The following is a 288,358-nucleotide window of genomic DNA, read 5'->3' on the forward strand; positions in this document are numbered from 1 at the left end:
CAAAAACCAAAAGACAGCAGAATATTCCAAGAGAACCAGAGATCAAATGTAAAATGTCAGACCTAGATGAAGGACTGAGATGCCCACTTCCAATAGTTACAAACTTCTTCCTTGTAAGTTGCCCAAACTAACTGGAAACTAAAAGAAAGCCGCATATTTTAACTGGTGAAAAAGAGGAGGGGGCAGGGGCATGGACACCCCCCTGACACACACACACACACACAGTTACGTCCCATAAGTCATCTGCGTTTAATAACCAGGTGTATGCTACCGGACGCAACACTAAGCCACCTCAATATTAACCACAACCCAAAAGAAGACCCAGTTATTCATAAAGTGATATGTTAAATGCAAGGTGATTATTTACAGCAAAGCTTGAAGTTAGAGCTATTTGTCCTAAAGGACTTATAAGTAGGTATATACAGGTATATCACAGGTTGCAGGACCTCACCAGGCAGGTAGATGTCACCCAGCAAGATCATCTGGCCTAAAGGTCCGACCTCCAATTCCTTACAGATGTTAGAAACAGGGGTATCGCTGAGTATTACTACAATATGCACTTTCTGTAACTAAAAAGTAACATGAAGGCTACTATAAGTAAAGTATCATGTTATAGAAGATGTCTTTAACAAGTTGCAGACAACAGACAACGTGGACTATAGGCAGTAGTCTAACCAAGACTAAGACCAAGACTAACTTAGAAAGATGCACATCATAAATATATAGTCTGGAATCTTTCTAACATCGCTGCTTCCTGACGGTTCCAGCACCCCACAACAGGCATCCTTTAGAATGGTTGGCAAGCGATGGCGTGCATTGTCTCAGGCGCATCTTTGGATCTGCATTTCTGTGACGTCATTATGTCTGTCTGTAGGGGAGACAGAAACAACGTGGCAGCAAAAAAATGGAAAAACCAAAAAAGACTGGGACATAAAACATGCAGACACACAGATTCACACCTCATATGGTAACCCCCCAGTTCCTGCTCTGTCTTAACTCCAGGCTATGCTGGCCAAGCACTTTGAAGCTTCCTATGGCTGAGAATAGCCAAATGATGAATTACATGTCTGACAATATATATGTTTAAGGGTGTTGAACTGGTGGGTCTTGCTTAACTCAGGTCTGAATTCAAACAACATTATCTGTAATTTAAAATAAAATGTGAAAATTCAGTTGAGTTAATTTGATAATTGCTAAACTCACCAAAATGTTTTTAAAGATAAAAAAGAATAACTGAACTTATTTGAAGATCCCAGTGTATGATTGAATCGCAGGCTGTCTGTATCCAAAAACTCTTAAAGTAGCTTCCTTCCTTTCTTGACCTGATCTATGGAGCCTTTGTAGATGAAAGCAATATGACTGAAATCTCACCTAGTCAATCAGTAGCCAGTGAAATAATAAAGGAAGGCAGGAAAGATGGCACTTCTGAACATTTTAAAGCAGGGTAAGAGTGCAGTCCCTTCTTGGTTTTTAGCCTTGTCATGGTGGAAGGGCTTGCAATGTTTATAATCCTCAGAGCTATGTTTTCAAGGGCTTATATCCCCTGACAGCGTCTCCCGAACAGGTCTGGGGTAAGGACCCAGACGAATATGATCCACATCGACCCCTACTGAATGGGAAAAATAATAAAAATTTAGTTCACCCTGCCTGGAACAGGGTTGCCTGGACCCATCCCTGAAGCCAGGCCTGGGAGTGGTGTCCACAGATAAGCAGCTGGTAGATACGCAGCCCACGTACCGGGCTCAAGAACATTACCTCAGTGGTAGGGAAGGAACCAGAGCTGGTGAGGTTGAGAGGTACCCACTAAATATAGTTTAGTTCACCTCTACACACAGTGGCTCTGAAACCAAACTCCTTGACAGGGTATAGTCTCTCTCCTACTCAGGAGTTGTCCAGGTCCAGGCTGGGCTATACTCACAAGTCCCCCGCTGGCAGATGCTCAGCTTTAGTTTACTGCAGTGGACGAGAAGGTTACCTCAATGCCACTACGTGTTATATGCACTTATGCACCTAACAGTAATCCAGATAAATCTGTCTTCTTGGAGAAGGTGGAAGGGGTGCTGGAAAAGGCCCCACCTACTGACTACTGGGAAACTTCAATGCTCACGTTGGCAATGATACTGAAACTTGGAGGAGCATGATTTCCCAAACAGCCTCTCCGATACCTGAACCCAAGCAGTGTCATGTTATTGGACTTCTGTGCTGGTCTTGATTTGTCCATAACAAACACCATGTTCGAACACAAGGGTGTTCATAAGTGTACATGGTAGCACAGTACCTTAGTCCAAAGGTCAATGACTGACTTTGTAGTTGTTAAATCAGACCTGTGGTCATTTGTTTTGGACTCTCGGGTGAAGACAGGAGCTGAACTGTTAACTGATCACCGTCTGGTGATGAGTTGGATCATCTGGCAGAGGAAGCTGCCAGACACACCAGGAAGGCAAAACATGTAGTAAGGGTTTGCTGGGAATGCCTGGTGGAAGGCTTTGTCCAGATGGATTTCAACTTCCACCTCCAAGAGAGCTTCTCCTGTATCCCAGAGGAGGTTGGGGACATGAAGTCCGAATGGACCCCTATGGAAGCAGCGGCTAGGGGCTGTAGTCTAAAGCTAGTTAGTGCATGTCCACCCAGTGACCCTGGCTGATGTGTAGGATACATGTACCAACAGCCAAAAAAGATGCAGTTTCGCCAGTTGCATAAGCCAGGGCATGGGGAGGAGTTTTGAGAGGTCTTGGAGAAGGACTTTTGGTCGGCTCAAAAGAGGTTCTGGAAAACAATTAGATCTTTCAGCAGGACACCATCCAGGTTGTTGGAAGGTGGAAGGAATACTTTGAGGAACTCCTAAATCTGAAAGCTACACTGGGGAGTCTGGGGGATCAGAGCCCATCTCTGTGGCAGAAGTCACTGGGGTGGACAAGATTTGTCCATAAATGTTGAAGGCTGTGGATGTTCTTACCATGTCGTGGCTGACACAATATCCTCAATGTTGCATGGCGGTCAGAAACAGTGCCTTTGGAGTGGCAGACTGGGGTGGTGGTTCCCTTCTTTAAGAAAGGGGACCAGAGGGTATGTTCCAATTATCAAGGCATCACACTCCTAATCCTCCGTGGTAAAGTCTATGCCAAGGTACTAGAAAGGAAGCTCCAACCAATAATCAAACCTCAGATTCAGGAGGAACAAAGGTGAGTTTCATCCAGGCTACAGAACAGCTTTTTACCCTCTCGCAGAGGGGGACATGGAAATTTGTCTATCCAGACTACATGTGTTTAGTGTATTTGGAGAAGGTATATGATTGTGTTCCTCGTGGCATCTTGTGGGAGGTGCTGCGGGACTATGGTATGTCAAGCTTGTTCAATGTGGATGTCTGCATTTGGGGAAGAGTCCGCCTTGTCTCCCCTCCTGTTCCTGGTATTCATGGACAGGATCTCAAGGCGTAGCCGTGGTCTGGAGTGTGTCCGGTTTCGGGACATAGGGGTGGTATCTCTGCTGTTTGCAAATGATGTTATCCTTTTAGCCTCATCGTGCTGCAACCTTTGATGTGCACTATAATGGTTTGCAGCTGAGTGTAATGTAGTTGGGATGAGGCTCAGCATCTCCAAGTCTGTGGCCATGGTCCTCTCCCATAAAAATATGGCTTGTCCCCTTCAAGGGAGGGGGTGGGGGCAAATGCCGCAGACAGAGGACTTCAAGTATCTTGGGGTTTTATTCACGAGAAAGGGTAAAAGGGATACCGACTGCTGTGTAGGTGCAGTGGCCGCAATAATGTAGGCATTGTATTGGAGGGTGGCAGTAAAGAAAGAGCTGAACCAAAAGGGAAAGCTTTCGATTAACCAGTCAATCTTCATCCCTGCTCTTACCTATGGTCACTAGCTATGGGTAGTGACCAAAACAGTGAGATTGTGAATACAAGCAGCTAAAATGGGTTTTCTCTGCAGAGTGGTGGGGCTTACTCTCCTTGATGTGGCGAGGGGTTCAGCTGTCTGGGAGGACCTCACAGTAGACCCACTACTCCCCCGCATTGAGAGGATTTAGTTAAAAAGCATACAGTTATTCATTGGGATTCATGGCAATTCTATAGGCTGCTTGTCACCTGCTTCAACAGCTGGTAGCCTGATCCTTAAGTTCATGACAAAACATATAATAAATAGTTGTTTTTATAATTATTTATAAAGGTATTTATTTTGGTTCTCATAGTTATATATAAAATGTAAATGCATTTGTATTTTATAGTTTATTATTGTTAAACATTGTTATTAATTGACTGAATTGGTTCCAGTGTTATCAAAATGAAAAAAAAAACTGTTTTATTTAACCATTTCAGGCCTCTGAGCATATTTCCACCAGGTACTCTGCTGATATTTTAATTTTTATACATTATAAAGCACTGGTATGTATTATTAACTTGGCTGTGGTTACTCCGATCAACATTTCCTTAGAAAGAAAACATTTTTTTCCTCCTATAATCGAGCCTACAAGCTAATCTATATCATATCATTTCTAATAGAGGAAAGGCTTGTGAACAAAATGAGGGGTTGCATGAGGGGTTGTGTATTGGATAAACCTGCCTACTCTGTAAAAAAAACTGCTTGTAGTGAAAAAACATAAAAATCACAGGTTCAAAGAGTTAAGGTGGTTCAGGAATCTGATAAGGATGCCCCCTGGGTGCTTCCCTTTGGGGTGTTCCGGGTACGCCCAGCTGGGAGGAAAGCCATGGGTCTGGGATTGCCTTTGGATCCCCCAGGATGAGATGGAGGAAGTTGCTGGGGAGAGGGACATCCATGCTGCTCTGCTTGCCCTGTTGCCATGGCGACCCTGACTTCGACTTAGCAGTTAGAATTTGGATGGATAAGAGTGTAATATAATGGTTAGGGAACTGAGCCTGAAACTCAAAGGTTGTAGATATGATTCTAAGCTTGGGCCCTGCTATTGTACCATTGTGCAGGATATTTAACCTGAGTTACTTCAGTAAAATGCTGGGTTGTATAAATCCAAATTATGTAATCTGTGTAAATCTCTCTAAATAACAGCATCTGCTAAATGCCATGCAATGAATCTTAATTTTATACATTCATGATTTCTATCAATAATTTCAATAATTGAACAACCATAGTAAAAGAATAGTAGTGCAATGAACTATTGCTTCTTTTTTCAAAGAAAGTGCTCAGCACCCTATTAGAGATGGCAAATAACTCGGCTTCACCCCATCATGCTGTGCTATGCTAAAGCAGCATACACCTCATGGTTTGTAGTATATTTGTCTGATTATAGAGTTCAGCCAGCAGAAGGATCTTATTTTCATAATCTAGGATCTGGAAGTACTTTAACTCTGATAATTGTCCTACCATAGAAGTAGTTATTTACTCTCTGAGGCGCTGATTTATTTTATTCAATTTGATCTATGGTAGAATCGGCTGTAGCTGCAAACATTGAGAGCTATTTTAAAAGGCTTAGTGTAAAAACAGCTTAACAAGGCAAAAAATACTTTTTATTTTCAGGGAAACATGTAGGAAACCATAGGCCTTACCAATAGTGAAGAGAAAAATAAAATGTGCATCTTTTTGATTTTTACAAAATGTATTTAATGCAAAACTGCCCAAACAAGGCGGCTTAATGTGGCTTAATTAGCTGGTTTTTTCCTTAATTAGGAATTTTACACCTTCTCCTCCGACCCCCTGGTCAGAGGGGAATGTGTAAGATAAATCAGGATGTATTTTTAAAAAATCTTAGGTCAGAATTCTGAAAACAAGAGTTCAATGCATGTTAATGACATGAAATCTTGATTAAGAAATTCGTATTTTATTCAGGCAGCAGGGATATGTAAAGAGACAATGTGATTAAATTTTCAAGTCAAAATACAACCAATATTTATAAGTAATAATCCTGATTTATCTTACAAATTCCCCTGTGACTATAGTGAAGTCTCATGGTCCAAAATATATTTAGTACAATGTTCTGTTTTTCTGTTCAAATTTAACTCAAGCCCCATTTTTGGGACCGCTTGGCACTACATGAATTACAAAAATAAAAAATAAAAAAATACAATACAATACAAAAATTATTTAGAATGATCAGATGCAGTATGGGTCATATTAATATGTAGCTAATTATTATTTTTACTTTCAGAAAGGTCTATGTTTCTGATTTATTTTCAGCCAGCAGTCAATTAATCATGACACATTCTGTAAATAAGCCTGCTTTTAAACTCTGACTTGAGTCATGGAGTGAATTGGCACAAAAATCAATCTTTAGTCAGGTCTGGATTTAAAAGTTTTTAACCATGCAAGCGTGAACAATTTACCTTTCACAGTAGCATACTTTAGTAATTTAGATTTAGATTTAACTAGATTTAGATAACAGTAATAATAATTTGATATAATAAATAATTTGATAAGAAGATGAACTCTTGCTTTATTATTAAGAACTGAAATAAACTGTCAAACACCCTGTACAGATGAGATTTTGAAGCTTTACTGAAACAATTATCATTGACATATCCAAGGTTGTATAGGAGTGTGCAATATGGTTGCACCCTGGTTTGCACATTTGTATGTATCATGATTTTATCAGAATTTCAAAACTAGATTGTACACAAGTTTGTCTCTGCAACAAACCTTAGGGTGAAATAATGAGTTTATTTGTATGCACACCATAAAAGTATACATACAATAAAACAGAAATACAGCAGTTTTAAGCAATTTTTTTATGGGACATTCCTGTAGTACTTAGTATTGTTATACAACAACTAACATACTAGCCTTTACTGGGGTTATGTTTTTGCATGGACACTGACAACTTGAAATTGTGGAGGCAGAATTATATCTTTAAAGCAACCATTGTGCTCTGATGGGTGTTGTCTTTATTAGCTGCATGACCTATACCCACTGATAGGTAATTCAATTTCACTTATAGTGTGATAGCATGAATTTAAATACAGTATTTAAGGTTTTTGGGTAATATTTACCCAGCAGTAAAAACAGAAAAAAACATTGAAAGATCTTTGATGTGGTGGGGAAAGCCTCACAGATGTCAGAAATACTAAATTAGATCTAATGTAAAATAGTTGAGTATTGAGATATAAACGGTATGCCAACTGCCAACTGGTTTGTGGCACTGTTTTTACTTTTCATCAGTTCTTTATTGTTGGTAATGAAATGGCAACTTCCCCCTCATCTTCAGGGTCCAAATGAACCTATTCTGAGTTTAACAGCAGTGAAGACCCCTGAAATTTAATTTCTTCAGATGTAATTACTTTTCCTAGAATGACCCTACCATTAGAGGCTAACACTGCCTTTTACATATTACTTTAAAATTGGTACACCATTAGGGTACAAAAAACAAGTGGTGCAGACCAGACCATCCATCCATCCGTTATCTATACCTGCTTATCCTGAGCAGGGTCGTGGGGGGTGCTGGAGCCTATCCCAGCATTCATTGGGCAAGAGGCAGGACTATACCCAGGACAGGCCGCCAATCCATTGCAGGGCATACGCACCATTCACTCACACACTCATACCTATGGGCAATGCCTACCTGCATGTTTTTGGACTGTGGGAGTACCCGGACGTACTCCACACAGAAAGGCTCCAAGCCGAGATTTGAACCCACAACCTTCTTTCTGTGAGGCGACAGTGCTACCCACTGCACCACCTGCAGAATTATCTAATCAAAATGAGTCCAGAAGAAGGAGCGGGAGGTAGGCAATCTTTTTTTTTCTTCATTAATATTACTTTCTGAGGTGAAATTTCAAAACCATCAGATGCCAATATAGTCTAGCTAAAACGTTAAAATGGGTTGCTTCAGTGGATTTGACCAAGCAAACTATTTAGGCTACATCCGACGGGAGATCAGTTAGAACAAACAGAGGTCAATGAGTTAATTTATTAGCTTTGCGGCTGTCAACTTTGGCATGAAATTGAGTTTGAGTTTAACCTTCTGAAATTGGAATGAATCCTAAAATATTTGAATGTCCTTTGCATATGTATTTTGTCTGACATAATATGCAATATGAAATATGAAGGCCAAAGCATTATCATCCAGAAGGGTGTATTATAACAAGGGCCCCCAGTCTCTCCCCACCATATGACCTGCATGGATTTAAATTTTAATTTCAATGGTTATCCTGAAGCGGTCCCCATAGGCACTCCAACAGCACTGTTAAGTGACTATTCATACAATTGAGTTACACACTTGATCTAATGTGGGGAGAGTTAGGAAGGAAAGTAAACATGGATGGAAGTTTAAATGCTCTGAAAAGCATATCTTTGACCCAGTGGTCCTTATTTAAAAACACATTTAAAAACACTGCAACATGTCCACAGTAGTAAGTGATCGTTTTAAACATCGCTGTCAGTGCCTGTGCTTAATGAGCGCCATATTACTTTATCAACTTAGGTGTTTCAAATTTGATAATTGTCTAAGAATGGGCTTGACAAAGAGGCCATCGTGGCCTCTAGCTGGTGGAGGACTGAAGTGCCATGAAAAAAACAAGGGGAGACTATGTGCAGCAGTCAGTTTTCAATACATTAGTGCTGTTCGTACAACTGACCAAGTTTTGAAAAATGAATCCAGCAAATAAACAGGTTGTCTGTTACAGTAATGTAATTTGCCATGGCACGCCATTTGTTAAGCACAAACACAAGACGGAACAATAATCCAAGAGTGCATTTCAATATTGTCCAAAACTTCTAAATGATCCTTTTAAACGTAGATAAAGTTACAGTAAGCGACCTTGTAGGCCCAGGGAGCTAGGAAGAATAAGTAAATAAAAGTATAGGGTACAACAGTGAACAAGGTTAACAATTCTGGAAACTGTGATTATTCACACTTGAATTTTTAAAAATATAAAACCAGAAACTCCTAAGATATACTCATGGAGCATGTGAAAAAGATGAATGGACAACAATGTTTAACTACATTATTTCCCCTTGGTCAAAGACTTCTGAACTGAAGTACGAAAACACGAAATAGCCATCTAGACATAAATTAATTACCACCAGATTAAACAAACAGGCCATGGCCAATATGGAAGTACATCAACAAGCCTCCCAATTTACAGTGTTGTATGTTATAAGATCATATAACATATATCAAGTTTGCTGATGATACGACAGTGGTGGGTCTCATCAGCAACGGCGATGAATCATCATACAGGGAGGAGGTGGAGCAGCTGACAATGTGGTGTGAGAGTCATAACCTCTCCCTCAACGTTGATGAGACCAAGGTGATGGTTGTGGATTTCAGGAGAGCCCGCACACAACACCACCCCCCGCTGACTATCGATGGCGTCGCCGTGGAGAGGGTCAGCAGCACCAAGTTTCCGGGGGTGTACCTGGCGGATGACCTGACCTTGACCACTAACTCCACGGCAATCGTAAAGAAGGCCCAACAACGGCTTCACCACCTCTGGAGGCTGAAGAAGGCAAGTCTCCCCACTCCGACCCTCACCACCTTCTACAGGGGCACCATTGAGAGCGTCCTAAACTACTGCATCACTGCCTGGTTCGGGAACTGTAAAGTGTTTGAACGAAAACAACTCGATAGGATAGTGAAGACAGCTGGGAAGATCACTGGCGCCCCTCTCTTCTCCTTGCTGGACATCTATCACCAGCGCTGCACCCGCAGAGCCGTCAACATCATAATGGACCCCTCCCACCCCTCCCTCAGTCTGTTCTTCCTCCTACCGTCTGGGAAGAGGTACAGGAACATCCGTGCTAACACCACCAGGCTACTCAACAGTTTCTTTCCGCAGGCTGTCCGCACTATGAATATGAACACACTGCCCCCCCCCCCCACTCACCCCTGAACCCCCTCAGCATAGTCACTCACTCCGGTGACTATGCAGGCTGTCCAAGCTATGAACACACGGGGGATTCACTCTTGTGTATATGTGCAATTTTAATACACATTTTTTAATATTTAAAATTTACTCATTTTAATACACTTTTCTTTGAGAAAGGACAACAGTTTGTTATCTTATCTTTTTAACCGTGTATCTTTTTAGTTAAGTAAGACTGTTTATTGTAGATTGTATATTTATTTGTGTGCACTGTTGGGCTGGGAGAAACGGCATTTCGTTCTAATGTATGAGAGTACTGAGGAATGACAAAAAAAGAAATCTTGATCTTGATTTTACTCTTGATCTTCCTGCCTCAACACCATGGTGATCATGAGCCACATATTTAAGATTTCCAATATTTTCCTCTGGCTCACAAATAGAGCCAATGTGATGAATTAATGATTATTTCCTACATCACAGTGCAGTATTTTAATTTTTTGTAAGGCACACAGGTGACTATGCAAAGAATCAATAATAATAATAAAAAATAAAAAAAACATTTTATGTATAAGGGAACAATATTTTACTAATTTCCTTAGGTTTTCTCATTCTTTATTAAAAGTACTTATGATGTTATGGCTCTATGATCTTTTGTATTGTATATTTATGCAGAGAAGTCAGCAGTTGGTGCTGTTCATCTGTGACCAGGAGGTTTTTACTTTGAACAACAGGATGTTTTTTTAGGTCCAGCTGAAACAGATTATGCCTTCATTGGTTTCCCCTTATGGGAAAAATGAGGCTCCCTGCTGACCTCACAGATTGTGGGACAGTCTGTATTTACATTGGCAAGACTTTTGTCGAGTTGTGCTTTACAAATGTGTGAGTCATTCATTAGCCAATTCTCAATATCTAGTTCCGTGCAAAGGGAAAAAATGATTTTACAGAATTTTGTTTGAACTTTTCCTGTTTAAATGATATTATCTTTAGTACACTTCTGCCCTGCTTGTAAAGTATGACAGAAAAGCATGCCATTCCCAATCTGGGTTTCTTCTTGGGAAATTTGTGATTGTGCACATTAGCTATTATTGCAAACAAAACAATGACATTTTCGCATTACTCTTTCAGGGCCACCTTGACAAAATACGCAATAAAAATATTTAGAGATTGAATTTCAGGAAATAATGTGAATGATTTGTACAATATAATGTCTGAGAAGCTGAAATGACAAAATGCATTTCTGCTTCCCCTCTTTTTCTTATAAACAATAATATACTTTGTATGTGAAAGCAGGTTATTGTTCATCTGAAGTGAATTGTTTTTATTAAAACAGGTGTTTGTTAAGGTGTTTAATAAATGGATTTCAAAGATTATGCCATTGAGAAACGCAGGCCTCCATCTGTTTAAAAACGTGCTACCTTTCAGTACAGGAAGGCTCTTTGTCATGGGTCTGCACATGTTTTGGCAAGCTCTGCTGAGGCAGGATGGAATGTCTGCCCAGGATCTGCAGCATGCCTAGCCTGATTGGTGCTGCTGAAGATTGAACCCTCCTTCCCAGAGAAAAGGCAGCCCTTTTATCACGCCCTCCTAAGGTGGGGCTGAGGCCAGAGGAACTTTGCACCTGCAGCTCACACCTCTAGGCATGACGCGTGTTGTGTCGTGGCCACCGTGGGCTCACTTACTGGGCTCAAGGTGTCATTATCAAACAATGATCCACAATCGACTTTTGTCACTTTGGCACAAGCGGTTTAGTATTTATTGTATGGTCTTCTGAAGTGCTTTTCCTGTTCTGCTATTTCAGCTGCTATGGAATTTACTAGTGTCCATGTATTGGATTTCAAAAAAGGAGGTCAGGGGCGGGTGGGTGTGAACACAATACTATTCTGCTATTTGTTTTCATGTAGTCTGTGGAACAAACAAAAGCTAATTGGAATTTTCTGGAATTGAGACATCTCACCTGGACAGATATTTTTGGTCCCAAAAGAGGAAATGTCCAGGAAAAAGGTCAAGGAAAATTGAGCCTAGTGCAATGAGAGATAACTTTTAATGCTTGCAAACTGTCTTTTCTTGATATGCTAAGAGGCTTGATAACTAACATGTGATGTCCTGTTCAAATTAATGTTCCATAAAATTGTTTAATAATTATTTATAAAATTCTATTACAAACCTTGATAGGCGACGATTTATTAGCTCTGCCACAGTGAGGTATTCCCAGATAGCTTCTGACTTAAAACATAACACTGGCTAAAACTTAATCAGATCACAGAAAACAAGTCTCAGAGAAAGGGCCTGGGTCCATGTTCGTATCAACAGCCTTTGTATCATTTGATTAAGTCAATACTGCCATCTGTTGACAGTAACTGGAATAACTCAGGAACAGCACCCCTGCATTGCATTTCTCTTGTTTAGTTTGAAGACACACAGAAAGAAATAATAATAATAATAATAATAAAGTGTTTTCATATTACGATCCTTTTTATCCTTTAAAGTGAAGGCGGAAGAACTTCATCAAATCAATTCTATTTGTATATGGCTTTTGACAGAGAACTCTCACAAAGACACTTTACAGAGTAGCAGAAAAAAGCAATAAACAGGACAGCAAAAACAAGACCTGAACCCCTAAATAGCAAGCACATTCTCCCAGTCGGGAGAAAAACCCTCAAACAGTGGCAACAAACAATTCTCCAATGGGAAGATATCTCAGGAGGAAGCTGCCTATAGAGGGGGAGCCCATCCTCCACTGGCCGGCCTGGTGTAAAGTACGGCAGTGGTAGAATGGAGTGTAACAGAAATATAATAATGTATCTATCACAGCAATTAAAATCGGGTTGAAGTAAAGGTTCAAATTGTATAGTTCAGTATAGTGAGTTTAGAGGGGCTGGGTGATACATTTGGGGCTCTTAGCATCAAGGCATGGGCATGAACTAGGGGAGGAGCATGGCTGCAGCGGACCACGACGATGGAATGTGGGACTGGGATGGAGTGATCCCGGGAAGTAAGGACAACAAGGCCAGAGTGGTGTGTGATGTCAGAGTGAGGAAAACAAGGCCAGAGCGGTGTGTAAACTCACGGTGAGGAAAACAAGGCCAGAGCGGTGTTTAAACTCAGGGTGAGGAAAACAAGGCCAGAGTGCTGTGTAAACTCAGGGTGAGGAAAACAAGGCTAGAGCGGTGTGTAAACTCATGGTGAGGAAAACAAGGCCAGAGCGGTGTGTAAACTCATGGTGAGGAAAACAAGGCCAGAGCGGTGTGTAAACTCAGGGTGAGGAAAACAAGGCCAGAGCGGTGTGTGATGTCAGAGTGAGGAAAACAAAGCCAGAGCAGTGTGTGATGTCAGAGTGAGGAAAACAAGGCCAGAGTGGTGTGTGATGTCAGAGTGAGGAAAACAAGGCCAGAGCAGTGTGTGATGTCAGAGTGAGGAAAACAAGGCCAGAGTGGTGTGTAAACTCAGGGTGAGGAAAACAAGGCCAGAGCGGTGTGTAAACTCACGGTGAGGAAAACAAGGCCAGAGCGGTGTGTAAACTCAGGGTGAGGAAAACAAGGCCAGAGCGGTGTGTGATCAGGTGAGGAAAACAAGGCCAGAGCGTGTGTGATGTCAGAGTGAGGAAAACAAGGCCAGAGCGGTGTGTGATGTCAGAGTGAGGAAAACAAGGCCAGAGCAGTGTGTGATGTCAGAGTGAGGAAAACAAGGCCAGAGCGGTGTGTGATGTCAGAGTGAGGAAAACAAGGCCAGAGTGGTGTGTAAACTCAGGGTGAGGAAAACAAGGCCAGAGTGGTGTGTAAACTCAGGGTGAGGAAAACAAGGCCAGAGTGGTGTGTAAACTCAGGGTGAAGAAAACAAGGCCAGAGCGGTGTGTAAACTCAGGGTGAGGAAAACAAGGCTAGAGCGGTGTGTAAACTCAGGACGAGGCAGGGGCAGTAGCCCGAGGGAAAAAGAAACAGAGAAGATGATGTTTGGCACTATAAAGATTGCCAACACGCAGAGTAAATGTACAGGAGCCCCAACCCGATTTCAATTTATGCTCTAACCCTGCAGGGCTAACTCAGATCATACATTCATGCACTAGGCTGAACTATCAAGTGTGTCAGCTGCGTTAAAGCTAACTTGACGCTAAACTACCAAGTATTTCAGCTCTGTAACGGCCTGCTTGACACCTCGTATGTGTGTAAACAGCCCATTAACAAGTACTCCTTCAATTTTATAAGTGAGCATCTGGTCCTACTGGCTTGAGAAGCAGTACTGCAAGCATGCCTTGCTCGCTCAGCCATCCAGACAACCACATTTAACTTCATAAACTCTATGATTATACTTGACCATTTAACAGGATATAGGACTATAGGAATGGCTAACTATAGGATTGGCTGAAGATTAAAGTCTATACTTAAAAACAGAGAGTGTGTCTGAAGTCTGCACATGCATAGGAAGATTGTTCCATAAGACAGGAGCTCGATAAGAGACGACTGTACCTTCCATTGTAATTTTAAATATACATGGAATTTTTACATAACCAGCATCTTGAGAACAAAGAAATCTTGTAGGAAAGTAAGGAATAAGTAACTCACAAAGATATTCTGGAATCAAACCGTTTAAAGCTTTAAAGCTTTGCAAGTTGTGGTTGTGGACCTGTCAGGTCAGGTAGTAGAGGCAGAAACTCAAGGATTTTTTTATATAAATGGGAGGTTTGAAATAGGTCTATAGTTAGCTAGGTCTGTAGGATCCAAATTTGATTTACTGAACAGTGGCTTGATTTCTGCCATCTTAAAGGGTATGGGAACACAGCCAGATAACAATGAAGAATTAATTATATAAAGCATTGGATTGCCAAGAACAGGCAATAGCTCCGTCAGTAGCTTTATGAGTATGAGTATCAAGAGTACAGGTGGATGATTTGGAAGAAGCTAATTTGACTGTTTCGCTCATAAGTATGGGAGTAAAGGATTCAAGTCTTTCTGCATGTCTAGGAGGCAGGTCTGTTATATAAAAAAGCTGTTCGTGATTAGTGCAAAGGCAGATATATTTTCTCAAATTTCTGTAATTTTAAAGCAAAAGAAAGTCAAGAAATTGTTACTGCTACAAAATGCTGAGGCCAGGTGAAATGCAGTTTAGTGGAGTGTAGGGATGTATCCGAATCCGAATAGTGTATTCGGGAAAGCACAAATAATGCGATGGAAACATATTTCTTCTACCCGAAGTTGCTCGTTATTATTCAGATTCGAGGGGGAAAAAAGTCAGCTCCATGTCGAGTTCTCATAGCCTCTATGTTACACGGAGAGAGAGAGAGAGAGAGAGAGAGAGAGAGAGATGAAAAGTACAGTATGAGGATGTAGAAATATATTTAATATTTAATTATATGCCAATATGAAATCAATTTGATGCTTTGAAGGCACAACAATTGCATTGCCAATGAATATTAGGTTAGAACATATGCCCAATTTAACGTGACTTCCGGTATAAACCATGCCCACTTCCAGTCTTCTATCCGAATACAGAAACAGAGAGAGATAATTTTGTTGGTTGAACAGATAGATACAGATTAAAACCGCAAGCAGCGTTGGGAGTTGTCCAAGCATCGGCACAATTGCGTCCCCTATGGAGCAATTTTTTAAATGGTTTTGTTCTCATGATCATATATCTTCACCCAACATATCTACTGCATCGCCATGGATGTCTCCTAGCCGCTAGGCGTAAAGGCTTTTACTATGTCATAACACTAAAGGCTGTTTTATACTTCTGCATAGTACACATAAAAATGGGTCTGTGTAGGGGTTGTGCGCAATGTGAGGCATGTGCAACGGTTGCAGACCACGGCCACGTTGAAGACGCAGACCTCCTCCAGAAATTAAAAGCGCGTAGTTAGTAACCAGTGCCCGCATACGCTGTAAAGAAGATGATTAGTTGACTGCTGACATGAGGTCACTGGCATACGGCTTTGACTAATAGGTTATAACAGTTGATTCATAAAACCAATTGGCAACGTTAAATATGCGACTAAAAGCGCTTTTGTCAGGTGAATGTCTTCATTGCAACAAGTTACATCTAGCTGAGCATTTTTGTGGTCATTGGTGCAGTATTTAGTAGGTTTGGAAATATGAATGAAGGTGTTGTATTTTGAACTGTAAGGGTCAGTAACAAAATCTAATTATTGTGTCGCCTGAGCAACCTGTGCAATATGCCGCACAAGTGATTTCGCCTTTCGCGAGTGCCGCACACAACGGAAACTATGCAGACTACGCAAAAGTATAAAACGGCATTTAGATGGTTCGGCGTGTATGTACAGCTGCAGAGCTTCCACGCCGCAACGAAAATAGGCGTCAGACACATATTCCAATCCATTGCTCAGCTTATCAGAGAATGCACATTTCAGAGCGCCTCAGAGACAGATGGAATAATAACACATAAATACGCATTTCAAATAATAAATACGACATTGAGAAAAAAACGAAACAAAAGACGAAACATCAACTCGCGACCTGCAAGCTGCGCGCAGAGGAGCCTACCGTATTATTTTAGACATTGGCAGATAAGCAAATTTTCGGTTACGCTGACCTATAAAACGCTATTCCAAAAGCAAAATCGTTAGACAGCGTTAGAAAGCTTATGCTCTCACCTACTGATTAAATTAATTGTCAATCAAGCCCAATTGTACTAAAAAGGGCAACAACGCTGTAAGCAACAGGTGTGGTATTACACACAGCTATTTTTGAAGGCGGCCTACCCAGGTATCACAAATGCGCATATATTTCACAAATGGATTGTCCAACACAATATATGACCACTCAGTCTCAAAAGGGACATCTCTATGCGTAAAACCAGTGGTAAGATTGTATATTTATTCAATGTTTAGTCCCAGATATTGACTGTAGAATGACATGGTATAATTTTTAAAAACTTTGTTTCGTTTATTTCGTTATTCAATGAGCAGCATTTTCAATGCTGTATTGGCATATTTTAGGGCTAATGTCGGGTTTATCTTGTTGCTACGGAATACGATTTCCCTCTGCATAAAATACTAACAATGAAATGGTTTAGCTATTTCTCAGCATAATGACAGATTCGAAGACTAAACAAACTCACCCGATATTGTCTACAAATGGATCCATGCCAAAGAAAGTAATGATTCATCTTCTCAAAAAGCTTTTACTAACAAACTTCTAGTACCAAAAAACGAAATATCAACTCGCCATCCCTGCTACCTGCGTACTGCGCTCAGAATACCGTATTATTTATTTAGACATTGGCAGACTACAGCATAAATTGTGTCTTTTGTTTATATTCAGTATTAGTAATTGCAGCGAGAAACTGTAGACACAAGATCGTTTGTTATGTTATAGTAGCAACAGAACGAAGCGGACTATATATTATGTATTACCCTCATTGTTTGATTATACTGGCGTGTTTTCGCGGGTTTGCACAGAAACTCAATATTGTCTACAAATGGATCCATGCCAAAGAAAAGTAATTATTCATCCTCTCGAAAAGCTTTTACTAACAAACTTTTAGTAGCCTAGCATGCACTCTGGCTGGCACTGTCTTCCATTGCTTCCCCGACGTTCAGACCTTCCCCTCACTGAGAAAAACTGGACCCTACGTTGTCGGATTACTTGTGTCACCATGGATGTCTTCTAGCCGCTTGCGTAAAGAAGTTTACTAGATGTCGTAACACTTTAGATTTGGAGCTACAGCTCTTCTGCACCCCAACTAATAATAAAGTCCAAATGGCAGGCAAACAATACGACGACCATAGGTGGTCCAATAGAAAAGTTGTAGAGCACATTCAGATGCATCGGTCGATGAAGTTTTGTGTTGATCTGACTTACGGTGTGGGAGTTATGACCTTATAAACATGACCCTTTGTTATAGCGCCACCATCTGGCCGACATAGGTGATTTGTAGTGCCTGAGTAGTGGGGGGCCAGCTTCGCTGCTTGGACCCCTAATAATAATCCTAACAGATACAATAGGGTTCCACCAGCTTCGCTGCTTGGACCCCTAATAATCCTAACAGATACAATAGGGTTCCACCAGCTTTGCTGCTTGGACCCCTAATAATAATAATCCTAACAGATACAATAGGGTTCCACCAGCTTCGCTGCTTGGACCCCTAATAATCCTAACAGATACAATAGGGTTCCACCAGCTTCGCTGCTTGGACCCCTAATAATGACGTCTCTGCACACCCCTAGTGGAGTGCTACTTGTGTTCCAGTTGACAAGACTTCTGCTTAAAGCTTGAATATAGTTAGTATACCAAGGGTCAAGTCTCTTCTCTATAACTTTTTTACCTTTTAATAGAGCAACTACATCAAGGGTTTTTCATAGCACAACAGCCAATCCCACTGCATGATCATCAATAGACAAGGAGGATGGTGAAATGCTTAAATCAAAGTACTCTGTAAGTGTATCAATAACGTCTGCAGCAGTGGCAGAAGTGATATTGTGACCTGTGTACATTATAGGCTCAGATGTTATGGGATGGGCTAATAGCACATGGAGTGTTAAAAGAAAGTGGCCTGACTAAATAGTATTATGTGGGTGGATTATGACATTGCTGACATCAACTCCAAAATTTAAGACCGCATCTAAAGTATGACCGCAATAATGTCGGGGACTGACAAGGTTTTGAGTAAAGGAGATTCATTTTAAGATTCATATGTTAAAGGGCTGTCTGGAATTTTCATAGTGCAGTTTAAAATCACCTAATATCACTGCTTTGTCATAGCTTATATCTATGTGAGAAATAAATTCTGCAAACTCATGAACAAAGCCAGACTATGGGCCAGGAGGTCTGCACAGTCAATAGGGGCAATAGGCTGAGAATAAAAATAGTTCCTACAATCATCAAGCTGAGAAAGGTTCATAACTAGCACTTCAATTTACTATAACTACTATACATAACTATTCACTTTAATTGTAAATAGTAGCAACACCACCCCCTCTTCGATGAAGACATTTGACGATATATGAAACCAGGTGGAGAGAACTCATTTAAAGAAAAGTTCTCATCCACTTTCAGCCATGTTTCAGTGAGACATAATATGCCAAGACAATCAGTGAGCAGTTCATTCACAAGAGCTGCCTGAGAATTAAGGGATCTTATCTTTAGTAGTCCAAATTTCAGAACAGTTTTATTGCTGGAATTAATAGCAGTTTGTGGCAAACGTTTAAATAATTTTAATTTTAAAAATGTATTTGGCATATGGGCGACAAACCCAGTTTCAACAGGGTGAAATCTAATCTGTAGATTTGGGAAGCTAGCAGACATCTGTGTAGGACAAAATGTCTGCGATCTGTTCTTGGCTCTGAACAGTCAATATTGAGAATTCAGATAAGAGGCTACGTTTCTAGAAAGAAGAGCGGTGCCTACACAGGATGGGCGAACACCATTTTTTTCAAGAGATGAGGCTTTCCCCAAAAACTTCAATTATCTACAAAACCCACATTGCTTGATCCACCCCACTCAGCTAACCAGATAAAATAGACAGCTTGCGGGTCTGGCGCATATGGAAAAGGGGTCCTCGCTGGATTCGGAAGCCACACTGTAAAGCGGTGTTCATACCACACCCCCTGCCAGTTTATTACATTGTTCAAGTAATTTGGGTCTGTGTTTCTTCATCATGTCACCTCAAAAAATGTGTTTCTAGGAGTTTACATTAAAGTTAGCTAAAAGAAGCTAGCAAGCTATCTAGTCTGCTTTTATAGAGTGCTCCTGCATTATGGCAGAGGGTGAAAACCAAGGGTTAAAGTTGGAGCAGGGATGGCCAAAAAGGCCATTTAATAAAAGCTTAATATATCTGTCGAACACCATGACTACCCTGGTAGGGACAGAAGAGCTGGACACGGAGATGCGGAAATTCCGGATATCTCCAGCGTTTTATTGGGAGTCGCGAGAGTGAGCTTAATCATTAACACAAACGAAAACCTCTTTGCTTGTCACCCTCATGGGATCTGGGCAAAAACAACAAACCAAAACAACAAAGACAAAATAAATGAAATTATACGTCGCTTTTCGGCCTTCTCCGTGGCACGTGCTCTCTCTCGCTCTTGTGGGGGATCCCTGGTCTCAGGCGCCTACTGTGGAAAGAAGGACACTTTTAAATCCTGGACTGATTCGTAACATCATCCAGGTGTGTGCCTACTTAACCAGTGGGTGTGGTCCGCTAATTGCCCTGAATTCCTCCCGCAAACCGAGGGCTGCCACAATAGCACTACTAATTTTACTGAGAGATTGAACTGTGTATTTGAGCAGAAGCACTTCTCACCAATTCACAAGCCAAATCCAAAATTCAGGAGCTTTGTTATATTAGCAGGTAGCTGGAACATTTATTCAGCAAAAAGTAGAAAACTACAAAAAAGTATGTAAACTGTGCTTCATTACACCAGGCTGAATGTATAACTTGGTGGACGGCATACCTGTCATCCCAATCTGTACTATGACTGATAGGTGCTATGTTATTTTAAAGGAGCTTGTAAAAGCAGTATACCATATTCTATTTTTGTGGTGGGTGTATACTAGTGGTTTTAAAAGCCTTGCTGTGGCTTATTGAGCCCTTTGAGAATGACCAGTATTTACAGCTGGTTGCCAGGGAAACTGTGACAAGAAAGGAAGCATCGTGTCACTGCCATTATGGATTTGGTCATGTTTTCTTTCACTCAGAAAGCACTGTCTTCAGAGTGGTAAATGAGCGTTCACTAAAAACCTGTGGGACTGAACCAGATGTGTGATTCTTTTCAATGTGATAAACTGATTTATTCCTCAAACCAATCACACATTGCCCAGCAGGTTGGATTAAAGTAACTAAGGTTGTATTCCTAAGGGTCTACTCTGTTAGAGTTAACTTTACTAGTCATGTTTAAAAAACATGAAATTTGTCTTCTTGGTGCACAGACAAAGAAAAAGACAGAAACAACATCATACAACAGCAACAACATCATATATAACACTGAAACATAGTCATAGTCATCACCAACATGTATAACATAAAATATGAAATTAGATAAAAATAATAAAAATACTACTGCTGCCCAGAAACACTGGGATCTCATCTTTTAGATTTTTGATTAAAAAGGTGTGCTGCACTGGGGAGAAAAGAAATCTGGAGTGGTTTGTGCATGTCTTGGGTGGGATAATCTGTCCTGATTTACTGAGTACCACTGCTGAGTGTAACGGATGTGTCTCGTCTATGATTATCGGATTTATTTTGTCCAACATGAACCTTTGTCATAGTAATGCACTGTAGCTTCTTTAGGTTTGCTCTAGAGAGCCCATTTAACCACGCTGTTTAACTGTTGCTTTACAACTGCAAATGTGACCTGCTAATATCTCACATCATTAACTTCTTCCAAAGATATGAGTGAAACTTTTAATTTTGACACATACGGTACCACATCTATTTTAGATAGCTGGTGCCTGATCCCCTTGGAGCATGCAGTTTTAATTCCACTGTTCTTCTGAAGCCTCAGGAAAACCCTTTCTTTGCTTGCACACAAAAGTCAATGCTGTGTTTCTAATACAATGATCCATTGCATAGAGGCCTGAAATACACAGCAGAACATACAGCCCTAGAGTGGAATGGGCTGTGTGAGTGACACCCGTCCCTGGTCTGTCTGGTCATTTTAATTACTAGCATGTTGCTAGTACTAGCATGTTGCTACGCATTGGAAGCCTTTCAAATGCATGTTCTGGATGCCAATCGCTCACTAACTGGCTCCTGAAGATATTGGGAACAGACTGGGTGGGTATACCCTTGTCCTCTGCCAGAACCCCACAGCTAAGAGTCACCAGGGTGGACTCTGAACCTGCATGACCAGGACAATTAACATGATGATGACAACCAACCAAAGACAAGACCATATGCCTGATTTTATACAAGCACAAAGTCTGTCTGTCTGCCAGCCTACCTGTCTGTCTGTATACAACATCTTTCCATCAATGCATTGAAAGAGCATATCTCCTCATACACTTTCCAGTGTTGCATCCGTGTCTGACATGTTCTCCTTCACTCTTCTGGTCTTTAAGAATGATTTAATAAAAACAACCTCTGCCAGCAATGCTGTGATGCTCAGATTAGCACATGCACTGGGTTCAGCTGTTCACACTGAACACTAAGATATTCCATAATTTTCATCAGGTCTTCTGTTCATCTGTCGTAATTCTTGCTATGTGACATGGCTTCTGTGAAGGTTTTCATTTCATTCTTTCAGTGTAATGCAATGGAAAAGTATAGCATAATCCTGGTTCACCTTAAGAGAGGCACAAAGTTGTACTAATCAGATGACTCTAGGAAATGAAGTACACCTCAGACAGATATTGGATAGCTACACAACATGAAGGTGGAAACGAATACAGTCCATCCATCCATCCATCCATTCATTATCTATACCCGCTTATCCTGGGCAGGGTCGCGGGGGGAGCCTATCCCAGCGTGCACTGGGCGAGAGGCAGGAATACGCTCTGGACAGGCCGCCAATCTATCACAGGGCACACACACCATTCACTCACACCTATGGGCAATTTAGGCTCTCCAATCTGCCAACCGGAGTCCCCAGAGGAAACCCACAAGGACACGAGGAGAACATGCAAACTCTGCACAGAACCACAAAGGCCCCAAGCCAAGATTTGAACAGACGACCTTCTTGCTGTGAGGCGACAGTGTTACCCACTGCACCACCGTGCCGCCCAAAGAATACAGTACCCTCCAAAAATATTCACACCCTTTATAAAGATGTGCAAAGAAGGCCTTATAAAATAAATTATGCAGGGAATTAGTTATATTGTATATTGCTTTATAATAATTGCTTATAGGAAAACAAATCTACAGCTATAAGTTTTTCCCCAAAAGACAGATGTCTTGTGTACCTTGTGCACCCTCCCTTCACTAGGAGTGCACTACTGAGTCATCTTCTGTAATGTTTCATTAGATTGGTGAACATTTGACCAATATCCCCCAGCTTCACTGCTTGGGCCCCTATTGTTTTTGTTCTGATTTTTATTATTACTTTTATTATTGTTATTTTAAAATTTTTGGTATAAATTCTTTCTTATCATGAAAATTGGTTGGACTGTTAAGGATGAGGGCCCCTACGATATGTATTAAAATTTCACTGATTTGCCAGTTCGTGACACTATTGCAATCAATCATTTTTTCAATATTTAAACTATTATACGTTGGCCAAAAAATGGTTTCTCGGACCATTAAAGTGCATTTGGTTAGATTTTTTTACTGTTTTTAATATTTTGAATAACATTTAAACATCTCTTTTGAAGGTGACTGACTTTATTTGCAGAAAACTTTCACTAATACGGTCAGGGGACACTTCTCTTTAAAAATAATGTAAATTTAAAGAAAGTTGATACTCCAGAAAAAACGGTCACAGTGAGCCAAAAAAATGTATGTTAAAAAATGTATTAACTCCCAAATTGTTTGATAGAAATTTGGCAGCTGCATTGGCATTATAAACCAAAGGACAGTGATGCAGGAAAGTCACATGGTGGTGCTGTAGAGCACAATATTTATAAAAAAGCATAAATTAATGAAAAATAACTGTTGCCTTTTAGACATTTAAAACTTGCTGTAGTGACCAATTTAGCCTTCTGGAACATAAATCTGTACCTTATTTGTCGTGGCCATCTTGGACTGCCACCATTTTGGATTGATGCTATTCTGAAAATGTTATTAGCCATTTTACTACACATTCTGTCCCCAATTCTGCCTAACCACAAGGCTGAGACCTTGGCAGATTGTTAGAGGCACTTCTCTATAGCCACTTACTGATTTTCTCACTGATTGGGCACTTGGTGGTGCTAAAGCTTATTTGAATATTCAAAGAATCACACGTATTGTACTTTGTATTGTCCTAATGTTGTAGCTTGTACTGCCCTCTAGTTTGACTTAGCATAGGTTAGGTTCACTGTGTGAACTGGACTGTGTTCTTGGCTATGAATAACTGTACAAAATGAGTATTGCACCTTATCGAACCTGTGTTTTGTAGTTGTTCCAATGACCTTGATATGCACTTTTGTACGTCGCTTTGGATAAAAGCATCTGCTAAATAAATGTAATGTAATGTAATGTCTCTCAAAAAGTTCTCTAAAGAATGTTTCTATCAAAAAACTTATGGCTGCAGTGTTCATTTTTTCTTATAAGCCTTAAATTAATCAAATTATATCTATTAAGTCTTGAGTTAGTTAATTGGCTTGCTACCAGGACTAATTGGTAGGGCACATCTTTCTGAATAAAACAAAATTTGAATGGTGTTGATTGGTTAAAAATATCGGAACAAGAGCTAATTTTGTGTCCAACCTGGAAACCTCCTTGAATCTTATTGTTTTGGAAGGGTTCAACCTTATTTGCAGTGGCCCGCTTCAGTGTCTGCAAATATTTGCCTCAACCATGCACTACACCACCAGATTTCAAACATGAGCTTACTTTCTGACAGTGGCGGTTGCTGTGCTGAAAATTAACAGGGCAGATGCCTTCCCTTTAACTGATCATGGGTCTCAACCTGTTTGCATTACTTTTCATTGATTATCAAGAGTGCCAATGATCAGAATAACCAGACAGGCAAACACACAGCTTCTTTCTTAAATTTCAATTTAGGAAACTCAATTTTAATCACTAAATGCATGTAACAAAATAAGATACCCACCCTGTTAACTACATCAGTTGCCTTCTGGACAACCTTCAATTAAGGCTAGAAGATCTGCCTTTAAATTACAAAATCTGTGCACTGCAGATCTTTGTCATCAATGTCATCAAATCCAGTCCCTCTGACAACCCCAGGCTCTGAAATCAGTCACTGTGTAGCTGACTTGGCTAAAAAATGTTAGCTAGTAAGGTGATGTATTAAGCCCACTGTTATACTGTAGCTATGCTGTACATTAGGTATAATCATGTAACATATCTGTAACTTGGTAGCTATGTTTCTAGTTACATATGCTGTTCAAGCAATAAATAAATAAATAAAAATAATCACACACTCCAGTTCCAGATGCGTTTAGCAGTGTTTACTTGATGGCATTTCACTCATAACTTTGTCTGGGTCTCATATAGTACAAGCAAAAATGTGGGTCTCTGCATTTATTATCTGTCATTAGCAGGGAGGTCAAACATTTTGAGTGCAATGCAATCTAAATAGGCATTCCACACACAAACATAAAACAAAATTGCTATCTGGACCCACTTTAACAGGTCATTTTACAAGGAAAGGAAAAGGAAGGTCAAGTAAATATACAAAATCAGAGTAAATAAAGTTATTAAATCATTTCAAAAGTGCACCGACAGTTCAGCGATGTAACTTTTTAACTTTAGAAGTTAAATTTCTAAATTTCTAATTTATGAGAGTCACAGAATTAGTACATAGCTCTTCACAAGGAACAAATCTGCCTCTAGGACTGAAATTTTGAATAAAGTTAAACACTTAAATGACCTCTCTTTCAAGACTGTTTGACGTATTGGCATGCAGTTTGCACCATTTTATTCAGAAGACACTTCTTTGATATGCCATAAGTTATGCCATGTTAGTAGATATAGGCACACAAAAATACCAACTTTAAAATTTTGGACAAATCAAAACTAACGGTGGTGCTATAGAGCTCAAAATATGAAGAAATTCAAATGTTCATATAAAATCCGTTGTGGCAAACACGCCTGCCACAGGCCACCGAAGTGGCTTTCCTTGGGGCCCTCCAGCACAGAGACACAGGGAGATGATGTTAAAACAGTCCACATTTATTCAACGAGGGTTTGGCAAGATGGTATAGCCAAATGAGCAGATGTTAACGCTGTCATGACAGAAGCTGCCTGGTGTGGGTGGGGATGGCAGATTTAACCTGTGCGCAGTGATTACCTCACTACGCACAGGTGCAGCCACTCCTGTTCCTGGGTCCAATTAGCCTGGCCAATTATCTAATTCTTCACCAATTATCCAATTGGCCAGGTCTAATTAGCTTGACCCAGGGCAGGTGTGGCTGCTTAAACCAGCCATCCCCACACCACATACCCCCAACGCCAAACTGAGGCCAGGGAGAACCTTGGCCGAAGCCTACACCCCCCCCACCCCCACCCCCACCCCCACACTCCCAAGAAAGCAAAAGACAACAAACAAAAACAAAAACACTCCAAACACGGTAAAAAAATAATTTAAAAAGTCAGGGTGGGTGGCCCCGGAACAGTCCAGTACATGTGGTGACCCTCCTTCGGACGACAAGGCAGCCCTTCTTCCTCCTCCCTCCTGGAGCACGGGAAGTCCTGGGCTGCTCTGCTGGCTGGTGGGGCGTCACCGGCTTGGGCTGTTCCACGGGCTGTGGTGGGGTGGCTGGGCTGGTGGGCTGGTGGACTGGCCTTGTTGGTGCTGGGGACCTAGGACCCTCGTTGCATTGGTGGCCGCCATCGGCTCTGCTGGCAGGCGGCTGCAGGCTTATCCAATCAGGGCTCTGCTTAGGCAAACCAACCAGGCCAAAACAAAGAATAACAGCAACCAAAACGGACGAGAAATTAATCAAACCATGCGCACCCCTGTGCGCCGCCGTGGCTGACCCGCCTTCCCGGCCAAGTCCAGCTCACGAGCGCACACACTCTCGTGCACCGCCTCGCTGACCTGCCTTCTCGGCCAGGTGCAGCTCCTCACATCCCAGCTGAGGATTGCCTCCTTCCCTCCTGGTCATCTTCAGCTCCCATTTTTGGTCCCGGAGGATCCACAAGCCTGTCGGAACTCACTCGCCTCCTCCAGTGTGCTTCCTGGCTGGCCCTCCTGTGCTCTGCTGGCCTGAGAGTCCCACGTTGGGCGCCACTGTGGCAAACACGCCTGCCACAGGCCACCGGGTCTCTTTGTGGGGCCTCCGCATCAAGACACAGGGAGAAGATGTTAAACAGTCCACATTTATTCCACGAGGGTTTGGCAAAAAATGTTACAGCCATAAGTCAATTCAAACAGTCATGACAAGAAGTCCTATGTAGGTGGAGGCAGAGTTATTGTCGCAGTGACTTACCTCACACGACTGTTGCTCAGTTACTGTTCTTGGTCATATAAGTCACAATTACTAATATCTTAAGAACCAATTATCCAATTGGCCAGGTCTAATTAGCTTGACCCAGGGCAGGTGTGGCTGCTTAAACCAGCCATCCCCACACCACATCCGTTTTTTCACAGAGATCTTGAAATATCTACTCTGATCAATACTTCATTTGGAACATATTCATAATCTCTATGGGTCCCCTCCATCATTAATTGGCTGCCATTTTGGATGGTTTAATTTTTATTCTGCCAGTTTTGGATACCAAGGCTTGTGATATCAACAGGGATTGACAAAAACTCAACAAAATTTACAGTTTAATTGAGGAGCTCCTGAGCCATAGGATCAGGTGTCACACAATTTGGTACACACATGTAACTCCTTACCGGGAACAAATATTCCTTAAAGTCCCATGGACTCCACCATTTAGATTTTTTGTAAAACACTTTAACATCTCCTCCTTGTTACATTTTGGCATTCTTCAGGAGACCCTTCTTTTTAAAAGTTGTTCTAAGAAAGTTGCCATGCCAAAAACATGGCCACATTAAGCCAATGAACTTTCAGTGGGTGTGACCTTTTACAAAACAGCTAATAAATTAACAAGCACGAAAACGTCCAGACCTACGGCGCAACTTGGCGAACTATATTTTTTGGTTGATTTTACGCGCTCATATATGTCAGTGGTTATCTCAGAATTCTGACTGATAGCCAGGTCAATATTTTCACTGGAGACTTGATACATCCCGCCTTATAACTTCAAAGTCCCAGGTCATTTGTGAATGGTTTAAATGGATTTTGAAAACAGATACTTCATGCTACAATCATAACGGTAATGACTGTGCTGTGAAGTTTAGGTAGCAAACAACCAGGCTGAATCCTTTAGACGTAATTTACATAAAAACTATACGCTCAGATCGCCTAGTTTCACTCACTGTGCCCAAGCGGAATCGATAACGTTTCAGAAAATATATAAGTTTAAAAGATTTAATTCAATCTTCTACTGGGACTTTTGCCGTTTATTGAGGGTGTGACAGAAAATTTCGGTGCCGCTGACTATAATCTTCTAATTTTCACATTTACGTTTCGATTGAGCAAGTACCAGTCACAGTACATTTTTATGGGTTAGTGCTGTCAGATTGTGCTAGGTACTTTAACCTTCTACAGCGATCAATAAAGGCTAACAGCACAGTACCACTTACATCTTGTCACTTGTACCACCATTGTAATGAACGAAAAAAGGATACAAACTACCTTCTCTATGAGAAATGTGTTGCCGAGCTCACGCGCATACACTGCTGGCAACATTCTAACGTTCCGTTTTGCCTTCCATACTGTCATAGCTAGCTAGCTATGACATGTCCTCACCTCTGTAACGTTATTTGTTGTCCTCCGTGTGTCCATCTGTATCGGTGGTTGTAGCTGTGTGTACTTAGCTCCTACTCATGCGTGCAGGATAGCATCCATACGCGCAAACTGTCTGCACCTCCCGATATCACCACTTAGAACGGCACGACATTTTTAAGCAGTTTTATCGCCTAACGTTACTTTAGGTAACCCTAACATGTTTGCGTTTCGCCTACTCCTACTAAACGAAGCACCACCTGCGCATGCGTCCCGTTTTGCCTACTTTTACTAAATGAAGCACCACCTGCACATGCGTCCTACTAAATGTCCCTCTCAGATTGTCCGTGAATGAGTGAGTGAGTGACCACAATTTGCCATGTATAGTCCACGGCGCCAGTTCCTGCGCGCCGTGGGAAAAATGGTTTGACTTAATATGATATAACTATGGATATATATTGATAGGCACTCAAAGACTCAATTCTATTGTATTGGCCAAATCAAAACACATAATGGTGCTATAGAGCTCAAAATATGACATATTTACATGAATGTGTCCGCAGTAAGCAAATTAATTTGTATGTGGGTGTGACTTTTTTTTTTTTACCAAAAAGCTAATAAATCCTAAACATTTTGACAAAATGTGTATAAAACCTGGTGTGTTAATTGACAGTTCTGTTATATGCGCAAGCCCCAAGAATTTGGCCTGATTCAACCATGGGGTAGCGTTATAGAACTCAACGATTTTTAAACTGACCAAATTTGGTGTCGATTGGCCATTTGTTGGCACTATAGCAGTCTTTTACATTTCCAAGAATTAAAAATGGGTAAGTCCTTCTCGATTTGACATAGGAACTTTGCTCTTCTCATGCAGAATAAATTTGCCTTAGGGACCCATAAACCTACTATTATGCATTCACTGCCATTTTGAATAAATGAAAAACACTTAAAATTCATCTCCTCCTTGACGCTTTCACTGATTTGAAAGGAACTTGGAATATAGCATCTACTCATGAATATCTGAAATCGCAGCATAAATAAAGTTGTTACACTTAAAAACGTGCCCATAGTAAGCCAATTAATTTGCATGTGGGCACAGCTTATCAAAAAAAAATGCTAATAACTTTGGTAGCTATGTTGGCATTCACAGCACGAGCCAAACACAAAGGTATTGGCTCAATTCAATCAAATGGTGGAGCTATAAATTCATAAAATCATAACAAAACCGCTGGTGTCTTCTAGAGATGTAAAACTTGCTGTTGTGATCATTTCCTTCATGTGGAACATATATCTGTACATTTTATGTTGGAAATGCTATTATCCATTTCATTTTGTCTTGAGTTTTACTTTGTCCCTGAACAGTGTTTCTGATCTTGCATACAAGTGTTTCCTTATTATGGTGATAATTCTTCTGTCATAAACTGATGCATTCTTCCTTAGCCTACCCGACCTTCTGTGATTGCTGATCTCACCAGTGCTCTCTTTCTTCTTAATGATGTTCCAAATGGTTGATATTGGTAAGCCTAAAGCGAGGGCTATGTCTCTGACAGTTTTTCATATTTTCAGCTTCATAATGTCTTCCTTGACTTTCTTTGGCACAACTCTAGTCCTCACATTGACAAATACCAATAACAGACTCAAAAGGCAATCAAAAGCCTAGAATCAAGATTAAATACTTAAAGCTCTCCTATACCTGCACTATGGAAGCAACTGAACACACCTGGCTAATCAGAAATACCTGCAAAGCCATTATTGTGCCCTGAAATGGGTGGGGGTAGGGGAGGGGTGAAACCAACATGCATAATACCTTTTAATAAAACTTTTTTTAAAATAAATCTGCACTTTAATCACACGTGAACTGTTTGACTACAAATCTAAAATTGTGGAGCACAGAGCTAATATCAAACATTATGCAGCTCACTGTATATGAAACATTGCCCCTACTCCCAACCAACAAATGTGGATTCAGTAAGATACAATACTTAGTTCTATCATGTTCACTATCACTATAATGTTCGCAGGTGTGCATCAGATATGTATGTGTGCACTTTCAGGGATGACCCAGACTCACCCAATGTCCCCTTTATAGCCACCTCACTGGCACTGTCTCCCTTGCCGTAGCTTTAACTATGACTGCAAATAGCAGTAGAAAAGTCCTGTGAGCCTCGTCCCTCTGCTGCCCTCTCCGCAGGCAAAATCTGTAAACACAGCCCTACTCAGCAACAGGGTCTCTCAACACTGAATTCACCAATACTCTCCATTCACATGTCCTTCCTCCAAACTGGTCTCTTCTTCAGCAGTAACAAAACCTGAAACCAACACCTCTCACTCAGGTATTTGCAGGGGTAGAAGACGCATGAATGGAGCCCCCTTAAACCCACTCACAGTTTGCCACATTCACAGGATGCTATGCTTTTCCAAGAAATGTCCTGGGCTCCTGGCCTCTGAGTACAACGGAATGCAAGTTCCTTGTTGACCATGAGGTCAAAGAGTTAAATGTGTTTCTTGCTTTGTCTCACAGGTACCTTCCACAGATCTCAAAGCTCCATTGTGACAAACAAATTACTTGACCTTGCCAGCCCCCTATGATATCTAATAAATAAATAAATATGTGACTGATCATATTTGGACAAAAACGATAAGCCGTATTAAAGCGAAGTAAGGATGTACGGTTCCGCCTATTAACCCGACGTATTTGGAAAAGTTTTCCAGTAAATAGACTTCAAAAGCACTCCAAAGGCAGGTCTACCAAAAACGATGGAAAACATGTGATGTAGAACTATGTAAAAATAACGCATACCTACCAATTATCCAGGTGTGACCATCTTTTTCGTATAGGCCTACAATCTGATTTATCTGACGTAGGCTATAAAAGAAAGGTCACAAAACCAAACAAAACACTCAGACTAAAATATAAATGTAAAAAATGCCATTATGTCCAACTTTGCTACATATGAAGAACCCGCGAGTTCTTCTTTGACGGGAATAGTCAGGCTACTGCATGTGTTTGAACGATGTTTCCTCAGACCACAGAGAATAACAGAGCCTGGTAAGAAGTGAGGGTGATGTAAATCGTCTTCCAGCAACACCAGGTCCATGATCTCGCCAAAGATGGTAGCGGCACACACTTCTGCCCATGCTTCTGCGTCTGCAGAATGGATTATTTGCCTGGATAAAAGGTGAGTTGTAGTCGTTTCAGCGCGATTAATTAGCTACAAAATCGCGTGCTTTATTTCTAAGGCGGAATCACTGACTCACAAGCTGACAAGTAGGCTGTAACATAAAACATTGAAAACCTGCGCACTCCCGGCTATTTCTACCATTGTGTGCTAGATTGCTTAACGAACGTGTCAACAATGTTATTTTTCTGGTTATTTATTTACAGATAGTGTACATTATTTCCTGGAATCAAATTGATAAATCTGTCGATGATATGATGATGCAAAAATCACCGCAGCAGATAGATGTCCTTTAATAATCATGCATTTAAAACATATTTAGATTTAGACACAGAGGCTTGATATTTTGAGATACTGAATGGAAATGCAAGGGCACCTCGTTTATTGCTTATCAACAAAAAAGTAATTTGTATACTTATAAAATATATAGCCACGAATAGGCTAGCAGTCTGAATAAATCCAATATCATTGTCAAGAGGGAGGCAGAGCCGCAGTGGCTTGCATGCAGCGGACTCAAGTCAGTCCTCGCGTTACAGCCGTTCGCTGTTTAATCGTGTCTGAATTCTTTAAAACCAATCCCTCGTTTACGTATGACGTTAACGTGAAAATGGGTGCTTTGATTGTTACTGTCGGTTTTCACTTAAATAGTCCGTAATTGTGGGATTTGGGGTTTCGGTTGACTTAGTAGGCTAGGCTATAATATAGCCTATTTCTGCGAAACAAAGGAGCGATAACCGAGGATAGTGTTCGTTACAGAATATTGTTTATAAATCTGAACAGAACCCGTTTTGCAATACCATATAGCATATTTCATTTGTTTGTATATGTCTACTGTCGAATATAGGCTATTTGCCTACTCGTTAGCCTGTTACAACCTACACTATCTTAATTCTCTCGATCGAATTATCTTCTTTGGTCATCAGTCTCAAATTGAGATGAAAAGAAAACATTGATGGCCAGAAACCACGCCTGAGTGATGCTAATTTTACCCTTCCTACCCCTATTTGCCATTTCTTTTTTCGTGAGAAAGAAGGTACTCGGGTAATGCACTGGACTTAAGTTCCCTGCATTACAGGTGCAGTGGTCACAACAGCATTATCCTGGAACATTTCAGCAGGAAGCATCCTGCAGAGTGCTCAGGCTAATTACCATGGCAATTTGAACCACGGGGAAGGCATTCTCAGATCAGTTCATAATGTATTTATGACACATGCGGGGACCTTTTAATGGGCCCCTGAACATGTGCAGCTCAAAGATGTTGCGGATCATCTCTCTGCAAATCAATACTCTAACATTTATTCTACAAATCCTCTTCCGATCTGCAATGGCAGGATTTTCAGGTCACATAATAAGGATGATTATCACTGACCCCTGTCACTCAGACTCTAGAAATTAGCTAACCTTTATTGTCAGGTATTTCATGAGTTCTTTGGAGAGGTATTTCAAGTGTTCTATCCTGTAAAAACAATGAAGGTGTTTGTTTAAATTAATTCCACAGTTCCAAAATTTGTTGAAAACAAAGAATGTGTAGCATTGACGCCAAGCTATTTTAACAGTTGCCTATTTGATATTGAATAATTACTTCTTTGACTTGGCATACCCACTGCTGTTTGTGGGAGTGGTCAGTGGAATCCAGCACCTCTCACAATAGGTGAAGTAGAATACTCTGTACACAAAGCTGTGTCTGAACAGCTAGTGAAAAGCAAAGATCAAAATCCAACGGGGGGGAGGGGGAGGGGTGGCTACAGAGCTAAAAATATCACAGGTGATAAAGGTGGGAGGCTGTTTTTCTTTCAGGTTGCCCTAGATCAGTGGTAACCAACCCTGTACCTGGAGATCTACTGTCCTGTGGGTTTTCATTCTAACCCTAACAAAGCACACCTCATTTAACAGCTAGAGTCAGGTGTGCCAAATTAGGGTTGAAATGATACCTACAGGATGGTAGATCTCCAGGAACAGGGTTGGTTACCAGACCATTAAACTCACCAGTCCCACTTTATTAAATGTTGTAATGATGAGAAAACTACCTGTCTGTCAGATTACTCCTCTAACACAGATGATGCAGGGCAGCAGCCTTGTTTTCTTCTCTGCTGGCCCTAGGCAGAAACAGTGGCTCCGTTCCTTCAGTTCTGCATTACATCTAGTGTCTGAGGAAGGCCCCAACATTAAACTCCCTGTCCCTGGTGTACCATGAGCATGTACGTGCAGTAGGGCCTGTGTTGTTTGCTTCTCTGTGAGTGGTGTTAAACAGAAACTAGTGGGCTTGCATGACACTCCTTGTGATGCGTTATGGTGGCAGCTCAGATCAGTCATGCTCGCTGACACAGGGCACATCAGAACCTGGACTTCACATTTAATAAAAATATCAGTTTTCTAATTGTGACACACTGATTCCAGAAAAAGTGGACTGCCAGAAGCACCAAATTTTTAGTAGGATATACTGTGCAGTCCATACGTATTTGGACAGTGATTCAATTCTTGTTGTTTTGGCTCTGAACCCCAATGCACTGCATTAGAATTGAAACAAGGAATATGGGGTGCAGACTGTCAGCTTTAATTTGAGGGTACATCTATGTCAAGTGAACCTTGAAGGAATTACAACACTTTATACATAGTTCCTCCATTTTAGGGGACCAAATGTAATTGGACAGTTGGCTGCTCAGCTGTTTCTTGGCCAACTGTGTGCCATTTGCATAATTAGTTTGTGCATAATAAAGCTAACAAAAGGTCTAGGTCTATTTTGGACAGATGAGACTAATATTAACCTGTACCAAAGTGATGGAAAGAGGAAAGTGTGGAGAAAGAAAATAACTGCTAATGATCTAAAGCACCCCTCCCTCATCAGTGAAACATGGTGAAGCATAATGGTTTGGGCATGTATGACCGCCACTGGAACTGGTTCATTCGTGTTCACTCATGAAGTGACTGCTGAGGGCTGTCATCCCTGCCCCATTACGGTAACATGTCACTGACAATATGCTTCATCAAAAACTCAAACATTGCAATGTACACCATGTTGTACCAAAATAAATTTTAAAGAAATAAAAATGTACACACGGTAGCTCAACCATGTTTTATTAGTAGGCCTATTTTTCACATTCTTAAAAGGAAAAAAGCATGTTTTCTTGACTGAAGTCTATCACCAGTCTATCAATGTATTTTACTGATATATTTGTTCCTATAGCGGCAACTGCCTGCTATTCAGTTGCCTAAAAACTGCCTTTTTTAGTTTTTTAACACCCAGCCTTAATTTTGCATAGCCTATTATTAGGCATATGATCATATTGAACCATGGTTGTGTTAAATGGTGGTCTTAAGTGATGTTTTTATTGTATATAGGTTATTATAGTACACAATAACAAAAAAGTCTAGCAATAGACTGGGCAACTGAAAATTTCTGCTAATCAATATAAATAAAATATTAAAGACCCTGTGCAGTCAAAATCATGATTTTAAAATGCTTATATTATGACCAAAGACTATAAGGTTACTTACACATTGATTTTGAAAGTATTTCATAAATGTATGTAATTAATTTTTTTTTTTCTCTCCTAAAAACTATACAGTGCTCGACATTGCCGTCTGGTGGAGTATTTGGTATTAGTGGTTTTGAGACCAAGATCGTGACATCATAAATGTTTCTAATTTGCATTGACCAATGTGCGGTGGCCAAAACACTCACCCAGTATGAATATTTATGATTTGATGCTATCGACAATCTAATTAAGCCTTTGCTTAATACGATCAGTTAACGTTAAAGTTACTTAACATTGATATAGATTATATTACAAATCATAATGTTAGCCGTCCTAACCTCAATTTACTTCGCTGTCGATGATGTTTAGCCCGAACGGAGGCTTACCGGTTGAACGGACCGGTTCCGGTAAGCATCCGTTCGGGCTAGATGACGTTCTGCTATTAATCGAATCTATCGAGCCTACAAACTATAACGTTACCGTGAACCTCATCTCCCCAATTTACTTGCTGTCTGGCTATCGATAATTTTGCTAATGTAGCAATGAGGCCTAGAACTAACAGCTATGGGCTCATACATAATATGTATATTATACGGCTCAATATTTCTAATGCTGTTATTGCTGTACTCGTTATCCATTATTACGGTCGTATGATAACTAGCTAACGTTAGCTAACAACTGACGTTACGTGGAGTGAGCGCTGATCCAGGTCAGTGGGAGTGAGCGGCCCCGGTTTGTCAATCAAAAGTGAATGCATAAATAATTAGGACAGAACTGGCACGCCCGGCCGGTCTTGAGTCTGTTATATTAAGAAATTCAGGTTTTACATCAAAGCAGGTTTTTTTAACTTTTCAAAGTCTAGTAAGTAGAAAATAAAAAAAATAAATAAATAAATAAAACACACACACACACACACACACACACATATATATATATAGTAATTTAGTAACTAAAGGAACAATTTAAATGTAAGAAAAGGAGGCTGCACAGGGTCTTTTATTAGACCTTAAATAAACGTATTGTAGACTAAAAAAATCCTTATGTGGAGTTATAATGTGATACACAATTTTGGCTTGAATTTAAACTCACATTTTGATATATATTTTAAAGCAACTGAACACTCAAGATTGCTTAGAATAACTGACAGTGGTCAAATAACATTGGTGTTGATTGGGTTTATATCATTTGTGAGGCTGACGATGTTGAGAACTTCTTTGAAGTCACAATACCTGTTGAAATGGCTACAGGGTGAGGAGCGAGGATTTCTGAAACTAACACCATTACCCGTAAAACAACAAACGGCTAAGGCTGCCTTGCACAAATACAGAATGAAATAAAACTCACGTGAATTTATTTTCAAGTATTTTTTTCCCGAATACTGTATAGTACTCAAGCAGTTCTTGTTATCTCTTGATATCACAGTGAAAAATAATGCAAAAAACATTGTGATACACTGTGGTACACATACCTAAATGCATGTTTTTCTGTTCTCTATGGTATGTAGATGGGACAACATTTTACAAATTTTACTATTTATGATGACTCCAAGGGAAATTTTACATTCATATGAATGCCCAGTAAATTTCAATGAGCATTTGCCATGTCCTAGGTGAGAAGTATATCCCTTGGAGATACTAATGCTCCACATCATGTACAAAACGATCACAATAAAATAATATTCCACCAACAGAAAAATGTTGGCAATGTTCTAGCTTCATGGTAAACTGGTGCATCAAACATAGCACTTGACTAAGCTACCTACTGTATGAATGCTTATATTACACTACAGTATATGAAATACCCACATTAGAGAATAGCACAAACTTCTTGAAAAGACACTCAATTTCATTGTGAGTGTTATGAATACTAACAAAGCAAGCTGCTACAATCTACCAAGCTAACACTGCCCAATGTACACTAATAATGCCCCTATACTGACAGCTAGGCCTATTATTAGTTAGCCCCAATTACATGCAGTATATTCTGAGCATTATTAGCAAAGGCTAACAGTTGTCTCTTACGAGCAATGCAAATATAAAAAATATGACAACTTAAATAATTGACAAACAGTAATATGTACATGTTCATATCTATGCTTGCTAGACTTCATGCTTCTTCTTCCTCTTCTGGCCCACTCCCCAGAGTGTTTGCTTTAGCCAGGCTGATGAGTTGACAAAATTGGTAAAATCTTTTAAAAGCCAAAGGGAAAAAGCAATTACGCCTCAATGAGTGCTTCTATATTACTGTGTAATGTTACAGCTTACTGCACACTGCTGTGAATCAACAGTTCAAGTTGTTGCTCATGGCTGTAAATAAATACATTTAAAAACAGACATGTGATACACTGTTGGAAAGCTTGCACTGTTCTCTATTGGGCAAAAGAGGTATCAATCAAACCAGAAGGAACTACCATGTCCTAAAAAACAAGTGGGGTTTTGTGTGTAGCCGGTATAAATGCCTACCCCTTTCTATTTGCATATTTATTTCTCAAATGGTTCAAGACAATAAAAGACCACTGAATCGTTACATGTAAACCAATGGTAAGATTGTACATTTATGCCATATTCAATCACAGATATTAATAGTAGAATGACTTATTATACAAGAATTCCTCTTGTTTATCGCGCTATTCAGTGGGCAGTGCTATTCAGTTTCACCACTGTATTGGCATACCTTCAGGCTATTGTTGGCTTTATCTTGTTACTATGACTCAATACAAATTTTTGTTGGTGAATATTTTTTTTCACTACCAGATAGACGCTGCTGTTCAGTGTTGTCATGCTTGGGGGGCATAGACACTGCAGGGAGGGGTTGATTGTTAAGTGGACAAACTACATGACAATGGTGGCACTTAGAAACTATTTGGCGTAGTCCAAGATTCAATATTCAAGATTCAAAAAACTTTATTGTCTATCACATAGTGTTAGAAAATTGTCTTAGGTTAGGGGCTTACAAACAACATAAAAACACACACCCACAAAAGGTTCACATAAAATTACATTAAAACACAAACAATTCCATAAATAATAGTTGTGCAAAGCTGCATTAAAAAGTAGTGACAGTCTGTTTGTCCTTGTTTAAAATGGATATTGCAGTGGGAATGAAAGAGTTTTTGTGAGTTTTCTTTTTGGCCAGAGGTGCTCTGAAGCAGCGGTCTGATGGGAGTAGCTGAAATGAGTGGTGAAGGGGGTGTGAAGGGTCCTTAGTGATGGAGTCTGCCTTTCTTTTTACTGCGTGATTGTAAAGGTCTGAGAGTTGGGTGTGGTGCCGGTGATTTTGGTTGCCTGCTTGATGAGTTTTTTCTTGCTTTTCTCTGTGAGGAAGTTGTACCAGGATGCAATGTTGAATGTGAGGACTGATTCGATGAGTGACCGGTATACTGCTGTTAAAATGTCCTGTCTGACATTAAAACACTTCAGCCTCTTCAGGAGAAACATGCGCTGTTGGGCCTTTTTGTAGACCTTGTCCACATATTGTGTGAAGGACAGGTGGTGGTCGATCTCAGTGCCCAGGTACTTAAAGGAGTACCATGGTGGTTGAACGTGACACTTCCCAGTTGTCTTTAGGCAACAACAAAACAAATGTGCATAATTTTTTTATTCTTCAGTCATTTCAATGTACTTTAAAACGTATTTTTCTAAGCCTAAATTTCCCACTATAAAAATTCACCCGAACCGTCTGGGCGTGGTAATGAGAACTGTCAGTTAGCTATGATTGACAGACTGTGCCCGGTTACCATAGCTACCCCCATGATACACGCTCTCTTTGGGAGACTGAATTTTCACAAGCTAGCTAGCTTAGTAGTATATCAAGTATCGATAGATAGCTAAGGTAAGGACGTTGACTTATATCCAATTATATTTTTTGCTATCTAGCTAGCCAAGTTAAGATAAAAGCACAACTATAACGTCCTCATAAAAGCAAACTAGCAAGCTAACTTTATCGAAAACATTGCCTTATGAAAGCAAACCTCCTAGCTAGGTAACGTTAGCTAGCTAGCTAAATGAATATAACCAGAAATAATCTAAAGGCACTCACTTTAAGTGAACCTAGCGTTAGTCAAATATTTGCATTGTCTGAACAGCACAGGTGTGTCCTGTCAGATTTCTTTACGGGGCGTGGGAATGGGAGTGGTTACTGTATTCGTGACACAGCAAAATGACAACTTTCTCAACCGGTTGAAAATAGGACGATGAATTTAAAACGCATATTTCTCCAAAAATACAGAACGGACATATTTAATACTTTGCTCATTGTGTTTCTTCAATGCCTCTTGTGCAAATAGCACATAACACCGAGAAAGTGTGAAAATCACCATGGTACCTTTAAAGATCTTGACCTGTTCCACCACCTGCCCCTCCAGCCTGAATGGTCTGGAAGGCAGGGCACATCACTGCATTTAGAATGAGTGCCTTACCCTAGACTATGAGTATTCAGTCTTGTCCAGAAATGGCTGGTATAGGTGCTTTAGTACTCCTTAATTGTCAGGGCCCCAAAGGGAGAATGTATTGGAGTTGCAAGATAAGGCAGTAAAAAGGTACCTTTACTCTACATCCTTTACACTAATCAGAGTCATAGCCCAGAGCCAGTATGACACTGTAGCAGACACATCTTATAATGTGAGGATCACAAGATCCCTATTATAGTTACCATTTTGTAGGATAAGGAAGCTGTGGAATATAAATTTTATTTGTTGGTGTGGTCACTAATTTCTCTGATTACATGTGGATAAAACCAAGGACATGTTCAAGGCTTTAAGTACAATCCAGACACACCCATTTCAGTTATCATAAAGACAAAAGAAAGATTGTAGACAATTACAAAAATCTGAGAACCATCATTGACAAAGATTTACAGAACATACTGAATAGGAAAACACAAAGGCAGCTTCTTTCTCAGAAAAGAGATCTCACAAAAAAAACTTTTGTGAGATCTCGCAAAACTTTTACATAGAAGAAAGTAATATCTATAAATAACAGCACGTATGTACTTATGGGTAGTTGTCACAGTGTCATCACTTCCTGGGGAACTGCACACATGGAGGAGCAGCTGCTTGAGTTTTGCTTTGAACTTGGCTTTAAATATAAGGATGTTAGTTGTTAAACTATTTTGAATACATATGGCCTACACCCAGTCATTCCTCTGCCAAACACATAAATACTAAGCTAATCTGTATTTATTTACTGCTGTGTGCATATTGGCAAGGAGAGCTAGTTAAGACTATTCTGAATCCGTATAGCCTGGCTACACTCAGTAATTCCTCTGTCACACGCTACATAAATTCATAATATGTGTTTATTTTCTCCTGTGTATGTGTTAGTTAGCGAGAGGGATATAGGGAGATGAACATTCTGGTTTCACCATGCAGAAATTAAGGCCCTTTTTATGAATAGTCCCACCATTTCAGGGCTTCATAATGTTTGGAACAAATGGAGTCAGTTGTTTCTGATTAGTCAGTTGTGTTAAGTTGTTTCCTTAGTAAAGGTATAAGAGAGTTTTCAGTATCTGGTCTTGATTCTAGCCTTTTTATTGCCTTTGGAGTCTGTTATTGGCATTTGTCAACATGAGGGCCAGAGTTGTGCCAATGAAAGTCACACAAGCACTCTAGCACTCTGTCAATGTGGTGTCCAAATATCATTTATCAGTTGTGACCAAACAAGTGTGCTCGTCTGCGTAATTACTGCTTGCGTCTTGTTGGTCTTTCAAGCCTAATGGGCTGGAAGCCTGTTGTTTTTGTGTACATTTAAATTAATGCAATGCTATTTAATGAAGTGGAATTGACTGGACAAAATAAAACAGACAATAATTATATTTCCTTTTTTTCTGGCGAACCTGCAGACTGTAAACTTTGGTTACTTGTTACCATTCAGCGGGAACATCAGATACAGGACATGAGAACAATTTTACATAATTTTGTATAGAGATTTGTAAATTTGATTAAATGTATACGTCTACATAGAAAATTCACTGTGTCCAACCCACATTAGTCAGACTTACTGATTTACTATAAATTTTGTGAGTTTAATGTCATATATTTGTCAGGGTTATGGGGACCAGGACCCAAACACAGAGTGGGAGAACTCAAAAAAACTCCAAAAGGCGAATCCAAACAGACTTTAACAGAGAACAAAAGCTGGGAACGAAAAAATGAGGCCACGCAGGGCAACTTACAGGAACACAAAAATCCTCCAAAAGAAAACAGCGGAACTTCCAAAACCCAAAAACACGCAGAACAAATCGGGCAGGACAGAACACAGGAAGGCAAAACAGGCAAGCAGAATAACGGGTACAACAGACGAGCAGAAACGCACACAGGCGGAAACACAAGGAACCAGCACCCTAGTCTTCTTCTTTGGTTTTTATTGGCGGTTGGAAAACTTAAATTAGTGCATTACCGCCACCTACTGTATGCATTGCTATCTGGTTTAATTCTCTCAAACAATAAATAAAACAGCCCAACCCTCCCATATCTGACTTGCGATTCTTTATTTCCCTATATCCCTGGCATCTGACTCCCTCCAAACCCTTTCGCTAAAATTCCCTGTATTTTGTCCCCCTTCACATCCGTTATTCCCAAAATCTCTTTCGCTGCGTCCACCACCATCTTAATACTCTCTGATTTAGTTTCTATTTCACTAGCACAATTGATCACTATCGCTATAAAGCCAAGAACCTTCTTCTATCCATATACATCATTTCTCCGTCACATCGCACTTGATCTTTTCTTCCTGTTTCAGTTCTGTTCCTTCCTCACAGCTCCCGTTTCTGTCCTCACTCTCTTCATTGCTTCTGCATATGTTATTTTATTCTGCACTCTTGTTCTTTCCACCTCGCTTTCCCTCTTCCTTCTTTCACACTGTTTTGCTCCCGCCTCATGATTTCCCCCACAGTGAAAACATATTGCCTGGTCTTTAGACATTGTGCAATCCTCATCCGAACATCTTTCCCACACCTTCTACACATGTGATCCCTTTTCCTACAAACTGCTGCCACGTGTTCATACTCCTGGCACCAGTATCACCTCAGTGGAACCTTTTCATATACCCTCACCCTGTAACTAACATGGTATAAATAAATCCTCTCCGTTAGTTCTCCTTCAAATTCTAACAATATTGAGCCACTTTCTTGTTCTTTACCCTCCCAATAACTTTTCATTCGCCTCGCCTCGAATACTCCCTCCACCTCCAAGAAGCAGTCAGCATATACCGATACCAGGACCCCACTGATCACCCCTTTCCGTAGCGCTCTTTCCCTCATGAAAAAACAGACAACTTTTGTCGAACCAAATATTTTAGCTTTAAGCACTTTATCCCTCAATCTTTTTGACTGGCACTCAATGATTATAATTCCCCCCCTGGTTACCCTCACTGCCCTAACTTCCCCAATCTCCACTCTTCTTCACTAATCTCCTCATTTCATGGAAGTCATTAAAAACTCCATTTGCTTCCCATCCAGACCCGGGCTTAAGATCCACCTTCGTTCCTACTACAAATTTCTCATCCTTATTTTCATTTTCTATTCCTTTTTTCCTTTTCTTATTTCCACCTTCTACCACTTCACACTCCATTTCGTCCCTCCAACAAGGAGCGACCGAGTCGGTTGCAACTCTTAAAACAGACCGTTCTAGCAAACTACTAGTCAGCAACGACCCAGCACCCTAGTCAAGGAAAGAGAGAACTTAAATAGGCAGGGCAACTAATAAGACACAGGTGAACTCAAAGAACAATCAATCCAAAGAGGGAGGGGATAACAAGACACGAACAGAAACAATAATTGAATTATTGAAAATCATAATACAATTAACCACAGGGGAACGAGCAGAACACAAAGCAGAAGTGCCGCCATCTGGTGGCCCAAAAAGGAAAAACAGAGACAAAGGCAGAATCCTGACATATTTATACTTTACATAACATATTAAATTCTTATTTTATTTGTATGTACCTTCTCCTTATGAGTATACAGTATAGTAGTCTATTAAAATAATTACATTTCAACAGTCTTAGGTGAGCTTTGAAATTTGTGCAAGGCCTGCAGAAATACAACGGCTATTTTGCAGGTATCCCATATGAGGTTCAGATAAGAGGACTGTTTCTATTGTTTTTCCTGTAGTGTTTCTATTTGCTCCCTCCTACAGCACAGCTCTAAGTCCAGAATCACAGAGATAATATATATTCTAATTCTTGTGACTACATGTCTTTCATTCTTCACCTAGTAGTTTTCATTGGACTTACAGCATATGTTGTTTTGTTGTTTGTGTACTTTATATTCTGTTAGTGACAAATTTCCATGTGCATTAATATTTAATGTCAGCATTTTTCTAGCATCAACAATAGTATGCCAAATGCACATGGCCTAAGGCTTAAAGCAGAAAAAGACAACTGTTGATCTGTGAAATATGTATACTGATGTGGCCCTTCAGCATAGATGGGAGATAAGAATAGTGTTTTGCTGAAATAGATGGTTCAGCTCTTTAATGATCTTAGTATCTGAGTGTCTCTGGTCGGAGATGCGGGGGTGGGTGGCTGAAATACTCTCACTGCATCACAGAAGGCAGAGTGCTTAATTAGAAAAAGAAATGGCTGCTTGTTAATACTAAATATGTCCACAGAAAATGTGTAGAGAAAAAATCTGGTAAAGTGGTTTCCTGTAAATATGCTAAATAAAATCATTCTCAAAGCTTAAATCTATCCATGCCAAATACACTCAGGCAAAAGCCTGATAAATAGGGCATTTGTTTCAATATGTTTGACATAAATATATTTATTGTTTTCTGAATTATTAAATATTTGCCTATAGCATCATTTTTTTAAATTCACTTAATATTGGACTAGTGTTTTTTCAGTAATTGTTTATGCAATTTTATTTATTCCCACATTTGGAATGCCTGAAATAAAAGAAAATTGTATTAACATTCAGACATTCCAAATGGAATAAATAAAATTTCATTAACAATTACTTGCACTAATAAGCATGCAGCTGGCTACCACTTCTTTTCAATCTGCACTCCACCAGTTGAGCTACACAGTTGTAATACTGAGGGACTTCACAGTTAGCTCACTCAGTATAGGCAGGCTATGGTCTTGCCATACAATGTGTGAAAGTACAGGAAAGCCTCTGTGATGCCAAAAAAGTGGGAGGAGCAGAGAGGGGGCTGTTCCAGTGCCCATGGTTCCCATTGAAGCCAGTGGCATAAGGGTGGCTTTGAGATTAAGTAGAGAAGTTTCATTATCATTTCCCTGGTCACAGCAATGTAGATCAGTTTTGTGAGACACAACACACAGAGCAGAGAGTGCTCAGCATGGTACAAGAGATGTAGCATGCGTCTTCAGTATATTGGCTTCAAAACATTTTGATACCAAAATGTAGGTGGGATTGGTGTTTGTCAGAAGAGTGAACTGAGCAATGAGGGATATCATTCATTGTTTGGCTTGGTGTTATTTTTATTACAAATTGTTGACCTCTAGGCCTGCAGAACGATCTGGAGAAGACATTGACATCATATTGGCCCGTCTGAAAGATGTGAAGGCCTTTGAGAAGTTCCACCCCAGCCTGCTTCAGCAGATCTGCCTCTGTGGTTTCTACGAATGCCTGGAAAAAGGGATCACATGTAGGTCATCTTCAGTTTCTAATAATGTCTAAATACTCTGCTTTGAAAAATGCTGAATACATTAAATGTATTATCATTATGGATGGCAGTTGTGTTACCACCTTGTGTGTTACCTGTATTTGCTAGTTTTATTATTTTCCAGTTTTGACAAATTACCTGGGCTGTTTCCCAATGGCAATGGAACTTAAAGGGATAGTTCACTTTCTGTTTTTTATATATTTAAAAACATTTTTAAAATCTAAAATATCCTTTATTGCACAGAAAAATTGTCTGGGCCAATGAAAACACACACTAAAAGTGGAACTATTTCAAAAACTGCCCCAGAAAGTGAACTCTATCCCTTTAAGCTTTTATTCTGGGTCTTGCAAGGTCTAATATGTGAAATTTGAATGCTTTCCCAAAACACCATGTGGAGTGCATCATAGGAAGCTGGAGTTAAGTGTGTCATTAGAGAAGATGCCCCACACAGAAATTAAGATATTTAGCAATGCATCTAAAATACAGTTAAACATTAATTAAAAATAAGAACACATTTTAGAAATATTTCTCTTGAGTTATTGAGGACAGTACTGTCTATTAGGACTACAATGTTTTTACCTGTTACAGTTGAGGCCAAAAGTTTACATACACCTAAGGTAAAGACATTCAAACTCATTTTTTCACAACTCCACACATTTCATGTTACCATACATTTCCTGTGTTAAGTCATATTTTTAAGTCATTGCAAAATAATAGCTAAGAGACAGATTTATTTCAGCTTTTATGTACTATATAAGATTTTCAGTTGGTCAAAAGTTTACATACGCTTTGTTAGTATTTGTTGGTGTAGGATATGTAGTGTTTAGATTTTGGCCTTAGAGAGAGAAACAGTGAATAAGAATGTGCCCTGGCCTCCCCGTCACAAGCATCAAAGCAAATGTGATTGGGGCAATTTAAAATCCACTGATACCCTAATCTAGGCAGACAATCTATGGGTCTCACCTCCTCAGAAGAGACAAACTAGATGACACAGGACACCATATCGGGGGTCGAAGACCCTGCATGCCTACATGCCTAACATTTCCCATTATTTTAAGTTGAATGCAATCTTTAGGTAGGCCAGTCCTTGTCATAAATTAGTCTGACCCCCTTCCCTTCTATCCTACACCTTAACTCGGCATCACTCAATCAGGGCAAAACATCCTCAAGCCATGCTGCATAAGGTATTTACCACAGGAAAAAGGTTGTTGTGTTGTGTTTGGTTTTGGAGCCTTGCAGAAGAATAGTTTTCTCATTTTATTTTGGTGGTGGTCAGGGGTTAAATTGGGATTTGGGAGGTGGGTGGAAAAAGGTACAAACCAATGAATGTCTCAGCTCAAAATAGTTGTATCTTTAATGTGTTGTGCACATAATTGTAATTAAGGAAAACAATGTTTTAAAAATAATATTGATGCAAGCTTTTACATAAAATATTTCAAGTTTGAATGTCATTAATGCTGAGAATTTTTTTACCCACAAAAATAATCGGTCATCCTCCTCTTTTGTCCTCCCTTTCTTCCTCCAAAACTTTCCTTTAAACTAATCACTGATCTCAAACTGTTTTAATTAATTTTCAGTGATTAAAAAGCATGCAAATGATCTGACTAAGCAATTGGAAAGGGACACACAGCTTCTTTGCATTGTGTTAGGGAGATTAAATGATAAATGCGATTTAGAAAAATCAGATTTAATCACTAAGCAGTGGCGGAATCTTCCCGATTTTCCTTGAGTATCAATGCAATTAATCCACAAAATAGGCTACTCAATAGCAATACTATCATATATAGCCAGCTCTCCCCAAATAGGCAGTTTTAGCGAGTAGCCTAGGCCTTATAGCCTACATTCATTTTCATTTGCAGTACGAAATTGTGCACATTTTTAATCAACATTATTTGTGGAGACATGCACTTCTTTCTCCGCACTCAAATTCATGGCAAATATCTGCAATGCGTAGATTGTAAACAAAATTGAAGTGTAGGTTTTGTTTTTGCTGGTTATTCTGAAAGCTAACACGGTAGATACCAGACTGGTTGGTGTATCTTGTTTGTGTAGACTAGGCTACTAGGTGATTAAAACTGATTTTTAATGGATAAATTGAATTTATGATTTAATCCCCCTAACACGGTATGAAGAGGCTGTGTGTTAGGCTACTTGCCATTTGATTAGTCCGATCGTTGGCACGCTTGATAATAAAGGAAAAATTACTAATGAAAACAGGTTGAGATCAATGATTAGTTTAAAGGAATGTTTTACGCCCCACCAATTTTCAGCTCACCAGTCGCCGCTTGAATAAAACGTTATGTATGTGGGAAATATTCAATCCTAGCTTAGCTACTGACCAGCAACCTGCTGATTTTGCTCAAGCAATCAAAGTTGCCGTTAATAATAGCCGGCGTTCGTGGGGGCTGTTTATTAATCTCTCTTTAAAATGTTGCATAGATGAAATTACATGTTAATGAAATTACCTACTGCGTCCACTTCCAAACAATCAAAGATATTTTTCTTTCTGTGCCTGTCTATATAAACGACTGTTCCTCCTGAGTTTTTTTTCTTCGGATTTTTGATTGGTTGAGCGAGTAACTGGCTAGAGGGAACACATGGACTGGAGCATACGAAAAATGGACTGGATTCTCATAGTTATTCGTAAAACTGCCGGTCAAAATGATTTATTTATTTACCAAAGGTGGGTGGACGCCATCCACCCCCAATTTAACCCCTGGTGGTGGTTCTTTGGTGGTGTGTTTTTAGCTGGTTTTCTTTTCATCCTGTAGCGCTTAAACTGGGAGTGAGTAACACTTTGCCAAGGTCTGGCATATCCGTCTCTCTCTCTCTTTTCTCGTATTTCTAGATTAATTGTTTAATGTTCTCTTTCATCATCTCATATTCGAGATCCACCTATGGGGAATGACATCTGGTCATGACTCCTCGGAAGCATCCAATTGCACCACAAGTCTGGTTCTGACAGACAGTAGCGCGTCCAATGCTACAGGAGGCACCGCCCTCCTGTAAGAGCATATAGGACGCTACAGCGCTACTACTCATCAGTTGACATTCGCTTCTCAACCTTGCATCTCACAAGAACCTTATCAGTTAACTGTCCGCAGGAGGACATATCCTTGGATTGGCCTCCGCCGGATGTGAAAGGCTCGAGAGTTCGGTCAGTGCTGATAAGCTCACTAGCTTGTCGCCCTCACTCGCTAGCTCCCTTCTGTATCCGGCAGCCCACGCCTTCGATACACCTCCTTGCTCACGCTAACGTGGAACAGGACTTCTGGCCAACCACGCTAGCCTGCTCGTGCTTAAAGCCAGCCACCCACGCTGCCTTTATTAGCTTAGCCAGTCTGCTAGCTTCCCACTACATGGCTGTTTTGTAAGCCCGTCTCTCTTGAATTCTCCGAGAGCTACGCTCGTGAGCCTATCCGGGCGCTTACGGTGCTCTCACTGCTGCCAAAGATACCCATCCTCTCTGTGTCATGTGCTTGGGTTTTCAACATGCCCAGGAGACCCTCTACACTTCGGAGAGTTGCAGCCACTGCCTGGCTTTGCCCAGGAGGTTGCGGTGGCGAAGATTGAGAGTTGCTGCTACCCACAACAACGACCTCGGTCAGGAGGACTCTGATAAAGAGGACGACAGCACTACGGCCCCTCGGCCCCCGCAAGGCCCTCCGACCCTGAGCTGGGCTGACCAGTCCAACCCAGACATGTTGGGCCTTCCCCTCTCCCTCTACGGTACCCCTATAATGGAGGAAGAGGCGCCTGGTTCGGAGCACGACAACGTGGCAGTTGTGTATAATGACTCAGGCGAGGAGGACGCCATTCCTTCCACCCAGTTAGCACTGGCTATGGGGACGGCTAACGCCCAACCCCACGCTGTGCTTCTGGAGGTGTGCGAGCGGGCCGCCGCCCATCTCCACAAAAGGGCATGAGACTGCAGGGCCGTGTGCACACAGCAATCACACACAGAAATTGAAAAGAAATGTTGAGATAGAAGTCAAGAATGCCCAAACGAAAATCTAAAGATGGTGGAGCACCAGACTCCAAACGTAAGAAAAACTTCAGTAGTTCTGAAGTGGAGGTACTGCTCCAGGAAGTGAACAGCAAACAACCTTTCATATTTAGTAGCGTCAGTAGTGGATATAAAATAGCACAAAAAAAAGATGCATGGGATGCTATTACTCGTTCAGTGAACGCTGTATCCGGAGAAGGTTGCACAACTGATGAAGTAAAAAAAAATGGTTTGATGTCAAATCTGAGGCAAAACAAAAATGCTGGTGGGAGTGGGCACAAGGAATTGCATGTTATGCATTCAAACGACAAAGCGCTTCTCGTCACATTAATACCGCAAATTAAATCAACCAGCAGTAAACAGCATCGGAGAAACTAGCTGTTTAAACCCGTTGCTGCACAAAAAATTTATTGCCAGTCATTTTGGTGTCAGCACCCTCTGATGGTGTCACCCTAGTGAATAAGTGCTCTCTTCTTCAACATGTCCATGCGTTTAAAAAGTGTTACCTAAGTGCTTAGTTTGTATTCAAAATTTAAACATTTGCTTTTGCAGTATAGACCAAACATTACATAATTGAAACCCCCAAAAATAAAAGCTCACTACAATGGTTTGATTTTAATCATTTATTTACAGATGAACTCCCGCTGAGGCAACCACCATCTGAAGCGGAACCTGGAACCTTAATGCTTTGTAAAATAATGAAAATAATTATTAAAAAATATTATAAATGATAAAAATATTATTGTAATTTAAATCCTATAATATCATACAACTGTAGAATTAAAGAAAACGCAATAACCAATTTTTCACAAACGTCAGCACTCAAATGTGCGTAAGTGTGCTCTTGAGTGTGCGTAGATTCTGTTCTTACCTAAGAACAAATCCCAAATAAGAAAACATGGTGAATGTCAGAATCTTTGTGAAAACTGCGTAAGTGGGTTTTCAGAAGAAAATTATTTTCTTCTTAAAACGGTTGGTGAATGAGGCCCAATGTTCTAATTATTTTTCATTATCTGAGCAATTGCTGCATTTTGTTCACACTAAAGTACTTGTACTCTATATTTGGTGCTGTGCTTCATATCAGTGAGTTCAGCACTGTCCTCTTCTACTTGAACAAAAATGAAACCTATATGTTTAATTAGTAGACATCTTAGTAAGAGCTGTAGAACAACTGATGGTGACATTGTAAAATAAAATTTTAGGAATTGGTCCAGTTTTAAAATATCCCAGAAAATCACAAAACGTCTTGTTAGGAAGATACAAATTTACAGTATTGGTTGATGTCTAGTTCAGATGTTGGATTCTTTTTCCTTGTTGCAACTTGATAGTCAATTTTAGTCCATGCACCTTGATAGTTCAGTAAAGTAGCAGCAGGGTCCCTTATTTTCCAAATTGATAGAGGGAAATGGCCAGTGTCTGAATTTTGCATTGATTGGCCATACACAGTAAGCTCCATAATGTTTGGGACAAATATATTTTTTACTTGATTTGGCTCTGTACTCCACAATTTTATATGTGTAATGTGTAACCAAACAATTTACATGCGGATACAGTGCACATTCTCAGCTATTTATTTAAAGAGCATATTGAATCAGTGTGTAGGAAATGATGTAGGAACTACATTTTCATAAAAATATACTTATATACATACAATACAGTGACTTCTGGGCTGCGGTCGAATAGTCAAAAAAATTATGTCCTATGTCTTTTCCTAACCACTTTTCTTTGACCTCGATGGAAAACATCGTGAGTTCAAGGAAAGATGTGAATGAGAATTCATAAGGACTTAGGAAAAGACAACCGCGGTGCTAAGAGAATCCGACTGCAGTTACACTTACACTAGGCTACGTAATTATGCGACGGCGGGTGTTATTGATCTGGGTCTGCCCTGGTGAAACTACAATGTTCCGAAGATGGACTACTAAAAGTGCATCTTAGATACTTCGCCCCGTGCGTTCTTACCGTGTTGTTTCATGCAGGCTATATAAACGTGGACAACCTGGTGAAAAATATTACTTCATTACCAAGGTTGGAATTGAAATAAAAAAAGGAATATAGGCTACCAGTTACAAAAGTGAAACGAAATGGTTGTCACATTGAGAATGGTTGCTCATGCTCACCCTCCTGTCCACTCATATTTATCGACATGAATCCCAATTAGTATGATTGTATGAAAATAATTGTTAAATTTAATGCAAGATAGGCATAACATGTTAGGTCTACAAATCTACTACTGTCATCATTCTTAAGTTTCAAACATGTTGCATTAAAAACATCATCTGGCTAAAAATGTCTCATATCCATTTTTCTTGAAAGACAGACTTCTGTGTTATGGTTAATATGCTGATTATGATCTGATTATAAGCCTATGCATATAATAGCATAAGAACCACCACACAACTCAGTCATGTTGATCGTTTGTTTTCGTGAACGGTCGAATGGGGCGTGTCTTTAAGTGTTGCTGCCGCACGGAATTGTGGGACGGCATTATCTCCTTTCATTTAGCAAAGGATGGTCCAGTGTACCCTATGCTAAAGGAGATAAGAAAGGACGCATTAAAGCACCTTTCCTTAGTATTTAGAAAATTCGACCAGCTCTTATCATGGCTGCCACTTAGATACTTCCAGGTCATTTCACTCAGTTAGGAACCGTCCTAAGCAAAAAAGACTATACGTCCGCAGCCCTGGAGTCATTTCTGTGAGAGAATTTTACTTCCGCATCTAAAAACGCCAAACCAGAAGTGACGTAACAGAAGGGAGAGCAGTCAAGTTGAACAATCCACATGTTTCTTCAGAAGCCTATGGGTGCTGCCATGACAGATGCCTACTTCCACTTGTCGGTTTTCTGTGTCCGGGTGCCTTGCAACTGTATGACTGAATGCCACCATGAGAGCAACAAACATAGCTAGCCCAAAGCAACGTTATTTTAATTAGCTAACTTATAAATGTTAAATTGTTTTTAAAATGAGCTCAGGTTCAACTTGTGCCGTTGTTGGTTGTCACAACAATTCAAGGAAACTGAATATTTTGTCAGAAACTTCTTGTGTAGAACATCAACAACTTCGACAAAAATGTCCGTGCCCTGTGCCCTACGCCCTGCATTCCATGCCGACGAAGGAGGAACGGAAACTAGCGTGGCTTGTGGCTTTGAGACTAAAATATCCTCCGAAGAGAGTGTATGTTTGCTTGTTCTACTTTGTCGATAAAAAGCCCACGGTACTGCACCCCGATCTGGAGCATTCCACCTGCGCTGCTCATCTGTACATGCGAGCCCTGTCTTTCCACTGACCACTGCATTCTGCACCTGCAATAATGACATCTTCATCATTTGTACACTTACTATTGACATTACTCTTAAGCATGAAGCATATATCCTTTTCGGCAATAAAAGCACAATTAATTAGTGTCTTTGTAAATATATTTAATTGTTCCAATGTTTAAACAATAGAAAGGAGATATTTGAGTTTATGAATACCATCCATAGAATAGCTGCTGTATGGCTACATGACTTCCCTAACCCGGCAATGCACGAGCAGCCGACTGTCTCCACGACTCCACTTTGCTTCAGCATTACCCAACCCACGCTGTATGTTTAGCTTGATTGACGCTCTGGCTGGGCTCTACTGCTGCCTTCAGAAATATAAAGTCGCTGTGTTTCTTGAACAGTACTTTACACCTATTTATTTACTGTGCAGATAATTATATGCTTCTGTGCTTTTGTAATTCCGTAATTCTTCGCCATCAATACCTTCAGAAAACACAAGATAACTGGAAGAGTGCACTCAGTAGAGTGCAGATCTCCACCCGGGGTGTTAGCTTTGCTGATGCAACAATAGAGGCTACACAATCAATGCAACCAGACAAATACAATATTACAAGTTTTTACCATGTCCCACTGAAAATCCCAAAAATGCTGATTCAGTGAAGTAACGCTAAAGGTGGTGACGTTAGCTAATTGCATTCATATCAGCCATGATGTGTTAGACAGAGCTAACATTGACGTTATAGTCTGGCACTTTTGTTTCAAATCTGGACAGGAACAATTCCAAAAGACCAGCGATGTAAAATATCAATTTCAATGTAAAAACGCCAACAAAATAACTGCCACAGATTCAAACATTAACGTACCCTGTTAGTTGGCGGATTATTTTGTTGGCATTTTAACGTTGAATTTGACATTTTACATCGCTGGTCTTTCATTCCAAACGGAAGCGGTTGTTGATCACTTGCGGCCCCTACCGGCCGGTTAGGAGGAGTGAGGAGTTAGCAGCCAATGTATTTCAATGGACAAGGATGGAGATTAATTCAAATAAAATACTTGTCATTGACCAATTTGCAAAATATTCGAGAATTCAGGTCCTTGGGCTGCTGTCAGCATGCACAACAAGTAGTAGGCTGATAGGCCCAGTAGTATGTGAGATTAGCTGCGGACAGATACAGAAACAAACAAACACACACGACCAAACCAAGTGGCCAAAACCAGACTTCATTTTTGAAGCTCATTTGCTGGTCTTGTTGTTCCTGGTTGCTCACTAGCACCACTATGGTTTGCTCCAGTATAGGTGTTTTCATATCCGATTTCCATGTAAGTCTACGGTACAAATGCGGTCAAAATACAAAGTCAAAAATTTTTTCTCATGAGTACAAATAGTCACAATATGTGTATTTTATTCGTCTTATGACTGTTCATGGGTCGATTTCATGATTTATTGTGTCATTTGGGCACTGTTATAATATTTGTTGTGGACCAATGAGGTACAGTTTGCGTCAATTCCTGATTACTGCCGAGGACTAAGCTACAGTAGGAGCTACAGTCTATGGTCACTGGGGTGGGAGGTGGCGGCTCTTGGCCTTGACATTGCGGCTCCAACCACGGTCCACCTGTGCGAAGTCAGAAAATGCAGGCATCCCATTTCGTAGTGATTTCATTATGGCGTGTGCTATTTACAGCTGCAGTAGACGACCATAAAATAATCCTCCTCTCAAGTTTTTCGGTAGCCGAGTCATTTTTACTATTTCCTTTAGCGTACTTAACCAAATAATTAGTTGGCAGAAAGCGTAATCAGCTTGCTATATTTGGAAGTCCAGTAGCCTATGCTAAAACAGCTCGCAACTTCGGCTACCAAGCCATTTGACTAGCTAGCTAACCCTAACCGGCAAATATTCAATCTGTCAAATGTGTTTGACGGCTTGTCAGTCGTGTACATTCCGTAAATGTCTACCTGGGCCATGCTTCACGCATGTGCCAAAAGCCGCGTTTCCACCGCAGGAACTTTACCCCGGAACTAGGAACCTTTTGAGGAACTCAGTGCGTTTCGACCGCAGGAACTAGGGTCTAAATTAAGTTCCGGGGACTTTATTTTACCCCGCAAGCCCTGAAAATTTCTGATTGGTCAACTACTTGCAGTGTTTTGTTTCAACCGCCATTTTGAAAAATCTGCAGCCGCAAACCGATTTATTTTCATAATAACTTGAAATCAAACTTGTATGTTATGCGGCACAGTAGCCTACTTTTGGTTATAGCCTGCCAATGTCTTGGAATTATAACGTGTGCTCTTCTGTTCTTTCCTTGCTTTAGTATTTGTTTCATAGAATGCTAAGCATTCGTGCTGGGACAGCATATTACGTACCAAAGCATAAATATTTTCTTCCGGATTTTCTTTGTTAGCCCGTTGTAAATGACTCAAAACGTTTGATACAGTTATGTGAGGTATGCGGTAGTTCTGCGTAATTTACATTGGTGATACAGTAAAAGCAAACTGGAAATCACCTTCCGCACTTTTTGTCAGGGTAAAATAACAGGTTAATTCTAGTAATCGTCCCTTTTGCTTTTTCTGACTGCCGTAATTTTACTCTGCCATTCTTCAATTCCACAAAAAGACCAGGAAGACTATGGACTAATTTATAGTGCATGGTTCGCATCTGGAGGGCACACTTCGCTGCTCGGCTAGCAGTAACTTTGAAGGAAAGCAAACGGTGGCTGTACCACTGCTAATTTAAATTTTCACGCAAGTCCGAGTTTTCGTTCTATTCTTGTCATTTTGCGATTAGCCTATATGGAATTGACGATGAGAAAGTAATCAATTCAACAGCAAATTGTTTACAACGTGTGCATGTTTTCTGCTGTTGTTGCCAGTTATTTGTGGAATGTGAATGCATTCTGTCGCTTCGGATGTCAAGACATGAAAGTGAATGTTCGCATAAAAACATAATGAATGTGTTTGAGAGGATATATAAAACAGTTACAATCTGACTATTGACTACTGTTATATCCTATTTGTTGTATAACGACGGTCCAAGTTCAACTACCAACGACAGTTTTGCTTGACAGCGGTAAAATATGCCCAAACGGCTGCGGAAGAATATTTCAATTTCAGGTGATTAAATCAATAAAAATCAATAATTACAAAAGTAACCATGTATAGTCATTGTTGGTAACCCGTTGTATATAAGTGGAATAAACCCCTCCGGGCTGTCCCGGTTATTAGAAAATAATGTAGGCTACTTCGGTGGTAGTATGGGGTTACAGAAGAAATCATAGGACAGATGGACCGACGACAACGTCGCCTTTTCATACGTCAGTGGGCTAATTTGCCTAATCTTCGCGGGACTTTAGATCGCGGTGGAAACGCAGACAACAATGGGCTGAAGGAACCTTTTAGTTCCTTGAAAAGTAGCTCCTGGGACTAAAAGTTCCGGGTACTTTTGGTGGAAACGCGGCTAAAGCTACTATAATCCAGATTTGGGGATAAACACTGCAAAATTTTCAGTTTCACAAAGCGAATTAAGGGTCTTAAGGTTTATTTGCTGAATAACATACAACACACGATGAAATCACACACACAGAATTTAACGAAATTAACCATCTTTGTAAGACTGGCATTTAGAAAGGAACATGTTTTTAGCATTTAAGAGACCGACAAGAGCATTTAAGACAGTGGTGCTCAGAATCAGTCCTGGGGGCTCCTTGCGTATATTGGCTTTTCTCCATTGGTTTGGTGATTTACAAGAAAAAAATATTAATAGCCTAATAATAATTAGAAATTCAATGTACATTATTTTTGTCTTCATGCACCAGGTGGAAATCTTGCTGTACAAAGTGCGTTGTCATATTTACACGCCTGCAGATCAGTTATTAAAATACTTGGTAGATTTGTTAATCACCACTGACAATGTTAATTTTTATTCGGTAGAAAGTGACTTGCGAACGATCAGTCAGCTAGCGTCACCCAGCAAGTGAACACCACAAACGGTGATGGAGTAGCTAGTAGCAGTTACTGGCTCATTCACTGACTGTGGCGAAAACCTACGAGGATAACTTGCTCGGTTAACAGCAGGTCTACCAGACAGTTATATGAAAATTTGCCTAGTCAAATCACCAGTAGCCTACACATCTCTGATTGATTGACCATCAGTGTAGTCGATGTTCTTCCCCTGTGGTTCATATTGCTAATGCGTGAGCTAACCACAGATAGCCTACCTAGCTCACTGGCAAGCTGACATGCTAGCTAAGCATATTCATTTTGCTGAGAAACATAAATTGAAGATAACTGAACATAATTGTATTATTAATGTCATACATATAACGTGATTACATGACACAGTACAGTCACGGATGGAAATTAAACTCCGTAAACATTTGATAATATATTTTAAAACATAACGGCAGACAGTCAGCTAGCCTCAAGTTCGTTCTGCAATCGTTCGTTCAGGTTGATGGGCTTTTCCGCACCGTACTGTCAATCACATTGTAAAAATCACAGAACCACTTAACTCTATGGTTTTGGCTCCAAATCGACAACATGGCCGCGCCCGCCATTGAGCTTCAAAACGTGTTTTAGAGACCCACGGAGAGTCAATGGGTGACGTCACAGTAGCTTTGTCCATATTTTTTACAGTCTCTGGACCAAACGCATAATGCCCTCCAGGCTCTCGCCTGGCGAAGATAATTAACAATGTTGATGTAGCTAACATCGGGCATTGTTTCATGTCATCTACCCACTCCGTGAGAAGTGAGTGGTGAGGCACTGTTACAGAACTGTCCTCACAACTTTTTAAAACATCTGCCGCCGCCGGCAATCCCAACATGCATTGCGGGGTCTGGCCGCCACCTCTCATTCAAAGTGAATGGAGCGTCGTGTGTCTACACGGGTTCCGTCTTTGTCACGCAAAGGCTTGCTTAAAGCTCTACATTCCTAGTAGCTCTCGCAGTCTGCAGTGGGATTACATTGTGTATTTCACGTTTGTTCATGACTGTTGGTTATGGGTTAAGTGAATACTTGGTGAGAGACCTTTTTCAGTTTGCTAATTTGGTAATATTTTGTCAACACATGTAAATACATGAGAAAGTAAAGGCTTTAAAGAATTACCATAAGCTTAAATCGCAACGTAGCCTACATAATAATCAATCTCAAACTGTATTAATTTATTTGCTTGGTTAACAAGCGTGCCAACTTTATGAAGAATATGTAATGATCATAATAATAATAAATAATCCATAATCAACCGTTGGGAATTCCCGTGTCGTCTTGTTATTCACGTCAAAACATTTATATGATCAGATTTAGTAAAATCAGTTCATCGTCAAAAAGATTGCGTAACAGTTTAAACTCGAAGGGATATGAACACCACAACTCCATGAACACCGGAAGCTTTGAAGTACAAGTGCAATAAAGGCTTGCTTACAACTTCATTTATAAAATAGGTGCATTTTCATCGGCAAGACCACTAAATCTGATTTTTTAAAGCTCTGTGGATTATCTGATTCTTATTAACAGGCCCTTTTTGAAAGCACGGCGAACGAAGACATCAGAGAAGTCAAATAGGCTGAGCAATTGTTGGTTAAAACTACCTTCCAACACTCAAGCTAACAAACTGCTGCTCGGTGCATTCACTTCTACATCATTCAATAGACTACGTCTTTCTGTGGTGTATTTTCAAATTTACCCCACCCCCTCTGCAAAATAAGATAGCGAAACTAAGTTTGAATTTTTCCCAGGTTCCAGTTTTTTTTCCCCCCTGCAAGGACAATACAAAAATGAAAGCATATACTTTTATCAGAAGCTCAAAAGTTTTAATGTTGACTCCACTTGTATGAGAATGTTTTATTCTTGTTTTATTGAGTCTGTTCTCACCTTCTATTTTATTTGCTGGTTTGGGTCACTTACCTTGAACAGGTTAGAAGGAATTGTCAGAATGTGCAGTAAAATTGCAGGCACAAACCTAAATTACCTCTCCCAACCTCACAAAATCAGAGCCACAAAGAAGGCCCAGTCAATCTTTGCGGACCCTAGTCACCCCTTGTTCAGTTAGTTCACGTTACTTCCATCTGGTCGCAGATATAATCTGCTAAGATGCAGGACCAATAGATTTAAAAACTCATTTGTCCCTCCTGCTATTGGCCTTTTAAATAATATTAGGTAATTCTATGTTTTTTTTGTGAATTGTTTGTGTGTTGATTGGTGTGTGTCGCTTGTTGTTGATGTTTGTATTTACTGCTGGATGTGCAACAAATTGCCCCTTGGGGATAATAGAGATTACCTTACCTTACCTTACCTTACATTTCGTAAAAAATTTAACCTGCAAGATGCTCTTTAAGGGTATTTTTTATACATTTTTATTTCAATATGTATAAATTACAGCAATTATAAAATATATATGTAGCCCCCATTTCTGGACACCATGATGTTTGTGACATTAATGTTATGTAAATGAAAGTAGTCACATTTGGTACTTATCCTTTGCATACAATGACTGCTTGAAGTCTGTAGCCCATAGATATCACGAGGTGCAAAGTCCCTTCTCTGGTGATGCTCTGCCAGTCTGAACTGCAGCCATCCTGCTTGTTTTGGGGGCAAGTTTTTTCTATAACATATTTAACAAATGTTCAATTGGTTTCAGATCAGGTGAATGACTTGCCCAGTCAAGAATTTTCCGGTTTTATCTTTTAAAAACTCTGTTGCTTTAGTGGTATATTTGGGATCACTGGGATCACGGAAGTCAAGAGAGTTATTACCTGTGGCAGCCATACATGCCCAAACCATAACACCCCCAGTCCCCCACCATAATGTTTCCCAGATGAGGGGGGTGCTTTGGTTCTTGAGCAGTTGCATTTGGTCTCCACACTTTGTTTTTGCCATCACTCTGATACAAGTGAATCTTGGTCTCATCTGTTCACAAGACCCTTTTCCAGAACTCTGCAGGCTCTTTTAGGTACTTCTTAGCAATCTGTGTCCTGGCCATCCTGTTTTTGCAGCCAACTGCAGTGCCGTGAAAAAGTATGCCCCCTTCCTGATTTTCTCATTTGTCATTACATTACATTACATTACAGGCATTTGGCAGACGCTCTTATCCAGAGCGACGTACAACAAAGTGTATAACCATAACCAGGAACAAGTATGACGAAACCCCTAGAGAGAAGTACCGGTCCAAGTACAGGGAACAACCGCATAGTTCAACCTGGACCCTGGTGGTTAAACTGATTAACACTAACAACGAGAACGGCAACAACGCAATCTATGGAAAAATAAAAATAAATAAAGATACAAGTAGTCGTTAAGACTGGCGCATCAACTAAGTCACCTATTAAACAGCTGCCTAGTTACAACCCTAAGTTTAGTCATTTACAGGGGGGGAAGGGATGGGGAGAGGTACAGCCTGAAGAGGTGGGTCTTCAGTCGTCGTTTGAAATGGGTCACAGTCTCAGCTGTTCTGACCTCCACAGGGAGGTCATTCCACCATCGTGGGGCCAGAACAGAGAGGAGACGTGTTCTGGAAGTGCAGGTGCGAAGAGGGGGAGGTGCTAGGCGTCCTGAGGTAGCAGAACGGAGGGATCTGGCTGGCATGTAGGGTTTGAATATCTTTTGAAGGTATGCTGGGGCTGATCCCTTGACTGCCTGGTATGCTAGAACCAATGTTTTGAATTTGATGCGAGCTATAACAGGCAGCCAGTGGAGGGTAGTGAGCAGGGGAGTTACGTGGGAGTGTCTGGGTAGGTTGAAGACCAGACGAGCCGCAGCATTCTGAATGAGCTGCAGGGGTCTGGTGGCAGATGCCGGTAGTCCAGCCAGAAGAGAGTTATGTCATGCTGAGGTTTTAGACAAGGGGAATATGAGTAAATGCCTAACATATTTTTCTAATTATTACATTTATAATTAGCAAAAACCCATATCACCCATATGAAAAAGTAATCGCCCCCTTAAACTTAATAACTGGTTGCACCGCCTTTGGCAGCAATAACTGCAACCAAAGGCTTCCTGTAATTTGATATCAGTTTTTCATGTTGCTGTGGATGAATTTCACCCCATTCTTTGCATTCAGACAAATCAGTAGGTTTTCTAGCATTAGGTGGTCATTTCAGGTCCTATCACAGCGTCTCTATTTGATTCAAGTCAGCATTTTGACTAGGTCACTCCAAAACTTTCATTTTGTCTCTTTTCAGTCATTCAGATGTGGACTTGCTTTGGATCATTGTCTTGCTGCATAACCAAATTACATTTCAGCTTCAGCTTGCAGATCACCGGACATTCACCTTATTAATTTTCTGGTATGGAGCAGAATTCACGGTTCCATCAATAATGCCAAGTCGTCCAGGTCGCGAGGCAGAAAAGCATCCCCATTACCACCACTATGTTTGACTGTTGGTATGATGGTCTTACTGTGAAATGCTGTATTTGGTCTACACTAGACATAATGTGACCCGTGTCGTGCAAAATCTTTCACTTTTGACTGTCTATATAACATTATCCCAAAAGGCTTGGTGATCATCCATGTGCTTTTTTGCAAATGTGAGACAAGCATTAATGTTTCTCTTTTGTAGCAGTGGTTTCCGCCTTGCTACTCTCCCATAAATCCCATTTTTGCCCAGTCCTTTTCTTATTGTGAAGTCATCAACTCTGTCCTTAGCTGAGGGTAGAGAGACCTGCAGGTCTTTGGATGTTCTTTTGGGATATTTTTAGACTTCTTGGATAAGTTGTTACTGCGCTCTTGGAGTTTTGTCTGGCTGGCTACCCCTGGGAATATTCACAACTGTTCCAAGTGTTTTTTATTTGGAGATAATGGTTCTCACTGTGGTTTGGTGGAGTCCTAGAGCCTTAGAAATGGCTTTGCAACCCTTTTAAGACTAATATATTTCAACAACTTTTCTCATCTCTGGGAATTTCCTTTGATCGTGGCATTGCATGCTTGTAGAAAATTTGTGGTGACTACTGAACTCTGATCGTAAGGGTCAATATGAGTGAGGTTTAGATTCAACTGAACTAACTGCAATCAAGCCTGGTTGTGCTCAGTTAACTGAATCTGTTTATGAATAAAATCTGGTTAATTGCTTGATTGAGTAACGAAGGGGGCAATTACTTTTTCACACAAGTGATATGAGTATTTGATAACTTTTTTCATTTTTCATTAAGTAAATAAACTAATTTTAAAAATGTGTTTTGTGTTTACTAAGTTTTCCTTTGTCTAATATTACAATTGTCTTAAGATCTGAAACCATTCAGTGTGTGACAAATATGCAATAATATTAAATCAGGAATGGGGAAAATTAGAGCAATCCAACTGGGCACAATGCTATAAATTATCATGCTTAAAAACATGCTGGTTGGAAGGTGAGTGTGATGTACAGTTAAGCCAAAAATTATTCATACCCATGCCAAATTTTGAGTTATAGTGAATTTTTATTTGACGAATAGGTTTCTTCTGGCTGGAAATGACATAAGAAAGTGACAACTGATGGTAAGACATTGTGTTAGAGATATTAATGAAAAATGTTATCTGTTTCTGTTTTTTTGAAACATTTTTACAAAAAATGCCATGTCCAAAATGATTCATACCCATTGAAATTGTCACACATTTTTGAGGAAATGCAAGCTTCTATACCATTCCAAATGGTCCTGGTAATTTCTACCATGTTCTAGAGCATTCTAATCAACTATAAATTGAGAACAGCTGTTGCAGTTGTTCTGTAGTCAGTTTCTAGTCAATTGCAAGTCATGGCTAAAACAAAAGAGCTCAGTGAGGACCTCCGGTTGCACATTGTGGCTGCTCACAAGAAGGGGAAAGGCTACAAAGCCAAATCCAAGTGTTTTCCAGTGCCAGTGGCCACAGTGCAAAGCATCATCAATAAGTACAAGGAGTTACACACTGTGAAAAATCTCTAAGGGTGTGGTAGGAAGCCAAAAGTGACCCCTGTGCTGGCAAGAATGGTAGTGCGAGAGGCTAAGAAGAACCCAAGGATCACCACCAAGGCCATCCTGAAGAATCTGTGCAATTCTGGTACCAACATCTCAAGGCAGACACTCCAGCGGACACTGCACCAGGCTGGACTCCATGGACGCCGACCAAGGAGGACTCCACTTCTCCAAGACAGGCACACAAAAGCTCGCCTAGCTTTCGCAAAAGCTCACCTGGACAAAGAAGAGAGCTTTTGCTCATTAATTCTGTGGTCGGACGAGACGAAAATAGAGTTGTTTGGACACGGGGATGTGGCTTTCATTTGGTGAAAGAAAGGAGAAGCATTCAACCCCAAGAACACCAACCCCATGGTCAAGCATGGTGGTGGGAATGTAATGCTTTGGGGGTGTTTTTCAGCCAATGGGCCAGGCAAGTAAACGGCATCATCAGAAAATAGGACTACATTAAGATTCTGGAGGAAAACATCAGGCAGTCTGCAGGAAAACTTGGCCTTGGGCAGCACTGGACCTTCCAACAAGACAATGATCCGAAACATACAGCCAGAGTGGACAAGAAATGGTTAACAGAAAACAATATCAACGTTTTGGAGTGGCCCAGCCAGAGTCCAGACCTGAATCCCATCGAGAATCTGTGGAGGGAACTAAAGATCAGAGTGATGGCAAGGAAGCCTTCCAACCTCAAGGACCTGGAGATCTTCGCAAAAGAGGACTGGAGACATGCAAAAAGCTTGTTGGCAATTATAAGAAACGTTTGACTGCTGTGATGGCAAATAAAGGCTTTGCTATTGATTACTGAGAAAGGGTATGAATAATTTGGACATGGAATGTTTTGTAAAAATGTAAAAAAAAAAAAAAAACAACCAACATAGAAATAGGTAGTTTTTTTATTAATATCTCTAACACAATGTCTTACCGTCTTTTGTCACCTCCTTATGCCATTTCCAGCCAGAAGAAACCTATTTGTTAAATAAAAATTCACTATAACTCAAAATTTGGCATGGGTATGAATAATTTTGGGCTTAATTGAAGGTGGAGTCGCTCGATCAGTTGAATAGGTAAGATAAACAACTCAACTTAGAAAACAAATCATTACCCCCGATTTAGTAAAAGAGTCGTTCAATTCGAATGAATCTTTTGCAAACTGCACACCACTAGTTTGGTGTGGAAAAGGGGAAGCCATTCACCCATTTCTTTAGTTCCAAGACACACAGCTTGATCCTTGTCGGATGCCTTGTGGGACCTGTAGGACTTATTCAGCTGGATAGGTCTGCTTTGTGGGGCTTTTGTGGTGCTTCTTGGACCACTACTTAATCAGCCGAGTGTCTCGTCTGCGTTCTTTCGCGGCCAATAACATAGGGAAGGCCTATATTCAAGCTTGTGTTGCTCAGTTGTGGAGGCCTTGTAAACTCTTGCCTGTGTGCGTTCACACAATTTCAGTTTCGGTACAGGTTCGGGTTTTAAATTTGGCAATACCAGTCGAGTTTGGTCTGGTCGGGTCTCAAGGCCTCGGGTACAGGCCGGGTTCAGGCTTCAATTTCATGCCGGTGCAGACCTCTAGGGCAAATGCTTTTTCATGCCAGTGTATGTATGTATGGTGGCTAGAGAATAGGGATGTATCCGAATCCGAATACTGTATTCGGGAAAGCACAAATAATGCTATGGAAACAGATATTTCTTCTACCCGAAGTTGCTTGTTATTATTCGGATTCGAAAAAGAAAAAAAAGTAAGCTCCATGTCGAGTTCTCATAGCCTCTATCTGACATTACAGGGGCAGAGAGAGAGAGAGAGTGGGGCGGCGGGCGGGTAATGTTACGCACGGCTGCTAGTTGTATCTGGAACTCCGGCACACACACCAACAAACTTTGAGCCACTGCGCTCAGACAGTTCATAAAACTTAGTTTAGTTAAAAATAAAAAAAAAATTTTAAAAGAGAGAGATGAAATGGTACAGTATGAGGATGTGGAAATATTTCATAATTATATCCCAATATTAAATCAATTTGATGCTTTGAAGGCACAACAATTGCATTGTCAATATTAGGTTCGAAAATACAGCACCGATTTAACTTGACTTTCGGTATAAACCACGCCCACTTCCTGTCTTCTATACAGATACAGATACAGATAATGACGTCTCTGTACACCCCTACTAGAGAATGTATTTGTCTCTTGAAAAGTTTTCAAATTTTGTTGCCTTTGGTGGGTACAATACATGTGACCACTTTATAACCATTGACTATGACTGTAACAGTGATTGTGATTTTTAAAATACCCTTTTCCTCTTGATCTGTGCGTTTATACAACTTTATTCCTCAGCTGTCTTAAATGCTCCTTGGTATTTATGACTTGTCTGATTAAGCGAACAGACACATTTTTATTTTATTTTGTTTTTCTGAAATCATATGACCCACAATTATTACACATATACAGAGGCCATTCAAATATCAGTGTGATATATTTTATATTGTTTTGATATTAATATGTTTTATATTGTTTTGCTTCTTAAATAATATTGAAAGGGGCCCATTCACAATAACATGAGGTGAATTACAATTGCACATTGGTCCAATTTTCTGTGAAAGACCCATTATGAGTCAGCCATTCATGAGTTGTAATGAGGCACCTAAAGTGGGTTAAGACAAAAGAAAGTAGCTATTACAGTATATGCATTTAAGTGCTCTTATATTTCACATTTGACAAAGCCTTTAACTCTTAGGTGGACTCTTTCGTAGACCCTACCACTAGTGATGATAATGATGAAGGTTGTGTTCTTTTTCAGTGTACCGTCAGGGAGACTTTGGAACAAGCTGGTATGCAGTTCTCTCTGGCTCACTTGATGTCAAAGTATCTGAGACAGCCAACCATCAGGCAAGTACAACCAGAACCAAGAATAACAGAGAAACATGATGCAACTCATATATCTGTGAACTGAACTAGCACTCAGAAGGCCTCAGGTTTTAATCTTGGGTTTTCACTACACTTGTAGTTTTGTTGAAGGTCCTTAACGAATTGGGGGGTGGAGAGGGAAGGTGACAGGCAGGGGGAAAGGAAGCTCATTTCGGTACATGTCTTCCATGAGCATATAATCTACAATATATATACAATATATAATATTTTACTCCTCTGAAGACCGGCCCTAGCATTTTGGTGGCTCTAAGCAAATGTGTTTGAGTGGGGGGGGGGGTGGGGGGGTGTTGCCATTCTGGTAGAGGATGAATAACGTAATTGCGAAAATAACGTTATTTACCTTGAATAAAAATTGGATTGTGTGGCCCCACCCTCGTGGTTGTGTGGCCCCCTCCAGCGGTTGTGGCCCTAAACAACCACATAGACCGTTTATGCCACGGGCCGGCCCTGCTGAAGACTCATAATATAATTTTCTTACCAAGTGTCCTTTTGGAGTCTCTAACCCACCTAGACATAATTCAGGGAAAAATATGCTTAATACAATTTTTGGTGCCATTATCATCAAATTTGAACCAGGATTTATCCAGCATTCTGGCTGTATACATTGTGTTTCTAAGTTGGCCTGGCACTGCCAACAACATCTGAGATCTAGCGAAAATCATTATTTGTTTTCTCGAGAAAACGAAATAATTAAATCATGATCTTGAGAAAACCATTATTTGGTTTCTGGAGATAACGAGATAATTAAGACGTGATCTCGAGAAAACGGGATAAAAATAAATATGCATACAAGGCCGCTCTCGGCTTCCGTAGGGATCCATATTTTCTATTCATATCTTTCTATTTCTCTTGATTTACGGCTGCTGACATAATATCAATAGCAAATAAGTCAAATTTAATTGGACAATTAAGGACAAGAGAAATAATAGCCTGCTTGAGAAAAAGCCCATATGCTGGTTTATTTTTACCAAATGAGGGGAATATGCCCTCAGCACTGTTTAAAAAGTTCAAGTTGTCATCAAGTTTGTCATTAATGTCATTATACGTCATTATAACCATCCCTGCAACATTATTTATCACAAATCTAAAAACCTTTTGTCAAACATACAGCATTTCCTATTTCTATTTGTGCATACGCCTGTTGCTTACATTTTGATAATTTAGGGTCTTGTCATGTGTCAGTATTAGTAACGAGAGTCATGCAGTGGCTGAAGAAAGAACCCGACTTGGTTGTGCACATAGGCGTTTTTACCATACGTCATAGGTAGGCAATTGCTTGGGGCCTCGTCCGCCAAAGGGCCTCGTGAATTTGTGTTTCCTTTTTAAAAAATTTATAAAACATTTTTCCTTTCTTGTCACTCCAAACGAATGATAATCTGTAATAGATAAAATAAATCTGTCCATATGTAAATGTGGGCATATCCAATTAAATATCTATATTTGCCAATATTTATTATCACCCACATATCACATTTAATGGACTATTCCACCTTGACCTTCCTGTACTTTTGCCTGCTGCATTTGCGCCAAATCAATGACGCAGCAATTCGAGTTACCATCAGAGACAGACAGTCACTATCTTTCTTACAATGAAGCGTTTTCAAAGTGGATTTGAGAAGAGAAAGAGGAAGAAGGAAGATGCCCAGTTTAAGGAAAGTTTGCATAAACTGACAAAATTATTTACTAAAACAGCCAGAGACTCCACGATAGAGGAGCAACAAGTAGAGTGAGAGCACCTATTATCGACCACCCTAACCGCTAGTATATTTACTTCGTATTTATTAGAGAGAACTGGACACTTACCTGTTTAAATGTAAGTCCTGTAAAAATACACATAATAAACTGTCTAAATGTAAGAAACCAACTTCATACATATACATTTAGTTATATTAATACAGCCTTATTTACTATATCAACTTTAAGACAAGCAACACGCTCGGAATTACTCATCGTGACCCATTAAATCTGCAGACGTTGCTTCAGAATTTCAAACTGCTTTCCTAACAGCTATTTTGCGTCCTGCGACTTGGGTTACAACTGTGAATATGTACGGATTCCTAGAATGGAGGATGACAAGGACATTTTTTCCTACATAACTAGGTACAGGTTGTTACCGATATTTCGCCTATTTCATATATAGTTGCAAATCAGTTTACATTTTCCTGTCTGTCAAACGAAGGTGGTCGATAATAGGTACTCTCACTCTAGCTGACGTTACAACAGGTGTAACGTTAGTTGAAGAAGCTGAGCTAGCTAATGTTAGCAGCCTTACTGCTGCCTCAGCCTGTTGTGCACCCACCGCACCTACTTCAATTTCTAGCGTTACTGCATCTACTGGTTGCGGTGAACCAGCTGCAGTGGTCTCCAACCCTGGTCCTGGAGAGCTACAGGGTCTGCTGGTTTTTGTTTTCACCTTAAAATTAGCACCCAATTGAGACCCAAGACACCAGGTGAGTTGAGTTACTGTGTAATCAACTGCTCTAATTGATTCATGAAGTGCAGAGTCACTATGAAAACCAGCAGACCCTGTAGCTCTCCAGGACCAGGGTTGGAGACCACTGAGCTTCAGTGTAGGAGGAAAGTGTCAGAGGCGACACTGACAGAGAGCAGCAGCCCACCACAAACTAGACACCCGCTCGGACCGGGACTTTTACCCCTAGAGAATAGTGGATGTTCAAATGCTTTATCAAAAAGCATGTACTATACTTTTGTCTTGAAAGAATGAAAGATTATATACTTATAATCTTTTTCTTGCCATATTGTCTTCTTCTAACTGACTGAAGGTCATTTGAAGTTCTTCAGTTAGAACAGTTAGAATTCTCATTTGGGTCTGTCCTTAAGTTCTGCGCCTTTGTTAACTGAAAAGAGCTGTCTCCAAATAGTTTTTGTTCACTAGCTATGATTGCGTTAAGCAAAATGGAGAAGGGCCTCACATTGGTCTTTATCTGGGACCTCAAAATCACTAAAACCACCCCTGGTTGTGCAGGCTCATTCTCAAACTGGTTCAGTGAAAAACTGCTCAGAAATAAGCCGTCTACTGTCCATTGCAGGTGAATTTCTACAGTAGCATACACCGTTGTTCGGCTTTTCACAAATGTTTGTGCAACATTTAGCCTGCATTTAAAAATAAAAATGTAGCTAGTTACGAAATCATTCATAACAAATGATTGATTATAACAATATAATCTATAGGCTGTTTTATTATAAGAGTATATGATGCACCTCCTGTCAAAATGATTGATCGGTAAAGTTTGACCTTTGACCTCTGATTGATCGATCGGTTTTCTATGATGCACCTATTGTCAAAATTATTGATTGATAAAGTTTGACCTTTTTGACCTTTGACAAGGTTTGGTTGGTGAGGGATAAGGGGAGGTGCAAGGGGGTTGTGGTTGCCAGATGGTGAGAGTAAAAAATAAATAAATAAATAAAATTAATTTTTTTAATAAAAAAAATAAAAAAATAATTAAAATGTTCAAAATGCTTGGTGTAACTAAACTCCTTGTGGGGCAAAGTGCTTGTGCAACTTGAAACATTTATTTATTCTTTTCCAGTAAATCAAGCAATATGTGAGAATATGTAACTAAGTTTTAAAGCAGTGGTTTGTACGTCAGTTTAAAGAAAACAAGCCCAGGCAAGTATGCAAAGTCTTAACAAGCCGATAGGGTGCCGATTTAAATGTGTGAAAAAAGAAAGCAATGAAACAATGTAAACTGTTATAAAAGCAATGAGTACTAAAAGCAAGGATTTGTAAAACAGTTGAAAACAGGGAAAAGTTGTTACATTAGTAAAGAAAAATGTATAAAAAGCAAGCAAGCAAGGCAATGTGCTATGAAACTGCGTAAACTGTTATAATAGCAATGAGTATTAAAAGCAGGATTCGCAAAATAGTTGAAAGCAAGCAAGCAAGCGTGCAAAAAGCGGCGTTATTGTGAAACAAATCGAGAGTGTTAAAGCGGTATGAGAGGTTTTTAAGAAAGCTAAAGTAGAAAAAGTACACGCGTTAGCCAATTTCCTGCGACAAACAGAAGTGGTCGGTGCGTCTCTAGGTAGATGTTCACAGCTGACCCATGATCAGTTTGCTGAGTCTATGTCTGGAGGGATTAATGTCTTGCCACAAATAAGGAAAGCTACTGAAGCCTCAGCTGCATCAGCCTCTATTCTCTATTGATTCCCCTGGATGGAGTGCACAGTCTGGGAGAATGCGATGCGATTTTCATTGCCGGGTGAAGACTTTAATAGACGGCTGCTGGTTCCTTTTTTCTTTAATTCTTCCTTTTTGTGGTACCTAGATCATTTTATGGGTTACTCTAATTCATACACCCTTGACAAATAATATTTAAATCAATTAACTGGAATCCTCATACATGCGGAACTGTGGTTCCTCATTTTACCTCTAGCTAATTTTGAGGTACAAAGCATTGAAGCACAGCCTTACTTCAGAGTACTTTGTGTGTGAGATTCCTGTCCTTGGGGACTCAAGATGCCCTTTGACTGCATTTTGCCTTTCCTTTGTGCTGATTGGAGTGATTGAAGGAGACCATTCAACTGAACACACTCTTGCACTCCACTACCTAGATCTGGGAGTGCTCTGAAGTAATGTGGCCTGCTTTGAGAGGCCCTCATTGGTGGAAAAGTTGCAAATGAACAAATACAGTTAGTTGCATAACGTTTGGGACAAAGACATTTATTCTTGATTTTGCTTTGTACTCCACTATTTTAGATTGCACATGCATGTGGTTAAAGTACAAGTTAACAGATTTTATTAAAGGGTATGTTAATACATTTTGGTTTTTCCATGTTGAAATAGCAGCACTTTTTATACATAATTCACCACATATGATTACAAATCTAAAATTATGGAGTACAGAGCCAAAAAAAACAAAAAAACTAGGGTTTTGCCCTAAGCATTATGGAGCTTACTTTATGTCTGAAGTACCTGAGGCCCCTTCCCAACATGGTGAACAAATGAACCATGCAGGAAGACAGGCTGCCAGGTTTGTCACTGCACATTGTGTTCTCTTTTCTGTGCTTTCTAAAGGATGCTGTCACTATCTGCACCCTGGGGATTGGCACGGCTTTTGGGGAGTCCATCCTGGACAACACTCCACGGCACGCCACCATTGTCACCCGGGAGTTCAGTGAGCTGTTGCGCATCGAGCAGAAGGAGTTCAAATCACTGTGGGAGGTATGTCTGCAGCAGGCTGCTGTAGATGCTCCATGACTTGGTCTCTAGAACAGTGTAAATACTCAAATGCTCAAATACTCAACTAGTGCATTACTTTATAAACAGTTTGGCTTTTCTGTGAAAGTTTGTTGTTGCTGTGTGCTGTAAACCTTGTTTTGTCAACAAAAAATATCCATACAATATTGCATGTTAAAGTATAGGTTAGCAGCTATAAACATAATTTATCTGAAAGTTTAAAAGAGCAGAGCACAGGAGATTTGTGCAGGATGTATTCATGTGATACAGCATTGGCAGCCTAACTTTGGCACTTTAGTTATTTATGCAAACTAAAATAGGATGAATAGTAAACAATTTTAGAAATTTGAATTCTACACACATGCTGGTGCTTTTTAAAAAGTCATATGTCAGATTTACGTAAGAATGCCTTTTTTAAAACTACTGTACAGTAGTAACAGTATTTCAGAGCTTTTTTTTTTAAGTTTTTTTTTTAGAACAATCCATTGTTTTCCTTGGTCAAGTAAATAGCTGGTGATTCAGCCAAAAGAATATACTGTGTAGGCTTTGTATTGGGTTTGGGTCTTGGAAGATTTTCTAAATTCTGACTAATTTATCGGCCTAATCAGTCTACGGTGGTACCAGTTGTAGCCACTAGGGGTCAGTGTGTTTTTTGTTTAAAGATAAAAACAAACCCAGCTCCACAGTACTCCTCTTAAAAAGCAGCTTATGTAGGGTGACCATACATTGAATTTTTAAAAAAGACAATGGGGAGGGCAGGTGTTATGAACATAATACTATGCTATTTTTTGTTTATATATGGTCTATGGAACGAGCAAAACTTAACTGGACATTTTTAGGAATTTAGAAATCCTGCCTGGACAGATATTTTTGGTCCAAAAAGAAGAAATGTGCAGGAAAAACAGCATTATAAGAACATTATCAACAGCTCTTCCAGAAATGGATATGTGCATGCATGTTTGCTAATCAGCGTTGATCTGATTGGTGTGACTTTAAAGCAGTGAATAATAAATTCTAATTTAGGCTGTATAAAGGGATGATTATGTTTCAATCAATCAATCAATCAATCAATCAAATTTTATTTATATAGCGTATTTTACAACAGTTGTCACAATACGCTTTACAGACAACCCTAGCCTAAACCCCCACAGGAGCAAGCCTAAGGCAACAGTGGCAAGGAAAAACTCCCTGTGGCAGATGGGGAGAAACCTTGGAAGGAACCAGGCTCAAGGGGGAAACCCATCCTCCTCTGGTCGGCTCAGGGTGCCGACTGGTGACCAGCATGTCAGCCAGTTTATGCAGAAGATATGATATGTGATGTGGCTCAGATGATGGGTGGGGCCGGGTGGCGGTGATGGGGAACAGCAGGTGGCGGCAGATGTGGGCAGGGTGGAGGCTATGACGAAGGAGAGGCTGGACCGCAGAGGTGGGAGAGACCAGACGACTCTCGAAGCACTCTCGAGGGTTGGGGCAAGAGCCCCGCCGGCAGCGTGGGGAAGAGGGTGGAAACAGCAATTAGGGAATTTGCAATATAGCAGACAGTGAGTAAGTGCCAGTGGTATGTATTGGGGGACCCTGCCAGGAGTAGAATATGGCTGCATATCTACTAGGACAGGGATGGAGAGCCCATGCAGTCATGAGGGGTAGACAACCATACCCGCCTATCAAGAGCCAGCCCATGTAAAGTCGGGTCACAGCTGATTGACAGGTGACAGTAAGGAAAGGATTGCCACCTACAAAGCTCTATGACTACAGGCTTCTCGCACCCCGTCTCCAGACTACAACTGATTGTAAGCCTGAGCATAGAGGTGCGTTTTTAATCTAGATTTAAATATTGAGACTGTGTCTGACTCCTTTATAAATTTTGGAAGCTTTGGAAGTTTCAATGGTTATGTGGAGCTAGAGCTGAATATAGCACAATTTGTCCTTGATTTCCTCTACAGGTTGGAGTATTTGCAAACCATACTGGGAGCACGAGTTGGTAACCTTGACCTTGTCTTTTAATCACATGATCCACTCAGACCTTGTTGATAATCTGAGTTCAATTTACACACTTATTCACTCGAAGTTTATCTGAATGGCTCTTTTGAAATGTGAACCTCTTCCCCCAATTTGTATCTGAGTCTGAATATATTTGAATCTGAGCTAAAGCACTGGGTGACATTCTAATGTCATTATAGTAGGGCTGCCCAGTAATAGTCGACCAAACCGTTAGTCGATGAGAAGAGTCTTAGTTGACCAAGTTTTCATTGGTCAGTTAGTCGCTGGAAAAAAAACCCCCTCAAACTCCACTCGGGAGCTGCGCCTTGTCGTTAAAAATGTCGGGCAGGAAATCATCTAAGGTGTGAAATCATTTTGAGCGTGTAATGGCCGACCCCAAGAAGATGACATGCAAATTCTGCATGCAAAGATGTGTTTGCAACGTAGGTATTTTTTACTTTCTGTCTCGTAGCTTTAGTTCAGTCCCTGGAGTCCGGTTTGCTGGCAGACATCCACTCGCCATGTACAAAGCATGCATGCGCTTAACGTGGTAGTATAACGAATTGAAAACGCTGTAATCTTCGGCACGGCCGTCTATTCCACAAATGAAAGAGAAGTTAGGGCTACGACCATGTATATTTTTTCAATTTGTTTTTTAACAAAAGGCTGTTTTTTTATTTATCATGTGTTTTATAAGTTATTGTGTTGGTGTTACAAGTTCATAAGTTGTGTGATTTTATACTGTGTTGAAATAAATTAACGTATTAAAATTAAATTAAAATGTTCAGTCTCCTTGCTGGTTGTTCCGACACATTCAGAATCATTACCGCTTTTGCCGTTAGCATTGTCGTTAACAGGCGGCTTGCTTCATGTGTGCGCTTGTAAAATTTATATTTTAAAGGCTCATTATTACGGTTTTGTATTTCTGTGTAATGTAGCACAGTGTTAACAATGTTACTTATAACATTCTTTCTCAGCCCTGGAACTCAAACCATTTTCTGATGCCCCCCAAAAAATGTATTTAAATAATTAAATTAATGTCATAAACGTGCAACGACTAGTCAACTAATGGCTTGAACTAATGACGACTAGTCGACTAGGAAAATCTTTGGTCGGGGGCAGCCCTAATTTATAGTGATTTTGAGGACACCTAATTGGCTTCTCTATGCTCAAAATCAGGCCTTTTTATCTGAGTATATTTTTGTAGTATACAGTATATATTGTGTGTCTTTACTCTCTCAAGGAGGTTAGGTGGAGGTCTTTCTGAATAGGATAACAGTACAGAGTAGAGAGAAAAAATACACTTCAGCAGGAAGGGAGTGAAGTTGGGGGGACGTGACATGCCGTCTGGTGGTTCCTGTCCCAGTAGAGACACTGTGCTGGTTTCCTCCTTTAGCGGTGCCCCCACACCCAGTGGGGGGGGGGGCTTCTAAAAGGAATGGAGAGTGCCACTCATTTTCAATGGGACCAGGCCCTCTTCCCTCCCTGGATGTACATCTTGAGCAGGGGCGTGCCGTGTCCTGAGGAAAGGGGGTTGGATGATATAGGTCAATCTGAGTTGTCCTTTGTTTGTCAGACAGACACTGATTGTACATCTGTGCTTGGTTGGCTGAATGTGTTTTCATTTCCTTATCTGTTGTGTAAGTACATGTTTGCCCTCTGGTATCAGCGCTGAAGCTATTTTTTTAATGGACAGACTGAATTTAAGGAACATAAAGAACAGTGCCTGGGGTATTTTGAGTTTATATTTACAATTCAAAAAATGAGTGATAATGGCAATAAATGGGTTTCTGAGAAAGTCTAATGCACAGCAATAATGCACATTTTTGCTGAAAGGATCCTTTATATTTTGTATTTTATTTTGTGTGCTATTTTCTACTCTGCTTAGAAGACAGCATCTGGGATATTGCCAGTTTTATAATGATTCTAAGTGCCACAGATTACACTGTGCATTTGAACCTTGGAGAATGACTGCCTGTTATTGCTGTTTTAGATGGCAGGCTTATACTGTAGTATTATTTTAATGTATGAGTACTATAAATGTGTGTGTGTGTGTTTGTGTGTGTATATATATGTGTGTATATATATATATATATATATACACACACACACATATATATGTATAATGCAAATATTTTGAAATGTGAATATTTTCAAAAATGTGAAGTGAGGGATGTGGTGTATGGTATAATCATTTTTTCCTAGGGCTTTTATGTTTCGTTCATGTCTCCAGGTCGATGGTGCAATCAATATTATTCAATATTGTTTGCAGTAAATTAATGTCAGAATATAATTAGATATGATTTCCTTCGATTTAAAAATGCTAAATAAATCTACTGCAGCTCGTTGCAAGTTTCTTAGGCTGTTCCGGTTTTCCTCTTTGGGTAAGCATGGGCCCATACTGTGTCTAACAGTCAGCCTCTCTGAATAATAAAAAACAGTGATACCCCAACAGGCAATAACAGTAAAATGTGTTGTTCGCTCCTGGTAAAAAAAAGTGCTTGGGTTAGTGGCTTGCTTTTGTGGTCTGTGGTTTCTTTCTCCTTGGAATAATGAATACATTTTGAAATATCTCTGGCTAATGCGTAGTGAAGTAATTAAATATTGTGTTTTACCCTTTCAATATTATCAAAAGAATTCAGAGCTGAAAGCAAGCCTTTGTCCATTGCCCATAGTCAGAATGACATGCTATCCATTAGCTTTATAAAATGTGTAGCTAGTGACTATCACATTGCCTCTGTGCTCATTACAATAATTCCAGTGGCATCATCCCTGGTTGTGTGTGAATTTTAATCCTGAGTGTAGAAGAGAAACAATATGAATGTATGACTCAAGAATATAGCTGTGTCGTAGAATGGCTTTCTGCGCTGTATTCGTTTTTAAAAAATGACTGCTGTTTTTTCCCAGTTCAACATAGAAACTGGGCAGCTCAGTCAGGAAGCTGCGTTCAGAGCACACCGGTATTCACTCACTTTAACCTGTTGAGTCTCTACATCTTGGCTGTTCTTCATCCATTTGTTTCTGACCTAGCCATTTTGTCATTTGTTCTGGCTTGAGAGGACTGTGAGCATAAATCTTGAATATTACAAAATGAATACTTTTGATATCACAAACAGGCAGTAAAACACCCTTTTCTCAAGCCCTCCTTAATTGGCGGTGAAGGTCATCATGGTCCATAGTGTATTCACCCCAATGCAAAAGAATTATGGATGTGTACTCCATACCAAACTACACTATTTCTCAAGAAAGAAGAGCTCATTAGCACTCCGCTTGACTAAAACAAATGGACATAATGGCCCTGAAATGTCTCAGGTGTGTATTAATGTGTTTAACTGATTATTGTTACTGAAACTGGGCTGTGTTACTGACTGACCTTGTAAACCCTGCATGTATCAGCCAATGACAGGTGACAGTCTTGTGCAAACACAGAAGAAATTTCTCTAAGTGCATATACCTCTGAACAACAATAATGGGGGTTCATGCCACTGGTAATGCTGAAAGGTTTAAGGTAGTAGGTTTAAGGTTCTTGGGTCTATCGTTTGTACAGTTTACAAGACTATGGGACTGAAGCAGCAACATTGTTGTTCTGGAGTGCTGTGGTTGACCAGTTTAGGCTCATTGGACAGACATCTCTGAAAAGGGTACCAGGTGGGTTGTAGTCATATGGGATGCTCTATCTCTCTTAGTATTGTCTGGCCTTGAACCCTTGCCTGAAGCCTCTAGAACAGAAAATAAATAATAACCAGAATAAAGTTTCTCAATAAGGAGTTGGGCCACCAGAACAGCTTCAATGTGCCTTGGCATAGATTCTCTGAAGTCTCTGGAACTCTACTGGAAAAATGGAACACCATTCTTCCAAAAGATATTCCCTCATTTGATGTTTTGATGATGGTGGTGGAGACCACTGTCTAACATGTTGGTCCAAAATCTCCCATAGGTGTTCTGTTGGGATGAGGTCTGGTGACTGCGAAATGTTTCATCATAGGAAAAAAGATCACTCAGAAAAGCTTTGTATAGATTTGCAGCGACGTTTCCCTCTAAGTGGACCCAAACCATGCTCAGAAAATTCCCGCCACAGCATAACACAGCCACTGGACTCCCTCACTGTTTGGGTCAAGCATTCTGGCCTGTGCCGTTCTATTGATGTATGCCACACATGCCCTCTCCTACTTGTCAAGAATATGGTGAAGGAGGACTCATCTGACCATATCACTTTTTTCCACATCTCTGTAGACCAGTGCCTATGGTTTTTGCACTGCTGAACTGTCAAATGTGCATTTGTCTTTGTAATGAGGGGTTTATGCACTGCAACCCTACTATAGTATCCTTCTCTATGTTGTTGTTGACGGACTGTTCCTGCTGACACAGTCTGATCACATCCTGCAATGACATTCTCAGTCACCTGAGGAAGAACTGCTTTTCTGTTTTCCCTTACATATCACACTAATGTGCGAGCATCACGATCATCGAATGTGTGCTTTTGACCATAATTTCGAACCCTATTTACTGATGTCTTCCCCATAGATCTAAGTGCAGATGTCACTTCAGTCAGTGTGCCTATTGAAACACTTGCCAGTTTAGCAGTCTTTGTGACTGAAACTCCTGACATTCATGCCCCAATAATTAACCCTCTTTCAAAGTCACTTAGATCTTTTCCTCTTGCCATCTTGATCTAAAATTGAGGTCAACTGGGCCTTCTCAGCATTTTTATACATGCCACAGGGCATGATAGGATGTTAATTGCTTAATTGTATTATGCAGTACAACTGTTTGGAAGCATCTGCATTTGTTATGGTTCTCCACTAATTTATTCAAGTTTTTCCTTTAATTTGTCACCTGTCTGTGTAAATATGTAAATATAAAGGGCAGAAAAGGGTATGCATACCACACAAGCAAGGGTGTGCACAAGGCCTGGCTAAAGTTGCCCGAGCAACAGCCCATTTGCCCTCTTTGGCTGAACTGCCCCTCTGGAGGAAAATAAAATAAAATTAAAAAAATAATAATAATAGTTTTATTTTTTCTGTTGTGGCTGTGTCACGCCATTTTTTATTTGGGTTGCAAAAATGGTCCAGGTGAGGCAATGACATTCTAAAACAGCTGTTATATCCATTGTGATGTAGTTATCGTTTCGTTACAGTTTCTGTTGCGATAAAGATTCTAAGACAACTCAGCAATTTCATTGGTTTAACAGGTTATTTTCCAGCCTGAAATGCAATCGTATTAGTAAACGGCTACACATGTGATCTAACTTTCAAGTAGTTGGCTACCTCCCTGGATATGAAGTAAACGTTTTTACCAATAAATAATAATAATAAATGCAATTTTATCCACCAAAATAGCTATACAAAAAAATTGTAGTAGACGTCAGAAGGAAATGTCACTGACTAAAAAATAAAAGAAAGTTGGCTCTCTCTCTTTTCCAGCGGAATAAACACCCCGAAGTGAAGTACAACATTACCTACTGACGTAGATAAGATCACTGTGAGGTTGCTTTCGATTGAGGATTTCAGCTGCATACTCCCGTATTACTGAAAATGCTGTAGAGGTGGCTAGCTATAAGTGCGGCGTATGAGTGCTGTGCGTTGTGTTGATGGTAGCATAGCGCTGGCTAGCGCTAGAAGCTAGCTAATTGTTAAATAGTCTGCTTAGCTACACCACTGTATCAATACATATTATATGTATTGATATAGTGGTGTAGATTTCGGGGGGGACACAGGGGATATGTCCCCCTCAATATTTAGAACACGTGCATTTGTCCCCCCCAATAAAAACATGAAAGAAGCATTTCCACCATAAATTGATGCAGAAAAGGCACAAATCGGTGCATACAAACACCAGAATGCAGGAAATTAAGTGTTTGACGCTCAAAATTTCCTGGGGGAGGACCCCCGGACCCCATGCTTAATGTGTCCCTCCCAAAGTTCAAACGAAACCAACACCACTGTGTATATAAATATACATATATATATATATAGGTGGGGGGAGGGGGGTGCCCTTTTTTCAGGTTAGAGCAACAGCCCCTCAAAATGTCTGTGCACGTCCCTGCACCCAAGAGTGGTATCTCTAGAGGATGGGTTGTCCAGCCCTTGCAGGAATTGGACCTGGCACGTCACTGATGAGCCTCAGGGCACCCAGATGGCCACATCCACCAGGAAAAGGGAGTTGGGGATAGTGGGGGACTCAGTAATTAATGGGGTAGACAGCACAGTCTGTTCGCGTAAAACAAGGAATCTCATATGGTGTGTTGCCTGCCTGGAGCCCAAATAGAAGATCTCCTGGAGCATGCAGACAAGGGATTCAGTGGTTATGGTTCATGTATGGGGCAATGACATAGGTAAGGGTAGGTCTGAGACTTTGTAGGACAAATTTGTGGAGTTAGTGGAAAAGATTAGGAGCAGAACCTATTTACCAGTTTTTTCTGGAGTACTAATAAAGGAGTAAACTATACGATACAATCAGGTCCATAAGTATTTGGACAGTGACACAATTTTCATAATTTTGGCTCTGTTCGCCACCACAATGGATTTGAAATGAAACAATCATGATTTAAGTGTACACTTTCAGCTTTAATTTTAGGGTTTTGCCAAAAATATTGTATGAACAATGTAGGCATTACAACCATTTTTATACATAGCCCCCCAAATTTTAGGGGCTCAAAAGTAATTGGACAAACTAACATAATCATAAATTACATTGTCATTTTTAATACTTGGTTGCAAATCCTTTGCAGTCAATGACTGCCTGAAGTCTTGAACCCATAGTCATCACCAGACGCTGGGTTTCTTCTGTGGTGATGCTCTGCCAGTACTGCAGCTGTCTTCAGTTCCTGCTTGTTCTTGGGGCATTTTGCCTTCAGTTTTGCCTTCAGCAAGTGAAATGCGTGCTCAAATGGATTCAGGTCAGGTGATTGACTTGGCTATTGCAGAATATTTCACTTCTTTGCCTTAAAAAAGTCTTGGATTGCTTTCGCAATGCTTTGGGTCATTGTCCATCTGCACTGTGAAGTGCCGTCCAATGAGCTTTGGAGCATTTGGCTGAATTTGAGCAGATAATACAGCCCTATACAGTTCAGTCACATAATCAATAAATACAAGGGAACCAGTTCCAGTGGCAGCCATACATGCCCATGCCATAACACTACCTCCACCATGCTTCACAGATGAGGTGGTATGCTTTGGATAACGAGCAGTTCCTTCCCTTCTCCATACTCTTCTCTTCCCATAATTTTGGTACAAGTTGACCTTTGTTTCATCTGTCCATAGGATGTTGTATCAGAACTGTACAGGCTTTTTTAGATGTTTTTTGGCAAACTCTAATCTGGTCTTCCTGTTTTTGAGGCTTACCAATGGTTTACATCTTGTGGTAAACCCTCTGTATTTTCTCTGGTGAAGTCTTCTCATTATTGTTGACTTTGACACAGATACGCCTACCTCCTGGAGGGTGTTCTTGATCTGGCCAACTGTTGTGAAGGGGTTTTTCTTCACCAGGGAAAGTATTCTTCTGTCATCCACCACAGTTGTTTTCCCTGGTCTTCGGGGCCTTTTGGTGTTCCTGAGCTCACCAGTGCATGAGAATGTACCAAATAGTTGATTTGGCCACATCTAATGTCTTTGCTATCTCTCTGATGGGTTTTTTTTTCAGCCTAATGATGGCTTGCTTCACCGACAGTGACAGCTCTTTGGATTTCATATTGAGAGTTAACAGCAACAGATTCCAAATGCAAATGCCACTCTTGAAATCTATTCTAGACCTTTTATCTGCTTACTTGTAAAATAAATAATGAGGGAATAACACACATCTGGCCATGGAACAGCTGAGCAGCCAATTGTCCAATTAGCATTAAAAAGGGGGGGGGACCATATATAAAAAGTGCTGTAATTCCTACACTGTTCACCCGATTTGGATGTAAATACCTTCAAATTAAAGCTGAAGGTCTGCACTTTGAGCTCATATTCATTAATTTCAACTCCAATATGCAGTGGTAGACAGCTAAAATAACAATAACTTTGTCAATGTCCAAATATTTATGGACCTGACTGTATATAGACAGGACAGTAATACGATTATGATTGCTTATTAGAATATTCAAACGTTTCTTTCACTGCTGGAGTAGGAAAATGAAAATCCAGGAGGATGTCAAGTGCAAGAATAAAGAAGGAGCGTTGCTTTATTAGAATAAGGATTTTTCTGATGCCTAATTAGTTCATTCAACTTAGAGTTTTACCAGAGAGGAGGTTACTAACAGGCGGGAAGGCATATTCAATACTCGGAATGTCAGATATTGAAATAGGGGATAAAGAAGTACTAGATAAATTATAAGACAAATTTCACAGGAATCAGTGCTGGGACCACTGCTCTCCCTCATTTATATAAATAACCGTGACAGACACATTTAAAGTACAATCATTCAATTTACAGATGAAACAAAACAGGGAGGTTTCACTAACAGGTTGGAATGTGCTGAAGTAAGAAGAAGATTTGAACAGAATCCTTAAGTGGGCAGAAACTCTGCAAATTAAATTCAATATCGCTCAGTGTAGTTCTACTGTACATGTGGGAACTAAAAACATAAGGCAGTATTGAGTATAAATCCATGGAAGTTATCTCATACAATAACATTGTGAAATCACACTTAGAGTTTTGTGTGCAGTTCTGGAGACCGTACTACAAGAAAGATATAGGGCTCTATCTTACACCCGGCGCAAAGCGGCACCAAGCACAACGCAAGTGTCTTTGCTAGTTTCAGTTCGACGCAGTTGTCATTTTCCCATCCAGCGCCCACGTTGTTTAAATAGCAAATGTACTTGCGCACATCTGAGCACCCATGTGTTGGTCTTAAATGAAGTGTGGTCAGGCGCATTGTTGGCGCATTGCTGCCTTGAGGCAGTGGAATCGCGATTGCGTGATTAACTAACAAAAACCTGGTCTTAAGTCAATGGCGCAGTATTTTACTGTTATTTTAAGGGCGCATTATTATGATAGTAATATGTACCTACATAGGCGGGTGCACAACGCACAATATTTAAAAAAAAAATACATGTCATAATGGTTAGTCATAATATTGGTAATATAATATTAATATTATATATATTAACATAATATTCATAATGTAATATTTGGTGGAATCCCGCTGTTGCCGTAGATGGTCTGCTCGCGCGCTTTTACTTCGCGCACAAGCAGATCTGTTTCCTCTGCAGAGAAGCGTTCTTTCCTACTACTTGTCAAATCCGCCATTATAATAGCAATACGCCAAGGTGCAAGTGCACCTGGCTTTTAAAGGGAATGGGAGATGACATTCTGATTGGTTTATTTCATGTTACGCCCAAAACACTCCTATGATTAATTAAGAGACTAAGTACAACCCCTTTGAACCATGCACCTTACTTTGTGCTCAGATTATCCACTGTTAAACTAGCAAAAGTGGATTTGGACACGCCCTAAATGCACTTGCGCCATGCGCTTTAAACCGTGCGCTTAGATCATTAAAATAGAGCCCATAGAGACTCTGGAAAAGGTTCAAAGAAGGGCAACCAAATTGGTCCTGTATGTAAGATAATGGTTATGAGGAAAGACTTAAGATGTTTCATCTCTTCAAGTAAAAGGACACTTAGGGTTGATTGAGGTTTTTAAATTCATAAAAGGGATTCACAAAGTGAACTACAAGACATTGTTCAGGTTGAATTCAGTTAGTACTGGAAATTAGGAAAAGGTAAATTCCACAGACTTCAGGAGGTTTTTTTCACAGAGTAGTCACTGCATGTAATACAGGCAGGGTATTCAAGACCAGACTTGATATAGTGCTAGATACCATCTAGCTTGTAGGTAAATAGAGTACTTCGTATACTTTAGTTGTAGGAAAATGGCCAGCATGGGCTGAATGACCTGTTCTCGTCATTATGTTATGTTATGTTTTGTAACCTGCAATTATCTGCCAGACTTCCTCTCTCATTTTGGTCACTCTTGCTATGTTTGATTTGCTAGTTAGGATTGCTTCCTCTTGATGAGTTAAAGGTGAAAAATATGTCCTCTACGGTGTGGCTATAATTTTGTGATTTACAGCCTTAAACCAAAATTTAAAAATGGCATAGGTCACATTATGAGAGTTCAAAAAATATTGCTTTAATCAATTAATCTGTTACATCTACAGTATATAAAGAGTATGATCCTGTTTTTGGAGATCGATTCATCTCCACTTTATAGCAGCGTGGGTGCGCAGAGATGATTTCATCCTAGATTTACTAATCAAATCCTAATTCACATTTGTGAAACAAAATAAAACTTAATTAATAAGACTAATTGATGAGATAATTTGATACACATCAAATTATCCTGGATTGTTTAAGCGATGTACGTGAAATAGGGCCCTGGTCAGTCTCATTATTTGCCTCATTTCCGGCATGCTGTGGGGAAATTCATAACACATTAGATACACTACATTTCCAAAAGTACATGGACACCTGAACATCACATCCACATGTACTTGTTGAACATCTCATTCCAAAACCATGGGCATCAATATGGAGCTGGAGCCCCCTTTGCTGCTGTAACAGCCTCCACTCTTCTGGGAAGGCTATCCAGTAGATTTTGTGCCTAAGGCCTGGCTTGCAGTCGGCATTCCAATTGATCCCAAAGGCGTTGATCCCAAAGGCGCTTGCTTGCTGGACGGTTTCATGTTTGTTTTTCATAAACATGGCTTTAGACATTTTTCGGTGGAAGTTTAGCTCTTGGACAAGTGATAAATTATAGGAAACACTGCTTTAGACCTACTTCAGTGAAACTGTTTATTTTTTACTTTCATATTTTTGTCATTTACTTTTTATATTTTACCTTTCCATTATTCTCCAAGTTAATGGTGGTCTTCAATCTGGGGCTCCATCACAAGATCCCTGGGATCAGGAGCTATGCTTCTTTGTTTCTTGTGGGGTGGGGTTCTGTGTAGATATTTAGATTGTGGTTTAGACTGATATTTAATGTATTGTCTTGTGCCAGAAGCATCGACACGTAAACAGCTGAATATGAAAACAGCAAGGATCCAGGAGTGATGTAGACATAGTCTACAATCAATATACTGTTTTTCAACATTATCATTTCATTGCTCACCTCTATGACTTTGTTGAATAGGTTAGCCAGTTTAAATTGGTGAGTTTTTACCAGATGATATGAATAAGTATAATCACTATCTGTAACAAATCCGTGACAAAGGAGCACTAGTGTTAAGTATCATTAATAAAGAATTGATAGCTATTTTGTAATTATACAACTGAACACTTACAGCCTGATCCATTGGGTGGTGGTAATGTATGGTGCCTTGATCTTCCAACTGCATGAGATTTTTATATAAATCTTGTCCACTAAAAGTGCACATCAGTCTTCAATGTAAATATCACTTAAGGGTTTTAATAATTGACGTAGCTCTCTGCTGGCATTGCCTTTCGGGACCCCGGGAGCCTCTGCGCTCTCTTCTCCATTCCAGTTGTATAGTGGTGTGATGCCTGCACTCAGTGGACCGCGATGATTGGAATACAGCAATCGCCTAGCAACTGCTGCGTGAGGGAAGTCTGGCTCCCGCCTCGCGAATCACATACGACCCCGCGTTCAGCTTTAATGCAGCTAGGACATGAACTGGAGCTGAGACTCAAGCACCGTGCACCTTGGAGAATAGTCGCCGTACGCTGTCTCGCACTGTCTTCTGAAATGTTCCTGTGGGCTACAGGTACGATCCGCATATCTGGAGGGTGGTAGAAGGAGTGCGCACATATCGGGATATGTTATCCCGTCTGTCAGTTTGCATGGGGTGCTGATACCTCTCCACTCCCGGGTGAGTCTTTCTTAAGATTGTCAATCTCCTGTTTAGCTACTTCTGAAAAGCAGAAACTTATTTACCGCTATGCTAATGCGCTGAAAATGTACGAACAGTTGAGTTTTCAAAGCATAGCCTACTTATTTAAACCTTTATGAAACGTATTTAGATACTGTTGAAAACTGTTGAAAATAAATATCACAACACAAAATACGTCTGAAATCAGGAAGTATGGGCTGGCTTGGCAGTTACTGAGGAGCCACCTGTAGCCTATATATATTGAACCGTATGTAATCGTATATAAATTATTCGGCATATGTAGGCTACAATATTGTGCATCCACGTGTGAAGTACAATCCAGATTTAAATATGCTCACGCATTTGTTTATTAGCCTATCTATTTTAAACAGATTTTCACATTTTTATCTATGGGTTTTGCATTATAGAATTGACTTTTTGTTATTCCTTATAAAGCAAATATAGGCCTAACCTACATTTAAAAAAATGTTTATATTGATGGTAATAATCGGCAGAATTAATATGTGTGGAGGTAGGTGTTCTGTCAATTGACATGGATGAGATGATATTCACATTTTTGGTCTTATTTATGTTAACTATAACTTTTTCATGATCACATTTCAATTTTGAGGTGAAATTGGTGGAATTAAGTATTTCATAGATTTACCAATAATTATATTTAGTGTTGTTTCTCCATCTCATTTGCTGTTCTACAGCAGCAGAAGTTGGCTACTCAATGGGGTTTGGACCATACTTTGCAAGATGTTTGACTGAAGGAATTTAAAGGTTATTAGAAGCTACTTTTCTGTTATGAAAGTTTCATGAAGTCTTCTTTTTGTTATTTTTAGCCAAATGACTGATGACTGGTGACTGATGACCCGCATCAAAATTCAATTTACTTCACACTGAAATATGGTGTTCTCTTGGTGTAACGCCTAAGGCTAGGTGGGGGTCATTTTGTGCCTGTGTGTACTAGTCGTGAAAAAAGTAGATGACTGAGTCTCTCATACTTCCCCCCCATGGAGTGGAGATAGCCATGTGTCATAATAAAATTGGATAAAGCCTGCTCTGCCATCCTGGGATGAGAACATCATTAGTAGAGAGTTCATAGTTCATAGGCTTTGAATTGCAGGAAGAAAACTTGGACATTGTTCACCAGTACTATTGAATATTCAAATTTGAACAGAAATTGAATAAATACACTGGCCTATGTGAATGTATACAGCAGAAGACACAATGCTGTAGCCTATACTTTTGTGTAGTACCATGGTCGCAGTAGTGGTTGAGGCTTTTACAGCAAATAGGACATCCCACTTTTTTTAAAAACAAGCCAAAACTGATGTATGCCATTTCTTTTGGTTTAAACTGTACCATTGTAATATCTTGCTTATGTCTTAATTTCAGTCATTAGAACAGAGTATCCACTTGAACAGTGTCTCAGATTGTAAACCTCTCAGACTGCTGTCATGATGGGATGACAAGCAAAAGATTGCATCATCCCAGTTTAGTGGCACAATTGGTTTGATATCTTTATTTATTTCAGGCAAAAACCATTACACACAGCAATTGGTTGCCTAAAAATGTTACGGCTTTAAGGACTTAAAACTCATTAGTTGCACCTGTACAGGATTCTTGCTGAGAACAATTAGTTGCATTCATGTAGCTGGAAATGCATTGTGGGATACTCACTGAGAGAGTTGTTGGTGGTATTGGGAAGTATATCCAACAATTATTTCCAACATGATTACTGTCAGACTGGTTGTTCACAAATAAATAATGTGACAGAATTCAGTTAGGATTCAAATTATTTCCATGACATTATTACATTACAGGCATTTGGCAGACGCCCTTATCTAGAGCGACGTACAACAAAGTGTATAACCGTAATCAGGGACAAGTGTGTTGAAAATCCTAGAGGGAAGTATAACCATAACCAGGGACGAGTGTGTTGAAAACCCTAGAGGGAAGTACAGTTCCAAGTGCAGGGAGCGACCGCGTAGTTTAACCCTGTAGGTTAATCTCATTTCCAGCATTTGAGACATTAAATTATTACTTAGATCACCATTTTTATAAGACGTGATATTATAAAATAACTTGTTTCATACATCTAAACATATCACATGCTTCCAAATAGGTTATAATCCCAACTGAATCATGTACCTGAAGGAATACACCTTAAGGAGTACTGTAAGTATAATAGGAGGGGCTTGTGCGTGAAAGCTGGTTACATTTCAAAGCATGACAGGAGACGTTAACCAGATTTACAGTACAAAGCCAGACAACTGTCGCTTGTTTGCCTCTGCAATCTGATCACCCCCAGACTACTTAAAAAAAGAGAACCATCATGGGCTAAGGTCTATCTGATTGTATGGTGCCCTGGGCTGGGATATGTGGCTGTGGAGATGTCTGATGTCATCCAGATCCTGCCTTTCACTCAGCCTGGTAATCTTCTCATCTGTTGGAAAAGCCAATCTAATTTAGAGTAATTGTTGGTTACAGGCTGCAGGCCCCCCACTCCCATCCACTCCCTCTTGAAACAACAGCCCTGCTTAGCCTGGGCAACCCAATGATGAGGTCGTCTTCCATGATGCTGTGCAACTGTAGGTGTTTCTGACCTTCATGACATGCTGATATGCCTGTCTTGTTCTGGCACTTCAGAGTTCTGCAATTACGAATTAGCATTTTCTGGGGGACTGTGTTCAAATTTAACAAGGAACTGGGAGCAATGGGGTCCATTCTGAAAATTGTGAAATTTCTCCATTGACACTTGAGCAAATGCAATGTTTCCACTGCTAAGTGGAATATGATTGTGATTCACGTTTTATATTTAAATAAAAAGCACTCTTGTTCAAAGAACCACATTTATTTTCAGCAGATTTAGGCTGCCATAAAAAGTAAATACAAAATACAAAAAAAAGTTTAATTAAATAAAGAAAAATAAATAGTTTGCTCTTGCTTTGAGGAATGCTCAGCACAAACATTTACTAACAAAATACTGTTTCAGTAGCGCTCTGGGGATGAACTGAAGGAGAGCTGAAGGAGAGTTTCTCTGTGAACCCACATCTAATAGAAATAGAGTACAACTATTATGCCTCCGTGATGGCACAGCCGTGGCTGGAGGCATTATGTTTTCGGGTTGTCCGTCCGTCTGTCCGTCCATTATTCCGTCCCGATTCTTGTGAATGCGATATCTCAGGAACGCCTTGAGGGAATATCTTCAATTTTGGCACAAACGTCCACTTGGACTCAAGGATGAACAGATTAGATTTTGGTGGTCAAAGGTCAAGGTCACTGTGACCTCACAAAACACGTTTTGGCCATAACTCAATAATTCATACGCTAATTATGACAAAGTTTCACACAAATGTCTAATAGGATAATCCAAACGGTCAAACAGAGCACTGGCTACTGGTTGGCGGAGGCATACAGCTGGTGGTATTTCTAGTCTATCTTGCCATGCATTACTTGGATGTTTACTGTTTTCAGTTCAGTGCCATAAAATGAGCATTAGCATATTCTAGGGATTATGATTGCGACTGGAGACATAAAATTGGTGCATTCTTTATGCCATGCTGCAGTAAATTCTTTGCCATATTCGATGTACTTCCTCACTTGTATGAAATTGTTTTTGTGCAGTGGTTACTGTACTTACTTTGGAGTGTTCGCTCCGTGCCACTGTACTGTCATACATTTGCTGCAGTCTGCCCTGCTACAGTATACTGGGCTGTACAGGCGTGTTGATGCATACATATTATGTAACCAGCAACGTAGATGTTAGCGCAGCAGGTTCTGGCAGTTGATTACAATTCTTCGCATTTCACTCAGCTGCTTATAGATTTTATCATTGTACGTTGTTAGATATTAGGGATGCATGATATTGGATTTTTGCCGATATTCGATATGCTGATATTTTCAAACTCATTTTGGCTGATTGCTGATACATACATCTTTTTTTATTTCACTGAAGAGAAAACCAAGTCTCTCTTGTACTAGAATTAGGCTATTACTCTTATTGTGATGGCCTACTTGTTGTAGATACAGACATAAAACATTTCCTTTGATTCTACCCTAAATGTATCCTTTTACAAATGTAGACATTCACTCATGAAAAATAAGGAAATCATTTCAACTTGGACTAGATGTAAAATATGCCACATTTATTTTTTAAGTAACATTTTCAAATAAAAATGTAAATCTCATCCTACTTGAACAGGTTTGTATGATGCTTCCCTGAGACACTCCTGACAAAGTAGTTGACATAGTGCAGAAAAACACATTGTTCTCAAGTGCACAAAATAAAAGCAGCTGTAGTCCTGTAGACCTAAAACTTCAGTCCTTAGGACCTACTTTAGAGTATAATGAAGAAGGCTGAAAAAAACTTCAGCTGACTAGTAGGCCTATTGCTTCTACTTAAAACTGTAAAAACTTAAAACCAAGCTACATATGCCCTTTTCTGTGAGCCACAAAGAGCACTATAACAGCCCAGTGACAGACAAACAGTGAGATCTCTAGTGCACAAAATAAAAGATTTAGCTAATCCTTAACTTGAACTTTAGTCCTTGCCATCCTTTTGAGTCCAATTAACGAGGCTGACAAAAAACCTAAGCTGACTGGTAGGCTGGTCTATAGCTGACAGTGCAATAACGATTTTTTTAGAAATCAATAAATACGCAACTCGAATCATGAGAAATGCTATGCTATGCCCCAAACACCTCATTGCGAAAGAAGACAACAGCTGATATAGCAGAATAATAATCGAGACAGTCACACTATTCATTCGGCTACTTTACCCAGTCCAAAAATATTATATGATGATAAAGATTCTAAAAATAGCCTACATTCGTGTATGATTTAAGGCTTATGGCTTACCTGTGATGCGGTTTCGATTATGGCTTGCTCTTCAAACACGACATTCTCCTCCAAAATTTCTTCATACATGTCCAGCAGCGATCCTGTTTGGGTCTTCTTCTCTGGGGGATCCTCCGTGCTGGCATCTCCATTGCCGCCCATTTCATCCAAGAATTTAAGCAGCAGGTCGCGAGCACTCCTCTTCTTGTCCACGTCAAAGTACCAGTCTTTGTATCGGGCATCAAGCATGGTTGCAACGGAATGAAGTGCCTCACATTGCACACCGTTGAAGCGATCACTGACAGTAGGGTACTTTTGACTGTCTGCACGCATCTGTCTGTGTCACTGGGCCTGCCAGACATGCATGTCAGTGTCACAACAGCAGGGATCACCTCAGCAGCAGAGGCCTCTGCAGAACTAATCTCTCTGGTCAGCTGCTCAAAGGGGGCGAGAAGTGTGATCATATTTTCTAGAATTCCCCATTGATTTGCCGTCAAAGTTGCAGGGAGCTCAAAATCAGCGACATGTGCACCTAGTGCCCTCTTCTGCTCGACCAAGCTTTGCATAATATAAAATGTTGAATTCCATCTGGTCATGACATCTTGTTGAAGTCGTTTGATCGGCATCCCAAGCTCCTTCTGTACACCTTGTAGGCGAGTGTTTGAAAGGCCCCTCTATTCTCCTTCCCACGGCCACAACATCCGCGATGCTGCGCTGAGACAGGACACCTTCATGCACAACCAGTTTCAGCGTGTGTGCCATGCATGCTAGACTTGGCACACCGAACTCCATCATTGCTTTTGCCTTGTTGCGCGCATTGTCACGTAGCACTACATGCACCCTTTCTTTTGCTGTTTTCCATTTCCCAAACATACTATCAAAAGCGGATGCAATTGCAGCTGCTGTGTGAGAACCTGAGCACTCCTGCGAGTGTAGGACAGCCTTTTTAAGGATGAAGTCCTCGTCAATCCACTGGGCAGTGAGGCTCAACATGCTGACAGGGCTTACACTCAATATGCAGATGACGTGGTAAAGCTAATATGAGTGGCATCAGTGAGGCGCTTCTCTATGTGATTGGAGACAACGCTTTGCAGTTCAGGTAAGGCCACATCTGAAAAGTAACGACGGCTAGGCATAGCATACCGTGGCTCTAAGTACATCATCAGCCTGAGGAAGCCCACATCTTCCACCACGCTGAAAGGCTGGTTATCAAAAGCAATGAATTCAATGATTTTGTTGTTAAGGGCTGTCACCTTTAGGTGGTCGCTACTATATTTCTTAGCTTTGTGAAACCTTTGACATGTTTTCGCTGGCGCCGCTTTTTCTTGCTTACTTTTCAGAAACTCTTTGTGGTGTTCAGGATGATGGCTCTTCAGATGCATTATTAAATTTGTAGTGTTAAAGGAGTGTGGTTTTACCCCTCCTCGCATCACTGGTGCTTTACAAGCATTGCAAATAGCAATTTTGTTATCCGTTTCAGGTACTATGAAATACTTCCATGCAGCTGACATGCTGGCGCTGTCACGACAAATTTCATCCCCCCTACAATTTTCATCCCCCTATTCCCTTCCGGGGTTATGTTTCCAGCTACGTTCCTTGATGAGTAAGTTAGCGTCAACTTGACAACCTTGCCTGCGTGGTTGCCAAGTGTTCTCTGCTGTTTGCTAAAGACAGTGAGAGATCACTATCCAGCTGGCTAGCTAGGAAAAGAAGCTATTATTATATAAGACTAAGAGAAGCACTCTCCGGCTAGCTAGCTAGTGATCTGTACATCTGGCTGTCTCACTGGCTATCTATGTATTTCTCTTGCTAGCTAGGTAGCGATCTATGAACCTCGCTAGAGAGAGCCTTTTCTTAATTATTGTATTTACTGTTTCACCTAATTTACACATGACATTACACAAGCTAACATACACAAATACCACACACACACAAAGTTGTATTCTGTTCATATGTTTATTGTTTGTTGTACTCATGTTTTTGCGATATGTATATATATAGGCCTATACGTCATTCCAATAAAGCTTATTTGAATTTGAATCTTCTGGCAGAGAGATCTGACCAATCAGCGTAATGTAATGGCACAGCGTAAACCTGGAAGGGAATAGGGGAGATGAAATTTGTTGGGGCTTATAATAAACATTTAGCGTCTTTGCGTGCGCATAGTTACCACGTCACCTTATCAGCCAGGCACATCGGCAGAAATTTTCATATCTGCCGATGCCGATAATGAACTTCTTAAGTTTTTATCAGCCGATACCGATGTCGTGCCGATATCATCGTGCATCCCTATTATATTTAGTTGTTGAGTTGGATTTCAGAATGATATCAATGACTGAGGTGATGTGATCGAGAACCATCATAAAAATAAGGTCATAAAGTTAAATAATAAATAAGCCATTCCGTCCATCTTGGCTTGTCATTTACTTACAAACTGGAGAGTATGCAGCACTGGACTTTGTTCATCCCTTTTATCCATTAAAAAAACTATATCAAATCCCCTCTTAGTTTCCTTTTGATAAACTTGACGGGATTACATCTTATGCCTTTCCTTGTAACATTTTATATACAGTATCATACCAGGAACCAATTTAGTTGCCCTTCTTTGTACTTTTTTCTGAGCTTATTTTTTCTGAGCTTCTTTCTTGTTGAGCAATGCCCAGAATTGCACATCATACTTTTAAGTGTGGCATTGTTCAAGATGACATGACATGTATAACATGTTGAATATAAGTTTTGACTTAGAGATGAATATGTTTTCTTTTATCACAACATTCTGTTGGTCTGTTTCTACTGCTACAACACAATACCTACACCCTGATTAACTACTACGCACAAATCTTTCAAAATGAGCACATTCAAATTTTGTTCTCCAGTAAAATGATCCTGTCTTTAATTTTTATTATTAACATATAGAATATGACTTTTGCTATATTGAATATTATTGGGAAGTTTTCCACCCACTTCTGGTTTCTAAAATTTTCTTTGATTTCTATTTGTAACATTACTGCCATTTAGCAGGCACTCTTATCCAGAGTGACTTAACGTTCAAACAAAAGTGCAAGGATCTGAAGCTGGAACCGGGCGGTAATTCCGGTTTACACCGTTCTTTTGTTTAGAGACAGTCAGAGAGAGAGTGTTTTCCCCAATGCATTATATAAATAAACAAAAAAGCTCCTATCACCCTCATAGTATCCAGGTAAAAATGATAAAACAAAGACAAAATAAACCAAACAAAAAAGACAGGTTTTCAGCAAGATCTTTTGTCATCTCTCTCTCTCTCTACTCTCTCTGTGTGGTGAGAGTTCCTCAGATGCCTACTGTAAAAAGAAGCCCATATTTAAATCCTGGACTGATTTGTAATGCAATCCAGGTGTGTGTGTTAGCAGGCGTGGTCCTCAGATTGCCCTGATTCCTTCTCACAAACTGAGCCCTGTCACATACCCAAATGAGCATTAAGCTGCATTATATGAACAAGAGCAAAGGACTTCAAGTTTTGAAAATGAAAAAGAAGTTAAACCTAGTCTGTGTCATTAGATGGCCAAATTATTTCCTATTCTGACTGCTGTGGAAAGCTCATTTCACCATTGGGGATTCAGAACTTACAGGAACAGGAGGTTGCTGAACCGAAAGGTCACACCTACTTTGCACACAGGTTACTGAGGTCCTCCACCCAATTGCTGCTTTCTGTTCCTTGGTCTTGGATGCAGCTGAAGGGTGATAGGGTCTTTTCTGTGACCGCCTTGAGACTGTGGAACAAACTGCTTCTTTTCATAAGGTCAGCACCTGCCATAAACATTTTAAAATCTCTTCTCTCTTTTTTCCCTTGCTTTTAATTCCAAATGAGATCTGTCCTTGTTCTTTGTTTTTGTATTCTTGTGTATTATTATTTTCTCTTGTTTTGAACATCTATGTATTTACTACTTGTACAGTGCTTTGGTTGATGGTAGTCATTTTAAATTAGATGCTGGCATCTAAAAACAGCATTGTCTTAAATTATTGCTTTCATCAGTCACTGATTCAAGGTGCACTACTGTAACATCTACAGTCAGTGGGTTTACATGATGTTTGAAAAAGTCGATTTATTGTTTTATTCCGGCTAAAACTGGACTTTTAAAAATCATGTAAACATTGTAGTCCGAGTAAAATCGCACAAATTCGATTTTTTCAGAGTCGGACTAACATACCTAGATAATGTGGATGGGGGTCGATTTACTACGCCCTATATACACTTCAATAGGCCAAAAATTGACAGAAAAATTGACTATAATCGAATGTTTTTCACATTTACTGTTCGATTGAGCAAGTATTACATTACATTGCAGGCATTTGGCAGACGCTCTTATCCAGAGCGACGTACAACAAAGTGTACAACCATAACCAGGAACAAGTATGACGAAAACCCTAGAGAGAAGTAAGGGTCCAAGTGCAGGGAACAACCGCATAGTTCAACTTGGACCCTGAAGGTTAAACTGATTAACACTAACAACGAGAACAGCAACAACGCAGTCTATGGAAAAATACAAGCAGTAGTTAAGACAGGTGCATTAACTAAGTCACCTACGAAACAGCTACCTAGTTACAACCCTAAGCTTACGGTCATTTAAGAGATTACAGGGAGGTAGGGAGGGATGGGGAGAGGTGCAGCCTGAAGAGGTGAGTCTTCAGTCGTCGCTTGAAATGGGTCAGTGTCTCAGCTGTTCTGACCTCCATGGGGAGGTCATTCCACCATCGTGGGGCCAGAACAGACAGGAGACGTGTTCTGGAAGCGCAGGTGCGAAGAGGGGGAGGTGCCAGGCGTCCTGAGGTAGCAGAACGGAGGGATCTGGCTGGCATGTAGGGTTTGAATATCTTGTGGAGGTATGCTGGGGCTGATCCCTTGACTGCCTGGTATGCTAAGTACCATTCAAAGTACATTTTTATGGGTTAGTGCTGTCCGATTGTGCTAGCTATTTCACAATAACCTTGTACGGTGATCAATAAAGGCTATCAGCACAGTACCACTTAATTATTGTCACTTCTATCACCACTGCAACATAGGGGCGACATAGCTCAGGAGGTAAGAGCGGTTATCTGGCAGTCGGAGGGTTGCCGGTTCGATCCCCCGCCCTCGGTGTGTCATAGTGTCCCTGAGCAAGACACCTAACCCCTAACCAATGGCAGGAATTAGTTCATTATTCAGATTTGACAAAAAGCAAAAGCTGACATTTTGTCATTTATGTAGTCCTACATATATAAAGTGTGGTCAAACAGTAATGAGAAATAGTGTGGTTCTTTCCGGTGCACTGCAAGATTCTCAGTGCTGCACTCAGACCAGCTTTGGACATTCGCTTCAATTCAGAACTGATGCAGATCCTCTTGACCTACATGTAAACGTGGCCAAAATTATGAGATTTAAATTGAAATGTTACGTCACAGTAGTGCACAGCTGCAGTCATATTCCATGTTAATTGCACTTCCTGTGTGTGTGTGTGTGTGTGTGGGGAAGGGTGGGGGGTTGCAGCCTTTTGGAAAAACGAATGTAGGAATTTGCCCTGCAGAATTGATATTATAATGTTCTCACAATATTCACACAACCTTGCCTCTTTGTAATTTTCCTGATAAACTTTTCTGAGCCGATATTTTTTGTCTAAGTTATGGGTGTGGTGGGGGTTAAGCCCATTCAGGGATTTACTGTCAGGCTGACAGAAGTTAACACTGATTTGTTGCTGATGTTTGTGCATGCTGCCATGTGTGGACCTTCTCAGTCAAATCTGTGGGCATAATCTGGTGTAATCCCCGTGCAGTTTTAGAAACCACAGATTGGAGGGGCTTTGTCCTGCCAGTGTGATTCCAGTAGTCTTGCACACCGGCACCCTGCCTCGAACAATGAAACGTTTTAAAGGTTTGCAAATTCAATATCAAATTACTGATGGCAGAGAATCTTCTACAGATATTCCGTTATGCAGAAAGTTAACCGCATTGACACTCTTAAAACAATTCCCCCATTGCCAAAATAGACAGTAGATGAAACTATTTTTCTACAAGGCTCATGTTTTCCATCAGGGGCTCAGCCTTAGGATATGGGCCTCCATTACCCACCTCCAACACTATTTTCTTAGAAAGTCGGCATTCAGAACCCTTTATTTGTGGGTATCCATCATAAATATTGGAATTACTTTGAATCCGTTTGAAGTCCTCTCTAAATGGGGCTCAGATCATAAAGCGGTTGAGTGCCTTTTCATACCAGCTGTGAGACTCAGCTGTGTAATTACATAACCCTGAGTTGAGTTGATTAAGAGAAAAAGTGAGAGAGCATCCTTACAATGAGTAAAAAAGATACAGGCAAATGAAACGACTATCAAAACAAGTTCTACTATTTATAGGGGGAAAAAGAAGCGTTCATTGAAGCTCTTTATCTTTTGATGATCGAAGTTATTGTGGAGATGTGTATTGGTCTGTAGCACTCATTCACTTTTGTTTTCTTGTAGAAATACCGTCAGTGCATGGCCGGTCTCCTTGCCCCCCCTTATGGTGTTATGGAAAGTGGACCAAGCAGTGACAGTGAGTATTGGGCTCTCCTTTCACTCACTCATTTTCTCATTCAAAACAACTTAAAGCACCACGTAAGAAAAATTTTAACCAATTGATTTTTTTTGTGATTGACTACTACCTATGCAGGTTTTACATTAGTTCATGTACAGAACACTGGAGTACAGTGCCTTTGTTCTGACAAAAGTATATCTGACTTTGTGCACCCACAGTTTTCAGAGTGATATAATCTGGGAATCTGCAAATAAATTTTAAAAAGAAGCATTTTTGTTGATAAGACTGCTATTGCACAGACATGGTTTGTGATGTCTTATAAATGTGCTTGTTTTCTGTGGTGCTGTCCCTAAACTGTGATTACATTTTTATTACGCCTCCCCAAAATGACCTTTTAAAGAAATCAAGACACATTTATGTGTCTGCTTAAATTTACTTTATTATGATTTTGTTCCAATTATTTGTGCAACAGTAGCAGTAGAGATAAAAATGTTGAGTGATGATTCAGGTGTGGAAGTGATAGTAAATATTGTGGGAGAAGCCATTTATAAGATCAACGCCAATCTGTCATATCACAGGCAGAGAGTTTGTTCATCAGACGGGTTTACTCACCAGATGTACGTATTGTACAGCTGGTTTCAGTGAACCCATATATACTAGAAACAAGTTATAAACTTGATTAATAAATGAACGTGTTACTCATAGAGCTGGTTTCTGTAACACCTATTGCATACATTTTTAAAAGAATTAAAGTGCCCCTTGCAGTTGAGTTGCCTGTGGTTGGATTCTTTTGTTTGACTTTGGCAGGTTTTTCAATGATTTTGTTTGTTTCATGTTTGAATTATACGTCAGAGAATACATTTTCTCTGTGATGCATCTATAATGGAAATAGTTGATTTTGAAGACTGAAAGTCATTGGGCCTCATTCTCAAAACTTTTCTTAAGTTATTCTTTATATACTTTTGTTCTTAAAAATGTTCCTACGGAAAATCCATATGGGACTCACAACACATGTGCAGACCATTGTTTTTGTGCATATTCCAGATGTATGAGATGATGACTGCTGACTGTTTGTAAATCTTGTGCGCAATCCTGTTCATGTTATTAGCATATAGAAACAACCATGAACAAGAGATTTAAAAAAATGAATGCCAAAATGTTCAAGGAAACGTTCTTACACATAGGCTAGTTTACACACAGTTTATGATCAAATGTGAGCGCACGCATGTTTTTGGAATGAAGCCCATTGACTGTAAATATTTATGAACTATTATATGTTGAGCTTTTATTAAACTTTCCCCAGGAATGCCAGACAAAGCGAATATGAGCAACCTCACCTTAGGTTCTATGCCAAAAAACCTGAACAAGGTAAGCCTTCCTCTATAAATTAATAATGAGGCTTCTTTTACAAACTGCATTAGTGTCTGACTTCCCATTTGTAAGCTGGCAACAGAAAGTGCTATTTATTCCAGAATAATCTTAAAGTAATTCCAGGATTCAAATTCAAAACATTAAAATGCTATTTTGTTTCATAGCAACAAAGTGATATGGGGAAAATCACTGTTGTTGACTGAAGAGCTCTGTGTAATTCAGTGTAATCCAGAGGTTCGTTTCTGTTCATTCATTTTATGTCAGATATTATCCCATCCTGAGTTTCAGTTTACTTATTCATACCATGAACCTGCAGTGTGAACTGTAAAGTTTACAGTCACCAAGTTTTGCAAGCGACATACCAGTGGCATTGTTGAAGTAAGAAGTAATTCATCAAAAGTGACGTAAATCTTAAACACCCAACTCTGTGAGATGTGTCTGTTATGTAATTTTGTTAGGATGGCTGGTCACAAAGTTTCTCGCAGAGGAATGTTGCTGATACTTATCTGCTCACTGCTGACGTGGGGACTAATGTGTTCACATGCACTTTGGTTACGAGCTGTCTTTAGGCAGGTGAGAAATGTAGACTCTTTTTTAAATCGGGCTGATCGGGCTGCAGTGAAATAGTATTGTTTAAAGGCAGTCTATGCAGAATCTTTTACTTGGAAATATTATAAAATAACCATGCTAAGGCATATCTATGATTCACTGGCAATCTATCTTTGTGCACCTTTTACATGTATGTGTTATTCTGTGTTCGGGACGTTTATAGGCGTCGTGCTCTTTTCTGTATGGGGAGGGGTGGGCATGGCTACAGAGCCTGAGGTTTGGGATCGGAAGTTCTTGTTGCTTGTTAGCTGCTATAATGAGGGATACTAAGAAGCCTAGATACAGCAAAGCAAAAAGACAAGCTGACAAGGCTTGTTCAATAACTATAGGCAACCTTGGAATTGCTTTTCCTCGGTGGAGCCAGCTTAAGTTTGCCAAGGGGATGAAAAGCGACGCAGAGTTTTCCGTTGGACCGGTAAGTAACATTACTTTCAGCTAGCTAGTTACGTTAGGCAGCTAGATTCCCAAGGTTGGGCGGCTTTTGTATCGAATTCTCCCATCAAGATGTATTCCCCCCCTTATGGGAACTGCTGTTACTGTTTATAGTTGCAACTTATCTAGCTTGGTAATTCACCAGCATTTATTTTAATTGAGAACTGAATTGGTATAGTATGCATGCTACAGTATCTAGCTACATTTACATTTACACAGGTCAGAAAAGGTAGCTACAGTTTGCATAAAGTTCCAGTTATCGATAACCATGAACATATTAAGTTGCATTTGAGAAAATAAAGATGCTAATATTTGAATAGTCTACAAATAACTTCATGAAAAAGTCATTCACTTTACAAGTGTGTTAGCTAGCTATAGTGTACCTGTGGGCTGCTAACTTATTCCACACACGATTCCATGTTTACATCCCAATTCTAAACTAAATGTCCAGAGTAGCTGAGTATCGAACGAGGAAAAAGACAAAATGGCTGCACTATGGATTAGTATTCATATTGCTAAAAATGCTATTTTCAATATCTCTGATCTTTTTGCTTGACATTTGGCTTGTAGCACTTGAGGGTGCATCCTCAATGGAGGTGTGGGTTAGGTTGAGGATGGAGGAGGAGAATTTTTTGACTACAAACGCAGAGTCTAGAACAGCTTCAGAAAACCTGCATAGTATACCTTTAATGCAATACATCAAAAGTAGCACTGAAAAAAGTACATGATCTCAGTATGTTGAACCTTCCAGGAAATCCCTTCCAGATGGGAACAAGACCCTTGTAAAATATTAATGCTAAGCCAAACATACATATTTATCCATTTTAAGTAAATTTATCAGTGATACATGGCAAATGCTCTCAGATATTAACATTCACATTGATTTTATTGAAATTACTCCTGTACCACAACAAATCTTGACTGATGTGGGAGATTTGCTCAGCAACAACTAGGGATTAAGAACCTCATGCACTCAATATCAGTCACTGTAAAAGAGGCAGTACTACTAAAATTACTACAATTTTGCTTTAATATATAAGTTAGCCTTTCTAAGCAATACACATTGTGTTTTTAAAGTAGAGCACATTGTTGCGTGGGGAAAATAAATTATTAACAGAGTATCAGTAATGTCTGTGGAACTGAGGAGCTTAGATAAATGCCAGTGGACGAGAGGAAGAGGTCACACTCAATGTCATACTCTCTGCTCTTTTATGTGCTCTGTGCATTTATTTGTGTTGTATTTATTTTGCATTGGTCCTTAAACTTTTTAATATTGGGACCCAAATTATAAAATTAGTAGGCCTACCTTTCAGGTACCAAATATAAATACTAGTTTAGCCTAGTGGCCTACAGATTAATTATATGACCCACCGCATACCCTCCCGCAACCTATTTGAGTTTCAACCAGTATATTAAGAAACGCTGGTGTGGAGGAATATTCTTCCTCCATTACTATGCTGTTCACATTTACCTTACATTTATTGTAGAATTCTTTGGGGGTGGACTTGCTTATCGAATGCATAGAACCCCACAACATTCTGCATTTTCTTGTAATAAATGCAATTATTTTGTGGTCCACGTTATTGTTTTTACATAAAGATTTATTAGTGTGATCATGAGGCAAAATAATGTTTGAGCAGTAATCAAACAGGATTCCTCAGATAAAGTCCTGTGAAAAGGCCTCATCTGCACACATCGCTTGGGCCAGGTAGGAGCTACGTATTCTACCCAGTAATTGTTAGAACACTGTTGAAGGCCTAGATGTTGCTGTGGAATGGAAATTAGGTATCACTCATAATTGAATTCTTCTTCTCATTTCATCCTAACCTTTTAATTTTTTTAGATCTGAATATTTTGAATGCACAATACAATCTCCAGGGGTTCAGTCTTATTAATTCATTCAGTGATTCTTTTAATATTGCTGAATATAATTTTTTACTGAAAACTGAAGGATTGACAGTTTGAGAGGTTGTCCTTTGATCCATGTAAATAAAAGTACACATTTATTCAGTGTAGCCATGTATTTGTTCTGTAGTAGAGGGCTGCAGCTTTGGTTGATGGACTCATGGTTTTTAGTTACAGTGCCCCTCCCCCTGGATGGTGAACACACTCCTTTGTAATGTTAAACAGCAGCTGTTGGGGAGGGGAACGGATGTTGGGTACAGCCACAATGCAAAGCTTCTGTCCCCCCCCCCCCCCACCACCACCACCACCACCACCAGGTGTGAGGCTGAGGAGGAGCGTGTGGCTCCAAGTGTTCCTCTGTGTGATTACTTTGTCACTCCTGCCATGATGTTTCCTTGGAAACTCCCCCCCCCCTTCCCTCATGGAGTCCTGGATGGGTGGCAGTGAGTGACACTTGTGCAGTTACTATGGCGACTGAGACAGATGTGAGGTTTACAGCCCAGTTAGACAGCCAACATAAATGAAAAACATATATTTTTTAATCATTTCTTTAAAATAAATAAAAATAAATAAATAATATATTTATTTATTGTATATATATATACATACACACGCATATACATACTGTATGACTAATTTATGCTGGAGCCTCGATGATTGGTATAGTGGTATTATCTCTGAGATGAAACTAACCAACCAAATGAACATATTGTTACATATGAACTCAAAGTTGTTTAACAATAGATTATTCTTTTCATCTTACCTAACTCACCTTTATGTAGCTATCTGAGAAGCTAACTGAGGTCTGTACATACATTAAATTTGTCTAATCTCAGTAAATAGTTGATCTGGCCGCAGTACTTCACATTAAATTTTTGAGGTGAGGTTTTTTGTGTTAAAAATGTAATTTTAATAAAATTGGCCCTTTGCAGACATACATTGGTTGAACTAATTGACCAAATAATCCAGGTTATGTGTGTCATTGAGTCCAGTTAGGAAAACAGAATTTTGAGAAGCTGTCGAGTGGTTTGTCCTGCTAAAACACTAGTTCTCAGTGGTTATGTCTGCCAATTGGATCCCAACAATGTCAGGGCCAAGTAACGAAGAAGGGCAACTGTGCACAGTTATAATATTTCACTAGTGAACTGTACAAGAGATTCAAGGTGAACTAAGAGAGTCTTCAGGTTGAGTTCTGTTAGTAGAATGAGGGGACATAAATGGAAATGAGTAAAAGGTAAATTCCATACAGACATTAGGAAGATGTTTTTTGCACAGAGAGTGTTCAATGTGTGTAATAGCCTGCCAGGTCACATTGTAGAGGCAGGAACTCTGGGGAGACCAGGCTTGATAAGGTGTTAGAAACTATCTAGTCTGTAGGTAATCAGAGCTGTAGGTATAATTTTGTCAAGAAAATTGTGAGCATCGTTGGGCTGAATGGCCTATTCTGGTCATTATGTTATGTTACGTTTTGTTATGAATAAAATCCAGTTAAAAATATATACAGTGAAAAAATAAATATCATTCAAAGAAAAAAGAAAAATGTCAATAGAATGACTATGGGACTCGGAGCACTTTTTAAGTTGTTTAATGATTTTGTTTGAGCCTTTGCCCTGACATCTACTGTTCAAAACGTGTCTTATTTTTTGTTATTCCTTAGTTTTAGTTTCACGTGTATACCTGAGTGTTCTTTGTTATTTTTAATTTTTGTGTGCATGTCCGTCTTATTCATTTTTTTTTCAGTTGTGTTCACATTTCACATTTATTTTTCAGACCCCTCTCATTGAAAGTCAGGCCAAACCTCGCCCTAAATCCGTTCTTCAGGTACTGAGAGCTTCCCCGCAGACTGAGCTGAAGCCGTCATCTTTTGGAAAAGCATCATTTTCAGATCTGGTTCGCTTGCATACCCCTGAGAACTCACTGGCTGCTGTGTCTTCATGTCAGGTTCCATCAGAAAAGATCCTGAGGGCCGGAAAGGTTTTGCGCAATGCCATCTTGTCCAGAGCCCCTCATATGATCCGAGATAGGAAATATCACTTGAAGACATACAGGTAGGTTTTACACAAATTAGTTGGATTTGTAATGGGAAGCCAATGACTATGGTACTGTTTTACACAGTGCCTGCTCTGCATTAGTACTGCTAGAATGCCCTGCTTCCTGAGTTCTTCATCATAGCGTTATGTAAGAGAATGAGGATGAGAGGCAGTATGATATGAAATGTGCAAAAAGTCACATTCACATTCTGTGTGATGACATAAACAGGACTTTGAGAAAATAGTACTACATTGGAGCTAAGCTCCTGTGAAAAAAAATGTGTATGTGTGTATGTGTGAGCATGATTGTTTGTGTTTTTTTTGTTTGTCTGTGCATGTGAGTTTGTGTGTGTGTGAGTGTGTTCAGTCATGTGAGACTTCATGCGCATGTGCATATATGTGAAACAATTTAAAGGAATGGACACTTGGGACATATAATAAATGATCCAGAAAAATAATACATTTATTCCACCTGATATAAAGTTGTGTGCATCTGCAGTTGCATATGTGGATGTGCATTTCAGTGCATGAGCATTAATCTTTTCAGCACATTTGTTCTGCAGGCAGTGTTGTGCTGTAATAGAGCTTGTTCAGTATGAGAGCCCACTGCTGGTCTGTGTGTATATGAATGTTTTGTCTGGACACAGACCTGTTTCAGTCTGTATATGTGTGGAGTGTGCGCATAGACCTGGTTAAGTCTGTATATGTGTGTGTAGTGTGAGCACAGACCTGGTTCAGTCTGTATCTGTGGAGTATATGCACAGACCTGGTTCAGTCTGTATCTGTGGAGTGTGCGCACAGACCTGGTTCAGTCTGTATATGTGTGTGTAGTGTGAGCACAGACCTGGTTCAGTCTGTATCTGTGGAGTGTACGCACAGACCTGGTTCAGTCTGTATATGTGTGAAGTGCGAGCACAGACCTGGTTCAGTCTGTATATGTGTGTAGTGTGAGCACAGACCTGGTTCAGTCTGTATCTGTGTGTAGTGTGAGCACAGACCTGGTTCAGTCTGTATATGTGTTCATTGTGTGGGCAGAGCTGGTTCAGTGTGTATTAGTGTTGCACGGTATACCGAAACTTTGGTACTTTTTTGGTACTTAAAAAAAAAGAACGGTTTGGTATTAGAATTTTCCGACGTTCGGTACTTTTAGGTCAAATGTAAAAGCCAGGGAAATGTGTCTCCCGCATTACTAATTGAGAGGATGAAAGGTGTAATTTGTCTGAATCTTCGCTAGATGGCAGTAGCAACTAAGATAGCCAAGTCAGGTGACGTGCGCTTGTGCATTCAGACTCGTTGATACAGCGCAAGCTTCGAGTCAGTTCACTTCAGGAGCGACTATCGATACTTACATATTTCTGTTATTTAATATGGTGTGGTTCTAACACTATAGGTGTTCTAATTTGGAAATATTTTATTATAGGAAGATGCTGTATTATTAAAATATGCAGTTTTTGGATCTATTTTAAAGTGAAAGACCTGTTTAAAGATTCTTTATTTTACAATTGTTTAATTTTTGAAATATATTTGATATATTTGTCTATTGTTTAGTGTTCTAACACTATAGGCCTATGCTTATTAATATGTTGAACAGGCTTCAACTTAAAGGTTGTTAATAAACCGTGAATTCGAAAATGAGGTCAACCCTTGTGGACATTACGTTTCTGATCTATTAAGGTCATTTCAGTATCGTTAGGTACCGAGTATCGAATCAGTATCGTGTTTAAGTTTCAAATATCATTCAAGTATCGAGTATCGTGATACTAAATTTGTTATCGGTATCGAAGTCAAAATTTTGGTATTGTGACAACACTAGTCTGTATTTTAGGGTACGGTACTCAAAAATCTTGGTATGTCTTCACTGATCTTTACCAAAAACCTACATATCGCAATAATCTGAGAATCGCAGTACAATAAGATGCCTCACCGACCCAATGGCAGCCCATTTTGTACGTGCTAAATGTAAAAAATTTAAAGTTGTAATTGTAAAGTCTAAAGTTATAGTTATAGTTTAGGTTTACTGTCATTCCTTCTCCTTACAGGTTATGCAAAGAGTAGAACGAAATATAGTGCCCCCGGGGCCATAGTGCAATACTTAAAAACAGAAAAATTAAACAAGCACTAAAAACAACGCAATAAAAACAGAACGTACAACAATAAAAGTAGCAAACTTAAAAACTTCACTTAAAATGAAGTGTAAAAACAGCAGAGTGTCTGACTGTTAAAGTGCTGAAGTGCTTATGTAAGTCTAAAAAACCTTAAGGTAGGACAGTTCAGGAGACCAACAGCCTGTGGAAAAAAGCTGTTTTTGAACCTGGTGGTTCTGGTCTTGATACTCCTCAGCCTTCTTCCAGAAGGCAGTGGATAAAACAGTCCTTAGAGTTGTAAGATGATCTTTTGTAATTGAACATGTACTGTCTAATGTCATTTCATTTGGTCCTTTTGTAGTTTACTCTGTAATGGTACCTGCTGTGCAGACTGTATAATCTAAACAAAAACACATTTTGAACATACTCATATTCCAAGGTAATCACATACAAAGCACTGTCTATAAGTCATTAATTCAAACTTTTAAAAACTAGGCTTCCCATTAAAAGTATTGATATCAAAATGAGGCAAAATTACAACAAACATAAAACATTCTAAAGCAATGCTACCCAATGTTCTCTAAATTATTTCAAGTAACTTGGCCCTGTGTTTTTTCAGACCTAGTAATTATAACTGCAATACGGTCATTTGCGGAAAATAACGAGTATTAAAATAGCAGAAGTCTTAGTTAGATGGCATAAAATTGCCTGGAATTAACTTTAATTTGGTATGCTTAGACAGTGATAGCAAGTCTTTTTCATTATTTTAAAATGAGCCTACAGTCATAAACTGCGTTTCCACCGCAGGAACTTTCCCCAGGAACTAGGAACCTTTTGAGGAACTTGGTGCGTTTCCTAAATTAAGTTCCGGGGACTTTATTTTACCCCCAAAAAAGTCCCTGCTCAGAACTTTTGGGGTGGGGCGCAAGCGCTGAATATTTCTGATTGGTCGACTACTCGCAGTATTTTATTTCAACCGCCATTTTTAAAAGTCTGCAGCCGCAAACCGATTTATTTTCATAATAACTTGAATTCAAACTTGTATGTTATGCGGCGCAGTGGCTGATTTTTGGTTATAGCCAGCCAACGTCTTGGAACAGAAATTAAGATTGAGGATTATAACAAGTGTGCTTCTGTTCTTTTCTTGCTTCAGTATTCGTTTCATGAAATGTTAAGCATTCGTGCTGGGACAGCATATTACGTACCAAAACATTCAAACGGTTTAATTCGGTTGCTGAACATTTTCTTCCGGATTTTCTTTGTTAGCCCGTTATATTTGACTCAAAACGTTTGATGCAGTTATGTGAGGTATGCGGTAGTTCTGCATAATTTACGTTGGGGATACAGTAAAAGCAAACTGGAAATCACCTTCCGCACTTTTTGTCAGGGTGAAATAACAGGTTAATTCTAGTAATTGTCCCTTTTGCTTTTTCAGACTGCCATAATTTTACTAATTTATGGTGCATGGTTCGCATCTGGAGGGCACACTTTGCTTCTCCGTTAGCAGTAACTTTAAACGAAAGCAAACGGTGGCTGTACTACTGCAATATTAATATAAATTTTCACGCAAGTCCGAGTTTTCATTCTATTTATTCTTGTCATTTTGCGATTAGCCTATATGGAATTGACTATGAGTGTCGAAGTAATCAATTCACCAGCAAATTTTTTACGACATGTGCATGTTTTCTGCTGTTGTTACCAATTATTTGTGGGATGTGAATGCATTCTGTCGCCTCGGATGTCAAGACATGAAAGTGAATGTTCGCATGCAAACATAATGAATGTGTTTGAGAGGATATATAAAACAGTTACAATCTGACTATTGGCCTGTTATATCCTATTTGTTGCATAACAACGGTCCAAGTCGAACTACCAACGAGAGTTTTGCTTGACAACGGTAAAATACGCCCAAATGGCTGCGGAAGAATATATCAATTTCAGGTGATTAAGTCGATAAAAATCAATAAATACCATAGTAACCATATATAGTCATTGTTGGTAACCCGTTGTATAAGTGGAATAAACCCCTCCGGGCTGTCCCGGTTATTAGAAAATAATGTAGGCTACTTTGGTGGTAGTATGGGGTTACAGAAGAAATCATGCGACAGATAGACAGACGACGACGTTGCTTTTTCATACGTCAGTGGACTAATTTGCCTAATCTTCGCGGGGCTTTAGACCGCGGTGGATACGCAGACAACAATGGGCTGAAGGAACTTTTTAGTTCCTTGAAAAGTAGTTCCTGGGACTAAAAGTTCTGGGTACTTTGGGTGGAAACGCGGCTATAGTAACAGTAAGTGACATTCTGTTGGCAGACGCTTCTAGATGTATCCATAGCAAGCAACAGGTTATAAAGGTTGATTCACAAAACCAATAGCCAACATTAAATATGCTGATAAAAACACTTTTATCAGGCAAATGGCTTTAGCACTGTACTAATGACCTGGGAACTTCATGTGATTTAGGAATGGGTGGCATATTAATATATTTGGAATATAAATGAAAGGTTATGTAGAGTGAGATACGCAGCTGACTGATACATAGGCTATATGTGACGGGTGCTGGAGAAAAGGTCCGCAAGTCGCAAATCTTGAAATCGCGCTAGGAGGCAAAAAAGGTTTTTAAAATTTTTTTTTACTGTTTTCCTTTTTTTCATATTACGAAAGTTAAAGTGTTGAAGAAGTCACTCAATAGAATAAACAACATTTTTAGGGTCACTAAATACTTATAATTTGTCAGCAAAGTCGGCTTGTTTTAGTGATTCTTACAGCCGGGTTTTGGAGGCGTGATGGGGGTGCAGTTTAATTAGCATGTTTGAATTTGTTGGCTATTGTCACTTTGTTTCTGTCAAGCCACCGCCCATAAATAAAGCCGTGTGGTAGTAGCCTATGTTTGTTTACTGTGTGAGGTTGCTACAATGGCGGATGCTCAATCAGTAGGTGAGAGTATAAGCTTTCTAACGATGTATAACATGTCTAATTTTTCTTTTGGAATAGCGTTTTATAGGTTAGCGTAACCGAACATTTTCTTACCATGGCATTCGCTCTATATATGGTAGCATTAAAAGACGTTGCACCTAACAAAACATTGTCAACGATTTTTCGTAATTCCTTGGAAAATACCATTATTATTGAGGACTTCTGGGCATAGCTAAGCCATATGTTTGGTGATAGACCTATCTGACATCGTTTTCTGGAGCAAAACAGAAGCGGATAGAACTGTCATTGATTTACTGTCTCTGTCTCCATCTACTGAACATAGATAAGATTTCATCATTGCTATGTAAGTATTACTGCTCAAAATATTTAGGATATATCCGTTATTTTAGAAATTGTATTATTTTTGCATGTTTAAATTATATCTATGTTTCATCGTAAACCTTCATAAGGGGCTCATATGCTTTACAATGGACAAAAAGCATTATATTCCTTTTTGGAGAGATTTTGGATTTGTTTCTGGACCCTGAGCTATTTTAGACCAGTGTTAATAATTTAGACATTTTGGGTAGATTTGGAGATGCTGGGTACACTGCTTAGTTTTTGCTTCATAGATCTTTAGTAGTTCTACATATCCACCCTTAGATTTTATGAACTTGTGGTCAAGAAGTTTTTGATCTAGGACATGTATACTTTAACCCGCAATCTCCCAGTATTTCATTGCAAACTAACTAGGAGCAAATTCATTCATTCAAATTCACCCCTAAATGGGCAAGGATTGACAGGTACTCTAGTGGTTGGGGTGGAGTTAACTAGCTATTGTTCCCACCCATTATCTCCCTGTGAGAAGTGTGAAAAGTTCAAGATCTTTCAAGGGGATTTTCTCTGCTACTTGATTTTAGGAGTACCAACATTCAAATAAGCATATCTTCTTCAACTATTTTCAAGTATGACACATCATTTGAAATCTTATAATCTGCACTTTCATAATCTGTAAAAAACTGAAAAACGACCTTGCCCTACTTGCGGACCAAAACACCAGCACCTGTCACATATAAGCTAACTGCCTACCTGCAATGCACATGCAAAGACTAATTCATGTAGCATTAGCTGAAGAGTCACAGATTATTGAATGCCTACATTATGTATTATATTGTATTATCTATCTGGTTAGCTTTGTCTTTCATTATTCTGGCTAACTGGACGAGTGATACAGAAAACGTTACATTGCTTTTAAAATACAAAGTAATTGCTTTCTTCTGTAACTATCAGACAACTCAGCCTGGCCTACTTCTATGAATAACCATAGCAACAGGTTGATTCCTAAACCAATGGCTTAGGTTAAATATGCATATAAAAAGGGCAAATATGTTAGTTCCAACACAGTACATATAGCTAAGCATTTTTGTGGTTAGGGGTCCAGTATTTATTATAGTTTGGAAATTAAAATTGTCAGAGGAAGTCGTACATAGCAACTGCCGGTTGATTTAGCTAATTAGCAGTATTAATGTGATGAGAAGCGCTTTGTCGTTTCAATGCATAACACGCAATTCCTTGCGCTCACACCCCCTTGACGACAACATCGGGTGACAACAACCCTAGTGACGCCACTGGCTGTTTGTAAGCAGGGATTGGTGGACTACAGTGTCAATCACGATTTACTAACGTTCATTGGCTGCTTTCAAGATGATATGTTTTTATTGGCAGATGTATCTAAATGTCCAGTGGGGAGAACTGTTGATTGCAGTACTGGAGTATTTTTAATGATGTAATCAGCAGGAAAAAGGAGGGGGGAAAAGGCAAATCATCCAAGTTTGGGGCTTTATTGAGTGGATGTGTAAAGTTGTTTGTGAATCCTGTCTTTTTACATGTGGTCAGAAATTGTTGATTGGGAGGGCTTCTTGATTGACATGGGAGGGCTTGTCGAGCTCCTCAAGCTCAGGCTTCTCATTTGAATTTGCCATATTGATGAAGCTGGGCCAAACGAACACCCTGCCCTGTGCAAATGTGAAATCATGGATGGCAGCTCACAAATTTCAAGTACTGAACAAGTTCTACACGTGCATTAAAGTCAGACTTTAATTATTCAGTTTGTGACAAATGGAAAGTCCCATGCCAAATGGTTTGGTATGAATGTGTATACTGTCACACCCCTACTGTATATGTGTATGTTGTGATCACAGACCTGGTTCCGTCTTTGTTGTGTGGGCAGGGCTGGTTCATTGCATGTTTATATGCATGTTCTGCAGGCAGTGTTGTGTGGGCACAGAACTGGTGGACTGGCAGATGCAGCAGAGCCCCTGTGTTCACTCCCGTACCCAGGCTGTGGGCATGTGGCAGGTGCTGCTGGAGGAGGGCGTGCTCAACCACGGTGAGACCTCCACCCATCTTCATGTGTTCGGAGAGGCGGGCTCACAATCAACACAGCTCAACAAGATCAAGATTAATAATGCATGAATCTGTCCACAATAACGTTTGGGACAGACATCTTTTTTTCTTGATTAACTGTTTTAGATTTCTAATGAAACAATTTGCTTGTGGTTAAAGTGCAGATTTTCAGCTTTTAATACAGGGTATTTTTATGCATTTGGTTATACCATGTAGAAGTAACAGCACGCTTTATATATGGCCAACACCTGCCCTCCCCCTCAATTCAGGGCACAACAATGTTTGGAACAAATGGCTTCCCAGATATTTCTGATTAGCCAGGTGTGTTCAATTGCTTCCTTAGTGTAGGTATAAAAGAGGTTTCTGTATCTGGTCTTGATTCTAGGATTTTGATTGCCTTTGGAGTCTGTTATTGCCATTTGTCAACATGAGAGTTTTGCCAAAAAAAATAATAAATAAGAAAAAAAAAACCTTTGGCCTTCCAAAATCAATTGTTTGGAACATCATTGAGAAGAATGAGACCACTGGTGAGCTGAGTAATCACAAAGGACCTGGTAGGCTAAGGAAGACCTCTCCTGAATAATTCTCACCATTATGAAGAAAAAACCCCAAACAGCTGTCCAGCAGATCAGAAATGCACTTTCTGAGGCAGGTGTGGATAAGTCATCCACAGAAGACTTCACAAACAGAACTACAGAGGCTACACTACAAGAGGCTACAAACCACTAGTTCGCTGGAAGACCAGGATGGACAGGCTGCAGCTTGCTAAGGTCTTGTGGACAGATGAGACCATGAGTGCTTCATTTGCTTAAGTGAAGACTTAAGCCCCCAAAAACAAACAGAAGCTGAAAATGGCTGCAGTATAGGCTTGGCAGAGCATCATCAGAGAAGATACCTAGCACCTGGAGATGTCTATGGGTCACAGATTTTAGGCAGTCATTGCATGCAAAGGATAGCCTATGCATCAAAAGTACCAAACATGCCTACTTTCATTTACATAATATTAATATGTCCCAAACGTTATGATGCCCTGAAATGGGAGGGGGGGGGGATGTGTAAAAGTACTGTCATTTCTACATGTTGAAACTAAAATGTTAAAAATACCCTGAAATTAAAAGCTGAGAATGCACTTTAACCACATGTGAATTGTTTGAATATAAATCTAAAATTGTGGCTTACAGTACCAAATCAAGAAAAAATATGTACAGTGAGCACCATAATTCATTGGACAGTGACACATTTTTTGTTATTTTGGTGCTGTACTCTAGCACTTTGAGTTTGAAAGAATACAATGACAATGAGGTTGAAGTGCAGACTGTCAGCTTTAATTTGAGGGTATTTTCATCCATATCGGATGACCCGTTTAGAAATGACAGCACCTTTTGTACATGGTCCCCCCATTTTAAGGTACTACAAGTATTTGTTGAAGTGGCTTCACAGATGTGTTTCATTAGGCAGGTGTATTCATTTGTGTCCTTTGTGAATGCAGAAGAGAGCTGTTGATGTCTAGTCTTGATTCTACCCTTTGCAATTGCCTTTGGAGATTGTTGTTGGGGTGTGACAACATGAGGAAGACAGCAGTGTCAATGCACATTAAGCTGGCCCAGAAATGAAAATCAATCAGGAACATTGCAAAAACCCTGGGCATGCCCAAGTTAACAGTTTGGTTCATCATTAACAAGAAAAAAACAACTGGTGAACTCAATTATGTCAAAAGACCCGGTAGACCGAGGAAGACCACTGTAGTGGATGACCGGAGAATACTCTCTATGGTGAAGAAACCCCCCCTGACAGCCCAACAGATCAAAAACACTCTCCTGGATGCAGGTGTAGATGTGTCAAAGTCTGCCATACGTAGAAGACTACACCACTACAGAGGGTACACTACAAGATGCAAACCACTGATAAGCCTGAAGAACATAAAGGCGAGATTACAGTTTGCTAAAAAGCACCTAAAAGAGCCCCAAGAGTTCTGGAACAAAGTCTTGTGGACAGATGAGACAAAGATTAACATGTACCAGAGTGATGGAAAGAGGAAAGTTTGGAGAAAAAAAGGAAATGCCCATGATCCAAAGCCAGAAGTAGAACAATGAATTCTGAAGTCTACAGAAATATTTTATCTGCTCAGATAAAACCAAATGCCTCCAAACTCATTGGACGGCACTTCATCATGCAATAAGACAATGACCGAAAACATACTGCTAGAGCAGCGAAGGGGTTTTTTACGACAAAAAAGTGGAAAATCCTTGATTGGCCAAGTCAATCACCGGATCTGAATCCAATTGAACATGCATTTTTTTGGGTCCGATGCCGATCCCGATTTTGGAGAGTCCTAGCCCACCGATTACCGATGTTTTGACCGATATTTTGTCAAAAAGTGCAACATTTTCAAATCAATTAGAAAAACTTATATTTTATTAAAGTTTCTATATTTAAGAACATTTAACTTATAAGCAAACAAATAAAAATAAAAATAAACACACAAAGAAATTTTTAGATAAAAAAAGTGAAAGATGATGTTAAATTAGATACATATATTAACACCATCTTTAAGTGTGTGAAATCAAAATAACTCCACACCTTGCTTTTACTCCTTTCTTTTCCAGCCATCTATAGAAAAATCAGTTTTCCAGCTTCGAATATGTATTTTTATGAATATTATTATTGTTGTTGTTGTTGTTGTTATTAATTTGTTATTATTTCTTAGTATCTATTCTCAGTACATTAATTATATTTTCTTATTTTATTCCTACTACATGATCTCAAAGAGTAAGACTTTATCTAGCGGAGCTAAAGAGTGAATCAAGTGTAACGTTAGATGAAACTAAATTGACTGGATGAAATACGTAACGTGAGGCTTGTCCATAAGAATTCGGTGGTGAAAAAAACTACAATGCGCTTTCGTGCAGGTTACCCGCGCTAAGTGTTGGTTGATTCACTTCTCCAACAGCAATCCTTCTCTCATGTTATCATGACAAAGCTAGATAACATGGCTTAAAATGATACCCCTTAGAAGTGTTTTATCGGCGTTTTTACTGTCTGGTTAGCTTGCTACGATGACACGTGACTAGATGACACACTCGCTTGCAATAACGCGTTGGCTATTGACACAGCATCATATAGTAGCTAATATCATTATCTCAGATAAAAAACAAACGTGTGATACATTCAATCACCATTTTATTTTGGCTGGTTATTTATTTGAGAATACAGCGATGTCCTCTGGAAATGTAGATCCCACGCTGCTTATGTGCTCACTGCCACTTCATAAAGGCTTGCTAGCCAGCTAACTTGCTAAAGTGAACCAAATATGTTAGCTCGCTCGCTTGATAATGAGGATTGATAAACATAGTGGTCACATAAACATTTAATTAAAAACTTTCACTAAATATACATACCTTTATTGCGGCAATCGAATCTGTGCAGACAAGTCTTGCAGTGGAGAATATTGGATGAGGCACGAGTGACAAACGTCTTATTACAGAAGTAGCGCGTCAGCTGCTGCAGTTCACACTTGTATTAGAGCTCCCTCTACTGGATAATTGTAGTAAATAGCAATTACAACATTCGAACAGACAAGTACAGATAAATAATCAATGTTTTTTTTTTGTTTATTATACTTATTTAAAAATCGGGACACATCGGCTGCATAACTGCCGATCCCGATGTCGTCAAAAAAGTAAAATAATGGCCGATATATCGGTCGGGCTCTAATTGTAACACCTGTTTGAGTGTTCTATGGGTGGGTGCCATGTGGAGCCACATTTTGAAACAACTTCTCCCCTTTTTTCTTTTGGTCCTGTTTAAAATGCCTCAATGTGATTGTGGACCTATCCAATCACTGCGGTGGCCTCCTGCATTCATTTAGAGGGTGCACATTTGCACACATATCCCCCAAAACACAAGCAGCTTCTGTTTCTGCTGAGGCCAGTTATGCTTCACCTCACATGATTGGTCACAGTCTGCACAGGCATGTTCAGGATTCATTTCTGAATTGGAGGACACATCAATTTACAAAGGGCACAAAAGGCTTTAGCTGAAGATCTTTCTCTGAACATGCAATTCAGCAACCTCCATTATAAATGCACATTTTAAACCTCTGTGTGTGTTGAATATGTTTGCGTGGCAGTGGACCAGGAGCTGAACTTCCAAGACAAGTACCTGTTCTACCGTTTCCTGGATGATGAACGAGAGGATGCTCCCCCACCCAGCGAGGAGGAAAAGAAGGAGAGTGAGGAGGAGCTGCAGGATACGCTCCTGCTCCTGTCCCAGATCGGCCCTGATGCCCACATGCGCATGATCCTCAGGAAGCAGTGAGTACTCCCTGGGGAGGTCACCACCTGCAGGCCAGTAGCATGCAGCTTGAGTGATTTTCCCACCTATGTATACTATCTGAGAAGTATTTATATCAAAGTGAGGCCAAGTTACAACAAGCAATACTGGCTTAGATCACACATTAAGCTCTATTCTGAAGCAATGCTACCCAGTGTTTCCTAAATTATTCAAAGTAACTTGGCCCTTTGTTTTTTCATCCTGCCATCTGAAGAGAATGTGGTCATTCAAGTTTATGTGTCGCAAGTGTCAAATGCCAAACATTTATAGTGGAAGTAATCTGCAATCCAGCTGTGTTACACCTAAAGATTTTTGAATGACAACAATACATGTTTGAACAATTGCCTGCATCCAATGCTTTTGGGTGAATGAATAGCACATCAAGAATAAAATTCATTTGAGATTGTGAAAAGCGCTATATAAAATAAATGTATTGTTGTTGTTGTTATTATTATTATTATTATTATTATTATTATTAGTAGTAGTAGTAGTAGTATTGTTTTTAAAATTTATATCAAAACTTATCATTAGCTTATTGTTGTATTTCGATTTGTTTATTTAACGGTAGGATGGTTCACTAATCCAATACAGCAGCCATGTCTCATGAATGAGTGATATCAAATTGTTCAGTAAATTATGAAGTTAGAGAATGTTCATTGGTTTTTTGTTACTTTGCATAAAGGGTTGACTTGTTTATTTCAGTATCACTTGAGATAAGTGGCAGTCCTCTCACACATCAATTAAATGAAATTCTGTCCCTCCAACCGAGGGATTGATCAGATGTTAAATGTTTTTTAACATGATACTGACTTCCTCCTGCAGGCCAGGGCAGAGAACAGTGGATGATTTAGAAATTATATATGAAGAGCTTCTTCATATAAAGGCTTTATCTCACCTCTCTACCACTGTGAGTACAAATTATTTTTCTCTCTCTCTCTCTGCAGTCTGACATGGCTCCAATGTTGTTTGGCTAAGCGATTTGAAAATGAGCTTCCTGTTATTGTACTGCAGGTAAAGAGGGAGTTAGCTGGCGTGCTGATATATGAGTCCCATGCAAAAGCCGGAACAGTGTGTGAGTAAAGCAACCTCTGTCCACATATACTGCTTTGTTTCTCTCTATCTTCATGTGTGAGGTGCCTGCCGAAGTGCAAGTCACAGTCACTGAACCCTTCCCTTTGGAATGTGAAGATATTACTATGTGAAGTACCAAAATGGGTTGGAGTCAAAAGTCTGGATTAGTTATGGTTGTGATTGGTTCTGCTGTGCTTTATCAGACCCCAATGCAAGTGGTGGTGTATAACATCAGATCAGACATGTTTGACCACTCCAATGAACACATCTGGATCATCATCAGGTTTTACAATCAGTTGGAAGAAGAGTGAATGAATACCCATAATACCCAACGTTAGCAAAGAATCTCTGAAGTAAGTCTCTTTCAAAATAGCTTACAGTTCCTTTTAACATCAAGGATTCACAATGATTAGAAACACATTGTGCAAAATTTTCACTGCCAAAGGAGTGTGCCGCTATACTTTGCAGAAAGGATTAATGCCGTTCAATGGTGGCTCTTCCAAGATGCATTCATTTTCTTGGCAGTCTCATTTTTTATGCTGTATTGCCTCTTTGAAAGGCTAGATTCAATTCAGTCCCTTTATATGGGATTGTAAGGCAGTAAGGAAATCCAGAAAGTACTTATGTAAATGCAAAAAAGATAATTTCAGCCTTCAATACTTTAAATGTTATTATTCGGTGGAAAATTTCAGAATCTTATTTGTGGATGAGAGGCCCTCTACATGAGGCTTCTCTTTTGGCCCTTCTCAACATCCCTACCAGAATTGAGAAATTATCATGTACCAGCAACTTTGAACATCTCTACCAGAATAGAGAAATTATCATGTACCAGCAACTTTGAACATACCTTCCAAGATCAGATAAATGGTTTTATATCAACTTTGATGTATTAGAAACTTTGTTATACGAATAACTTTGTTATGCAAGATAAAGGGAAATGCTGATGCAGGCTCACCTAGCCACCCCAGATGTGCACATAGATAGCTGTATATGCAAAAGCAGCCTCATCCCAAATGGGAATCATTTTTTCTCATCATTTTGAAAAACAAAGACATAACAATATTGAATACACCAATCCATTTACTAACTTATGAAATTACTTGAATGTTACTTCAAGGACGTATACACCCATCTTTTAAATGTTGTGAAAACAGAACGAAAATCAAACAGGCCTGGGAAGAAGAAATTGGTATACAAATGCAGGATGTATGCCTTGAAAACATACACAAATTTGCTATAAATGAAAAGCACAATTTATTAGTTTGTAAAGGTGAATCTACTCTTATATTTCTCAAATTCCTGGATGCAAAAATTTACATTGGTGTCACCGCTCTGCAATAGGCGTAAAAAGTAGAGGGCACATTATGTAACAGATTTTGGATATTTTGCCATGTCACCTGAGACCCCTGGGGTAAACAGAAGAGTGGGATAAAGGGACAAATCCACCTGCATTTTTATTATTCATGAGAGGGAGAGGACATTTTTTAGGCCAATAAAGAAAAACTTCACTGTACACCCTCATGGGATCCTGGATAAAATTATAAACTTAAACAATGACGTAGAATAAACCAAAGCACAATAAAAGCTTGACGTGAAGATTCTTTGTCTCAGTTGCCTACTGTGGAAAGAAGAATGCTTTTAAACCTTGAGTTTATTAGGTATTTAGATAGATTAGCTAGGTAAATAGGTACATTTCTCTGATTAACTCTCCCAAACTGAGCCCCACCATGGATATATACTGGAATACACATATTTCAGTATGCTGAGTCAAATGTCTCTTGAAGTTTTTAATAAGAATGGGAGCCTAGTCTACTAGTAGCCAATAGGTGTCCCAACAGGTGTAAAACATAAAATTCAAGTTATTAGTTAAATGAGTTAATACTGTGTGAAATGTGAAAACTAGATGCTCTACCCACATTTGAAATGTGGATAAGAGAACTAGGCTGCATAAGGAAAAGTTGCATTTTACAATGAGGAAACAAAACCTGTTTTGTTATAATGTGGCAACCAGTCCTGGAACATTTAAAGACAATTGAGTGGGGAGTGGAGTGAGAGCTCCGAGGATTCATGCTGGACTAGCTGGCATCTATGTAAATGGAGATTTTAGGGGAGGTGTTTTATGTGTTCCCCCATTTTGGAATAGCTAGTTGGAATGGGAAATTATATACTGCTGTGCTCATGTTCCAAAAAAATACTTCTGCAAAGAATGCACTCATGTTTCTTTGCTCAAGTATCCTTCGGGAGCCTCCTAGCTCCTACAAGGTGCCTATAATGGCTTGAAATGTCTTTGAACATGATGGACCTCGATTGATTTCCAGGTCAGGCAAAGACTGTGGAGACAAGAATAGATAAAATAAGCGATCAGAGTGATTTCCCGTTTCCTTGATTCCTCCGTCCTCGCGTCTTTTGGAAGACACGTCCTCTGATAGTTTACGTTATAATCAGTCAGTGATACATTCATTTAGTTGGCTGCCATAAATAGTTTTGCTGTCAGAAGTGGTTTAGCACCACTGGAATGAACACAGGCAAGACCTCTACTTCTCCAGAAATTAAATGCTTAAAGGTCCAGGGAACCGTAATCTGTGAATTATTTGCTGATGTGTTGTTTACTTTATTACATTCATAAATGCAGAAAATAAATATTTTTAATGATTCTTGCAAAAAAACAGAAAAGCTTGTGCTGAAATTGTCTTGCTTTCCGCTTTGGTTAAACACCAAGTTTTCAGTGGGTGAGGTACAATGTATGTCACTAAAACGCCACAACCTGTGAAATCCTTTCTACTTGTAATATGTCAATGATGCTCTTGCCACTTTTGTGTGGGCAAACTAAAATGGCAAAGCATTGTGCCTTCCCTGGATGCTGAAAAACCAATGCGCTTTTTTCTTTTTCAAAAAAAGAAGAGACCTACAAGAAATGGGTTTCACTTCTGGAGGCCCACGGGCAGTGCAATATTGCAATAACCCCAACAGTTAATATTTGTAGTGCCCATTTTCATGAGGAAGACTGCACCAACTATCTACAAAAACAATGTGGCTTTGCTAAAAAGTAGTGCTTGTTCATGGTGCTCTGCCTTCCCTCCCTTCCAATTATTGCTAGCAGTGGTCACAGAACAGACGTGTGATGGACCAGTAAGTAGGCCTACCATTAGCTAGTGATAATTAAATGGCTTTCAGGCTTAGGTATGTGATATTAGATAAGGGCTCACATATGTGGAATCATACATTGAATGATCTGCAGGTTTAACTAGCTTATGTTGCTTTCTTTTATGTTGTCTACTCCACTAAACAATGTGCTCGAACGTAGCAACAAAGAATGGTTGTCTTACAGATGAGTATTAATGAGTGGACGATATACGCTCACCCTGTTCTTATCTGCTGCACAGGTCATGATAATTTAATAGTGTTTACCTCAATTTAACGGTTATAACTGGGTCAAAAACTTGAAAGAAATATTAAGAAGACAACCAACTGTAAAATCTTGATTTTTCTTGTTATTTATTTATTATGAAAAATCAGTTTCCCTCATGTTGATCTTAGAACTAATGTACCGTTCTGCACTGACAGTGCTCCAAGGCTAAGTGGTGATTTCATCTCTCTGCAGTGTTTAACCAGGGAGAAGAAGGGACATCATGGTACATCATCCTGAAGGGCTCTGTCAATGTCGTCATATATGGCAAGGTATAACTGCACTCTTCATTGGCTGCACTGGTACCACTCTGCAAAATCCTACCCAAGACTACACAGCCACCCAAATGCCAAATTCCCCAAGATACTGGGGATGTTAACAGTTAATCTATGAACTGTTCAATTGATTTTATTGATTTCTCCATTGGGGCGGCACGATGATGCAGTGGGTAGCACTGTCGCCTCACAGCAAGAAGGTTGTGGGTTCGAATCTCAGCTTGGGGCCTTTCTGTGTGGAGTTTGCATGTTCTCCCCGTGTCCGCGTGGGTTTCCTCCGGGTACTCCGGTTTCCTCCCACAGTCCAAAGACATGCAGGTAGGCCGATTGGAGACGCTAAATTTCCCATAGGTATGAGTGTGTGAGTGAATGATGTGTGTGCCCTACGATAGATTGGCGGCCTGTCCAGGGTGTATTCCTGCCTCTCGCCCAATGCACGCTGGGATAGGCTCCAGCACCCCCCACGACTCTGCTCAGGATAAGCGGGTAAAGATAATGATGGAATTCTCCGTTGTTAGACACAAATTTCCTCGACTAGTGGAAAGTTGACGAGTCATGTTTCCCTCGACTGGCAGCATTAGCAAAACGTTACTTGCCTAGTCCTGGCACATCAGTTCTATCTGAGCAGGTTTTCTCAGCTGCCGGTCTCGCCTTCAGCAGACTGTGCACCAGACTAACTCCACAGCACATAGACATGCTGTGTTCCTTAACAAAATGCTTTGGTATTAAGTTAGGTAATGGCATACATGCTGTTTGTTAATGTTATGGCTATATGTTACAGCCTTCCGGAATATGGCCTATTGGCGGTTGTTTTGATGTGGGTTTCACGGAGCTCAATTCGATTTTACGCCTTTACTTACTTTTTTGTTTACTGCACATGAAGAGGTCTTGACAAAGTGGGGAACCTGCTACTATATTGTTAAATGAATAATCTGTTGCTTGATTTACACTATTGAATACTTCGATTAGATTTTTTATGCTTTATTTTTTTAAGTTATGCATTAATAGACAGCATTAATAAGCAATACCTTTTGACACCACTGCAGTGGCAGTTCAGTCAGCCTATAATAAAAATGTCAGCAGTCCCTCCTCTTTTGTGCAGATTTCTCAGATTTTTCCGTGAATCTATATTTGTGTAATTTTCTTTCTTGCCATTATGGCCTTAATACACAATGCAAATCCTGTGATTAATTATTGTTTTAGCATGTCTTAATAAAAACTCATTAATAGTTTTTTTAGTCATTCCTTTTATAGGTCATAGTAGATTTGAAGCTTTTCAGCTAATCATTATTAATTGATTAATGGGCGCTGACAATCAAGAAAAGGAATTGCACAAAGTTTGCATCCCTACTACACACCCACTCAAATACCTGTCGTATTCAAGGCTACTCACCTACCCAAATACAAATCCTACCTAACTACTGTTAAGACTGTCAGCCTAGCCACCAAATGAACTTTTGTTAAGTTTATTTTTATTCTTAACTATGAATTTTATCTGTGAGTCCAGACTGTATTCCCCATGAATCACTGAATGTTCGACACAATATACAAATATAGTTAATAGCCTTTCTAACCACAGATTTTATATAGCACTTCATAAAGCACAATCTAAAATTTTATAAAAGCTAAGCCAAGATTTTAATGGTAGCAGTGTGATATTAAGTGGACAATGATACTACAGAGAGCCAATTGAATGCAGTAGAATGATTGTAGTGGTTAAACAAAAAGCTAATGTTTTAATACGGTTTTCGCTTAACCACATCTGTTCAAGGTTTGGATTTGTTCTGAGATAGCAAGGCTGCACTTATGACTTGTACTTACTTTTGTAGTACCAATCATGAAAATGGCTTGCAAAAGTAACCAGAGTGGGATTTTATTTCTAGTAATACAGCTTACATAACAGAAGGTGAACAAACAATTCTTAGAGAAATAGAAAGTCATAAAACTGAATTTTAAGAATCCTTCATCAAAAGGCATTTCAGGCACCTTCTGACCTTGTAACTCACATTGTAGCCTATCACAGATAACAAGTGTGAAATGGCTTTCGCAATTCAGTTTGTAGTGTATTGGTGTGCTGGTTATGTGACCAGACAGGCAGTGTAGCTCTTCCCTCTTTCCAAGGGTGTTGTGTGCACGTTGCATGAGGGGGATGACTTTGGGAAACTGGCTCTGGTGAACGATGCCCCGCGGGCTGCCTCCATCGTTCTGCGAGAGGACAACTGTCACTTCCTGCGGGTGGACAAGGAGGACTTCAACAGGATCCTGAGGGTGAGTCCACCAGGGTTACAACCTCCATGGTACCATCCTGGTAATTGCTACCAGAAAATAATCCCTGGCCCCCCCTCCAAACACCATGCTTGGGAACGTCTGACCTTATTTGTGGTAAAAATTGGATGCAACAGCTTTACCTTAGAGAGCCATTATGGAATCTGGTATGAAAGACAAACAAGGCTCCTATTAAATATAAGCTAAATAGAAGGTCTGTTTCATATTCATTAAAATTTAGCTTTTGTCATTAAAGTATTTCTGGGAGGTGACTTTGTACTTTCAGATGATGAGCAAGAGGACAAGAAAAATGCAACATGTACATTAATTGTTGCAATGACATTTTATGTGCTCATGTATTTATGGATTGACGAAAGCCAAATTTGACAGGAATATAAAATTGAAATTGACTGTGGAGCCTGCAGATATAAGGCATTTGTGATTTAAAAAAGCAGCTATATAATGGAAAACTTGGAAGAAGCTTATTTTGCCCAAAGAACCACTTATTCCTTCTTTTTCAGTCATTTTAATTGTTTATCTTGTTGATATTTTCCCCCTACTGGTGGATGAAGATCATTCCACTTTTGTTGCTGCCTTGGTAATACAGATGTAGACCATGATACATTAATATAAGCCAGACATTCCATCCTTCACAAGCAAACACATGTACAGTAAAGAAGTTGAGCACAAAGTCATCTGTTTGATAATACCACCTTGTCTTTGCATACATTCTAGAAAACACACAACTATTGTGCAGTGAGCAGTTCTTTCTTCCTTATGCACTCATTCTTTGTTTCTCTGGCACAGCCACCTTGAGGTTGCTATTCTTGTGATCCAGAGTGAAGATGTGTAGGACAGATTCAGTTTCTTATCCTTGGTAAACCTCAGATAAGCACTTTACTGAGAATCAGCTGACCAAAATGTGCACACCAGCTTTAGGGCTGATGTTCCTTCATGCTTTGCTGCAGGGGACTGTCATCTGTTGTATTTATTTCTGAAACTGCTGTAATTTATTTTACACAAATAAAAATAAACTGGAAGAGAGCTTTTCCCGGGTGTAAGTAATGTTCATGAAGATCAGTAGGAAGGAAAATGTCAGTGTTTTCTCTGATTATGGAGCAGGACCTTACACATCTTTTGCCTGGCTGTGCATTGCTGTGAATGAATGTGAACAATGCTTCTGCAGGATGTGGAGGCGAACACAGTCCGTTTGAAGGAGCATGAGCAGGATGTGCTGGTCCTGGAGAAGAGCACTGCCAACACCCGCAACTCGAGCCATGGGGCCACACCTTCCCACTTTAAGTACTGCAGCCTGTCACTTATACTAACTCAGCAACCACTAAGTGTTTCTAGAACACTGGAGAACAGTCTAGTTAGATCTTCTTTTGGTTGTGGGATAAGGTTATAATAAGAACACTCCCCGAACAGTCTTAAAACATTTATTTAGATTTAAATGTATTGTGGTAAGCATAGCCTTTGCTATAATTAATTCCTAGCATGGTACTTTAGCAAGCTAAGATTTTATAGCAAGCTGAAATTATAGTTTAAATAATTTGGTAGTGGAAAAAAAACAGTATATGCAACAAATACCGTTTTGTATACAATATAAAAAAACATCATGAACAAGTGTCTGCTTTATTTTATGTGGCTGAATGCTGTTGCTAGTTGATTGGCTTTTCTGATCATGATGTTACACTAAAGTAGAAAGAAATCACTGATTACCAAAGTTGTAATGATGCATTTCTGGGATTCCAGGTACACTGTGATGTCAGGAACACCAGAGAAGATCCTAGAACACTTTCTGGAGACTATGCGACTGGATTCCCACTTCACAGAGTCAGGTACTGGAATGCCTCATTCCACTATCACCTGTCAGGTTCATGCTTTACCACAGGTGTTACTCTCAACTAACGTTTCAGCTGTTGAGACACAATATGTATTAGTTTAGTTTTTTCTCAAGTGGTTGTGCATTTTTATTGTTTTGCAGTGCAGAGATTACTTAAAACACAACTCAATGCAATCAAAGGCAATCATTCCTATTCCCTTATGCCATTTTATTCAGTGTAATACTTGTGAGCATTTTCATGTGTTTCTGCTTAGAGTCTCAATAATAGCAAAAGATAGGCTCTATATTTAGATCAGGGGCAGTATTTCTTAAATCAGTCAACCCAATAAAAAGTATTTGTTCTCTGGCATTTTAAAAATGTAATTGACACAAACAGAATGTATAAGAATGAGGAAAAAACAGAAAACCATGCCAGCTGGGGAGAAGACTTCTCAGGCCTTAGGAAAAGCTGGGAGAATTGTGGGGAAGTAATACACATAGCAGAACTGGAACACATGAAGCCTTTTAATGCATACACCCGTACAACTAGCAAACAAAAGATGGAAACGCCAATGCAAAGTCACATAATAGGATGCAGCATGGTTTTAGTTAGAAGTTTGTGGAGAATATATTTGTAGTAGCTTGCTAGATTTGCCTTGCACTTTGAAATGATGCATGAATATCACAGACCTTGGGCCTCATTTATAAACTGGTCTTATAATCAAATGGTATCTTAAAGACCCTGTGCAGCCTCCCTTTTCTTACATTTAAATTGTTCCTTTAGTTACTAAATTACAATATATATGTATTTTTTCTACTTATTAGACTTTGAAAAGATGAAAAACTTGCTTTGATGTTAAACCTGAATTTCTTAATATAGCAGACTGAAGACTGGCTGGGCGTGTCAGTTCTGTCCTAATTATTTATGCATTCACTTTTGATTGACAGTCACTCCCACTGACCTGAATCAGCGCTCACTCCACGTAACGTCAGTTGTTAGCTAACGTTAGCTAGTTATTATAGGACCGTAATAATGGATAACGAGTACAGCAATAACAGCATTAGAAATATTGAGCCGTATATGTATGAGGCCACCGCTTACAGCCTACAATATAAGACCCTAATGTCCGCTGTGACTGAAAGATGGTCTTTGTTGCTCAGCTGAGTTTTCAGTTTTGACCTTCTCTCTGCAGCAAGGTTCTCTGTTTTCAGTGTCAATGTTCAGCGACACATTGGGCTGTACTTACTATCAGCCACTGACAGAAAGTGAGGAAAACTTTTGTTTTCCACGATAGACAGGGCAAGTTGCAATCGATTGCCAAGTCAGAGAGTATCGCATTGGTGATACCTTTCTGCTGTGGATGATTATGGATGATCTGTACTGCACTCCACAGCTCTCTATGAACTGTGAGATTGGAGGCTGTTGTGGTTCATTTGTGATGTTTTTGTTCATCTGGTATTCTTCAAATCTGTAAGAGATAATTATATCAAGCAGTTGTCAGAAAATGCCTGACAGCTCTGTATGATATTGTGATACTACTCTACTCTGTATCACTTATTAATTTCATGATCAACTTGTTGGAAAAACACTCTAATTTCTATAAATGTAATAATATGCAGAATCAGGGTAAGTAAGTCTTCCAACTAGATCATTTGGGCAAGAGCTGCTTGAGTACAGCATTTCAGTAGCCCACTGAAAAAAATAAGGATCACCGTATCCATTTTAAAGGTAGGATAACAACCAACATTGCCTTTCCACATGGACCAATAATTTAGCAAACCTCTGCCTGCCCTGTACAGTCTATGGCACAGGAGTCTTGTGTTTGAACTTTATGTGTTCCCTTTTTTCACTGGCAACTCTCTCCTCACACTCACACACATACACACATTCGTATTGCTATACTTCCCATTGACTTACATTCATTCCGTAACCTCTAACTCAACTCTAACCCAAACCCTAACCCTCACCCCAACCACTACATGCCTAGCCTTAACCCTAACCTTAACCTAATTGTAACCCTAACCCTAAGTCCTAACCCTAAAACAGCCTCTTGAACTTGTGGGGACCAGCAAAAGGTCCCCACCTTGCATAATTTTCCTCATCTTTCTATCCTTGTGGGGACATTTGGTTCTCACAAAGATAGTAATACATACCCACACATACACACACATACACACTCCCTCTCGCTCCTACTTTCCCTCTCCCTCTCTCTCACCTAACCACACACAAAGCCATAGAGGTAAAGAGAAGTGGCGGAAGAGAGAGACTGTCACCGTTGCAGTAACGTGTATCAATGGTTTTAGGAACAGCAGTGACATTAGGCTACTGCTGGTCATCCAGCAATTGCAGATAGCTAACGTTATTTATTGATTTTATAAGACAACATTAAGCTGCCAATTCTTGGGTGTAATCATCATGTTGCTAAACTGTGTCGAGAGCAACTTACTGTTCTTTGTGCAGCCTCAAATGCCGAACAAAGTTGGAAGTTGTGTTGTCCCCATCCGTAATTTTCGGTCCGCATATTTTGCATATTGAAATTTGTTTTTTGTTGACCACGGCGTAGTCTATGGGCTCAAATTAATGCCAAAAGTATTTTGTATTTGTAAGCAATGACTTGTGCTTGCAACTTATGGTTCGTGTTTGTACTCTGCAAGTTGAACCTTTCACTTACCCATTCGCTCTGTGGTAGCAGACGCTGAACCTGACGAAAACGTTGTCAACGATATTTCGTAATTTCTTGGAAAATACTATTATTATTGAGGACTTCTGGGCATAGCTAAGCCATATGTTTGCTGATAGACCTAGCTGACATCGTTTTTTGGAGCAAACAAAAAAACCAAAAAAAAACGAGCGAATAGAACACTATCATCGATTTACTGTCTCTGTCTCCATCTACTGAACACAGGTAAAATATCATCATTGCTATGTATTACTGCTCAAAATATTTCGGTTATATAGCCTACGTTATTTTTGAAATTGAGTGTCTTTAAATAGGTTAGTGGTATTATATAATGTGGATATTTCACACTGTAATGTAAGCGTTAGTTTACGAAATATTTTTTACGAAATGTAGGCCTATACTTAACCTTGTCTGAAAATGACCATTTGAAAAGTTAATGCAGGATTTATTTTTTACAAGACATAAGGGCACAAATTCAGAGGAAGTAGAGGGAGGAGAGAGAGAGAGAATGGGGAGAGAGATGCAGCAGTGAAGTCAATTCAAATATTTTTTTTCAATTCAATTTGCTTTATTGGCATGAAATACATACAGTAAATATTGCCAAAGCATTACATTAAAAAAAAAAAAAACACAAATACAGAAATTCCAAATAGAGGGAGAAGAGAGAGAAAAAAGCAATAAACTATTTCTACTAGGATTTCATTAGCTAATTATATGTACAAGTTGAACAGGTAACACATATCTTTTATCTGGGTAGTTTCTCACTGTCCCTCAGGTTGTGACAGGCTGAAACATATTCTGCTGCGAGAGGGGCTGTTGACCCTTCTCCCAGAACTATTTTTATCTTTTCTGTGTTTGTCAGGGAAGGAAACGATTTTATAATTTTTGAAAATTTGTTGAAATATGTTTTCCTTATTTCAGAATATTTTTCACAGTCTAGGAGGAAGTGCATCTCTGTCTCCACCTCTCCTGTCTTACAGTGACCACATAAATGTTCCTCTTTTGGCAGCCATGACTTTTTATGTCTACCTTTTTCAATTGTTAAGGTGTGGTCACTGAGCCTGTACTTGGTCAGGATCTGTCTCTGCTTCATATCTCTGACAGAGAAGAGATATTCTGCCTGTATGTATTCTCTGTTTAGGGCCCGATAGCAATTCCGTTTATTTTGGAGTTTGGTACAGGTCTTCCAATGTTCCAAATATATGTTTTTGATTTGTTTTATAGTTTGGTTAACTCTAATTGTGAAGCAGTGCTGATCTGAAGCTGGTTTGTGTTAGTACTGGTTAGTTTAGATTAGGTTCAGAACCAGCTGACTGAGGGTATACTTTCCTGGGCTTACCTCTTGGGTTTTTAGAGCCTTATATTGTAATGAATTTTCCGGGCTAGTTTTTAGATGCTCGATAAAATTTCGTGCCCTTTTCTGGATTTGAATAAGAATTGGATATCTGCCTAATTCAGCCCTGCATGCATTATTTGGAGTATTTCTGTGTACCTGTAGGATATTTTTACAAAATTCTGCATTAACTTTTCAAATGGTCATTTTCAGACAAGGTTAAGTATACATTTCGTAAAAATGATTACATTACTAACTAACGCTTACATTACATTGTGAAATATCACACTGAATATCACATGTGCCTGACCCGCAAGCGTAGATATGTATTAACTCGGCGACAAATACTATCTTTGAAAAAAAGCGCTATATTCTGTAACTGAATTTAGATCAAACCTTCCATGCTCAAAAATATAAAAATGCTAGTCAATCTGTTTATAATACCATCATAGCGCGGAGTGTTTAAAACCATAAAACCACCCCCTTAATAAAATAATTTTTTAAAAGCTGTATGCTACACGTTAACTTTAAATATAGGCCAACCAGTCTGATTTTGACAACTTTGTGGTTTAACTGGATCACGTTTTAGTTTTTAAAACTCAGAAGTAACTTAAACATCAACTGAGCACTAGTGTCTTACTAGCCTACTAGTTAAGTATTTTAATATAAATTCTGCAGCCTACTTGAGAATACTTGGTGTACTAAATGTTGCAAAGAAGTGTAATCTTAAGTATATTTTCCTTATGTATAGGCCTATAGGCCTACTTGTTCAAAAGTGAACGAAGTAGACTTTCTTATTTTAAGAAAGAATTATATTAGTGTGCTTTTACAAATTCATGGGGTCCATCTTGTCAAAGTTCCTTTATTCAAGTAGTTGGATGATAGGACAGCACCTTATTCCCAAATTCCCCTCCTCAGTCGGTGAGAATTCTTTTAAGAGCTCCAATCCTATCGAACAATTTCACAATGCATTACGCTACATCTTCAGCTTGGTTAGACTTTAGTGGATATGCCTCAACCCACTTTGTTTTGTGGTAAACTGAGTTGCCGTCAGTTTCCCAGAGACATGTCTCAGCTACAAAGAGACATGAATACACAAAGCTTTGAACTGAGATGTGTTGTTTCTGGCACTGAAGGGAGTTCAGGAATACGGTCTTATTTCCATGAATTTTCAATGATTTCTCAATAACAACATGACAACTGCCTGTGCAGGCAGTTTCATGAACCCAAGAACATGGCTGAGGCTCACTCACTTTTCTTACATACTAACTATGGTTATGCCCCTGAATTATGCTTGAACAATTAACAACTTTTAGTACATGAAGTATACTCATGTAGGCTCCAGAAAATTATGCTAAATTACAGAACTAGTAGGCTATTAAGCCACGTTCTGATTGGATGTTTCAGTTACTTTTGAGTTTTATTACGTTCAGTCCCAAAGTTTTCAAAGTCAGGCTAGTGGGTATATATTTAAAGTTTGCATGTAGCCTACACTTTTTCTTTTCCATTTTTTTTTTTTTGGGGGCAGCGCTATATGGATTAAAACACTCCTCGCTATGATGGTAGGCTACCATATACAGATTGAGCATGATTGACAAATGTTTTTTTTTTGGTTTTTTTGATGCATAGTAGGTTTGATCTAAATGCATTATTTTTTTATTAAGGGGGTGGTTTTATGGTTTTAAACACTCCACGCTATGATGGCATTGTAAACAGATTGACAAGCTTTTTTAGATTTTTGTGCATGATATGTTTGAATAGTTACAGAATATAGCGATTTTTTCAAAGATAGTATTTGTTGCCGAGTTAATACATGTCTATGCTTGCGGGTCAGGAACTTTTCACGGTGAGAAGAAATTTTAGGATAGCACTTCCGATATTTCTTGTGTGCTGTGACAGAAACAACGATAGATTTACCCAGGAGCCACATCTGTTCGAAATGTAAACAAGTAAGGCATTCTTCACGGTCGGGAAAAATTTTACGACAGCGTTTCATGCACATTGAGCCAGGTAGCATGCGTAAAACACCTAAAGTAAAAAGACAAACAGACCTTATCTTGATCTTGATTGATAGTTGGCACGGCATCTGGTTTTAGAAACGGTATCTTGGCAAACACCCATCCTCTTCTGTTCATAATTGTAGAATGAATCAGGGGTAAAATGTGTACTGCACAATTTTGTCACCTTTGGTATTTCTGTTTACCGTTTTGTTTTTTTATATAATCGATCCAGACCTTTCGGAGACTTGGATCTTTTGGCAAGGCGTGAAAAGATGCATTCCTATCTCTGCAATCTTTAATCACACAATAAGGTATTGTTGAACGGGATAGTTAATGTTAGCAGCAGACCCGCGCAATATTGTAGGGCATACTGCCAGTTTCCATTGCCTGCCACTGCAATAGAAGATGAGGAGAAGGAAATACTAATCAGAAGTTTCTCCTAAGACTTTCTTTTGTAGGAGGTGCGGAGTTGGGATGTCAATTTTTTCAAAAATTGAGTTTGACTAATCTCATAAATAAGATAACTTGTTTGAATTTGTTCAAATTTTCTTCAATAAAACATTGCCAAAGTTTTTCTTATGGGCCAGTTTTAATTATTTCCTGGTAATTCTGTAGTTAAATAGCTTAAACTCCCTGTGCTGTAAGTAAGAAATAATAACAGCAGTATATTGGTTTTATTAAAAATATTCTTTACCACCAAACATTTGTGTTCGATCATAGAAACAAAATAAAGCCAACAACAGCCCAAAGGTATGCCAGTACAGTGGTGAAAAATGCTGCTCACCGAATAACTAAACAAGAGGAATTCTGATGTAATTATACCATACCGTTCTCCTATAAATATCTGCAACTAAATATGGAATTAATATACAACCTTATCATTGGTTTTACATGTAAAGATGTCTCTTTCAGGGGCATTCATACCACTCAACTTAACTGGGTGTCTTTCTATTAGGCTATTCTCTGATGTGGGCAATTCTCATACTGTAGTGTAAGTGTTCATAGGTGGCTCAGTCTATGTTATGTTTGATGTTTGGTTTACCGTGAAGCTAGAACATTGCCAACATTTTTCTGACAATGGAATATTATTTTATTGTATTCTTATTGTACATAATGTGGTGTATTAGTATCTCCAGGGGCTATACTTTTCACTTAGGGCATGGAAAATACTCAATAATGGAAAATAATTGAAATTTGCTGTGTGCTGATATGGGCTAGATGAATGTAAAAATGTCCCTTGGAGTGATCATAAATAGTAACGTTTGTAAAATGTCATCCCATCTCCATTCAACAAAAGATTACATACTGTAGAGTACAGAAAAGAACATACAAGAGTGAATGATTGCATATTAAAATATCTGTACCACTGTGTTTCTATGTTATATCAATGTTTTATCTTAAGCCTTCATTAAGGGCACGTTGATATGATTTATAATGGACAAAAGGCAGAATGGCTTCTCTGATCTGAACCTGAGCGATGCTATGTTATTGGACTTCTGTGCTGGTCATGGTTTGTTCATAACAAACACTATGTTCAAACAAGGATTTTCATAAGTATACATGGTACCAGAACACCTTGGACCAAAGGTTGATGTTTGTTTCATCAGACCTGCGTCCATTTGTTTTGGACACTCGGGTGAAGAAAGTAGCGGAGCTGGTCACTATTTATGGCGCTTTTCCACTACCTTGCCTTGCTGTGCCGGAATCCGTGCTCCTGCTTTGTTTTGCTTTCTTCACCGCCAACTGACCCGTGCCGGGCTGCAAGTACTCTTAGCTACTGCTCTGGGGTAGGTACCAAAGGTACTATCCATGCTGTAATTCAATACTGCAGACCGTTGAATGGTCAGTGGAAATCGTCACAAATACGTCATCCCATGTTCATGTTTGTTCACCGGCAGCAACCGCCATTTTAAATACCTGAACAGCAAGAGAGAGTAACGTTAACTAGCGAATTCTACAGTCAATACCTGGGACTAAATATTGAATAAATATACAACCTTACCATTGGTTTTACACGTAGAGACCGAGTGGTCATATATTGTCTTAGACAACCCGTTTGTGAAATATACAAGCATTTGTGGTGCCTGGGTACCTTCCAAAATAGTTGTGCATAATACCATACGGGTTGTTTACGGTGTTGTCGCCCTTTTTAGTACAGACTGGTTGATTGACAATTCATTTATTCAGTAGGTGATAGTATAAGCTTTCTAACAATGTATAACGTATCTAATTTTGCTTTTGGAATACCGTTTTATAGGTCAGAGTACCCAAAAAGTTTCTTATCATCGCATTCACTTACGCATTCACTCTGTGATAGCAGTAAAAGACACTGCACCTAACGAAACGTTGTCAATGATTTTTCGTAATTTCTTGGAAAATACTATTATTATTGAGGACTTCTGGGCATAGCTAATCCATATGTTTGCTAATAGACCTATCTGACATCGTTTTCTGGAGCAAAACAGAAGTGGATAGAACTGTCATTGATTTACTGTCTATGTCTCTATCTACTGAACACAGATAAAATGTCATAATTGCTATGTAAGTATTACTGCTCAAATATTTTGGCTATATACGTTATTTTTTAAATTGAGTGTCTTTAAATAGGTTAGTGGTATTAAATAATGTGGATATTTCACACTGTAATGTTAGCGTTAGTTAGTAGTGTAATAGTTTTGTGATGCATGCAACAGTGATGACGAGAGTGTTGGAACATTGCCAAAACATGGTGGACGGTGAAAATTGTTCTCATATCGCATCATATCATATACCCATCCCCATACAAGAAAACATACGAGAGTGCAGAGTATAGAAATACATACAAAAGTTAATTATTACACATTTAGGACGCTTTACTCCTCCCATGACTCCTCCTACCTTCACGAGTCTGTTGTGTAATGGAGAAGCGCAACAGGCAACACGGCACGGGTAGGATACGAATGCTTGCCTTTCTGTACCGTGCCGTGCTGCTCAATGGAGAAGTTCCATTAGTAGTGAGTTGACCAGCTCCTCCCCCTTTCAGCAAAAGGGCAATGAACACACCCCCCTTGTCGGGTTCCTCCTGCCAATTTTATTCTCGCCATTTCTTTGAACCCCGGCCAGTTGTGTCCCAGAATGAGCGGGAGGGGGTGCGGGGACTAACCCCAGCTACCACACTATGCTTTTCTCCCCAGACTGAAAAGTCTGAGCGGTCGGATAGTAATGTATATCCCAGTGCACTCAACTAATGTACACCTCCGTGAGTCTATCGATTGGTGGAACCAGACGTTGGTGCACAAGGATATGAGAACAACCCGAGTCCAACAAAGCAATGTTTACGATGTTCACGTCCATTAGGGGGCAATCCTTTCAGATATTACATTACATTACAGGCATTTAGCAGACGCTCTTATCCAGAGCGACTTACACAACTTTTACATGGCATTTTTTTTACATTGTATCCATTTATACAGCTGGATATATACTGAAGCAATTTCGGTTAAGTACCTTGCTCAAGGGTACAACGGCAGTGTCCTAACCCGGGAATCGAACCTGCGACCTTTCGGTTACAAGCCCAGTTCCTTACCCACTGTGCTACACTCCGTCCCATATGCCCCTTACGCCCGCAGCACCAACAGCCCTGCCCCAGCGTTTCTGGCGCACTCGTCTGAGCCATGACCGGGGAAGGAAAATAACTACAATTTGGGGCTGGGGAACGGGTGGACGGAGGTGGGGATTTAGGGAAACTTGGGGAGGAGAGGGTAACGGGGGAGGAGGAGAAAGAAGGGTAACGGAATGGAAGTTTATTCTGTGATTATCTCCCCTGTGATTTTCTCCCCATGTCCTCTCCAACGGACAGATGGTTCTCTGCCAGTTCTATTACCGCACTCAAGGAGGCAGGTTGGTGACACCGGAGCCAGTCCGAAGTCCGTTTCGGGAGTCCCCTGACGAACTGCTCCAGTGCCACCTGCTCCACCATCAGTGCAGTGGCCCTCCTTTCGAACAACTCCATAAGCACCTCTGGGTCATCCTCTGGGCCCATCTTCTGTAACTTCACGTTGGCCAGGAGGGTAGGGGCGGAACTGGTTGCTCTTTCCCTCAGCAGCTCCGTCAGGATGGCTCGATCCGCAGCCTGCGATGCAGACATAGCTTGTATAGCCTGCTGCTGTTGTTCCTGCAGACTGCATAGAGCCTGGTGTTGATTCTCCTGCAGCTGCTTCACCATTTGAATCAGCGTAGAGGTTTCCATTGTCGGAGGCTCTTCTGTCTGGGCTTCGGCACCAAATGTCACACACTGCGACACACCCCTTTTCTGAACAGAAGAGTTGGACACAGGGAGATATGAGAATTCGGGATTTTCAGGTCTTTATTTAGCGTTTTAGAGAGAGAGAGAATCCAGTCTCTACAAAACAAACAAAACAGCTTGGCTGTAAAAATAATAAAGAAACACAATAAACTAAAATAACAAAGACATAATAACTACACAACACTTTCCAGCCTTTTCCCGTGCTGGTACGTTCCTCTCTCTCTCTCTCTCTCTCTCTCTCTCTCTCTCAGTTTGCTTCTCTCTCTGTCACAGACCCCTACTGGGAAGAAAGCACACTTTAAATACCTGGATTAATTACTGATGCACTCCAGGTGCGTGTGCCTACTTAACCAGTAGGTGTGGTCCTCAGACTGCCCCGAACCTATCCCACAAACCAAGCCCTGCCACACCCTGTTTAAAACCTCTATTGTGGAAGAGACTACTAGGGGCTGTGGTCAAAAGCTATTATGTGCACGTCCTGGCAACAAACTAAGGGTCACAAATACAAGCAGCCAAAACGGGGTTTCTACCCAGGGGTTTCTACATAGGGTGGGGTTTCTACGTAATTGATAATCAGTTTTAGGAATGAAGAGTGCAAGAATCGTGATCAGTCCTAGGGTGTGTTTTATTTAAGACATGATAAGATGTCATATAAATAGTGTGCTACCGGAGAAAGATATTATTTCATCATGACTGCACTCAAATTATTGGACATTGCATTTGGAAAAGAATGAGTTTTCAAGACCCTGAACACCGTTTACAGCCGCTGAACAGGTGCGTGTAAGAGCGGAGTTTTCGCTCACCTTTGAATTCCCTAGCATTACAAGCGCTTTTGACTGCCCACATGTTGCCATGCAGGCACTGTTTCTAAATTTAAGTTAATTTGAGATTGACATCACAGGTGCATAAGATGCAGACACTTTTTTCTGTCTAATTTTTTAATCAACCATAATTACAGCTTGGGAAATTATTTTAAGATTACATTTAGTTTAAATCCAAGAACATTTTTATAAATGAGGCCCCTGTATTATGCGCTTCCACCCACTGCTGCACTGATGCCTTCTCCATGGAGTTAGACTGACCTTAGACAACGTTGCTTGTCAAAGAAGCAAGCAATTAGTAAGCTGAGTTGTTGTGGTCACTGAGGCTGGTCGCTGGTCGACTCCTACAGTCACCCCTCTTTCAAAGTCACTGGCAGCCAAACAAGCCACTGTTACAGACAAGCAAATGTGTCCCAACATTTTTACATGGCAATGTGTATGCAGGAATGTCATTTCCTTACTTAATGGTTGAGCCACACCCAGTGTTGGGGAAGCAACTTTGAAAGCATAGCTTTGCAAGCTACCAATTACTTCACACTGGAAGAAGTTGAACTACAGCAAAGCTACCCTAGGGAGAAATCTAGTTGGGTTAACTAAAGCAACTTAGAAAAATTAATTCAAACTACTTTGTAAAAAAATGTTCAAATTTGTCAGATGAACTAACGCTACAAACTTAATTTAATTAGACTAACGTTAACGTTCACTGAATTAAATCGCTTGCCTGTATGTAACATTACAATGTGGTTAACTTATCTAAACTTAGCTAAATTGGTCAGCAAAGTCACTGTTAATACACTCATCTATATATGTGTTCTTAGATTTGTGTTTGACAGTAGAGAGTGTATTTACTCTCGGCTTGCATAGCTCACAGGTAAAAACTTAGGTTTTGATGGTGGCGCTAGTCAGTGTCATGTATTTGCTTAAGTATGGCCATGGTGATTCTTCCTCAGGCTGAGATTCGGGAGGTTTATCCATGATGAGGCTATCGCTATGCACATGCACTACACCAGTGGTGTCAAACTCATGCCATGGAGGGCCGTGCGTATGCAGGTTTTCATTCCAACCAATTAATGCTGCCTTAATTGAGTCCAATTACTCATTCAGCCATATGCGTTTAACTGCATTGAAGCACAGAATATAAGAAAATTTTTATTTAGACAATGCGGGTCACCATAGACGTCGGGTCACCATTGTGCACAAACCTGCATCCCTAATTCAGAATATAAAATAATTTAACTAATTATATAATCAAGATCTGAGGCTGGAATGAAAACCTGCATACACACGGCCCTCCATGGCACGAGTTTGACACCACTGCACTACACAAAGGTCAAGTGTGTGGTGGTGGCTGCCTGACAAATGCACTGCCTGGGCATGCCTTCACAGCGGTCTGGATGAAAGAAAAAGGGGGCGGGGCTGATCAAAGGGGGTTCTATTACAGTAGAGAAGCAATGGTAAAATAAAAATAAAAAATCATTCCTTTCTTTTTATGGCCCAAAATTGTTTGTAGTTTCAGTAGTTAACTACACAAACAATGGCAAAAAAGTAATTTAACTACTTGAATCACTATGCAAATATGAATGTAGTTGAACTACCAGCAAGCTACTGCAAAATGTAGTTAAACTACTAGTTTAATTACATGTAGTTCACTACTCCCCAACACTGGCCACACCTGTGTGTATGCCTCCACTGTCACTCTAACGTGTGTAAGAGTTATGTCTTTTAATGTCTCTGCTCTGGCAAAAACTACGGAAACATGCTCTGTCTGTTAGTCTTCCCGCAATGAAGGTATGACATGCCTCTTTTTTTCCCACAGACCCTGCTCTGGATGACTTCGTTCTAATGCGCTGTGTCTTCATCCCCAATAGTCAGTTGTGCCCAATGCTTATGGCCCAATATCCTTAACACTCTCTTGCTTGCCACTGATTATTTATTAACTTAATTTTCCCAAATTGTTGTTTGTTGTTATAAAAGAGGAATGGTTTGTGGTATGGCTAAAATGTATAAACAGGGGTATTTTTTCCTTCCTGCCTCTCTAAAATAGAAATAAATGGGTGGCGCTAGCATGTGACCACTAAATTGTGACAGGCCATCAGTAGAGCTCTTAGGTAGCCCATCAGAACCACAGGCAGCTATCTTTAGATCGCTACTTGCGTTCAAATTCAGAATTATTATCCTAATGTATTGTTCATCATACTCATCTCCATTAGATTCAGTCTTCATTGTCTCCCCATTAAAGGTCACTCCACCCCTAGTGATAGGTCAGTCCATACAACTCACTGCTTTCTGTCAGGCACCTTTAATAGACTGCAGAACATTTTCTGATTCTGTCAGCTTTTGTTAAAACACTTTTGCTGAATAGCCTTGTATTGACTCTTAAACCAGCTTCTGTGGTATTTGCTTGCAACTGACCTGTTAATAACTGACCTATTGCCTATTACTTACTATTTCTATTCAAATAGTTGGTGTTTTATGTAATAGAAAAAAGACAGAACAGATTGTTTATCTGTCCAAAGCAGCTACCATAGCTTCACTGAAATGGAGTATGAGCATGATCAGCAATCAAACCTAACATTAGTTGCCTGCAGTTCTGGAATGGGCTTGGGTGACAGGATGCAGCATTACTGGGATGGCAGTTGTATGCTAGATGGATGGATAGTTGCAGGGCAATATTTAAATTACTGTGCTATTGTGCATATCTTGAATTGATGTACAGTGATTTCATTCTCCTCTATGACTGAAAGGATTCCTAATTTATGTGGCCTACTTATATGATTTGCAGGTGGGATAGTTGTCCATTATTCTGGGTTACAGCTTTAAAAAATTGACAAAGTAGTTTGAACTTGCCCATCATCATTCCCATGGAACCAGGCAAATGGCACCCTCCCAAATGACACAGAGCTCATAACAGCCACAGCCTTCTCAGAAATGGCATTAATGAAAGTGGTATCGGGTAGTAGGTAAAAGCTGTATTTTAACAAAGTTGGAATGTCATTTAGCCCATTTCCTGGTTATACTGGTGACACAACCTGGGTGGGACACAATAACACAGGAAAGTTCAGCTGAACTGTGGCCACTAGAATACGGGGAGACGAGATGGTGTGAGAAATTTGCTCTAATCATAGAATAATGTGCAGAAGTGTATTCATCTGTACTCTGGCCACTGGAAATGGGGGAAATGGGAGCAAGGCCTTCCATTGTGCTTTCTTCCTTAAACACGGCGCACCTACCATGCTCAAGCATCCCAAGGCTCAGAGCAGGAGAAACTGGACTATGCCCTGAACAACAAGCGGCGGGTGATACGCCTGGTGCTGCAGTGGGCCTCCATCTATGGAGATCATCTCCAGGAGGAGGATGCCTCACTGGCTTTTCTGGAGGTCAGTCTAGCCCTTCACAGCCCTTTGTCTCAGTATATTCACACACATCATCCTCTCATACACTTTTTTAATTTGAGTCAAAATTAATGTAACTATAAATAATGTTATGGGTATGCCTATGGAGGCATTTTTGTGGAAAAAGTCACAAATCTGTCAATGGTTTCACAAATCTGTAGAATGGTTTCACAAATCTGTAGAATGGATTTACAGATCTGTAGCATAGAGTCATAAATCTGTCAGTTAATGTGAGAATACACACAAGAGCAGTTACAACTACAGCAAAGACATCTTGGTAATTACAACCTCGCAAAGCTGTGGATTCAGTGCTCTTGACTTTTGCACTAAATTTTGCAGTGAACCTTCAGCAAAAAATTTGCTAACTTTTAAAATGGTATTCGTAACTGTAGGATGCTAATACTCTGGTGGGGAGGGTCAATACCTGTTCTTTAGTTAGTGCGGTTTAAATTAGCCAATTGCAGAGTTTCTGTAGCATTCATCAGTGTGTCCTCAGGCTATGTAGTTTTAGTTTGACTGAGATTGCTCTATGGCCCTGGCATGGAACGCGAATGTTCTCCGTACTAGAGCTAAGCATCTCTTTTATATTGCTTTTATACATAAACAAGCTATTATTTGTTACTAAATAAAACACCTGAACTGGTGGATTGTGTTGTGGACCCATACTCTCAGCTCCGGAATAATGAGTAAAAGCAGGCTAGTGGGCTTAGTGTTACGAACGCGACTCTGAAGGACCCAAGTGCAAAACTCGAACACAGAGAGATCATGGATTTATTAGAGGATTGTACAGGGATGACAAGGGCTTGGCGAGGGCGAAGCAGGAACTGGGGAAGCAGAGCCGAGGTGCAGGGAAGTAACTGGGTCCGTAACTGGTCCGGACAGGACGGGGGAAGATGAATCGCGGCAGGGAATTGGCGAAGAGACGAGCCGGGCGGGGAGCTGTCACCGGACTGGCAGGACGAGGACGGGACTTGGCTGGACTGGACGATACTGGACTGGACTGGACCGGACTGGACTGGGCTGGACAGGACTGGACAGGGCTGGACTGGGGGGCCGGCGAAGGGCGAGCTGGATCCGGCAGCTAAAACAGGAGAAGGGATAGACAGGACAAAGACGGGACCCGGAACAACCACGAAGACTAGACTATGAACAGGACAGGTGACAGACATGCAACACGACAGGGACAGGACCGACTAGCAGAGTAGGGGAAGCAGGCGAACGTGCGGATCTGTAGAAACGAGAAAAACGCGAGTTTAGACAGCAAAATAGGGAAAACCGACGTAGCGTATCAGACGAGCTGAAACAGCGATCGGGTGAAGATATGTGGATGAGCCGAGAATAAATGCTGGAGAGACAGCATGCAGAATGCAAAGAGCACAGGTGAGTCAGATCAGCCTTGATGCCAGAGCTGGGGCGAGAGTCCGCCTACGCTGCAACAAAGAACAAAGATCGTACGAAAAAGACGTGAGGCTAACAGAAAACATGAGAAACATGAGGGATATGACACTTAGCTGTTGCTGGCTAGGAAATAGAGTAGCCAAACACATATCACCAACACGACAGTGTCAGAAGTGTCAGAAGTACTTTAAAATTCACATACCCCTGCCAACGGTCAACTGTAGAAATCTGAACATTTTTGCGACATTAGTAAAAAAGTTTTCACGGACTGATATTCTTTCACAAAACGGCTAGCTAGCTACACTATACAGTGAGCACCATAATTCATTGGACAGTGACACATTTTTTGTTATTTTGGTTCTGTACTCTAGCACTTTGAGTTTGAAAGGATACAATGACAATGATGTTGAAGTGCAGACTGTCAGCTTTAATTTGAGGGTATTTTCATCTATATCGGATGACCCGTTTAGAAATGACAGCACCTTTTGTACATGGTCCCCCCATTTTAAGGTACTACAAGTATTTGTTGAATTGGCTTCACAGATGTGTTTCATTAGGCAGGTGTATTCATTTGTGTCGTTTGTGAATGCAGAAGAGAGCTGTTGATGTCTAGTCTTGATTCTAGACTTTGCAGTTGCCTTTGGAGATTGTTGTTGGGGTGTGAAAACATGAGAAAGACAGCAGCGTCGATGCAAATTAAGCTGGCCGTCATAAGGATCAGAAATGAAAATCAATCAATCAGGAACATTGCAAAAACCCTGGGCATGCCCAAGTCAACAGTTTGGTTCATCATTAACAAGAAAAAAACAACTGGTGAACTCAATTATGTCAAAAGACCCGGTAGACCGAGGAAGACCACTGTAGTGGATGACCGGAGAATACTCTCTATGGTGAAGAAAACCCCCCCGACAACAGCCCAACAGATCAAAAACACTCTCCTGGATGCAGGTGTAGATGTGTCAAAGTCTACCATATGTAGAAGACTACACCAGCAGGACTACAGAGGGTACACTACAAGATGCAAACCACTGATAAGCCTGAAGAACATAAAGGCAAGATTACAGTTTGCTAAAAAGCACCTAAAAGAGCCCCAAGAGTTATGGAAGAAAGCCTTGTGGACAGATGAGACAAAGATTAACATGTACCAGAGTGATGGAAAGAGGAAGGTTTGGAGAAAAAAAGGAACTGCCCTTGATCCAAAGCATACCACCTCATCTGTGAAACATGGTGGAGGGGGTGTTATGGCTTAGGCCTGTATGGCTGCCAGTGGAACAGGCTCACTTGTCTTCATCGATGATGTGACTACAGTCAGAAGTAGAATAATGAATTCTGAAGTCAACAGAAATATTTTATCTGCTCAGATAAAACCAAATGCCTCCAAACTCATTGGACGGCACTTCATCATGCAACAAGACAATGACCTGAAACAGACTGCTAGAGCAACGAAGGGGTTTTTAACGGCCAAAAAGTGGAAAATCCTTGACTGGCCGAGTCAATCACCGGATCTGAATCCAATTGAACATGCATTTTACATGCTGAAGAGGAGATTGAAGGCAAAAAGTCCCCGAAACAAGCAGGAACTGAAGGTGGCTGCAGTACAGGCCTTCACCGGGGAAGATACCCAGTGTCTGGTGATGTCTATGCGTCGCAGACTTCATGCAGTCATTGCATGCAAAGGATATGCGACCAAATATTAAAAATGATTACTTTATTCTACATTATGTTAAACTGTCCAATATTTTTTGATGCCCGAAAATGGGGGGACTATGTACAAAAGGTTCTATAATTTCTAAACAGTTCATCCAATACGTATGGAAATACCCTCAAATTAAAGCTGACAGTCCGCACTTCAACCTCATTGTCATTGTGTCCTTTCAAACTCAAAGTGCTAGAGTACAGAACATGGGCGTTATTAGGATTCAAAGACATCAGGGACTTAGCCCCAAGGGGAGTTTTAGTTTGACTTGTGCGCAAATTTTGTTGGGGCCCAATTATTATATTATTACACATGCAAACATTACTGTAGATTACAAAAAATAATAGTGACAGTGCTATACTTATCTGGCTAATATAGGGATATAATGTTGAATGAATGTAATATGTATGTATGTGGTTATATTGCAAATCAGAATGAAGACAGATAGATGTAGTGACATAATTAATGTAACTGGTTATGTTGCAGTAGAGAAACTGACTAACAGAGTAAATAGCTATGTGATTCAATATAACTGGCTATTCAAACACACTTAGTTACCAGAATATGTATAAGATATACTGTAACTAAATTAATAAACAAAATACTACCCATAAATAGCTAGCTAACTACCTAGCTGCTTATCCTATGCAGCTGTGAGTGATGATATGTAATGGCTTTTAAAAAAAAAAAAATCTTTCATATTAGCATGTAAACTGACAAGGCACTGGGCAGGCAAGCTAAAAAGAATACATAGCTAACAACGTTAGCTGGCTAAGCTAGCCAGTTACGTTAGCTAGCTTAGGTAACGTTGTTAGCTAACGTTAGCTGTACTAACGTTACTGAGCTGGCATCATGAATAATAATTTTGCTGACACTTCTAAATCTGATTTTAGCTCACTAATAGCCTAATTTTAGTTAATCACAATTAGCTGCATGTATAGCCAGTATCATCAACCCTGTGCTGCCCATTACAAACCTGAAGCTAGCTTTTCTGCACTCTCCGGCTGCTGACTGGCTCTCAACATCCGCTGTAACGCTGTCAATCTCATCTTTATTCTTCTGAATCTCCCCCTCAACAACCTGCCCTGATATTTTCTTTAAAAAGTCTCAGTCTGTCACTCAGAACTCTGTGACTGTAGCCATTGAATCGTCTGATTGCAACCTACTGCGCCTGCTGGTCGGTTAGGTGACTTACTGCTAAAACGGCTTGCCATAGGGGTGATTTGTTTACGTTAGGGCTCCATTAAACGGAATGATATTTGGTGCTGTATCTCTTTTTTTTTAGGTATCAAAAAAAAAAAGCTTCTTTTTTTTGGTGTCAAAAGGTCTGGGGCTGGACGATAAACATCTGGGGCTTCAGCCCCAGAAGCCCACCCCTAGCGACGCCACTGGTACAGAACCAAAATAACAAAAAATGTCTCACTGTCCAATGAATTATGGTGCTCACTGTATGTCCAAAAGTATTTGGACACCCCTTTTTTATGGTTTGAGCTAGTTCCGGTGAAGGGAAATCTTAATGCTACAGCATACAATATAGACAATTCTGTTCTTCCCAAACAGTTTGGGGAAGGCCCTTTCCTGTTTCAGCATGACAATGCCCCCGGGCACACAGCAACGTCCATATAGAAATGGTTTTGTGAAGAATGGTGTGGAAGAACTTGACTGGCCTGCACAGAGCCCTGACCTCAACCCCATCCAACACCTTAGGGATCAATTGGAAAGACAACTCACTCTGAGGACATCCGAGAGAACTATAACCGAGTGAGTGAGCTGTGAGAGGATTGCACAAATTTTCCGCCTGTACAAAGCAGCATGTTTTCAGTGTGGGGAGGAAGACTACTTCCAACATCAGTGCTCAAGGTCTCTGAGCCCTGTCCCACTTAAGCCTTCAAATGTGCTAAGCAACTCTGCTTCCCTCAAAAGTGCTTGCAATGGTGTACACGAGAAAGATAAGTGTCCCAGCGTACTCTTAGGTTGAGATTCCAGCAGGAGACCATGTTTGCAGATCCCAATTCAAGTCAGTGGGGAGGTAGTCAAAACAGTTGTGGACACTGGCGCTGAACTCTGAGAGCACATACAAGCTGTTGCCTTCGCAGAACAGTGGAAACCTGTCAAAGGCTAGCATGCAGAATGCAGTGTCTGGGAAGGAGATGCCAGCTTTCAGTGGGCTGTGGGTGACTTTAGACATTGGAAAGTCAGAAAATTGATTGGGATGTTTATGTGACACCAAGTCATGACTCCCTTCTTCTAGAACTCAACTTTCTGAGAGGCGGTAATGTAACCATTCAAACCAGTGGCAGCATCTCCATTGATGGAGAAGCAGTTCCTGCCCAGATACTGGTGGGGACTGGACCAGACTACTCCTTGACTCAAGTGGCACTTGAGAAAGACATCATCATCCCTCCTGAGTGTGAGTGCCTAACCTGGAGGGAAGTCAACCACCCTTTACCTGGTACCCCTGCTGTACTGGGACCAATACACATTGCCAGTGAAGTTTCCTCTGGCAGCATTGCAATTACATTGAAGCCATGAGTCCCAGTGCAAGTGTGCAGTTTTCCCCTGTCAAAACTACACTCTCCAAAGGTACTTGTCTCAGGATTTTAATTGAGGCTTATGCAGAGCTTACACCACCCCATCCTGAAGCCAGCTCGGGCATAACACCACACAGGCTCAAGGAAGGCTATGAAGTTCCGGAAACCTGTGCACAGACAACCCCCAGTCTTAGCCAACAGGTCTGTATCAGTAGGGTGCAGACCAAAGTGCACTGGTCCTGCCAGAGCACCTCCAGTCCTTATGCACTGGCTCCAGTGAAGACCTCTGTGCAGAGCAGCACTGCTCATTCCTCTTCTACTGCAATTCAGCTCATTCTTTGCTTCCAAAGACCTGGACATTTTTTCTGCCATCACTCATTGCAAGAAAGCCTGTGTGATAGCTTGCTCACAGAACACCACTGTTTTCAAGGTGAGGAGGACAAGCACCTGCAACCCTCCTGCAAACTAGTCTGGTGTTGTTACTTCCTTGTCCCCAGAATAGGCATCGCCAGTGGTGCTATTCTGCAACAAAATGGGGGTGTACTGTGGTGCAGTGATTGCAAGAAACTGCTAGACAATCAAGGACATTACATTACATTACAGGCATTTAGCAGACGCTCTTATCCAGAGCGACTTACACAACTTTTACATAGCATTTTTTTACATTGTATCCATTTATACAGCTGGATATATACTGAAGCAATGCAGGTTAAGTACCTTGCTCAAGGGTACAACGGCAGTGTCCTTACCCGGGATTCGAATCTACGACCTTTCGGTTACAAGCGCAGTTCCTTACCCACTGTGCCACACTCCGTCCTGAGAGGACGCCTCCCCTCTACCAAAAATTGAGGAGTGCTTGGTTTTTCTCTGTGGCACCATGGTTTAGATTTACAATGTAGGTATTGGCAGATTAAAGTTCATAAAGGAGAAGGCTTTGAAACAATTTGAAACAAAGTATAGTTTCTTAGAGTATACAAGGATGCCCTTTGGACAGTGCAATAACCCCAGCACATTGCTGAGGCCAATGGAGCTGGTCCTCCCTGTACTCCAGTGGGAGACACTTTTGATTTACCTTGACAACATTATAATACTGGGCCATGATGTTGACCAGTACTTTGACAGACTGGCTGAAGTTTTGAGTGGTAGTATAGCTATGGGCTTAAGTTGAAACCCTCAAAATAGAAGAAAGAAAAGAGAAGAAATGTGCCCATCTGACCCAGCACAGCAATGCAACTGCATAACTAAATTGGAGCTCCAAGATATTGTTCGCTTTACTTGTCTGTTTCACCATTATCTGTTGGTTCATTTGAACTGACCACAGTAGCCTTCCCTGGCTGTTCAGGTTTAAGCACCCAAGGGGACAGCTGGCTCTGTGGCTGGAGCGACATAGCTCAGGAGGTAAGACCGATTGTCTGGCAGTCGAAGGGTTGCCGGTTCAAACCCCGCCCTGGGCATGTCGAAGTGTCCTTGAGCAAGACACCTAACCCCTAACCCCTAACTGCTCAGGCGAATGAGAGGCATCAATTGTAAAGTGCTTTGGATAAAAGCGCTATATAAATGCAGTCCATTTACCATTTACCATTTGGAGGAGTAAAGCTAATATGACTTGAACACAGAGCAAGTCTGCCTATGCAGCGTCTCTCAGTGCCCCTGACAACATTGTAAAATGCGAGTGCTAAGAAGCAGGGAAAGATGTAACTAATCTACCAGGTTAAGGCTGCACTCATTGTCAGAAAGTCCATCACATCTGGGTGTAATTTGAAGAGGATGTGGATGATGTAATCCTCCAGGCAATAAGACTCACAACGAGGGGTGAGCACAGATTTGTTTGAGAGGATCGGGACCAGTCAGCCCTTAGGACAAACCTCAGAGATTACTCTTGCAAACTAGATGCAGCCCATGGATCTGGTACAGCTAGCCAGAGAACAAAAGTTGGACCCAGACTTGTCCATTCTGCATCAGTGGAAATAGGCTGTTAGCCTAGCCTACTACCACTAATACGTCATGGGTGGGAAATTCATCTTTTTGTCCAGAGCTGCAGACATGCAAAGCTTTAAATACAACCATCTGCTCTACAAAACTACAGAACTGTCTAGCTGGTTCAATTATGGAACACTCACATCTGGACATTCTGGGTCCACTCCAGATATCCCAGGATGGCAATAAATACTGTACATCGTAGTAATCATTGATCAGTTCACTCGCTGGATGGAGGCCTTCCCACTGCCAGACTAAGGGGCAGAGAACACAGATAAGGTACTCATCCTGGAATTTCTCACTCTGGCACTCGCCTTTATACACTGACTAGGAGAGGAATTGTGAATTGTGAAAGTTCCAAGAAGTCTGCCACCTCCTGTAGGTGACTAAAACTAGAACAACACCCTAGCATCTATCTTCTAATGATCAAGTAGAGCGAAATAAACGCAACTCACTACAGGACGTATGCTGTTATGTTGAGCATAATCAAAGGAATTGGGACCAGCAATTGCCCCCATGGCTGCCAACTGGAATGTACCACATTCTACCACTGGGGTCACACCCAGAAAAATGATGCTGGGAAAACATATTCCAACCTCAAGACATCTCGCTGCATACAGCAGAGTTGCAAAGTGCAGACAAGGATGTAGCAACATTTATACTGACTTTCAGTAGGGGCTAAAACAGACACATGAAGGTACCCGACATGTCCTTGCAGCAAAAAATACGACGTGGGCTAATGAAAAGTCCTACAGTGTTGGGGATCTGGTGTACATGAGAGACAACAGTACAAGGATGACTTAAGCCAAAAATGGACAGGACCTTTTGATATCTGTACATGCCTGGGACCTCTCCTCTTTGAAGTTTAGGTCAGCGAGGCAAGAAAATCCTACCTCATGATCGGTTGTCTCTGTGCCCAAGGATACGAGGATGGATGAAGTGTCTAACAAGACCAGATCATACACCAGCAGAAAGAGTCACCCTAGTATGGGGACACTCAACACACCTTGTACAAATACAGATGTTATCCAATCAACCGATTAGAATAAAATAAAAGCTGGGTAATTTTGTTCCCTTTCTCCTACCTTGCAGACATTGAAACCAGCCTAGCAGCCTGTCCCAAAACCTATTTGTGTTTGTGTTTCTGAAAATAATAATAAACACAGGTAAAATGAAGAGTTATTTTTTAATTGTAAGGCAGTCTATGAGATGCTTGTGGAATGGACTGCTGTACTAATCACCACTGCCTACATGGGTGGACTACGTAAGCGGGCCGTCCCTCAACGATCTGTGGAGGAAGTGGCTGCTGAGAAAGCAAGGCCAAGGGATTGGAAACCACTGGCTTAAGGCATGAAATGTGGAAGATGGTGTGGACCTGCATGGACCATGACAGGAGGAGCTTGTAAGTGACTGAATTGATACCCTGCAGGATCCTGAAGGGACAGACGAACTTGGGGGCCAACTTCCAAGATCAAATGGAGACAGTCCTGTGGATGAGCACTGGTATTATGGATGTATTCAGCCCAGGGGAGTAGCTCCATGATGATGAGTTGGCAATGACGTGACAACTTAGGCCAGGTCCTGGTTGATGCACTCTGTCTGCTTTTTGGACTGAGGATGAAACCCAGAGGATAGGATAGCGGAGGCATCTATAAGAAAGCAGAAGGCCCTCCAGAACCTGGAGGAAAACTAGGGGCCACAATCACACACAATTTCCAAGGGGATACCATGGACCCTAAGCACATGATGAATGACCACCTGAGCAGTGTCCGAGGCAGATGGGTGCTTAGGCATAGGAACAAAGTGAGCAGCCTTCAAGAAATGATCCACAATAACCAGGAAGGTGGTGAACCCCTCCAAAGGAGGAAGATCAGTTCTAAAGTCCAAGGACAGGGACGGGTGGGTATGGGCAGGGGATGTAGCAGACCTGCCACAGACTGGCGAAAGGTCTTACTCTGTGCGCAGGTGGAACCATCAGCAACAAAGGAACGGATGTCAGACTTCATCAAGGGCCACCAGGACCTCTTCTTCATGTAAGTCCCACCCCTCATTTAAGGGATAAGGGTTTTTAGTGTGATTTTGAGTCCCCGGTAATCAATACAGGGCTGAAGGCTGCCATATTTTTTCACTCGGCCCCAGAGGGTGATCTGGAGGATCAGATGTGTCCTGCAAGGAGCACCTCTTTTATGTAGTTCTCCATGGCAGCAATCTGAGGAGCAGACAGAGAAAAACCCTTCCATGAGGAGGGGTCTTGCCTGGCAGGAGCTCAATAGCGCAGTCGTAAGGTTGATGAGGTGGTAACTCCTTGGACAGCTTCTTACTGAATACTGAGCAGAGGTCCCAGAACTGGGGTGGCACCGGTGAGGGGTCCGGTTCCTCACCATCTGAAGGTGCAGGCTGGGACACAGGCATAGGAGAGCTAGGGACATAGCAGACATAGTTAGACAGTGAGTTGCACAGTAGTCCCCCGATGTTATCACTGTACTTACAGGCCAGTGTTGGGAAAAACACCTCTACGAATTGTAGAAAGGATAAATAATTAAAATGTGTCCGTTTTAATAATTCTCACAAGTAGGCACCACGAAATGCACAAGATATAAATATATTAGCTTGTGGTGATCAAATGGTGAAAAAGTATAATCAGTCTCACAAGCAGTCGCATAAAATTAATTCAATCATGATTATGAATTTTAACATTAAATATTAAAACAATAACAAATGATGTAACATGATGTGCAAGTTCTTTGAGGTGGTAGGCTCAAGAGTTTATCCAAATAATGATCAGACCGACAAGGTTTTATAAAATATAATTTATTAAATAAACATCTAAACTAAAATAATTAAAGGCTAAATAAAGGAGGATATGCAAGGGATGACAAGACTGTGTGTCTAGTCGTGTGTTCAACATGTGGTGCAGGAATACAAAGGTTCCTCTGTTAGGGCGATCGTATGAATTTATGAACACGTTTTTATCATGTGTTGCTAAACCTTGCCTGGAAATCAGGGGAATGGCGTGAATAAAAGGATACTGGAGTTAACTACGTCCAGCTGATTTCAATGTACCTTTGCATTCTAAATATACGAAACCATATATGGTAAATGGACTGCATTTATATAGCGCTTTTATCCAAAGCGCTTTACAATTGATGGCTCTCATTTGCCAGAGCAGTTAAGGGTTAGGTGTCTTGCTCAAGGACACTTCGACACACCCAGGGCGGGGTTCGAACCGGCAACCCTCCGACTGCCAGACAACCGCTCTTACCTCCTGAGCTGTGTCGCCCCTATACACAATTCCTTGAAAACATGGGACAAACATAAGTTAGTTGATGCCTGTATGTTTGTTAGTCTTACTGCGCATGGTTTTGTGTGGTGCTGGCTTGTCCAAGGGAACTCTTGACTTAGGCACCTGCTGTGAATCTTTCCTTGCACTGTCAGTAGAAAAGCCAGTCTTTGTCTTGGTTCCCTTTCTTCCTAAAGCTGGAAGTTACTTTGCTTGCCGTCACAGGAAAGTACATGGATTACATGCATTTGACTTGTTGCTATGTTGCAGAACGATAGCAAGTGTAAAGTTCAGAGGTGGGTAGTAACGCGTTATATTTACTCCGTTACATTTACTTAAGTAACTTTTTGAATAAATTGTACTTGTAAGAGTAGTTTTAATGCAACATACTTTTCACTTTTACTCGAGTATATTTGCGAAGAAAAAATGTTACTTTTACTTCATTCCGCTCGTTACTTTTATTTTTTACCCATTTTTTATTCAATGCACGTTCTGTTTGTTTCATTCTCTCAGAGAGACTTCAGCCAAAGAGGCTGACTGGTCTTTGCTTTGGCTCTGTCACAGCCCCAAATGACTCCGTTTCACCAAACAAACGTAGCCAGTCACAGTACACAGAAGGATGAGTGGGCGACAACAATGGCTGAAACAACGGCGGGTGATTCGTAGGAGGGAGAACACCCCTGGCCTCATGTTCAAACTATGTTATACCACACGCCTTGTTTACGGTGTTGTCGCCCTTTTTAGTACAGTCTGGCTTGATTGAAAATTAATTTATTCAGTAGGTGAGTGTATAAACACTAAATTACCACTATAAGTGGTCACAATTTAGTATACTTTTTAAAAGCACACTTACGTACAATTTACAATACACTTACAATAAAGTACACTTTTTATACGTATGAAATACCACTTCAAGTATTGCAGAATTAGTATATTTATTTCTGTCAGGACCACTGTCATCAAGTAGAACTTTATTGACAATAAAGGCAATACAGTTATGTTTGGCGGTATGGCTCTGTTCTGGAGCTCTCCCGCCAACCACGCAGCCCGCGTGGATAAGGCCGGGAGGCCAGCAGCCAAACCCCCCCTAGAGGGGTACACACAGAACAGATCCAGCAGCAAAGCAGTTTTTAACACATATGAATGGAGCAAATGCAATTTCTTAACACATAAGGATGGAGCAATACAACTTCTTAACACATAGGAATGGAGAATGCAAATTCTTGACGCATGGGGATGGAGCTGGGGTGGTGGAGGGGATTTACGAAGCAACGTGCAGCGCTTGCATGCAGGAGGAGCAGCCGAATGAGTAGAGGGAGGCTGTTTAAGTAGACCGCCCTGTTAGTGAATGTACTGTGATAGGCGAACATCACTCAGCTGAGCCATCAGCTGATTCGGCCGGAGCGCTTGACTCTCGTGACCTGCCAGAACTACGCGATGCTCCATTTTTAGTACATTGAAGTTGAACTTAATGACATCTATTTTGAAGTACACTTTTTAAAAGTATGTTAAATATACTTTAAATTAAGCACAAAAAGTTAAAGTATACTTGTAATAGCTTTTGTATACATAAATTATATTTCTAATACACTTAAGTATACTATTTTTTCACTTGGGAGCAAAGAATAGAAGGGACGAAAGAGAGACAGGAATGCACATTCTACAGGAAGTACCCAGTTCATGTGATCAGTGTGATCCTGTGTCATGACATCATTGCACCAAAATGGCGCCCGGTCCTTACACCAGTCGATGTGAGGGTTGTGCAGGGTAAGCCATGGATGTCTGATCACCAGTGGGACCTCCACCAGGTAAAACTGAATAGTTTTTAAATGGGAACTGAAAACCATAAGCAGGAGGGTAGAGATGAGTTGTTTGAACTGGCCTGAGCTCAGGGACTGGCTATTGAGGGCTACCACGAACAGGAGTTGAGGTAGGTTAATAAGCGGCGGTTTCTACTGAATGGCCAGTGAGTGGTCTAAAGAATTGCCCAAGGCACTCAAGTCAATAAGAGTGGAGACTCGTGGGCAATAAAGTGGGCAGGAGGCACAGAAATAACCAGGCCGATAACACGCTAGTCTCTCTCCTCTTGTTCTGCCTCAGTGCATGGGTTCCTCCAGCAGAGGGGTCCGTGATCCAGTGAGATTTAGCCAGAATCCAGTTGGTGCTGGGCAGATGAGTGAAGAACCAGGCAAAGCTTGTGCTGCATTAGATGAGCAAGACAGGAGGAAATGTCTCTCAGTCGGAGGTGGCAATCCTGATCTGTCATTCCCTCACTCACAAAGATAGCCATCTATTCAAATGACAAGGTCAATGAGCGGGGCTAGACTGGTGGGCAGGTCCGTTGATGCCAGCTCATTCATTAGCATTTCGGATTGACCCCACTGAAACAATGCCACGAGTGCTTCCTTGTTCCACCCACTCTCAGCAGCGACAGTACGAAATTCCATAGAGAAATCTGCCTGACAGCACAAAGAGATGAGTCGCCTGGTTGCCTCACTTACACTTCCAGGGAAGTGCTGTTCATCTTCTGTCCAGCTGTAACTGAAGCGATTGCGAGGTTTAAACGACTGGATGAGGAGAGGCCCACCCTACAGAAGCACTTGCCTGTGGCTCTTCAGTTTGTACCATCCCCCTTTTCACTTTACAACAGGGTGTGGGGGATTGGGTTCCCATAAACTCGTTAAAGCAAAGCTAATAAGCTTGTACTGGGTACAAGTATCTGTTGTTCTATGAGTTATTAGCTAGCTTTAAGCTCTGCAGACCCTGTCTTTCCTTTGCTGAAAATTTGTCTCAAAGATTATGGGCTGGGGTGTTGCTTAAGTAGCCACTGTATGCAGATTCAGTCGCAAATGTGCATCTTTGCCCTCATTGCCCATCAGGATGGAATTGTGTAAATCCTTTTTTTGAGATTGGATGAAATCCAATTCAGATATGCTCCTTAAAGCTCACTAGTAACTCATCGAACAACGGGGTTGGTACCCTGGAGTTATTCATAATGGAATATTAGCTTGTTTTGAGTTATGGTGATCAGAATGTGATGTTTTCATGAATCACACTGTAGTTGAACTGTTTGATTATTCATGTTAACATCAGAATATGAGTGTACATGTAAAATAAGTAATCATCACTTCATGATATTATAGCTCCCCTGGTACTCCTCTTCACCAATATACAGGTCCAAAGCACACAGATCCAGTATTCATCCATAGTGTGTTACCGAGAGTTCTGCTTGTCTGTGAGTGATGACTGAGTGTTCTGTGTTACAGGAGTTCTATGTGTCTGTGTGTGATGACTCCAGGGTGATCCCGGCCCTGAAAGAGATGCTGCCGGAACTGGAGAAGATCGTCAAACAGAAGTATGCTTTCAAAAATGGTTGCCGTACTGGGGGAAAATGTTAGCAAATATAGTTGGTGAAAGAGTGAGATTTCCATCAGTAAATCCATCTGCTTCCATCTGCTTTTTGTGACTCAATTCTCCACCAAGAACCAAGCCACATGATTTTTAGGTACCAACACTGCCAAATACATTATAAAAAGTATCAAAATGGTAAAAATGTGAAAGATTCACATCAAGAGACAGACAACTTAACCAATCGCTGTCGCTGACAGCATGAAATAACGGAGTATGAGAGATCAGTGGAAGACTTTTCTTCTGTGCCTGCAGTATAGGTTTAAAAGAACATCACCTCACCACTTGCCCCAGTGTTACACAGGGGAAAACACTTCAATGTGTGTGTCTATCTCTAAGGTCAAAGGCTCAATGAGGTCTCACTTGATTGTCTCCTTTACTGGTATCATGGAATCACAAACAATGGACTCACTGTTGTTCCACATCAGCAGCAGCTGCTGAATCACTACCACTCATTCCAATGTGCTTACATTTGGTTTGTCAGTGTTCTAATTACTTTGTTTGAGTTGATTGCGGAAGAAATAGTAACCAGCTCATTACAACGTCAAGCACTTAGCTGTTGAGCTGTCAATAGCATTCTAATTTTTGATACTAACAGTGCTTGATTATGGAAAAAGGCATTCACCAACACTTCACAACCCATTCCTGTTTTAAAATTGGGAAGAACATAAAGCCAGCATACATTTCACACAGTCAAATATCCTCTGTCCTCATTTGTTCTTCAGGGTCATAGAATATTTATCAGAAACTGAATAATATGTTTATTAATTACAGTTCAGTGTAGTGTAAAGCTTGCATTCTGAACAGTTGTACATTATTAACAATGAAAAAGTATCTTTTTTTATTGCAGAATTTTTAACGAGAACATGATTTCAAAACTGTAAAGGAAAGTTCCACAAAGATGCTATGAATTAGTCATGTGCAAAATGATGGATATTTCAGTGCTGATGTATCTCTTTCTACTCATATGCCTCATTGAATCTGAAGGTGCAATAAATCTTTTGCAATGCTGTACATGGTTTAAAGATAAGTCTTTATATCCTTCATGGATTTGTATCATTGTTCTATTTCCAAACACTGGTATGGTACAGTAAATCCTATATTTCTGTTCATTTCTAGCTCTGATGATGCAAAATCCTCACAAAAAAAGGTAAGATTAAATTCAGGTTTACATTTTGTGTATTTGTGTGTTCTTAATATAAAATACATATTTACAAAAAAACAAATGCAGAAAATGTTTTCAGTTCTCGCTGTAGAAGGATAGGATATCTATCTGATGGAGATATAGCTGTATTATTGTGATTACCATACTATGGATAACAGCATTGGTCTGTTATAATGTATGACATAACACCTTTAGAAATTACCATCAAGCAATACTGGAGTAAGGAGAAGTCAATGCAAATCTTTCCATCTACTATATGTGTAAAATATTTGTTAATATTAAATTATGTAAATATTTAATATTTAATCTAAATTAATAATCCTACAGGTGCTTTGTGCTAAACATTGTGAATAATTAAAAAAATTGCCAGGCACTATATTTTAAGGGTAATGGCATGCCATTGTTGAACAGCATGCTTTTTTCTCTCTCTCTCTTTCATTGTGTACTCAAGAGTAGAGAAATTTTATTTTTTCTTTGATGGGAAGAATTTTCTTTCTTTTCTTATGTATGCATATATCAAAATAATATAAAAATAATCTTTTTCCATGAATCCCATTGTGATGTGTATTGTATATGGCTAACAAGGCTATTAGTGAAGATGTTGGTTTTTAAATTGGGGAGGGAGTCAGTGGACACATAGCAGATCAGTCCAGAGAGAACAGATTATGGGAGAGTGGATAGTTTACAGTAAACCTTGCTTACTGTATTTTTTATTGAGCCAATCACAAGCTGTCCATCAACCTCTGGGCCTACAACCTATGTAGTTCAGGCCTTGTCACAAGCTTTTAGTATGATTAAAGCTGCCTTTATTCCATGTGGTGCAACTTTACCTTTCAGTTACTATGTGATTCTAGATGTGATATTTATGAGATATTACACCTTACTTTACTTTATGCTTTTAACCTCAGTTTAGTTAATTCACTTTTATTTGTATTGCACTGGTCTCCCATTTCAGCAATTTTGTGTACAGTTAAGCCCAAAATTATTCATACCCATGCCAAATTTTGAGTTATAGTGAATTTTTATTTGACGAATAGGTTTCTTCTGGCTGGAAATGATATAAGAAGGTGACAAAAGACGGTAAGACATTGTGTTAGAGATATTAATGAAAAATATGACCTATTTTTATGTTTTTTTTTTTTTGTTTTTTTACATTTTGACAAAACATTCCATGTCCAAAATTATTCATACCCTTTCTCAGTAATCAATGGCAAAGCCTTTATTTGCCATCACAGCAGTCAAACAGTTCTTATAATTGCCAACAAGCTTTTTGCACGTCTCCACTGGGATTTTGTACCACTCCTCTTTGGCAAAGATCTCCAGGTCCTTGAGGTTGGAAGGCTTCCTTGCCATCACTCTGGTCTTTAGTTCCCTCCACAGATTCTCGATGAGATTCAGGTCTGGACTCTGGCTGGGCCACTCAAAAACGTTGATATTGTTTTCTGTTAACCATTTCTTGACCACTTTGGCTGTATGTTTCGGATCATTGTCTTGTTGGAAGGTCCAGTGCTGCCTAAGGCCAAGTTTTTCTGCAAACTGCCTGATGTTTTCCTCCAGAATCTTAACGTAGTCCTCTGTTCTCATGATGCCGTTTACTTTGACAAGGTTGCCTGGCCCATTGGCTGAAAAACACCCCCAAAGCATTACATTCCCACCACTATGCTTGACCGTGGGGATGGTGTTCTTGGGGTTGAATGCTTTTCCCTTCTTTCGCCAAACGAAAGCCGCGTCCCTGTGTCCAAACAACTTCATTTTCGTCTCGTCCGACGACAGAATTGATGACCAAAAGCTTTCTTCTTTGTCAAGGTGAGCTTTTGCGAAGGCTATGCGAGCTTTTGTGTGCCTGTCTTGGAGAAGTGGAATCCTCCTTGGTCGGCGTCCATGGAGGTCAGCCTTGTGCAGTGTCCGCTGGAGTGTCTGCCTTGAGATGTTGGTACCAGAATTGCCCAGATTATTCAGGATGACCTTGGTGGTGATCCTTGGATTCTTCCTGGCCTCTCGCACTACCATTCTTGCCAGCACATGGGTCACTTTTGGCTTCCGACCACGCCCTTTGAGATTTTTTTACAGTGTGGAACTCCTTGTACTTCTTGATGATGCTTTGCACTGTGGCCACTGGCACTTGAAAACACTTGGATATGGCTTTGTAGCCTTTCCCCTTCTTGTGAGCAGCCACAATGCGCAACCGGAGGTCCTCACTAAGCTCTTTGGTTTTAGCCATGTCTTGCAATTGACTAGAAACTGACTAGATAACAACTGCATCAGCTGTTCTCAATTTATAGTTGATCAGAATGCTCTAGAACATGGTAGAAATTACCAGGACCATTTGGAATGGTATAGAAGCTTGCATTTCCTCAAAAAATTGCGACAATTTCAAGGGGTATGAATAATTTTGGACATGGCATTCTTTGTGAAAATGTAAAAAAAACATAAAAACAGGTAACATTTTTCATGAATATCTCTAACACAATGTCTTACTGTCTTTTGTCACCTCCTTTTCCAGCCAGAAGAAACCTATTCGTCAAATAAAAATTCACTATAACTCAAAATTTGGCATGGGTATGAATAATTTTGGGCTTAACTGTAGGAGAACTGTTACTCCCCTTATTCCCTGATTTGATGTCTATGATGCTATGCATGCCTCATGAGTGTTGCAATTGAAAACCAAACGTGGCAACATATAGGTTAGTATGGTTCTGCTTACAAGTGTGAGGGGAATGGGTAGTGTTCGGAGGTTCAAACGCACACTGCATTCACTACAAGTAGCCCCTAAATCCTGAAGGGCTAAACAAAGGGAAGGAAAAAAAAGACAAAGAAAATAATAGTAGCGAAGCCGATCTCCGGCAACGCTAAACCAAGAACCCAAACACTGGTAGGCTACTTAAATAATAAAGGTCCCGGAAGTTCCAACAGGAAACCCTTAGACTTAGGGTAAACACTCAGCTAAAATAAATAATCTGAGTGCAACTCAGAAAAACCCAAAAGAAATACAAAACCAGGACAACGTCCCAAATACCCCAACTCGCAGAGCTGTAAAATAATAAAGAACTTTTTCTTTTTTACTAAAGCGCTAAACTGCGCTTAACACCAGCCCCGAATGTACCAGACAAGCAACCTAACAAATATAGCTCACACAGAGCACTTGTCCCACCGTCCTATTACCTGGCTCTGGTCTTTCTGATAGTGACACAGACGCGACGAACCCTGTCACGTTACAGGTTAAATAGCCGGAGAACAGGTGAGCCCAATTGGGACTCAGGGTGCTCCCCTGGTGGCCACGCCCAGCCACTGCACCCTGAAACCATGACAACAAGGGCCCAGGGGAGAATCATGGTGTGGGTGGGGCTGGAGCACACATGATCTTGGGCAGTGGAATAGTACTGATTTCAGTGGGATAGTACTGAAACTCCCAGAGAAGCTGGAGAGATACTGTCATTAGGGTTAATCCCTTCTGGGAGTCTGGGTTGCTCTCTTCTGGGAGTCACGGCTGGTCTCTACTAGGACTCACAACTGGACTTTGGGTCTTATGGCTTTGTTCTGTTCTTTAATTTTCTCTCTCCACTGCCTGGTTGCAACTCTGATGCACCTCTTGTTTATCTCAGCACAAGGTCCTACTGCGGCAGTTCAGCATGGGTGATGAACGGCTTCAGAAACGACAGCCAATCAAGAGCAATGATGAAAGTAAGTTTGTATAGGGAATACCTCATTTATTAACCTAGACTGGTGAATGGTGTTCACCATTACACACAGTCCAGTGATATTATTTTAACAATGTAACCCTTGAAGCTAGTCTCTGATATGTATCCAGTCTCCTTACACCCTGTGTCCCACTATCCAGTCCTGTTTAAGGTGTACTGCGTAGACCACACCTACACCACTATCCGAGTACCAGTGGCTGCTTCAGTGAGAGAGGTAATCAGCGCTGTGGCTGACAAACTGGGGTCAGTGGAGGACCTCCTTCTGGTCAGCCTCAGTTCAGCTGGAGGTGAGGACGATCTCAGCTACATGCTAATCAAATGAGCAATGTGAGAGAGAGAGAGAGAGGGAGAGAGAGAGAGAGAGAGAGATCATTTTTTCCATTCAAGCACAAGAATCATGATTGTCATATAACCATTAACTACCGATCAGTTTATTTGGAGGCTTGGAATGTGTTTGTGCAGCTCATATCATGCCAAGCCTTCCCGCTGGTGCCCTTGTCCAGTGTGTGTGTGAATATTCCGTTCTCCTCTGCCAGAGTGCATTTTTTCCTGTCTATACAGCCAGCGACTGACCTTTGAATGTGTCCTTTGAACCAGCTGGGTATATTTAGCCTGGCCTAATCAGAATAAAATATGTGTTATTTCTGAGATCAGATCTGAGCAGCGGTAGTGCATATATAACGAGTAAGGAACAGGTCTTGTAACCTAAAGGTCACTGGTTTGATTCCCAGGTAGGATACTGCCATTGTACCCTTGAGCAAGATACATAACCTGCATTGCTTCAGTATGTATCCAGCTGTATAAATGGATGCAATGTAAATGCTATGTAAAAACTGTAAGTTGCTCTGGATAAGAGTGTCTGCTAAATGCCTGTAATGTAATGTCATAACAGCATCACAAGTAACTGTATTTTGCGTTGTTTTTCCTTTTTTTTCCTTCTATGGGAATTTACACACATAGATTGTATACACTGTAATGGTAGCTCTGTGGTAGATAAAGATATACTACAGAGGGACAAAAGGTTTCATAGTTTTAAGTCAATATTTTAAAACCTGAAAACAGCACCCAACACTAATTTGTAATGGAGTTGCTAACTAAGCTAGCAAGAAAGGGGGGGAGTGCTATTTTTGACTGCTATGGTAACAGGAGCCCCAAAACCCCTCTACCATGTAACCATATATGCTCCTCGGATTAGAGATAAGCTACAGGTCTCATGTGGGTTATTTTGAAAACACTAACTGAAATATATTTTAACATTTGATACTTCCTTTCTGGTATGACTTATTTATGTATTTATAATATAATGCATTTGCCTTTCTGCTTGACATAGATACAGTAGGTAAAGTCTCACCGAAGCTGGGCTTTGTTGTGTTAGTGCATGCAATGCTGTGTTATCACAAGGGGACACACTGTACCATTCTTTTGCAGACAAGGTGGTGCTGAAGCCCAATGACATTTCAGTCTTTTCCACGCTTAGTATCAATGGACGTCTGTTTGCCTGCCCCAGGGACCAGATGGATTCACTGGTGTGTAAATGCCTCACAACAAAATCATCTTACACTGCATTCTCAGTCAGAGTAAGGAAAATATTATACTACACAGCTCAAACATAACCCCAGCCATGAAATTGGCTAATTTATTTTCATATTTTCACCTGATTAGTTCACATTTCAAGAGTTAGTTTAGCACATCCACTCCTTAGTGTAATTTTCTACTGACATATAGAAATGCATAGCATATATAAATTTATCTGGTGATGGGAATTGCACAAGGAAGCTGAATTAAATCGTACTGTTAATTTTCTTTTAGACACCACTGCCTGAGCAGGAAGGGCCATCTCTGGGAACCATGGGAACTTTTGAGCTGATGAGTTCTAAAGATCTGGCCTATCAGATGACTGTTTATGACTGGGAACTCTTCAACTGCGTACATGAGGTTGGGCCCAGCACTTGAATTGAAGCACTGTTGATAAATTATTGATCCTTGATGAAATATGGGACCAGGTCATCTTGTCGTAATCTCATAACAAGTTTTGTCACCTGCCTCCCTCTTCAGCATGAGCTCATATACCACACATTTGGGCGGCAGAACTTCAAGAAAACTACAGCCAACCTGGACCTGTTCCTGAGGAGGTTTAATGAACTGCAGCTGTGGGTAGTCACAGAAGTGTGTCTTTGTGCCCAACTCAGCAAGCGTGTGCAGCTGCTTAAGAAGTTCATCAAGATTGCAGCACAGTGAGTCACACCTCCACACAGGCTCACGCCCGACACACAACCACACCCACAGGGCATACAGCCACACCTCCACATATCTCCACAGCCATACATGTGCCCACACAAATAAACACACACGCACACATAGCTCACGCTTCACAGGAGGAGGAATCTGTCTCACACTTGAACCTGATGTATGATTGTGATTGTGTGTCTTCAGCTGCAAGGAAAATAAGAATCTGAACTCCTTCTTTGCCATCATCATGGGCATGGGTAACCCAGCTGTGAGCAGGTTGAGTCAGACCTGGGAGGTTGGTGTCCATACTGCACCACTGTCAGAGCTGCTGCAAAACTCATTTAAAACTTGCATTTGTCAGTGTCATTTTCCATTGTCTACCATCATCTCAGGAAGCCCCGTCCATGCGTTTTCCTCTGTTATTAACTACTGTCACATTTTCCACTTTAGTTTGCACTGTCATATACCTCAGTTATTAACTAATTTTATATCCCTCTGTACACTATCTCTAACATTTACCACTCTCATATTCCTCTGGCATATACCACCACTCTTTCATTAGTCACACTTTTTTTGCTAATATTATATTTTGCAACGATTTCCTGCTGTCATTTACTGCTTTGAATTATTGCACTATTCTTATGTTCCAGTATCATCTACATTTTCCCTCGTTTTTGTTGGTAGAAACTTCCTAGCAAGTTCAAGAAGTTCTACGGGGAGTTTGAAAGTTTAATGGTGAGTAAGAAGTTGGCTCCAGTTTATCAGTTTTCAGTAGATACATTCCCACACATGTACACATATACAAGCAAACACACAGACACATGCATTCATAAGCACACACATTTGAATGATTGATGTTTCCTTTTCCTATGCATGGAAATTTAATAAAATATTGGCAGAGTCTTTCATTTTAATTAACACTCTAGTTTAACTAGTAGCATATGGAAGGTAGAAATTTGGGCAGTGTGTTCTATGTAATATACCAAGCAGAAAATCTGCAATAAATTTAAGTCACACAATAGTAAGTTACGCAAATGTAGTCACTTAATGCCACAGGTCTGAAATGTAGTAAGTCATAGAGGTGTGAATAATTCATGCATTCAAGGCCACTTTTGCAGACACGGATTAAGCCTAGTCATAGACTAAATTCAATTTTGAATGGAGATTATCCATACAAAATTCAATTTAGTCCAGAACTAAGCTTAATCTGCCCTTGAAACTGGCCCTATGTCTCACAAATATGTCTTAATGCAATTATCATGACATCTGCGTATCTAAAATGAACTATAACCCTTATATTGTAAATCTGACCACAGTCTTTAAAGGTTGTAATTTGGCAGCTTTATCAGGTAGTGCTGTATATTTTTCTGTTACAGTTAATACGGTCATATCACCCACTGGACTACAATACAAGCAACATCATTGGCTTTGCAGTCAAGCAAAGGATTAGCTATGTTTATTTTTACTTCTCAATCTAAATATGAGTGAAATCTGTCCATATTTGCTCTGCTTGTGTCATCCATTTAATTTCCATCCATGCTGCATACAAGTGTCCACCTGTCCAAAATGGTTTGTCGTTTTCAGCAGCATAATAAATCACACTATCAACCCATTTCTCCAGGACCCATCCAGGAATCATCGGGCATACCGGCTCACAGTGGCCAAGCTGGACCCACCCATCATCCCCTTCATGCCCCTGCTCATCAAAGGTAAGGGAGGACTCCACATGCTCATCTCTGTGGTCCCTAACATGTTCCAATTTCCTGCATGTTATGAATATTGGTGCAAGGACAATACCATGCCATTTGATGTTCTATCCATGGGCATGCCCCCTTACAAACATTCATAAACTATAACTTGTTACTGGAAACTCCAGGACCTCCTGTAGAAAGGAAGTAGAGAATGCGGACTCTAAAAAACCAGTAAGGGCTTCCCCCAAGACTTTCAGGGAGGCTTTCAGGTTTCACCTGGGCAGCACGGGTGTAGTTGCACTTATAGCAACGGCAAAGAGTTGTCCTGTGGGACATATCCAGCTAAATCCCTCATTCTCAGCGCTGGGTAAAATGCAGTCTGTGCCAGTGCTCTCTCTGGATGCATAGGCAATAGGCCATAGCATTGGCCAGGAAAGCAGCGGTTTCTGCCAACAAGGTATCACTTCCCTCAAAAAGCTGTGTCCATGACCCTGATCTGTTGGGGCCCTATGGTCTGCCTGCACCAGGTACACAAACTGCACAGCCCACACATGCAAGAACTGCAGCTCAGCTGCCGGTTGCATTGCCCAGGGGTCCAAAAAGGCAGCTGACTGCATGTTTTTCAGAGTTTTTTTATTTTTCCCCTGTGGCTGGTATGCATCCTCCTTGACAGAGGAGGTTAGCCATTCTAATTGTTATTGATCATCACAAAATTGCTAAATTGAAGGGATGAAGTGAAATAGGGAATAAAAAAGGATAAGATAATAACATTTTGATTACATGAATGCACTTCCTTCTAGGTCATTATGTTCAAATAAATAATGCCAGGGGTACTTAAGAACATGATAATAAAAGACAAAATTCACAGCCAGGAGAGTCCAAAATACATTCAGAAAGATCACCAGATTGTAAGGATTACTTCACAGTAACTAACTGGAAATAAAGAGGGCTGGAGCACTCAGAAACATTTAATGAAACAGGGTGAAATACCTTTCAGTCCTTCTGTATACTGTAGGTTATTATGTCTTCTGGCACCCCTTCTGTATTGCTGTATGTGGAGTATAATGCATGTTCATTGTATTTTCAGACATGACTTTCACTCATGAAGGCAACAAGACATTCATAGACAGTTTGGTCAATTTTGAAAAAATGGTAAGTAGGCACATCATATTTTCATGGCAGTTCCTATTGTGGATGGTGGTCTAGTTTCTGTTCCTGAAATCCTGACATTGCTTTTCAGAGGATGATTGCAAACACAGTGAGGATAGTGAGATACTGCCGAAGCCAGCCTTTCAGTAAGTCTGTGCCCATTTTTGCATCTCACAGCTTGCTTGTGCTATTAAAATCTGTGTTAAACCATGTTGTACGACACAGCATGAATCACGCTTCAGTTTTTAAGCCATGGGTCCTCATGTCTTGTAATAACATTATTTTCTTTTTGCTTGTATTTTTTAATCAGGGAGGCAGATGCTTGAACTTCCTGTTTTTGCCACATAGGAAGGAGTCTTATAGTTTGCATATCAGATTTAGTGCTCATGTTTGGCCTATGATGATGGAGATAATGTGATTACAGGGGTTGTGATTCTGCTGCATGGGGCCTGCTACGATATCTGCATTGTGTTGTAACTAAAAAACTGGCAGATCGCTGCCCTTTGGCCTTCTGTTCTGAACCTGGAAGGTTGTAGTCCTACAGGTATTTTAGGTCCCCCCTGATCTTCCTCCCTCTTTCTCTTTTCTCAGGTCCAGAGGCATCCCAGGCCAACAAGAATCACCATGACGTGCGGAGTTACGTGCGACAGCTGAATGTGATTGACAACCAGAGGACCCTTTCGCAGCTCTCCCACAGACTGGAGCCCCGTCGGACCTGAGCCATTGCCGATAAACCACACAATACTACTCATGCTGCTGCTGTACCTACCAAACATAACCAAGCTTGATGTGGAATTTGTACCATACTATATGAACCCCCATTCATGCACCCAGGCTGTTCAGCCCACAGATAAGCAGATCTGAGACTGCTCTACACTCCTCATAGCCATCTCCCTCTATAACTCCTTTACTCAAAGGACACAGTGTTTCTCATGCCCATTGTCAGTAGCATTTAGGTCCTTTTTGCCCTTTATATTTTTTTTGTTTTTCATTTTCTCTGCCAATGTGTCTGTTCCAATCGCTACTTGCGGTTTTAAAGCATTTATTTCTATCAGAGCTCTTTCCTGCTTAAACCTGTCAATTTACAGAGGTCTTGCTAGAATAAAAGATGAAAGAAATTAAGATTGACCCACCCCCCACCCCCACCCCAAACTGGTTAGAAAAGGCTTTTAAAAGTTAACAGACTGAAAGCCAAATGTGAAGCATAAATGTTCTGAACATTTTTGGGAACTATGTCATTCATGAAGACAGACACTGCCACAGAAGGAATTATTTAGTTTCATTCCATTATTTCGCCATTAGTATATAGTGAGGATACTCTAGGGATTATCAGTAAACTTCAAATATTAATATTATTTCTGTTAGCCATTTAAATGTTCATATAATAGTCTTTGATTAATCCTTTGTTTTATTACTGTATGCCATCATTTTCCCATCATAGCATTCAGCTCTATTCATGTGGTTTTGTAAATCAGTTTATTGATACTTTGGTTTGTGTGGCTGTTATCTTACACATATGGTGAAAATTGCATTGATTTATTTATTTTGACCTCAGCATGCACAGATTAGAGATAAACACTGAGAGCAGCTCCTTTTCAATGAGTTTGTGAGGTGTAGTGTCTATAAACTTTATATTTTATGTTCATTCTGTAAATATGATAAATGTATTAAATGTATTTGAAGACTGTTGTTTCATTTCTTAATGTTAAAAAAAATTGTATTTGAAAAGATGCTTACACATTTTCACCCAAATTTAGAATGCCCAATCACAACAGAATATTTGCAGCATCCTGTGTCAAGGCAGAAAGGCTGCACCTAATATGTGTGTCCTATAAAGTGAGTGAAACTAGGCAACCACTTACTTTTCTGCTCTGAAATCTGCAGCTGGAGCAGGAAGATTAAAAGCACCCCACTGATCAGAGGGGTTGCTGGTGTTTGATTAGGTAGAGGATACCTTGCTGACCAAGCCCCTCCCCTACCTGGACGATGTTGGCCAAGCAAGTGTCACAGCACAGAAGTCCCAGATTTGGTCATTGACAAACAATGCAGCTGTGTTCTGCTCACAAGTCACAACATGAGCTGAAATCATTTTTTCCATGAAGGTCCACTTGCCCAAGTCAAATAGCTGACTGTCACTAGTTGGTGAATTATCTCAAGGCCATTGCTTCCCTTATTCCTCTGATGACACGCTACATCTTTGTTCTTGCCCTTTTATGCTGGCATGAACATTGTACTTGTACATGAAATTGTAATGTAAGTTACTGTGGATAAGAATGCTTGCTAAATGACAAAATGTAATATATGATGTTATTCTGTATTCACACAGACAGCTATGTTAAGATTTCAGGTGTACAGCACAATCAAGACCTAAAACACATGGTGGCACTACAGAGCTCCAATCTCCAAGTATTACTTTCAAACCTTTGTGATCTTAATAGAAACATGTATCTGGCCACAATAAACCAATCAAATGACAGTACTCTTCTGCATTATAAAACAAATTCCCTGTTACACATTGTCCTATGGTCATGCAATTTAGTATTAATTTGTTGTACGTCGCTCTGGATAAGAGCGTCTGCCAAATGCCTGTAATGTAACGTAATGTAATGTAATTTACATCTTAGCTCACAATTTGCACAAGTTCACTTCGATTGGCCTCATGGGGGAGCTACAACATGAAAGTTGTCTTAAGGATTGTACCACATGTAAAAATTCAACTATGACACATAACGTATGTTGTCAGAAATAGAACAGCTGTCTTGTAGTCGTTGTAAGAAAATGTGAATCCGAAACATTTTGATATAGACCGCTAATTCACAGGACATTAAGGGGATTACCTTGGCTACTTGTGTCTGGCTGCTCAAAGCAACCATTTTTTAACCATTGTTGAGTGTCCCTTGAACATCTAAGACATTAGAATTTATATTAGCATGGTGCTGAATCTAAATTGTCCCAGCGGTAAACAAAACTAATTTAAGTTGGAAAAAATGAAAAAGAGTGTCACGCATGTGATTCAATTATAAACTTTATAATGGGTATGCATGTAGTAGGCCTAAGTGCAGGAGCTCAGTTGATGTATTAGTAGTTGGCAGTTGTTATGTCCACGTGAACAAGGTTGATATTTAAAATAAAATAAAAACAAAACATATCGATACATTTGTATCTAAATGTAATGAGCAGAGGTCTCCAAGACGAAAATGAAACTCGGGGTAAATAATGTCGCCCATCCAACCTGGCGCTTCGGCATTTCGAGGGACCCTATTGCATTCTGGGCTGAATGGGAACGAAAAGATTATGAAATCTGTCCGATGGGTGGAGCTGTTGCCATCTCATTTTGTGCGAAGAGCTACTTCAGTACACATAGCCTACTGGAAATCTGTACAGTCCTGTTAAGGAAGAAGTTCTACAACTCAGAAATCCCAGGGGAGAAAACAAAACGTCACGAGTACGAGGTTTTAAAAATTTCATAAGAGGGTTAATCAATTCAGGACGTGTGACGTGATATCCGCGAAGACAAATAAAAGGTACGTGTGCGTTGCATTAGACCGAGTTCTTGCTTTCTTTGATTTTCTTGAGAGAAGGAGAATGGAGTTTTATACCGTTCTGAATTGCTGCTGAAGCGACACTGGTGGCATTATGAGATTAACAGTCATTTCACTATTTTATGAGTTTCGTTGTTTGGTAAAAATGACTTCTTTTTAAATCTTATTTTTGTGTCCAGGCATAGCCTATTCGCCCAGTTAGTCTGACTAACATTGCTATAGTGAAAACTTTTCAACATTCTAGGTTTGCGGAACAGACACCGTAATCGGTTGTCATTTCACTGGTGAATGCACCGGAAGTTTCACAAGGAGCATGGTCGTAAACGACCAAGACGCTTGTTAATGACGGTAGAAAGCTACTTTCTCGTCAAATTCGGACTTGAATCTAAATGGTTTCAGTCCACGATGGGTGTGAAATGGCAATTAGTTTATCTGGAACCATAGTAAACTGTATACCCTACTTCTTATTGATTTTTTCTTAAAGTGCATGTTTTAATTGTCCCCATGAGAGCTGTATGCTTAAAACAGTGGCAGTCAGCTGTCTCGAAGCATAACAATTTGCTTGGTACAAGCGCCTATCCAATTGGATACAGTGTCAGATAAACAACTAGACAAAGTACAAAATAATGTCTTGAGTAGGCTAGCTACACTGGGAATGACATGGTGACTGCCACGCGTTTTTAAATGAGCGACACTCACCGTGTGTCATTTGGCGTTCCTTCAACAAAGCAAATAGGCTAAATCAGGCCACATGTAATGCTAATTGTATTTGTTAAGCAAATTTTTCAGTTCCTGCAGGAATCAATCCAGTAGGCCTAGGTTAACATTCAGCACAGATACACTGATTGTTGGCCGTAGAAGCTATAGCCTATCGTAAGCGAAATAATTAAAGTAGGCTTAGAGCAAAAGTCCTGCCAACGAAATGTATTGCCTCGTTTCACTCAGGATCCCAGAAGCTGCTCGTCTGGGGGCATGGGTGATTCGTTACCTATAGGCTATTTTGCTTATTTATTTATTTATTTATTTATTTATTTATGTGTGGTAATGTATGCGAACAACGCGGGACTGGACTCTGTGGGAAGCCTAGCTGGGTTCAAGTCCCGGGGACCTTGAAGTTGGAAATATTTGTGACCGGTGATTAGCACAAACAGTGAAAAGTCATTTAAAAAAAAATAATTACACCACAAGTGTGTTATTTTTGTGTTCTTTATTTGCATTATTTGCTTCATGGATGAAATTAGAGCTTATATTTAAGTGATGGCAGTAGGCCTAGATTAAGTGCAGCACAAGAGCAGGATACAACGGCGCTGGAGCTCTCCTCCGTCGCGGTAACCCTGGCGTTTCGAGTGGCTGTGGAGCTCGTTTCAGCCTTTCGTGTGTTGGGGGGGGGGGCTAAATATAGCATGAATGCCAATAAATCATCCGAGAACACTGGCTCCCCTCTGTGACAATGGAGGCATTTCCTGCTGGTATAGGTAAAAGTCCCAATTCAGATCCAGGTAACAGCCTCTTAAAAGCCATAATTGCTCCGCCGTCTGTACGAATCTCGTGATGCAATAAATGAGAAACTATTTCCTGAAATATAGGGATTATTTTTACAAGGTATTTGGATTGTTGTGTGCAAATAACAATCGTCACCGCGATGTTGTTCGCCGTGCGACAGGTTGAGGTTCCGTGTCCTTGTGTTTGTTGCCTACCCGCTGAGGTTCTCAACTAATAACTAGGCCTAATGAAAAGGTGAAAAGCAGAGGCCCCGAATTGCAAAAGCTTCTCAAAGCTTAGCAAAGCACAGGTGATGGTCATGTAGATACCAACGTGTGTCAAGTTGAAATATGTTTGGTCCAGTGTGACAGATGTGTACGCCTGTCACATATCTGAATAGGCTACAAGTGGTTGAGTGTGTGAGGTGTCCATCACACATAGCCTACGTATTCAGGTGGTTGGGAGTATAAGATGCATTTGCATTTTTCGTGCATAGGGATGCAGGTGCATGAGTGTATAAGATTTACATGTGCACAAATAGGAATAAAGGTCTGTGTGTGCATGTGTGCCATGCATGTGACTGACAGTGTAGATTTTCCTTTTATGCTTTACTTTGATGGTTACTATTATGATTATGATGATTATTATTGATTTCAATTAGTTAATTCATTCATTTTGATTCATTTTGTCATTTACCACAGAGAATCAGGCACACAAAGACCGAGGTACATGTCTACTCCAGATATTGGACATTAATATCAACGCCAAAAGTGCAATGTAGTGATTCTACTATACTGTAGGTACTGACCAATAAATACAGAACAATCAAAAATACATTCAGTAAATACAGAAATGGCACTGCAATTAATAAATTAACCTTACCACAAACCACAAGCTCAAAGACAATTACCTTGATTAAAATGCCTGATACCAGCTGTCAAAATGTCCAGTACACACCAGTAATAGATCATTTTGATCAGGATGATGATTATGATGGTGCAATAAAATTGTTATTGAATAATATTAGGCATGATTGATAATAATTCAAATATTATTGTTTTTATTTTTATTATTATTATTATTATTATTATTATTATTATTATTGTTGTTGTTGTTGTTGTTGTTGTTGTAATGTTAGTTGTAAGTCTAGGAGTAGTATTGCTATTTTCAGGGGGCATGTGCACAGAATATTAAAAATTAGAGTGGAAAGTAAAAATAACACATAAGAAAGTAAAAAAGTGGTAAAAACACCAATCCTGCTGAGAGCACACTGGGTGCACACGTATTCCCAGTAAGGCAACAGGCATCATACACCTACAGTTGAGGCCAAAAGTTTACGTACACCTAGGCTAAAGACATTCAAACTCAATTTTTCACAACTCCACACATTTCATGGTTCCATACATTTCCTTTGTTAAGTCAATTAGTCAATTATCTACTTTATTTCCATAAGAGGTCATTTCAAAATAATAGCTAAGAGACAGTTTTGTTTCAGCTTTTATGTAGGCCTACTATATCAGATTTTCAGTGGGTCAAAAGTTTACATACACTTTGTTAGTATTTCATAAAATCATAAAAAAGCCAGAATGAAGTTTGTAGGTGATCACCAGGATGAAGACCGAGCCTTTTGGAGGAGTGTTCTCTGGTCAGATGAAACAAAAATTGAACCATAATGATATGCGATATGTATGGAGGAAAAAGGGTGAGCATTTCATCTGAAGAACACCATCCCAACTGTGAAGCATGGGGGTGGCAGCATCATGTTGTGGGGGTGTTTTGCTGAAAAAGGGACTGGTGCACTTCAGAAAATAGATGGCCTCATGAGGAAGGAGGATTATCTAGAAATGCTGTAGCAACATCTCAAGAGGTTAAAACTTGGCTGCAACTGGGGCTTCCAGCAGGACAATGATCTTAAGCATACCTCCAAAGTTGTAACAAAATGGCTTAAAGACAACAAAGCAAAAGTTTTGGAGTGGCCATCACAAAGCCCTGACCTGAATCCCATAGAAAATTTGTGAACTGAACTGAAAAAGCGTGTCTGAGCTAGGAGGCCCACAAACCTGACTGAGTTACACCAGTTCTGTCAGGAGGAATGGGCAAAAATTCTGGCAAAGTATTGTGAGAAGCTTGTGGAAGGCTACCCCAAGCATTTGATTCAAGTTAAGCAATCTAACAGCAATGCCACCAAATGCTAACAAAGTGTATGTGAACTTCTGACCCACTAAAAATATGATATTGTACACAAAAGCTGAAATAAATCTGTTCATTAGCTATTATTTTGAAATGACCTCTTATGGAAATAAAGTAGATACCCTAATTGAATTAACACAGGAAATGTATAGGAACATGAAATGTGTGGATTTGTGAAAAATTGAGTTTGAATGTCTTTAGCCTAGGTGTATGTAAACTTTTGGCCTGAACTGTAGACCGATCCACAGAGTGCCAGAATATTCAGTGGCTTCGGTCGTGTATATTCTGCGCAGTGATCACAGCATAGGGAGAATGCATACCTAGCGTGCCAGAAGTCTTATACAACCTGACAGTGGATACTCGTCCTCTCTGTGGCACGCTGGCCACAGTGACTCTGGTGTTGGTCTGGTGCAGGCGGGTGGAACATGACATAAATCATTGGCTCAGGTCAGCCATATCACAGGGCTGTTCTGCCAGGATATCCAGTGAAATCAGGGGGACTCTCTGCTAGGGTTTGTTCCTTAACCCAGTGTTAGGGTGAGCCATTTGGAGAGGTATTGAAAAGATTTGGAAATGCTATAGTTAGCGTGCTATTTCTTATTTTTCTTAGACTTGCTCTCACTTATCTCTGGCTGTCCTCTGTTATTAATCTTTTTGTTGCAAATATTTTTGTACATGTGAAAGAGAACCATGTAAATGTGTCCTTGTTTTTCATACTTGCTGTATTACTCAATGTTCAGTTGTTTAAAAATGTTCATAAATGAGGTAAAGTCTCTCTCAAACCTTAAACAGAGTTATCATGTGGGCAAGGTGTGATGTCATTGAAGATGGGTATCTTGGTGTGGCATGCCTGTTCATTTCCACTGTGTGTTGTTTTTTCTAATTTATCTTTATAATCTTTCCATTTCTATTATCATTATTTTTTTATTGTTTACTGACTCATTGTATTGACAGCTGTTAAATGAAGACCTTTTAAATGTAAAAAAAGGCCTCCGTCTGCCTTTATCTCTCTCTCTGTACCTCTCACTCTCTCTCTGTGGTTTTGCAGAACCTGAGCTGTTGTCAGGTGTCACTATGCAATGTCGTCTCTCGGTGCGTCCTTCGTGCAAATCAAGTTCGATGACATTCACTTCTACGAGAACTGTGGTGGAGGCAGCTTTGGAAGCGTATACCGAGCCAAGTGGATCTCGCAGGACAAAGAAGTAGCAGTGAAAAAGCTGCTGAAGATCGAAAATGAGGTAGGAGTCATAATTGCTCACTCCTTTTCACATACTTTCTTTTTTTTATAATTGTCTGTATAACACTTTTAATTGCTCTCCCATTTAGTGGGTTGTGGTGACTTTTGTTCCTGTCAGTTGCTTGCATAGTCATTATACCCCCTCCTCTCACTGGAGGCTGTGCCTGTCTTTGAGCTCTTCCTTTTCATATCAAGATATTCTGCTGCGTGGAACATATCCTTTAGAGCAGAATTATTGGCAAATGAGATCATATTAGACCCAATTAAAGCACACATTCTGAACCTGGAGATAATTGTGAGATGATACCTTTATTGTCTTAGGGGTAAAAAAACAGATCTGAAACATCAATTCAAATGACTTCTTTGCCTTTGTTTCCATTATATAGCATTCCTGTACACTTGTCACAGTTCACCTGTTTCACTGACTGCACAGGTGATGTGGCAAAATCATTCATCATGTATTATTATTTCCGCAATTCCAAAGTGAAAGGGAATGTTCAAGGAGTGCAATTACAACATTGCTTCTTCACACGGGGCTTGTGAAGTTTCAAGGAAATTTTATTAATACATATGAATTCATCCATTAACTGTTTTCTTTCGTGGGATGTTTTAGACCACATAGTCAAAGTAGATGGGAACATTGTTTACATATATACAGCAGTTAAAAATATACTTTTCCTGTGGGAATTAAGGTTCATTAATAATCATCCAGGGTAATTCAATGAGTGATAGTTGCAATCAGTTAAAGTGTTTGGATGGACAAGTCAAGTATGTGTAAATAAACACTGATTTGCTGTGGTGTGCTTTTCCTTCTAGCTAAATACATTCTTAGGCTTAGTTTTCAGTAAATTGAAACTTCCCCTGTAAGCAACTTCAAGCTCAAAGTGTGCCTGTGAAATGACCACTTTTGCCCGAGAACAGCACTCGGAGTACCCTTGAAGCATTTATTCTGTCACTAGTGATTGGATGCTGCTTCGTGCTTTGATTGTTGCTCTAAATATAATCAGTATGAGTTAGCACAGGTTGTTTTAAACCTGGGAAGAAGCATGAGCCAGGAAGCATTGGTCATTACATTTAGCATCAGTAGTCCATCCACTGCAAGGACATCTCTGACATACAGCCACAGTGACCTTTGTGTTCTCCCCAACCAGGCTGAAATCCTGAGTGTTCTGAGCCATAGAAACATTATTCAGTTCTTTGGAGTGATCTTGGAGGCGCCCAACTATGGCATTGTGACAGGTAAGGCCTCAACCCATCCTTTCCTGTGTGAAGGGTTCAAACCGGCCCCTTTGAATTGCGAGTTATGAAAGTCAATTTCTGCCTCTGTGATCACAGTGTTTAAATGCATTTTCTTCATTTTTGCTTTTTTTTGTTAATGTTTGAAGTCCATAATAATTGCAGTATTTCAGACAGGCTTGGTATGCTTACCATGTGAGTCTTGACTGTGGTGGCTGTGAAGACTTGGTGGTACATGGTGGGTGCTCTTTCTCTGGCCAGGAGCAGGAAGCCGTGATGAAAGAATGAGTCAGTGATCATAATTCTATGGTTGAGTGGAGGTGGTGAGTGATAGTTGATGCAGGAAGTGCTGCCTTTGTCTCAGGAGCACCATCATCAAACCAGGTGACATTTTAGCTGTAGTCACCTTTCAGGGAAGCGCAGTTAGGCGCACTGCACAGCGGCCACATCATTCCATTTTCAGTAGTGAATGCACTCTTGACAAGGGAAGCTAGATATCCTCCAACAATGTTTGCCAAAGGTAGATTATTTATGATAGCCATGATCATTTTGTTGTGCTTCTGTCGGCTTGTTTCATAAAAATGTGGGACAGGCCTCTGGGTTGTTCTGCAAGGCTACTGGTGGATTTCCACCGTAGTAGCATAGAATTGGGCTAACAACATAAAGAAATTGAAACACCTCCACTGTAAAAAATGTAGGCCTACTTGAATTCTACGGCAAAAGTCACCATAATACATTTCACATTTGTGAGCCTGCTACTGTATGCTAAACATATTGTTACTGTTATTTATATGGTGAAGTTTTGGCAACCCAGTTGCCAGTATTTTACTGTAAAATTCACAATTTTTTTTACAGTGCAGTGGTCATGTAGACCAGAGAAAAATCACACACTGACAGCAAGCGGTGGTGTAGAAAACATCATTCACTCTTAGGGAATGTGTTTGCGGTTCTCAAACAGCAAAAAATGCATGAATGACATATTATACGTGGTTTAGTTCTGTAGCACTGGGATGATGCAATCTTTCTTACATTTACATGATACAGCCCGTTTACCATGTGGGAGTAACTCACATGTACAGTAGAGACTGTTGGTGAACTGGGATATGGGATAGGGATTTGTGGAAAAGAACACGGAGCATAATATGTAACTTGAAAGCAGCCTATAATGTAAACACAGTTTGGACTGTGTGCTTAAGATGTGTTAAAAGATAATGTAGGTTATGTTATATTAAATATGTAACTGCCATGTTAAGACATTTATTACCTAGCTAATAAACCTTATGCTTGGACAATGTTCTAGTGTCTACCTTTTGGATATAAATTGTCTCTTTAAGTAGATCAGAGGTAGTATATCCATCAAGTCATTTCTGTCGGCTGAATTAATTAATGTAATTTCAACTCATGCAGTAGAGTTGTATAATAGTAGGGATTAGGTGGGTAGAAACATGTTTAACACCTTCACACAAGCCCCCTAGTGGTCGGCATGCCGGCGTGCCCAGATTACTGAACTCAGACATTAAGTGCTACTGCAACCAAAGTACAAGTTAAAAACAGAAATGCGTTGTTTTAGTTTCATAAGTACACAATACACAACAACTATGCCGAATACGGAGTTCCGCAGCGCCACCATTGTCGCTCTGGTCGTTCATTTAACACGCCCCCCTCCCTGCAGTCTCATCTACAACTACACCCCCCACCCATGACATAATGGACAATATTGTCTATCTTGGCATTCATAAAAATATTCTTTCACCACTAAAAAATCGTATTCCATCATAGCAACAAGATCAACCCAACAATAGCCCTAAGATATGCCAATACAGCAGTGAAAACGCTGCTCACTGAATAACGAAATAATCAAGAAAAAGTTTTAAAAAATGATACCATGTCATTCTACAGTCAATATCTGGGACTAAATATTGAATAAATATACAACCTTGCCGTTGGTTTTACACGTAGAGATGTCCCTTTTGAGACTGAGTGGTCATACATTGTCTTGGACAATCCCTTTGTGAAATATACACGCATTTGTGACGCCTGGGTATCTTCCAAAATAGCTGTGCCTAATACCACACGTGTTGTTTACGGCGTTGTCGCCCTTTTTAGTACAGTCTGGCTTGATTAACAATTCATTTATTTAGTAGATGAGAGTATAAGCTTTCTAATGATGTATAACATGTCTAATTTTTCTTTTGGAATACCGTTTTATAGGTCAGCATAACCGTAAATTTTCTTATCATCGCATTCAATTACGCATTCACTCTGTGGTAGCAGTAAAACAAAGACGCTGCTAATGAAACATTGTCAAATTTTTAGGAATTTCTTGGAAAATACTGTTATTATTGAGGACTTTTGAGCATAGCTAAGCCATATGTTTGCTGATAGACCTAGCTGACATCGTTTTCTGGTGTAAGTCAGGAACGGATAGAACTATATCATTGATTTCCTGTCTCTGTCTCTATCTACTGAAAACAGATAAGATTTAATCATTGCTATGTAAGTATTACTGCTCAAAATACTTCGGTTATATGCGTTATTTTTGAAATTGAGTGTCTTTAAATAGGTTAGTGGTATTATATAATGTGGATATTTCATACTGTAATGTAAGCGTTAGTTAGTAGTGCAATAGTTTTTGTGAAGCATGCAACAGTGATGATGAGAGAGTTGGAGCATTGCCAAAACGTGGTGGACAGTTGAAAATTGTTTTCATGTTGTCCCATCCCCATACAAGAAAGCATACAAGAGTACAGAGTATAGAAATACATACAAGAGTTAATTATTACACATTTAGGTACTGTACCGCATTGTGTGACAATATTTTTGCATTATTTTTTGACCTGATAGCAATGTTCCATCTTAAAACTTCATAAGGGGCTCATTTATATGCTTTATAATGGACAAAAAGCATTTTATTAATTTTTGGAGAGATTTTGGATATGTTTCTGGACCCCTAGAAATTTTAGACCACTGTACTGACTGAAAGCTTGTAATTCCCACTTGAAAATGATGCAACAGCGAGTTTCTTGAGTCAAAACAGTTGATTTGTAGTGAAATACGTGAATATGTTGTGATTTACAGCAATGCATAATTTAGACATTTTGGATAGATTTGGAGACGCTGGGTACACTGCTTAGTTTTTGCTTCATAAATCTATAGTAGTTCTACATATCCACCCTTAGATTTTATGAACTTGTGGTCAAGAAGTTTTTGATCCAGCACATGTACTGTATAGTTTAACCTGCTGTATATATGCAATCTCTCAGTATTTCATTGCAAACTAAAAAAGTGCAAATTTTTTGATTTTTTGTCTTGACAACTGCATTTGTGGCACTTTATTTCTTACAAAATTATGAATATAAACTAATCTGCGTTCGTATTGTAAATTGTACAAATGTCCTGCTTCATTTAAGCCATTTTTCAAGTCTGGTGGTGTGGTGTTCACATCTGGAGTTATAAGGCTTTAAATAGGGTACCCCCTAAATGGGCAAGGATTGGCAAGATTTGGCATGTGCGCTAAGGGGTTAATATTATCTTGATCCCGGATATTGTGGTGTATCTCTCTAGTAAGGCAAACTGTACAGTCTGATCCCTGCTTTTGGGGAAAATTACTTAAATGACCTGATTTCTAGGGTTGCCTCTCATCAATACATCCACATGCAGACACACACAGTAAGAGATGGCATGGTCTGGAAACTCCTCTTCTACATTTCAGTCACTATTTGAGGAACAGTGTACTCATGACTGACCATCTGATTTCTCCATATGTAATCTATGTGGCCTAGATGGCAGCAAGATGAGTGCATTCTTATGACCTCCTCAAGATTTCAGTGGCTGATTTTTATACTGGTAACAGGCAGTAGGCGCCCAGCTCTACAGTCTACGACAGACATCATATTTCAGTATACCGTTTGACACCCACAATAGATTTGGCCAGTCATCAGGGAGTTGCCATCTCTACTATTTATCAAAGCACAATCAAATAAGGCTGACCCTGACATTTCCACATTCATCAGCAGTGTTATAAATTTCCCCTGTTCACTCATTTACCAGAAGACAACACTCCTGCTTTCCAATAAACCATATTCATTGGTTGATATCCTGTTTGTCTTCCCTTCTTGGATACCATAGCACCACCCTCCATTTTATCGGTTAATGATTACCAACAATTACTTGCCAAATGCATGCACTACTGCCAAATTGTGATTTTGTAATAACTGGTAATGCACTTTGTCATGGTTTTAATTAAAAATTGTTTGCGTAAGGTTATTGAAATGGTTATTGTTCCCTTTGAGAAGCCTGCAGTTTTGTTAATTAGAGCCTAAGTGTTGGATATTAATGATTCCTAAGATATATGTAATCCAAAGTCATACCCAGAGAATGTGATCACATCTCTTAACTTCCCATTTGAATGGTTAAAAAATCATTGTGGTCATGTAAAGGAAGTGGCTGTATTTCTGAGCACTGTTAAGAAACAATTGTGAAGCAGTAAAATGTTACATCAAGCAAATGGTTTGCATTAGGTTATGGTTTGCCCTTAACAAGAAAAAGAAAAATCTGCAAACAGTGTCATTTACAATTTGCACTTACTGTACAACGAAAAGTCAGGCAAATATTAGTGTCATTACAGCAGACTTTAAAATAATCTCTGCCAGGTAAGAGAAATTTACACTCTAATGTAAGTGCTTTTTTAATTCTGAAAATGAAATGTAACAAGATGGGTCCTTGTTAAAAAAAATTGCATGCTTGTCATAATTATAAACTGGTAATTCAGTTCCCTCAGTTGCCCAGAGTAGTTTCAGTGACTCAGTGTTTTTATCATTGGTAGCCATCAGATATCTGGGGCCTTTCTCTTTAGTACTACAAGAGGAAGGGGATAGGCACTTCATCATGCCTTGGTTGACCACAGATGTTAATTGTGAATGTGACTCAGAGGACGGTCAGTCCTGTGGTCAGGAAGCCAGAGGCCACAAATGTTCCTGTGTATATTTACATTGTTACACACTTGTGCTAGCTGCACAGGTGCAAAAATGCTAAAATGAATTAATTTGATTTTGTAACACTGCACATGTGTATAGTAATTAATCACAAAGAAACTATGTTTTAAGTGAAATGTTTGTATTTTCTAAAAGACTTAAATTAAATTGATTAGCCCTAATGCTAAGATCAGCCTGTATCAAGTGTATCAGCATATTTTTTTAATGACTGCTACACCCTGTATGTGTTTACTGTGCTTCAAACAACATGTAGCTACTCACTTCTGGGCAGATTGCTTAAGATTCATATAAATAAATACTTGGAATTATTATTTAGGTAACCTTCACTGGAAATTATTGAAATTATTAAATTAAAAACATAATCATAAAACAAGTATTATATTGGATGTTAGTGAATCTAATGTTTATATCATATTTTTTTACACTGCACTACATATGTACATTGAGTATAGCACCATAGCGGTGATAAATATCCCTCTCAAACACACTGTAAGCCCACATTAAATACCATTTAACACCTCTCAACCTCCACATTACTTTCCACAAGTAATCAGCCACACGTAAGGAAGTTTGAAGTTCTCATTTACAGAAATATTTTACCAAAATGCAATGGAATTTCCCATGAATAAGAAAAATTGAATTTGCATGTTATGTTTGTTCTTTACAAAGAAATGCTCCTACGTTTCACAGATTATGATGGAAAACTCACAGTAAAGCTAACCGTAATGCAATGTTTTGAAGACGTAACCCGTCCAACAGGGATACAGGGTAAAACGGTAGCAACAGAACACTGACCTCTATGATAGCAGTTGTATTATCCGTGGATGTAACTAAGACTAGCTCTTCTCATGATGAGCATACAGATAGATAACAGCACTAAGAAGCCTAGGCGAAGACAATCCTAGCAGTATAATCTGAAACCCTAACATGTTAATGCGTATATACAGACACCATGCATTTAAATAGCTAGAATGGCTAAGTTAGATCGCAAGTCTACGTAACTAACTTTAGCTAATGTTAGCTACTTGCGGTAGTGACACTTGCACTCATAAAAATGAATGAATACGTTTGTATCACCTAGCAAGTTGCTGAATAATGGCAGACCAATCAAACATAATTTAAATATACAAAACAAATCATGAAAGGGAATTTATTAATTAACGTTCATGCCAGCTAGCGATATCAAATTAGTTGGATAACTAGCTAGACATGACAGTTTCCACGGAGATCCTACTAAAAAGGTCACCTTATTCACCCCAGCTGTAATTATCTAACATTAGCTAAAGGCAGCAAAGACATTATCATACCTAATGTTAACAAAACTGGCTAGCTACATGGTTTCGCCCTTGCACTGGATCAACACATTATCGTTAGACAAATTGACTGCTTGCCATTTCAGACGAAGTTAGTGTGTGTATGACTTAGGCATGAGGGTCTCACATTGTTAGCTATCATGTTCGTTTAGAACTTTAGAATGATTGATTATTCAAACCTTGACAAGCTAGACTGTGGGGGGAATTTGGATAGATGATAGCAGTGTACACTGTATGCAAACGAACAGTCTGGAAAGGACTATGCAAAACATTCCAGAAAATAGGCCTATACAGTACCTTCAGTACTATTTCAGTGGTCAGCACCACTATGATAGAACAGAGAGTTTAAAAGTCAGTCACAAGATTCATTTTCATATGGCTTTCAAATGTAATGGTCATACTGAACAGACACAGTCTTGCGTCCATGCTTATGAAGAGCCACCCTTTGCCTAGTCAGATGAATATTAACATTCCAAAGCAGCTTTGGGGGACATTTTGGCTTCTTACCATAACAGGATTTCAGATCTGTATGGATTACCTTGCATCTCCCAAAATCACCACTTTGAGCGGCATGAGATTTTTAAGCACAGCTTTATCGCCTAACGTCACTTTCGCTAACCCTAACGTTATCGTTTCGCCTACTTTAGTTAACCTACTTAGCGCGTACCACCGATACAGATGTTTGGATACATGGAGGACAACAAATAATGTTACAGAAGTGATGACATGCCATAGCTAGCTAGCTATATAGTTAGCCAAGTTTTACTCATGACACTTTGTACAGCTGCTCCGTGGGTCTGCAAGGTTTCGTGCTTGTTTCTGTGCCAATTTCTTGCTGGCTTTGGCTTCAGCTCCATGACTCTCCGCCTTCTACAGCCAGTGATCAGAAGGCAGCCTGTGGTTGTGTAAGGTAAATCGAGGGTTTGGAGGTGTGTAAGACCATGCCTGTTATAAGGTTTTGAAGCAACGCTGAAGCATGTTTAGCAGCTGGCAGAGGTGGGTGAGTTGGAGGAAGGTGTAGGAGCCAGGGGTATTTGGAGAAGTTGAGGATCAGGCAGGTCACTTTATTGAGTTGTGGGGGTGGGGGGTAGACAGTCAGTGCGTTTACATGCACAGTTGAAATCGATCTATATTAATAGCTCGATTTGGCCAAAGGTGAGATTGAATTGGATTATTGTCGTTGTCCCAATATACATGACTCAGAAAGAACCGATTTATTGACCGAGGTGTGTCTGATGAAGGCTTCTTATAAATCCTGCTTCCTCCAATTTTGTCACAACTTTTTTGAATAGTTCGCCATTCCGAGTTTTTTTCTTCCATCCATGTATTTTAGGACATTTAACTCCTTTAGTTGCAATAGCTTGAAGTTGGTCTCCTCGTCCATTCAGAAATGTGTTTTTTTCGTCATGATATAGGGAGGGCAAAATGGAGCTTTAGAATGTCGCCAGCAGTGTATGCGCATGAGCTCGACAAAGCATTTCTCACAGAAAAGGTTGTTTGTTGCCTTTTTTTAAGTTCATTACAGTGGTGATAGAAGTGACAATAATTAAGCAGTACTGTGCTGTTAGCCTTTGTTGATCGCCGTACAAGGTTAATGTGAAGTAGCTAGCGCAATCGGACAGCATTAACCCATAAAAATGTACTTTGAATGGTACTTGCTCAATCGAACGGTAAATGTGAAAAACATTTGATTATAGTCATCGGCACCAACATTTCCTGTCACACCCTCAATAAACGGCAAAAGTCCTAGTAGAAGATTGAATGAAATCTTTTAAAGTTATATATTTTCTGAAACGTTATCGATTCTGCTTGGCCACTGTGAGCGTATAGTTGCTATGTAATGTATGTATTACAGAACATGCGCAGAACGCCTAGGCCAGTTTTTGGCCTATTGAAGCGTATACATGCCGTAGTAAATCGACCCCCAACCTCATTATATAGGTATGTTACGTATGTTGACTCTGAAAAAATCGACTTTGTACGATTTCAGTCGGACTACAATGTTTACATGATTTTTAAAAGTCCAGTTTTAGGCGGACTAAAACAATAAATAGACTTTTTCAAAAATCTTGTAAACCCACTGAGTGATAGCAGTGATGATAACAAATGGTTGTCGTAATTGGCTAATAATGCTTGACTAATACTTTAATTGGAGAGGGCCTTGAAAACCAGGGTGCTGTTGGAAACGGTGTTTGTGGGCCATTAGGGTGGATTCTACCCTCTAGACCTGGGGTAGACAACCTTGGTCCTGGAGTGCAGGTTTTTGGTCCATCCAGACATTTGACTACATAATTGGATTAACTTTTCGTGGCCATATGCTGGAGGTACTCTGCATTGCGCTTTTCAGACTCAGACTTAGTCTATTAATAATCCATCAAACTCTTGAAAGTAAGCTCAGATGCAACAAAAGCCAGAAACATCATCAAAACCCCAGGACCAGGGTTGCCTGCTCTAAACCAAGCAGAAAACCAGTGTCCCAGTGCAGCAATGGTGACACCATTGTTCAGATGGGACTTCAAGCTGAAGTGCTGGTGACTCAATGTATGTAAAAATACCTAGGCACATATTGCAAATAGTAGGGGTTCCCCTAGTGTCCTGGATAAATTGCAGATAAGGCTAACTTGTGGTAATTTAATCATATCTTAAATTTAATCAACTAAATAGACCAGACACCCAGCTGATATATGATGATTGTACAAAATGGTTTGCATGCACAGGGATGAGTGTGTACTGTAGGAGCTCATGGAATTATGGACCAACCAATCAAATGAATGGGTATGAAAATGGAAGCAGCATATACAGTTATGCATTTTCAGTCCCAAGCTCCTTACTATCACAGATACAAAAAAATGTAATAATATAATATAATATAATAATAATAAAATGTAAATAATACTAGCTGCTTAACTAACTAGAAGAGTGCACTCAGTAGAGTGCAGATCTCCGCCAAGCATGTTAGCTTTGCTGATGCAACAATAGAGGCTACACAATCAATGCAACCAGACAAATACAATATCACAAGTTTTTACCATGTACCACTGAAAATACCAAAAACGCCGATTCAGTGAAGTAACGCTAAAGGTGGTGACATCTTAGCTAATTTCATTCATATCAGCCACGATGTGTTAGACAGAGCTAATGTTGACGTTATAGTCTGGCACTTTTGTTTCAAATCTGGACAGGAACAATCTGGACGGGAACAATTCCAAAAGACCAGTGTTGTAAAATATCAATTTCAACATGAAAATGGCAGAAAAATAATTGCCACAGATTCAAACATTAACGTACCCCGTTAGTTGGCAGATTATTTTGTTGGCATTTTAACATTGAAATTGACATTTTACATCGTTGGGCTTTCATTCCAAACGGCTGTTGATTACTTGCGGCCCCTACCGGCTGGTTAGTAGGAGTGAGGAGTTAGAACTCAAGGTATTTCAATGGACAATGATGGAAATTAATTCAATTCTTGTCGTTGACCGATTTGCAAAATATTCGAGAATTCAGGTCCTTGGCCTGCTGCCAGCATGCACAACAAGTATGAGGCTGATCGGCCCTGTAGTATGCGAGATTAGCTGCGGACAGATACACAAACAAACAAACACACACGCGCGACCAAACGCATAATCCCCTCCAGGCTGTCGCCTATAATAATAATACTAGCTGCTGAAGAATAGTGTCAGCAAACTAAGGGCCACTATATGACCAAAAGCATCTGGACACCCCTTGGTCTGTGGCTGATTTTCATGGTTTGGTCTAGGCCCCTTAGTTCCAGGCAAAGGCAAATTTTATTGCTACAGCATTCAGTCACATTCTAGATTATTCTGTGCTTCCCCAACAGTTTGGGGAAGGCCCATTCCTGTTTCAGCATAACAATGCCTCCAGGTACACAGTGAGGTCCTTAAAGAAATGTTTTTGTAGATAACAGTATGGAACTTTACTGGTCTACACAGAGCCCTGACCTCAACCCCATTCAAAATGTTTTGGATCAATTCGAAAGCCAACTGAGAGCCAGGCCTAATTGCTCAATCACTGCCCGACTTCACTGATGCTCTTCTGGCTGAATGGAAGCAAATCCCTGCGGGAATGCTCCAACATCTAGAATGAAGCCTTCCCAGAAGAGTGGAGGTTGTAATAGCTGCGAAGGGTGGACCAGCTCCATATTAATGCCCATAATGTCCACATACTTTTGGCCATTTAGTGTAAACATTTTCATTAGATATTTATTACGACTGGTTTGATGTAAGCATAAGATTTTATGGTTTATGATAGTTTGTTTCATAAATGAGGCTACAGTGATATGGTTATGATTCCAGTCAGTAAAGGGTTCAAATATTTCAAATTAGTGTATTGATAATTGGTTTAGTGATATTTGTATGTCAGATTTTACTGTTCTACTCTCATATATTTTAGTGTTTTTATTAATAGAAACCTGTATGTCTGTCATTGGCTTTCTCATGTCAATGCAATGTCTGACTACTGACTTTCCTGGCAGTGGACCTGTAATACAACCCAGGAATTTTTTTATGAGGTGGAGCATATCACTCAACTGCACCCAACGCTGTTCCTGGAGATCCACCGTCCTGTTTTTACTTCAACCCTAACAAAGCACACCATATTCAATAGCTAGAGATCTCATTGATCTGCTAATTGGTTGAATCAGGTATGTCAAATTAGGGTTAAAATAAAAACTTACAGAGCGGTAGGAACGGGTGGGCACTGCCCTGCTCTAATGCATCACTGTCCACAGTTTGCCTCTGATGAATAATAATGTACTCATACATGCTGCTACTTTATATTCTGCTGGCCCTCCCCCCATTCCTGCTTTTAACGACAAAAGACCAGTGGTGCAGTTTCAAAACATAAAGCAAGTTAATAATGGCTGCCTTTGTGAATAAACAAAATAAAATGACTGATCTGTATGGGGTGTTTTATACAGCAGGAATCCATCCGTTGGCAACATCGTTCCTCGCTTCCTAGTTTTGCACGGGCAGTGTGTGCAAACTGCTGTGCAGCTGCCAGTGTTTGCACCAGGGGTAATTAGTGTTGCCACGCTGATTGAATTGGGCTGACGTTCACTGGATATGATCATTGCTCAGGCGTTAACCTCAAACTGCAGTCATCAGCTTTGCCCATTGAAAAGTTCAGAACTCACACTAAAATCAGTGCATTATATAGATGAATCACTGTGGAAAATGTGGGAACTGTAAACTGTTCTTTGCAGGAGACGGTGCAGTCATATTAGAGCTGGTGCTAAGATCTGTCTCCCCCAAACAGTGTGATAGACTCTCTCACAGTCCTAAGCTGTGTCCAGGTTTCTTCAAGTGATTGTGACAAATGAGCTCATCTCTCATTTGACAGGCAGTAATCATTATCTACTGCCTTCAAAAAAAAAAAAAAACTTTTATTTGCCTGGACTAGGCCTGTGCATGTTTTTAGTGTTGGGAGACTTAGTCTTAGGGAGACTGGTAAGAGCAGGGTGTTTGTGGAACACACTGACAGTGTGGGGCTGCCCTGAAGTTCTTCCACAGGTCTTCATGTGTGTGTGTGTGTGTGTGTGTGCATGTGCACGTGGGCATATGCGTGTGTGTCCATGTTGTGCTCCAGAGTATGCGAGCGGAGGATCCCTGTATGAATACCTGTCCAGCGAGGAGAGTGAAGAAATGGACATGGAGCAAGTCATGACCTGGGCCATGGAGATTGCCAAAGGTAAGGCTGCATGGATCTCTCAGTCGTCAGTATGAGGTGGCTGAAGAGATAGTCTGATCACATTGGTGAGGAAAAGTGAGGGTTTCTTTCATTATATTAAAATATTCTTGCAATTTTTCTGGCAGATAATGACTTAAGTCCTGCCCAAACCCTAGTCCTTTGCCCTGTGTTTGAACGTTTAGCATCCAATACTGCCAGAACACACTGTCATGTCTTGAGTATGTCTCCCAGGCACGCGTTGACTAATTTTCTTGTCATTGAATGCTTAATCTCATTCCAAAAAACCTTCTCTAGACACAAACTCAGCAGATCATTGACATTTAAAATGATTCAGGCTTTAATCCTAGATATTCCCCCTTTGAAGGGAACTGGAAGTGTAAAGATGGTAGTGCTGCTATTGTAAGTAAAGTTTCTTATGGTTCTTAAATGGAATCTTTATCTTTTCCCCTCAGGAATGCACTATTTGCACTGCGAGGCCCCTGTGAGGGTAATCCACAGAGATCTGAAATCCCGGAATGGTAAGAAAACAAAATGCCCCCCAACGCTGCTTTGCAATGTTAATATTCATCAGTCTGGGCAAAGGGTGGCTCTTCATAAGCAGTCTGACCATTACATTTGAAAGCCATATAAAAATGAATCTTGTTCCTTGTGATTGACTTTTAAACTCTGTTTTATCATAGTGGTGGTGACTGCTGACAAAGTGCTGAAGGTACTGTATTGGCCTATTTTCTTAAATGTTTTGCACATGCCTTTCCAGATTGTTTGTGTTTATTTGCATACAGTGTACCCTGCTATGCTAATTATAGAGGACATCCTCTACCCAAATTCTCCCCACCCGCACTCCCAATCCAGATCTGTGACTTTGGGGCCTCCAGGTTCCACTCCCACACCACACACATGTCCTTGGTGGGAACATTCCCGTGGATGGCCCCTGAGGTGATTCAGAGCCTGCCAGTTTCAGAGACCTGCGACACGTACTCCTATGGCGTGGTGAGTGACACAGCGGAGGGCAGGCCAATTGCTGACAACCGTGTGGCTCTAGGGGGGAATGTTAGGAACAATCAATTGCTGAATTCTACTGTATGTAATTAACAAATTCCCATGGGGACAATAAAGATTAACTAAAAAGGAAGTGTATTGCAAAAATGTAGAGAAAGTGTTTGCCTTTACAGGACATAGCAAAGCTAAGAATTTACTGCTGGTCAATTTAATACAATCAGTTACAGTTGGTTTCTTGCTTATCACACAGACCCTGTTTCATTTTTAATGCTTCATTTGAATCATTAGTAATCCTGGTGTTTTTTTAAACTGAGTGTTCTCTCTTATTAATAGATAAAACTGTATTAGTAGCAGGCATTGCTGAGAGATGAGATGAAGCCTTGTCAGATTCCAGTAAGCATGTGCTTGCATGTATGTGTGTGTGCACGTTCGTGGCACTGAAAGCCTGCCTGAATTCCTCAGTGGTGAGGGAGACTCAGCCATGTATAGGGTGACGGAATGAAATGGGCTCAGTCTGTGTCACCTGGCCATACTGGGTCCTGGCTTCTGAATGCCAAGGCATTGGTGGACAAGCAGCACAGGGGAGTCTGTGCCAACTTTGTGACCTGGAGTATGTTTTGTAGTGTGGCAGCTAATGAGCTGGGCTTGCGAGCCAAGGTTCAGTTCATTGTGGGACACTGCCATTGTACACTTGAGTAGGATTAGCCTGCTCATGATTGTCCCGCTGTTAAATGGATATTGTGAAAAAAATTGAAATGGTAAGCTGTGCAAGTTATTGCAAATGAACGGTGGCTGCTAAGCAACTAAATGACCATGCACTGTTTGGTGCAGTCGATTCACTGTCTCGCACTTGGACGTGTGGTGTAGTTGCTTTTCCATAAAATACCTCTTGACACAAATGATACAGTTGAGGCCAAAAGTTTACATACACCTAGGCTAAAGATAGCCTAGATGATATGATGCAAACTCAGTTTTTCACAACTCCGCACATATCATGTTACCATACATTTCTTTTAGAAATATATGTATTTAATGTATTTAAGGGCCTACCTTTAGAGCCACTGCCTTTTTACCCTTGATACCATGGAAAATTCAAGCAATACAGCCAAAACCTCAGAAAAAAAATTGTGGACCTCCACAAGTCTGGTTCCTTCTTAGGAGCAATTTCTGAAGGTACCACAAGCATCTGTACAAACAATTGTATGTAAATATAAAAATCTTGGGATCACACAGACACTGCATCATTCAGGAAGGGGGCACAAATTAACTCCCAGGTGAGAAAATGAACTTTGGTCCGAAGAGTCAACTGAACCCCAAGACAACAACAAAGGAACTGGTGGAGGCATCAGGTACCAAAGTATCTACATCCACCATTAAGAGTATCCTACATCACCATGGCCTGAAAGTCTGTCACACAAGGAAGAACCCCTTACTCCAAGACCGGCATAAAAAAGCCAGAATGACCTTGCGGGTGTTCTCCAGGACAAAGACTTAGCCTTTTGGAGGAGTGTTCTCTGGTCAGATGAATTTTTTTTTACTGTTTGGTCATAATGATCCACGCTATGTATGGAGGAAAAAGGGTGTGGCTTTTAATAAGAAGAACACTGTCCCAACCGTGAAGCATGGGGGTGGCATCATGTTGAGCGGGTGTATTGCTGGAAAAGGGACTGGTGCACTTCAATAAAAAGAGGGCATCATGAGGAAGGAGGATTATCTAGAAATACTGAAGCAACACCTCAAGACATCAGCTAGAAAGTTAACTTAGTCGCGACTGGGTCTTCCAGCAGGACAATGATCCTAAGTTGTAACAAAATGGCTTAAAGTTGTAAGTCCAAAGTTGTAACAAAATGGCTTAAAGACAACAAAGTGAAAGTATTGGAGTGACCATCACGAAGCCCTGACCTGAATCCCATAGAAAATTTGTGGACTGAACTGAAAAAGTGTGTCTGAGCAAGGAGGCCCACAAACCTGACTGAGTTACACCAGTTCTGTCAGGAGGAATGGGCAAAAATTCTGGCAAAGTATTGTGAGAAGCTTGTGGAATGCTACCCCAAGCATTTGATTCAAGTTAATCAATCTAACGGCAGTGCCACCAAATACAAAGTATATGTAAATGTTTGACTCACTGAAAATCTGATATAGTACATAAAAGCTGAAATAAATCTGTCTCTTAGCTATTATTTTGAAATCACCTCTTATGGAAATAAAGTAGATACCCTGATTGACTTATCACAGAAAATGTACGGTAATATGAAACATTGGAGTTGTGAAAAATTGAGTTTGGATGTCTTTAGCCCAGGTGTATGTAAACTTTTGGCCTCAACTGTATATATCACGACCAACTGATCAGTCACAGAACACATAGGTATCATTTAACCTGCATTTCTCATTGGACCTTCCCTTGATAAATGTCAGTTATACATTTGTATAACATGAACCCCAGGGAAAGTGCTTCACTAGACTTACCAAACAAACAAAATAGTAATATTGTGCAAAATGTACCTTGCTCTCTTCTCATCAGACTGCCCTAGCTTTTCTTTTAATAGCACATATCCTTTGATTTGACAGGTGCTATGGGAGATGTTGACAAGCGAGGTTCCATTTAAAGGACTGGAGGGACTACAAGTGGCCTGGCTGGTGGTGGAGAAAGGCGAGGTACAATAAAATCACCTCCTCATTGCTCTTAACGTTACGCCAGGACAGCTTAGCTTTTCTTGGGGTTCAGCAGACCGAAAACACTTGCCAGCTATATTTCTTAGAAAATAAACATGTCTTTAGTAAATGGAAACGATATGATGCAATCATGAATTCCGTTATGAAGTCAGCCTGGGTATTTTTAGCGCTGTGATGTCAGGGCTCCTGCACAGTTCTTGCCAGGACAAGAGTCAGTGTGTGGTGTCTGCAGATCATAGAGAACTTAACACTGGGCTTTCTATGTGTGTTTGTGTGTGTTTGCAACATTCACAATTCTTGGATGTCTTCCTGTAACTTTACAGTTCTAGCGCTTTTAAAGTCAGGTAATCTGTACTATGTGATTATATCAGTAATTCATGTACATGTTCACTATTACTCCTCAGCATAGTTTGGGACCTTTCCCAAAATAACATAGCCATAGATAGAGGGAGTTAGAGTGGGGATCCGCAGTTCCAGCATCATAAATAAACACTACCATATGACAGAGTTAACTAAGCACCTGATCTGGTCAGCCTTATATAGTTTGAAATAGTCAAGCAAAATTCAAACCTAAAATCTATTTTTCATTTTCACTGTCCATTTTCACTTATCCTAACTTACAGGGATAATTCACTTTCTGGACTGTTTGAATATTATCTGATTAATGAAAAATTAAGTATGCTGCCTGAGATTGCAGCACTCCAGGAAATAAGTACAGATTCCTGTATGAACAGTACTACACATGAGAGAAGTTCCCTAAAGCAGCAACAAATCGACAGGACTGAAAATGATTTGTGTTTGTGCATTTGCCACTTACAGGGAAAAATTTATAAAGACATCTTCATTTCATTTTCACCAAATACCTTTAAACAACCCAGATCTGTTGAAAATGTGGCAAGTTGTCTTCCAGCACGATCTTAACACACCAGTTCACTTTGATCTCTCAGCCATTATCTTTTGCAACTCCTCATCTGTAAGCTCAGGTTCAAATAAATAACATTTGGCAAAGTAACCAACTTCCTTTTGTTTCAGGGTCAGACATAATCAGTTTCAATTTCAATTTGTAAGTAGCTCGGCTAACGTTAGGCATGCAGTAACACAGGCAGCTACCCCTTGGCCAGGCCAGATGCACCTAAACCAGCCTCCTTAACCATTGGAGAAATGAGCTGCTTATGAACTGAGAAAGAAAGAAGTACTGATATGACATAAAAACTGATGTTTCCTTTTATAATTGTGAATGAGCTCTATAAAATTAATGTGTTCATATATATGCTCCTGGAGACGTAACATAACATTGCTGTAAACGCTGCTTTGGATTTACTGAAAATATATGAAAGACTCCAGGAAGTGAACAATCCCTTTAACTGCTGGAACTTAAAAGATCATCTCAGAAAAGTAGCATTTTTTAATGCTGACATTCTGAATGGTACAGAGCACTGAGCATTAAAGTGTTGTAAGGTGACGTATGTGGTCATAATGTTCTGACCGACTGTGTTACAGAGACTTACCATTCCCAGCAGCTGCCCAGTTAGTTTTGCCGAGTTGATGAGGAAGTGCTGGATGACTGACCCGAAGGTGAGATTCCACCCCTGTTACTTCCAATGCATCATGGGACAGGTTCACTTTGCCAGGAACTGTGAACTGTTGGGATGGATGGACTTTGTGAAACATGAACAACATTTCTCTTTGATATCAGTCTGCTAGAGAAATTTCCCCTCAGCTCTGTAGAACTGCCTATATTCAGGGAAGGACATTCATGATCAAAGCTAACAACTGACAGATGGTAACCTAGGATAGTGTTTTAAATCTAAACTTTTTCCAAGTTTGAGATAAACCACTTAATCTAGATAGCCCAGTCAGATAGCCAGTTTGGTCATTCAGAAATTTCTCCATTTTAAAAAACCAAACGCTATCATCTTTCTGCTTTAATATCTGTGACTAGGTTTCATTATTGCATCTCCCATTCGCTGAATAGTCATGCACCTGAATTAGGCGCATGCAAATAGATTATAATGCACTTTGCAAAGAAAAGCCATATCTCATCCATGGACATTGAGCCATAAGGACTCTAGTCTGTGGCAGAAACTATTGTACACAAACTATTGTGCGTGTTTTACATAGGAAATGGATTCAATGTAGACCACACACTATATGACCAAAAGTATCTGGACACCCCATGGTCTGGAGCTGTTTTTCATGGTTTGGGCTCAGCTCCTTAGTTTCAGTGAAGGCAAATCTTAATGGTACAGCATACAATCAAATTCTAGATGACTCTGTGCTTCCCCAACAGTTTGGGGTAGGCTCTTTCCTGTTACAGTGTGACAATGCCGCTGGGCACACAGCAAGGTACATATCAAAATGTTTTTTTCGAGTCAGTGTGGAAAAAACTTGACTGGCCTACACAGAGCTCTGATCTCAACCCCATCCAACACATTTTAGATCAATTGGAAAGCCAACTGGGAGCCAGGCCTAGTCACCAAATCAGTGCCCAACCTCACTAAATGCTCTTCAGGCTGAATGGAAGCAAATCCCTGCTGCTATGTTCCAACATCTAGTATAAAACCTTCCCAGAAGAGTGGAGGTTGTTATAGCAACAAAGGATGGACCAACTCCATATTAATGCCCGTAATGTCCACATACTTTTGGCCATGTAGTGTAAATATTTTAATTAGATATTGATTACAACTGGTTTGATGTATGCTACATTTTATGGATAAAAAATGGCAGTTTGTTTCATAAATGAGGCTACAGTGATATGGTTATTATTCCAATCAGTAAAAAACTCCATATTAATGCCCATAATTGTGGATGAGATGTTGGATGTCAGATGTCCACATACATTTGGCCATGTAGTGTATAACTGAATACTTTTCCAGAGCATAAGAGGTAGCACATCATTTTAGTTCTTTCATGTCAGGTTTGATTTTTAATTTGAGATTTTTTTAAACAAACAATGCCGTCCTTTAATTGGAAATATAAAGCAACTGCTTCAAATAAATGTAACTTTTGATTCTATTATTTTCTGAATGTGAACAGATACTGTGTTTTTTTTGTCCCAGGAAAGACCAATGTTCAAACAGATCCTGACGACTCTGGAGTCCATGTTAAATGACAGCCAGCTTCCTGACCAGTGCAATTCCTTCCTACATAACAAGGCTGAGTGGAGGTGCTGTACCTTTCATACATACAATTTTAACTGTGGGTCAGTTATAAGTGCCATTTTCCACAGCTAGGGGTCGGTTTATGTCAGCACATTAGCAAAACTGTCCTGGTTGTACCAGTAGAATCTTATCAGAACTGCTGATTAAATGAAGAATGAATGCTATAAGGCAATTTGCACAGATATAGATAGAGAGAGAATACCTTAAGTACCTTCCATCTGCTGCTACTTCCTACTGCCATACATCACATCTAAAAAGACTCCAAAAGTTGTTTGCAAGTGAAAGTGCTTAATTAGGCTCAGGCAGCTGTAGGAGGATTTGGATCCAGCAGAGCCTGTGAACCAGCTGTTACCTCAGCTTTATCTATGTGCTACATTGCTTCCTGTCGGAACATGGCATTGCATTATGAAGCCTTACTGTACGATCTTACTTGTAAAATGCAAACCCTACCATCCTTGGGCACCTGCAGATAATTTGTGACTCAGTGATAAGCAGCGGGCATGGGACTGTGAGGTGGCATGGTCACCCCGCTGGCAGCTGACTATGGGTGATCACTGACAGTGGAGAGGATTGGTGCCTCCGACGGGTCACCTGCAGGAAACAGGTGTCCCTGGAGACAGTAATTACTATTGTTCCCTGCAGGATCTGAGCAGCTGTTCTGCCCTGGCTATGCTGATACAATGTTCATCGAGTGCCCCTGGTGGGTTTGTGCTTGGCATTATTTAACATGAGAGAGGCCAGAGGCAAACACCATTGGACTTTAAAATTAAAGTGACTCCAACACTGCAAATGCAATACCCTCCTCCTTCCATGACTTTTCTGAAATATTTGGGCTTAAAATAACTGCGTTTTTAGATTTTTTTTAAATCGTCTCATTAAAGAAATACAGGCAGTTTGTGCCATTTCCTTCATAAAAAACCCCTGCCAGACGATGGGTAGCAGGTGCTGCCACCTAGGTGTGAATGGGTTGTTGTCTCCCCCGGCATACTATTAAGTAATTGAATGACTGACACTTTGATACAAATTGCTTGATCAAGCGCTATCAAAACAAATTTTATTTTTACATATACATATAATCACAAAAAAACAAAATTAATACATTGCAATTGTTTGATGAAAATTATTGACTTTGATGATTGACTTCAGTGTGGGGATAAATAATTTTGGGCATTGTAGCTATAGAAATGACAGACTTATAACTTATTTTGTGTTTTGCCTTGTTTTGCACATTGTAGCACTTTTCTCAGTGTGCATGTAGCCTAATGCCTTCACACAATTTCCCTTAGCCTATCTAACAAACCCGCTATAATTTAGAGATAAAAAAATGCTGAAATTGATAACAGTTGTGTCTTTTGTTTCAATATAGTTTTAAAATAGTTTTGCAATGTATGGTTTTCAATGAAATGAGGTTGCTGTGGGTGCAGAACTCTGTATGCTGTAATGCTGGATCAGCTTGGCTGTAGAAGGTAGTAAAAAACGCAGCCTTTCTAGTGTTAAGAGCCCCTTGTAGGCTGCTGCTGTGTTTGTTAGAGCCCCTTGTAGGCTGCTGCTGTGTTTGTTAGAGCCCCTTGTAGGCTGCTGCTGTGTTTGTTAGAGCCCATTGTAGGCTGCTGCTGTGTTTGTTAGAGCCCCTTGTAGGCTGCTGCTGTGTTTGTTAGAGCCCATTGTAGGCTGCTGCTGTGTTTGTTAGAGCCCCTTGTAGGCTGCTGCTGTGTTTGTTAGAGCCCCTTGTAGGCTGCTGCTGTGTTTGTTAGAGCCCCTTGTAGGCTGCTGCTGTGTTTGTTAGAGCCCCTTGTAGGCTGCTGCCGTGTTTGTTAGAGCCCCTTGTAGGCTGCTGCTGTGTTTGTTAGAGCCCCTTGTAGGCTGCTGCCGTGTTTGTTAGAGCCCATTGTAGGCTGCTGCTGTGTTTGTTAGAACCCCTTGTAGGCTGCTGCTGTGTTTGTTAGAGCCCATTGTAGGCTGCTGCTGTGTTTGTTAGAGCCCCTTGTAGGCTGCTGCTGTGTTAGTTAGAGCCCCTTGTAGGCTGCTGCTGTGTTTGTTAGAGCCCCTTGTAGGCTGCTGCTGTGTTTGTTAGAGCCCCTTGTAGGCTGCTGCGGTGTTTGTTAGAACCCCTTGTAGGCTGCTGCTGTGTTTGTTAGAGCCCCTTGTAGGCTGCTGCTGTGTTTGTTAGAGCCCCTTGTAGGCTGCTGCGGTGTTTGTTAGAACCCCTTGTAGGCTGCTGCTGTGTTTGTTAGAGCCCCTTGTAGGCTGCTGCGGTGTTTGTTAGAACCCCTTGTAGGCTGCTGCTGTGTTTGTTAGAGCCCCTTGTGGGCTGCTGCTGTGTTTGTTAGAGCCCTTGTAGGCTGCTGCGGTGTTTGTTAGAACCCCTTGTAGGCTGCTGCTGTGTTTGTTAGAGCCCCTTGTAGGCTGCAGCTGTGTTTGTTAGAGCCCCTTGTAGGCTGCTGCTGTGTTTGTTAGAGCCCCTTGTAGGCTGCTGCTGTGTTTGTTAGAGCCCCTTGTAGGCTGCTGCGGTGTTTGTTAGAACCCTTGTAGGCTGCTGCTGTGTTTGTTAGAGCCCCTTGTAGTGCTGCTGTGTTGTAGACCTGGCTGCTGCTGTGTTGTAGAGCCCCCTGTAGGCTGCTGCTGTGTTTGTTAGAGCCCCTTGTAGGCTGCTGCTGTGTTTGTTAGAGCCCTTGTAGGCTGCTGCTGTGTTTGTTAGAGCCCATTGTAGGCTGCTGCTGTGTTTGTTAGAGCCCTTGTAGGCTGCTGCTGTGTTTGTTAGAGCCCATTGTAGGCTGCTGCTGTGTTTGTTAGAGCCCATTGTAGGCTGCTGCTGTGTTTGTTAGAGCCCCTTGTAGGCTGCTGCTGTGTTTGTTAGAGCCCCCTGTAGGCTGCTGCTCTGTTTGTTAGAGCCCCTTGTAGGCTGCTGCTCTGTTTGTTAGAGCCCCTTGTAGGCTGCTGCTGTGTTTGTTAGAGCCCCCTGTAGGCTGCTGCTCTGTTTGTTAGAGCCCCTTGTAGGCTGCTGCTCTGTTTGTTAGAGCCCCTGTAGCTGCTGCTGTTTGCTATGCTCTGTTTGTTAGAGCCCCTTGTAGGCTGCTGCTCTGTTTGTTAGAGCCCCTTGTAGGCTGCTGCTGCAATCCTGGCCCATCACAAGTCTGCTTCAGACTGATGCTTCACTAATGAGCATTACTACAGGTTTGAGGGTGGTCAGAGAGCATACGCACCCTCCCCCCCCTCCACCCCCCACAAACACACACACACACAAATACACACACACCAGCTTCTCCCATGTGACAAATAGAATGTCCACTCCTGTTCATCCAGCTGAGGAACCAATCCAGAAGGTTCTGGCTATGGTCTATATTAAGTCTGTCTGGAAACAAGCCAGGAGACTCCTCTGTTTCCATTGCAGCTGTCTAAAGCAAAAGGAGAGACACACAGAAAAATCAAGATACAGAGTAAGGTGTAGAGAGAGGACAGAAAGACAAATAGGAAAAAATAATGAAAAGAAGAGAAAGGGGTATGAGGAGAGAGAAAGAGTCAGAGAGAAAAGGAGGGGAGAGCAAACAAAAGTGTAAGAGCCAATAGGAAATGTGAGATGTTGAAAAAGAAATGGGGGCAGGAGAAGGGAATGGATGAGTGTGAAATTCCGAGAAAGATTGTCAGGAAAGTGACGAGCAAGAAAAGTAATTATGAGGGAAGTTTCGAGCGTGAGTGGAAAGATTGTTGTGTGTGTGTGTGTGTGTGTGTGGTGGGGAGGGCTAGCAGGATGGGGGTGGGAAGTTCAATCTGCGTCACATTCCTGTTTATAAATAGCTGCTCTGGGAACTGACTGTAACTGGCTCTGACTCAGCATGAGTACCCATCATGCACCACACTGCCCCACCTGCTGGGCAAAGCAGACCACGCTATGTTCTCGAATGTGTCTGCACAGTGTCAAGACAGTCAATCACACCACTCCTGAGCCCCACCCACATTTCTCAGGTTATACTTCACACATGAGCATGTTAGGATGCAAGGACCATCCTGTCCAAGAAACTTTTACCATTATGTTGTAATGTTTAATGTTAGAATACATTCAGCTTTTCACTGAAAAAGAGAGCACAGATTCCTGGATAATTAACAAATTAGTATATACCAGTGGGAACTTACAAAATAAATACAGGAGTGCTAAGCTTACATTTAAACTAATCTTTATGTGTAAAAATTCTGCTGCATATCCAGACTTTGAGGCCATTTCTTTTTGTTCTCAATACCTGAAACCAGGGGTTTATTTTACAAAACAGGATTACTGAGTTAGCTGGATAACTGCGCTGAGTAAAGCCCAGAATCCTCCCAAATATGGAACATGGACTGAAGTAAAAAGAGCTGTTCCAGGTTATCCAGTGCAGATATCCGGCTAACTCAGTAATCCTGCCTCATGAAATACCCCCCAGAGAAAGTTTACAACAATGAAGAAGACTTAACATGTTCAAGTTCTGTAATGTAAATCGTCTGAAAAAGCAGAAACTTTTCTGAAGTTTGTTGTTAGCCTTTGTCTCTCATGGCACTGAAAGCTGATGCAATTTCTGGGAATCTGATTGCTTAACCTCTTTAAGTTACATAGTACTCTTTGAAACCAGTAAATTGCTGCGTTGTCATTTAAATGATTTTAACTTGAACCACAGCGAAAGGATTATCTGCCAAAGATAAGAAGACAGGATGACAGGTTGCCATGTTGTCTGTGGGTATAATGACCTCAGTGTGTTTAATATTGAGTGTGTAACCATGCCCTCTGCAGGTGTGAGATTGAGGCTACACTGGTGAGGCTGAAGAAGCTGGAGAGAGACCTGAGCACCAAGGAGCAGGAGTTGAAGGAGAGGGAGCAGCGACTCAAGATGTGGGAACGCAAGCTGATTGAGCAGTCCAACACCCCTGTGAGTCATTCAACACTGCATAACCACCAACACACTGAACACCAACAGCCCTGTGTATCATTCAACACCGTTTGAACACTGACCTCGTACACCCCTATCAATCATGTAACACTGCCTAAATAATAATACACTAAGCATTCCTGTTAATTCACTTAATACTGCACACTGGGTCCAGTTTGAGCATCACTGACATACTCATTAAATCCCCAGCCAATGAACATTGTCTCTGCTCATAACTATCACTTCACCCCTCCGTGATGTGCTTGTTATGTCGAACAAGTAACTATAGACGGCAGCTACAGGTGTGCATGTGGAATCGGCTGTCCATGAGGGATCTAAAGGATTCTACTGTCTTACAGGTGAAAGCCCTACCCCCTCTTAATGTTAGTGAGAAGATGAACTGGTGAGGTGCACTGAGAATGGCTGAGTTTTGCTGCACAGTTATTATGTCAATATGTGCTGAAAGTGACAGCCTGTGGGAATTCTGGGAAATATAGCTCCCACTCAAAGACTCACTCATGGGGAGATTTTTTTTTTGGCATTCATGCTTGCATCCACACAGTTATATGGCCTCTTGCACTGTCTCTTATGCTTGCGTTATGCTATATGTGTTATTATTGGTGTTGTGGAATTAAATTAACCAGTATGTTAATTGTATGCTGTTCAATTTCACATTTCTCTGAACCCGACTTGCATTTACAGTGTAGTGTGCATTTACTTCTTGTATTTACTTGCAATGTGAACATCCATATGAACATCCAAAGTCAGTTTCTGATTGATATACTGGCTTTAGTTACTTTGTTAAAAAATAAAGCCATTGTTTGAACTTGCCTTAGTATAAACCATTGTGATCTTGCATAAGGTAACAGGTAACAGGATTGGAACTGAATACAAGATGTAAAATCATCCAGGGCAAGTACGCCAAAGAAAATTAATTTTAATTCTGTAAATCGTTTTATTGTTAGGGTATTGTTTATTTGGCCTTTATATAACAAAGAGATCTGATCAAATATAAATATCCTTAGCAAGAGAGAACTTTTTGAAATTCTGATCCAGAAGATTATTGGTTCAGAGCTTTATTTTCCAGTGGTTTCTCACATTTCTTTTTCATTGCCTTTCATTTTACCTTTTCTCTTGCATTTTCTCTTCATTTAACTCTTGTGGTGGTTCTCAAATCATCATGTTGCCTTCTTGAAAAATATCAAAATCAGAATATTTAAAATCTAATTAACCTCTGAATTTCCTTCTGGTGTTTGTGGTCTGAATCTAACCCTGCCTTTCTTTCCACCTTTTCTCTCTGTCTCTCTCTTTCTCTTCCTCTGCCTCCTCCTCTTCTAGCTTTTCTTACCTGTTGCTGCGAAGATCAGCGCGGAGTCATTCTATGAGTCTAGGACGGAGGAGTCGAACAGTTCTGAGATGTCGTGTCAGATCACGGCCTCCAGTAACGGGGAGGTAGGGGGGGTGAGCCTGCAGGCCATGATGAGGGGCTTCGGGGACATGTTCTCCATGGAGCCTGTCCAGCACTCAGGCATGCAGGTCAACATGCAGGCGAAGCAAAACTCTTCGAAGTCCAGAAGCGTCAGAGAGGGACGCAAACTCAACATGGCCATTGGGATGGAGGCGTTCGGCTGGTCTGATGACAGTGACTAGGGCCCCTCTCCTCTGGAGGGGGGCAGGGCACCGAGGGGCAGGTGGGGTTAGAGCAGTTGTCGTCCAACAACACTGGCCTTTGTTAAAACTGCTGCCACAGCTGCACTGCTACACCCTCGCAGGAGGTCACAGCACCACGGGTGAGAGTGGCTTCAGGACTCCCACGGTTGTCAGAAGCGCCTTTTCATTTAAAGTTTTTCGCTGCTCTTTTGATCGATCCCATTTATATCAAATGATTAACCATTTTCAAGGAGGTCTTTTTCACAAGAGCTATCATTTATTCCTTTTTTGCATTTAGTTCTATGGGAAGCCTCAATCACTTGATTTCTTTTTTAAAAGAGTGATCAGGCATATCAAAACCAATGGCAGTAGGCTTTAGAAAGCTTTTGAATTCCTTCCTGGTGCTATGTATAGAATGTTTTAGGGAGCCGTATGCCTTCACAGTTCTTACAGATGTCAGCTGGGCCTAATGTACTGCATATATAGCGCACCATGCTGTGCAGAAAGAGCCAAGACAGGAAGCTGTATTGAAGAGGCAATACATCCATAATAGAGTGACATTTCACTGACATTAAGATTGGCCCATTATAGGACCCGATAGCAGGCGATGTGGTCTCCCACCAGGACGGATTCTGAGACGGCCACCATGGACCCTAGAGAACTCCTGTCGTGTCAGTGGGAGAGCAGCGAGCCGTCATCATAATTAGCACCCAGCCCCCACCGATTAGAGGCCGTGCTCGCGTAGCACCTAATTCGTGCGCTTTTGATACCAGTCCGCTCCAACAAAATGCTTTTGTTTCTGTTTGAGTTGTTGAATCATGCCCCACATGACACCTAATCAGGTCGTTCAATTTTGGTCACATGATGGGCTTTCAGTCAACAGGTGTCACAGATGTGTGCGCTGAGGGGGACACAGACTATAAGGTGTGAACACCTGGAGGAGGTATTTTACTAAAGCTTAGGGGGTGGGGACACACATATACTATATTCATTGTATATGGTTGTGTCTGCATGTCTTCACCTGTCACACTGCTTTAATTTCTTTGTTTAAATACTTTTTTGTTCTCAGTTATTCATAAAGCATACAGAGGACGAAAGAGGAGCGGTAATCTCAGGCAAAAGGCGGTCTGCTGTATACCAAATAAACCCACATAAGTACAGTATACAAAATAAAACTCACTAAAACATTCAAATAATTACCCCATTACCCTCGTACCAGGCCAAAGCCCATCCCACCCTACCTACCACCTTGCCACCATCTTAAGGGGGTAAGAAAATGAAATATCCTACTTCTCAGGAGTTTAGAATTCAGTCCTTTCGATGCGGACTGGTGTCAACTCTTCAACATCAATATCATATTTAATTCATACTCTTTTTTATTTATACTAATGTAGCTGTGGTAATATGTGGTGCATAAATTTCAGCTTTTTAAAATTGGAGTACATGACCCTTTGGTCAGACAGTGGCTACTTTTGTATTATTTGTCTAGGAAATGTTTGTTTGCTTTTAAGCAAACAGTTTTGAACACAGGCCAGTGTTTGGGTTGATGCCATCCAAACTGAGCTCTTAGGATGCCCCCCCCCCCCCCACCTTTCTCTGTATCAAGATTCTCTGAATCTGTAGTAAACAGTGCACGTATGAACGGCTTTTGAGGCCTTTACAGCATTCCAGACAGTAAGTCAGGAGCGCTTTTCCGTTAGACTCTAGCATGATCCCTTTCTTGTTTAACCAAAACAGTGTGGTCTTTTCATGAGCACTCAGAGCCATCGAAAGAAGTAGCTAGTAAAGACTTACCCAAAAGGATCTCTTTGTAGAATGTTGGGGGAAAAAAAGGTTTTTGTTTTTTTCTGACTTCGTTCAGCTATAGTGGATGACATACCATAGGACTGTGGGTAATGAAGGAAGCTGCTTTTGGTGAAAGTTAAATGAAGTCTCAGTGAAGGTGGACCTGAAGTTTTGAAAGGGAACCCCAGCGCAGTTGAGTTGGCAGTATGTATTTGCTTTTTAACCATGTCACTGGTTACTTAAAAAGGCTTCCTCTATACACCTGTCTGTTACCATTGGTCACTTTCAGTGAAATTACCAGGATTGTCTGTTTTTTTGAAAAAATCAACCACTTATAAGCTTTTCTTTCCAAGTATTAATATATAAAATTGCAGTTTTGTTCTGCATCAAGGATTTAGCTCTGGTAATTCTTCCCCTGATATAAAGACTGAATGACACATACTGTGACACAATCCTATTTATGTTCCACATCTTTTTGACAGGCCTTTTGATTTGAATTTATTTTTCTGCTTTCTCTTCTCTGTTCTTTTTTCAATAAACGTTTGACATGAAAAACCTACTTTCTGCTTCTTTCTTCATGTTCCTTGTTTTCCCATATTGTTTGTTTTTTCTCTACCTTCTTGTGATATCTCCAAAAGAAACTGGAGAATTCCTTGCCTTAGCCACATGTGAATTTCTTGGCTGCAAACTTGATTGTGACTGGAGTTTCCCATGCACAACAAATGCAGAAAACTACATATATCTTGTAAATACCATTTTACCTAATGGGGACTTGTGATTGCTTCCACACTATTTGAAAAAATGTGTTGTTACCTTTTTGGAAATGGACTGTTTGGGAAAATGATCAGTTAGATATACCAAGTGGCAAATCTTTATTTTCTAGGATTTAGTTTGTAATAGAACCAAGCCTGGGACCATCAACGCAGCATGTGACTGAATGGGTCTTCAGGAAAAGATTAGCAAAACAGTAAAAACTGAAGATCTGTGGAACTTTGTATCTGATGGAAAATAATCCAACCATTTGTATCTGAAAAAGGAATCTACCGTCAGGAACCGGTGGTATAACTTTCATTTAAAAAGTGGTGAGAACATTTTTGTATTTGTCAGAGGAGGGTGGGGGGCTAGAGTCCACTACCCTTTTATTTGCCATTTTTATTGGGGACATTTCAACCCTGTCAACGCATAAAAATTACACCCCCACAATTAATCCATTGCCCTCCAACTACAGAGTTCATGTTATACAGATGCACTTTACAAGTGAAATATTTCATGGTTAATATTGACCCCTAGTAGTGTGAGGTGATTACTGCAGGTCATTGCTGATATGGGAAATGCTTACATTACTCCAGCTTGCCATTTATCTTAGGGGAACTGCTTTAACCAAACTAGTGAAGCAGTTAGTACTGTCCTGGGCTGTGAATGGAATTTCTCTTACTATGCAATTTGTGCTTACTCCCCCATCTATATGTTGATATGGATCTATTTCCCTTTGTCAACAATATTCTTTGGATTTTAACAGAATTCAGTCATTTGTGAAATATGGAAGGGCCCCATGAAGTGCAATATGATTTCATTTTAATGAAATGATGTATGTAATGGAACTTTGGTGGCCTGGGTAAGATTTTTTATGCTTGCATAATGTTGGAGCAAGCAGAAGATTTACTTATATTTATTTACAGGGGTTTTTACAATGGCTCCAAGGAGAAGGCTTTCATATCACTGTCGTTGTGATACAATACCTTTGAAATTCTATCTGAGAGAGCTGCCGTTTCCTGCATGTGCAGCCCTGCTATGAGATGATGCCAATCAAAAAGAGAATTTGGAGCGATAATTCATTCAGTCAGATATTCTCTCTTCAGTTTTCCGGTGCAATAATCCTGTCACCACATACTGTTTGAATAATACTGTTTCAGGCAAATCATTATTTTTGCAGCTGATTTTCTGTCTAATTACACTAAGTGGTCAATAAATTGCCTGCCAGCAAGATAGGCCAAGAAAGACAGACATACTACATTCTTTCAGAAATTATTTTCAGTTTTTTGAACATTCAACCTAGTTGTGAATTGAAAAACAAGTGATATTATATACAGACTTCATTTGAGATATCATATAAATTCAGAAAATCCCAGTGGTCACCATTTTGCTCTTATTTGCATAAAAGGCACTGCTCTGGGCCAGTTCTTCCAACATGATCTCAAAATCAGATTTGACTGATTGACTAATCAAGTCCAGCAGAAACAAATTACGTCCACCATAGTCTGTGAACAGATGGCTTCATACGGTTTTTAAATTTTCTCCCAGTTTTGAATGGTCGGTTACTTCTATAGGTCTGCCCCATTCCTACAGCCTCTTTTGTCAATTTGAGAAGGTAAACGCTAGCATGCAAGTCCTCATGCTACGTCATGCACCACTCTTTCAAGGAGCAGAGCACCCGATATCCGAGATAAGTTGCTGTTCAGAAACTGTTCCTCATCGGGTGACACTATGGGCAAACTGCTCAAGTGACACCTTTCCAGTCCACCTTTTTTCAGTCACATCACTGCAGTGCAGAAATGCCCTCAATGGGAAACACCGCTTGGATATTATATATAAAGGTATCTGAATATAGGTGCACAAAGATATTTAAAAAATGAATCTTCAGAATCTGGTGTTAAATTAATTATAAAAATCTAAGTATTTGGAGTTGTGTTTTGTTATTCTTTTTTCCCTGACAAAATAAGTGAGGCTGCCACAGAGAATACAATCTTAACTTCACAATACTGTCTGAAATAATGTAGGTTACAAACACTAAGTAGTTCAGCTTTACGATATGAATAGAAAATAAAGCATTGTGTTTATGTGTTGCATGCATTCCTCTGTACAACAGCTACTGTACATCTTTTCTCCTGCAGCTTCTTCCAACCCTCAATATTCATGCCTGGACAGAAGAGCATGTGGTGAGTTAGAAAAACATGCCCTTTGGCATATCACTCCTCACAGTATGAGAAATTGAGTTTTGTATTAAAGAGTAAAAATGGCAATAATGGCATAAATTTATAATTCAAAGTCGAGGACAAATCTCTGTGTGATAGGATTTACCTCAACCCTGAATCATTAATACGTTTTGCGTTTTGATGTTAATTTTTTCTTTCACAGCATTTCTGGATGAGGCAGATTTTTGCGGCAGGTAGGTTAACATGCATTATAATCTCTGTACATGAATAATAAGTAAAATCTCCTAAATTAGGAGCCAGTTACAGCTTTTGGTAATGTGTATGTGCCTGTGCTTCTATGCAAGCATGTCTGTGTTTAACCTGTTTCCAGGCAAGGGGGCATGTGACATGCAGATGTATGCAGACCTGTTTAAGGAGAACCACATCACAGGGAGGAGGTTGCTCCTGCTCACAGAGACAGACATGAAGGACCTGGGGGTCAAGTCAAAGGGTCACATCATTCATCTTAAGGTACTAAATCCCCACTCCAGCACAACCCCCCTGACAAGTGAAACACCATACACGATTTCCTACTGTACATTACAAATACTACAGGACCTAATTACAACCAAACAGAGAAGTACAGTTATTCTGTTTAATCCTGTCATGAATGTCTGTCCTGTGGGACATTTTCCTAAGGGCACACAGACTACAGTCCTTTTATTTAGCCTGCTGTGATTCTTTGTATTATGCCTGTATTCTCACCTTACTGATAGCTGATCTCAGATATCCTGTCTTCTTCTTATACGTACACAGGAACAAATAATTTGCTTTCGATTTTCAACTACATTACATTACATTACAGGCATTTAGCAGACGCGCTTATCCAGAGCGACTTACACAACTTTCACATAGCATTTTACATTTTACATTATACAACTGGATATATACTGAAGCAATTCCGGTTAAGTACCTTGCTCAAGGGTACAACGGCAGTGTCCGACCCGGGAATCGAACCTGTGACCTTTCGGTTACAAGCCCAGTTCCTTACCCACTGTGCTACACTCCGCCCAACTCAACTCCTAGAGAGCCTGATCAAGGAATGAACACTATAAATAAACTGAAGTGAGGCTTCTTAAAGGAGAAGTAAAGCTGGGAACAGGTGGATAATAATTTGTTTTTGGTTTCTCCTTTCAGAGTGAGATTGAGAAGTTAACCAATGATTACTTGGGATTGTTCCATTTCCCGCCATTAAGGAAGGTAAACCCTCCCAATGCTAGCATCCTTTTTATACCATATTGACAGCCAGGTTATTTGTTGTTTCTAAGTTTTCTGCCTGGGCAACAACTCTTCCACAGGATGAGGGGGCAGAAGAGGAGGAGGATGAGAGGAAGGTTATTGGCCTGGAGCTAGTCTTTGGCTACCACTGGAAACCTGGAACAGGTCCACAGGTACAACCTTGCTGGTAGAATTACTGAAGTTGCCACCAAAGTTACAGCACAAAAGTGGAAGTAAAAAAAAATGCTTAAAAAATATAGTCAACAGAAAGAAAATAATTTGCGTATTAAATATATAAAGGAAACATTACCCATCAGAGCACACATTCATTGTTCGGACCTATCATTTTGAATATATTATTAATGTGTCACTTCCAATCCTGAAATATAACCTGTTGTGATTGTTTTAGCTAGTAAGCTGTCAGTGCTAATTGAATCTGAAGCTTTCGTTCAATGTTAGTATGCCGGTTCTATGTATGTTGCAAATGTGCCATTTTTATATTCATGTTATAGGGTGCCTATTATTTTCCCCATCATCCACTGGCAAATATCGACCACGTCATGTTAAAGCATGTTTTCTTTTGCACAACAAAACATTTATTGCTCTTTTTTATATTTTAAAAAAAGAAATGGAATAGGCTAGACAAATAAATCTTTCATCTAAAGCAATGCTTCAAATTCATTCCCACTTGCTCCAGGTCTTTTGTCTGGGTCTTAAAAAGAGTGGAGGAGGCTGCTGCAGCACTTGGCTGTTTGAATATAATCAAAAATGCCCCATTCAGCCAGAAGTCATTTTCTTTTTAAAAGGCAAATGTTATTTAATCTTTCAGCTGTTCATTGTCCCATCATAAATAGTCTCTTTTCAGTGCGTTCGGTGGGGCTGAAACGAGCCCGCTAATTGCCTCCCATTTCAACTGACATGTGGTGGTTTAGTGGGGAGAAAACACAGCAGGGAGAAGGAAACAGGAGGCTGAGAAAATGAGAGCTAATTATTTTTCCCTGCCTGGTGTCAGGTCTCGTGTCAGCCTTGTTTTTACAAACTGGAAGGTTTTTTGCACTAAATAAAACAAACCCACGCCATGTTTTTTTGCACCCCTCTTCGCTGGCGGTGTCATGGAAGCAGCTGCACTTCTCAAACACAAAATGAGGGCCTTGCGATTGTGCGGCGACCATCTGACAGCCACCGAGGGTCCCTGCTAATGAGGATATCACCGCGCTGCCAAGCGAAAGGTGCTGAATTATGTATGAATCTTCATTAGAAGCGCTCTGGTCCTGCGCATCATTACCAGACATTGTTTCTGCCGGAGTGATTAGACCAATCGTGGACTGCGCACCCCAGAGCGACTCGACAGGGCCGGCGCAGGGTCGTTAGAGCGCCTGTGAGCCAACAGCTTCCCGACGCTTCTACTCTGAGCCCCATCAAGCCCCTTGGGACTGCACCGAAGTGGGTCATGACTTATCTGGCGAGGGCGTTAGCATCACTCTGTGATCTGTTCCCCTGTGATCCTTGTGATACAGATTGGCCAGGATCATGAACTCTGCATGGTTAAACTGTGACCTGTGGCATAATATCATAGCTGCATTGTGGGAAAGATAGAAAAGTGGGAATCATTATGCCTTTGTCAGCATGCAAAATGCTGGACTACTGCTCCGTTGAGATGCAGTTCTTACTGAGGGATTTTCTCACCATCTCAGCGATACATTACTCACTGGAAGGTAGTAGAGAGGCAAAATATTATGCTGTCAGTATGCTTCAGCATTTCAGGTGTTGGTATTTCAGAACAAATATTTTTTTACAACTTTTTTTTACATAACTCTGGCAAATTCGTCTATTATATTGTTAGGGTATGTGTTCTTGTTCCTGTTCCAAGAATGAACAAACGAATGAATGAATGAAGAATATGTTTATCGGCAGACCTACGTTTTCAAGACTTTTTTCTTTAGCATCATCCATTATATTTTTCATGCTTGATAATAGTGCTATCCTGCATCAAACAGTAGGCAAAATCTGTGATATTATTCACAATTTTGATAAAATAAACTCTCCTTTACAAACTGTCAAAATGAGCATGTGAGAGTGAATTCAGTTATTCTTTGATCACAATGCATACATTTTTGTTAAGCAATTTACCAATGTGAAGGTGTATAAAACTTGAATGAATCATAAGAAATGGAATTCAACATTTCTGAGTTTTTATTTTATTTCTGAGTTTATCTCCCCTCGTTCTTAAACTTTTTAATATTGGACCAAAATTAGAAATGCTTTTTAAATCAGGACACAAATGGTAAATTTTGCACTTTCTGGGACCCATCGGAATACATATGCCAGCATGGCCAAGTGAACTAGACTCATTTCGGGGGCCCACCTCATACACTCCCGAGACCCATTTTGGGTCCCGACCCATTTTTTTATTTTTTATTTCTGTGATTCATCATTAAGTATTTCTGATTTTTGTTGTGTTAATATCCTGATTTTAAATTTGTAGTAGAGGGAAACCTCTACTACAAATCACGCTCAACTAACGTGTCCTGCCTTAATCTCCTTGTCTTATTGTATGATATCCTTTTGAAACCATTTGGTGTAGCCATGGTATGTTTCTATGGTAAATAAACATTTGAAAAATCATGACCAGCTTTAAAATTCTCAATTATATCTTCATGGAACAAGGAAATTTATCCGGACAGTACGTTCTATTTACAATTACGTGTAAATGACCTCTAGGCTGTGCTGTTGGTTTAAGTTAGACAGTTATTTGATAATCTCCCTGAACTCACTGCTGGATTTTTCTGTTATTGCTGAGATTTGAAATTTTTACATTTTTTTATCGGCCAGTTTGCAGAATACCTACAAAGGGTACGGTGATGCTTGTTTAACTTGAAATAACAATTACGAATGTCCAAAAAAAATCACAGGTCCACCCCATTGCAAACTGCCAGAAAGCGCAAGCTGTATAGCCAGGCAGCCATTTCTTCCTTTCACTCAGCATCCACCACTCATTCATGAGGTAACGGGCCAGTTCATTCGACAGGGCAGAGTCTCAGAGCTCTGGAGCTCACTCTCTTTCATATCTCTCTTTCAGGACTGCAAGTGGAAAATGTACATGGAGTTGGATGGAGATGAGGTTGCAATTACCTACATTAAGGACGTCACCTTCAATGCCTACAGACCTGATGTGGATGCTCTTAAGATGACCAAGGTGTTATTTCATTGATATGCTAGTCTAATGGGTGTGTGCAGGGAGAGAATCATTTGTAGCATCACCTCTTTGATCACTGTTTGAGTTCTCTGCATATTGTAAGCACACATGGGCACACCACTTGTAAATCATTTGCAGGGTTTTTCCCCGCTGGTATACCTCATATGGAATACTTTCACTTCACACTTGTTTCTAGCACACAAATGGTTCCAAAACATTTTGTTTTTGTGGGCACCCATCCAAATTTAACAGTGCTTTGCTCAACCCCTGCAAGCAGGCATTCTTCTAACCTGCTTGATACATTAAGATAATTTGGTTGTGGTAGCTGAATAAGTGCTTTTTGTGCATTTACATCTGTATGATCTTTCTAAAATTTTGAACAGCACATTATAACAAAAAACATCAGATTAATATGCTTATATGTTTTTTTTTATGAATATAATGAAGAGATTACCCACAGTTGAAAACGAGTTGCTTATCCAGCCTATTTTGTTCTTGCTACTCTCTGTTGATTTCAGCCTAAGTTGATTAAGTCAGTTAAGCATTTAATTCTGTCTGCAGCCACCATTTGTAATGGACAAATGGATTGTCGGACTGTTGGATAATCAGGTTGTTGACTGCGTGGTTAATTATGAGGTAAGCTATATTTATAGCATATTGGATGTTTTCAATAAGAAAACTCTATGCACTGGCCTATACACAAGATATTTATTGTCACAGTCAAATTTACATTATGTAATTCATTATGTTCATTACAATTAAAATTGTATGCATCACACATGTATTATGATTTTTTTTTGACCAAAAGCAAAATGGCCCCTGATTCTGTCATTTCATTTGTTTCCACTTTAGAACGATGTGAGATCCCCCAAGGTCACCAGACACAGCCATGCCATACAGTGGAACCCCGTCAGTGGCCAAGATGACATCATCACCTTGGAGCTAGTGATACAGTCTGTACAGTCTGACATGGAGGGGAAGCCTAGGAGCAGGTCGAACTCAGGTATTTTCCTGAAGTGTGCAGGACATCAATATGTCATGTTTTAAAAAAGATAAAGTGATCCCCTGGCTGAAGAGAGTCCAGTAAGCTGAATTCTGGGTGCAAGGTGAACTCTCTGTCCCACAAAACTGCACTATTCAATGCAACTGGTGCACAGAGACTATCAATGACATTCTAGACAATGGGGCAAGGCCCTTTCCTATTTCAGCATGACAATGCCTCCGGGTACACAGTGAGGTCCATATAGAAATGGTTTTGTCGAGAACGGTGTGGAAGAACTTGACTGGCCTGTACAGAGCCCTGACCTAAACCCCATCTAAAACCTTTTGGATCATTTGGAAAGCCAACTGCGAGCCAGGGCTAATGGTCCAATCATTACCTGACCTCACTAATGCTCTTCTGACTGAATGGAAGCAAATCCCTGCAGCAAATATACATCTAGTATAAAGCCTTCCCAGAAGAGTGGTGGTTGTTATAGCAGCAAAGGGTGGACCAACTCCATATCAATGCCCATCATTTTGGATGAGATGTTGGATGTCAGGTGTCTACATACTTTTGGCCATGTAGTGTATGTGAAAAGATGTATATGATGCATTACAGTGCCCTGACTGCACCTGTAGAGCTGCTTTCCTTGTGTTTCTAACTGGCATCACATTCATTGTCTCTTCCCAGACGTTGATCCCTGGTGGATGTTGAGCCTGAGGCAGAAGCAGCTGAAGAGCGAGTCTGAGCAGCAGTGCATGGCGGTGACTCCTTCCAGCTGCTCTGAGGTGAAAACCCTGCCCCAGTTCCTCAGTATGTGTGGAAATCAGACCTCCTATGCAGCGGCCGTCAGGAAGTCACCCAGCCGCAGCCCATTATTGCCCTGGCCAGACTCTCGGAGCTTGTCCCCCACCTCTGGGCTGTCCAAAAGGCTCTCATCCACTCACCTGGGGTCAAAGGGCAGCAGTCCCACCAGCACCACCTCAGAGAGCACGTCTGAGAAAGAGCGCCCAATTAACGGTGGAGCCTGTTCTGGATACCGAAAGAACAGTTTCCCTGGCCATTTGCCAATGGTGGCCAGAGGGCACAACGGGGACTTTCGTTCAACCACTGGAAGCAGGCCTGGGAGGGGGCAGACCAGGTCTCTCAGCTCCAGTGCACAACCATACAGCCATTTAAAAGTGATACCTGGTATGACTGTGCCCCCAAACAATACCAGGACAGAGCCTGAGGAGGCCAAGACCAGTGAGGGTGGTTGGATCAAAGTGGAACGTTCAAAAAAATCACAGAAACAGGACAATAAACAGGTTAGAGGTCGGTCTTGGAGAGGTGGGAGAGGTTTCCGTGGGCGAAGCTGAAGCCATCTCTGAAAGCCATAGGGTTTTTATGTAGACCTTGTGATTGAACAGCACAGTAGATTTACATGGCTGCTCATTAAAAGAAAGGAAAGACTATTATATTTTTATTTTTCAGAAACATAAAAAACATGTCAATGAGCACTGTTGGAACTCTTTCTTCTACTGTATGAAGTCATCTTTGCAAGGAGGGACTCAACTGGTGGCATTTTTAAATCACATCTTTAAAAAGTCAAATTTTTGTTTCTGCACTGTAAAAATATTCCCTGCACTGTGTTTGGAAAAATTATTTAACCACTGTACATCCGTTCTACTCCAAAGACAGTTAAAATCACATTCACTTAAATTATTGTGAAGTCTTATCTACAGTATAGTAATCATAGCAATAGTAACCAAATAGGTTTTTTAAATGTAGAAATTTAATGTTGAATTTTTCCAGATATTTATATTTATTGCATGATTAATGCAAATGTTTGATATATTTTATTTTATGGTGGTACTGGGCTACTAGGCTAGGTCTCCACAAAAGGAGATTTTATATTTAGTCTATATATTTAATAAATGCAGGGGTGGAAGTGGAAACAAATTCTAGGAATATCAAGAATTTGTTTTCAAAACCAATACAGGACATGTTTGTGAGAGTAAAGACATATACACTAGATGACCAAAAGTACTTCCCATCCCAGCCACACCCATTGCTAACAGGTACATAAAATCAAGCATACAGCCATGCAATCTCCATAGACAAACATTGGCAGAAGAATGGGTTATACTGAAGAGCTCAGTGACTTTCAATGTGGCACTGTCATAGGATGCCACCTGTCCAACAAGTCAGTTTGTCATATTTCTGCCTAGCTTCAGCTGTCCCAGTCAACTGTAAGTGCTGTAATTGTGAAGTGGAAATGTCTAGGAGCAACAGCAGTTGAGCCACAAGTGGTTGGCCACACAAGCTCAGAACAGGACTGCCCAGTGCTGAAGTGTTAGCGCATAAAAATTGTCTGTCCTCGGTTGCAACACTCATTACCGAGTTCCAGACTGCCTCTGGATGCAACGTCAGCACAAGAAGTAGTCATCGGGAGCTTCATGAAATGGGTTTCCATGGCCGAGCAACCACACACAAGCCTAAGATCACCATGCGCAATGCCAAACGTTGGCTGGAGTGGTGTAAAGCACACCAACATTGGACTCTGAAGCAGTGGAAACACATTCTCTGCAGTGTTGAATCATGCTTCACTATCTGGCAGATGGACAAATCTGGGTATGGGGAATGCCGGAGAACACCGCTCACTTCACAATAAGTTGCAAAGTTACTTTTATCTCTATGTATTTTTTCATGAATAAAGCCTCATGCATAATCTGATGATGTGGCTGGTCTAACATTACCATTGGAAATGTGTTTTTTTGATTAACATTAGTGTGCGCACAAAAAACTTATAGGCTGTAGATGGTTTGAATGTAACAATGGACTGTGAGTACTTTGGTTTCAATTGTAGTTTTTCCGACTCAGTGAAGTTATGAATGCAGCTGACTACTGACATGTCAGAGCTGTTTGTAAAAATTCATAGTGCTAGGCTAAATAACATTGATGAACGAAAAGCATCAAAGAGGAGAAAAAAGAATTAATTACTTGGCCAATATTCGGGAGGAGAAAACATTAGGAGAGAACGCATTATTCAAGTGTTGCCGAATATGGAATTTGTATTTGGGACCATCCCTTAGATTTAGCCATAATTAGTCCACAATTTTTCTGAATATCTGATGACAAAGGTCCAGACTTTATGCATACTAAATAAGCAAAAGTTTTACCGTACCATTTTGAAGATGACTGAAGGTCATTATAGCTGCATATAGGAATATATGACAATACTATCTTTGGGATTACTATTCCACACTTTTACCTGATTGGTGAAATGCCCACATCATATACATACCAAATATGAAGCTGATTTACTGTGTGAATTTTATTACATGCCCATCGAGGGTCATTATAACTGAATATGGGTGTATATGATGACACTATTTTTGTGAGACCAATAAACAGGCTTTTTCCAAAATTAGTTCAGTTTCAACAGGCTGATCATTAGACATTCCCAGATTATATGCATAGAAAATAGGAAGACGTTTTACCATAGAAATTTTCAGGTCACATAGTATAGGAAAATGGCGAGCATTGTTGGGCTGAAAAGAAAAATACCAAAAAGAAAGAGGCTTTCTGTGGAAATTTTGAGATATGCCCATTAAAGGTAATTATAACTGCATATGGGCTTATATGGCAACACAAACTTTAGGAGTCCATTACACAGGATTTATCCATAATTAGCTCACACTTTCAGTTGACTGGTGATTAGGAAGGTCCAGTCTATGTATACAATACCAGAAGAGGATTTACTGTGGAAATTTGGAGACATGCCCATTTTAGTTTCTTATACCTGTATATGAGCATATCAGGAAACATCATATTTGAGAGTCCATTACGCAGGATTTTCCATAATTAGTCCACACTTTCCCTTGATTTCTAATGTGCAACTGATTGGTGATAGCAAGGCCCAGATTACATGCATGGCACATATGAAGAGGTTTCACTGCATACATTTTAAGATATGCCCTTTTATGTTTGTTGTATACAGACATACCTGGCAACACATTCTAGGAGCTGGTGCCCAATTTTTTTATTTTAAATCTTTTTATTGTCTGCAAGCTCTGTCCTATTGTGCACAGAAGGTGGAAAAATATAGGGCTCTACTATTAGTTTAATTCAAACACACCATGGGTAGCCACAGACATTAAATTAGGCACAGTAACTGGGAAAGCAGCCAACATGCTACATGCAAGGGTTGCTGTAAGCTACCTACACTTAGCCACTATTGAGCAAGAGTTCTTTCAAGCTGACATTAATGACATCTGTATCATAGATATGTATTAATCAAGTTGTTTTTCCCGAAGAGAGATAAAAAAAAGTGTGTGTGGCTACTCACCTGGCTATAGTAGAGGCGGTAAGGAAATGGCCCACTCCTGGGTTGCAAAAAGAGGTCCAGGGCCTTGTATTACAGGCACATCATTAAAGACTAGCTAGCACTGCCACTCCTCTGCATGCTGTTACTGAAAAGTCAAAAGATTCTAGTGGTCCCCTGCCTGCCATCAAGCCACTGCCTTCATGCTGGTCAGTTCTACTGGGCCCGGTGCAGGAGAGCCGTAGAAAGCTACTATTGTCACTGTGACGCCTGCACAGCTAAGAAGGGGCCAGAAGACAGGGTGAGGGCATCACTTCAGCAGCAGAACAGTGGGGCACCGAAGGAGAGGGTGACGTTCGTTGTCTTGGAGCCGTTTCCGGTCACCAACAGGGGGAACCACGATGTGCTGGTGACCATGGATTCACTTCACAATGTGGCTGGAAGCATATGTGGTTCCTTCCCAAGAAGTGTCAGTAATGGTGGAGTGCCTGGTGGCCGCCATGTTCTGCCTCAAGAATTGCACCCTGACCGATTTCAGGTCTGCCACCTGCTTGGCATCAAGAAGACACGCATTACATTTTACATTACATTACATTTATTTGGCAGACGCTTTTATCCAAAGCGACGTACAAAAAGTGCATTTCATGGTCATAGACAACTACTAAACACAGGTTCAATAAGATACAATACTTATTTTGTACAGCTATTTCTAGCCAAGAACACAGTTTAGTTCACACAGTCAATACTATTCTGACCTAACCTCTGCAAAGCCAACTAGGCAGAAGAATGAGCTACAGTATTAGGACAAATACAAATTACCAAAAAGTGCTGGGATGGGGCAACATGTAACAAGTGTCATAAAAGGGGGGGGGGGGGTTGGATTTAGAGTGAAGTATACAGCGTGGTGGTAGTTAGTCTTGGTACAGTCTGAAGAGATGAGTCTTCAGGCCACGGCGGAAGATGGGTAGTGAGGGGGAGGTTCAGAGAGGGACGGGGAGTTCATTCCACCACTGGGGAGCTAGGGTAGAGAAGCTCTGTGATCCCTTTGGTCGGGTGGGAGGGGTTACAAGGCGCCCTGCTGCCGCAGAGCGGAGTGGTCGAGCAGGCACATAGGTTCGAATCATGTCCTGCAAGTAGATGGGGGCTGTCCTGTTGGCTGCAGTGTAGGCAAGGGTCAGGGCTTTGAACTGAATCCTGGCAGTGACCGGTAGCCAGTGGAATGATCGCAGCAGAGGAGTGATGTGGGAGAATTTGGGAAGGTTGTAGATGAGTCGGGCAGCGGCATTCTGAATCATCTGTAGTGGCTGTATAGCACAAGCTGGCAGGGTTGCAAGGAGAGTTGCAGTAATCAAGGCGAGAGGTCACCGTAGCCTGGACGAGCAGCTGGGTGGAGTGCGTTGTCAGGTATGGTCGAATCCTTCTGATGTTGTACAGAAGGAATCTGCAGGACCGTGATGTTGCCTTGATGTGCTCCTTGAGGTCCAGTTGGTCATCCAGGACCACCCTCCAAGCTCTTGGTAGAGTGAGAGGCAGTCACTGTGGTGCCATCAACCGTGATTGAGAGCTCACACAGTAAGGAGGTCTTGCATGAGAAGAAGAGCAGCTCAGTTTTGTTGAGGTTGAGCTTCAGGTGGTGGGTGGCCATCCAGGTGGAGATGTCAGCCAGACAGGAAGATATCTTATCATCGACCTGTGTGGCCGAGGAGGGGAAAGAAAAGAAGAGTTGCGTGTCATCTGCATAACAATAATAGGAGAAGCCATGTGAATTAATAACTGAACCAAGAGATTTGGTGTATAAGGAGAACAGCAGAGGACCCAGTACAGATCTCTGCGGCACTCCCGTAACAAGGGGATAAGAAGCAGAGGTAGACCCCATCCAGGTGACCTGGTAGGACCTGCAAGATAGGAAGCGAACCAAGACAGGGCAGTCCCAGCAATGGCCATCTCAGCCAAGGTGGAGAGGAGTATTTTATGGTTGACCGTGTCGAAAGCTGCAGACAGGTCAAGAAGGATCAGGACAGAGGAGAGGCGTGAGGCTCTTGCAGTGGCAAGTGCCTCCATCACAGCCAGGAGCGCAGTCTCTGTTGAGTGCCCGGATCGGAAGCCAGACTGGTGAGGGTCTAGCAGGTTGTTCTGATGGAGAAAAGAGGTTAGTTGTTTAAGAACTGCTCGTTCAAGGGTTTTGGACAGAAAGGGTAGAAGCGATACGGGTCAATAATTCATTACATCGGAGGGGTCTGAGGTGGGTTTTTTGAGAAGTGGAGTAACACGATCCATCTTAAAATCAGAGGGAACATGACCAGAGGCAAGAGAGGAGTTAACAATGGAGGACAGATAGGGAAGGATCTCGCTGGAAATGGATTGGAGAACTGTAGATGTAGGGTCAAGTGGACAGGTGGTTGCACGATGAGAGGTGATGAGTTGTAGTACATCGGAGTCCTCCAGCATCTCAAAGGAGGTCAGTGTGGCTGTGGGTTTGTCCCGGGGGGTTGGGGGGAACACTGGATGGGCAAAGGAGTTCCGGATTGTAGCCACCTTTCCTTCAAAGGTGGCCAGAAAGTCATCTGCGGAGAGGGAAGAGGGAGGTGGGGGTGGAGGGGGAATGAGGAGGGAATAGAAGGTGGAGAATAGTTTGCTGACTAGCAAAAAGATTATCTAAATTACACACAACTATGTTCTCTAACTAGCAACAGCAGAAACAAAACAAGTAAAGATACGCTTATCTGAAACGCGGGTACAGCAGAAACGATGACACAATCATATGCACCCTCCACTGCACCCTCAGAGCGACAGGCTAGTAGAGTGGTTTAATCACACGCTGGCCACCTAGTTAGCACTGCTGACCTCTCACCGACTGGGACCTGCACCTGTCCCTGGCCCTCCTGTCCTACGGGTCGTCTGTGCAGGAGTCCATTAGCCACACAGTGGTGGCACTGTTGCTTGGTTGGGAGCAGCAGACACCAGTGGACCTCTGTTTGGTTGGCCTCCTGACGACGGTCTACTCAGCAGGCCTGGTCCTGAGTATGTACACTAGTTACAAGACCGTTTGGACAGTGTCCACCAGCTGGTGAGAAAGCACCTTAAAGCCACTGTCTGGAACAGTGCAGTCGTAGTTTTCCTTTTCTGCTATACCCCGGCATTGCTCCAGACTATGTATATAACCCTCATCAATTGACGGACTGGTCGCTAAAGTTGGACAGTGACTGGGAGGGCCCCTGCACTGTCCTCCAATGGTTAGTTGATGTGGTGTACCAGGTCCACCTCGAGATTAGACCGAGCTCCACGATCAACAGGCACCACAGCAAAACACTGGTGAACAGCAATCATCACTGCCCAGCAGCAGTCAGCAATCACCACTGCCCAGCAGCAGTCAGCAACCACCACTGCCCAGAAGCAGTCAGCAATCACCACTGCCCAGCAGCAGTCAGGAACCATCACTGCCCAGCAGCAGTCAGCAATCACCACTGCCCAGAAGCAGTCAGCAACCATCACTGCCCAGCAACATTCAGAAACCATCACTGCCCAGAAGCAGTCAGCAATCACCACTGCCCAGCAGCAGTCAGAAACCACCACTGCCCAGCAGCAGTCAGCAACCACCACTGCCCAGCAGCAGTCAGCAACCACCACTGCCCAGCAGCAGTCAGCAACCACCACTGCCCAGAAGCAGTCAGCAGCTGTCGCTACCCTGAGGTAGCCAGCAATCACTGCACTCTCGGAGGGTCTATCTAGCTGCGGGACTGAATGTGGGCACTGTGGTAGAACGAACCTGCAACAAGGCCACCATTTTTTAAAGGGGGGCGTAGTGTAACGACGACTGGCTAGTTAACTGCTTGTGGACAACCGCTTGTGCACAACTGATAAACTTGCATGTTATGTGCGACTAACCAGTAACGGTGTATTTGCATATGAGCCACAGGCTATGCATAAGAAGGGCGCCCAGCCAGTATTCGCAGCCAGTTACTGCAATCTTGTGCTAGTTGATGCTTTCAGTGCCTAATAAAGCCTGCCCTCATGGCTGCATTGGCCCCTGCCTCTGTTTCCCTTAGCTATGCTGCCATAGCCTTCATCTGCCAGGGTTTTCCTTATCAGACGCAGGCACCTGTCTCTTCTGCTCTGCTTGCTATTCTACCATTTGAACCCTCTAACAATGTTTTTTTTTTTTTTTTCGTTTTCCTCGGCTCTGGGCACCTGCCCGGAGCTCTAGCCCAAGTTTGCTGTGTACCCCCCCCCCCCCCCGGCCCGGAGCTCCAGCCCTAGACCAGCTAGACCAGCTGGGCACCCCCGTCTCCTTCCACTGTTGATTTTCCATAACAATCCGGTGCCTGCCCGCGGCAGATGTGTTCCCCCTCTGAGTCCGGTTCTGCTCAAGGTTTCTTCCAGCTATCAGTCAGGGAGTTTTTCCTTGCCACTGTTTCCCTAGGCTTACTCTTTGGGGGCCGGTTCTCTGTAAAGCTGCTTTGTGACAAAACTCCTTTGTTAAAAGCGCTATACAAATAAAAATTGATTGATTGATTGATTGATTGATAAATAAATAAGCGTAATGCCTCAACTGCAAGAACCTCCTAGACAGCGGGATTCACTAACTACTGTATATTTTTCACCTTCTGCACACAATAGGATGGAACTCACTGACAAAGGCACAGAGGATTTTAGAGAGGATATTTGTGGGTGAAACTGATTTAGACTTATCAGATGAGGCCACACCATAGGCAAAGACAGAGGCAGAGATGGACAGATCAGAGGACAAGTCCAAAGAAAAGCAGGAGAAAACTGACCACCATACAATATGGGCCAGGAGCAATAATATACAAATGAATGTCATGCTACTGCTACTGCTAAGAAGAAGAAGAAGAAGAAGGAGGAGGAGGAGGAGGAGGAGGAGGAGAGGACAACATAATTGTAATCAAAACATGCGTTTAAAAAAAAAGAAATATGTCTTCTATTTTAATGCATTTATTTTTTGCAAATGTAAAATTAATAAATGGAGTCAATACATATAGTGAGCTCCGTTATGTTTGGAACCAAGACATTTGTTTCTTGATTTGGCGCCGCACTCCAGTTTTAGATTTTTTAAAAAACACATGGGGTTAAAGTGCACATTCTCAGCTTTTAAGGATGTTTTTAATAAACTTTGGGTTGGCCATGCAGAAATTAAAACACTTTCTATACATAGCCCCCCATTTAGGACATATTAGTCTCCAATCTTCAACTGGACTCAGTTCAGGTGACATGACTTCGCCATTCAATAATTTTCCTGCTTTTGGCTTTGGAAAACTCCTTTGTTGCTTTAGCAGTATGCTTGGGATCATTGTCTTGCTGTAGGATGAAGCGCTGTCCAATGCGTTTGGAGGCATTTGCTTGAACTGGAGTGGATAAGATGCTTTTGTACACTTTAGAATTAGCGTGGTTGCTTCGCACTTCTTCTTTCTTGCATACTTCTTATACTTCTTAATTTCTTTTCGCCTAAATTTCTGCGCGCTACTCCTCCTACAGCTTTTAAGGTAGACATGCCATTCTAATTAATAAAATTCAGCTTGGTTCAGAGCTGTGTGCTTGTTCATACTTCTTTTGTAATTCCAAATTGTTTTCCAAATATTTCAAGATTTTTGGGAAAATATTCCCAATAGAGAAAATTGAAAGGAATGGTAATATAACAATAATATCAGTACAGGCATTACAATTACAATTATAAAACCAGAATTTCAATCGCAAATTGGCATGCCGTTGCAAGAAAACGACTGGTATCGTGAAGTCAGTAGGCTTCTTCATTGTAATCCAGCTGACATAACTATGCTACATTAATATTTCAAAACTTGATGAAAACCAAACCTCTAACCACAAAAATGCTTTGCTATATGTAACATGTTGCAACTAAGACATTCGCTGGATAAAAAAAGCTTTTTATCAGCAAATTTAACAAATTTAGCTGCTGTATTTCATCATGTAGGCCACAGTGCATGTTTGTAGGCAGCTGGCTCTCAACTCTAGCTCTCTCTTAACTTTAAGTTAATTTGAGGTCTTCTAACTAACAATTTTGCTACAGTATTTTAATACTTGTTATTTTCAGCATATTACCATATTGCAGTTCCATGGTGAAACACAACTAGGCTATCTAGACTTGTAGTTGCCATTAAACAAATACGCCTTCCAAATCTATATTGGTCTTACGTTTGGGAATGTGCTGGCTAGGCTACACTTTATAGCTAACCTATATACCACAAAGTGAGTACTTATGACTATGATGATGATTATTATTATTACAGAAGAGTATGATGAAGAATACATCAATAATTATGTAATAACAACAGCACATCAATAATACAATAATGGGTAGTGACAGTGGGTAGCACTGCTGCCTCACAGCATGAAGGTCCTTGGTTTGAATCCAAACTGGGTCTTTCTGTGTGGAGTTTTCATGCTCTCCCTGTGCCCTGTGCATTTCCTCCAGGTTCTCTGGTTTCCTCCCACAGTCAAAAGACATGCAGGTAGGTGAATTGGAGACTTTAAATTGCCCATAGGTAAGAGTGAGTGATCGAATGGTGAGTGAATGGTGTGTGTGCCCAGCAAAAGATTGGCGGTCTGCCCAGGGTGTATTCCTGCCTCTCGTCCAATGCACGCTGTGTTACGTCGCCTGCCACGCCTTTACCTCGTAGATATTTTATTTTTTGTATGATCTTTGGAGGCGTGGTTTGTCACTGACATTTCTCAGCTGTTGCCAGTGTCTCACTCAGCAGGCATTTGCACGCCTTTCACTTGTTTCTGTAATTGTGTGCACCGGTTTCCACCGTTCAAATTCCCTGTTCACCAGTCACTCAGTGCGAGATTGTTGCCCCAGTTTACTGTGCCAGTCAAGCGTTTGTTCCTGCTATTCTGATTGCCTGTTCGTTTGATCCTTGCCTGTTTCCTGACCACCGGTTTCTGCCTGCCCATTTCCTGACCAGACTGTCTCATTTTGACCCTGATTCTTCGCCTGCCATGTACGAACCTTTGCCTCGGACTGCCCTGAACACCGACCCTCGCCTGTTACTGGACTACGGACCTGCTTCTGCCCCTTTTGTACTGTTGCTCCGCTGCTTGATTTAATGGTTTACAAACTTTGCCTGGACTTTGATTACGAGACATATTATTCCCTTTTGTACTGTGCACCGCTGATTGATTTCCTGGATCACAAACTGTTGCCTGTTAAACTGACTACGAGTGTGCTTATCCCTCAAATAAATCTCAGTTTAATTATTACTTCAGTTTCCGTCTGCATTTGGGTCCTAAACTCTCCAGTTCGTCACACACTGGGATAGGCTCCAGCACCCCCTGCCACCCTGCCCAGGATAAGCGGGTATAGATAATAGATGGATGGATAATAATAACAATAAACCTATACCTGATTTATCTTAGTTATCCATGCTATAGCTTGCCAATTAAATTCACCCTTACAATAATGGTCATAAGGTTAGTCTAGTAAGTTTTTAAGATACTACAGCATCTAACTTCTTCATCGGGTAACAGCTAAACAACCACTGAAGCAACCACACTAAAGTTTATTCATAAACTTTACATTCCAGTTCATTCTGCTGCTGCTATCCACAGTTACATAATCAATAAAGACATGAGCCAGTACCTTGTGGCAGCCACACAAGTCCATATCATAACACCCCCATCACCATGTTTCACAAATGAGGCGGATGCTTTGGATCTTGGGCAGTTCCTTTTCGGCCACCATGAAGAGGGAAACTTGGTCTCATCAATCCACACCTTTTTCTAGAACTCTTTTTTGACCTGAGTGCTGCCTTTAATACCATAAACCACCATATCCTCCTCCATAGGCTAGAAAAATCAGTTGGTGTCACCGGGCAGATCTTGTTGACAGAACTCAGGCTGTTAGGGTGAATGATAAGTCCTCTGAGTATTCCAGGGTAAACTTTGTAGTAGCTTAAGGATCTGTGCCGGGCCCTTTTTTCCTTGTACAACTCCAGTTTGGGGACATCATGAGCAGACATGGTGTTAATTATCACTGCTATGCAGATGACATGCATATTTTAAGCCAGGTGAAGTTGATCCACTAGCTAAGCCAGAGGCCTCCCTTAAAGACGTAAAGGTTTGGATGAAACAAAATGTCCTCATGCTGTATTCTGATAAAACTGAGATGCTGGACGTAGCTCCCAAATCTCTTAAGAAGTAAAGGCCAATTCATATTTTCCGCGTCCGCGTGTCCGCGAGGGTCCGCATGACGTAAATGTCGTCATCCGCCCATGTCCGCAAGGGTCCGCGCGGACCCCTATGTGGACGTCCGCGTGCAGCCCAAAATTTGTAACTGCGGGCTGTACGCATAGCAAGCGCGCCGACTGCGCATGCTCCAGATAACAAAATGAATGTTTGTATTTAAGAGAGGTTGTGCGAGGAGATCCACCTTTACCCACATGTATATTGTCTATATGGGTAGGCTATTCATAAAAATATTCTTTCACCACTCAAAAATCGTACTCCTTCTTAGCGACAAGATAAACCCGTCAATAGCCCTAATATATGCCAATACGGCAGTGAAAACGCTGCTCACTGAATAACGAAATAAACGAGAAAAAGTTTTTTAAAAATAACAGCATGTCATTCTACAGTCAATATCTGGGACTAAATATTGAATAAATATACAACCTACCCGCGTAGAGATGTCCCTTTTGAGACTGAGTGGTCATATTGTCTTGGACAATCCGGTTGTGAAATACACATGCATTTGTGATGGCTGGGTACCTTCCAAAATAGATGTGCGTAATACCACACCTGTTGTTTACGACGTCGTCACCCTTATTAGTACAGTCTGTCTTGATTGACAATTCATTTATTCAGTAGGTGAGAGTATAAGCTTTCTAACGATGTATAGCATGTCTAATTTTGCTTTTGGAATAGCGTTTTATAGGTCAGCGTAACCGAAAATCTTTCTTATCATCGCATTCACTTACGCATTCACTCTGTGGTAATGGAACTGGAATGGAGTGTGGCTCGGGAAATGCGCATGCATGGAACACCAGAACGACGCGGACCCTCAATTGTAGTATGAATGGAACCATGTACGCGTCCGCGCGACCTGTACGAGTTCGCAGCTGTACGCGGACGCGAACGCGGAAAGTATGTACGAGCCTTAAGTTCCTCCAGTTTTCCTTAAATATAAATGGCTTCTCTATCTCCTCAAAAGCAGTTGTTAAAAACCTTGCCGTAACTTTTGATTCAGATCTCTCCTTTCAGGCACACAATAATAATACAATACGAGTGGTTTTCTTCCACCTAAAGAACATATATAAATGAAGGAAACTGTTGTCTCTTGGCCATGAAATGTCTCCAACTTGTACAGAATGCAGCTGCTAGAGTCCTTACTAGAACTAAGAAATCGGGGCATATCAGTCAAGTGTTTAAATCTCTTCACTGGCTGCCAGTTAAATCTAGAATTGACTATAAGATATTGCTGTTAACGTACAGTATAAAGCTTTAAACAGTTACTTATGAGTTACTTATTCCTTACTCCCCTCCAAGATTCCTGTTCACAGTTATGTGAAAATTCCATATATCTAAAAATATAATGGGTGGTACAGCTTTCTCTTATAGAGCTCCTGTCTAATGGAACAATGTCCTTATGTATGTGCAGACTTCAGACACTTTGTCTTTAAGTGTAGGCATATAACTTATCTCTTTTGTCAATCCTATAGTTAGCCATTGATATAGATCTATATCCTGTTAAATGGTCAAGTATAATCACAGAGTTTATTAAATTAAATGCAGATGTCTGATCTGGGCAGGGAGCTTAGTGTCTAGTATCAAGCTGGTTGCTATGGAGCTGACACATGTATGTAGCTTAGCGTCAAGAATCAAACTTGTTGCTTTTACCGAGCTAACACGCTAGGTAGCTTAGCCTCAAATGTCAAGCATGCTTTTTATGGAGCTGACACATTAGGCAGTTTAGCGTCAAGTGCCAAGCTGGCCTTTACGGAGCTGGTTAGCTTAGTTTAGCATAATGGTGGCATTACATACACAAACATTTACTCTGTGTGTTGACTATTTTTATAGTGCCTAACATTATCTTCTCTGTTTCTTTTTCTGTTTCTCTTTCCATGGGGCTCCCACCCTTATCTCAGTTCAAACACTGCTCCAGCCTGTTTCCTTGCCCCGAGTCCACAGGATCGTTCCACCTCTGTCCCTTGCTCCATGGACATGGCATACAATCAAGACTAGATACTTAAAGCACTCTTATACCTGCACCAAGAAATCAATTGAACACACCTGACTAATGAAAAACACATGTGAAGCTATTTTTCCCAAACATTATGGTTCCCTGAAATGGAGGGACAATGTGTAAAAAGTGCTGTAATTTCAACAAGGTAAAACCGAAATGTATAAAAATATAGAGAATCTGTAAAAGCTGAGAATCTGCGCTTTAATATGCGCTTTTTTTGATTGTAAATCTAAAATTATGCAGTATGGAGCTAAAAAAAAAAAAAATGGCTTTGTCCCAAACATTATGACACTCACGTATACATGTACAGTGAGCACCATAATTAATTGGACAGTGACACATTTTTTTACATTTTGGTTCTGTACTCTAGCACTTTGAGTTTGAAAGGATACAAGGACAATGAGGTTGAAGTGCAGACTGTCAGCTTTAATTTGAGGGTATTTTCATACATATCGGATGAACCGTTTAGAAATTATAGAACCTTTTGTACATAGTCCCCCCCCCCCCCCCATTTTCTGGCATCAAAAAATATTGGACATTTTTACATAATGTAGAATAAAGTAATCATTTTTAATATTTGGTCGCATATCCTGTAGACTTCAGAATTCATTATTCTATTTCTGTCTGCAGTCACATCATCGATGAAGACAAGTGAGCCCGTTCCACTGGTAGCCATACAGGCCCAAGCCATAACACCCCCTCCACCACGTTTCACGAATCTGGTGCTATGCTTTGGATCATGGGCATTTCCTTTTTTTCTTCACACTTACCTCTTTCCATCACTCTGGTACATGTTAATCTTTGTCTCATCTGTCCACAAGACTGTGTTCCAGAACTCTTGGGGTTCTTTTAGGTGCTTTTTAGCAAACTGTAATCTCGCCTTTCTGTTCTTCAGGATTATCAGTGGTTTGCATCTTGTAGTGTACCCTCTGTAGTCCTGCTGGTGTAGTCTTCTACATATGGTAGACTTTGACACATCTACACCTGCATCCAGGAGAGTGTTTTTGATCTGTTGGGCTGTTGTCAGGGTTCTTCAGCACAGAGAGTATTCTCCGGTCATCCACTACAGTGGTCTTCCTCGGTCTACCGGGTCTTTTGACATAATTGAGTTCACCAGTTGTTTTTTTTTTTATAATGATGAACCAAACTGGGGCATGCCCAGGGTTTTTGCAATGTTCCTGATTGATTGATTTTCATTTCTGAGCCTTATGACAGCCAGCTTAATTTGCATCGACACTGCTGTCTTCCTCATGTTGTCACACCCCAACAACAATCTCCAAAGGCAATTTCAAAGTCTAGAATCAAGACTAGACATCAACAGCTCTCTTCTGCATTCACTAACGACACAAATGAATACACCTGCCTAACGAAACACATCTGTGAAGCCAATTCAACGAATACTTGTAGTACCTTAAAATGGGGGGACCATGTACAAAAGGTGCTGTCATTTCTTAATGGTTCATCCAATATGGATGAAAATACCCTCAAATTAAAGAGTCTGCAATTCAACCTCATTGTCATTGTATCCTTTCAAACTCAAAGTGCTAGAGTACAGAACCAAAATTTAAAAAAATGTGTCACTGTCCAATGAATGATGGTGCTCACTCTATATAATGCATAGATTAAACATCAATTTATGAGTGGAAATATGTTTATATTGCTATAATTTTTACAGCACAAATTATAGATACCAGCGGGGGCCAACTTTATATCTGCTGCTGAGGTTCAGAGCCAAAAGCTGGCCCCTTAGGGCTTCCCTCATATCTAAGGGACTTCCCTATGTTAATGTGTGTCATGGCCAGCAGCCTCCTTATGAGTAAGGGGAGTTTGTGTGTTGGGGCAGATTTGGACGTAGCCTATTTCAAAACTTGGATAACTTAAGATGTTACAAAATAAATGGCAATATGCTTTTATTAGACTGAATAGAATTTCTAGGGACGTGTAGGTTTTTTAAAAAAAATAAGCAAATCCTTTTTTTTTCTTGTACACAAAATTTTGAAGTAGTTTATAAATTGTATAACTGAAGTATAGTGCCAGGAAATACTTTGAGTGGCCTATTTAAAAGTAAATAAAGTAGTTAAAATATACCTAAAATAAACTTGCAGTACTTAAAGTTACAATCTCGAAGATTTCCGTTTCATTCTCTTAGGCGGTACCAATGGCGAGAAGCGGTAATTGCAGGTGTGTTTTTGGACCTCACTTCCCATAGATCCAACCGGATCCAACCAGTGTCGCCTGTGTGACAGTTGGCACCTGGGCCACGGCAACTATTATCACTTACTATTTACTGAATAAAAAATGGTTGTTATAAAAGTAACGTTATGTACATACTCATTCATTGTCTAACATTAGGCTAACTTAAGCTGTCTTTACACTGCTGAGCCGGGTTAAAATGCTGTAGCAGACCTGGGGTAGAATCAGTGATGATCAATTTCCACAAACGTTCTTTATCCACCTTTTGTCCGGTATGAACGTCTTTACGCTGCAGAGAAGAATTTGGGGGATTCGCAGTGGTTCGTGCAATTATTTATCTCGTGCACAATAAAGTCTTTTTCGTGAATGATTGTTGCGTGATATTTTTGAAACAACCGCCTTGCAAAATGTTACCCTTAGTGTTTCTGGTTTTGCTAGCTAAACTGTTCGAGGATAAAGCTGACCTGGGTGTTAAATTAGCAATCAGAACAAAAAGAATAAAACAAAAACAAAGGCGATTTCATCAGAAAAAGGCATCAAGGCTGAAGGAACATATGAGGAAGCGTAATAAAATAACAACAAAGCTAATCCATACTGCCGTATTCTTTTATTTAGTTTTCTCCGGCTTGACATCTTTACACAGAAATCAGACCCGGCTCTGCTCCACCTATACCCCGGCTTTATTCCAATCATTATGAACTTGATGGCAATGTAAATAACAGTAACGTTAAGGCCAGTTCAGATCAATGATTCGCAACGAGACGAAACGGTTTCAGAATGTTGCAGAGAAAATTGCAGCGGTGTGAACTGGTTAGTTGCAGAGCGTCTGAAGCCGTTCCCTGGGGTCTCAAAAGACCCACCTTGTCAAATCGCCAAGTGCAGTTTTAGAACATTTACAATCAGACGTCTTGGAATTTTGCAAGTTGCATCCAGTCTCGTTGCGAATCATTGATCTGAACTGGCCTTTAGTTAGCTACACTGCAACGTTGCACAAGGTAGCATTGCATTCGAGAGACGGTTTGTGAGGTCGGTACCGTTAGCTAACGTTTTTATAATTGTTAGCTGACATTAGATTGTGTTAATTACATTAGCTAGCTAGCTAACGCAACGTTACCTGATATGAGAGATGTATACTGTGCGCAACGTTGTCTAAACTAATGTTGCCTTTCTTGACATGGTCCGGTAGCTAGCGTTAGCTATGCAAATAGCTATGTAATTTAGTAACGTTACATTGTCATGAAATGTAATACGAAATCTACATCAACAAATAATATGACCTCTCATGTTACACAAAAACTTTTTAGGGTTCCATAAACCCCCCCCCCCCCCCCCCCCCTTCTCTGTTATTGTAACGCTAGCAGACACCGTAAAAAAACAGTACGCCGCTCCCACACAAGTGAGTTGAACAGCGAGCCTGTTGCGTTAGCTCCGCCTACCCTATCTGGCGGAACAACCACTGATGGGTGATGGAAAACGCGTCACTAACTATGCGCCGCTTGTGAATTTTTCCCGGGAATGTCGCCACAGACACCCAGTTCTTTAATCATGAATTTTTAATAATAATAACAATATAAATTAATATAATAATAGGCTCAATCACCATTGTGTTACCTAATTCGGCGATAGATAGTGACTTAACAGACATTTATTTTAATGAAAATCTTCAAGATTATTACTTTAAGTATACTTAAAATATATATATACTTTTATGGACTTCAATGCATTTCCTTAAGAGATTGCCACGAATCTTGATAAAGATGAGCAATAAGGGCTATGAAAAATGTTGTTTAGCATCATTGTAGGAGGCACTATTACATGTATGAGTGACATTTCAATGTTTAATATCTTGTGATTTAATTCACAGAAAAGCTACGTAGCTAGTTAGGTTATGTTAATTTCACAGCCAGTGAGATCTGCCGGGCCAGACTTGGCACAGATCTGGCCCGAAGTTGCTTGCTATCTGGGTAACAGCTTCAAAATCCAGTTGATATTGTGGCGACCCTGGGGTAGCTAGCTAGGCAGCTAGCTACGATGGCCGTCGCTGGCACCATGTAAATACTTGCTTGTGCATAGCTGTGTGTAGCTAGGTGTAGTTAGTGTGCTTTTGTGTGTTAAAAGTGTAGATATCCGTGTTACGTGTGCTTGTACAGTTTTGTTGTGTATCGCGTCTCTTGTAGTTGTTGTTGCGTTTCCCTCGTGTTTCTTGCCCCTCATCTTGTGTGTGTGTCGCAGCTTGGAGCTGGGTAGAGGCAGGAGCGGCCGCGGTTGGCTAAAAAGTTAGAGCTAGGGAGCCAATCAGCAGTTGCTCCGGCAAGTAAACCTTATTTACATAGCCTGTCGATATAAGGGGAGATTCCGAGCAGGGTGAGTCAATGTATACATTGTGCCTAAAGTGCTGTAATCGTCTGAGAAGTAAACCAATAGTCCTTTTTAGGACTGGTTAAAATAAACTGAAGCTCTGTGCAAGCAATTCGTAAACTCCAACTCCTGTCTCTGTCTCCATTTGTCAAGCGCGCCACAATATTAATGGGTGGAATTTATCTCGTAGAACAAAACATAAAACTCTCTGAGGCTTACGTTCACCACAGACCTTACTTTCGGCAGAAAACAAAATCCCTATGGGAGAAAAGCATTGGAAATCTGCAGTGGGAACCCATAGCTCAAAAATGCGAACTTACTTCCGGGTTTTAGGACTACAAACTGTAACACTCTATCACCAAAAAAGAAAAAGAAAAGGAAAAACTATTGCTTTTACAGCTCTATAATCTTTGTGGTAAAATCATTTATATTTCTGAAACCCATTCTCTATCATTTCACATGCATAAGATCATTTCATGACTTTTGGACGGCGGTCCTGTAGGCCCACAGGACGAGGGGGAGGTGCTGGTCCCAATCGCGCTAGTGCCGACTGGTGAGGATGGTGAGCTGGGTAGCCAGGGTCCTGTTGAACCTCTCCACCAGACCGTCGCTCTGCGGGTGGACAGGGGTGGTCCGGGTCTTCCTGATCCCCATGTACCGGCAGACCTCTTCGAAGACCTCTGCCTCGAAGTTCCGCCCCTGGTCCGAGTGCAGCTCCTCTGGCACCCCCAAACCGGCAGAACATCTCCTCAACGAGCTTCTCGGCGGTGGTGGTGGCGGTCTGTTCAGGGACCGCGTACGCCTTGGGCCACTTGGTGAAGTAGTCCATGGCCACGAGGACGTACCAGTTCCCCGACTCAGTGGTGGGGAAGGGGCCCAAGATATCAACCCCCACGTGCTCCATGGGGGCCCCCACCAGGTACTGCTGTAGGGGGGCGTGCAAGCGCTGGGTCAGCCCCTTCTGGGCGGTGCAGGCGTCACAACAATGCACATGCAGTTCAACGTCCCTGCTGCACCCCGCCCAGTAGAACTGCCCCCGCAGCCGGTGGGACGTCTTGGTGACCCCGAAGTGTCTGGCCCCCACTACCCGGTGGACCAGCCACAACACCAGGGGTCGGAGTGCCTCGGGGCACCAGCAGCTGTAGCAGGTCGGCTGCCCGTCCTGGTGCCATCCACCACCGATACAGCAGGCCCTCCCGCTCGACGAGCATGGCCCACTGGGCATAGTAGGCTTTAGTCTCGGGGTCGAGCGCCAACTGACCCTTGTCCGTGAGGCGGTGTAGCGGGCTTGTGATGGTGGTGAAGTTCCTCACGTACCGCCGGTAGTAAGAGGCCAGGCCCAGGAAGCTCCGCAGCTCCGTTACGTCACGAGGGACAGGCCAGTCTCTCACCGCAGTCACCTTGGCCGAGTTCATGGCCACCCCTGGAGCCAGCGATGTGGTCGAGCGCGTCGTCAATGCAGGGGAGTGGGTATAAGTCCTTCTTAGTGGCGTTGTTGAGGCGTTGGTAATCAACACAGAACCGCCAGCTGGAGTCCTTCTTGACCACGAGCACGGCTGGAGCTGCCCAGGGGCTGTTGGAGGGCTCAATGATGCTAGCCGCCGCCATCTCCTGGATCTTCTGTTCTGCTGCCTGTTGCTTGGCCAGCGCCGATGGGGGCACAACCGGATGGGTGCCGTGGTGCCGGTGTCGATGTCGTGTTTCACCAGCACTGTTCAACTCTGGCCGCGAAAATGTTGACAAACTCGTCTAGGAGATCATGAAGCTGTCGTTGCTGGTCTGTGTCAAGGCCCTCGCTGCTACGCTGCCAGAGGTCCCGTACGGCTTGCACAGTCTGGACCGAGAGGGTGGCCAGTGGCGGTGCTGTGCTTCGGTCGCCTCTAGCAGCAGGCGTGGTCAGTGGTGTCGGCGGGGGTGCCAATGCTGGGGGACCGCTCTCGGGAACCAGGGGGGCTGCGGTGGTGTGCCGGTTCTGCTGGGGAGGTCGCCTGGCAGCTTGCTTCTCACGGCCTTGCTGGAGGGCTACGCTCTCTTCCCCAGGCGGATGGTGGAACCGGGGATGTCGAGCCGTGCCCCCCGGCAGCGGCTTCCATCCCATCATCTCGGCTCGCTCTCCGGTCACCGTCCTCAGGCCCGCCGTGGAGGGGGTCCAGCCAGGTGGGAACATCCGCAGAATCCGCCCCTTTCTCACCACCTATTCAACCCAGCTCCTGGTCCAAGCAATGGTTCTATCCCGCCTGGACTACTGCAACTCTCTTCTGGCTGGACTACCGGCATCTGCCACCAGACCCCTGCAGCTCATCCAGAATGCTGCGGCTCGTCTGGTCTTCAACCTCCCCAGACACTCCCACGTAACTCCCCTGCTCACTACCCTCCACTGGCTGCCTGTTATAGCTCGCATCAAATTCAAAACATTGGTTCTAGCATACCAGGCAGTCAAGGGATCAGCCCCAGCATACCTTCACAAGATTTTCAAACCCTACATGCCAACCAGATCCCTCCGTTCTGCTACCTCAGGACGCCTAGCACCTCCCCCTCTTCGCACCTGCACCTCCAGAACACGTCTCCTGTCTGTTCTGGCCCCACGATGGTGGAATGACCTCCCTGTGGAGGTCAGAACAGCTGAGACTGTGACCCATTTCAAACGACGACTGAAGACCCACCTCTTCAGGCTGCACCTCTCCCCATCCCTCCCTTCCCCCCCTGTAAATGACTAAACTTAGGGGTGTATCTAGGCAGCTGTTTAATAGGTGACTTAGTTGATGCGCCAGTCTTAACGACTACTTGTATTTTTATCTATTTTTAGTTTTCCATAGATTGCGTTGTTGCCGTTCTCGTTGTTAGTGTTAATCAGTTTAACCACCAGGGTCCAGGTTGAACTATGCGGTTGTTCCCTGTACTTGGACCGGTACTTCTCTCTAGGGGTTTCGTCATACTTGTTCCTGGTTATGGTTATACACTTTGTTGTACATCGCTCTGGATAAGAGCGTCTGCCAAATGCCTGTAATGTAATGTAATGTAATGTAATGTGTGGGTGTAACCAGCCACAAAAAAGTTTATGCAATATGTTCTGGATGTCAGTTTCCAGTATTGCCACCAATGTGGGCCCGTTTCACTTCAGTCCTGAAGTGTTAGATGGATTTCACCCTGCTAGTATTTCCTAAGAAGGAGCATATTCATGTTGATGGGACCATTTCTGCAATGTGAAACTGGAAGAGCAGATTCACTGCATTTGTTTACTTCCGTCCACATCAGAATTGTGACAATAAAGTCAGAACTATGAGAAATAAACTTGAAATTACAAGAAACAAGTTTGAATTCTGAGAAATAAAGTCAGAATTACGAAGAATAAACTCAATTGTGAGAAAAAAGTTACGATTGCGAGAAAAAAAGTCAGAATTAAACTTTTTTTGTGGTGGAAACGGGCTTGCATATGTGTATACTTGTCAAGTGAATTTTACATAATGTAACCTACTCAACTTAAAATAAACACCGATTGTAAAATACATAGGCCTACTGTATATACGTAGCTTACATAAATACATAGAATACTTTGATATCGCCATGGGGACATTTTCCTAGCAGCAAATAACACTCACAGTTACAAACAGACAATGCGGAGAAACGCAGTCATTCAGACTACTGCTGCATACAGATAAAAAATACAAATATTTAGGTCTATTAAATAAATAGGGAATTGTACAAACCTATCCAGACATATGGTTACCATTAATGTACTGTATGCTTGTGGGTGAAATAATGTTTAGCCAAGTATTAGTATAATTTATTTGATAATGTAACATTAATAATAATAATGCATTTGGTTCATTATGTGCTTTTTAAACACCCAAACCACTGGAAGCAGACAATTGTTCAAACATGTAGGTGTAGCACAGATTTTACACTTTCTTCTGACACAAATTTTGAATGAGAACATTCTCTTCCAATTGTAAGATGAAAAAACACAACGCCCAGTTACTTTAAATAATTTAGGAAACATTGGGGAGCATTACGTTGGAATACAGCTTGTTTAATTTGTGTGAGCTAAGATGTTCCTTTAAACAAACAGAATTTTGATATCAATACTTTTAATGGCAGGCAAAGATTTATCAAGGCTGAATTTGTGACTAATAGGCCACACTGATTTGAACGTGTAACTTCGAATTTTTGTACGATGAAAACGCGTTTTCTTCACATTTACCTTGATGAACTACCTCCCACAACGTCTCCGCACTCCATATCGAGTGCGAATCAATGTCCAGGCTTACATAGCTGTGAGTATACATTGTTTTAATTACTGTAGGCCATATCCAAGGGATTTTGACGTTTGAATTGAATGGATTAATTCCTGTTGTGTTTATTGATAAAAATCCAAATGTTTGTACAGAAAAGAAATTTGAATTTTTCAAAACATCTGATATAAGACTGCATCTTAAAAAACTAAATCATCCGCTTATTTATCGTAACTGCCAATGTGCAACGATTATGCATCAAAGTTGGCAAAACCAACAATTTAAACAATGACGAGAAACAGTGTGCTTTTCTTGTCCAGCCCCTTTTGCAAATCAACAAGTAGAATTTAGCGCCACGGCGCAGGACCTGGAATGAGTTTTAAGTGCAGAGTCATGAACAGAGACAAATAAACCAAATAACCTGTATACTTTAGATGACAAATGATATACATTACATTTATAGATTTTTATTAATTTTATTTTACGTTGGCAATGAAGATTTGTTTTAACAATCTAAACTTACGTATAAGTATCTGTAAGGACTCCACACACGCGCGGGAAATCTCTGCTTAGGTTGTCTCTTTGAGTGGGTGTTCCTACCAGACTTTCTGTAAGAGATCATCATAGAAGAATCAGTGCAGAAGCGTCTGGAGAAGTCTCACATAAGTAACGAGTTTGGTTATTCTTAAGAATATATCCCACTGTACCAAATGGCTCCTTCTCGCACGAAGGTAAGAAAGAATGATAGTTTAGTCTCGCAGTTGGTTTTCTGAAAGTGTGAAGTTATCTTGTCGTTAGAGTTGTAACTAACGTTAGTCCAAGCATTGGTTTTTGCTATGTACAAGTTACCTTAACTGGGCTTGCGTCTTTAACTGACTATATATATCTGTTTGTTCTTTCAGTAAGTATACGTGTCAGCAAGCTCGTTTGACAGCTATTTTTACATCCCCTGCTCCTGCCAGCGTAGTAGCTGACTACATTAGCAGTTGGCTGAGGCTTGCTTGCAAGTTGGTGGGTTCATTAAGTCGACACACTCAATTCAATCTACATAACGGGTTATATGTACATTTCCCATCTCTTCTCTGACCTCGATTCATGTGTGTTATAGCTGCATAGCACCAACTTGTTTTCTACGAAGCTAGCGAGGTCTACAAGTTCACCTTCAAATAGGCTATGTTAAAGTACTTGGGGCGTGGACTGAACTTTTCGCGCGAAATTTCACAGGCGTTCCACTTTTTTCACGCGATCCTGTAGGTTCGCCATTGAATTGAAATGTATGGAAACAGAAATGTGTTTATTGTTGACCACTGTCAGCCTATCGATTAATATATAGTCGCCAGAAGATGAACGTTTTGCAACTTCTATCCTGAACTGTCGCTCCATCAGTAGGGACCTAGTTTATTTTTTTGTTTTAAATAACCGTCTTTGATCATACTCCTCTGTCGAATTTAGCCTCATTGTGCAACTGTGTGAAGCACAGGATACGAAACAATCTTTTTAAAGCACTACTTATTTTGATAGTTGGTTACCTTTTGTTTCACAGTATTATTTACTTTGGAGTACCTATTTACGTAAGGTTAGTCAGTGAAACTGGCAAACATAATGACATAGTCAAACATACGTTGCTGCATATTGGTTAGTGAACCAGATATGCAATGCTAGTTGCAGTTGTGTTACTCTATCATAACAGCCTGTTAGTTAGCTGGGCTTACATTCAAGTTTGCACAGTAGGCATAGTAACACAAACGGGGGAAATAACAATTAAGAAATAAGAATAATTCACTCTTCCTTTCTGTGTCATTGGTGTGGGAAATATTAGATAGAAGGCTAAATGTGAAAATGGTAACATCTCACCTGTTAGAAGAGTACATTGCTAATTTTGACTCCTTGGCTTCTCTGATCCAGCGGCAGCAGGCCCCTGTTACAGCAAGCACCAGGATGAATTTGCGGAGCTTCCGTAATGTCCCTCTGGTTCCCATGGAAACTTCTTCCTCCTCATCTGATGATAGCTGTGACAGCTTTGGTTCTGACGGCTTCTCCAATACTGTAAGCAGTTTTAATTGAAAGTTACATGCAGATGGTATCAGTTTCCCAATGCGTTAACTGATCATACCGCCTCCATGTTGGAATTGTTGACTTCAGAACAGTAAGTGGTTGGCCTTGATATAATGCCTATGCACATGCATACTATTTCTCCCATCATAGAAGAGACCATACACCAGGGCCAGGGTGACAGCAAAGATGTCCAAGGTGTTTGAGGCCACTTCAGATGAAGAGACATCAGATGGGTTTGCAGCAAAAGATGTAACCAATGTAATAGAGACCATGGTGAGTTCTGAGCTCTCCAAACAAATGACTGACTAATTCTGGCATTTAAATGAGGTCTAAATATCTTTCATAAATTCAACCCACAATAAAAGAAAAAAAAAAAATTATTTGAGGAATATGTGAGGCTATGGTTTAGGGTCCAGATAATATTAAAGTTGAATATTCTTTTGAATATTCATAATTCTATCATTTCTATATTCTATAATTCTTTTTTGCATTTCAGAATGTGGACTCTGACTCAGAGGGCTCAGAGCCTCTTCGTCATGTCCGACGTTCACAGACCTTGAAGGTGGCCTTGAAGTTCCCCAGCAGGAAAACGGTCCACAAGAAGGCATCCTCCACAGAGGCCCTCCCTCAGTCCAAAGACCCTGAGTCCAACTCTGAGGAGGGTGAAAGCTTCTTGGACAAGAGGGCGCTCAACATCCGGGAGAACAAAGCGATGGTAAGCAAGGTGCAGGCTTATGGGTGCATGGGTACTGCGGAGGCGCAGTGTTTAATGAGCTCTCACTGACTTGGTGATCGATTTCTTTTCAGCTTTCTAAACTGATGGCCGAGCTGAACAAAGTACCTGGGCTGATGCCCAAAAGGACATCTCTTCTCACAGCAAATACGGTGAGGATGCAGATAAATACTGCTTTGGCCGTTTTTATTTGAATGCGTTTATGAGCGCTGCTATGATGCTCAAAACTGACCTTCAATTCAGTAGTACGGCTGGTTTTTTCTTCTGCCTGATAGTCCATAGTTCAACAATGTCACTGTTCGGCCACAGATTGTATACATCTGGTGAGTCAGGTTTAAATTGATCCCTGATTAGAGGGTAGGAATGAAAGCCAGCTGAACTACTGGTCCCACGGGCCAGATTTGTGTATCTCTGCCTTACACAGTCACTATGCACAACAGTGCTTTGCTTTTTTCTGCATATAAGATGGAAGCAGTGTACCCATTCCTTCTGTCCCAGGTGGGTTAGTTATAAGGTAGCAGTGTTGATAGAAGCGGTATGCTGTAAATTGGGATGATGTAGTTGAGTTGTCGGTGTGCATGTTGTTCTTTCTGCAGCCTCGACGTGTCCCCCGCCATTCTGTGGGAACTCCCAGTGCCCGTAGGAGGAACCCTGAGCGCACCTCTCGACCTCACACACGTTCCCGCTCCCTCATCGATGGCCCCCCCTCACCCCCGCCTGAGGAAGACCCGGAGGATAAGTTCAGTCTGGTGCGCAGGAGCCGCTGCTATGAAGAGGTGATAGAAGAAACGGTGAGTGTTCTACCTGGGAAGACATGGAGCAGTGGTTAGAGCCTAGAGCAATGATTACATATTCTGTTCTGTAGTTCATGTGACCTTGGTTTGCTAGATCTGTGATTGGTACAACATGCCATACATCTTGTATTCATGCAGTTGTTGCATTGATCAAGGGCCACTCTGTCACTTGCAATGTGATAACTTGATGTTCAGGGCTAGCTACTGCTTCATATCACCTCAATGCAAAGTTCTTTGATAGGACCTTAAGACTTTCTTTTCTCCTGGATGAGTAGGTACACCTACAGATCAATGTCTTGTGACATTGTCCCCCCTCCGCCTTGAATCCAGTGTGTTTTATCTGTCACTCTGCTTGTAGAGGGAGCCTCGTCGGCGCAGCTACAATGGAACGATGGCCATTCTTCATGTGGTCCGTCCTGTGGAGGATGTTACACAGGCTGAGCTGGATAACATTTGTTTCAACGTCCGAGAGAAGGTCTACGACCGCTCCACTGTGAGTTTTTGTTCCCGCTTCTTGTGGGTGAATGGTTGTATGGGTCTGATTTTCACTGTTATAATACATTGGTTTAATTGGGGCCCCATAGGGATCCACTTGCCACCAGTGTCGCCAGAAGACCAAGGACACCAAGACAAACTGCCGTAACCCAGAGTGTGTTGGAGTGAGGGGTCAGTTCTGTGGGCCATGCCTCCGCAACCGTTACGGCGAAGAGGTCCGAGATGCCCTACTGGACCCAGTGAGTACTGCGTCTTTCCTCAGTCTACTAATGGGAAGTGCCTGTGATCTAAGGGCTACGTTTATACTCTTATCTGGTCCAGTTCAGATCTCTGTCAGATTTCCTGTTTGTCTGATTGTCCACACTTAAATGACTTCCATGCCCTGTATGTTGAGAGACATTGAACTCATCACATCACATATGTGCAGAATAAACTGTATTAAAATGTCTACACAAGATGATTCAACAAAAGATATATGGTTTTATAAACAATCTTCAAGCTTTCAGTATGGAACCACTTTTATTATTTTTTATTCATTAATATTTCCCTGGTTGGCAGTGATGGCAGTAATCCAGCAATGCCAACAATGGTGGTGACAACAGCTGGTTACCATGGCATTCATGGCTGCTGTGATTGTCAATTCTGTTTAGAGAGACATGCATGAAAAGTCAGGACTGGGGAACGCGTTGTGGCCGCAGGGCAAGTGATGTATGATGTAAAAGAAAGCACTTCGATACAGAGAAATGTGATCTGCACACCCAGGCAGGTCACATTCAGAGAATCGGAATTGAATCAAATGGACACATTTGCATATAGTTAACTAATTGATAAAGCATTTGAATGTGGTTACCTGCCATTTGAAATTGTTTCCATGTGTTTTTTCCTTTTACTAGTGAAAAGCTCCGTTTCTTAACCGATATCCCCCTTTTTTTTGGAGCATAGAATTATGGCTCATTACCTTTATTTTTTACGGCCGTCTTTGCTCTTCTGTTCCAAGGGTGTGAATAATTCGAGGGCACTGAGTCTATAAGCAGCCTTAAACAGGGTAAAGTGTGGATTTGGTCTCTGAAATGAAGTTGAATTATTTCACCATTCGCTACCTGCAGTTAGTCATATTTTGCTGAAACCTGTACTTTCTAAAGGGCTGCTATTTAAAGAGGTTTTCAGGGAGGGAAGGGAAGACTTGGAGTTGCAGGAAGGTCAGTATTTTGATTATGTGAATACTGGACATTGTCAGTGACTAGTCTGTCTTTCTTCAGGAGTGGCGCTGTCCCCCGTGCAGAGGAATCTGCAACTGTAGCTTCTGCAGGGCGCGTGACGGACGCTGTGCCACTGGTGTCCTCGTCTACCTCGCAAAATACCATGGCTACGACAATGTGCACGCCTACCTGCTCAGGTGAACATTTATCCACCTTTGGTTGAATTTGTTTATGGGGGTTCCTGGGAGGGTTGAATGATACATACAGTTAACATTCTGAATGTTAAGGGTTTTTCTTATTTTATTATTTCATTTCATTTTTTAAAGGCAATGACCTATTGAATGCAAGCTTACTTCTCTTGAAGGCACTGGAGTTTTGGTGTGGGTAACACCTCTCTTTCTTTCTACAGTCTGAAACGTGAGTTGGAAGGGAGCCAGTGAACCAGTCTTGTGGCAGCCCATGCAATTTTTGGCCACTGGCATCTCTTGAATCTGCGATGTGGCTACTTTGCAAAACCTTTATTCTGCGCCCCCTATGCCCAATGTGCTTTTCCTGTTTCTGTATTCCAGATAAATTCTATAAAGTTTTAATTACATTGTTCTAAATGTATAATGCTTTATCAGTCCTTAAGAAAAAGCAGTTTTAAGCAGACATTTGCTAATATCAGTTGCTCGTAGGTCCTTAGATTGACTGTCTAGAAGCGCATATAATGAAATGCAATGTGCTAATTTTTTTAGTTTCAGGCTATTATGAACTCAATTAGAGTACATACAGTTGCTGTGTGCATGTATCAGTTTGGTTACTTAATTATTTTATACTTTGCTGAAAATTGAGTGTACCTTATAGCTCATCAGTTACATGAGCCTTTGTCTTTCCAGTTTTACCATCCCTGTTTATGTTCATCTTGCTCCAAGTTGGTGGAGAATTTACATAATTTTACCATTGCCCCACTGTTGATAATAAAGAGAAAATGTTAAATGTCCTATTGCGTTAAACAGTATCTGATGTTCATTTTTTTGCACGGTTGTCCTGTGCAGGTGGGCTAGTATGAAAACTAGAGTGGTGGTTGCCAGAAAGCGACTGTTGTAGTTTCATTATAGCAACTTGTCATCAAGCTGTCTTAGCCTTAGCAGACCTTATTTTCGGCAAAAAAATGAAATGTCTATGGGAAAATTGCATTGGAAATCTGACGAGGGAACCCATGGCTCAAAAATGCAAACTTACTTCCGGGTTTCAGGACTACTAACTGTAACACTCAATTACCGAGCTAGCTAGGTTGCAACTATAAACAGTAAACAGTTCCTATAAGGGCGGAGACATCTTGATGGAAGAGCAGAATTCAATACAAAAGCTACTCAACCTCGGACATCTAGCTGCCTAACTGGCTAGCCAAAAGTAATGTAACTTACAGGTCCAACATAAAACAGGCCAACTCCACTTTTCATCCCCTTGTCGAACTTCAGCCACCGAAGAAAAGTAATTCCAAGGTTGACTCTAGTTTTTGAATGAGCCCTGTCGACTTGTCATTTTGCTTCGCTGTATCTAGGCTTCTTAGCATCTGCAATTGCAGCAGCTGACTACTGACAAACACTTCATTGAAATCTGATCCAAAACTACAGGCCCTGTAGCCATGCCCACCCCTCCCCACAGAGAAAATAGTACCATGCCCATAAACATTCCAAACGTATTTTAGAATAACAAATACAGGTAAAAGGTGCACAAATTCGGCTTAAGTATGTATACTCATAAAATAAAAAGAATAAATGAATTGAATTAAATACATAGACAATTATATATCACAAAATATACAGACAATAAATACAATAAATGTGTTGTGGTTTCAATTAACAATAACACAAAAATTAGAGTTAATTTTATTAAATGGAGGCACAATGCACATAAACAAATTTTCTTTTGTCAAGTAGAAAAAAAACAACTCCCAGTATGACCACTAAAATATAAGACACATACAGTTAAGCCCAAAATTATTCATACCCATTCTAAATTTTGAGTCATAGTGAATTTTTATTTGACGAATAGGTTTCTTCTGGCCGGAAATGACATAAGAAGGTGACAAATGACGGTAAGACATTGTGTTAGAGATATTAATGAAAAATGTTACCTATTTCTATGTTTTTCCCACGACGCACAGGAACTGGCGCCGTGGGCTATGTATGGCAAATTGTCACTCACTCACGGACGATCTGAGAGGGACGTTTAGTAGGAAGCATGCGCAGGTGGTGCTTCGTTTATTCGGAGTCGGTGAAACGCGAACATAGGGTTTGGGTTACCTAAAGTAACGTTAGGCGATAAAGCTGTGTTTAAAAATGTGCCGTTCGAAGTGATTATGGGAGATGCAGACAGATAAAGGCGTCGCGCTAACCTAGTTAGCGTGTACAGATCGCCTACTTTAGTTAACCTAATTCGCCACGTACTGATGCTATCCTGCACGCATGAGGAGCTAAGGACACACAGCTACAACCACCGATACAGATGTATGGACACTCAGAGGACAACAAATAACGTTACAGAGGTGAGGACGTGCCATAGCTAGCTAGCTATATAGTACGGAGGGCAAAACGGAGCTTTAGAATGTCGCCAGCAGTGTATGCGCATGAGCTCGACAACGCATTTCTCATAGAAAAGGTAGCTTGTAGCCTTTTTTTAGTTCATTACAATGGTGGTAGAAGTGACAAGAAGTAAGTGGTACTGGGCTGTTAGCCTTTATTGATCTGTACAAGGTTAATGTAAAGTACCTAGCACAATCTGACAGCACTAACCCATAAAAATGTACCGTGAATGGTACTTTCTCAATCGAACGGTAAATGTGGAAAAACATTCGATTATAGTCAGCAGCACCGAAATTTTCTGTCACACCCTCAATAAATGGCAAAAGTCCCAGTAGAAGATTGAATTAAATCTTTTAAACTTATATATTTTCTGAAATGTTATCGATTCTGCTTGGCCACAGTGAGTGAAACTAGGCGATCTGAGCGTATAGTTTCTATGTAAATTACGTCAAAAGGATTCAGCCTTGTTGTTTGCTACCTAAACTTCACAGCAGTCATTACCATTATCATGATTGTAGCATGAAGTGTCTATTTTCAAAATCCATTTAAACCATTCACAAATGACCTGGGACTTTGAAGTTATAAGGCAGGATGTATCAACTCCCCAGTGAAAATATTGACCTGCCTATCAGTCAGAATTCTGAGAGAACCAACTGCCATATATGAGCGCATAAAATCAACCTAAAAATATAATTTGCCAAGTTGCGCTGTGGGTCTGGACGGTTTCGTGCTTGTTTTACATTTTTACAAAAAATGCCATGTCCAAAATTATTCATTCCCCTTGAAATTGTTGCAATTTCATTTGAGGAAATGCAAGTTTCTATACTATTCCAAATGGTCCTGGTAATTTCTACCATGTTCTAGAGCATTCTAATCAACGATAAATTGAGAACAGCTGATGCAGTTGTTCTCCAGTCAGTTTCTAGTCTATTGCAAGTCATGGCTAAAACTAAAGAGCTTAGTGAGGACCTCCAGTTGCGCATTATGGCTGCTCACAAGAGGGGGAAAGGCTACAAAGCCATATCGAAGTGTTTAAGTGCCAGTGGCCACAGTGCAAAGCATCATCAAAAAGTACAAGGAGTTCCACACTGAAAAATCTCAAAGGGCGTGGTAGGAAGCCAAAAGTGACCCCTGCGCTGGCAAGAATGGTAGTGCGAGAGGCCAAGAAGAATCCAAGGATCACCACCAAGGCCATCCTGAAGAATCTGAGCAATTCTGGTACCAACATCTCAAGGCAGACACTCGAGCAGACGCTGCACAAGGCTGACCTCCATGGACGCCGACCAAGGAGGATTCCACTTCTCCAAGACAGGCACACAAAAGCTCGCCTAGCCTTCGCAAAAGCTCACCTTGACAAAGAAGAAAGCTTTTGGTCATCAATTCTGTGGTCGAACGAGACGAAAATGGAGTTGCTTGGACACAGGGATGTGGCTTTCGTTTGGCAAAAGAAAGAAGAAGCATTCAACCCCAAGAACACCATCCCCACAGTCAAGCATAGTGGTGGGAATGTAATGCTTTGGGGGTGTTTTTCAGTCAATGGGCCAGGCAACCTTGTCAAAGTAAACGGCATCATGAGAAAAGAGGACTACATTAAGATTCTGGAGGAAAACATCAGGCAGTCTGCAGAAAAACTTGGCCTTGGGCAGCACTGGACCTTCCAACAAGACAATTATCCGAAACATACAGCCAGAGTGGACAAGAAATGGTTAACAGAAAACAATATCAACGTTTTTGAGTGGCCCAGCCAGAGTCCAGACCTGAATCTCATCGAGAATCTGTGGAGGGAACTAAAGACCAGAGTGATGGCAAGGAAGCCTTCCAACCTTAAGGACCTGGAGATCTTCACAAAAGAGGAATGGTCCAAAATCCCAGTGGAGACGTGCAAAAAGCTTGTTGGAAATTATAAGAACCGCTTGACTGCTGTGATGGCAAATAAAGGCTTTGCCATTGATTACTGAGAAAGGGTATGAATAATTTTGGACATGGAATGTTTTGTCAAATGTAAAAAAACATAAAAATAGGTAATATTTTTCATTAATATCTAACACCATGTCTTACCGTCATTTGTCACCTTATGTCATTTCCAGCCAGAAGAAACCTATTCGTCAAATAAAAATTTACTATAACTCTAAATTTGGCATGGGTATGAATAATATTGGGCTTAACTGTATGTACATACATCCTAGGATTATCGTTCAACTATTCTCTGCTTGTCTCTGTCGCTATTTCCTCCTCCTCCTACAACCCCCCCCCCATCAGACCTCTTTCTGAAGGCTTTATTCAGACATGTCCTTGGTAGCACGATTCTTCCTAACAGCTCTTGAAATTACAATAAACAAACTACCCTTAATATAAATTCTACACAGAGCATACTCTTGAGAGAGAGACTTGCGAGTGTGTTATCAACCTAACAAAGCTGTTTTATTTTTGAGACAGAGAATTTGGCACCAATTACCTGCCAAATGCTGATAAATTTTAAATGTGGTGAGTGCACTGTCATATTCTGTTCTAAAATCTAGTAGGCTTAAAAATGATTTAAGTGCAGGGGTCATCACCGTGTCGGCTTGTGACTGACTTTTTGGTCAAAATGCGATTTTTACCACGGACATACAAAACTTGAAGTGGTCAAATATTACCAAAAACACACAATTGCATGCTAGACCTCACAATCTGCCATAGTACATATTTTAATATGCTACACAATTTATGATAGTATTTCTAACATTAAAAAAACAGTGCCCTACCTTGTTATGATGAAAACTTGGAGACTGGAAAGTCAGCCGTTGTATATGGGCAGGTGGCAATCCTAAAACAGGCATGAATGCGGCATTTCGTGTTTGAGATTTAATAGCGTTCATATGACTGAAATCTCGCTCACAGCTGCAGGTGTCTGGGCTTAATGTGAGCAGGAGTATTGTACGTTTGCTCAGTTCATTGTGCTCCTCGCTGTTCTCAAACAGATTGCAATGTATATTATCATGGGAAAAAAAGTAACTTTTTTTCCCAATCAATTTTTTTTTTTTGTTGCCACGGACACGTTTGTCCGTGTACGGACACGTTGATGACCCCTCTTCAAGTGCTTTCTGAACTTTGGGATTTACTAACCACTAAGGCCTGTGATTTGTTGTCCAGGAGGTAGGGCACACTCAAATGCATCTCAGCCTCCTAGTTGACAGATGTTGCAGAGGACGTGCATGAATCACATTTCATCAAAATCAAAATACACAGGCTGTTGGAGAATAGGCTCTAATATACTTCTTGTTGCATCCTTTAGAGTCTTCCCTCCTTTGGAAGCCAAATAATTGACCTATAGTTATATTTAACTATGTTCGTGAATTTGCATCATTTTCTCCTTATGGTAGAAGAGAAAACTCTCCAAATTGTGATGTTACCTGGATGTTAAATCAGGGGCGGCTCCATAGACAATGAATGCACAAAAGGCCTTTGTGGCACAAAAGCTCACTTGAGTTTTCACACCTAAGTGACATTTATATTTTGCCCCAGACCTCCTCTATTTTCAACCCCATTCACTCACCCCCGAGTACCTAACTGAGTCACAGACACGCAACTTCATTAGAAACTGCCGCCAATTATTCTCTCATGAAGTACTCGGACCGACATTAGACTGCATTGTCTGGTTGGGACCACGAACTGGACATGTACAAATAATTTGAAAACCAGACATCCAGGTAAAAGACTGGACATTTGGGAACCCTAGCTGCGTAGCGTAAAGTTACTTACAGATAACAGAAAACAAGCCAATTCTGTTTAGCTTTTTATCCCATTGGCGAACTTCAGCTGACACTACCAAGGAAAAGCAATTCCAAGCTTATAGTACATACGCATGCGCAAAACAATATACCAGGGATCAGCAACTCACGGTCCTCGAGAGCTGAGAGCTACTGGTTTTCCACCCTCCCTTTGCCTGGGAGTCAGGTATGAAGACAGTGTGGCCAGTTAGTAGCACTAATTACCCACGAGCAAAGAAAACCAGGGCTGGATTTGGATTTGAGGGCCAGAGTTGATGATCCCTACAATATATAGTTACAGTAACTGTAGTTCTTGAAAGAGCCCAGTCGGCTTGTCTCTTTGCTTCTCTGTATCTGGGCCATTAGAACAGCTAGCTAGCTTTAGCAGCAAGCACTCCCTTGGATATGACCCCAAACCACAGGCTCAGTAGCCACACCCATCCCTCCCCACACAGAGAAGAGCAAACACATTTTTCAATAACAAATACAAGTGAAGGTGCACAAATTTGGCAAAAATGCATGAAGACAGAGATTGCCAGTGCATCATAGATATGCCTTATCATGCTTATTTTATTATATTTTCAAGTACAAATCCTGGATAGTATGCCTTTAAGATGGGTTTCATTCCCCTTTAAAACCCTCATCCAGGCCTTTATTTACATCCCAGCTTTTGAAAAACACTACCACAAATGAAAAAAATCACCATTCTCTCTTTTAGTTCATGGTTTTTGGCTAGCCCTCTCTCCAAATGCTGCAAAGTGGCCATGCCATTTAGCAGAAGGATGACATCTTTAGGAAGGGACATGTCCTCATTTGCTTGAATGGACAGAGTGTCTGTAGTATGGAGGTGTTCAGCGAGACCTCATGCATAAGCTCCCTCACTTCTGAAACGTCCCTGAGATTCTGAAGTATCAGTCTATGAAAATCATAAAACTGACCAAAAACACATATGACGTTAGCTAAATAAATAAATAGTTTTGGGAATAAAAGATTTCATTAAGCTTTTAGGTTTTTAATTTCTAGTCATCATTAACCTATCATAGATGATGGCTTACTTTCAGAATGGTGAAGGGCTGAATCCAGTAATGACTGGTCATGCCCTGTCTGAAATCATGTCTGCATTTTTTAGAGTATAGCAATGCTTCATATAAATATAGTAAGTCTTGGCTTTACTTTTAGTTCAAAACTAAATCAGGTGCCTGGACCTAGGCCATACCTAGGTATTGAATTACTATTTGGCTAGTATGTAATGATCATCAGCAAATAAGATAAATACTGTACCTCCAGACTGATGATCAGCTACACAGGTGTTCATAAGACAGGATGAGGAGTAAACTGCCACAAACCTGTTTTAGTAAAGGAAATAAGTTCACTTTAGAATGTGTTTGAACCATTTTGACCTTTGTGATGTTAACAAGTGTATAGCACTGTACTTAACCCTAAGTACAGTGGAGTGAAATATTGGTTCTGAACCTTTTCATTTGAAAATAAGCATCAGCAAAAGATTCCAATATACAGTGTAGTATACAAGTTTCCCAAGAGTTAGTTCCAACCGAGCTATATGATTGGCTGGCAGACATTCCATCTCTGTTACTTGTAACAGCGTAAGTGTGCCTCATCACTTCTTCTATAGAGATCAACTGAATGAACAGTTATGCTTAGTGAATGTAAACAAGATAAATAAATGGATGCATCAGTGTGTGTGTGTGTGTGTGTGTGTGGGGGGGGGGGGGGTCGGGGTTGGGCTGAAGGTCACTTGCACTTAGGAATAATTTTCTACAACAAAATATTGAATCAATACAGGAAATATATGATTTATACACAAAATATACACTGAGTATACAGAATATTAAGGACACGTGTTCCTTCCCTGAAACAGACTGACTATTCAAATTCTTTTTGATTTCAATTGTTAAATACACGTCAATCAGTATAGATGAAAAGCAGGAGACAGGCTTAAGATTTTATAACTTGAGGAAATTGAGACATGGATTGTGTGCCATTCAGAAGGTTAATGTCATTGAATGAAGCACGGTAGTTACTGCCAGGTTAGCTTGTTAGGGTATCAAGAAATACAACACAGCTGGGTTTTTTTACTCTCAGCATAAAAGTGTCAATAATGGCCCACTGACCAAAGGGCATCCAGCCAATGACAGGCAAATGGTTTAAAACAACTGTCTCTGTCTGTTCATCTAGGGCAGTGGTAACCAACCCTGTTCCTGGAGATCTACTGTCCTGTAGGTTTTCACTCCAATCCTAACAAAGCACATCTCATTCAACAGCTAGAGATCTTGTTTTGCTGCTAATTAGTAGAGTTGGGTGTGCCAAATTAGAGTTGAAACGAAAACCTACAGGATGGTAGATCTCCAGGAACAGGGTTGGTTACCACTGATCTAGGCTGACTGAAGTGGACCTAGACCTGGTTGGTCATGGAAAGGGTGAGTGTCCCTAATATTTTGTACACTTGGTGAATAAACGCACACACGGACGCACACAAATGATTTGAACATATACAAAATATATCTTGCATACCTTCAGAAACAGTGTTCATAGCACAAGTGGAGCAGGCATATGATTCACTTGAACGTAAGGGGAAAGAAATCACAAAATAGTAAATAAACCCAGTATAAATAAATTGATATTCATTCTTGGCCAATCACTGGCTTTCTGATAGTTTCAATATTTGTTTTGGACCTTTAAAATTTACCTCCATGCTGGTGAGCAGTAGACCCCTGGGAATGGTCAAACGACTGAAGAAAACCTGACTATGAAGTATGGAGACTTACTTTATAATGTGAAAGAGCCATGCAATGGTAACAGCAAAAAATGTCAACCCAGTCAATAATAGTTCATAGGTAGAAATGATATTACTGGCTCCACTCTACTGGGAAATTTAGTTTTGTTTTTGTAGTACAGTGTTTCACATACAATGCATTTATCTGGGCGGCCCGTCCAAATAGATTTGCCCATGCTAAAAGGGATTTTTGGCATTTCGTTGTTTATTTATATTAGCAACACACTATATTACACTGTATCAAGCCAGGTCTTGAAAATCCCCCAAAATTTCTGCCTCTGCTACATGATCTGGCAGGCTATTCCACACATTAGCCACTCTGCATGAAAAGATTCTTCCAAAAAACTGTACAGAATTTACCTTTTGCTATTTATGTCCCTTCATTCTACTAACAGAACTGAACCTGAAGAATCTGTTGCAAGTCACTTTTATAGGCATGTAGCGAACCTCAGATTTACAACATATAACGGGTAACGTTTGCTGCCACCGCCTTTGTTTATCCGGTAAGGTCCGGAGGGGGAAGGAAAACGTATGGCAAACAATATATTTTATTTAGGCTACTATTAAAAATTTCTAGTCACAGGATATAGTGGATTGGTATTTCCCCAGTAACACTACATCTGGGCACGCACACAAGTGAGATTGCCCTACAGACACACAAGTGAGGATTACGGCACTACAATCATAAATACAGTTGCAATATAAGTAGCCTACACACGTGAGGATGACAGCACTACAATAATAATTAGCTAGCATAAATACAGCACACGAATACACAGCACATGTGAGTAGTGTGGTGGAAATTCTCTAGATCTCCAAGTTCGGTGAGAAGAGTCAAACAGACTTTCACACAGTATTCAGTTCAAACATTTATTTGACCAAATAGGAGAGTTCACACAGAGAAAAAAACAGTTTCTACATGAAGGCTCTCTGAACACTAGAGAGCCTTCTCTTTTATAAGCTTACACTTCATAGGCGTGCCTCACATAAAGTATAGCCTTCTCCCCTCCCTTACATCCTTCGGTTCAGCACAACACATCTTTTAAGGGAGGGGTGAGAGGTACATTTGTATTTTTCCATTTACTGTTTCTTATTGCTGTGGCTAAGCATAATTTTTCTACCACAGTAGACTATAGGCCAGCTGGGGAGAATACAATATAGATGGAGCACAGACAATAATAAAAACCTGAATACGAATAATTAAGAACACGTTCTAAAAGGGAGAGCAAGAGAGGGAATCACAAACACTTATCACTGAGCCATCGCTCAAACGGACCGACACGTCGCCAAAAAAAAAAACAACACAGGACAAGAGCACCACGAGTAAGAACGCCGGGCCATCTCTCGGTATTATCAAGTACCTCCCAGGAGCCCAGGTGACATTAATTTACCTTAATTAGGCTCGCCTAGGCTACACAACCAACCGCCGACGTCATCGGCATTCATTACAGGCACATTAACAGAAGCAGTGTTGGTTCAATTTTGAACAATTATACACATCAGGAAAATAAACTTAGGCTTATACTGAAACTTCTTTGCAACTTTTAGTACGCTAATCTCAAGTAGGCTGCAAAAATTATACTAAAAAACTTCACTTATTGAAGTCTTGCCATTAATTTCCTATGAGTGTTGTAGAAATTCATCAAACTCGCTCCAGCGTAAATTATGTGCCAAAAGCCTACATTGTAGGAATGTATTCAGAATGTATAGTTGGGACAGATGGGACAGATCTGGCAGTTGCTGGCTTGCTATCTGGCGTCTGTCTCTGCCATGATTTAAATGGGTGTGTGCCATTAAAATTAGTCTTATGTAGAGGTGGCTGATACTAACAAAATTTTGTTTTGATCCGATACCAAATAATACCAGGGCCAGAAGTGGCTAGTGCACCTTCATGTAGGGGAGAGCAATATGTCTCCGATAGGACCGAGATAATGGTAGTGGGGCCCAAGACCCTGAGATGCAAACTATCTGACTATATGCTGAACATTGATGGAATCTCCATTACTTCAAGTGCTGTAATCAAAGATCTTGGTGTTACCTTTGATCCAGATCTTGCATTTGATATACATATTAAAAACATCTCTAGGGTTGCTTTTTATCACTTGAGAAATATCTCTAAAATTCGGAAAATACTGTCCTTACATGATGCAGAAAAGCTAGTTCATGCTTTTGTTACTTCAAGATTAGATTACTGCAATGCTCTTTTATCTGGATGTGCAAATTCCTCCCTGAAAGGGCTCCAGCTAATTTAAAATGCAGCAGCTTGTATTCTCACTAGAACAAGGAGATTCGAGCACATCAGCCCAGCGTTAGCATCTCTTCACTGGTTGCCAGTTAAAATAGACTATAAGATACTACTTCTTACCTTTAAAGCCTTACATGGGCTTGCCCCTTTGCACTTAAATAATTTACTTCTTCCTTATATTCCCTCACTAACGCTCCGTTCACAGGGTGCAGGCCTCCTTGTTATTCCTAGAATAGCTAAAAGTACCATAGGTGGTAGAGCCTTCTCCTATCTTGCTCCCCTCCTGTGGAACCAGTTGCCTGCCCATGTTCGGGGCGCAGACACTATCACCTTATTTAAAGCTAGGCTCAAAAAGTATTTTTTTAGTCTCTCCTATATTTGAGGGGCAGGAGTGGGTGGCGGGCATAGCTATTGAGTCGCTGGTGGACTGAGCGATTAGTGCTGTCACTGGATCATCATTGGTATTGCTGTGTTAAGCTGAACCGGTCATGGTCTGGCGATGACTGTCTCAAGCCTGCCCTCATGGCTGCATTGGCCCCTGCCTCTGTTCGCATGCAGGCAGCTCTGTCTCTTCTGCTCTGCTTGCTAATCTCCCATTTGAACCCCCTAACAATGTTTTTTTTTTTCTTTTTTTCGTCTTTCTCGGCTCTGGGCACCTTCCCGGAGCTCTAGCCCAAGTTTGCTCCTTTGTCGAAAGCGCTATACAAATAAAAATTGATTGATTGATTGATGTTGTGACTTATGAGGTGAATGCATCATTAATAGGCTACTTCGGAATACATTTTCATCACCACATTATTTGCAAACACTACGCATTTCTTTTTACTTTTCTCTGTTAATCACATGTTAATAGTAAATAACAAAAATGTTTTTATTGTTAGTGTACATCAAGTGAGCAAAGTGAGAAAACTTTTTCAAATAAAGTGCAAATGTTTATTGGTCCAGAACAATGAACTTGAACTTAAAGAATTTACTGTGGACAGTGTATCTGTCATTCTCCAATAAAAATAGGAGTGATTGCCAGCATATGAAAACAGCTGACTTGGAGAAAATTTGGCAAAGGTTGGCCGATTCACCAAAAATCCCCAGTATTTAACCTTCTTGTACAAGGGCACATAAACTGCCCCCCACCATTCTTCTTTCCTCCTGTTAGAGGTTTTTGTTGAGAAACAGAAAGATGTTGATATTTTTCCCTTTCATTGTACTTCTTCTCTGGCTTACTAACTCTCCTGCCTTTGAGAAAATCATTTCTGAAGGTACAGATGAAGCAATAATTCACAGGTATTTCTTGGCAAGCATGCTTTGTTTGTTCATTCCTTTTCCACCAAAGTAATGGGTCTTGATCCCATGGAATCAAGAATCTTCTGAGAACTGGTGCATTTCAATTAAGATATCAGCGCCAGTCGTTTGACACTGCTGGGATGCAAGCACTTGCCAAACTAATGACAGTCAGTATGGAACTATGGGATCTGTACATAGTCCCACATGCGTGACTGACAAACAAGTCCAAGACAACAGTCACCATGGAGTTCCAGGGATAAGACCAGCTTGTACCTCTCCTGATGCTCCTCCCTCAGGCATATACAGCAACCCACCACGCATTAATGAGAGCATGTTTAACCCTCCACACATCCAAAAAGTTGTGGTTCAGCACATAATGCGCAGTGAGCTTTCGCCACCCAGCTATAATCAGAGCAGAATTTGAACATTCTCCGGCAGGCTTCCCAAGCCAAATGGCGAAGTCGATTACGATGCTTGGCGTACACAAGTTGAGCTCCTCCTTTGTGACTCCTCACTATCTGAAAATCAAAAAGTCAGGCAGATATTGGAGAGTTTACTTAGCCCTGCAGTTGACATTGTTAAGTCTCTCGGCACCAGTGCACCCCTCAGTTCCTACCTTGAACAACTTGAAGCTGAATTTGGAGTTGTAGAAGACGGCGAGGAGCTGTTTGCCAACTTTTGAGCTCCAATCAGAATTCTGGAGAGAAACCCTCTACTTACCTCAATAGGCTTCAGGTTTTACTTACTAAGGCCATTTCTAGAGGGGGAGTTGCAGCCAAAGACTCAGACAAACACCTGCTCCGACAGTTCTGTAGAGGTTGCTGGGACCAAATTTTGATTGTAGGTCTTCAGCTTGAGCACCAAAAGAGTAGCCCACCTTCATTCCCTGAGCTGCTCCTTTGGCTGAGGACAGAGGAAGATCGGCGCTCGGCAAAACTTGAAAGAATGAGAAAACATTTAGGAAATGCAAAAGCTGCTTCACATATCCACTCAGTCTTTAGCATGCCTACCTATGATCATGACCCTGATGTTGTTGTTCCAAAGAAGCAAGACAACATTCAAAGGTTAGAGAAGGAGGTTGCTGAGCTAAGAAAACAAGTAGCATCACTGACACAGAAAGGGACATGTGACACAAAAGAAACTGACACCAGCAGCAGCCCCATAAGAAACAAAAACAGTGCAAAGGGTGATTGTCTTATGGCTAATGCGGTAAACCCCTGACCAGCCCTTAAGGCTTCCACCTATCCAAAGCCATGGTTCTGTTTCAAATGTGGCCAGAATGGTCACATAGCAGCTAACTGTGATATTGAAGCAAACCCTGCTCTTGTCTGCCAGAAGAACTCAGAACTCAGAGTCAGGTGCGAGAAATATCAAAAGAAACAACAAGCTTCCCCACAGACTTTAAACTTCTAGCAGCTCCTGCTGCGGGACAACTGGGAGCTGATAGAAAGATCTGACAAGTCCCATGATAATGACACATAGCTCAAGTGAGAGACCTGTACCCAGGCCCTTAGGGTCAGACAGCGAAGCCAACTCTAACTTACCTGACGGCCTCATTGGTCCACGCTGTGCTGCCACAGTTTCAGTCGAAGGAGTGCAGTGTGAGTCCATCTTAGACACGGGGTCACAGGTTACGACCATCTCTGAAACATTCCATGCCTCATATCTGTCTTCCTTGCCCATATGACCCATTCATTGCTTACTTGAAATTGAAGGCGCTGGAGGGCAAACGGTACCTTACCTGGGCTATGTGGAAGTCAATCTAACTTTTCCCCATACTGTCACGGGTACAGAAGAGGAGTTGACGGTCTTAGCCCTGATCACTCCTGAATGCCACTTTAACAGTAAAACACCCTTGTTAGTTGGCACTAATGTTCTACTACAGCTATACCAGCATGCTGTAGGGCATGAGGGATCCAAGTTCTTAAAGAGGTCAGACAACTATGCCCTACTCCTCCAGCACGTGGCCCACAGCAGTAGGAGTGAAAGTTGTAAAACTTGTTCTGTTAAGCTGCACGGGAAGGGTCCCATCTCCATTCCTCCCAAACAGAGAGTTCAGGTCTTGGGAGATGTCAGAGTAGACAAGACAAATCCCAACACCTCCTTTGTCCTTGAACCACCTGAGTCTTCCTCACTGCCTGGTGGTTTAATGCTTGAATGTGCACTTTTGAACATTTCTTGTAAGGCTGCCAGCAAGATCCCTGTCATCATCCAGAACATGACAGACCATAGTGTCACCTTACAGCCAGAGCATGTCATTGGTGAGATTTCTGCAGCCGTGTGTGTCATTACATTACATTACATTACATTACAGGCATTTGGCAGACGCTCTTATCCAGAGCGATGTACAACAAAGTGTATAACCATAACCAGGAACAAGTATGACGAAACCCCTAGAGAGAAGTACCGGTCCAAGTACAGGGAACAACCGCATAGTTCAACTTGGACCCTGATGGTTAAACTGATTAACACTAACAACGAGAACGGCAACAACGCAATCTATGGAAAAATAAAAATAAATAAAAATACAAGTAGTCGTTAAGACAGTTGATGCGCCTAAGTCACCTATGAAACAGCTGCCTAGTTACAACCCTAAGTTTAGTCATTTACAGGGGGGAAGGGAGGGATGGGGAGAGGTGCAGCCTGAAGAGGTGGGTCTTCAGTCGTCGTTTGAAATGGGTCACAGTCTCAGCTGTTCTGACCTCCACAGGGAGGTCATTCCACCATCGTGGGGCCAGAACAGACAGGAGACGTGTTCTAGAAGTGCAGGTGCGAAGAGGGGGAGGTGCTAGGCGTCCTGAGGTAGCAGAACGGAGGGATCTGGCTGGCATGTAGGGTTTGAATAGCTTGTGGAGGTATGCTGGGGCTGATCCCTTGACTGCCTGGTATGCTAGGACCAATGTTTTAAATTTGATGCGAGCTATAACAGGCAGCCAGTGGAGGGTAGTGAGCAGGGGAGTTACGTGGGAGTGTCTGGGGAGGTTGAAGACCAGACGAGCCGCAGCATTCTGAATGAGCTGCAGGGGTCTGGTGGCAGATGCCGGTAGTCCAGCCAGAAGAGAGTTGCAGTAGTCCAGGCGGGATAGAACCATTGCTTGGACCAGGAGCTGGGTTGAGTAGGTGGTGAGAAAGGGGCGGATTCTGCGGATGTTGTATAGGAAAAATCTGCATGCCCGGGTTACTGCTGCAATGTTGGTTGGTTGGTCATGCCGTTGAGCTCTGAACAGTCCTCTTCACCTTGTTCTGAGTTTCCCAATGAGAAGGCCAATGAGAAACTCATTTTTGACCTTGACAATACACTTCTTGGGGACGAATGGAAAACACGCATCACAGATAAGCTACATTCAATATGAGATGTGTTCGCTGCTGATGAGATGTCTAATGGTCACACTAATGCAGTTAAGCACCATATTAGGCTAAGAGACGAAGCTCCTTTTAAAGGGAGACCCAGACCCATACACCCAAGTGACACGGAAGCTGTCGAACAACATTTGAGAGAGCTTCTCGACGCTGGGATAATCAGGGAATCTGAAAGCCCCTTTGCATCCCCGCTCGTCTTAGTCAGGAAGAAGAATGGGCAAATAAGACTGTGCGTTGATTACAGAAAGCTAAATGCACGCACCATAAAGGATGATTACGCTCTTCCTAACATCGAAGAGACATTCTCAGCACTAAGTGTGATGGACCTAAAATCTGGTTACTACCAGGTAGAAATGGCAGAAGACAAGCACAAGACTGCGTTCATATGTCCCTTAGGCTTCTGGGAATTTAACCGAATGCCACAAGGCATAACAAATGCTCCCTCTACTTTCCAGCGCCTAATGGAAAAGTGTGTTGGAGATTTACACCTGAACGAAGTGTTTGTGTTTTTAGATGTCCTGATCGTCTTCTCTGAGACACTTGAGGAGCATGAGACCAGGCTTATGAGTGTTGCAGTGCCTTAAAGACTATGGCCTGAAATTATCCCCAGAGAAGTGTCACTTCTTCAAGTCGTCAGTGAAATATCTTGGCCATGTCGTGGATGCTCAAGGCGTTCACACTGATCCGGATAAGATCTCTGCTTTGAAAGACTGGCCTCGTCCTATAAACAGAGAGGAACTTGAGAGGTTTTTGGGCTTCGCTGGCTATTGTCAGCGCTTTGTTGAAGGCTACTCCAAGATAGCCAAGCCCTTAAATGCTCTTAAAGCTGGATACCATCATCCCCGTAAAAGAGGAAAGACATAGAAGAGACCTTGTCCCAAGGGCCCTTTTGGTGATGAGTGGACTTCTGAGTGCGACCTTGCCTTTAAGACCCTTGTTGGGAGGTTAACATCCGCACCATTCCTTGCATTCGCAGATCCCAAGCTCCCTTATTTATTGCACATGGATGCTAGCGGAGAGGGTCTTGGTGCTGCGCTTTATCAGGAACAAGGCGAAAAGCTGAGAGTGATAGCTTATGCTGGCCGAGGGCTATCCAAGAGTGAAAAGAACTACCCAACCCACAAGTTGGAGTACTTGGCATTGAAATGGGCGGTCTGCGAGAAGTTCAACGATTATCTCTATGGGTCAGAGTTCACCGTTCTCACTGACAACAACCTGCTCACTTACGTCCTCACTTCTGCCAAATTGGATGCAGCAGGACACCGCTGGCTAGCAGCCTTGTCAACCTACAATTTTAGTATAAAATATTGAGCAGGTCTTGCAAACAAGGATGCGGATGGGCTGTCCAGGCGGCCCCATGGTCCACCCCAAGAGGATGATGCTTTCTTGAGAGAAAAGGAAAGAATCGAAGGCTTTAAAAGACAAGTCTTGAATAATGAGTCTGAAGTGATTTCCAGCGAGGTAATCTCTGCAGTATGTCAGCGTATCTGTAGAGGTACAAGTCTTGATGAATCAGAGCATCCTGTTATTGTTGAATCTCTAGCCCTGGATCCCTCAGCTATACCTGATTGTTTCGCCCATCCTGGGCAAGACACCATACCTGGAATGAAAAAGAAAGACTGGTACAGATTTTAATGGGAAGATCCATTCCTCCAGAAGGCCATTTCCTTTCTTGAAGCAGCACATAAACTGCACTTCAAACAGCTGAGCTGCAAGTCGTCTGAGGTCAGGCTACTTCTTAAAGAGTGGAAGAAGCTTGAATTTAAAGATGGAGTGCTGTACAGGAAATGTCTTGACCATGGCAGTGAAGTCTATCAGCTTGTCCTTCCCCAGCAATTCAGAGACTGTGCCTTAAGGGGCATACACGAAGAAGTTAACCATTTAGGGGCTGAACGTGCCCTCAGCCTTGCTCGTGCCAGATTTTATTGGCCTAAAATGGCGAAGGCTATTGAAGAAAGATGCCAAACATGTGAAAGGTGCTTCAGCAGGAAAGCCAGGCCGCAGAAAGCAGCACCTATGCAGAACATACTGACCACCTATCCACTAGAACTGGTGTGCATGGACTATCTGTCACTAGAGCCTGACAGACGTGATACAAGAAACATCCTGGTCATGACCGACCATTTTACGAAATTCGCAGTAGCGATACCAACCAGAGATCAAAAGGCAAAGACTACTGCCAAGGCGCTTTGGGAAAACCTTATAGCTCCCTATGGTTTTCCTAGCCGCCTTCACAGCGACTAAGGAAGGGATTTCGAATCCCACACCATAAAGGAATTGTGTTCTATTATAGGAGCGGAAAAGGTGCGCACCACCCCCTAGCACCCTCAAGGGAACCCTGTAGAGCGATTCAATCGCACCGTCTTGAGTATGCTTGGAACCCTGGAGGAGAAGGACAAACATCACTAGAGAGACTACGTGAAGCCACTTGTTCATACGTACAATTGTACAAGGAACGACACACCTGCTACTCACCCTATGAATTGATGTTTGGAAGACAGCCTGCATTGCCAGTTGACTTCGTCCTGGGAACCAGCCCTGCTGCAGGATCTCACAGTACTCATTCCGAGTATGTTCACCAACTGCGCCAGCGTCTGCAGAAAAGCTATATGCTAGCTGCTAACAGAGCTCGCAAGAGAGGAGAACAAAACAAAACCAGATTTGACGCAAAAATCAGGGCAGCTGAGCTGGTCGCAGGTGACAGAGTGGTGGTGCGAAACGTTAACATTCGGGGAAAGCATAAATTGGCAGACAGATGGGAGCGAACAATTCGTGTTGTGGTGAAAAGAATCAACGGGGGACCCGTCTATGTAGTCAAGCCTGAGAGAGGCAACGGTCCACACCGCACTCTACATATCTTCTTCTTCCCTGTGGTTTTCTGCCCATCAACACAGCTCCAGAAGAGGAAACAGAGACAAAAGAGCCTAGGAGGAAAAATCTGAGAAGCAGGAAAGCTTCAGACAAGGAGATGGATCAGAGTGATCAGGAAGATGACATAGGTGATGAGGAGGAAGGGTACTGTTCAGAGAGGGTCATAAAGGTAACAACGAGACCCCCCATCGTGCAACTTGCAGGAGATGAACCAATTAGACAGCCTCTAGCTGCTCTCGACCCTCAGGCCGCAGAATTTACTCCTTGAGTCCACAGAATCCTGCCTGAGGAGGTGCAATCTGATCTTCCAGTTAACGTGCCTGAGTCAGTCTTTGAGATAGAGAACAGCGCAGACAACTGTCCTGCGACATCCCCTGATCATGTCATCATAGACATTCCTGAACCTGACCTGCCGACCCCCCCTTCACAATCCGAGGAGCAGACACAAGAGTCAACAGACCAGGCACAGGACAAAAATATCTCACCTGAATCAGGGCAGAGTCATGATGTTCAGCCAACACATGCAGATTTGTCTGAAAGTGTACCTGATGAACCCAGACGTTCTACCAGAGAGAGACGTCCGGCCCACAAGTTTACCTATGATGAGCTAGGAAAGCCACTGATTCTTGCTCTTAGTTCATTAATTGAGAGTTTACAGGCTATTCTTCTCCAGCTTCAGATCAGTCCTGTTAGTATTCACTTAGGTACTTACACGCATGCAGGGACGTATGCGGTCTAGAGGGAGAGAGTGTAGCCAGGTAGTCTGAGCAGTCATTATGAAAACTAAGTCACCAGCCAGGTATGACAATATTATAACTACTATTCCTTTCAGTTATTATGGTCCACGGGCGCTTCCTAGTGGTGTAATTGAGAGAGGGACGTGAGAATGTCTTAGCGAATGCACTTAGCGAGTCCTTCCTTTTTCCTTTGCCTGGAGTGAGACAGACATGAGCACAATGGTAGCGCCAGCGGGTAGCTCTTGTGCAGAAAGTTGGAACAGTCACTTTTTTTCTACTTTAATCACTTTGATTAAAGTAGAAAATTAACAACGATAAATAAGGAGAGATTCTTGAAAGCTGAAAGAAGTTATACAACAGCCACGGAGCTGCCAACCTTGTCCAAAATGGCGTGTGTATAGAACATTCCGGCGAATTAGCCGCTAGCTAACAGCGAATTAGTACTCTGGTTGTTGCGAACTTGAGAATTGTTACTTGATTATATGTTTTTTTAAAAACCAGTCGGGATGAGATAATAACCTGATGAAGTTACCAATGGTATGGTTATCTTAAATCTGTTGAATACTGTGCATTTAGGAAAAAAACGTTAGGTTAGTGATTGGTTAATTCAGCTACAGGCAGAGACGTTTTAGCTATATATTTTCTGATCTTTTGTCGCGACTGTTATGTTCTCGGTAAGCTAGTTCATTAAGCTAGGCTGATAAGATTAAGTTCTATGCTAAAATGTGGAAGTGAAATGTTGTTAATATGTATAGTTATTGAGGTATGTGTAGTATGTAAGGATATTATGTATTGGTTCCTGAGGAGAAACACTAGTGAACTGTTAATATGGCTAACTGAGTGATTACTCGGCACGTTTTGTGCAGGCTGGTTTTTTGTTGAGGCTATACTACAGAACGAACTGTGCTGCTTGAGTCGCCGCCATCTTCAGTCGTCATCTTCAGTCCTCATCTCTGCTACTGATCAGATTCAACCCGCTTCATCTTCTCTTGGGAGCCAGGAAGCCATATTCATATTGCAGAAATGTCGCACTTGTGTAATGTTTATGGTTTGAATGCACTGTGAAGATGTTGTTGTGAGTCTGTATGTAAGATCGGCAGTACCTCAATTATAATTGCTGTTTACAATCAACCCTAGTAATTGCTGCACTGCCATCTTCATCTTTGCACTAGGTCTACCATAGGCCCTTCTACAGTTCACTTGCTTTAGCTAACTACTTAGCTTACTGTGCTTTGGCCAGCAGGCTAGTAACATTACTGTCCAAACCAGATCCTACATGAATAACCACATAGTTATGCATGCTTAGCATTGTTTCCAGTAAGATGTTGATACATACAAATGGCACCAGTTTCGGAACCGACCGCAAGCAGACGGCAACCAATTTTTGTAGGGGGCAACAGGTTTTTCACTATCACTTTCAATCACCCACTACCACTTGTCTACTATGCAGAAGTATGTGGAGGAAAGGAGGGGAGGAGGGGAGTGGAAGAAAGGAGAGAATAATGTAGCGTGAAGAAAATTGGGACTGCTTTCAAAGGTGACGATGATATTGATTTTTTTAATTCATTTTTTTGACTGCCTGTTTACATCTACTTTAAAAAGTGACCCATATCTGATGCCTGTGCTCACACATAGTTTACACTAGAAACAACCCACATGTTTACACGAGGGTTTGGTTACCGATAAGAAAGTTAACAACCACACCGCCGCGGCCCAATCGCCATCTGCAATGGACGCAAACCGAGACAGAAATAATAATTAAAGCTATCGCTTTTCAAAGCATCTTAGGTCCACAACAAACATCCCCTGTATTTTGGCCTATATCGACTCTTCTCCCCACATACTTAAAAGGCATGTAATCTTGGTATTCACCCCTAGACTGAGCCATCCTCCATTTAACTTATTTTAACAATCACTGTAACCAGTGGAGAGTGGTTGTGCGTGAAATATATGTTACGCATGATTCAAATGCGTAATTTTTTTATTTAAAGTTTGTTTAATTTGATCACATTTGATCTTCCATAGGAAATAGCTTTGATCTCATCTTATCTAGACACACTTGCCGCATCCCAGTAAACGTGATATGGCAACACCCTAGTTGGTTATACGGTAGGGATCTGGAAGATTTTCACTGGTTGGTAGAATAGGTTTAACTTACTAAGATAACTTGCCCAAAGTTTAGACAGTTTGCTTTCCAACATTGTTCTGTTGACAAATTGCGCACATCTTTGTTACATCATTACAGTCTACAAACTTTGAAATGGTCTACAGAGAGTTCTTAACTCTGCTGCCGAAGTAGAGTACAACACTATTGAAACAAGTAATATTTATTTTGAGATGAATACATGCATTGCATGTATTTAAGGCCCAAGACCCAAGTCCCCATTTGTCTAATGCATGTATAATCTGGTTAATATTGGCTGTTTTTATACCAGGCCTTCTGATTGACTGATAGCTATGCATGTATACAGTAATGTGTGTACAGAAATTCGTCATTATAAATAGAAGTTGTGTATTACAACACAAAAATATTGGATTTATAAAATAAGAATTAGTGTTACTATTCCACCTGAACTACGTTTTTATTAGAACTGAATTTAAAATCCTTATTATAAACAGACACAGTTAACTTGATGTTCTGAGACTGCTACTCTACAGAACCACATGTTAAAACCATTGCTCAGAAAGTCTGTGCAGGGAACCTCATACCTGTAATTTGTGTTGCACAAATATGATGTGCATATGTGGTGTGGCTACCTTGAAAGAAGCCTTGGTGGTGTTCCCCCTGCTGGGTCCAAAAGAGGAGAAAGTGCAGAGGACCATTACCCTCCCAGCAGAACCCACAGAGAGGAGCAGCGTGATTTATGACAGTGTCTGCTGGAATACTTCATTATATAACTGCCACTAATGGGGTGGAAACAATTAGTAACCTCTAATGGGAACCTCATACCTGTAAATCATGTTACGCTTAGAAAGCTATCTCTCTCTTCCTCACTTCTCTCCATATTTTTTCTCACACTGCTTTCTCCCCACTCTGTGCAGTCAGGTGATTCAGTGCAGGATGCAGTAATAATCTTTCTACTTGTTGGAGTCATCCAGTCACTCACTTCATGTTTTTTGTGACACCTGTGCCATGTTTTACCTGTATCCCATGGAACATGCGCATGTTATGGCTCTAGGATTATCTTGGGTTACATTGCTATTAGTTACTACCTGTGATAAAAAGCCCAAAAGAATATATGAATTCAACAGTACAATATGCTTGACAATAAGAGAAGTGTATATTCATAGGCTCTTAAACAGATCAGTTAAAGTGCCTGTTGTCAGCATAGGCTGAACCCTATTGCTTGAGGTGTTATCACTAAGCACTTCAAGCTTGAGCTATGGTGTTAGCCAGCAATGGCTGGGATCCAACAGTGACAGGAGGCATTACGTATTACCTGTGGTTGGTAAGTTTTCACCAGGAGCATTCAGGGTACCAGTTATCAGAGAGATGTATGTCATCTTCAATGCAGAACCAGCTCACCTGTTATATGATGTGTTGGGTGTAGTGTGGCTCATGGGTACATAGAATATAAGCCTGCTAGTGCTGCAGCTGCCCTGCTGTATGTGCAGGTGCTAGTGGCGGCAGTGATATGTGAGAGTAGTACAACTGGTGATTCCAAAACAAATGAGTGCAATGAAAATAGTGGAGAGGTGCTGGAAAAATGGCACAAAGGTACAACATTTATCAAAAGGAACAAGTTACCTCTATACAGTGAAAAATTATTATTTAATTGTTTAGCAGTGCTAGATATCACATAAAAAACGCGAGAAGCAATCCCAGCAGTCCCCCCAATCAGTGACTCGTAACTTGCCCTCAGTGGGGTATGCAAAAATAAAAAGATAAAGTAACTGTAGTCACCGAGTCACTGATTGGGGGGACTGCTGGGATTGCTTCTTGCGCTTTTTATGTGATATCCATATGTTCGGAGCACAATTAAAAAAACACTATAACAATAATAGTGTTATATAGTATTTTGTACACAAAACAGTATATAAACATTAGTCGCTGCCAGGATCAGGTTGAAAATCCTGACCCTCGCCTACACTGCAGCCAACAGGACGTCCCCTGTCTACTTGCAGGACATGATTCGATTCTATACGCCTGCTCGACCACTCCGCTCTGCAACAGCAGGGCGCCTTGCACCCCCTTCCACCCGAGTAAAGGGATCATGGAGCTTCTCCACCCTAGCTCCCCAGTGGTAGAACAAACTTCCTGTCCCTCTTCGAACCTCTCCCTCACTACCCATCTTCCGCCGTAGTCTGCGGATTCATCTCTTCAGACTATACCTGGACTAACTGCCACCACTTTGTGAATCATTTCACTTTAAATCCCCCCTTTCATGACACTCATGTTACATGTATCCCCCATTCCAGCACTTTTTGTAATTTTCTAATATTGTAGCTTGTTCATTTTTTGTGTTTAAAAATGTTGATTGACACTGAGACGGCTAGAACACAGGTTTGGTTCTCAACGCACCTCAGCCATTCAATGTATTTGTTAAATTCCATCGACTGCACACCTGATTCAACATAATGAGGCTTGATTAGCTGAACAAGGTGTGCTGGTGATGGACTTTATGGGGGCTGTATGGGATCACTTAGTTAGGGAAAAGAATAAAAAACAGACAAAGTAAAAAGAAAGTTATGACAAATCCTGTTAGAAGCATGAAATAATTTATTGCAGGACTAGTACCTTTAAAAGGTCCATGACAGTCTACCAAAGTAAATGGCTTCAGTTTTGCATTATAAGGGAAACCACAAAAATAATGACAAATTTTTGTTACTTTTCATTGTATACTTTTCATTGTAATAATGCTGAATAAAATTTGCTTTATAAATTTTTCTATGCTCAAAAATCTGAGATAATTCTTAAATGATACCATTGATTAGAGAAAAAAGTCTTTACCACAAAGTCATTTTCATTCTGAAAAAGATGTATCACTGTTATTGACAGCCCTCCATGTAGTGCAAGGTGCTCTGTCCTTGATTCTGTGGTAAGTGAACTACTTTTGTGTGGATTTGGAGGTACGCTTTGGACCGTTGTCCCGCTGGAAGATCCAACCACAATCCAGTTTTAGCCTCTTGGCTATATTTTAGTCTAAAATCTGGCACTGGTCTGAGTCTGGAATACCATGTATCCTAACAAGGTTCCTAGGGCCTTTGGAAGCAAAACTGCCCACATATCACCACCATACTTCACAGTAGGGATTTCTGCATGACCATCCCTCTTTTTACACCAAACCCACTGCTGCTTTTTGTAACCAAAAAGCATTTTCTTGTCTCATCTGACCATAGAACCTGGTTGCAACCAAAATTAAATGACATTTAGCAAAATCCAGGTGGTTATGTTTGTGGTTTGATGACAGTAGAGGCTTCCAGCAAGCCTTCCAAATAGCTACTTCCACATGGAGGTGGTGTCTACGTAGACTTGGTTTTGGAGACTTAGTTACCCCAACATGCAACCAACTTATGCAATTCTTCAACTATGATTCTTGGAGAACTGTTTTGGCTTTTGAACCATTCTTTTCTTAGTGCATAGGGACAAAATACATGTGCTTCCTTTTCCAGGAAATTATTCACAGCTTCAGTTGTTTCAGAGTTTCAGAGTTATTGCCCTAAATAGTCAAGATGGGTAGTTTCAGGCATTTAACTGTTTTATGCCATTGCCTGATTTATGAAGGTCATCAATCTTTTTTCTCATTTCATTTGTGTGTTCTCTGACCTTCCCCATGTTGATGGATGGCTAATGGAGTTTGATGCAAACTTAATAGTTCTAAAGACTTCGATGAACTTAAAAAGTAAAGTATAAATGACAACATGCTTCTATTAGATTTTCTTCAGAATAATTTTTAGGGGCGCTTATAATTGACATGTTTTTCAGAAAAAAATACTGATTTCTTGATGAAGAATATTTTGAACAATTTTACCTCATTAAAATGTTATATTTTGCGTGTATGATCCAGCTGAATAACAAGGATGTTCTCCACAGATTTTTTTGCTCATTTTTACCAATGGTGCCATCAGTTCCAAAGATGTATGTGTGTACACACACACACACACACACACACAGAGTGCAGTCCATAAGCATCTGGACAGTGAGTACTTTTGTTGTTTTTGGCTTTGTATTCCAGTACGTTTGATTTTAAATGAAACAATGAATATGAGTGCAAGTCGCCATGCAGACATTTGAATTTAAAGGCTATTTAACTGACTATTAGATTTTATTTCTTTGATTTACTTTTAAGTTAATTTGTTAACTTACTTTTGCCCAGCTGAAAATGGGGGGACTCAACACAAAAACACCTGCTTCTGTAAAATGGTAAAACATGTATGCATGTAAATACCATGAATTGTCTGTACTTTTGTCTCATATTCATCTTTTGATCTCAAATCCAAATGCTTATGCCTAAAGCAGAAATAACAAAATTTACAGTTCTCATACTTTTGGAGGGGACTTATAAATGTATAAAATGTGGATTAAGCATATGTGAGAGCAAAACATTTTTTATGATTGTAATATTTTAACCATAAGGAGAAAATATGTTTGTAACAAATTGGTTTATTGTTTAAAGGTTGTTTTTTAGCCAAGAATCTTTTTTATTTGTTCACAATTCACCTTCAAAAAACAAATGCTCCGAAATGATTAGCATGATAAAGATGCACTTGAAAATACCAGTATTAAATACCAATGATCATCCACTTTGGCGTGATGAATATTTAGGGAAATAATTGTTTACGACGTTCAAGCATTGAGCTGATCTGGTAATCAAGCTATGAAATACAATATTTATTCATTAGAGCGGATTTAATGAGGCCTTGCGGCGCTAATTATGAAAACTACTGTAGCAGTAAATTAGTAACGAGTGGCGGCGGGCGGCTGGGTACCTACGAGAGAGGACTGTGGGGGCTGAGGAGATCAGGGAACTGCTGGGAAACGTAAGGACCCATGTCCAGCTCCCTGCTGCACAACTGCTATACCTGTGTACAGCTGAGTCACAGCTCTGTTGTTACTGTCCTGTGCTGTGTCCCTCTGCACCCCTCTGAACATACTCAAAATATAGTATAGGGTTTGTATTCTATAAAGGTTCTGAAAAATATATCAACGACAGCTTACTGTGAGTCTTTCAATAGCATCTTCATTTCCATTCTAATTTACTTAGGAGCATTAAATCGGTTACTGTTTGGCAAAACCTCAACTAAAGTCAGTTGTTTAAAAATGTATTTTGTCAGCATCACGCGGGTAAAAAAATGCTATGTACAAGTTGTGTAAGTCGCTCTGGATAACAGCGCCTGCTAAATTCCTGTAATGTAATGTAATGTAATGAGTTGTTAAAGTCCCAAGTGTTGTGGGATAGTCAATGACAATTTATCATTTGTATGTAGGAATGGCTGATATTTTATTTATTGTGTTTTGTGCGGATTGCAGCAACCAGTTCTGTTTGCCTTAACAGGCAATTGGACCCAGTATTTTGCTGATCTGACCAGTATTTTGCTGTGTTTCACAAGCCGTCTTTAATTTTTAAAGCCACAATGCTATTTCACTGATGAACGATGGAGAAATTTTAGTATTGAAAATTGTAAATTTATGTGAATGGAAAAGTTGTAGGTAATCCATTTCAGGTTTTGGAGCCACAACAGATAGGTTATAGAAGTCATTGCATTCTCTTTTTGGGTCTTTTATGAGGTGTTCAGCAATTGGGTAATTCAGTGTATTTTTTTCCCATTTACCCTGTCTGGCATTTGGCTGCATACCAACTTTAGAAATACAAATCTAAAAAAGATGAATAACTAGAGCTGCAGGCAGCTATGACAGGGTCCAAGCTACGGATGTGATCCCCAACTCTAGGCACAAGCAACCCAAAGTAATTTGTAACCTTTCAAGACCATTGAGACAGGCGTTCAACAGGAGGCTAAAGATGATTTGTTCCCAGAAGGCATTACCCAAGTACATTTTGGGTTTGGTGTCCGGATTAGTGCAAATGTGGCCCCTATGACGCATTATGGGTGTATTTGAGAGTCAGCCACCTCTGCTACTCTTGGACGGGCACTGATTTGATGGCACATATTTACAGTTTGCATCTTGTTGTATGTATGCATGTGGGTGACATTCTGCCGCAAGTGTATATTTTATGTACAGTGTCCAGAATAGCCCAAATATGGCTGCATTGATGCATTATGGGTGAGTTTCAGAGTCCACTACCCCTGCAATTCTCCAAAATGCACTGATTTCATGGTATTTGTTTGCAGTTTTGGTCTGCAGGGGGAAAAAATGAGCAAATCAAACATAACATTCCTATAAGCTATAAGCCTGAACTAATAGTACCCCCCAATGGTGGGCATGGGCTATTATTTGTGTATGAGATGGGGGTTGATTTCAAACCCACCCTCTGAGTTTGGCATTTCTATCGGGTACATTATTTAGGTGCAGTCACTTTTAGCCCTGGAATAGTCTAAATATGTCTTCATTGCTGTGTTATGGTGCGTCCGTGAGGCCACCACACCTGCATTATATAATTAATAATTTACTTTGTAATATTATCTGTGTAATGTTCTGTGCACAGGGTGATACCGTTCAGCTACAAACAGAACTATTTGAGGCTGCCAGCTGCAGTTGGAACTAACACAGGTCACATAACCACTTAGGTCTTATGTTTTTCCCAATTTTCTAAATCATCCCTCTCCTTTACATTAATCCCGATGTGTCTAGCATACATTCAGTGTATTTTCAGATCACAGAGTTAATTTTCCCTGTCTTCCAATGGAGCCATTAATTTCTGAAAATAGTCTAAAGACCAACTTCAAGACACTTGAATATTGGAAGTTACTTCTAACGAGAATGATCACACTCACATTTTGCAAAGTTGCTTTTGAATGGTAATATTAGGTTATACACTTTTACATTTTGAAAGTTCCGTTCACTTAATGAGGACATTTATTTATATTAGTGCAAGCATTTAGAAACACCTCCAATGAACAAGACACGGCCAAAAGTAAGATTTTGTCTCCAAATATAGTCTGTAAAATAAAATGGTCATTAAAGCTATGAAATTTATACAATTAGGGCTTCAAAGTGTGATCTTTCTCTTAAGTGGGAGTAATAATATTCAGGTCTAGAAGTCAGCTTTGAGACTGTTTTCATAAAGTTGAGAAATGAATGGAAACTAATGGGGCTGTTGGAAGGGTAGAGCTCTCCAATTACACTTGCATGCAATGTGCATAAGACCTGGATTATTGTAAAAAGGACAATATAGTTTAGAACATGCTTAACTTAAATTCAATAGAATTCTCCTGCCAAGGCAGTATCCTGGGCTGGATATTTCAACAATTCCTCAACTTTCTCGAGTCCTGAATAGTCTGTGGAGTTTCACTGCTTCAGCTTGTTGTTGCTTTTTTGATAGGGCCTGCAGGAAGAGTGTATTTTGCATCTTTGAGAGAAAGAGGAGAAAATAAAATCAGTCATGGCATGGCTTGATTTCAGGGAATATAGCTTTGGTTAGTTGCATGTAGACGCACTGATTTTTTCCAAGAACTGGAAAGGAAAACAAAATTTATCTGGCACTTGAAATTTTGTGTGTGTGTGCGTGTATGCATGCACGAGTGCGTGTGTGTGCACATGATCTGACTGACAGTGTTACATGACATGGAAGCGCTGTTTTGTATGTATTGTTGTTTTTTTGAGATGTCATTGAGGATTTCCATTTGTCAAACAAAATTATAATATTAGCATTTTCAATAGATATACAAGTTCAACACCAGATAGGCTGTGACTGTTGTAAAACAGTAAATTATTACCATGTGTGTCGGTTGCTGGTGCTGCTGGAGCTGGTGGTGATGGTGTTGACATCTGAAGGGGAGGAGTTAAAAAGGGTGGAGGGATGGGAGTGGGATGCCTTTTTTGTTTGGCTCCATTTTACAAAATGATGAAGTATGCTTGAAGCTTTTTGTTTTTGCTGGCTGTCTAAAACCTTTGCTGATAGTTTGAAGGGAAAATATAAAGAAAATATTAACAGTATAATTCGAGAAAAACCTCCAAAACGTCCATGAGTTACTATTGTTTATGTGTCTGTTTTAATAGAGAAAAATAGAGAATAAAAAATCATGAGCTATTCATGTGTGTGCATACATATGTGGGGCAGAGTGAGGGGATTAGTTAGTGAGGGTTAGGGTTAGAATCTCATCCATAGAGGAATGAATAGGACACAGTCTGACGGAGCTTTAATAACTTCTTTTTCTTTTCCCATTATTCAATTTCAGGATGTCCAGTTTTTCAGCCTTTAGTAATCTTTTTCTTGCCTCACCATATGCATCAATAAATAGTGAATACATGGTGTCACACGCCAGTGTAACACCCCTGGGAAGGAGATGCGGCAGTTCCGGGAAACACCGTTGGTTGCCGCATATAGAGAAAAAAAATTAAATAAACAAACATCTTCACCCTTCCCCTTCACGGGTTCCAGGCAAAAACAATACATTAAAACAACAAACTAAAATAAGAAAGACAAAAGAAAGTAAAACAGAGCGACCACTTTTCAGTGTGCCATTTGTAACTGGCCTTCTTTTCACCGGACCAGCTCCTCCCACTTCCTAGTGGCGGCTTACTTTCTTTGTCATGGTCAAAGAAACAACTGAAACTAAACTAAATGAAAATCAAAACACGGTGTGAGCTCTTGGTGTGAGCTCTCAGTGTGTCGGGGCTCGGTGTGTGCTCTCGGTGTGAGCTCTCAGTGTGTGCTCTCGGTGTGCGGTCTTGGTGTGAGCTCTCGGTGTGTAGTCTTGGTGTGCGGTCTTGGTGTGAGCTCTCAGTGTGTCGGGACTCGGTGTGTGCTCTCGGTGTGAGCTGTTGCTATGCGCTCTCAGTGTGTGCTCTCGGTGTGAGCTCTCGGTGTGCAGTCTCAGTGTGAGCTCTCGGTGTGCAGTCTTGGTGTGCGGTCTTGGTGTGAGCTCTCAGTGTGTCGGGACTCGGTGTGTGCTCTCGGTGTGAGCTGTTGCTATGCGCTCTCAGTGTGTGCTCTCGGTGTGAGCTCTCGGTGTGCGGTCTCAGTGTGTGCTCTCGGTGTGAGCTCTCGGTGTGCGGTCTCAGTGTGTGCTCTCGGTGTGAGCTCTCGGTGTGCGGTCTCAGTGTGTGCTCTCGGTGTGAGCTGTTGCTATGCGCTCTCAGTGTGTGCTCTCGGTGTGAGCTCTCAGTGTGTCGGGACTCGGTGTGTGCTCTCGGTGTGAGCTCTCGGTGTGTGGTCTCAGTGTGTGCTCTCGGTGAGCTCTCGGTGTGCGGTCTCAGTGTGTGCTCTCGGTGTGAGCTCTCGGTGTGCGGTCTCAGTGTGTGCTCTCGGTGTGAGCTGTTGCTATGCGCTCTCAGTGTGTGCTCTCGGTGTGAACTCTCAGTGTGTCGGGACTCGGTGTGTGCTCTCGGTGTGAACTCTCGGTGTGCGGTCTCAGTGTGTGCTCTCGGTGTGAGCTGTTGCTATGCGGTCTCAGTGTGTGCTCTCGGTGTGAGCTCTCAGTGTGTCGGGACTTGGTGTGTGCTCTCGGTGTGAGCTGTTGCTATGCGCTCTCAGTGTGTGCTCTCGGTGTGAGCTCTCGGTGTGCAGTCTCAGTGTGAGCTCTCGGTGTGCAGTCTTGGTGTGCAGTCTTGGTGTGAGCTCTCGGTGTGAGCTCTCGGTGTGCGGTCTCAGTGTGTGCTCTCGGTGTGAGCTGTTGCTATGCGCTCTCAGTGTGTGCTCTCGGTGTGAGCTCTCAGTGTGTCAGGACTCGGTGTGTGCTCTCGGTGTGAGCTGTTGCTATGCGCTCTCACTGTGTGCTCTCGGTGTGAGCTCTCGGTGTGCGGTCTCAGTGTGTGCTCTCGGTGTGAGCTCTCGGTGTGCGGTCTCAGTGTGTGCTCTCGGTGTGCGGTCTCAGTGTGTGCTCTCGGTGTGAGCTGTTGCTATGCGCTCTCAGTGTGTGCTCTCGGTGTGAGCTCTCAGTGTGTCGGGACTCGGTGTGTGCTCTCGGTGTGAGCTCTCGGTGTGCGGTCTCAGTGTGTGCTCTCGGTGTGAGCTGTTGCTATGCGCTCTCAGTGTGTGCTCTCGGTGTGAGCTGTTGCTATGCGCTCTCAGTGTGTGCTCTCGGTGTGAGCTCTCAGTGTGAGCTCTCGGTGTGCGGTCTCGGTGTGAGCTCTCGGTGTGTGCTCTCGGTGTGAGCTCTCGGTGTACGGTCTCGGTGTGTGCTCTCGGTGTGCGGCCTCAGTGTGTGCTCTCGGTGTGAGCTGTTGCTATGCGCTCTCAGTGTGTGCTCTCGGTGTGAGCTCTCGGTGTGCGGTCTCGGTGTGAGCTCTCGGTGTGTGCTCTCGGTGTGAGCTGTTGCTATGCGCTCTCAGTGTGTGCTCTCGGTGTGAGCTGTTGCTATGCGCTCTCAGTGTGTGCTCTCGGTGTGAGCTCTCGGTGTACGGTCTCGGTGTGAGCTCTCGGTGTGTGCTCTTGGTGTGAGCTCTCGGTGTACGGTCTTGGTGTGCGGTCTTGGTGTGAGCTCTCGGTGTGAGCTCTCGGTGTGTGCTCTCGGTGTGCGGTCTTGGTGTGAGCTCTCGGTGTGAGCTCTCGGTGTGCGGTCTTGGTGTGAGCTCTTGGTGTGAGCTCTCGGTGTGCGGTCTTGGTGTGTGCTCTCGGTGTGTGCTCTCGGTGTGCGGTCTTGGTGTGCGGTCTTGGTGTGAGCTCTCGGTGTGTGCTCTCGGTGTGCGGTCTTGGTGTGAGCTCTCGGTGTGAGCTCTCGGTGTGCGGTCTTGGTGTGAGCTCTCGGTGTGAGCTCTCGGTGTGCGGTCTTGGTGTGTGCTCTCGGTGTGTGCTCTCGGTGTGAGCTTTCGGTGTGCGGTCTTGGTGTGAGCTCTCGGTGTGCAGTCTCGGTGTGTGGTCTTGGTGTGTGCTCTCGGTGTGAGCTCTCGGTGTGTGCTCTCGGTGTGAGCTCTCGGTGTGCGGTCTTGGTGTGTGCTCTCGGTGTACGGTATTGGTGTGAGCTCTCGGTGTGCAGTCTCGGTGTGCGGTCTTGGTGTGAGCTCTCGGTGTGAGCTGTTGCTATGCGCTCTCAGTGTGAACTCTTGTTGTGAGCTCTCAGTGTGTGCTCTTGGTGTGAGCTCCTGGTGTGCACTCTCGGTGTGAGCTTCCAGTGTGCACTCTCGGTGTGTGGTCTCGGTGTACGGTCTTGGTGTGAGCTTCCGGTGTGCACTCTCGGTGTGCAGTCTTAGTGTGAGCTCTCGGTGTGAGCTCTCGGTGTGCGCTCTTGGTGTGCGGTCTTGGTGTGAGCTTCCGGTGTGCACTCTCGGTGTGCAGTCTTAGTGTGAGCTCTCGGTGTGAGCTCTCGGTGTGCGCTCTTGGTGTGCGGTCTTGGTGTGAGCTTCCGGTGTGCACTCTCGGTGTGCAGTCTTAGTGTGAGCTCTCGGTGTGAGCTCTCGGTGTGCGCTCTTGGTGTGCGGTCTTGGTGTGCACTCTCAGTATGCGGTTTGTGACAATTAGTTAATAAAGCACCAATTTTTTTAAAAATGAAAAAGAAGTGTTTTGTGGAATTTGAAAACTTTGAAAGTCAATATATAAAAACTGCAATGGATGCAAATAGATCTCATAAATCTAGGCGCAACAACAGTAATATCCTGTACATAATAGTGATAACAACTCTGCCCTAATATGGTAAAGGCGAGTAACTTCATCGGTGAAACTGAGAAAAATTGTAAAATATGCTCAAGAACAAATGCATACTGTACATAGATAGCCTACTCCTCTGTTAAATGAGCTCAACACCGACAATATCTGATGTGCCAACATTCTCCCAATGGACTAGTTAGACAGCAACCATACCACCTGTGCCCCAAACGTTCCCATTATTGGTCCAACACATCATTGCTAACTGGGTTGTTACTTCAGCTGTTTACCATTACAGTTCCCTTGTGAAAAAATATCATGCTGAAGTATACTTAATTTAGTATACTGTATACATGTACTTCAAGCATACTTGAGTGTGCTCTTTTGACCCACCTTAATTTGTATTTAAATTGTAGTAAACAGATTAAATTTTTGCTATATTACAATTTTAAGTACACTAAAGTATACTAAAGTATGTTAAATTGGAACAACTTATAGCATACTTAAGTACACTTCTGAGTGATAAGCATGAGCATATTAAATTTGTGTTGTTAACACACTCTAAGTGTATTGCAAGTCACATTTCAGAGTATTGTCAAGCGGCAATAAGTATAAATTAAGTGTATTAAAAATGTGCTATTTGAAAACTGAACTTATAAAAATATTATATTTGAAGTATATGTATTTTTATATTTGAAGTATATTAAAATATAATTGTACTTAAATCATACTTGAGTGTGTACTTCTGACCCACTTTAATTTGTATATAAGTTGCAATTAATACATTAAATTTGTGCTACATCACAATTTTAAGTACATTAAAGGTATACTAAAATATAAATTGGTACAAGTTCTATTATACTTAAGTATATTTCTGATTAGTAAACATGAGCATATTAGATTAATAGAACAATGTAAGTGTACTGTAAGTCATATTTCAGAGTATCCCCAAATATCAGTAAGTATAAATTAAGTGCATTAAAAATGTTCTACCTGAATGCTAAATATATAAAAATAGTACTTTTCTTTTGTATTGTAATACAGTCTGCAGGGATCATGCATTAATTGTTCCATAGTCACAGTCACTGCTACACCAGGCTCTGGCCTCTGTCAGAGATTGTTGGAGGCCTAAATGCTTTTTAACTTAAATTAAATCTAAGTGGAAAGTGTACTTATTTACTATGAATTGTGTGACTGCTACTATTATTTGACAGGATTATATGATGTAAGTTTAACATGATATCTTTGTGCATTTAAAGTGTAATATATGTATTTAATTGCATTTTCATCCGTATGGCTGCTTTATGAATATGAAATCATCATACACAGCAAGTTCTGGCTTACAGGTGCCAACATAACAGTTAAAATCTGCTTTGCATGCAGGGAGGGAGCTCATTGTGAAAGGTAGAAATCTTGGCAGATTGGAATTATGTTGTTGGTGTCACACAGAAAGTTGCACTATGACTATCATAGTGCAACTAATTTACGTGAATGCACGCAGATTATTTTTTATATACATTTTAGCAGAATATATTTTAGTGTAGTTTTGGTATAAGTATGTCTACTATGTTTAAGTAAATGTTTTTTATTCATTAATTTGATCATTGCTTTGCATAAAGGAATCACAATTTATACAACCTGAAATATAAGTATACTTTGACTCGTATATTAAAGTTCATATTAAATAACATGAAATACAAGTATACTTTGAATAGGTATACTGAAGTACAAATGAAAGGACATTAATATCAAGTGTATTTTGAATAAGTATATTAAAGTATAAAGTAAAATTCAAGAAATTCAAGTATACTTTGAATAAGTATACTGAAGTACAAATAAAAATCAAGTATACTTTGACTAAGTATATTCAAGTATAAATGAAAAGACAAGAAATTCAAGTATACTTTGAATAAGTATACTGAAGTACAAATAAAAATCATGTATCCTTTGAATAAGTATATTCAAGTATAAATTAAAAGACAATAAATTCAAGTATACTTTTCATAAGTACAGTAAATGACCACTATAAGTATTTGCAATTTAATATACTTTAATGTACACTGAAGTACAGCTTAAAATGAACTAACATTAAAGTGCACTTTTTGTAAGTATACTTAAATACACTTCTAATTAAGTGAAATTAAAGTGCACTTTAATAAGGCATACTAACAGTGTATTACAAAGGACTTGAAAATAAGTATACTTTTCATAAGTACACTAAATTACCACTGTAAGTATTTGCAATTTAGTATACTTTTTAAAAGTACACTTACGTACAATTTACAATACACTTACAATAAAAGTACACTTTTTATACGTATGAAATACCACTTCAAGTATTGCAGAATTAGTATATTTATTTTTACTACATTGAAGTTGAACTTAATGACATCTATTTTGAAGTACACTTTTTAAAAGTACATGTTAAATATACTTTAAATTAACCACAAAAAGTAAAAGTGTACTTGTAATAGCTTTTGTATACACAAATTATATTTCTAATACACTTAAGTATACTATTTTTTCACTTTCTTTTTGATGGGATATTTCTATGGATGGATAGTCTGTTATTGGCGTTTGTCAGCAAGAGGACCACAGTTGTGCCAGTGAAAGTTAAGAAAGTCATTATGAGGCTGAGAAATAATAAAAATTAAATAAACTGTCAGAACCATATGCCAAACCTTAGGCGTACCAAAGTCAACTGTATAGAACACATTTAAGAAGGAAGAGAACACTGATGAGCTCAGCAATCTCAAAGTTAAGTTAACCATTTCTCTCTGACTTTCATTCTCCTCACTTTCCATTGCAAGTAGTGATAATCTGAAAAAACATTTTTAATGTACAAAAATGCCAAGTTATTCACACATAAAAAGCACTGTCTATAAGTCATTAATTCAAACTTGCAAAAGTTTAGTCCTGTCATTAAAATTACTGATATCAAAATTAGGCCAGGCTAAACAGTATTGGCTATCTTAGCTTACACACATTAAGCCCATATTCCAAAGCAATGCTCCCCAATGTTTCCTAAAATTTCCTAATTCCTAAAAAAGTAACATGGCCCTGTGTGTACAAGCATACAGTACATTAATAGAGCAAAAAATATGTCTGGATAGGTATGTAAGATTTAACATTTATTTAATAGGCTTCTAGGGAAATTTCCTCATGGGAATAATGAAGTATTCTTTGAATGTATGTTTGCATGTATGTACACTATATAGCCAAATGTATGTGGACACCTGACATCCAACATCTCATCCAAAATTATGAGCATTAATATAACATAACATAACATAACATAACATAAGACAAGAACAGACCATTCAGCCTAACACTGCTCGTCTATTCCTACCCCTAAACTGTACTTAATGCTTAGTTTACCTAAAAGCTAGATAGTATCTAACACTGTATCAAGCCAGGCCTTGAATACCCCCAGTGTTTCTGCCTCCACAACATGTCCAGGCAAGCTATTCCACACATTGACCACTTTCTGTGTGAAAAAATATTTCCTAATGTCTGTGTGAAATTTACCCTTTGCCAGTTTCCATTTATGCCCCCTCGTTCTGCTAACCGAACTCAACTTGAATAATTTCCTGTAGTTCACTTTGTTAATCCATTTAATAAATTTAAAATCCTCAATCAAAACTCCCCTAAGTCTCCTTTTACTAAGCTTGAAAAGTCCAAGCTTCTCAAGCCTATCCTCATAACACTTATCTTTTATACCCGGAATCAATCTGGTTGCCCGTCTTTGGACCTTTTCCAGCGCCTCTATATCTTTGTTGTAGTACGGTCCCCAGAACTGCACACAATACTCTAAGTGTGGTCTGACAAGGATATTGTATAGGGTGAGTATGATCTCCTTAGCAGTGTTGTGCATGAACGCGCTAAAAGACCGGCGTTCATTGAACGTGCCAATATTTCTGGTGAACGGTGAACTGTACGTATCCTTTTGCAACTAATGAACGTGAGCGTTGTTAACTCTCGCGAGAATTAACTACGCTCTCGCGAGAGTTAACAATGCTCACGCACTGCTTACCATAGACATATATACATTTGTTCATAAAAGTCTTTCAAATATTCATATGAACTGGCTTTAGCAGTACTTGTAGCTGCGTTGCTAAAATTAGAGCCGGTTTCACTAGCCATGCTGGCATTTCGGTGCCGTAAACGTAATCCTCTTGAAAATGTAGTTTGTCCACCTTTCACTTCACAGCAGTGGTGATAAAACTAACAAGAAGTAAGTGCTGTTAACCTTTACTGATCCCCGTATGAGGTTTATATGATATAGCTAGCATAAGACAATAGCACTAACCCATAAAACTTGCTTTTTAACGGCACTTGGTCAGTCGAATGATAAAAATGAAAACATTTGATTACAGTCAACGGCACCGAAAATTATTGGTTGCACCTTCAATAAACGGCAACAGTCCCACTATAGGATTGATCATATAATAGCACATCTTTCAACTAGCGACTGTAATGAAGCCAGTGGCGGAGTCTGTACCAGCTCGCTTGGAAGCATATGAATCTATTTTATGTTTTTGAACTTCTGCATAATTTGGTTCATGCAGGCTAAAAACAATTCCCATTGCATCTACAGTATACCTTTACTGCACCTCTTTTTTTCCACTTTCTGCATAACATGACATATTGTTTAAGTGAACATATACTCACATTGATTTTTCTTGGCTTTTAAAGGTAATCTTGATTCTATAGTAGTATACAGTAATTCATTTAGTTTGGGAAGTGGGCAGTGGCAATGATTGGGGGCTTGGGGTGGATGGGTAGGAGGAGGTTCTACTGAAAAAGAATAGAATAGAATTTAAAAAAACGGAAGAAATTAATGTTCATTTTTTGGGACTGTGAACTTAGTTCAAAATTAAAAATTGTGAACTATGAAGGTGAACTATTTCATTTTAATCTGTGTGAACTGAACTTTGAGCTTGCTCTTGTGAAGTGTGAACTTGCACAACACTGCTCCTTAGATTTATACTCAAAAGTTTTGTCAGGCATGACCTTCCCTTGCAAAAACCATGTTGGCTATCCCTTAGGATATTATTATTTTCAAGAAATAGTTCTAGTTTGTCTCTAATGATAGATTCAAGTATACAGAGTTTGTCCACCCGTTTCTGCTATAACAACCTCCACACTTCTGAGAAGGCTTTATACTATATGTTGGAGAATTTCTGGATGGATTTGTTTCCATTCAGCCAGAAGAGCATTAGTGAGGTTGTCCACTGATTTGGCAATTAGGCCTGGCTCACCGTTGGCTTTCCAATTGATCCCAAATTGTTGGATGGGGTTGAGGCCAGGGTTCTGTGCAGGCCAGTCAAGTTCTTTCACATCGTTCTCAACAAAACCACGTTTATATGGACCTAGCTGTGTACCTGTGGGCATTGTCATGCTGAAACAGGAAGGGGCTGTTGGGGAAGCTCAGAATAACCTAAAATGTGATTGTATGCTGTAGCATTAAGATTTGCCTTCACTGAAACTAAGGGGCCTAGCCAAAACCATGAAAAACAGCCCCAGACTAAGGGGTGTCCACACACTTTGGGTCAAATAGTGTATGTATGTAAAGTGCCTTCGGAAAGTATTCAGACCCCTTCACTTTTGTCCACATTTTGCTATGTCACAACCTTATTCTAATATTGATTAAATTCATTAATTCATTATTAATTAATGAATTATTCTCATCAATCTACACACAATACACCATAATGACAAAGCAAAAACAGCTTTTTAGAAATGTTCGCTAATTTACAAATAATGAAAAACTGAAATATCACATTTATATGAGTATTCAGACCCTTTGCTGTGACACTCTAAATTGAGCTCAGGTGCATTCTGTTTCCAATGATACTTGAGATGTTTCTACAACTTTATTGGAATCCACCTGTGGTAAATTCAATAGATTGGACATGATTTGGAAAGGCGCACACCTGTCTATATAAGGTCCCACAGTTGACAGTGCATGTCAGAGCAAAAACCAATCAATGAAGTCGAAGGAATTGTTCGTAGACCTCAGGATTGTGTCGAGGTACAGATCTGGGGAAGGGTACAAAAAATTTCTGCAGCATTGAAGGTCTTGAAGAACACAATGACCTCCATCATTCTTAAATGGAAGAAGTTTGGAACCACCAGGACTCTTCCTAGAGCTGGCCGCCCGGCCAAACTGAGCAGCTGGGGAGGGCCTTGGTCAGGGAAGCGACCAAGAACCCGATGGCCACTGTGACAGAGCTCCAGAGTTCCTCTGTGGAGATGGGAGAACCTTCTAGAAAAACAACCATCTCTGCAGCTCTCTACCAATCAGGCCTTTATGGGAGAGTGGCCAGACAGAAGCCACTCCTCAGTAAAAGGCACATGACAGCCTGATGGAGTTTGCCAAAAGGCACCTAAAGGACTCTCAGACCATGAGAAACAAGATTCTCTGGTCTGGTGAAACCAAAATTGAACTCTTTGGCCACAATGCCAAGCGTCACGACTGGAGGAAACCAGGCATCGCTCATCATCTGGCCAATACCATCCCTAGTTGGTGGTGGCGGAATCATGCTGTGGGGATGTTTTTCAGTGGCAGGAACTGGGAGACTAGTCAAGATTGAGGGAAAAATTAATGGAGCAAAGTACAGAGAGATCCTTGATGAAAACCTGTGCCCAGGACCTCAGACTGGGGCGAAGGTTCACCTTCCAATAGGACAACGACCCTAAGCACACCGCTAAGACAATGTAGGAGTGGCTTCGGGACAAGTCTGTGAATGTCCTTGAGTGGCCCAACCAGAGCCCGGAATTGAACCCAATCGAACATCTCTGGAGAGACCTGAAAATAGCTGTGCAGCAATGCTCCCCATCCAACCTGACAGAGCTTGAGAGGATCTGCAGAGAAGAATGGGAGAAATACCCAAAATACAGGTGTGCCAAGCTTGTACTGTAGCATCATACCCATGAAGACTCGAGGCTGTGATCGCTGCCAAAGGTGCCTCAACAGAGTACTGAGTAAAGGGTCTGAATACTTACTATACAGTTGAGGCCAAAAGTTTACATACACCTAGATATTCAAACTCAGTTTTTCACAACACATTTCATGTTACCATACATTTCTTTTGGCAAGTCAGTTATGGCAACTACTTTGTTAACATCAGAGGTAATTTTAAAACAATCAATTAGAGACTGATCAGAATTCCAGTGGGTCAAAAGTTTACATACACTAAGTTGACTGTCTCTTTAAACAGTCTGGAAGATTCCAGAAATTTATGTAATGACTTTTTACAAGCTTCTGATCACCAGTTGTCATAATTAGCAGTTAATTGGGAGTTAATTGGCACCTGTGGCTGTATTTAAGTGCCTACCTTTAGAGCCACTGCCTTTTTGCCCTTTATATCATGGGATAATCCAAGCAACTCAGCCAAGACCTCAGAAAAAAAGATTGTGGTCACAAGGTCTGGTTTCTCCTTAGGAGCAATTTCCAAACAACTGGCAGCAACAGGAATCTGTGGGACAGCCCTTGACTGGATTGAGTCTTACCTCTATGATTGCTCCTTCCAGGTTGCCTGGGCTGGTAGAGCATCGCCGCCTCATCCCCTTCCCATGGGAGTTCCCCAGGGCTCAGTCCTCGGTCCCCTTCTTTTCTCCTTATACACTTGATCCCTTGGCCCTGTAATCTCTGCCCATGGTTTGTCTTATCACTGCTATGCTGACGACACACAACTCTTTCTCTCCTTCTCCCCATCGGACACACAGGTCCCTGCCCGCATCTCCGCTTGTCTGAGGGACATCCAGAGCTGGATGGACAATCACCACCTGAAGCTCAACCCGGGTAAGAGTGAGCTAATCTTCATTCCTGCTCTAACTTCTCCCCTCCATGATTTGTCCATTTCCCTAGGGGGCACCTTAGTGACATCATCACCCTGTGCCAAGAATCTCAGAGTGCTGGTGGGAAACAGGCTGTCCCTCTCCAAGAACATTACAGCGGTAAGCCAGGCGTGCAGATTCTTCCTGTACAACATCCGTCCCTTTCTCACCACCTACTCAACCCAGCTCCTGGTATGGGTCGCATCAAATTCAAAACATTGGTCCTAGCATACCAGGCAGTCAAGGGATCAGCCCCAGCATACCTCCATAAGATCTTCAAACCCTACATGCCAGCCAGACCCCTCCGTTCTGCTACCTCAGGACGCCTGGCGCTTCCCCCTCTTCGCACTTGCGCTTCCCGGTCACGTCTCCTGTCTGTTCTGGCTCCACGATGGTGGAATGACCTTCCCGTGGAGGTTGGAACAGCTGAGACCCTGGTCACCTTCAAACGACGACTGAAGACTCACCTCTTCAGGCTGCACCTCTCCCCATCCCTCCCTACATCCATGTAGTCGCTAATTGACTATGTAAGCTTAGGTTTGTAGCTAGGTAAGCTGTTTTTCTTAGTTTTAGTTATTGCACTCGTGCCTACTTAATTATTGCTTGTATTATTTGCATAGATTGCTTTGTTGCTGTTTTTGGTTGTGTTGATCAGAGTAACCTACAGGGTCCAAGTTAAACTATGCAGTTGCTCCCTGCACTTGGAACTGTACTTCCCTCTAGGGTTTTCAACACACCTGTTCCTGGTTATGGTTATACGCTTTGTTGTACGTCGCTCTGGAGTGGAGCTGCTCAGTGGCCAACAATAGAGGATTGTGGTTGTCCTAGGCAGCTCCCAGATGTGAATGTGTATGAGTGTGAAGCGTTCCTGCAAAAGAGCATCCATGTTCAGCGAACCTACCCTTGGTAAATAAAGGTTATATAAAATAAAATAAGAGCGTCTGCCAAATGCCTGTAATGTATTGTAATGTAACTGAAGGTACCATGAGCATCTGTACAATCAATTGTGTGCAAATATAAAAATATTGGGACCACACAGACACTGCATCCTTCAGGAAAGATGCAGAAATTAACTCCCAGGGCTGAACGAACTTTTGTCCGAAAGGTTCAACTGAAACCCAAGACAACAACAAAGGAACTTATGAAGGAGTTGGAGGCATCAGGTACCAAAGTATCTACATCCACCATTAAGTGAATCCTACATCACCATAGCCTGAAAGGCTGTCGTGCAAGGAAGAAGCCCCTACTCCAAGAGCGGCATGAAAAAGCCAGAATGAAGTTTGCAGGTGATCACCAGGACAAAAAAACCTAGCCTTTTAGAGGAGTGTTCTCTGGTCAGATGGAGGAATCAGGGTGAGGCTTTTGATCTGAAGAACACCATCCCAACTGTGAAGCATCGGGGTGGCAGCATCATGTTGTGGGGATGTTTTGCTGTAAAAGGGACTGGTGCACTTCAGAAAATAGATGACATCATGAGGAAGGAGGATTATCGAGAAACACTGAAACCACACCTCAAGACATCAGATAGCAAGTTAAAACTTGGTCGCAACTGGGTCTTCCAGCAGGACAATGATCCTAAGCATAATCCATAGTTGTAACAAAATGGTTTAAAGACAACAAAGTGAGAGTTGTGTGGCCCTCACAAAGCCCTTACCTGAATCCCATAGAATATCTGTGGACAAAGCATGTCTGAGCTAGGAGGCCCACACACCTGACTGAATTACACTAGGGGCAAAAATTCTGGCAAGTATTGTGAGAAGCTTGTGGAAGGCTACCCCAAGCAATTTATTGAAGTCAAGCAATCTAAAGGCAATGCCACCAAATACTAACAAAGTGTATGTAAACTTTTCACCCATTGAAAATCTGATATAGTACATAAAAGCTGAAATAAATCTGTCTCTTAGCTGTTATTTTGACATTACCTCTTATGGAAATAAAGTATATATCCTAATAGACTTAACACAGGAAATGTATGGTAACATGAAATGTGTGGAGTTGTGAAAAATTGAGTTTGAATGTCTTTAGCCTAGGTGTATGTAAACTTTTGGCCTCAACCGTATGTAAATGAGATATTTCAGTTTTTTTATCTTTAATACATTTGCAAATATTTCTAAAAACTTGTTTTCACTTTGTCATTATGGGGTATTGTGTGTAGATTGATGAGAATAAAATGAATTTAATCTTTTATAATAAGGCTGTAACATAACAAAATGTGGAAAAGGTGAAGGAGTCTGAATACTTTCCGAAGGCACTGTATATATGCCAAAGAATCACAGAACACAGCTAATATTTCTTTTGACTCAATGTACTCACATATTATCAAACAAAAACTTAATGCTATAGCTAGGATGCTAGTTAAACTATTGATAAAATATGAAAACACATTTTTATGACATTGCAGAATTTTTGTTAGGTTACTGGCATAATATTGAAATGTGTAAGTGCTTGTGTAATATTTTTAACTTGAAGGTAATCTTATCGTAAAATCATCAACCTTATAGCTCCAGTCCCAGTGAGCTATCGCTCCACTCTCATTGGGCCACAGACAATTATATGAACTTCAGCTTTCTGCCAAACAACCATGAAAAATAACAAGGCACAGACTAACATGATTTAAATGTTTTGTTTCATTTTCTACCTGGTTGTAGCTCCTTTGGTGACTGCAGTTAATTTCCCTGGACTAGCCATTTTGAGGCAGCTGATTCAGCAGCTGCTAACGGTCTTTGCATGAGCCTGGTTGAGACCGCCCTCCTCCATACAAAAAACTGACGTTACACATAAGGGACGTCACCAATTTGCATATTTTCCAAACATTTCTACATTTGACATTTATAAATGTTGGCACCCCTACCATAAATAAATTGTTAGGGGTGCCAATAATTATGGCACCTATGGTTTTAAGAAAAAAATGGATTACTTCATAAAAAAAACATTGAAGCATGAGAGTGAATGTATTGAAATAAAAGAATATAGTTTCCCCATATGTTTAAACATAACATATAGATTATTATCTGTGTCATTTATTATCTGATTTGACTGGCATCCAGTGAAAAAGTAAGAATGTACTTGAATTGGTACAATTATTTGTACACTGTATAGTGTTTTGAGTTTGTAATCAGTATTGAAATCAGTATCTCTTAAGTTCTGGACCATCTTTTCCCGTAATTAGATTTGGTCTCTTGCTCCCTCCTTCATTTTATGTATGCTACCTCAGTGTTTCCAGTCAGTAGGCTATCCTAAAATGAATATGAATTTCTCAAACAGGGTAAATGGGCACATCCAAAAGGAAAAAACAAGTTAAATCTGTTAACGCTTTTCATAAAAGTAGGCATGTTTACCCAAAAAAAAAAAGCAACATCAAATTGACTTTTAAAATTGGGTTTTAGAAGACAGTGTCATGTTCTCATAGACAGGCCTAGTGCAATTATCCTTGCCATTACATTGCCTTGCCTTGCCATGCCATCAATAATAATAATAATAATAATAATAATAATAATAATAATAATAATAATAATAATATGATAACAATAATAATAATAATAATAATAATATATTATTATTATTATTATTGTTATTATTATTATTATTCCCTTTTCAGAAAAGAGGATTTCTTAAAATTTCCTATCTACTGCTCATGATAGTCAAATATATGGTGAGGGCGAGGTGGCATGTGGTGCATTACATGACATTCACTATTGCGCCACACTGAAAGATGATGAATGATGATCGCGCCAGCTTGGTCCAGGTGTCAAGGACTTTATCAGAGAAGCAGGCTGTCTGCAGTTGCTCCATCTCCGAGGAAATTGCCAACTCAGTCTAACAAAAGGAAGCGTAAGTGCACCACGCGCCATCTCAAAGGGAGCATGATAAGATGACACGATAAATAGGCAAGTGAATTCCTTGCGGAGGGGAAAAACACTTCAGGCGGCTCAATTTGACAATTCTCTTATTTCCCTGCATTAAAGCAGTCATATATTTTGCCTGTTGTCTGTAAATGTTCTTTAAAAACGTGGGCCTTAATGTTATGAATAATTTAATCGCAAGACACCTATGCCACCTTGTACACTTGTTGGAGTGACTATTTGACTGGAGTGACTATGTTTTTTATAATTGGGCAGTTTCCTTGTCCAAACATTGGTAAATTTATAGATGATGCCAGAGACGTGTCATACAGATATGATGTCCCTTCATGTCTGAATATGTCGTTATGAATGAATGTAAACACTTATTTGGTACTGGTTCACTTGTCTTAACTGATGATGTGGAACTGGAAAAATTGGAAAATTCATGACTGGCCAAGACATTGACCTGATCTGAATCCAATTGGACATTTGTTTCATAGGTTGAAGAGAAAGCATAAGGCAACTAGCCCCCAAAACAAGCAGGAGCTGAAGATGGCTGCAGTACAGGCCTGGCAGTGCATGAGCAGTGATGATAATCAGCACCTGGTGATGTCTATGGGTCACAGACTTCAGCAGTCATTGCATGCAAAGGATATTTTTTGTACACTTTATCCAAAGCGACGTGCACTTTTTGTACGTTGCTTTGGATAAAAGCGTCTGCCAAATAAATGTAATGTAATGTAATGGATATGTGACACGGACTAAACACATTTCCTTGCATTTACATAACATGCACTTGTCCCAGACACTGTGTTGCCCTGGAATGGGGGACTATGTATAAAAAGTGCTGTAATATTTAAATGGTGAAATCAATGTGTATAAAAATACCCTTACATAAAAGTTTACAAATCAAAAATTGTGGAATACAGAGCCAAATCAAGAAAAAAAAAAATATATGTCTTTATCCCAAACATTATGGAGCTCACTGTATATCACCAACTATAGTTATGCAAGATTACCCCCATGTGATCTAGCCCTGCTTCACTTGTGCATCAAGTGATGGAGCTTTGTTTACATAAAAAACATTTATTTCCCACAATATATTTTTAAAAAGTCAACAAATTAAGCAAATTAACAAAGGAAATAACTCTATGCACAAACAAATAAATGGTAGATTTATATGTGAAAAGAAGCTCACATCTTGTAGGTGAGCTGCTAGTTAAAGTATTTTAAGCACTCTAAAATTTTAGACTTTGAAGTTTACTTTGTGTACATATCTTGGGTCTGAATAGCCCCCCTAGACTTTTTAAAGTGGATGTTTTCTTGTGATCTTTAAATAAATTTAAAGTGCAACCAATGAGAACAAAATGTATATGTTCATTTATTCATTTATAATCTGTTGGTTCATCAGTAAGTGATTATAGCTTTTTTGTCTTGTGTTAATGTTGGAGCCAGTGCTGGTGATATTTTCTATGAAGTGATGTATGGGGTCAAGGATTATGGATTTGTTCTGGTGTAAGAAAGTGTTTTTGTTCTGATGTGATGTTAAAAAGCTACCATGGTGTTGATTCAATGGGTTTTTATAATTGGGGGAATGCCAGAATGGTGTAAGGGATTGCTCAGCATGTCTGAACATGCTCAGTAAGGCCCCCTCCTCAAAACCAGGGTCTAAGGACTTAAACAAGACGAGATGAAACATGTTGGGTATCTCTGCTATGACATCTCTCTCTGCACTAGAATACAGCATATGATGCACTGGGCTCTGATTGGGTCATTATCTCCTCAATGTAACTATGATAACCATGGTAAAAATCTAGTTAATTCACATAAAATGTATGTAAATTAGACGTATCATATTCTTGCCTGGGAACATTCATCGGTAAAAAAACCTTTTATTTAAATATTGACAGTCATGTCAATATTTAGGTAAAAAAGATAAGAAAACAGTAGACATGTCTCTCATATCCAGTAGGGGGAGTTCTAATACAGTTATCTCTGCTTCTTTAGGATTCAGCTTGTGCTGAACTCACTGTTGCAGAATTTCCAGGTTGTCAGGGCATCTGTCCATAGTGGAAATTCTGTCAGAAAGGCTAAGAGCCCTTTCAGATTTGACATTTGATTTCTAGCCTGGAAGCTTCTGTTGTGTCATTTTTGTGAGAGAAATAGTGTGAGATTAAAAGCTATCACTTTTCTGCCCAAATACAATATGAATAACATAGTTTCCATATTGAATTGGTTTCTTGCACCCAAATACAGAGAATACATTTATTATAAGTTTTGCACTGATGCCAGTATTTGTATTTTCAGGGCAAACAGTGGCACATTGGAACACTGTGGGTATACGCGAAAGCACAATTTTATCATTTTTGGGCACAAGATTCAAGATTTTGTTGGGCAGATCTTTCAGTCTGATGTGTAGTAGTTGTAGTAGTACAGTAGTTGTGTGGGACTGTGGTCAGAGATGGAATCAGAACAACACAACATTCCTTATTATCTGGACTCAAAGCAGTTTGGGATTTGCTATTATTCCCATTACTGGTATTAAGATCTGAATAGCTTAAATGTTTGCAAACAAAATAAATATATCTTGTGTTATTACTATATATCAATATGTATATACATCAAAGCTAAGTTAAATAATGAAATAGTGATTTATCTGTGTCAATCATAATACTGACATAGCTCAACAAGGTCAATGAGTACAGTGACACTTTCACAGTCGGAGACTCTTTATGACCACAAAACAATATTACTAGCTTTTTGCACCATATTCTTTCATTAACCCATTTTTATCCAGTTTCCTAATCACCAAATTTGGAATAGACAATTTTGTAAACCACATTGCTGTACTGTCCTACAACAAATAGATTTCCCTCAAGGAGAATCTTTCTTTTGACTCTCCATTCCACCAATTGAGTTGTACAGTCTTTATACTGTAGGAGTACACTTTAAGGACAGTTGACACAGGAAAACTGTAGGTGCCTGATTAAGCAGAGGAGTCGCTCTTGTGTGAAGAGGCCGGCAACATCAGCCTGCTGTAGTTGTCCAACCCTGGATGATGCTACTGTTGACTATGTACCAGGCTGCCGGCCACACTTTTCACTGGCAAGGTCAGGATTCAATACCAGAACACAGGTACGTCATGTACTGAAGCCCTGTATTTAACAGGACTATTATACAAAATCTGTTAAACCTGGTTTCAAATTTAACAGATAGAATTTTCCTGTGCTTGAATATAAATATAAAAACAATAAACTCAATATAGCGAGTGTCATTGTGCAAAATTCAACTCCATCTAAGAAACAGGCTTAACTCTGCAAGCCAAACCTTCACCACACTATAAAATTCCAAACCAAATTAATATCATGATAACATAAGAAACATTTTATATTTCTGTGCTGTCGTTGGGGCTGTTCAAAGAAAATAGAATATAATGAGCATTATGCTGTTATCAGCACTCAAGGCCAGTAGAAAGATCAATTAGACCAGGTATATTTGGGCTGGGCCACTTCTTGCTTCTGCACATGAATAAAATGCGTTTTAATCATTGATTTATTTTGTTTTAGTTAATTTTTGTGATGGCAGGAGATGTTTTGAGGATGTCTGTTTTTTTTTTTATCTTCATACATGAGCCATGCCATGTTGACTCCGATATCCCATGTTTCATTCAGTTAATTTACTTGGCTTCTTAGGTTCCTCTTTCTTTTCTTCAATTATGATGTTTCCGCCTCTTTGACTTTAAAAATGGTAGGAAGCTTAAAGACTGGAAACTAATTGATTGGCCCGAGAAGAGTTATAGTGAATTGCATGGTGGTGGATGCCATAAGCTTCTAGAATGTGAGTGCGATGTATCTGTTAAATACCACCTATGTTTTCATCATCCCGCACCCCCTGTCCCCCTCCAAAATCCATTTAGTTGCTATTCACAACTAATCTGCCAAAAGTGATTTTATAATGTATCTAAAAAACTGTTTTCATGCAGATAGCCATAAAAGGCTTTGCCATAATTCTGGAGTTTCCATTACTTTCTGTGCTATAAATTCTCTTGATTGGCCTCATTGTTTATCTTTCAGGGTTTCAACTTAAAAAGCAGTATCCTCTCAGTGCTCCAGTGTCTGATCTCAATGGACTATGTGCAGGGATGATATATGTCACCACTTCAGTGCTTGGTTGTTTGTGGGTACTTTTATCATGCCATGGACAGTACTGCATTTTAGGAATGCATTTCTTGAAAATAGAAATACATTTTTTAAAAGGAATGGATTAGTTGAAGAAATATTTCTCAGATATATTTGATATATACCATATTTTCATAATCTAAGTGTTTTTTTTTTTTTTATTCTACAAGAGTGTGTCATATACTAGTCTTTGAAGTGGCAGTGCCTAACATGATTTTCTGGGTTATTGGGTTTGAGTCAAAATGGACGCATATCAACCACTAACTTCAATTTTTTACACAAAGTAGCATTTGCAGATAGTACTCTTTATCCATGTTGAATATGCATTTAATAAAATGGCCTAAAGGACCATAACGAGGGACTAGCATGGAGCAGTACAGTGGAAAAGTTTGTGTTCAGATGTGTTGCTGTACTCTTTGGCCAACTATATTTCCTGTTTTGAATTTGAAAAAAGAGAGATGGATGAATCTTGCTTGTGTCTATTTAGTTCCTCCACCCTGTCAGTCTTCTCATGTGCAGAGTGACCCCCTGTCCCTTTTTGAATACCATCTCTATGGCAGCCTTGACCCCTTCCTCCTCACATGCAACTTGAAACAAAAAGGAGTTCCTTACATCATTGTTAACTTAGCAGTGTTGCCATAGATACAAAACACAAACTCTGCTGTACTGTTGCTTGTGGTCGAAGCGTGGGCATGCAGTTTCTACCTTTCATTCCCAGTACTGTAAAAGAACTTTATCATAAAGAAGTATATACATAATGTACTCAAGGTGTTTATTTGTTGCCTTTATATAGATGATCATATTCTGAAAAATGCCAGATAAATGTATTAAAACCCCACAGAAAAGGTGCTTAACTAATTATTTCACAAAAGCACAAATATGAATATGCTAATAAATTAATAAAAACTGCGGTAATGCAATCTGAAATGATTAAAATGCTAACAAATCCCAAATGTGTCTTGAGTCTATACTGGAGGATATATTCTCAGACTTCCAACTTCCATCACCCTTATGCTGAACATACGCATCTCTTTGCATTTGCATAACCCATGGTCTATGACCATGTTGGCGCACCAGTAGTTCATTAAGACAATTAATTAATTGTGCATTATTCCCTCTGTATAAGTAATGCCTGTGCCACACAGGGACCATACATCTTTCAGTACATACACTGTCTTTGAGTTACCCATATGTCCCTCCTGTGTTCCAGAGCTTTCCTATGCAGACCTTCTGTGGGGATAAACATGCACTCCCCTTTGTGTTGCATCATCATCCACCAAAAAGCTAGGCCCCCCAAGTGTCTCAGTTAGTAAAGCTCCTTTCTTAAGCACAGGGTGTACAGTCAGGAATTCAAAGGATTATGCAAGGACTATCTCCTCATGACCAGGAATCTACAGTGGTAGAATACATCTGATTTATTCATGTCAGTTCTTAGGTGGGTTTAGGTTTCCCAGGGATATACTGGTTACCTCTGCATTAGCCTGTCCCACCACTTATATTTTACGAGTTATCTTCACTGAGTGATATGCTCTGTTATCTGTACTTGATGTTTGCTTTTTTCTATTTTTTATTTATTTTTATTGTGAAACATTGCATTGCAGGCCTGTGTTTGAAATGTGCTATACAGTGCAAGTAATGATTACTTGATTGAATTAAGTCAACGTTTACTAAAAATCCATCTCTGAACATGCCAGGTGCCAGGTGGAGTGCTATAATTATTAAAAACTGGAACCCATAAGGTTCTAGGTTTAGTTTCCTTGCCAGATACTGCTTTATTCAAGTTGTAAATACCCTAACCTGCTTCAGAAGATTTCAGATTTTTTGGATAAAAACTTATCAACTTATATTTATGCCTGGTGAAAACACTATTGGTTCAAATACATTTCTGGTCACTAACTGAAAATGACTCACTCCCTTTTCAGAAAATTTAAAATTATACACTGTATGACCAAAAGTATGTGGATACCCCTTGGTCTGGGGCTGGTTTTCATGGTTTGAGCAAGGCCCCATTAGTTCCAGTGAAGGAAAATCTTAATCCTACAGCATACAATCACTTTCTATACCATACTGAGTTTCCCCAACAGTTCAAGGAAGCCCTTTCCTGTTTCAGCATGATAATGCCCCCAGGCAAACAGCAAGGTCTGTATAAAGGTGGTTTTGTTGAGAACGGTGTGGAAGAACTTGACTGGCCTGCACAGAACCCTGACCTCAACCCCATCCAACACCTTTGGGATCAATTGGAAAGCTGCCTGTGAGCCAGGCATAATGGCTCAATCAGTGCCCAACCTCACTCATGCTCTTCTGGCTGAATAGAAGCATAGCCCTGCAGCTATGCTCCAACATCTAGCGTACAGTCTTCTCAGAAGTGTGGAGATTGTTATAGCAGAAAAGGGTGGATAAATTCCATATTAATGCTCATAATTTTGGATGAGATGTTGGATGTCAGGTGTCCACATACTTTTGGCCATGTAGTGCACACACCTTTCTTCAATTGATTTACTGTGTTTATTTTAGCCCTGGTGCATGTCAGTTGGACAGACATAGCTATAGTCTGTGCTGTATTGGAGCGTAGAGGCCTTGCTGCAGGTTCAAAAATGGGTGAGCATGGTGCCAGGCTGAGGTAGGACATGTTGCGCACAGTGAAGATGGAATCAAGGGCTTGTGCCAACCTACAATGTCAAACACACTTGATTAGACTTACCCCAGTGCAGCAGCTAGGAAGTAAGAGTGGCCCCGACCATTTCAGATAGGCCTCTGTGACCCTGATCTGGAGTTGGAGATGATGCAATCTGTCACCCCCCCCACTCCCACAAGACCTGTGCAGTGTTGTGAAAAAGCCAATTAATGGGTCTCTTTGGTGGACGGATGTCCTTTATGATTCTGAACCAAATTCTAACTGTGCCAGTGCTAACTGTGAACAGGGGTCCTGTGGGACTGTGCACAATTGGCCCTAATCTCACCCAGGGAGGGAGGGTTCCAGCCATACGTTATACTGCCTCATTGCACAGCAGCTACTCCTCTAGCCAAATGGCCTGCTTCTGTCTGCCAGTGCCAGCTGCATAAGTATGTCAGTGCTCCAGTGAAATATCTGTACACCTCTGCCGGTGGATTGGAGAGTGAAAAGAAGTCATGTTAGACTACGTGCAAATCAGAGGATGTTCACTCTAGTCTGTGGCCTTGCAGATTGGTGGAGGATCATTCAGTGAGGGTATGGGACGACGGACATGATCTAGCATTCCAAATTGGGAGAAAATAAGAATAGGTGATAAAAAATTTTTTTAAGAGTGGCAACCCAGGTCCGGGTAGACCTTCACACTTGGAAGGAGGGAGTAGATATTGGCCAAGATAGAGCAAAGCTGTAATGTGTAAATTAAATCTCACCTTAAGTGAGAACTGGTACATTGGATTGATTTTATTAAGATCATTCATTATGAAGTAGAGAAGAGGGGTTCTTATAGCTGCGAGATGGTGGTACTCACGTGCTTCATTAATTCGTACTTCGTTAACTTTTGCCACCAGAACCTATAACACAGAGGCCTTTGCTATTCATTAGTAAGCAGCACTGGTCATTGGTCAGTGATAATTCAAGATGTGAATGTGCTCAGGGTCATTCACTCACAGCTCACACACACACACACACACACACGTGCATGGTGGTGCAATACTAACTCTATGGGTTCTTGAGATAAAGCATTGATAATACAGTTTAAACAAACCCTTAGCATTTTAAAAATCTAATATGTGAGATAAAGTTATTTTTCCATTTATCTCCAGATTTTTATGTCAGAAACTTGAACAGTAATGAACAATGATGTTCAGAAATGGTTGTTGGTGTAAAGATCTTTTTTTTTTTTTTTACATAAAATGTAAATTCACATTTATAAACATCACATATTTAAAAAGGAAAATGGGAATGGGAATAGTGCTGATCTGAGATGCCAGGCTGGATATAAAATGTGGCCTGGCATTGTCTGAATCAAGGCATGTCATTGGCTCCCTCCCAAGATCAGATAATAGTTACTCAGTCCCAACAAATCACTTAAGGACAAAGCACCTTATGGCATGGCAGTAGTACAATACTGTGTGTGTATGTGCGTGTATGTGTGTGTGTTTGTGTGTGTGTGTGTGTGTGTGTGTGTGTGTGTGCGTGAGTGTGCATGTGCATGTGAATGAGGTGTTTATGTGGATGGGTGAATGTGATGTTTGTGTGTGCTGTGCCTGAGCGTGCACATGAGTGTATGCAAATGTGGGCCATCTTGGGTGGAGGGGTAAGAAATGGGATAGCAGCTCATGCTCCAAGAGTTCCATTTCTATCTTTAATGCCTGTTGCTTGCCCACGCACACTGTAGACCAACAACAGCAATTTAGTCACGACTTGTTCAACAAACCCTTGCAAGGACTAAATTTACAAGTTACTGAGACAATTGTAAAGGAAGGATTATCAAACAAAAAGAATACACAAATAATCACAAAAGTAAATAACCTTTTCTTTCTTCTTGGAATAATGTTCATAATATCAGACCATGATTATGGTTTTACATTTAAGTTTCACTATGAGCTTAAAATGCATTTCTATGTCCCCATGGAACAATTTATTATTATTATTATTATTATTATTATTATTATTATTATTGAAATAATAATAATAATAATAATAATAAAATATATGAGGTGCTTTGCAAGTGCTGTATACTAATCTTCTCGCAAGACAGAAATATAGAATAAAACATAACAATAAAGTTAAAAGCTAAGATGACACATGGATTACATTATTCCTGAGTGATAGCAGACATACAGTGAGCACCATAATGTTTGGGACAAAGTGACATTTTTCTTAATTTGGCACTATAGTCCATAATTTTACATTTGTAATGAAACAATTCATTTGTGGTT

General features: G+C 40.8%; 3 protein-coding genes and 1 long non-coding RNA gene across 17 annotated transcripts; all 4 read left to right on the forward strand.

The window, feature by feature from the left end:
• The first annotated feature begins 31,026 nt into the window (after window positions 1-31,026).
• On the forward strand, window positions 31,027-162,230 carry rapgef4a (Rap guanine nucleotide exchange factor 4a). Of its 7 annotated transcripts, XM_064327210.1 has the most exons (31): window positions 31,033-31,301; window positions 44,242-44,384; window positions 64,377-64,465; window positions 69,546-69,692; window positions 94,824-94,896; window positions 96,182-96,246; window positions 100,966-101,016; window positions 101,137-101,243; window positions 108,495-108,616; window positions 112,763-112,946; window positions 113,788-113,872; window positions 113,977-114,037; window positions 117,638-117,714; window positions 119,839-119,985; window positions 121,169-121,284; window positions 121,738-121,823; window positions 134,744-134,822; window positions 136,154-136,304; window positions 150,468-150,556; window positions 151,729-151,759; window positions 155,377-155,455; window positions 155,613-155,759; window positions 156,901-156,998; window positions 157,282-157,407; window positions 157,528-157,706; window positions 157,906-157,996; window positions 158,386-158,436; window positions 159,323-159,410; window positions 160,480-160,544; window positions 160,633-160,687; window positions 161,133-162,230. In XM_064327210.1, exons 1-31 carry the CDS (start codon window positions 31,219-31,221, stop codon window positions 161,258-161,260), a joined length of 3,093 nt encoding a protein of 1,030 aa, XP_064183280.1. In that variant the 5' UTR covers window positions 31,033-31,218; the 3' UTR covers window positions 161,261-162,230. The 7 variants fall into 7 exon arrangements, 6 of the variants coding, with proteins under 6 accessions (XP_064183285.1, XP_064183280.1, XP_064183282.1 ...); XM_064327212.1 differs by lacking the exon at window positions 134,744-134,822 and having other exon boundaries at window positions 136,168-136,304; XM_064327211.1 differs by lacking the exon at window positions 100,966-101,016.
• A 1,643-nt stretch (window positions 162,231-163,873) lies between these two features.
• map3k20a (mitogen-activated protein kinase kinase kinase 20a) lies at window positions 163,874-208,487 on the forward strand. 5 transcript variants are annotated; one of them, XM_064327201.1, is made up of 20 exons: window positions 163,874-164,065; window positions 168,804-168,993; window positions 170,144-170,231; window positions 182,140-182,241; window positions 182,694-182,759; window positions 182,922-182,950; window positions 183,094-183,231; window positions 185,809-185,895; window positions 187,414-187,488; window positions 188,973-189,079; window positions 193,834-193,969; window positions 200,296-200,340; window positions 200,540-200,570; window positions 200,708-200,847; window positions 201,514-201,576; window positions 201,675-201,767; window positions 204,674-204,790; window positions 205,352-205,426; window positions 205,643-205,793; window positions 206,463-208,487. In XM_064327201.1, the coding sequence occupies exons 2-20, from the start codon at window positions 168,835-168,837 to the stop codon at window positions 207,128-207,130; spliced, it is 2,370 nt and encodes a 789-aa protein (XP_064183271.1). In that variant the 5' UTR covers window positions 163,874-164,065; window positions 168,804-168,834; the 3' UTR covers window positions 207,131-208,487. The 5 variants fall into 5 exon arrangements, 4 of the variants coding, with proteins under 4 accessions (XP_064183271.1, XP_064183273.1, XP_064183274.1 ...); XM_064327202.1 differs by lacking the exon at window positions 163,874-164,065 and adding an exon at window positions 168,286-168,309; XR_010328977.1 differs by lacking the exons at window positions 205,352-205,426; window positions 205,643-205,793; window positions 206,463-208,487 and adding an exon at window positions 202,717-202,823 and having other exon boundaries at window positions 163,875-164,065; window positions 204,674-204,797.
• A 2,626-nt stretch (window positions 208,488-211,113) lies between these two features.
• On the forward strand, window positions 211,114-217,314 carry LOC135250666 (uncharacterized). The gene is made up of 2 exons (XR_010328978.1): window positions 211,114-212,542; window positions 216,666-217,314. It is a non-coding gene; the product is annotated as an uncharacterized LOC135250666 (long non-coding RNA).
• An 11,721-nt stretch (window positions 217,315-229,035) lies between these two features.
• Window positions 229,036-235,335, forward strand: cdca7a (cell division cycle associated 7a). Of its 4 annotated transcripts, XM_064327207.1 has the most exons (11): window positions 229,669-229,808; window positions 229,980-230,088; window positions 230,983-231,123; window positions 231,283-231,405; window positions 231,629-231,847; window positions 231,940-232,017; window positions 232,462-232,656; window positions 233,018-233,152; window positions 233,244-233,393; window positions 234,414-234,550; window positions 234,763-235,335. In XM_064327207.1, the coding sequence occupies exons 3-11, from the start codon at window positions 231,016-231,018 to the stop codon at window positions 234,791-234,793; spliced, it is 1,176 nt and encodes a 391-aa protein (XP_064183277.1). In that variant the 5' UTR covers window positions 229,669-229,808; window positions 229,980-230,088; window positions 230,983-231,015; the 3' UTR covers window positions 234,794-235,335. The 4 variants fall into 4 exon arrangements, with proteins under 4 accessions (XP_064183275.1, XP_064183276.1, XP_064183277.1 ...); XM_064327205.1 differs by lacking the exons at window positions 229,669-229,808; window positions 229,980-230,088 and adding an exon at window positions 229,036-229,119; XM_064327206.1 differs by lacking the exon at window positions 229,980-230,088 and having other exon boundaries at window positions 229,635-229,808.
• Window positions 235,336-288,358: the final 53,023 nt, after the last annotated feature.

This window comes from Anguilla rostrata, chromosome 3, assembly GCF_018555375.3.
Source record: "Anguilla rostrata isolate EN2019 chromosome 3, ASM1855537v3, whole genome shotgun sequence".
Classification (NCBI taxonomy): Eukaryota; Metazoa; Chordata; class Actinopteri; order Anguilliformes; family Anguillidae; genus Anguilla; species Anguilla rostrata.

Excerpts from the sequence above, each read along its gene's own strand:
- rapgef4a (XM_064327210.1), top strand. The coding sequence starts at position 31,219 with ATGATCTCGCCAAAGATGGTAGCGGCACACACTTCTGCCCATGCTTCT. Across the intron at positions 121,285-121,737 it reads GCCACACCTTCCCACTTTAA|GTACACTGTGATGTCAGGAA; the intron begins GTACTGCAGCCT and ends CTGGGATTCCAG. Across the intron at positions 121,824-134,743 it reads TTCCCACTTCACAGAGTCAG|ACCCTGCTCTGGATGACTTC; the intron begins GTACTGGAATGC and ends TTTTTCCCACAG.
- cdca7a (XM_064327205.1), top strand. The coding sequence starts at position 229,051 with ATGAACTACCTCCCACAACGTCTCCGCACTCCATATCGAGTGCGAATC. Across the intron at positions 231,124-231,282 it reads CTGACGGCTTCTCCAATACT|AAGAGACCATACACCAGGGC; the intron begins GTAAGCAGTTTT and ends CTCCCATCATAG. Across the intron at positions 232,018-232,461 it reads CTCTTCTCACAGCAAATACG|CCTCGACGTGTCCCCCGCCA; the intron begins GTGAGGATGCAG and ends TTCTTTCTGCAG.
- map3k20a (XM_064327201.1), top strand. The coding sequence starts at position 168,835 with ATGTCGTCTCTCGGTGCGTCCTTCGTGCAAATCAAGTTCGATGACATT. Across the intron at positions 200,341-200,539 it reads CCTGGACAGAAGAGCATGTG|CATTTCTGGATGAGGCAGAT; the intron begins GTGAGTTAGAAA and ends TTTCTTTCACAG. Across the intron at positions 204,791-205,351 it reads ATGCTCTTAAGATGACCAAG|CCACCATTTGTAATGGACAA; the intron begins GTGTTATTTCAT and ends TTCTGTCTGCAG.